Raw genomic sequence first — 288358 nt, forward strand, 5'->3', positions numbered from 1 at the left:
CAGGATTCATAATTTGTCTACTGAGGAAATAGCAGGGCAAAATGAGGAAAATAACCGGATTTAGTTGTTTGTAACTCATATATCTTTCTGCTGTATCAGGAAAATTTCTAGTCATTCGTCTCTATTTGCCTATGATTAAGTCTGGGGTTACAACTGAAATAAGTATTAGGTGTTAGAAATTTAAAACGTAAGGGCCACTTAACACCTGATTGTCAAGGATAGGGGCAGGTGGAGCATGAATGGTCCTGACAGAGCTCAGCTCTTTACCTCCCCTACGCAGCCCTCTTTCACTGTGTGGACGACCGTAATGAGAAGCCAGCCTTAGGGTTGGGGGGGAGTCTGAATTAGTCCTCAAATCTCTCCTCAGGCGTACCTGTGCTTGAGGCTGGGGCTTGGTCAAGCTTTGGAAAGATAAAAACTTGAAGGGATCCGTCGGCAGATTTTAAAAGCCCCACGACTTAAAGACAGCTGGCAGCAGCACGGATGAGGCATGTGGGGTTTTGTATGCATATGTCTTAATGATTCATTCCCCTTCTGGACTTCAAATTAAGGTTATGATTTGTATTAAAGTTAGATTATAGGAATCTAGTGATTCAGCTTCATGGCTTTTGATTTTACGAGTGTGTCAGGCAGACCCTGTTTACTCCCATTTACCACAGAGATTGATCAATATGTTGATGTTATTAACTATGTATGTTGGCTCAGAACACCCAGTTTAGTACTCAGGTACTAAAGCTTAACTAAAAGGTTAAAAAGAGGGCTGGGGATTGATGAAGATCTGTTTCACTGTGGGAACTGATCTTCAAAGTAAAATACAGTTTTTGTAGTTTGCACTATTAAGGCCCTAGTATGTGGCTACATTGCTCAGTATATGCTCAGCAATAGTGTTACAGTAATGTTTGATTTATGTTTCAGCTTCAGTATACATTTTCAGATTACTTGCCATGTTGCTTACTGTAAACATTGGCCACATTCTTATAACTGAGGTTAGTGTAAGGATGTGGGCTGCAGCTAATATTTAGGCTTTTTCAGCTTTAAGAACCAAGAAGCATGGGCAGACATGCACCACAGACATGTATTTTACTTTTCTAAAGGGAATGATATCTGAATATTAAAAAAGATTACATTTAGGTTGCAAAGATCCAAAAATTCAATACACCAATATATACATTATCAAGGACCTACAGAGATAAGGTTAGAGTTATACATTGCATTCATGCTGGAGTGTAGTAAAGGTTTGTGATTGTAAATGTTCAAGAGCTTCCACTGTTAAGGGCTCTCCGGAGGTAGTCTGCTACCAGCAATTGCTAATGACTTAGGTTTTCTTTCAGTGTTTGGGTGAGGCCCATAAGAACGAGTCCTGTAACTAAGTTACAGTGGCTTAGGGCTGGAGTATGAGAATTTTGAAATGCCTGTTTTATCTCTGAAAAACAAGGGGCAGGGGAAAGGGGTGTAAAATTATGCTTAGATTAGTAACCATTTAATTTTAGAGTGATTTCATCTCCTTGCTGTATTTCACAGGGACTGGACATCTAAGCATTGGTTTGATGTTAGTAGGAGATAATGTTTCATGTTAGGGGGTGTTTTTGCATATATGAATCCCATACCTATGGTAGAGAGTACAAAACTCAAAGGCCAGAAGTCTGTAAACCTCATCTTAACCAGAGACATAAAGAAGAGATTTTTTCATTAGAAGGTCTAGTGCCTTATATGATGGCTTGGGATGCAAATAATACTTTAGATTTTTATTAAGTTAATTTAGCCATAGGGTTACACTAGAGACTGAGAAAACAGCATGCCAGGAGCCTTATTTGTTGATGAGTTGAAAAGGGTCACAAGAGTCAGTACTGGTCTGTAGTTGGTAGAGAATTCAGGAGTTTGCATCATTCTGAGTGGGACAGAAGTTTTATGGATAAAACCTGTCATTGAAAAAAAAAAACTGCAATAGAAGTTAGGTGTGAATATGGCATCTTTCCTTGGCTGGACTGTGACGACAATTCCCTTTTTTAGTGTAGACTGTAGGAATTCATCTCCAATTTTTTCCCCTCAAAGTTGGAACAAGTTTTGGACGTGAGGTTCTGCAGTGAGGAAGGAGGTGCCCTTTGAATTGGGATGCCCTGAGAAGGTATTTCAGGTAAGTAGCAGGCGGTCTTTATAAGCTTCTGCTCTTCCAAAGAAAATCTCGTCCTTAGCACTTAAACCACGGTGGGCATATTCCCTTGCAGGAATTCCCTCTGTTGGGCTCTCTAATTTGGCAGCCAATATCTTCTAGTCTTCAGCTGTATGTCGGTGAGTGATCCTGAGTCATGGCAGTTTGCTTTTTTATTAACACTGTTTCACGGTAATATTTTCACAAAATTCAGAATCTATTAAGTGCTTTTCAGAACAAGAAAAAGTCCTCACTGTGTAGATCTAACAACCTAATTTTAGTACATCATGGGAGATGTATCTGGAAGATGGGACTTCATTCAGACAGCTTCCTTAGCCTTTCATACCAAGCTCAATAGAAATTCAGATCTCTTCATGTTTTGATTCCTCTTTTTTTTCCTTGATTCTTCTTTGAGTATGCAAGGAATAGACATATCAAGTGTGTAAGAATATAACAAGTGTTTCAGTTAAGGATATGCCCCAAATCTACCATCCGTTTCTGAAGAGCAGTTCCTTCAAAATATTTCACTTAATTTTTAGATTAAAGTATTTTGAGGAAAGTGTAAGGTGAGCTCCACACTTTTCAAAATGGCCTTTTGAATCCTAAAGTTTGACCTCAATTACTAGGATAAATTATTAGGAAAGGTGTAAGGATGGAGAAGCTAAAGCAGGTGGACTACAGACAGTCTGGGCATTCCGAAATTCACCTTAGAACTTAACAAGAGTGCATGACTCGTGTTTACAGGTAAAGAAAGAGCTCCTCTGAAAGTACTGTATTTATTTTAAATAAATCTGTTCTAATGTGAGCTTATGAGACATGCTTAAAAAAGAAATATCTAATATCTAAACATGCACATAAAATAATAGATGGTATGGTAATGTATTCCTGTCTTTTACCTTCTAGTAAAAATACTACAAAGAATCCGAGCCTTTTTTTTTTTTTTTCCCTACATGGAATAGATTTTAAGCATTAGAATGCTTTTAAATTCCCAGGAGTTATGTAAAAGGTAAGTCATCTTCCATTCTAAAACAGTTTTGCAGTATGTATGAAACCTGAATATTGTTTTGACGCTTTATTGAGATTATTGATGTTTTGAAATTATTGTTTTTGGTGAGGAAAACCTGAAGGACAGACTGGCACTACTGTCTGGTTGTCCCTTTTCTAGGTGGTGTGGGTTTGTGATAAGCCCTTTTGTTTCACTTCAAAATTACTGAAACAGGTGGTGAAATAGGTGGTATTCAGTGTTGGTAGTTGCCTTCTGTTTTGACTAGCTGCATTATTAGATCTAGTGACAAATTGGGCCAATTAAGGTAAACTTAAAAAATTTAAACAATTAAGATGTAAGATTTCACATCCTAATGTGAAGTTTAGCAGCAGCATTACAGGCAAGCTTGAATTCCGGGCAGGAAAGTGCAAGCAGACCCTAGAGGACATAAGTAAAGACTGAGTGGCACTGAAAACATAAATGAATACTTCAGTACTGGTGGAGATGAGGTATTGGTTTGTTTGGCCAGTGTGGCGTTGATGTTAAAGGGCTGGGTCGCAGACACAGGACGTGTGAGAAGAAGGAGAACTCAGTGTCAGGAATCAGCCACCAAGCTGTAAGGAGCAGAGACTGGCTGGAATATACAGTCATGAAGGAAGCAGGAACATGCCCTCTGCCAGCAGATAGGTTTATGTTTTTGTCCTTGGCAATCCTATGGGGGCTGTATGAGAAGGCTGCGGAATGTGCAGAGGTTGCAGGAGCCTGGCAGAGTTTCAGGGCTGATGTTACGTCCTGTTCCAAGGCTCCGGCTTGGACTGATGACTCTGCCTTACTTCATGGTAACGCCCTAACGGCCTGCTCCTGAGGGCTCGGATTACTCAGCGAAGTTCATTATTTGGCCAGATAAAACTTTGCGGTTATTGTGACATGTTGTTGAGATTTTCTGATGACATTTAAACCAGAACATTGTAGAGGTCCGGTGTCCTAGCTTCAGTGAAAGTGGAGAACATAACTTAAAAATATTAACCCAACACCATGGGTTACTTAAAAATATTAACCCAACACCATACGGGGTACTGTGAGCAGGTTGGGCTACCTATGCACAAGTTACCGAGACTGAGACAGGTGAAAAAAGGGGCTAAAGCAGTAAATTAGGTAATGGAAAGATGCAAGAGGAAACTCTAGGAGGGTTTGGTTTAATTCTAGCAAAGAAGGGCTTTGAGTTTTATGCGTTAGTACCTTCAGGCAATAAGGATCGGAGGGACTGAGTGGAAGAGGTTTTTTTTTTTTAACCTAAAGGGAATTAAGAGCTAAAAGTCAAGTAGTTCTACGCAGTGTGCAAGTAAATGAGGCAGAAAATTAAAATAAGGTTCTTAAGCATTGTATCACTGAGGGTTTGAAACAGCCTTCCCATCAAATAAGTTTCAAGATGGAGCCCGATGCATTTTCGAGCGGGGTATTTTTGGAATGCAGCTGTGTGGGGAAGGGCATGTGTGATGCTGCTCCTGCCCGTGCTCCCCTTGGGCAACATCACCCAAGGGTGGCCGTGGAGCCGGGGCCATGCCGGTCACCTGCTGCCACTCTGCGAGGCTGCTGCTGTCAGACGGCAGAGTGGTGATGGTTACTTTAGAGACGTTACTTCACTGTAAGTGGATGTGACTCGTTTCCACTTGCTAAGTCGTTTATCATGACCATCTGCAGCACAGGCCTGTTTGGGCAGCCAGGAAAGCTTTGCCATTACGTAGCTACATGGAGAGGCAACAACCTCATTGTCTCCAGTTCCCTGGTTCTGGAACTCAAACTCAGGTGGCACTAATATTTAGCTTGTATCCCTTTTCTGCTGAGGGCAGTTTCCTTCTTAGAGGATTTGGGCATCTGGGGAGAGGGAGCAAGAGCTCCATTGTTCCTCTGAACTTGGTTCTTCTACTCCTGTGCACTCCCTGCTTCTCTTACTGCCTTTCTCTCGCTAACCATGAAATTCAAGCAGTATAAATTTTTATGAGAGCAAGAGTCACAAAAACCATGTGTACCACAGTAGTCCTAAAAGATCAGGCATGTAGCATCTGCAGCTTTGTGTGTCATATAAAATTTTATAGAATATTAATTCTTGCTGTTCAACACCAGTTCCTATCCAGTTTTTTGTTTTTTTTTTAATGTTAGAAGGAATGTTGAAGTTGATTGTGTTATTGTTGAAGATTATGTTGTTAGAGCTTCCTGAGCACAGTATAAGGCCATTTTTTAATCCGATTTTGGATCTAAAGCTAAATTTAAACTTATATCTTCTTAGTGACAAAGATGATAACCTCCAATGTTATGCACTAGTATTTCTCTGAAATACCAGGTTAGGATAATACAAAAGCATTTAAATGCAGCTTTCCCTGTTCATGTATTTTATAACAAAATCACATCAGTAAATAGTGGAGAGAAAGTGTGTGTTAGGCATTAGTCCCTCTGTGTTACTGTCAAACAAAAGGAAATAGTTGTATTAGCCCAGCTGTAAAATAAGGTTATGGCTTTTGAAGTCCATTCCAACATTACTTTTTGGGGAAATTAGTTTAATTCATGAGTCTCAAACTTAGCTGTCTCACTTCATTTATAAGCAGCAGTCCTTTGGAGAATGAGGACATCCACAGAGCATGATAAAAAGCTGTTGTTTTCTCTCCTGTTTTTGTCCTTCTTTGTGATCATCGTGTATGTTCACTCTCTGGGATCTCAGACTTGTGCCAAGATGGTAGTTCATTTGTGATTCATATGTGATCCTCAGAAAATATGAGCACTTAGTGATGATTTGGGGGATGTGATGTTACTTCTGTCCTTTTAAGGTTTTTACATTTATTGCAATTGCTGTGTCTGGAGTAAAATTGCAAATAACATTTATTTGGAGAAATTACTCTTTCACAAGACTGTCTGGCAGATTACAGATTTTTTACCAGATGTTCTGATCTACAAATACTATTTCTTGTCTTTCAAAGCAAAATTATTTTAAATAGGACCAAAAACCCCATTGCATAATATGTGGATGCAAACTAATATTTTATTTACCTACCAAATGTGTTGAAACCTCCTGAAGAAAATTCACTGAATAACTGTCATATTAATGTTGCTGCTGCCAGCAGAGCTGACATTTTTTATGATGTTTGAGTTTTGTGTTCCTTGTGTTTTTCTGCTGTCCAGATTTAATGTAAAAAATGTGAATTAATGTCTTCTGATAACATCCAGCAAGAGGAGAGATCCTCTTCCTTTGCCATGATAATTCAGGTAATAACAATGATTATTTTGCCAAACTGAAGCTACATTCCTTGCACCCAAATCAGCTTATTTCAGTGCTTCAAGAGCACTCCGAAATCAGGGATGGGGCACAGTCAGCTTTCTACTTTTTCCATCTGGATCTGTGGGAGGAGCCTGTGTTACCCGCTCCTGTCCTAGCCACTGAAGATGTGAAAAGTAGATCATTCCCTCTGTTTTGCAACAACTTTTTGGTTACCTGCAGGCTGTTCCCGTGTCTAGCCTTAATTTACCACCTTTCAGCTATCCTTTTGGTTTTAATTCCTACATCGCATTTTTCAAGCTTCTTTTAATTCATCTTCTCATCAGAGTCTCAGAAACGGTCTGCTGCTCTCTTGGAACATGGGGCCCAAAACTGGATATGATACTCCAGATTAAATTGTATAATAAATAATAGAAAATGAAGCAAGAATACATTGCATATCTTGTATGCTGTGCTTTGTTCAAATATCGGTAGGAAGCCTTTTCCACCTCAGTGTGTGAACATTAAATCCCGTTTAGCTTGTGATCCTGAGTAATATCTTGAAACGCAGCCGTCACCAGGCACTGTACATGTTATTTTTGTGCAATTGCCTTTTCTCGTCTAATGCGCAACACATCGTTTTTGATCTTCGACCAGCACACTGTTTTTACAAGAGACATCTTCAACTGATCAGCTTTGTAATTCAAATCCTAATTCTACTCTCTTCCTCTTGGGTCGTCCGCTAATATTCACCCTGCCCCAGTCATTCACAGAAACATATAATGCGGGTACCATAACCAGCCCTTGCAAAATCCCATTGAATGTCTCCTTCAGACTGGACAGTAAACAAATAAGCAGTTGAAGGAAGTCTGCAGTCCATGGTTGCTTTCTTTGCGTTGTATTGTAATTCCATATTTTTCTCTACCCTTAGAAGCCTGAACACAAGAAATGCCAGGTGCTTATTTCTGTTGACAATCTTACAAATTTGGAAAATGATGTTCCTTCCATGCATGGCACAATGTTTCAAAACCCAGTATTTCATCTTTGAAGTTCAGAACCAAGGTCAAGACCTATCACTACAGACATGCCTGCCACTTAACAAAGCTTTTTAATACTGTGTTTATTCTGTTCTCATCAAAAGCATTCCCAAGCATACAAAAAATAATCCCATCCATTGTTTCAGCAAATATGGACTGAAATTCTCTTTTTTGAATTGAAATTGTTCCAGTGGTTGCATGGTTGTATTGCAACTTGCACAGAAATACGGTTGCATTTATAAGCACTCAAATACTCCGTCAGTAGTTGCTCCAGATGCTGTGGGGAATTGGTGATGGCTCTCACTAGGACAGGCATCGTTCTGTAAATCCACCGTGTAATATACAATGGGATTCAGTGCTCTCTTACACCTTTTCTGATTTAAATGTAGAGATGGTCTTTGGTTTGGGGTTTTTTTTGGTGTTGGTAAGAGACACTCATGTTCATTGATGCTCACTGATCCGTGCTTTTTTTTTTTTTTTTTCCCAGTAACGATCACTTGAGACCGGCGTGTTAGATAAACTGGCTAAAAAGTACTGTTTACAAACATGACATTACACTGGAAAATGTTTGTCTTCCAAAGCTGCAATAATTTTTATTGGAAAAAAGATGATTTCCTCCTTATCATTACTTTTCTTTCTTGTAGGTATGTGTTTCCCTGTACCTTTGTTTTCCACTGTCTCTAATGGCATCCTAACAGAGGAGCACTCTGGAGGAAGCTTTGGAGGAGCGAAATGAAGTGCTTTTGTGTGCATGAGGGGCACTTCTGCTATGTACAAAGAGCAATTTGAGGGGAAGAGCAAACTTCTTGTCTAGTGAGTCTGTTTCTTGACAGTAAGGAAAGACTGCAGAGAACGTGAAAGCAAAGAAGCAGCAGCTCTTGTTATGTGGCTAAGGTAAAAGTCTTTGTAGCAGCGATCCATGTTATGGTGAATGGCAAGAAAAGGATTTGCTGTGGTCAGAGAAAAGGTTATTGCTACTAATGAGAGACAGCTGGGAAGTCTGGGTGCTCAGACACTTAACGCTTATTGTCATGCTGCAGTGGTCATTATGGCTTTTCGTAGATAGCCATGTTGTTATGATCAATAAAAAACAAAACAAAACATTTTGACTTCATAGTAATTCAAACTAAATATCTCATTTGAAGATGATGTCCAGGTTGTGCAGAATATCAGAAATATTTCTTGAAAGAGGCAAAAGCTGGGAGAAATGCCACTGAGGAAACAATTTTGGTTTTGCCAGATTGAAAAGACATGCATATACCCATTTGGGGATGTCATAGAAGCTGAGATTTATTTTTGCCAGAAGAAAAAGGGATGGGACTCTCTCAGCTCATCTTTAAGTGCTTAGAGATCTTTGGCAAAGTGCTATCAATGTTTCCACCTGAAACAGTCCTCCTTCGACTTTTATGACTGGAAAATTAGCTAAGTATCAAACCATGGCACCGAGAGATCATGAAATAAATCAGTTTAGAGACAGATGGTGATAAGCTGTGTAATAGGGCAGGTAGCCCCAAGGTAAACTTGTCAAAACAAGTGCGTATTGTAAAGTGTTATACAAATTATATGCTAGCCACTGATGTTTTCCCTCATACAAATACACGTAAACGTCTACCAATGGTTAATTTCTTCAAATTTCTTTAGATCCTGAAAATGTCTCAGATCGTATCACAACTGGTTTAGATTAAATGTGATTATTCTCTGTTAATTCATTTGTAGCACGCAAAGTAGAAGCAAAACCAGTGCTATGTGATTTATTTAGGTAATCAACAGGGCTTTATAAATAAGGCAAAGGCTGAACTTCACTACTCAAATAACAATCTTACTGCTCCAAAAAGCCAGTTCCCAGCAACATACAGAGGATTTTGACTCACTGCTCTGTTCTAAGTATCTTAAGGCAATGTTTTGCTGTTGTTATTTTCTGCTGAAAGCTGGTTTTATGATTAAGAGAGATTAGATTAGGCAAGATTTCCAATTCAAGGAGCCTTGGGGTTGTCTAGAAAGGTTGTAACTGGCTTTCACTTGATGCCACTCTGGAAATCACTGGTGTCTTTTTTTGTTTGTCCAGAGTAATGCTTATAGATGGTAAAGGTACCTTGGCATTCCCTTCCTGTGCAATTCAGCTGGTGAACACAAATCACTTTTGTGATACAGCCTCATCTACTAAAGGACATCATTTTTGCATCCCAAAACTTTTCAAAACATGAGCTGCAAAATGTTAGCAGTAATACTTTGGCAAAGGCTTTGCAGGGTTACACCCAGTTTGAGGTTCCCTATCAGCCTCCACATTGCTGAGAGCATCGCAAATGAACCAGTAGGCAAACGACAAATATTCTTTCAAAAAAGGCCAGACCGCAGAAAACACAGAACACAGTCTGACCGGTATGGTTAGTAAATATTTGAAGATTTGTGAGCTAATTCTGTTAGCAGACAGTGATGAGGAGGGATGAATAAATTTGATGTAATCTGCGTTATTTATTAGGTTCGTATTCAAAGTCCAGTTCCTTTCAGTGGAAGAGGAATCAAAGATGTGACAGTTCAGTTGCAGATTCGTGTGTCTTTTCAGCCCATCTCCTACTCATATGCTCTCTGCCGTTTAAGAGTTTTCACCCGGTGGTGACATGCCAGCCCATTTATGCAGAAACCATACTACTCCGGTACAAGAATGCCTTGCCTCTGCCATTTATCCCTAAGGCTCCATCAGCATGTGTTTTTAATGTCTTTCCTCCGCCAGGTGGCTAGACATGTGGGTAAGGCTCCCCTGAGTTCTCCCTCCAGGCTGAACTGTCCCAGCTCTCTCAGGCTCTCCTCATACGTCAGATGCTCCAGTCCCTTAACCATGGCTGGACTCCCTTCAGTACGTCCATGTTGGTCTCGTACTGGGAGCCCAGCACTGGCTACAGCACTGTCAATGTCTCACCAGTGCTGAGCAGTGGGGAACCCCCTCGGCCAGCTGGCATCTCTCCTCCCAGTGGTGGCCTTTGCCAGCAGGGCACACAGCTGGCTCATGCTCAGCATGGTGCCCACCAGGACCCCCAGGTCCCTTCTGCCAGACTGCTTTCCAGCAGCTGGGGTTGTTCCTCCCCAGGACCTGGTCTTTCCCCATGTCGAACCTCATGGTTCCCCTCTGCCCACTTGTCCAGCCAAGCCGCTCTGCCCAGTGATGTCCTTGACTTAGGGCAGGGCACGACTGAGCGCAGCGCTTCGCAGTGCTGTAGGCTGCGGGGGTGCCACCTTCAGCCTGCTCGTTCACCTGATACCAGATTGTGTAAGTGTTGTCCTCGATGTTGTAATGTTCAGCGCTTGGTATGGAGATGTACGAGACGAAAAGCAGCAGTGGCTGAGATCAGTAGTGTTCACTGCTACAGTAGATAGCTACTGCATGCCAAAAACTGTACGCATCTTTTTCACATCTCTGTTCTTGTTATCTGTGACGTGATAACAAAGAAGATGTGTACAGAAACTTCCTCCTTAGTGTCTGGGACCCTAAGCTCGGACTCATCATTCAGCTGCGAGAACAAGGTGGGCTGCAGCACTGTGGGTGCACCGTGCTCTCACTGAGGCAATGTGAGTGGCATTGTCTCTTCTTTTTGCACGCCGTCTCTTTCTGTGCCTTATGTGATGCCGGTATTTTCACTGGAAACACAGAGCTGCATTGCTGCGGCTGTCACTGAGACTAAGGGCAGAGGAGTAACCTGGTGTGAAATACAAAAATTTTTCTGTGGCTGTTGGATTTCCTTCGTTCTGTACCCATGTGTGTACACTATCTGTGCTGCCAGCCTCCTGCTCTCCCAGAGGGTGCCCTGGGAGTGCTCCCCGGGGCGATCGCTGCCACTAAGCTTTGCAGCACTCCCTGGCCTTGCCGTCGATGGAGGGTAGGGAAGGGATCCCCCGGACACATGGTCATGGCACAGTGCTGCTTCAGAGCATGTCCAAACCGCTGCTCTGGGTGCTGAGTTGCTTCCTGGCTTGATTGTTCTCCTGATACCTTTGTCATCTGGCAATTCATAAATTATCAGGTGAACTTCTGCTTGTGTAAAAGATTAAAGCTTTTTTTTTTTTTTTTTTTTTTTTTTTTTTTTTTTGTATCTCTGTGCCTTCATCTGTAAGCAGGTATTCTTCTTTTTTATTCCTTGTATAAAATTCATCAAATCAGGTGACAAAGCAGCCGTGCATGCTGCCTGGCAGCAGTTGCATGCTGAAGGTACTGGAGAGCTGAACTCAATGACCTAAAAAAGTAATTGGAGTTGTGTTCATTGCATCTGTGCATGCAAATGTGCTTATAAAAACATCTGCTTGCACACTAGGAATTACATCTAACATTATTTAAGAGGCACAGCTGGATAAATTGTGCTTGGTTGTTAAGTTTATTGGTGCAGCGCTGCTGGCTAGTGTTTCTTGTCTTTCTCAACTCATACTCAGAGCTACCCTGGGCCTGGCTTTCCTCTTTCTGTTTCAGAAAGTCCATCCAGGGACAGAAAAGACAGAATCATCTAGGTTAGAAGAGACCTCCAAGATCACCTAGTCCAACCTCTGACCTAACACTAACAAGTCCTCCACTAAACCATATCACTAAGCTCTACATCTAAACAGATAAGGTCATCTGCTAAGAGTGTCTCAAATCCCATGTGGAGCACCAGGGCCCGACAAGCTGAGCTCCCAGAGCACTGCCGCAAGTGCAGGAGCTGGAACCCCCCTCAGGCTTCCCAGCAAGAAATCTGGCTGTGCTTGAGCAAGGCAGTGGCTGCTCAGGCTTTTTACCATTTATGACCGTCGGTGTAAGAACGTGTTTTTAGCTTTCTGGCCTTCACTTGATTTCTCAATTCATTGTTGAATAACTACAGACGCTAGTCTGTCTGGGTTTGTGCTGATTCTCCGGACAGTGACCAAACCATGTGTGAAGAAGAGGTTCAAGCCCAGAAGCCTGGAGGATCCTCCATCTGCCCACAGGTTTTCTCCAGGGATGAAGCAGCCCTGCCCGGCAGCGCTCAGCCCCACACCTCCGTACGTCAACACACCTTGGCAGGTGGGCACGGAACGGAAACGTGCCAGACTGCTGCAGCGCCGTGCCTCGGTGAGCGGCCATGGGCAGCGTGGCGGTGGCAACACGTCCCTCCCTGCACTGTCCCACCCATCCTGGCCACGGCCTGCATGCAGCTGGGGGGCGGATGGTTGGATTCCAGCCTCATAAACTAATCCGTGTGTTTCAAAGGTCATAACGCGCTGGCAGTGGTCTTAGAGTGGAGCTGCCAGAAGTAGAAATGCCTCTGAAGTCAAAGGGTGCCAGAGCTCCCACTTGTACCTTGAGAACATAGTCCTGCTGGAATCGCCATGCTGCCGTGGGAGTGATGACGCTCGCTTTACTCATTATCCTTCTGCTTCGTTTAGCATTAACTGTCTGCCCTGTACTTGGCAAGGGGACATAACCTGTCAGGCACTGTTACTCCCGCATTTTCCGAGCATCGTTCTCTTCTGGTAACTGTTTTCCCTTCCGTCCATAGTGGTGTGTGCCCTGCATCAATCCATTGCTGTAAACATATAATAGCTTTTATATTCAGCCAGTGCAGGAAAACAAACAGTGGTGAATTCCTGGCTCAAAGCCTTGGCAAGCCAGCCTTGTACAAAAGGTGTGGGGGGACCCCTTACCCATCTCCGGTTCCCGAACACATCCTACGTAGTCAGTGGGATCATTGCAGCTTCCCGGCCTGCCTCTGGCTCCTGGCCCAGGGCTCCTCCCTGCCCTCCTTTTTGTGCTGTATTCCTCTGGAGGACTTAGATCCGGAAGAATTGCGCAAAGTGCTGCATCTCTGCATGGGTTGCCTAAGCAAGTCATTTGTGGGAGAAAAAGGGGGACCGGCTGTGCCCTAGCAGCATGGTGTCCTGGGCGGTGTAACACAGGGCCACGTGGCGCACAGGGCCGGTGCCCAACGTGTGCGTGCATGGAGACTTGTGTGACCAGCTGTGTGCCACTGGAAAGCCACAAGATGTCACACTTAAACCACCAGCATATATAAATTCATCTCTTCAACGTATAAAACACATTTGCCATCTTTTGTAGGGTCTGCTTCATCTCTGTAGCACAGTTAGATGCTGCCCTGTTAGTGCCTAGGGGAGGCCCAGGGATGCAGCAGGTGTCATGGGTGTGGGTCAGGATAAGGGTCAGGAGGAAAAGCCGTGTCCCTTCCCTGAGAACCAAATGGCAGTGGGAGTAGGCTCATACAAAATGGTGATCACACAGCCTCCAGGTAGCATGAAGTGTTACCGGCTTGTTTTTTTTGGCCTGTCTGAAAGATTCGAGAGCAGTTGCTCTCACTGGGACCACCTGCTTATTTGTTGTTGTTCTAAGGTCATTCAGTGCTCTTCATACAGCTATTGTACAGCATGAAACAGCCACCAGCATATACTGACCGTGTCCCTCTAACAATTCCAGGATGCGAGCAGGAATGGTGATAGTGCACTTGGACAAACAGCAGGAACCAGTCAGTTACATGCAGTAAAGATCAGAACGTTTCCTTCACATACTTCTCTTTGCATCTTTTAATGGCTACGTACTTCCCTCGTTGTCCTGGCGGTGGGGTGGTTGTTCTTTGTTTTTAATAAAGCTTTAGCTTGTCCTACACACCACACTAACATGCTAGGAAGGGTGTTTGCTCTGCAATTAGGTAGCCAGAAAGTAGTGAAAGGTATTTCTGTCTGAGAAAGAGGCCATGTCTCTAGCTGAACTCTAACAGTGTTCCCGACTCTTTGCATGGCGCCTCCCACCAAGCACAGTGGCTTCAGCACCAGGGCTTTGGCCCTGCTGTGCACCTGTGGCTGTGTCCTGCTGGCTGCAAAGAGAAAGTCAGTCACTGGGCTGCTTCTAATCTTTAAGCCACATGATGGACAGAGAAAGTAATTAATTTCTACCATTCCTTGATGCATTATTTAATTAAGATATAGGGTGATGACTGGGTAAGGCCAATGGAGAGCCAGCAGTTTGTTTTCAGCACTGATGCCAATGTAAGTGAGGCTCCCTAGGAGATCCCATATTGCTCGCTGGACCAGCCCCAGTTCTGTAGAGGGGAACTGGCCAACAGGGCTGCAGGCTCGAGCCTACAGCTGCAGTCCTTAGACATTGAAACCCCATGCAGTTACTTTATTTTAATGCAAAAGATAAAACTCCACACACAGGATTTTGCTAACCTTACCTAAAGTAAATATAAATACAGTAGAATATTTATTGTTCATTAGGATTTATAAAGATTTTCTTTTTAAACGCTAACAATTAACAACTGCACAATTTGATGTGGGCATGTGCACATGCACACAAACCAACCTGCCTCTTACCACTCAAGTTAGTTCACAAACTAACTAATGGCACAGCTGACATTCCGGCCTGTTAGGACTAGGGTCAAATAGTTTTTGGAGGTAGAACTGAGCAGATCTATTTGCTCTGCCAGTTAATCCAACATTTGTGAGTCTTAAAGCACATGGGATTGGCATTTTGTAACATAGAATGAAATGTCCAAGGAAGAGAAGGGCATGGCCCATATCCTCCTTTCTAATTCAAAAGTTCCCTTCAGCCAGTAAATGACTGAAAACCATACAGCTTACACCATACAATAAACCTAATTTTGCTCTTTCCTCAGGCCTGTGGTCCTGTGGCACCACCTCAGCATAAGCATCTCATGCCCAGATGGGCAAGCAGCTCCTCCTGTTCGAGCTGCTGCTGGACACCTGAAAAACACAGCACGGGACACCAACCAGTAGAGACAATTACATGGATCTGTCTGGAAATGTCATTGATTTCTGTCTGGTAAGTAAGTTCCTAACCCTAAACTAAGTAATAAGGTTGCCATAAAGCATTTGAATCCCATTATTTCTTTATTTCCCCTCCCAAGCAGCGTATAATAGACACTGGTTCTTTTCCTTCATGCCTCACAGTGGAAATAAATTCCTTCAAGGAAATAGTTTTCAGTGTGCTTATCAGCCTTAAAAGAAATTGAATGGCTATACTTCTTAGCGCTTACTCTCATTTGTTGTTCCTTCTCAGCATTACCATGAAAGTTATCTCCTTCTTAAATTGCTTTTACTTTTCAAGTCAGGCTTACAAGAAACCAACCTGTTTCATTTGAAATCTGTCATTTGTATAAATAATTTGTACAAAGAGCAAAATGATGTTAAACATCCTTATTTTTCAGGACTGTCTCACTTCTTGCAATGGATACTGAACAAAAAGCAGTTGACGAAAAATGGTAGGGCTTTCACTAGGGACGATTATTAAAGGAAGCATAGATTCAAAGTTCCATTAAGGAGCTTTTTGGCCCTGTTGTGAAAAAATGCTCTTGAATGCTGGTGATAATAGCTCACTTTGCCTTAGTGTCAGGTGGAGGGAAGACAGCAGAAGTCAGGTGGGTTATCAGTGGCAGGAATTATTCTTGGGCTATTCCTTGCAGCCCAATCATGCTGCAAGAATCTGAGGCTGTCTCAGCAGCAGGGGTTCTGTTGACATCTTGTTCTCACATTGAAAAACTGCAGAACTTTCACAGGGAAAACTGATAGTTGCCAGTAGGTTTTAATCTCAATGCCCTCTGTGGATTTTTTTTCCCATTTTCTTTTTTTATGTGCATTGGAATTACAGCAATGTATTTAATGTTTGGCAAGAATATTTACAAATAGACACTTCCTATACATGCAACAAAAATTTAACTTTTAGCAAAATCCATTTTCTCAGAGGAAATGACATGTCTCCTAGACAGTAGATGCTGGCTAAACTAAGAGGACTTGGTGTAAGTAAGAGGACTATGGTAAGTGCAACAGCCTCTGTGACTTTTTCTGAAAAACTGGAGGATGGGGGAAGCCAGCAGATCATTAAACAGGAGACGTGGCTGCATTTGTGTAAGCAGCTCCCTGGTTTGCTGGGCACAGTACTTTTCACATTCTTCACTGGTACTAAAGGCAAGTGCCTTACACGTGGGAAAGACTTTATTTATTTATTTATTTTTTACAATGATAAAACTTGCAGCAATCTCAAAGGCAATGGGAACTTTTATTTTGATTATTTCCAATGTACTGACATTGTCCTCTTATGAAACCTTAACTGTAGAACACTCTTGAGATACTGCATAGAAAATACAAATAGGAAAAAACATATATACACTTTCATAAAAATAGAATACATCTTGGCAAAATTACTTGTGTACAGTGTATTGACATTATTGAACCAAACTTACTACATCTTTGGAGAAAAATGTTCTATTTGAAAGAAAACAAAAAACAAAACATTTAAACTGAGGTGGGAGTACTGAAATGGATATGGTTTTGAGCTAAATAAATGGCTATACCAGAATGTCAAATGTCAACTAAAAAAAATTATAAAATACTTGCTGTATAAAGTAGAAGTAGCCATGTTGTTTTTTTCTTCCAAACGATAGCGATGTTCCTAAACTTGCACAGAAAACAAATGTACCAATTCCAAATTCTACGGTAGATTCTTTAGCTGAAAACAAACTTTACTAATGTCATGTTTCAGCACTTGCAATCATTAAGTACAGTGGTATTTGTTTTATTTTTTTGAGCACATGACATAGTATATGTACAGGCCTAGTTCTATCAGGTATTTGATAAGAAAAAAAAATCTAACAGATCTAAAATTTAACACACTTAGCAACCTTTAACATATGTAGACCATTTGAAATTGCCATTTCTTCTTCTGGTTAGGCATTTCTTTAGTTGCTTTTAACAGAGGCTGCTCCTTGCTTACTGCTTTTGACCACATACTTCAGCTCATACTTTGATTTGTTCTGCTAGTTTTCAGAACAAATTGTGGAAGATGACTACTAATGTAGCCAGTTGTGTAATAAATACAGGAAGCGGTAATGGGTCCTCAAAGCCATGGATTTTCCTCCTGACTTGGAATAATGGGACTGTATAGGCAGCCTTGGGGTAGGAAAAAGAAAAGAGCATAGCACCGTTTTCAAGTTACATGGTTCACAACTGTTTGGCAGGCAGTAGAATCAGTCTGGAAGTGGTAATACCCACTGGCATTTATGAATGTGGTTAAAATACTGTGATTACTGTCAAGTAGTTTGGGTGTTTAATAGGGATAGGCTGACACGGCTATATAAACAATGAAAGTTGTCTGATACTCAATGTTTCCATCAATGCTGTAGGATAAGGCTCTGACTCTCATGCGGTATGTCTTTGGCTCTCGCAGTGGTCTGATGGTGAACACAACTCCTTTCAAATTCTCATCTCTCAGGGCAAATGGGATTGTGGGGTCCTCATCTGCCATTAAAAAAGTTGTCCTTGGATGCATGACTTGATCTTGTGTATAGGCAACCAGTCGGATTAGATCCTGACCAGCAGCTATGCCAAAGGGGAGGGAAAGGAGTTTGTATTCCAAGGCGTAGGTACTCAGGGCACACTCCAGATCGTTGGCTGGGCAGTTTTTGAGACAGAACCTGGGAATAAACAGAGCACTGTAAGTCCTACTCCAGTACCTGCCATGTAGTGCCTAATCCCTTGGCTAAAGATCTTCCCATAGATCCTGTTGTGATATACAGATTCAAACTTCCCAAGAGAGCTAAACTCATGCGCTCCTTATCCATTCTTCCTTAAAGTTGCATCCCAGTTTAACATCCCATCTTCCTCAACAGGATCATCTCAGAAAACACCAAGAGGATATATAAAAGAAAAAACAACAAAGGCAGTATTTGCCATTGAAGTGAATGGTGCATGTTTTAGTGGCCCTGCTCTTAAAAAATAGAGTTGAGAATATTTGTGTAAAGCGTACTGGCAGCTCCATGTGATGTGTCTGTGTGTTAAATCATAAAATAAAGAATTTGGAATAAAGAAGGGCAGAATTAATTTTACTTCTACTAATCTGTAGTCAAAATAGAAGGTCCCTTAACTCTGTTCATCAGTGAACATTTATCCATTTCAACTTAAATGTCATTCTAGTTCGTACTCAGAAACCATCTTTTGTGATCAGACTGAACCAAACTATTTCCCTGCTTACATTTTAAGATTAAAAATAGTTAATGTGTTGTTTATTTTTCAGAAGAGGAAAAACATAGAGTAACTTAAAGAAAAACTGCCTATGAACTGTAGTGTTATTTTCACAATGAAAATAATACTTTTAAAACTTTGAAAATGATGGCAAATTAGGACTTCACAGAAGTAAGTCAGAAAACTTAGATGCAAAGGTAGCCCTGTAAATGACAAATGAATGATGCTGAATCAGGAAAAAGGATTAAAGCACACTGCCTGCCAGGGTTCATTTAAGAAAAAGACATTCTGATGCTATTTCCATGTGAATTAATAGTAACATTCTGCATGGATACTGAGAGCCAGCCAGCTGCCTGGACCTCATACTTTCTTGTTCTGCTGGAAACAGGAAATACTGCTGCTCTATACTGATACTGCTACTACTGATAATCTTGAGTTTTAATGCTTCACCTTTTGCTAGAATAAGCTTTATTTATGTCAGTTAAACTTAGATAAAGTTTATTCTGATGATTAAAGGTTAAGTATTTGAGCTTGGAGTGGGCAGGAAAACAAGACTTAAAAGGTGCTGCAAATAAAACATACCCAGAAAGAGGTTCTCGCTGATAGTTCGGTGGACAAGGTGTGTCTATGCACTGGTAGCTGCCTCTCATGTTGAAACACATTTGATTTGATCCACAATCAATGTTCTGTTCGAGACACTCATCAATATCTGAAGGTTACAAAAAAATAGGTAAATTAGTTGCTGGTACCATGACGAATTTAACAGAATTAGAAACTAGTTGGATCAGTAAAGGCTGAACAGAAGACAGAGGGCACCTGTACCCACAAGTGAGATCTTTCAGAACCCTGTCTTGCTATCTGAGGCACTGGAATTACTGGTTCCAATAATATGCATTTATTATATTTCATAAACCATAGTTGTCTTGTCAATAGAGGCTAATTAGTTTTTTGGTTTTTTTTTGTGGAGCAGAAAATCTGGCCACCTTTTTTTTTTCTTCTGTCCTTCTCATTTTCTCTCTTTTTTTTTTTTTTGACAGAGACAGGTTAAGGATTTTATTGGCTTTGACCCTAGAGTTGCTGTGTACTTGCATGAGTTAAATGTGTAATGTGTAAACGTGTAATGTACAAGAGGTAACTTCAGAGAATAAGAAGTTGCAGTTGTCTAATTTGCCAGTATTATAGAAAGTGTTATAACGTGAAATACTTGCCATTTTGAATGCTGTATCTCAAAGCAAATTCAACAAGTGCTTATACATGCTCTGAATATGATCTATATCTTATGATTTACGAACACGTTTCTGAACACTTAAAGAGACTTCTGTACCTTGGCAGGTTTTGCCATTGGGTGTAAGACGATAACCAGGTGGACAAGTACACTGGTAACTTCCTAGGGTATTTCTGCATTCATGCTGACAGGTATCTCTGGTTTCACATTCATCAATGTCTGTGGAAAAGAAACATGGAAAGATGGAAAGATAAAAGTCAGGCTTACCAGAACATAGGTATTTCTTGTTCTATTTATGTACAAACATATGGACGGAGCTGGAAGTTACGGGGATCTTGTTTTCTAAGGGGGTTGAAAGACTAAGCCTAGCAAATTCCTTCCCAACTTACCTGCTTCCATTCCCTATAGCTTTTAAAACCTTATGCTTTTTTTCCCTATAGCTTTTAAAGCCTTACAGCTTTTATGGCTTTTAAAGCCACCTGTCCTGGTTTCGGCTAGGATAGAGTTGATTTTCCTCCTAGTAGCTGTTATGGTGCTGTGTTTGGGATTTGGGATGAGAAGAATGTTGCTAACACCCTGATGTTTTAATTGTTGCAGAGCAGCGCTTTCACTAAGCCAAGGACTTTTCAGCTTCTCGCTCTGTCCTGCCAGCAAGCAGGCTGGGGGTGCAGCGGGAGCTGGGAGGGGACAGACCCAGGACAGCTGACCCCAACTGGCCAAAGGGGTATTCCATACCATCTGACGTCATGCTGAACAATATATAGGGGTGGCTAGCCGGGGTGGGGGGGGGCCGGCTGCTCGGGGATAGGCTGGGCATCGGTCAGCGGGTGGTGAGCAATTGCATTGTGCATCACTTGTTTGTACACATTATTAGTAGTAGTAATATTATCATTATTATTATTATGTTCCCTTCTTTTCTGTCCTAATAAACTGTCTTTATCTCAACCCACAGGCTTCATTTTTTCTGATTCTCTCCCTTGTCCCAGAGAGGGAGGGGGAAGGGTGAGCAAATGGCTGTGTGGTGCTGAGCTGCCGGCTGGGTTAAACCACAACACCACCTTTGAGGGGATTCTCACTTCCTTTGACAGCAGCTATAACAGGTCTCTACTAGCTGGAGGGACCAGTCTGATACAGAGTTCTGGGAAGAAAAGGGGATACACAAGCTACATAAATCCACAAAGGTTACAGATATAGTCTTGTCCCAGAAAGCAAGCCAAGCTGCCTGACGATAAGGTTTTAGGCAGTATGCTTAGCATATGCACATATCAGTTTTCTTTTCAGAGAAAGCCTTCACCCCAGGGAGTTGTTCTTACAGTTAATCCCTCCTCTGGCAAAGCTGTTTCCTCTCCAAACCAATCTCTCTCATGCCATGGGAACGAATCTCAGTATCTGGAAAGGCTACCAATAAATGCTCTCAAACTTTTTTTTTTTTTAAATCTCCCTCCCAAATACAGAAGTAGCAGACCACTTCATTTAAAATTTTCAAAGCAGACTAATGTGATTTAGATCATATATAATTATTACTTCTTTTGAAATTTCTGCCTGCTTCAGGAGGGTAACAGAGCTCCTACTCATTACTCTCATGTGCAGGAATTAAGACTTGATTAAAGCAGTTGAAGGAAGGTCTTTGCTTCCCCTCTCTTTGTTTGATTTACAGGTCTTGCATTAGATAAAAATGCAAACACAAAAGAGAAACAAATGTGACACTAAATGTTTAATATGTGTTGTTATCAAATCCTGATGGTTGTCTACTCAAAGGACCCTCTTAAAAAAAAAAAGAACATTATTGGGATGTATTTTTCATATTAAACAGTAAATTTTAAATCTACATATTTATTCCTTTGAAACAGAAGTACAAGAATATTAACTACCTGGAACTGGAAGCTGGGGTATGGATCATACAGTTCTAGTTCTTTCAATTAAAACAGCTACACCCATAACAAACTGTATCTATGAGACTACTGAAATGTCATTATAATGTAAATACAAGGTTAATGTGATGTCTACTTATCTATAACTTACCACTGAATAAAAAACATTCATACTTTTCAATATTATATATTGCTATATAATTGTAGCAATAACTCTGGTGGCTAGAATCTAGCTGTAGATCACTATTTATCCTGAAGGTATATTGCTCCTCCTATGATGTGTCATTGGTATATATATTAGGTTGAGGCACGTACCTAAAGCATTACAAACTGCTATGTTAAACGTGTTGGGAGAAGTTCTCATAAGAGCTAGACTGCAGTACCCTTGGTCTTAAACTCAGCAGTATTATCAAAAAATAATTGACTGTATATATATTTTTTTTTTACGATACTCAAAACATGAGTTAAGGTGGCAAAAAACTGGCCTAAGAGAAGCTTATTTCAGAACAATTAACTCATGCTTTGATATTGCCATGTTTCCTTTGGTAAAACAGCACCGCTGCTGCACCCTCATGAAGCATGAAGCGAGTGCAGGCTGGGTGTGTGGCCGTCATCTATCGCGGGCAGGCAAGGAGCTGAAGGTAGGCTGCGCGCTCCTGGCTCCAGACTTGCAGTTCCAGAGGGTCTGGGTCCGCTGCCACGAGCGGCTGCCTCATGGGAAAGACCTGAGATTTCTAACTTTTGAGAAACATGTTTTTTTGTTTTGGCTTGAACTTCATTTCTTAACATTTAGCGCAAATCTGTTAATGAGCAGTGCAGGCGCTGCTCCTTTCGTTTTTCATGAAGAGCTGAATTACCTTTTCAGTATTTGTGAAAAGAACCGAATTTTGTCGAAAAACCTCAGAAAAGCTCACACAGTAAGGAACAAGTGAGCTAAATGCTTGATAGATGTGCCAGACACCTTTGTTTCCTGTTGGTCAAAAGAGTGGGCTCTGAGCCTTCGTACCTCTTGAAAAACAAAAATAAAACCTGGGACAGAGGTTGCCAGTTAGCATAACTACCCTGCTCTCCTCATCATGGAAAAGGAAATGGCAATGCTATCGTTGTCACAACTTGCAACAAACACCAATTTGTTTCCATGTAATCCATCTCCACTGCTCAGTGAATTACGTTACAGCTGGCTGTATACCATAACTACAGAGAACTTCAAAGCCTCTGTTTATACAGCTCGTATGGCAGTGACTTGGCTCTTGTCTCTGTGCTGTCGCTGCCCCAGTGTGTTCCATTCTAAAATCTTGATTTAAAACCCTTCTGAACCAGGTTATTGCTACCATCAAAGTCTGACATAAGCAACATTGCCAGGACTGGAATGGTGGTCTTCTGTTTTTTTGGTGTGAGAAAATTTGCAAAGGTGAGCTACCATAATCAGAGAAAAGTGATCAATGGAGGGAAATATTTTACTAAAACACAGTAAGCAGCACAATTAAAACATAAGGAGGTTTGAAAATATTTTTGCTATGCTTGCTTGGGAAATAAAAACATGCATAACTCGCTGAATATTCATCATGGTAATATGAAAAAAAATACAGCACCACAAACCATAGGCCCCTAACATATATGTAACAGTAACCTAAGAATAAGGTCTAAAACAAAAGAATTGCATAGATATGACTGACATTTACCTACACATCTGTCATTTCTTGCCTCATAGCCTTCAGGACAAGTTTCTCTAATGTTCCTTCTAGTCCTGGAGAAAGGTATTCTGCTGTTCCTATACTCTGAGAAGGAGCTGTAGAGATTTGAGGAGTGCCTGTAATATTGTTGAGGTTGATAGTTGTCTCTCACAGGGGAGAATTGAGCATAGTTATAGCTATTGTAATAGGCACCGTTATTTGGCAATCTCTCCAATCCAGCGCAAGATTTCCCATCACCTAATAAATGTTGTCCAGGTGGACAGATACACTTGAAGCTGCCGGGGGTGTTGGTGCATTGAAATGCACAGGGTTTAGGCACTTGTTCACATTCATTAATGTCTGCTCATGTGACATGATCCAGAGCAACAAACCATGTGGAAAGGAAAAAAAAAACAAAAACAAAAAAACAACACATAACTATATGTGTGTATATATATATATATATACATATATACTTAACGCAGTCTGTGTAACAAACTGAAGACAAAAGTGAGATCTTGAAGGCAGTAAAATACAAAGAACACAAATGCCAAGCAGGCGGTCTTTCTTCTATCCTGTACAGTAATATACCTTTATTCTTCTTGTAAGGCTACCTGTGACATAAAACTTCTCATATAGGACAAAAAATCTGTTGAAGGTCTTGCCTTGAGCGCTACTGAAGGTAAGATGTGACTAAAAAACAGGGAACCAAATCTCTTCCCCTGCTTTTGCAGCAGCAGAGCTGTGTGATAGCCTGACTATTGCTGCCTGTAGTGAGCAATTCCTGTTGCTTACCCAAGAAGAAATAAGCGACCCCTAGTACACAAGCCATTCATTGTTTCCCTGTAAGCTGTTCACTGCTACTACAGAATTTTTTAGTTTTTTACTTTCTTTAGTGCTCTGCAGATGAGCGGGAGAAGCTGTGGGGCTCCTTCTTAAAGGAGGACACAGCACAAAGCACTCTCAAGAAGTACAATTAGTCTTCCAGGTCCTTCAAGCTGGTACTGAGGTAAGCTCGAAATGCACTGATACAGTTGATGCACTCTGTCAGGGGAAAAATCCCGTCTCGAGGACATGTTGCAGGGCTGCAAGGGAAGGAGGCTGGGTATGTTCTAACCTTTGACATTGTTATTGGTCATTCCAGTTATGAAAGTTTTAACACTTATCAGTACATATTAATTCTCTTTCATACAATTTAAAAACGGAGTTATTTCTGTTTGCTTAGGGAATCCTTTTCTCAGTACACTTCAGTTTCCCTTTAAACTGTAATCCCAAATAACTAGACCAACCCTAGCAGTAAACTGTCATCCTTAAAACCAAAACAGAGAAGTGAGCATACAGAGTATGGCAGCAGGTTTAAGGATGTAACACAATGAGTGTCCTTCACTGAAAATAAATTCAGGATGAGTGCTGGATATTGTAGGACCCCCAGTCTCTCTGGCACTAGCAGAAAAAAGTTTACCAAAGTTTTCACTGAGTTTCTCTGGCCCAACTGAAAATTTGACATACACAGTATTCAATTCCAAACTTGCATACATCCAGTACTAGAAAAAGGCAAAAGACGGCCAATTCCAACCAGGAATGTGCAATTCTGGAATGACCAGAAATAACCTGATATTACTAAGATATTATTAAGATACATGACATGTTTATTAATTGACATATATCCCGCAACTTTTTAAACTACAATTTAAAGGTTATTTTAATGGTGACTCAGTAAGGGTTTATTTCGTATTAGTGGAAAGTGTGTATTTCTAAATTATTACTGTAAAAATGCCATTAAACTAGCATTACGGTTTCATTTGAACATATTTTGAGCATAGTGTGTAAACCTATGCATACTAATGCATAGTATGCATGCATACTAATGGTATTTTGAGAGTAATGCTGTTTAGAAACTTTTAAAGATTTTTTTGGTATTAGCAATTTAATGCTTTGAGAATCAGAAATCCAGGGGTAATTTATTGTAGAGTACTGCAGTATTATCCAATTGTTATTTCAAAAACACATAATTTAACAGATATATGTCAGTTATCATTGGTGTAATATTGTCAGGTGTTGTAAACAAAAGAACTTTATTTTTTAATAAGGTAACAACTAGTATGATTTTTAAGAAAATCAGAGCAATTTCTTTTGCAAGGAGCAACCTATGCGATATCAACAAAACTGAATACAACAAGCCATTGCATTTACACCGTTGCCATCCTTGTGAAATTTGATCACTTACAGACTGGTAAGCCAAAGTTTCCCTGGACAGTATCCCTTTGATCATGCACCATAAATACTAAATATTTACAAGAATAAAGTGAAATGACTTTGAAACTAAAATAGTTAAATTCTCGGGCTTTCTTTTATTTTAAGAATATTATTTGATTTTAAATTCTAGATAACCTTACACGTGTTGGATGCAAAAATGCTTTACAACAGCTTTTGACAATGCCCTTCCATCTACAGTATGGCATGTTGAGATGGGACATAGTTCACAGAAATGTTATACTTTAGTTGAATGGGCACACACAACATATCTATGCATGTTTTGATGACAAATACCTTACCCCATCTAAATCTAACAGTCAGCGAACTGTGGCACAAATCATTTTACACAGGGCAGCAGTGGCACAGGTGGGAACAAAGTTCGACTCTTCTGTTTCAGTCTGGGTTCCTACTTACTTTTCAACTCTCCCATGTGCTCACTGGAAACATTAACACTAAAACCTATTTTTATTAACAGGTGAACTAATATTTTTGCATATATGTTTCAAATATATTTTAAACAGATAAAAAAAATCAAAGGAGCATAAAAGTCATACTTCATTTAATTTAAAGAGGGAACTTTCAGTGGTCATTGCCCTGAAAACAGTTTTAGGGCAGCTGCTGGTGTTTTCTGAAAATCTGTAGTCCTAAAGTTTATCCCTCTTATTACTGTAAGAAATCTAAATGTTTTTAAGATATGTTAAGGAGTCTGGGACTGATTTTATTTTAGTAGAGAGGAAGCTGGTGGAAGAAATTTCTTGGTCTGCAGCCAAACAGTTTCTTACTGCAATTTAATCTTTAAAAAAGCATTTCAGCCTGGCTTTTGGCAGTCCAAAAACTTAGGCACTTTAAAAAGAAAAAAAATCCTATCCTCCAAAGCAGTTATTTATCACTTATGAAGCCTAATATTGAAGAAGTCATCATGGAGGAAAGCTTCTCTGATATGATATGTCAGAGCAATGGAAACTGACTTCACTTAGTGTCACATACCAACAGTTATAAATGATTATATTTTAGGAGGAAATTCTTCACTGTAAGGGTAGTGAGGCACTGGAACAGGTTGTCAAGAAAAGTTGTGGATGCCCCATCCCTGGAAGTGTTCAAGGCCAGGTTGGATGGGGCTTTGGGCAACCTGATCTAGTGGGTGGCATCCCTGCCTACGGCAGGGAGTTTAAAACAAGATGATCTTTAACGGCCCTTCCAACCCGAACCATTCTACGATTCTATAACTCTCTGATTATAATCAGGGTGGATCAGCTATTGAATTTTAAATATTCCGCATATATAAATTGTGAATATAAATGATCCTAGTGCCATGCTGAGGTCTGTGAAATGCCAAGGGAATTTTTTTTTACACACTTGCACTGACATCATACATTAAATAAACTCTCTTGCTATCCACATTAGAATTACGAGAGTATCTGTGAAACACTATGTGTGTTTGCATGGGCAGAATGTCTGCACATTTTTGCCAAAGGGTTCTACATAGATAGCATAGGGGAGTAACTACATGGTCAGCATTCCTGTGTCTGTGGGGATTCCTCCTTCCCTGGTGTGATCCACCCAAATCAGAAAAAGGAGTGTTAACTGATAAGTGCAGCTTCCTCCCATATGGGGAAAACCCTCTGCAATTCCAGAGGGTAGATAAGGGTGTTTGTGATATTTGCTTGCAGATGCAGGTTCTGGGTGTACCGCGCCGCTTGCAACACACTTCCTTTGGGTGTTCTCCTTTAGTAGAGTCCACATTGCTCCCTGCTTGACTGGCTTCAGATGTGAATGGATGCAGTCCAGTGTAGAGCCAAACATGTGTCACTGTCCAATCAACTCACAAATCTGATCTGAATTTTATAAATTAAGCCTGTTGTTGAGTGGTAGGTTGTTGCATCCATCTATCAGTACCTTTGAGGTCCTCAGCCCTTGTACACTTTGTTTTCAAGGTACGGGTCTGTAGCAATCTCAGCTTGGAATCACTGAGTTTTGACTACCTGTTTTGACTGGGACACTTTGTTTTATATGGGTAACTTTGAATTCAAAGCAGATTTATCTACATAGAACAGTCTTCAAATAGAATAGAATTGTTGGATGTAACTGCAGAAAGCACAGACAAAACCAGTAGCAGAAAATATGCAATACTAGCGTGATTGGACAGCTTACCCACACAAGGTCTTCCAATTCCCTGGGACCGATATCCTCTTGGACAAACACAGCGGTAACTTCCTCGTGTGTTCTCACAAATCTGGTTATAGCGGCACTGATGGGTTCCATCTCGGCATTCATCAATGTCTGCAAGCAATAGGGCAAGAGTCAGATTATTTCTTGAAAGTTCTTACAGCTTTAAATTTTTTACATGTAATGAATGCAGCTAAACCACAAGCAAATTTGGCTCTTTAGAGAGATTTGGCTTCTGAATACACTTTTCTCACCATGATCAAGAGTTAATCTTTAACAGTTTGTTACAAATCTGTGAAACAATCCTTGTTTCACAATCTGAAAGTAGATTTTGAACAGATACATAGATTTTTCAACTGCACTGCATTTACTCTTTCCATTAACTTTCAAAACTTTGAATTGAGGATTCCAGTTCTAACAGTTATGCTGTCCAAATAGACATAATCCATCTTTCTCTCATATCCCATTATATTTGGTAACCTATGTGATGTTGGTTATGTTTAGAAACAGCCCTGAGTAGCAGAAAGGACCGGCAGTCTTGATTTAGAGCTCCTGAGACAAACTTGTTAGAAAGAACTCACACATGGGGCAAAACATTTCAGTCAATGAACGATTTCTAGAATTGAAGGTGACAATGCAGAAGAGATGCGGATGAGAACTTCCCTGTTCTTACTTAAGAGCAAAGGAAAACTGGAAGTGGTAAGGATATATCTATTGTGGTTTTTGTTGGGGGGGGTGGGGGATTAATTACTAGGTATTAAAAGAAGTTAAATATATATGTTCCCATAAATTAAACAAGTCAGTGCCTTGATATGTGTGAATCTTAATGACTGAAAATGGACTGTCTCAAAGACCTTTCTTTCAAAATATATTAATCATTGTCCCTGTGTTTACCATCACCATACAGTACAGTAATGTTTCTACTCACCAATGCAAGTTCCATTTTCTGCTTTGGTCATTCCATTTGGGCACAGATCAATGCACTTATAGCCACCACGGGTGTTTTTGCAAAGTTGATCAGGCCTGCATACATTCTGCCTGCATTCATTTACATCTTATTAAAAAAGAAAAAAAAGCAAAGAAAGCAAGAATGGAAATGAACATAATTCCTTATGTTCAATTCCTAAAGAGCAGAATAATCCATCTGTAATTACGCTGTGTGCATACATTTGAATGCATTTCATGTACATTTATTGGTCAGCCCAGTTCCCACTCTAGATTTTAGTACTGCTTCACAAACAAATTCAAAAATACATCCCGGTATCATTCGTAGTAGGAGTTTCAATCATAAGGTTTCGGATAAGATTGCATATAGTAACAAATACATATTGAACTATTTCCTTTGTAAAGAGAGAATGAAAATTCAAAATTGATTCATACCCATGCATTTTCTGCCCTTTAGCTGGAATCCTGGATCACAACCACACTGGAAACTTCCTATAGTATTGAAGCAACGGTGGTGACAGGAGTTGGGCTCTTGACACTCATTAATATCTGTTGGACAAAACAGACTGTCAATATCATAGCTGTGAATCACTTTGTCATCATTTAGATGAACAGTGTTTTGGTTTAGACAACATTTTGGGCTCTGCTTTGAGCTCTATTTATTACACTACTGACATACATTCGGAAGTGTTTACTTTTATCACTTCTTCATAGAAGAAAATGCACATGGGACACAAAAGCAAGATTTTAATTTATTTCTAAAGATGGAAAAAGCAAAAGGTTTAAAAAAAATCTTGCTAGGATAATATTGAAGATTTATAGACACCTTAGTTGGAGATGTATCTTTTTAAAAGTTACTTTTTATTGTGTGAAAGACATTTTCAGTTCATGAAAACTAACACCAACAACCAAAAGGTAACTCCAAACCTTGGCAGCTAAATCCATCAGCTGTCCTTCTAAAACCATTCCCACATCTAACTACGCAACGGTATGAACCAATGATGTTTTCGCAGTCTTGGCCAGCATGGCAGGTATGTCCACCTAATGCACACTCATCAATATCTGCAATTCAAAAGAAGCTGTAAACCTCACCATGGCAAAATGACACAGATTAAGTAGCATCTTGAACATGATGAATTATGAAATACTTTATTGCAAACATACTCAAAATAATTAGAACACATTTTGTACAATGACAAAACTGCCCAGCCTGAACAAAGCATTTACCAAGCGATTTATTTGCCATGGGACTTTTTCTGTCAATAACAACACTCATCTTACCTTGGCATGTTCTTCCATCCGCAGAGATGGTGAGGCCTTTTGGACAGGAGCAGTGGTAAGTTCCTATGGCATTATGACAGGTATGGGAACAAGGATTTCGCACAACACATTCATCTTCATCTGGAAGAAGGAAATATTAGAAAAAAACAGTCAGACTTTACAGGACTTTAAAAGAAACTACACCAAAATAACCTTCATAGGAGGTATGTGTCTGGTACAGATCCCAGGTCAAGACTAATCTAGCAATTCACAGCAGCTTCACAGAAACAGTTCAGCAATGCATGCTCCTTCCTTCCCATCCCCATTCTGTTCCCATGGTAAAGAGCACCTGCCTTGCTCTCTGCGTCACTCAGAACACCCCTTCATGAAGCTCCCAAATCACATCAACAAATCTCACGAACTCCAGTCTCTGCTTGTTTGGCCCTGCTCAGCTAAAGCAAAAGGCCACTGTGGTCAGCAGAACTACACCAGGTAACCACGTGCAGTCATCCTTGGGGTGCTTTAGGAAAGTGAGCAGAGGCAATTAGCAAGGCACAAACCGGAGCATAAAGATGCTGTGACTGAAGTTCTAGTTAAAATCTTAGTAATAAACCCCCTGAAGCCTCCTTTACATGCTACTGGTGTGAAATGTCCACTGGTATACATTGAGAAGACTAGAATTTGCATATAGTACATTCTCTATGTCTAATTTAAGATCCTACTCTTTACTGCTACCAAACCTACACTAAGGCTCCCAGAAATCTTGCTTGTGTTAGATCTGCAGGCCTGGGCCACTACTGCAGTAATGAATGTTTGATACAATCTATTACAGATAATCTCTTTACAACAGAAAAGACAGAGTTCAGTGTTATTCTTAGCATCCCCACATAGACTTGCAAAGATTATTACGTTTTCTGTATTAAAATTTTAGAACTCATTGTTTTACAGAAAATCTGCAAGTGGAAAACTTTTAAGCAGCTTTGTTATTTTCAGCTTTCCTGGTTTTAAATTTTTCTGATGGCATAGCATTTTGTTTTTAATTTCCTTAATTTTTAAACTTACCAGGGGCAATGAACTAAGTCCACAAAAGTATATCAAATGATTGTTTCCTAAAACAAACATGACTCAGTCATCTAGAGGAGACAGCTAAAATGCTTGTGAGTTTCTTTTCACATTCACTCCCCAGACAACAGTTGTTTTTTTTAGTGGGCTGTTGTCTAGGTTGGCAACCCTCATCCTTCCTCCCCACAGATCATCTAAGTGCTTCACTGCTTTGCAGGCTCAGCAGATAGCATAGTTCAGCATCCCCAGCTCACATCTGAAGAAAGGCTGCCTGGGCACTACTTCTGTTCTAGCTGAATACAGAAGTGAAGTCCTCATCCACCTCTGGATCCACACCCTGTAATCAACAGTAATTTTCACTTTTTGAAGTATGTACTGCATGCTTTGAAACTGTAAATAAAGGTGATGAAGCTGCTGGTGGTTGATTACATATTACATTTGTTACATCATTACCTGTACAGTAAGGCCCGATTGAGTCCAAACCAAACCCAGCAGGACACTGATTGCTACGATCTCCTACATGGTAAAGGAATCACGTTACTTGTGGATGAAAATATTGCTGTATTATTAAGAAAAGCCTTTAACATTTAACATTTAACAGCAGCCCAGCTATTACAAATAAAAGATTATCAAATCTTTTATAAAGACTTGTTCTACTTGGACATTAAAATAGAAACTTTTAAAATCCAGATTTTAGTGCTTTTTCTGCTTGGGCACTACAAGTCAGCATGCATTTCTTGCTGTTTCAAAAAAACATTACACAGGTGTGGCAACTGTAAGTTACATCCCAGCCTAATACATCCTGCAAAGGCCCTCCTTAAAGCTTCCATTATTTCATTGTTAAAAGAAGGAAGGCCAGTTCCACTCCATGTCAGAGGAAGGAAATAAAACCAAACCAAAAATATCATGTCATAGTTTGTAGGAATTCACTGTAGAACACCACTTCGTACTCTTATCAACTACACTGGAAAATTCTGGTAGACCCTAACGAAAATCCACATATATTTTGCTGTACACTTGTACTCTGAAAAATGATTCAATAAAGATGACAACTGTATAAAGCAGTATAATAATTGTTGGAGGAAATAAATGCAAGTTCAGTTTTTAAAAGCATGGAGGGGTTTATGCATAGGCATAATTTGCTTTGGAGATCTCCTTTAATCAGACCTGTTTTTTAAATGGAAAAAAAATCTCATTTGGCTTTCAAATTGCTCGGGGAGTCCATAGTCTGACAAGTGGGGAAAAAACATTATTTTACTTCAGTTAGAATACTGTTGTTGAAAGACTCAGATAGGTAGTCCCACTGCTTCATTTGCTTTCAAACCTGAGTTATTTCATTTGAAAAATACTGCTTCCTGTGAGAGCAATGATGTCAAGCCTCATTGTGTGTAGAAAGGGATGGGACGGGATGGGACAGGGGAAAAAAGAAGCCCAAATAGTATACAGGAAGAAAATGGATCACTCCACTGACTAATTATGACTTCTTCACTAAGGAAACTCACCTGCATGAATATATGCTCTGTTCCCTCAAATCATGTAAGTAAAAGGATAATAAAAGCTGGATGTTAGTAATGGAGCAGAGCAACAAGACACAGTGCACCAGGTCTAGGATCTACCAGTTCACTACCTCTTGGTTAGGACTTAGCAGATTTACAAGCATTTGTCCACCCAGTGCTGCATAACTGCACACCAGTCATTGTATTTTCTGTATACCTTAAACAATTCTGGAGAAAAACAGTCTGAAGAATGACTTGGGATGTTTTAGCCATTTAAGTGCTGAATTTTGCATGTTCTTCTGTTTCTACAGCCTCATTACCAAGTTATGTCAATGTGAATTTTGGTTTAAGAAAAAAATCCTCCATTTTCTTAATAGCTATGCAAAATAAAACCCTACCAAACACCTTACCCCACCCAAAAGGGACAGTAGAGGAACACTTTGGAGAGCGAATTGTACATGCAAGGAAATGGAGAAATATTTGAGGTTGCCTGTCTGAAGCTACTGGTCACGCTATTAGTAGTGTCAGCAAATGCAGACTGAGATCATTGAGGGGAACTGCAGGGTAACAGGAAGTGTAAACTGCAGCAGCTTTTACATATTATTCTGTTGATGTATTAACAAGGCATACAGGTTCCAGGATCTACAATGAAGTTACTCAAGTTTAACAGCAGGTCTCTTTCAAGACCATAAACAGCTTTCAGAATATAGGTAATGAATGCTAGTAAAACAGGATATTATTTTTCCATTGCTTTATTTTTGTGAAAGAATTGAACAATACCTTTTGCAATGGAAGCATGAATTTTAAAAGCCACAGTTTCTTCCAGGGGGTTGTATTCTGTTGTGATAGAGGAAGCATGGAGTGTTTCCACCAAGAAAGGCATTTTTCCTTTAGTATAATCATAGGTAATAGTGTGGTTCCATGTATAGGGAACACTAACTCCATCTATAGTGAAAAGACGAGTAGAATGTGCATACAGCTGCCCAGGGCCGGTTTGAATATAGTCCTCTGTGTAATCCTGAAACAGCAAACATCAGCCACTGAGTACAGTTAACACCACTGGGGTCTTCATGTTAAAAGATAAAAAACAAAACAAAACAAAACAAAAACACAACACTTTTTCAGAATATAATAGATGAACAAATTGTATTTCACATAATATATCTTCTTTACTCTTAATTTGTCTGTTTAATCTTAACAGCCTCTGTATGTTTCTTTTAATAAGAAATACGATGTCGATCCTGATGATTGGGACTACAGCAGAGAATATCCTACAAAAAACAAACCTGGCCATATTGTTCAATAACAATATTTTGAGGCCTAAATATTTTTAGTCTTCTAAGTCAGATTCTGAGAACATGCACTAAATAAACAGTCAGTAGAGAAGAATTATGCTACTGAAAAAGGGTATAAATATTGGGGATGCTACTTATGGAAATGTATCAAAATACTGAGAACTTCATAAATATGTATTGTATTGTGGGATTAATATATGTTTGTACAGGTTACCTACCACCAACTAAGTATCACCTATGTAAAAACAACTTTAAAGAATGCTCTTTCTTGCAGAGTAAAATCAGTTATCAAGCACCTGATTCTAACCCAAAATTTTAATACCATGAATTATATTAAGTAAAATGTTTTTCATGGCTTACACTAAACCCAAAAGGTAGAAAAACAATTCCTTTGAACTTCATCATTCTATTATGTGTACAGGGCCAGTGACAGAAGCTTGCTTTCTTTCTACTAGCATATCCTGGAAAAAACAGACAGAGATTATAACTTCTTGCCATACTGTCATGCAAACCACCCTCTCTAATCATTCTTGAAAAAGTTTGAGAGATTTCATTCATTCATTCATTCATTCAACTCTGGAAAATGTTTCAGAGGCATTGTGTAACAGGACTGTTTGCCATATTAGATACCTGCACAAGACCAAATTTTGATGTTATGGCAGAGAAAGGAGTGTATCATTAACTGCATCATGACAGCATGCATGACATGAATGCATAAAATGGCCTGTGATGTAATCTGATTTGGAATCTGTTAATGCTGTCATTGCAATTTTCTCAGCCAAAGAAATGTTTCTCTGCCAGACTATGTATAATTGTAGCTGCAAAGAAATCATCAGTAACATTCCAAAGTTTTTGCAGGGTGCCATGGCATAGAAAAACTGATGAAAAGCTGTAAAATCAGAGAGCCTTAAGACACACTTCATAGCTCTATTAAAAGCCACACATGCCTCTCTGCAGTACCTAGCACCAAAGACACTTCAATGCTCCCTTCTAACATCTCAGAATTTTGAGTGACCATTACTACCTTTCTGACAACATCTTTTAGTTTTCAAAGGCAGTGTTAACATCTGTCAATTAAACCAGGCATGAAATAAGTTACACACAGTAAAACATTTTTCAGGACTTAATGTCTACCACTTTAATATAGACAGGTGAGGAAATATGTATCAATTAGAGAGGAGAGGGCGGCATCTGAGGGCAGCTTTACCTTCACATTAACATCGGCTAACGACTGGAGCTGCAGAACATGGCCACTCACAACGACATCCAGCATTAAGGCTCCATCTGAATCTAAGCCTCGGGCAATATGAGTCATTCGCAGAATCTCTCCTATGAATTTTAAGAGCATGCTGATTTATAAAACATCCTAACTAGGGACTCCTGTAAACCACACAGTATCTGAACCAGATTCCTTGACCACTTATTTTACACTAGTATTTTTATAAGGCATACCATACCTATAATATAAACATTACATGTTCCAAATTAAAGCTCTAAGGCTCTAAAGCTCTATTTAAGCCATAGATACTCAGAAAACAGTGTCATGAGCACAAGACAAAATTCAGCAATGGTGAGGTGGTGTTTTTAAAGGAATGTGGTATCTATCAAGCTTATTGGAAAGAGATGGTGTATCACAGGTAGCTAACCAGTTGCAAACTCCACTTGAGTTTCTCTCTTGAAGACCGCATCAGTGAGTGTAAACCCATTCATTGCTTCTCCAATTTCTTTTGCAGTTGTCCAATAAACTGGGCTCAGAATAGAAACAAGCTTTCTAAGGGCTGGACCTGAAAGAAATCCAATATAACATTTGAGTTTTTTTTCCTAACTGTGTATGTCCCACATCAGTAGGTGCTGAAAGAAGACAAGTGCCTGAAACTAGTATATAGCCTTAAGATTTAAACCACAAAATATATATATATTCAGAGGAAACATTTTACAAATATTCATATACTGGAAATAAATAGTGAAGATTCCCTTTTCCCCTCTCTGTCTATGAAAAGTTTAGGTCAGTTTCTCCAGTAATCTTAAGGAAATGAAGTAGTGAAAACTAACATTGCACAGAATTCAATATAGTTCAAGAAAAAAATAAATAAATAAAAAGTAGCAAAAAGCCTACCAAGGCTCTGAGGGATGTTGGTAATCTTTGCTTGTATTACTCTGTTTTCAGAGTCAAGGCTGTCTGTTACTGTGGCATTCAGGAAAGCAATTCCAAATTCAATATTGTTAATGTTTCCAATGATACTGCCTTTGGCACGAGAAGGCCCACCTGTGCATGGGAGGGAAGGGAGGAAGGAAAAAAAGAAGTGCCATATGAAAACTCAGTCGTCTGATATTTTGGGGGGAGAGAAAATCCAGAAATATTGCCTGTCATGTTAAGAAATAAAGGTATTTCTGCATATATTATTACTACAATAATTGCAACAGTAAAGCTTACAACCTGCAAATAAGAGGATGCTGTTTATATATGATCTAAGATATACACACAATAACACAGTAATCACCTTATACACTCATCTCTGTCTGAAAAGCAGCTATTCTTCAGGAGCATACTGTAGTGCTACATAACAAGTTACAACAACAGATTTATCCACCTGCAGTTGCAGGGGAGATGTAAGCCAAAAAAATGTACCAGTTAGATGAGGAGAACCACAGGCTTTCATGACATTCTCACTGTGTACTGCTGTAAATTAACTCACCAGGACACGGCTGGATATTGCACCTGGAGATCTGGGAGGAGTCTCCAGGACAAGGACGTCCACGATTTAATGGGGCTGGATTGCTGCACAGCCGTATTCGGGTCTGCTCTCCTCCTCCACATGAAGCAGAGCATTGGCTCCATGTTTGCCACTGCCCCCAGTTTCCATCCACTTGAAGAAAGAAAGAATGAGGAAAACAACATCTCAATTAAAATATTTTAGACTGCATCAGTCATGCTTTTGTGTCATTCCTTCTTGATGGAAACAATGTGATAAAGAAAAGATAGCTAAAAGGATGACAAAAAGACCTTAATGGGTAGGGGTGAACACTTCTTCCTTCAAGAAACACACCACCTTCAAAATTTTGTTTTTATATTGGCTATATGGGAAATGAGGAGGCTCCTCCAGGAAATGTTTCCTGTGTAATGGTTGGGGATTTGGCAAGAACTGGGTGAAATTCTTCCCTGTGTCACATCGAATAGCTACTTCTTCATGGCTGGCCAGGAAAGTTTTGAACAGTGTGAACTATGCGAGTCCCTCTGCACAGCCCTGTACGACCGCACCAAGGGCAACACGTCGAGAGGCCCACTGTGCACAGAATTATCTCAGGCTGCCTCTGGGTGTGCCTATGCATCATGCTCTGTGGGGTGAAGATAATCATAACCACGCAATCAACTGCTGCCTAACTTCTGCGAGCTGCCCTCTCCAAGAGCTTCTGTAGAGATTCCTTTCGCCAGTCTCTCTGCATCTGTCCTGAGAATATCAAGCTACACAGAAACTGATTTCAAAACTAAGAAGCAGTGTTGAATATACGCAGATCCATCAGAAACCAGTTTGTAAAGAACAGCTGTCAATATTCACAATCTCCTATCACCCTTTTTGGTAGTCTCTCACTAGAGAAGCAACCTATCTGTTCAGAGCTCTGAGTGCTTTTCCTCCTAAAAAGAAGTTATCTGAAATTGCATGAGGATAAAATTGATGGAAGATTACAAGAAACCAAACAAACCATATATTTTGCAAATAAAGAACACATGTAAGAGCTCAATTAGATTTGGCTCAAATTACATGCAGGGGGAGTCTACATTGCCTCCTCTTGGTAGCATGGCCTCAATAACAACAGATTTAACTATAAGAATGTGGCTGTATACAATGTGAACAGAGTATCTGGAAATGCCTTATCAGAGCTGACAGTTGCCCAAAACTGACAATGGTAAGGAGAAGGTAACAATGAAAAGTTTGCTTAACACAACCATCGGCCAAATTAAACAATAACTGGGGAAATACCAGGAGACTTTCTAGTAAAGGGAGAAACGGTTTGAAAAGTAATATTAGGTTTACATGGCAAGCGGTTGGTAGCAGGGGAGCTGCAGGGAGGTCCTCTGTGAGCAGAGCCCAACAGCTGCCCCATGGCAGATCAGAGCCAGCTTCAGCCAGCTCCAAAGGGACCCGCTGCTGGCCAGAGCTGAGCCAAGAGGGCCTCTGGGAGAGCAGAGTTAAGAAAGGGAAGAAACTGCAGCTGGCAGAGAAGAGTGAGAAAATGAGAGAGAATGAATCCCACAGACACCGAGGTCAGTGCAGAACGAGGGCAGGAGGTGCTCCAAGCACCAGAACAGAAGTTCCCCCGCAGCCCATGGAGTTCCATGGTAAAGCAGGCTGTCTTCCTGCCACCCGTGGTGTACCATGTCAGACCAGATCTCCACGCTGCAGCCTGTGGAGGAGCAGGTGGATCTGGCCTGCGGCCCATGGAGAGCCCCCACAGGAGTAGGCCCCACGTTGGAGCTGCAGCCCGTAGAGAGGAGCCCACGCAGGAGCAAGGAGTCTGGAGGGAGCTGCTGCCCTGGGGGAGGCCTGTGATAGAGCCATTTGCTGCTAAAGGATGGACCACTTGGTACAGAACAATATGGGAGCAGTTCTCAAACTGCACTCTGTGAGAAGCCCACACAGGATCAGATCAGGAAGGACGGCATCCCGTGGGAGGGGCTCCACACTGGAGCAGGGGAAGGGAGTGACCATGAATGAGAGGCAGATAAGAAAGCAACGTGGACTGACGCAGCCCCTGTTCCACTGTGCTGCTCAGGGGGAGAAGGTAAAAGAGGGAGGATGGGAGAAGGTGGTTTTAGTTTGCTTTTAGTTCTCACTGCTCTACTTTGATATTAATTGGCAATAAATTACATTAATCTTCCCTACACTGAGTCTGTTTTGCCCATGACAGTATTGATGAGTGATCTCCCTGTCCTTATCTCATGAGCGTTTGTTTTTTTTTTTTTTTTTACATCATATTTTCTCGCTCTGTCCTTCTGAGATGGGAGACTGAGATAGCAGTGTGGTGATAGTTAGCTACCTACTGGTGTTAAACCACCACACAAGTATAGAAGCAGCATGAAAATCTGTGACTGGGGGGAGAAACCCAAATACGAGGAGGGTAAACAATCAAGTGAAACTGTGCTTGGCACTGCCTTGCCAGAATTTGTCCCACCAGCACTGCAACCTCCATCAAGACCTGATGGAGCACTGTCCCCATCGCACACCATGAGCAGCTGGGATCCAAGATAGAAGGGCTGACTGTATGGGGTGCAAGAAGCAGAGGCCCACAGCCCATGAGTGTAGATGTGTCCTTGGTAGGGGCTTTGTCACCAATGTGTGGGTCAGCATGGTGTCAAAAGTGGCACGGGTACACAAAAAGCTGCTGCATCTCCCACGAAAAGAAAGGTATGTAAAGGAGTGTGCACAGAGCAGGGGTTTAATAATTTCTTATTATATCAGGAATACTAGTAATTTAATAACAATGCTTTTCTGGGATGAATTATGGAAGGAAGTTTAGAACTTTGTAGGTGTTTAGTAAGTCTCTAGCATCATGGTTTATCTCAAATATTGCTGATATTGATTTTGAATGCGTAAGTTCATTGACTGCCCTTTGATTTTGTGTTGTTAATAAATCAGTTTACTGCTTTGATCATGGCTTGATTTAAACCACATGAGCTTAGCATTCTTCCTTGCTCCTGGAATACATTATGAAATTTTGCTGGGAGCCTCATAAACTGTATTTACTGTAAAACAAAAGTAGAATTACTAGGTGTAGGAGAGATTTTCATATGCTATTTCCTGTTTAGGATTATTCCACCTCATTTTGGTAAAACCTAACATGTGAAAGGGGAAAGCATGGTAAGGTGACAGTCATGTAAAGAAAAAAAAAAAAGGTGAGAGTAGATTATTAGGCTGTATGAAAATGTAAATTACAGGAATGTTCTACATTCCTCTCATAACATGAAAATATTGCATACATTATGTGACCTGCAGTATTCCAGAGAAAGCTGCATTTAATTTCTCTGTTAGGCTGAGGACTCACCAGGGCACAGTTCGGTGCTGCATCTCTGTATTTGCATATCAGCCCCTGCACATGCCCTTCCACCACTGACAGGGCGAGGATTGTCACAGGTCCGGTATCGCCTCATCTGTCCTCCATTGCACGTGCGACTACAAGTTCCCCAACTACTCCATGGGCCCCAGTTGCCATGAACTGTGAAAATAAATGTTAGATTTTATCTATCTTCTCCTTAATAACAGATACTAAAAACAGACACTCAAGCTAGGAAAATATTCCTATTGGACAGTAATTTTAAAATACTTTTTTCCTAAAATAAAAAGCAAAATAATCAAGTGAAAGATCTATGAAAGTTATCTTGTCCAGCATTCAGTGATTTCTCAGTGTGTATTAACCAGCTTTGGAACACTGTAGCTCATTAACTGACTAATATAGGAAAGCATGAAGCACATATTGTTAACAAAGGGAATCACTAGATTATGGTGTGAGATACTGAGAGATTTGATTTGCAGTATTTTGTGACAGGACAGTGTAACTTTACAGAAGTGCACAACCAGGTCATCTTGATGGTTGGACTTGGTGATCTTGAAGGTCTTTCTCCCTCTAGATGTTCTGTGACTTCTGACAGTCTGGCAGGAGCTTATGCACCAGCTGCCACCGGTTTGTGTTCCTACCAGCTGGTGTTTAAAATGCCACAGTTTTGCTGATGAAGAAATCTAGTACCACTTACCTGTGTTCAGATCCTCTAATTTTTCTGTGCACATGGAAAGGGAGTACAGACAAGTGTGTGATTTGTAGAGGACTTCTGTCCTCTTATCCATCCCTACAAACCCAGTAGGTGGATAAGCAGCTTAACCAGAAGAACTTACTGGGACAAGGATCACTGTTGCAAAAATCAATCTGTATGTCGGATCCTTCACATTTGTGACCCCCAAACTGTGGGGCTGGGTCTGAGCAGTGGCGTGTTCTCTGCCTGCTGCCTCCTCCACAAGATACAGTGCAGGCGCTCCAGCTGCTCCACGTGGCCCACTTCCCATCCACTGGTTAGAAAGGCAAAGCATGGTACAGTTATAGTCACTGATGTTAGAAACAACAAAGTCAGGGCTACACCAGTGTAAAGCTTACTGTAGGATGTTATTGACAGTCTCTGTAGAGTATCTCAGCTATGTAGGGATTTCTACATAGGGATTTCCAGGAGTGAAAGCTAGTGAAGAGCACGTCTTTTAGATAAGCTGTGAGCTTGACTAGATCCACAGTGAGGGATCGCTGAGTCCTTGTGCTCAGTCACTCTCCTATTTTTAGGTATCCACATATAAAGTAATGCCAAAATTACTGCACTCATGGTACTCGTGCCATCCTGAAAACGCAGTTTTTAGTTGTGTGTCCTCCCTGGTTGCAGCTGCACTGTCTGAAGATGTGACCATTACCACCATCTCCCTGCTCCTTCTTAGCCACACTTACTGCTTCCTTTGACTTACAGGCTCAGCTGTTTATATGAGTTATTGCTAAATTATCTCACATGCGGAGGTCTAAGCATTTGAATAGTAGGTCTTTGCTCTCCCACGATATGGTGGCACAAACTGTTATGCATACATCCATGTGAACACTTGAGCTGGTAGCTGAGAAGGGGCAGGTTCATCACAAATCAGCTGTGAGCAATAGCATCCTCTGCAGAGGTACCTCTAGCCAGATAAATGTGCAACATCAAGCCCTCAGTTGCTCAACTACTACACAGACACTTCTCTCTTCTACCGCTTAATAGTTACAGGGGACACAGCTTAGGATCTGGCATGAGCAAAATGGAGTGTGAAGCCAGAGGAATCTAATCTGAACTGCTGCATATTCCACTTCATTAAATTTCCCTTCATTATCCCTGCACTCAGCCAAATACAAAGGTCATATTTCAAAAATGAGCTTTCCTGTCCAGTCATTGAAATGTGGAAGAAAAGGATAAATGAGTAACAGAACCTCAGACAATTTAAATTAAAAAACAAGTTTAGGAAACCTGTAATTTAATTGCCAAGGATTCAAAATGCTGCTTTTGCACAGTGGAAGGGTAAAGGAAGGGACATAAGGACTGGAGAAGAAATCCCATGTTAGGTCTCTAGAGGGATGTTGAAGATGGTGAGAGCGGGCCACTGAAAACAAAAGGCTTCAATGGAATTTTTTCAGGGATTTCATTTTTAGAACTGAAAAGCATTAGATTAAGTACAAATTAAGTAGAGTATGGAAACAAGAAGTTTGTCATGTTTCTCTTTGTATCTGATGTATCTTACCTGGGCAGCGTTTCTTGTTGCAAACCTGCATCTGTGCATCAGATCCCTCGCAGTATGATCCGTCATGTGAAGGAGGAGGGTTATTGCAGAGCCTCAATCGTGTCTGAGTACCTTTCCCACAAGTCTCACTGCAAGGACCCCATGGCAGCCAAGAACTCCACTCACCATCAACTGCAAAGGCAGCACAGCCATAAAACTGTTTAAACCATACAGCTACTTTAACTTGAAATTATAGTTCCAAAGCCTAAGGCAAAAAGAAAATAAAAAGGAAAAAAAACAAAAAACACACTACCTTCTTTAATACCAATAAATGAAATACTGTGAATAAGCCCTTTATAAAAAATAAAAATAAAAAAAATTCACCTCAAGCAACAGCTGAAACAGATCAGAAGTTTCCAAAGGAGAGATTTTTTTCCTTTTTATTTCCTGAATCACTTCACCTGATTACAATCTTTAAACAACAGAACTGAATGCTTGATCAAGTCTGGTGTTTTCATAAATTACCTGGATCTGAATGTTATGTGCTAGCTAGGCTGAAGGTCTCAGCAGGAGAAGGGGCATGTCAGCTAAAAGCTGGCACACTAGCTTCAGAGGCTACCAGTAAGCAGGAGCCAGAACTGACTTTGTTGCCAGGATCCAGAGAAATGAATCTCAGGCTGCGGATGAACATTTGGCTTCACGGTGGGACGAACATCAGGGAAAAGGGAAAAATCAATATAATAAAAAATGTACAGAAGGAAACATGCCAGTGGTTACAGGCTATGAATAAACTACATCCTGTCAAACGGAGTAGGTAGTACCAAGGCAGAAAGGAAACCTTAACATTCAGTTAATGAGGAGAAAGACATGGCTGAAAATTTAAAAAGCAGAGAAAAAATACTGATAATGTCTTAAAGTATTAATTAGCATGCTTTACATGGCCTTTTTATCTTTTTTTTTTTTTTCAATTTTAATAGGCTTTGCAGAATAGGTTTAGAGTAGCAAGTTTTACTCTGTGATCACATGCGTAATAAACACTGAAAAACATAAAAATACGAAATCAGCATTTTAATTGGGTATGGGAAAAAAAAGAGAAAGTGCTGAAATTTCTCCTTGTATTTAGTTTTATGATTTCTATTTCCAAGAAGTGCTCCCATTCAATACATTACAAATAATGTTAAAACAAAAAAAAAATGGGCATTTAATTCTTTTATAAGCTAATCACTTGAAACAAATGGGAAGAATTTAGGTTTGCAAAAAAAACAAGAAATCTACAGAGAAAGTGCCTTAAGCAGCTAATTCTAAACCAATTTTCCCTTACCTGGGCAAGGCCTAATATTACACATGACTGAATCCACAGCGCTACCATCACATGGCTTCCCACCGTGCTGAGCTGGTGGATTGTTGCAGATTCTGGTTCTGGTCCTGTTACCTTGTCCACAGCTCTTTGAACACTCTTCCCAAAGCCCCCACTCTGACCAGTTGCCATCCACTAAGAAAGAGAAAACCCCAGCTTTAATTTTTTTTTCCTTTTTTTTTTTTTTTTTAATCAGTATATGCTGAAATTTCCTTTCCACAAAAGTCAAGATGAATTCCACCTTGTTAGAAAAATCCAGCTGTCATGAAGATCCATGGTGATAATCGTTTATTACTAGGGCACTCAACGTAAGACAAATGCATCAATTCATTAAAGAAATACCTGGACACAGCTTATTGTGGCAGCTGCGTACTTCTGTATCAGGCCCCTCGCACATCTTCCCACCATTTGCTGGAAGAGGGTTGTTGCACTGACGAATCCGCTCCTGAACACCTTGACCACATGTTACACTGCAAGGTTGCCATTCAAGCCATTCAGAAAATCCACCATGCACTGCAGTGGGAAAAATGATGCTCTGTTTGGAACATGTGCTTGTGGTAATAACTCTTAGATTGACAGAGCAGAGAGAAAAATACATTTGTGAAGCCATACTTTGAAACCCAACTCACTTCATGTCTTCATTACTGCAGAAATATCTTTCTACAGGTTCAGAGAACACCTCAGCTGCTCTGAAATAGTTACTGTTTGTTTCTAAATGCTTTTCTTTAGAGATATGATGAAGTAACGGCTTATGTTCTGAGAATGGGATCAAGATCCTTTCATTATTATTTATATCTCTCACTCCTTCACATTCATCTGTCTCACAAAGCTGGGTGAGTATAACACAAGGAGCAAAATTACATGAAGCACAAACCCACTGACGTCTCAGACTAGGTTTAACATGCACCTAATGCATATATGGAAGGGACAAAATAAAATCTTGCTCTTATACTGAATTAATGCTGGAATCTACCAGTTTGACAGTCACAGTCCTATATTTTGTGCACCTACCCTGGACGATCAGTGGTACTCTGACAAGAACAGATCCCATTAGATTCCTTGCTACACACTCATATTCAGACGTATCTTCCTTCCGTGCTGCAACAATATGCAAGGAGCCATTAGACAGGACAGTCACCCTCTCCTCACTCACAACTGGATGACCTTGGCGGGACCATTTGATGGTTGGAGGAGGTTCTCCATTTGCCTGGCAGTTCAGCATTGCTGTGGCACCAGCTTCAATAACAGTCTCTGCAGGTTCAGTGGTGATGACTGGAGGACCTTGAAGAGAAACAGCACACGGGTACATTTTTTCATTGTGTTAAATATTAAAGGTCTGGTCAGAAAGAGGGCACAAGAACCTAGTCTGTTTATTTTGACTACAAGTATTATTTCGGTCTTCCACTGTCAAATGTTAGGCTACACGCAAGTTAAAACGACACTGATAGGCTGCTTTTAATGTGTAGCAAGCTGAGGGCCAAGGTTGGGACTGAGGCCTAACTGTATGAACATACAGTCTTCCTATATTGCTAAAATCTGTTGCTTTTTATAAAACCTGCAGGAAGACGCTATTAATCATACCTATTATACATTAAATTATGCATAATATATTAAAATTAAAATAGCTATTATATAAATTATAAATCATATCAAATTATGCATTATACCTATTATATATTAAACCTATTATATACACATTAAACCTACTATATATATATTAAACCTACTATATATATATTAAACCTACTATATATATATTAAACCTACTATATATATTAAACCTACTATATATATTAAACCTACTATATATATTAAACTTACTATACATTAAATTATATATTAAATCACACACTATTATTCTATTAATCAGACGCTATTAATCATGATGATCTTCAGAGGACCCTTCCAACCTCAGCCATTCTGTGATCCTCTGATACCCCAAGACAACTGAGACATAAGTAATACATCCATATGGGTTAAGGCTATAATAGAAAAGGGATGTTTAGAAACTACCACCAGTGAAAAAATAATTCTAAAATATTATTTCCACAAAGCATAAAATATTGTCAGTGAAGGCTGGAATTCATCTCATGTAACTTTCTCAATGTAAAGTTAGTTCTACTTTAATCCAGTTGTACAGACTCTAAGTCAGCTAAGAGAAATGGACCCTTTCAGAGGGTGATTCTTCCTTGTCTAAGCTGGTTTCTAAGATAAATGGGCTAAATCACTCTCTGCATTCTTTCCTTCGTTGACCTCAGTCACTAGCTTAACTACTAATGATGAAAGATGAGGTGAATCTTAACCTTAAGTGCAGTGAGGTGCCCAACCTACAAAACTTCAACAGGAGCTGCATATACCTATGCAAAGGTAGATTACTGCTCCAATCTAGAGTTATTAGACTTTTCATTTTGAGTCTTACTTTGAAGTGTTAGTGTCAGACTGCGTTCCACCACACCAGCGTCATTGGTAGCCACACACTTGTAGTCACCAGCATCTTCATTCTAAAGAGAAAATAGCAAGCAATCATATAACTCGTCAACATGTTTGTAATGAGGGTTTCAGTTTATAGTGCACCTCATGTAAGTGAATTTTCTGCAACATGGCATGCACTGGATCCTAAGAGGCACACTGTCACATTTGACAGTATTCAAACATTTTGCCTTTATTAACAGCAATACTGTGAATTATTTTTACTGTGATTGTTCTATTTCTTATTTCCTTGAATTTTTAAACTTTGAGGTATATATTTTTTTCTCCTAAATCAACTCCAGGGAGCTCTTTTTAACCTTAATTCAAAATACAGGCATGAGTTTATGGTGAGGGGTGGGTGGGGAGGATCTTGTCATTCATATTAGGAATTTGGATGCTACGAGGTTTGCACTTGGAGAACACAATTGCTTTTCAACTGACCTGACTGGGTAGAACTCGGGCTCTTTTAAGGTCCAAAGAAAAATTCCCATGTAATTGGGCATCACCAGGATTTCACACACCCAAGATTAGTATGTAGATGCAGTCCTTCTTACAATTAAAGAGAATGATGGCTCTCTGGATTTTTTGTCACAACAACTCAACTGTATTCTAGCCTGAATTAAACCAACATTTGTTAAAGGTAAAAGCAAAACTGGATTAAATGTCTAGCCTCAGTCTTTCAAAATGATATGATCTAGAATGCCTTTATTAATTAACTGCAATGCACAAACACGTTGTAACAGTCCAGTTACTCACCACAGTGCCATAAATAGCAAGAGAACCATTGTTAAGCTGTTGGATCCTGTTGCTGATCTGAACATCCACTCCTTTTTTGCTCCACTGGATGGTTGGAGGTGGATCTCCTCTGACTTCACAATTCAACATAGCATTGCCACCCAAGGGCTCAATTCGGCTAGGATGGTAATCTCCTTTGAAGACTGGAGGCTCTGAAATTCCAAGTGATAGCAAAAAAGTAGCAGAGTCAAAATAAAATGCCCTGAGTGGAATCATTCTTCCATGACTGTAAGACATTCTGAAATGTGAATTTCAACCTGTTTCTATTTTTTTCCACTTAACCATAGACAAGGTACCAAATAATACGAAGACATCTGCATAAAACTGTGACAGTGATCACAACTGCTGTTATTTATACATACCTTTGACATACACAAAACCAATAGCTTTGATTGAGCCAACTGTGTTTTCTGCTGTGCATACATATGTACCAGAGTCATCTTTAGATACTCTATCAATAACAAGTTCACTGTGTCCATTTACATCATCATACTGTGCTGAAAGGAAAACACACAGCACAAGATTACTTCAATGATTTTAAACATATATTTCTTATGATTGTTTGAATTACAGTGCCATTAAGCAGCACAATGGCATCGTGCCATTTCATTTCTGAGATGCCTCAGAAACACACAGAAAAGTCACAGCTGCAACATCTGCCCACGTGCATGTATTCACTTAAGTTGTCCCTTAATTTCACGCTTTGTGCATCTGTATTCTATGAACTGCTGAGGTTTTCTTCATATTTGAGAGAAATAGCTTTAGCTGTTAAATGTCATCAGTCACTGAAAGTTTTTAATGTGTTACATTATTGGCTACAGAACGGGGACAACTTCTTCATTCTCTTTCTTACAGCTGTGTCTCAGGCAATTTAATCACATGACTACAGAATACTGAAGATATTTCTCACACAATTGCTGCCTAACAAGTTTCTCTCTGGATTCTTTTTCTTCCCTATGCCAAACTAATTGTAGTGCTGTGTGGGGAAAAAATCTAGAGCAGAATGACCAGTAAGATCCAGCGTTTCCCACCTGGAATGATGTTATTGTTAAAGGTCCATGTTATTTTGGGTATAGGTATCCCAGTTGCTTTGCAAGTTAATCTGAGTTGTTCTCCTTTAGTCAAAGCTACATCTCCAGGCAGTTCAGTAAAAGCTGGGAGTACGTGGACAATGAGAATGACAGTATGTGTGTCTTCTCCAGCAGCATTGTTAGCAATACAGGTGTAATTGCCAGAATCTTCAGGCTGAAAGAAAGCATATTAGGGAAATCTCAGTTGTGATATATCCTAAACAACATTATCACATGTAATGACAAGAGAAGCTCAAAACAGCATTCAGTAGAATTGCTCATCTGTACTCTTGCTTCCTCTAAATTTGAAAGACGACCTACACTTGCTTTTGCCCTTTCTGAGAATTTATCACTGCAAGTTTTTCACAGACATTTTACTCCTCAGTTGAAAATGAAATGTTTATGAGGACTTTGGAATATTAACAATGAGAAAAGAAGCAAACAAACAAACAACAAAAAACTAATCCAGAAATGAGTGAAAATGAAGAGAAGTAGGGTTGTATTATGTGCAAACTAGTCAAGTCAGATCTTAAATTTAGTGAACTTACAACAACATTGTCCAAAATGAGGTCTCCATCTGGCATGGCCCTGTATTTTCCCACTATCTCTGTTAACAGTGTATTGTCCTTCTTCCAGTTTATTGTTGGTGTTGGAATCCCATCAGCCACACAAGCCAGAACAGCCCTGGAGTCCTCCATGACAGTGTACTCCACCTCCGTACTGCGAATCTTGGGTGGAACTGTGAAAAGGTTTATTTAAATAAATAAATAAAGTTACCTCTATGTGTTATCCAAGCTTTACTGTGAAAACATACAATACTGGATTGAAGAAATTTGGATCTTCTATATTGTTTCTTGTCTCAGCCAGTGACCTCCCATTAAACATGCCAGCCAAATGTGTGAAATACATGCAGCAAAGTAGAAATTGAGCTCAGGGAATGTAATACTCTTCCTTAATTCAAGCATCTGGCTGATGCTACAAACCAATAAAATTCACACATTAAGGAGCATGACTTCTCCCTTACATCCTAGCTCCTCACCCTCCATGGGTTCATGCTGTCATACACAACACTGTTTCCACACAGTCCCACTTACTGTGCACAATGAGCTCCATGCTGGAACTGCTGGACCCTGCCAGGTTTGCTGCTATGCATGTGTATCGACCCGTGTCAGCAGGCTGCACAAACACAATCTGCAGAGTGCCAGTGCTAAGAACTCTTCTTCTCATTGACTCAGTTATCTGCTGTCCATCTTTATGCCAACTGATCTCTGGCCCAGGATAGCCTTCAGCTTCACACTGCAGATTGACAGATTGATCTACAGGAACAACATGCTCCTTCAGGTGAGACTTGATGACAGGAGGAACTGAAAAAGAGTTAAAAATATTTAGAAGATAATCAGATGATGTAAGAAGCATGAAACACTTCAATTCTTAGTGAAAGCAACCCTAAAAGCAACCTTTGATTCTAAAGTAGACAGACAAATAAATGGAATAAACCTCCTAGGCTCTGCTCAGTGTCACATCAAATAGGGAAGCATTAGGTCTTTTTGTGTTGCTCATATTTAGGCTTTGACTAACAGAAAATGTGCATGAATTTCCTGTCCGTAAATGACAATAGTTTAGAAGAAAATCTACCTTGAACTTTCAGTTTGATCTTCCCGAGAGCAGTGCCAGCTGGATTTTGAGCAACACACGTGTAAGTGCCAGCATCTTCAACAGTTGATTTTGCAATCTGTAAACTGCCATTGGGAAGAACCATGTAACCGTTGCCTAAAACAAATATAAGCAAAGTATGACTTTCTTTTATTTAAATGAATGGCTTTCTCAGACATAAATTTGAACATTCATAGGAGAGAGAGAAAGTTTCTGAGTTCCTGTAAATAGGCTGGAATTACAGGCTTCAAGAAGATACCTGCTGTGATTATATTGATGCCCTCCTTTTGCCACATTATTATGGGTTGAGGTGTACCCATGGCTTCGCACGGTAATAGGATGGGATTGTTCACAATGACATCCAGCATCCCTGGTTGAGTTTGGATAACTGGTGGTTCTGTGCAACAAAATGCAAGGCAAAATGCAACTGGTAAATTTTCAAGGCTAGAAAATACAGAGGATATTAGAAATCATGTAACATGAGGAGTCTGAGAAGGCTGAATTAGCAACAGCTTGATTCTGCCATCCTTTTGAAGAGCTCAGTGGAAGTGCTCTTCTACTGACAGTCCAGTCTGTGCTTACCATTACTCTACAGCACTTGTACTTATATAGGCAATGCTTTCTGACAGAATGCATTTTCTCCTCAGCTTCCCATCTTACCCTGAACGTGAAGAGTGGCATGTCTATGAGCAGAGCCAGCTGCATTGCGGGCCACACAGGTATACCGACCTGCGTGCACTAACTGAGCGGCAGGTATTTCAACAGCGCCTACAGCAGAGATAGAGAGCGTTACGACATACAGCAATACCCTATATTCATGGTGAACTCTCTTAAAGCATTCATCTTAAGAGGTCTATACTCTTATTCTAAAAAAATTGGACAGTTGTGCTTTTTTTTTTTTTGACAGACTGTATTTAATTTATTACTTCCAGATGTGCACAATCATCCCCCCCAAACCCTTCACTAATTTTCTGCATCTGAACCCCATCCATGCACAGTACCTGAAGAGAGTATTCTGTAGCCATCTCCTCTGGGAAGCAACTTTATGCCATTTTTGGTCCAATGAACTGAGGGAATAGGAACCCCTGATGCGGTGCAGGAAATTACTACTGGAGACAGCTTTGTTACCAACACATCTGTGGCTTCATCTGCTATGGATGGGGGCACTAAAAACAAAGATCAGTGTTACTTGCTCATTTTTATTTGCTGTGAATTCTTGGAATTAACTTATTGTCTTTCTTGGGAATACCAGAGACTTAAGGATATCAGTATCATAAAAGAACCGTATACAAATCTCATCTTAAGATTGGAATAATCCAGTGAAATGCTACACATACACATGTAATAGCAATATCCCCTCTACCTTGAACGGTGAGTTCAACTGCTCTTTGATCTTCTCCTGCATCGTTTGACACAGAGCACTCATAGACAGCTGTGTCATCTACAGTAGGAGAAATGATAACTAAGGAACCAGAAGACAGAAGTCTGAAAAAAGAGAAGAGAAGAAAGTAAAAGACATTGAAATACTTCTTTTCTTCTCAGGTAATCAGACGACTGATTTTACAGGCTATACAAGATTACATTTACGTATGGCTGGTTTTTAAAGTGCCAAATTCATCCCTGAACATTTTAAACCCACAAAGAAATGAAAACATCCCTCACCTGTAAGTATTCTGGTTCTGGTCAACACTAAGCAGATGGCCATTCTTTTTCCAGCTAATTGCTGGCCTGGGAATTCCAGTGGTTTCACAGGGCAAAGTGGTCTGCACATTTACAGTAACTGTAATATTAGTATGTCCAGGAGCAATAGTCGGAGGAACTAAGGACAAACAAAGCCTAATTATTCAGAATCATTATACACACATGTCCTCCCACCTCTCCCCCCCCCCATATACACAGAGCTGCACTGCCTGAGCACATTCACTTGATTTTTATAAAGAGTAACTTGGCAGTAATGAACCTACTAAATGTGTAGTATTGGATGTGTCAGGTCTTTCTATTTCCAGTTGGTGTGCACACAACAGATAACAAAGAATAAATATTTTCTTTTCACTTATATTTGGTTGTATTCCTAAAGCTGTCAATTCATTTTTTTTAATTTTATTTTTTAAACAGAGAAACTGAAAAGGGGCTAAACTTAATATTGGATCAGGCTGAACAAGAAAAATGATATATCTGGACTTTAGACTTGTAAAAATAAGTATATTTATCTAAAACCAAAACTTTTACCAAGGACCTGCAGATCAATTCGTTTGCGCTCAGTGCCAGCTGTATTAGTCGCCATACACATGTATCTTCCTGTGTCAGTAACATGTGCTGAGTGGATGTGTAGAGATCCATCCTCTAATATGGAATATCTGAAACAAAGCCACACAATTTTTCCTACTGTCCAATCAACAGAACCATAGGCCATTCTGATAGTATGGACGGAAGAGATGACTGTCTGCACAACAAATAACCTCAACACTTGGTGTCTTAATTTGGGTACATACAGTTTTCTCAATTATTGCAGTTATTATGACTTCATTTTTTCCAGCACATCCATTTTCTTAAGAAATTATGAAATCTAACTGACATAGCGCTTCTACATAAACGGTGACAGATTTGCAGATATCCAAAACTCGTTTTTATGAATTCCTACTTAACCTCAAAAAAAAGAAAGTTAATGCTTGTATATTTTTCTTTGAAACATAACTGAATTCTTAAGCGTTTGCCCAGTTCTAGAAAATGCCTAGCTAATTTCCCCTAAAGCAATCAGAAGACAGAAAACATTCATTATAATAAATGTTAATACTAGAACATGTATATAAAGTATAATATATTTGAAGCTACAGAGTACACTCAAGGAGCTTTTGGTCTGCATGAAATCACTTGGCTTCATCCTAAATCTTCAAACCTATCAAAAATTGTAAATATCTCCCAGATTTATTGTTCAAAATCTTCAATATCAGAAAAAAATCATTACTTTGAGGTTGTCAAAGGAGGCTTTTTTGTTGTTGTTGTTGTTTTGTTTTTTGTCTTTCTTAACAATAAAAGGGTGAAATCTTTGTTACTGCTACTTTTCTGAAGAACAACTTCTTTAGATATCTATTTTTGTCACAGTATTTTCTACATTTGGGTCTATTTGAGATGATAGTACTAATAGCAGATCTGATCTGTGAAAACAAAACTCATTTATGAGTCCTTGAAGTCAAATCAAGCTTTCTGTAACTAATACATTGCTAAATCAAAAACAAAAACAAACAAACAAAACAAAAAAAAAATACTAAGGAGAATATTTATTCTGACTATTGCACAATACCTCGTATTGTTTCCAGTAAAAACAACCCCATCTTTCCTCCATGTAATTCTGGGGGTTGGTACTCCTTCTGCAATACACTCCAGAACAGCAGACGCGTTTATATGGACAACAGTAGTCTGAGGGCTACTTCGGATTGTCGGAGCCACTGTAAAGGAAAAATTCCAAAAGGTATCAGAAAAAAAAAGAATTCTGCTCTGACTGAAACTCTACGCATGAAAACACATGCAGTAACAGGTACAGGGATGATTACAATGACGGAACTAAGTTTCTTACCACTTTGAGCAGTACATAATTGCCACGATGCAGTAAGGAATGAAAAACAAAGTCTGTCTTAAATGCACTGTGAAGATCACCTTTGTTAGTTACTGTAAAAATTACCACATAGCTAAATCAGCAGAAGAGTTTAGCATATTTAACTCAGCAAAATAAGGCTGTGAAATGATATCCTTGCTATAATTAAGGAGGAACAAGAATTTTAAATGGACAGCCAAGGACAGTCACTGTGGGGGGCACAGCGTAATGCAGGTACTTATGAGTGAGTTGTTAAAAGAACAGAAAGAGGAAAAAAGTTTTTCAGCATCATAAGAGTGTGAGAATAGAATAGTTTCTAATCAGTCTACAGTTGAGGAAAAAAAAAAGAAGGGGGGGTTTAAAATGAAATTCAGAAAGTACCAGCGGGCCGATGGTATTAGACGGCAGGTATCAGGATGTACAGGGCCCTCCAAACATTATGTTCCTACCATCTCCTGCTTCTAGCTGCAGAGAAGCCCCAGTTTTCAAGTAACTTGCAAAACCAGTGGCCAAAACAGCAATGCAAACCAAGTCCCTCAAGATACCAGTCAATTGCTTTAACAACTTGCATAAATTTGCCCGAGAGCATTTCTCTGTCTTGGATCTGTGTGTTCAGTCTGGATGTATCTTGACTCTGTATCAGGATGAAGGCGGGATGCACAGCACCCTCTGTCAGCAGGAAGCACAGAGAGACAGAGAGGGAGCCATGGTGAGTCCCCAGCAGGTCTTCTAGCATGGGGGACAACTGTGAACTGCGATGGTGACACACATGAGGTAATACACCTGGTTTCACAGTTCAGATGCAGCCTAAGTGGCCTGCACCTGGCTACAAAGGGATTATTAATGCTTCTTTCTTGCTATTTGAAATCCAGCAGAAATACCATGCAAAGATCAAAACCAACAAGAACAGTTTCATTATTTTACCATGTACTGTCAGCACGAACTCCCTGGTCATTTTTCCTGCAATATTACTTGCCACACATGTATAGCTTGCTGTATCACTGAGGTCAGCATTATTGATTTGCAGGTATCGCCCACTGGATAGGATTCGAACTCGAGGAGTTCCCTAAGGGGAAAGAGAGAGAGTTTGATGGATTTAATTTTATGATTGTTCTCTTTCTAACGATAGAGCATTCTTTTGTTGCAGAGTATGAACAGCCATGAAAGAGAGACAAAGATAAACAAAGGACTGAATTAACTGCTAGCTTAACTTTATTTATAGCCATGAAGATAATAGGATAAACAAGGTTTTAATAAGTTATCATTGAGTAGTGGTTCCACCTTGAAACTCCTTCTGGAGCTTGTGCCTGAATAAGGTGACTTTTTGGGTTAACTAATCCACAACGTATAGCCAAAGGGCTTTTGAGTTTTTACAGAAAAGGGGCAGCCATTAGCACATGATTATTATTTTTTTCCCCAAAAATCCATGCACACCACCAGCAGAAGAAATACTAGTTTCTCTAGACTGTTCTTCAAACATTACAAGTCTTGACCAGACAGGATCCAACATAAACTTAGCCTATTAAGTTTGCTAGCCAGCATTTCTGGATATGAGGAAACCACTCTTTTCAGCTCTGTGATTGTACAGCACCTGCTCAGCAGCCATTTGAAGTCAAGGCTTTTTTTTTTTTTTTTTTTTTTTTTTAAACCACAGCTAATCTGGATTGGAGCTGAACAACTGAATGACAGTAATGCCAACTACAGGTGTTCAAAAAGCTGACTGGATAAAAAAACAGTAACCTCCCCCCCCCAAAAAAAAAAAAAAAACAACCACAAACCTTTACAGTATGCGCTATGCGCACTTTGGATAACATTCGAAGCTGACATTCCCATTTGCTCTTTTGGTTAGAAGGTCTGCAGATAGCAACTACAACAGATATGTGAAACACTTCTGGTTCCTCACCCCTCCGCACTACCACACAAGTACTCTGGTCTAACACTAGGCACCAACACAGCAAGTCTAAGGACGCAAAACAGACAACAGTGTCGGAGCCTCACAGGTGAAATGATTCACCACCAGGATGGATTACAGACACAGATTTTGGGTCAAAAGTGTTATTTCCTGTTGAGTACATAGCCTGTGCTTCTAAACAAAATAGCATATAGAAGACAAAACACAGGCAATGAAGCTATTGATTAAATCTTTCACTATACTCAAGGCCTGTCAGAAACATCAACTTTTAAAAAATACAAATTCAGCGATTCTTTTAGTGTCTAAATAAAGATGGACTAGGTCCAGACACTCCTATCTACTTATTTTGGTAACACTCGATGTGCATTTCCCAAAAGCAAAGGAAGAGTGCCAAGACTACGACTGCCAAAGCCGTTCCAGGCTAGGTCTTCCTATAGTTCTGCTACGGAAAGTGGTGGTGTTGCACAATTACATCATTAAACACAGAGAAGTCTAGTGAGTTCAAAATCTGCACAGTGGAAGACAACAAAATGAGGAGGAATGACACTCTCCATTATAAGGCCGTTTCAAAAGGCAGCAATGACTTAAACCAAAGTAGCACTGCAATCTGAAAATCTGACTTCTCCAGTCATCTCCTGTCATCATGAAACCTCAATGTTTCCAAGACAAGGAGGTCCATATCACAGAACCACAGAATTGTAAGGGTTGGAAGGGACCTCAAGAAATCATTGGGTCCAAACCCCCTGCCAAAGCAGGTTCCCTAGAGCAGGTTGAACAGGATGGCCTCCAGGACTGGCCTTGAATACCTCCAGAGAAGGAGACTCCACAACCTCCCTGGGCAGCCTGTTCCAGTGCTCTGTCACCCTCACCGTGAAGAAGCTCTTTCGCATGTTGGTGCGGAATTTCCTGTGATCCATTTTTTGGCCATTGCCCCTTGTCCTGTCCCCAGGAACCACTGAAAAGAGGTTGGCCAAATCCCTCTGTCTCCCACACTTAAGATATTTGTAAGCATTGATAAGATCGCCTCTCAGTCTTCTCTTCTCAAGGCTGAACAGACCCAGGTCTCTCAGCCTTTCCTCATAGGGAAGATGCTCCAGGCCCCATACCATCTTTGTGGCCCTCTGCTGGACTCTTTCCAGGAGATCCCTGTCTGTCTTGTACTGGGGAGCCCAGGACTGCACACAGTACTCCAGGTGAGGCCTGACCAGGGCAGAGTAGAGGGGGAGGATCACCTCCCTTGACCTGCTGGCCACACTCCTTTTAATGCACGCCAGGATCCCATTGGCCCTCTTGGCCTCCAGGGCACACTGCTGGCTCATGGCCAGGCTGTCGTCCACCAGGACCCCCAGGTCCTTCTCCAGCAGAGCTCCTCTCCAGCAGGTCATCCCCAGCCTGTACTGATATGTGCGGTTGTTCCTTCCCAGGTGCAGGACTCTACACTTGATCTCGTTAAACCTCATTTGGTTTCTTCCTGCCCAGCTCTCCAGCCTCTCCAGGGCTCGCTGAATGGCAGCACAGCCTTCTGGAGTGTCGGCCATTCCTCCCAGCTTTGTGTCATCGGTGTACTTGCTGAGGATGGACGCTATTCCCTCATCAAGGTCATCGATGAAGATGTTGAACAAGACCAGATCCAGCACTGACCCCTGTGGAACACCGCTAGTCACAGGTCTCCAGCCAGACTCTGTGCCACTGATCACCACCCTCTGAGCCATAGGGCACCTCTCTTTCCACATGCAGAGAAAGCTCTTTCCCAGCTGCTTACTATTAGTAGACTATTATACTTTTTCCAGGCTGAGAAAGAAACCTGGGAGGGGAAACAATTCAGGGGGACACTGATGTTGTCCTGATACCTGGAGTATATATTTATCTAAGCTAAGATGAAGAATGAAAAGGATGCTATAGAACATAATAAACCTAAATCTGCTACTTAAAGTACACCTGATGAATTAAGAGGCCCACATCTGGACTAAATTTATAGCAGCATTAATTTATAAATTCATGTTAGAGAAGAAACAACTCTAGAGACTGAACTTCCTTACTCTGCTATAAATCAGAAGGCAGAAGATTGACCATATTGCACAATCAAGATGCATCAATCCTCACATACAGACATGAATTCCTAAAAGCAAAAAGAGCTAATATTACAGTTAATTCCTAGGTGTTCAGCTGCGTATCTATGTCAATCATAGCATTCCTCTATTTTGTTCTGATTTCTGGTAAATATTTGTAATAGTGTCTTTGTTTTTTTTTAAGTTAAGATGTAGAAAAAGGAAAAATCTCAAGTACTGCTTAAAACACTAGCTTTCCAAGGTAGACTCATGTAAAAAGTATTCATGTTTAACCTCCAAGCCTTGTTTCCAACTTGTTTCATAAATAAATTGCTACCCAATTAAAGAACTGAGTATTCAGAGGAAGAATTGTTTCTCTTACACTCATTTCTAGCTAGTTCATATGCAATATTCAAGGTAACGTTCCCTACCAGCACTTAGTAAGACACAATCACTCCCCATATTCTTACTTCTACCACAGATATTTCATTCTTCTAAACTTACAATAGAAAAAGAGCCTGAAGAACGGGCTGACACAGGTAAAACAAAGAAGCAGAACTTTGTATGAAGACTACTGATGGGCTACAACTAAGGGAGACAAAATTCATAAGATAAATTTGTTTCCTCTTTATTCACAAATAAAGATCAATATAGGGAAAATTATTAAGTTTAGTTAATAACTTAATTTAAATTGTTCGGTTGTAAATCATCTGGCTTCTGAGTCATCATAAAATGATGAGAAATTTAAAAAAGAAAGAAAAAACACACCATTCTGTTTAAACTATCCTCATCTTGCTAATTGTCTCTCAACCACCAGGGACTCAATGCCTTATATGACACTACATGGAACCATGAGTGAAAAAGATGCATTTGATACAAAACCGTGGTGGTTAGCAACCCGTGGTTTGTTTTTTCCCAATGTAAAGAATTTTAATTCCTTCCTAAATGCTACTAGAATATGAGGATGCATAATATACCCAAAGGAAACATATAGTGTAGTCTTCTCTCAGCTACCTTTCCTGGGAAGCCATTCAGGAGTATACCGAAGGCTTCTAGGATTGTTCAGAGGATCCAGGAGGAGCAAGGGATCCCCCTAAAGGAAAAAAGAACAAGTAACAGCGGGATGGCCACTTCACATGCTTGCTAGCTTCAGGTACTCATTTAGGACTAACTGTATTTGTGCTGGGGCAACTCAGCTTGAATTCAAGGCACTGTAACTTGACTGCACTGAAGGAGCAAGTGAACAGAATAAGAAACCTCAAGCATTGTGTGTAAAAACTAAAGGGAGCAACAAACTAATGCAAATAATGTAACTGCTGTACCTCTAAAAGTTCTCCATTTTTAAGCCATGAGATTGTCGGAGGTGGTACAGCATCTGACTTGCATTCCAGTATAACTTGTCTGTTCTGCAACACAGTGAGGTCCTGTGGACCACTGGTACCAGCAATATTAGGAGGAACTGTTACAAAAATTAAGAAGAAAAATAAACACCACAGATATGAGCCACCATTAAAACTATTAATTGAAAAATTCCATTTTATTTCTCAATATTTAAGATAAAGACAAAGCTACAGTGCCACTGATTAGTTCTGCTTTTCAATACTTGTGTTAAATACACCACGTTCGTATAACTGGTGAACCTGTTTCTTAAGTCACACACTGGAAACTACTGTGACAAATTAACTTAAAGTCCATTCTCAGTGAAGGCACCAGCATTTAAGCCAGACAGAGTGGGGAATCACAGAATTTCCATAAATTCTCCATCAAGAAACAGGGGAGCTATAACCTTCAAGAAGAAACCTTAAGCATATTGTAGAACTGCAGAAGTCCTGGTGTTTATACTACCTTAACTGACATTACATTTTATGTATTCATTTGTAAATAGATTTCTTAAGTTTTTCTACTGAAAAACTAAGATCATAGACATCATTACACTTTATACTCTTTTTAATATGCACAATAAACTCAGTTCAAATGACCACTGATGTTAATTACTGATATCTGTAACCTTCCTATTTATTCAAAATACAAGACTTGGATTGCATCAGGTAGAACTTTCCCTTTTAATTGCTCGTAAGGTTTAGAATAGTTAATCTTATACAGAAATGTTAGTTATCATATGATGTAACATCACTTTCTCAAAACACATATTTCTTCTTTGGTAATACATAAGCTGTTAAACTGAGATACTGTTACATACCTTAGGAGTTTAGAGTTTGAGGAGTATTTTTTGCCTAAATTAAACTTACCATGCACTCTTACTAAATATTCCTTATCATCATCTCCCGCTGGGCTAGATGCCAAACATGTGTATCTTCCTGTGTCCTCCACCTAGAAACACATGAACAACTTCAGCAAGAATTGCAGTATCTGGGAACAATTCAGAAAAACAGTGAAATATAAACATTGACAGCAAAATTTAAAGGGCAGCACTTAAAAGTAAAGACAACAGATAAGAACTGTCTGAAAAGAAATGAAAGAGTTCTTAGAATTATAGAATGGTTTGGGTTGGAAGGGGCCTTAAAAATCATTTAGTTCCAACCCCCCTTCTGTAGGCAGGGACACCTCCCACTACATCAGGTTGCTCAAAGCCCCACCCAAACTGGTCTTGAACACCTCCAGGGACGGGGCATCCACAGCTTCTCTGGGCAGCCTGTACCAGTGTCTCATCACCCTCTGAGTGAAGAATTTCTTCCTTATATCTCATCTAAACCTACCCTTGCTTAGTTTAAAACCATTATTCCTTGTTCTTTCACTAAATTTCTTGATAAAGAGTCTATCCTGTAGGTTACCCATTTTTCCTATGCCTGGAACACTGGAAGGTTGCTATAAGGTCCCCCTGGAGACTCGTCTTCTCTAGTTCTTGGAAACTTGCTTCTTTTACCATGGTAGGATTGTACAGAGATTGCTTAGGAGCCGCAGGGCTCTAAATATTCTCTCTGGGTAATTTGCTTCCAGGAAGAACCTCTTCTCTTTTTGATGCTTTCTGCAATAGGTGATCAATGAAGAAGGAAGTGGCTATAAGTATCCATCTAAGCAAAGGTCAGTTCTGGGTACTAAGGAAGTTTTTTTATGCACGAATCCTCAAATATCTTTATGCTTTCTCTGTCCTGTAAACTCCTCATTGTAAAGATGAAAAGTGTTTGCTTTAGAAACAAAACCAGCTCAAATGAATCAAACTGCTTGTCCCTCTTCCTGAGCCCCGTCCCACTTGTGTTTGGTGACCTTCAGCCTAGCTGAGTGTAGCTGAGTACAGCTTTAGTTTAGTGGTCTAGTTCTGTACAAGTTACTTTTCCATGGACTCTTTTATTGTCTGAATTAATCTGAAAGCCTTTGTATTGTCTTTATTTATTTTTATTTAACTTTCACATAGGTGACTGCAAAGGCATTTTTTCCCTGCAGTCTATGGCCTATACATGTGAGAAGCAAATAAATATTAGGAAAATCTCAGTTCTCTGAAAAAGAAGAAAGGCTGAGGAGGAACTATAAAATACGGAAGAAGAAAAACAACTGACAGTAACAAGAGTCAAACAGGCAGGAAATCAACAATATAAGATTACAGATACAGACTAAAAAGAGAAATAAACCCAGAAAAAGGCACAAGTCCCTAGACTTGATTGTTCTGCTTCGTGTGAAAAAGCAGCAATAAATAAAGAATGAACTTGAATAATGCTCAGAAGAGGCAGAAGTACTTGGTTACTCTTAACCCATAATATTACTGCCTGTTCTGTACGGAAAATTCCAAGGCAAGGCTGGAAAAATATATTCTCCAACTGCACATGCAAGCAGATGATTTTATAGAGGTTTTTGAGGACCCCTCTCAGGACGGCCCTAATAGCAGACAATTCTGTACACTCCTCTAGGGTTGGCTGTTTTGAAACAAAATGTTTTCAAAACATTTGAGACTGTTTTGAAACAAATGCTTTACCTGAGCACTGGTTATTCGAAGCACTTCTCTTAGGACTTGAACATTGTCATTCTGCAGAAGTGGGCGCCCATCCTTCATCCATGAGATCTTGGGGACTGGAATGCCAGTAGACATGCAAAGAAGTTCAAGGGGGTTGTCGACAATCACAGAGAGCTCCTCTGGTTGATCAGAACCATTGATGTGAGGAGGCTCTATGGAAGGAAAAACATTCACGTTGTTTACTGACTCAGCCTAATTCACCAACTTGTGTTCAGACTTTGTAGAATTAGTCTGCATCAGTATTATGCCTGGCTGTACAACTGGGTATATCATGATTTCCATCTACCTCTGTCTAGAAATTTGCACATTTTGTGAAATTAATTTAGTAGTCAAAGTTTTCATAATCCCAGGAAAAAAAAATATTACATAGTATCAGTGAAGATTTTTATTATCTCTTTAGCTGTTGTACCTTCAGCTGTGCTATGAACCCGTCAAGCTGAATTTCCACTAACCCAATTTGTTTGTTTATACGAAATTACTTTGCAAATCACTTTACTGCTAGTTGGCATATTTCAGTACTCCTGAAATCTTGAGTAAAAATACATATATTACACAAACATCTTTAGGTATGTTCCATATCCTGTTTGTTTTATTAAATACAGAAGATGTTTCTTGAAAATACTCCCTTATCACTAGACAATTTTTGAATTGTTGCCCTGAGTAGACACCCATTTACTGCTTCCATTTTGTTCAGCTGACAGGTTAACCTTACCCAGCACTTTCAGGGAAAAGTGTTTGCTGATATCTCCAGCTTCATTGGACGCTACACAAGTGTATTTGCCTGTGTCATCAATTTCTGCTTTTACAAAATGAAGGACCATTCCTTGGTCACTTGAAATTAGGTGCACTCCAAGGCTTAAAGGATGTCCATTTTTAAACCAGGACATAGTAGGGGCAGGAGTGCCATCAGTAAAACACTTCATTGCCGTTGAACTGCCTTTTACTACAGTCATGTCCTCTGTTCCTCCAGCATTATCCAAGCTTGGTGGTACTGCAGAGAAACAAAGAGCTGATTCACACAGAGTACACACAATAGTTAATTCTGAATATAAAATAATTGCAATGCAGCTACCCTTTTGCATATCCTCACCTGCACTCCTTATTTTATGTTAAGTAACTAAGCTAAAATTCACTTGAAAATTATACATTATTACTCATTCTAAAAAAAACCTGTGACACATCATGGGTGCCAATTCAAGTAAGGACTCTTCTAGGGTTAAAACACTCTGCATTAAAACAAAACAAACAAACAAAAAACAAACATAAAAAAGTGAATGTATTTCAAATGATTATCTAAGTATGAAACACTTGTGGATGTCTGCAACTTTGTGTTGATGAGAAGGAAAAATGAAGATTAGGTTTAAGAAATTAACTGAGCAATAGATTTTTTACATATAGCTTTTCAGAGAAATTTACCAAAAATTTGAAGGCTGTAATGCTTGTTGTCCACTCCAGCTCTGCTAGATGCTACACAAGTGTACACACCAGCATCAGATACCTGCACTCGGGCAAGCCTAAGGAGAAAATCATTTTAGTTGAGCTGTAAATGGAATACAGTATCACACTTTTATTATGGCATGGTTTGGATCAAATTTTACTCTTGCTTCCAACAATGCTAGCTAGCAAAAGACAGAAAACCCAGCTAGCTAAGTTAAAATAAAAGAAAACCAACCTTAGAATTTGCCCAGCTGACAGCAACCTGATCTGGGAGGAGACAGACAGAGGAAGGCCATTCTTTAACCAGTTTATCTGCGGAGATGGAGTTCCAGTAGCAGTACATTCAATATTTATGGAGGTGTCCAAAAGAGCAGTGAGGTCCTCTGGTTCATCTTTTTTATTGGTTATTGTTGGAGGAACTACATTTTGTGAATGTTGAAAAGGAAGATGGTAAGACTGGTTCTTAAAATCATTCCATATATGTAATCTTGCCATACTTGGAAGCCTATGAAATCTTGCACCTAATGTCCCACAGGCATTTAAGAAAGAAGGGGCCCCAATTTCCCAATTTTTTAACAGTAAAACCTCTAACAATAATATTGAGCATTAATAAATATTCACTTGCATATTTAAAACCAGAGGCACTGCAGAATGATTATAACACTCCCTCTTATTTGTGCTGGCTGTGGCAAACGAGATCTTTGGGCTCAGAGCCTGAAGCTCATGGGGAAAAAATGGCATTGCAGGGGGAAGCAAGTGGTCAAGCATTAGAGGGAATGGGTTGAACCTCTTAAGGGCCAAATGGGACTTTGCAGTTTGCTGCCAAAGGCATCAACTTCAATGAACCTTAAATAACATGAAAGCTAGAATCACGAAGGAGGAAAGTTAGCTTATTAACTTTTAGATGTATAGGCTGAGAATTTTAAAACATACAGAAAACTTCAAAATGACTGGTTAAGTATTCTGGATCATGATTCTAAAAGAACATTGTTTTTAGCTGTCTTTTTGTTTGGTTTTATAGTTTGAAAGCCTTTTAAGTCCTGGGGGCAAAAAGGGACTCACTTTATAACGAAGGTCCAGGCACATGCAGCTCCAAGCTCTGGCTGACTTAGGATCCCATTGCATACCATTACAGTTGCATGGTAAGATGACTTAAGTTGGTTATTGCTCGAGCCTCAGCCAATACAAATTGACCAAAACAGTCTCCACTGTTGTATAGTGATGTGATGTGGTGCTTTTTTCAGTATTATTTTTTATTATATTAAAGGTCATCTTGTTACTCTTCTCACACTCATATTCCAACTAATTCTGAGTCTCAGTGTATAACTGGGACAGATGCTTACACCTCTGTGAAATGCTTCCTATGCAGAACTTTTTCACACTACTCACAGCACATCAGGATCTTATTTTTCAAAAAATAAAACGTCCACACACTACAATGGTAAAGAAGAATCATGCTGTCTTCTTTATATCATTTTGGGTAAGAAAACAAGAATTTCATCCCAAACTATATCATATTTCTTTTAAACTCTAAATAATCTATTTCTCAGGGAAGAGGGAACCTTTAACAATTAGTGTTCTACCATATTACTTTGGTTTTGCTGATGTACTTTGACAAGAATTAATGCAGATCGATTAATAGGAAAAAAAAAGGAATATCATGGTAAATCAACCCCCAGTGAATCTCAACAAGAAAAAAATCACCAAAAGCAGAATTCCTCTATTATAAAATACACCAAAGGAACTAATTTCTGTTTATCCCAAAACACATTTAACAGCAATTTAAATAATCTTGTCATTGACAGAACATCCTGTGTAACATACTGTGATATCTACAGTACATGAAATTGGAAACATGTGCATGTAGTATTACCCTGAAGACAGGCATTCATTTCTTGGCCCTCTCTTGAGTGCACTTACAAAGATAGGATTATGGACCAGATTTTAGTTTCACATCTGTGAAAACTCACCATATACATTCAAGTTGAAAATTTGGTCTTCTTCTCCTGCAGGATTAGTAGCCACACAAGTGTATTTTCCTGTATCAGAAGTGAGAGCTCTGAAAATGGTTAATGTGCTGCCATCTGGAGTTACTCTACAAGGAAGGTCATAAAACACAGTGAATTTGTTTATATACTACTATGACCTGGCAAATAAACATTCAGTTTTGCACATTTAAATCAATTCCCTCTATCCTCTTGGGAATTTCACTAGAGAACCACTGTTTTCTGTAAATCATTATTTATTAGAGATAGGCTAGGAAGCTTTTTTTAGAGATGTCCTGTTTAACCTTGCAGTAAGATTTAATTCCAAACAGGTTTTTCAAGAATCCATAATGAAAAGCATCAAGATCTTTCCCCTCCAAAAGAACTTAATGGAACTTACAGAGCTTTACAAAATTGAATTAATCTGATGAACTTTCAGGGAACTTAGTAATGGAGAAAAAAAACAGATATATCTATCTCAGTATAATTTTATTTTATTTTTTAAAAATCAAAGTAGTAACAAAGTATACTAGAATGATAAAAGATGAAGAGGGAGATGTTGTTCTTAACCTGGCTAACCAAGACTCAGACCCTCTTTAGGCACACTTTAGGAACCTAGAATTAAAGAATGGTTCCTCTTTCCGGTCCTCTTTGCACTCTTCACATTTTAAATTATACAAGAAGATAATTCAGTGCCTGCTAATTTTTACTTGCCTTATTCTTTGTAAATCGTCACTGGCAACTGTTTTTCCATCTTTAAGCCATTGCATAACAGGCATGGGCACACCATTAGCATCGCAGACAAGCTGGATTCTTTCTCCAAGGAGGACACCGACCTCACTAGGCATTTCAGAGCCAACAATATTAGGAGGAACTAGGAATGCAGGACAGTAGGAAGAGAACATTCATCAGCAAGAGACATAATCTAAGCTATAAAAAGTAATGCTACAGTAGCTTAGTAGTATTACTAATTATTGTAGTACCTCCAACACAAAATTAGTTTAGAAAGTATATGATTACTTTGTTTCTAGAGGGAGTTCTGTGAAGATCAATTCAAAGCCCTTTTAATCATTTCTGAAACCCACTCATTTACAATATTACAGAAATCATGTAATACTTGCCATTTATTTAACATTTAGCTACCTGCTCAAACAACTCTGGCTAACATGAACAATAATATTATGACTATCCCAGTTCACACAACATCACAATACACTGTAACAACAAAATGCCAGCTTAACTCTTGAGCATATGCTTAGTACACAGTCAAATGCCCTACTGCATCAAGACAATCATACTCCCATCAACAGACACACACTTGCTCCGCCCTAACCAGCAAGCCATTTTCAGTCTGTTCTCCTAAAGAACACGTATGACAATCACGCTATCCATCACGTCTAGTCCCACTTGTCAGTTCTGAGCATTTCAATAAATTTAAGTCAAATTAGATCAACCAAGTAGCTTGATATTCAGTTCCTAAACTTGAGGTAAACTGGCATGTAGGCAGGGATACACAAGAACTAGCACCCCCACAGAACAACTGCTCTTTTGAACAGTCACTGGATCTGTGTGGCCTGCTAATGGCTAGCTGTCACATCTATACCTGCTGGCACACCCAGCTCACAGCTCCTGTGCCTCTTCCCCAACCAGCAACTGCTGGCCTGGGAAGGGACCACAGCAGAAAGCTGCAGATGCTGTACAAGCAGTGTGTTACTGAACATGGGAGGCTAGTGAAATGAATGGGGATGAGTCATTAAGAACAGAAGAAAGCAGAGGTGCTTGCAGCATAAGAGTGATGTATAGGGAGGCAAGAAATATACAATTCCCTAACAAATAAGGGTTTCTTATTTGACTGAGGAAATCATTTTATTTATTTTAATAAGAAAATTCTTCCAGTACTTCTCTTCTATCTCCTTCTGTTTGCTATGAGGAAAAAAGGCAACAGGTATTATTGCTTCTGGAACACCATGTATGTATGTTGTTCCACACTTAACCAGTGAAGCTTCAATGTTCAGCAGAAGGAAGGATGTGATCAGCTGCAAACACACAGAATGTGTCAGTTCCTGACAGTTTTCAAGCTCTCCTACTATGAGAGGTAAAGAATATTCTTTTTCATGCAAATTTCTCACTAACTATATAATCTTCTAACCATTTTTTCCCACTGGTTGCAAATGATAAAAATACTGGTCCAAATTCTCCACTTCTCCGTATGTTACCTCAGTGCCTCTAGTACAGATACAGCGTCATACTCAAAAATTACTAACCAATTCTGCCCACTGCACTCACATGACTTACCTTGAATGGAAAGAATGTAAATTTTCTGAGCTTTTCCCTCTATATTTGAGGCAATACATGTGTAGGTCCCACTGTCCAGAAGCTGAGAGCGAGCAATCTGAAGCTTGCTTCCACCAGACAAAATATGAGCTTCAACAGAATCAGAATTTTCTGAAAATATGTAAACAGGTAGTCATTCCAAAGCAGGCCACAAAGAGTAAACACATCCTGAGAAATTTTTTCATCAAAATTTCAGAACAAAATAAAAAGATTCCAATCGCTTAACGTAAGAGTCAGCCTAGAGACAGATGAACAAAAACCAAAAAGACTACAAATTGCACAGCAGTACTCCAAAGGGGGAAAAAGAGCAGAAAAGAGCATGAAGGAATGTTACCTAGTGGTTTTCCATTCTTAAACCAGGCTAGTTTCGGTGGAGGAATTCCAGTAGCATCACACACAAAGGTAACAGGATTACCGATTGTTTCATTCATCCACTCTTGTTCGGGGCCTTCTATATGTGGTGGCACTACAAATCGAATGGAAGTCTGAATAGTTTGCTTACCAAATATTTTTGTAAATTGATTTTGAATTATCTGCTCTACAATATCTATGACATTATAATAATGACTACTGCAGATAGTGTGGAGTATGCTCACCATAAACATTAAGATGGAAATTTTTATCATCTTGTCCTGCAATATTTATGGCTTTGCACACATACTGGCCAGTGTCAGAAACCTAGAATAAAAATTTAAGAAAAATTTAAAAATAATTTAAAACAAAAACAGCTTATTATGTAGATCTTATATTAATGCTACAGTATAGAGATATTAACAGCTTTTGCCAACTCAAAATCCTTTTCACAGAATTAAAGGCCTCCAGCAAATGTATCTCCTACGTACATCTAGTAAAACACACCCATAAAGAACAAAATAATTGCTTAACAGTAGTGGAGTAGTGGCAGATGCAGCATCCCACAAGCCTGACCTACCTCTGCACCCTTGATTCGTAATGTTTGCCCATCTGCTAAGATCTCCACATTTGCAGACTCTGAAATTATACGCCTGTTCTTGTACCAGGTGATGACTGGTGGTGGGATAGCATTGGATTCACACTCTAACATCACCGGGGTGCCCACTCTCACGTTGAGCACTGTCAGTGAGGTTCCACTATGGTCTTTGATGCTTGGGGGGACTGTAGAAGAAGCTCAGAGTTATTTCTGCCTTTGTTTTGTGAGAGGGCAAAAAACAACCTAAGAAAAACCCAAAATACTGCATTTTCTAAGCAATAGATATTATCTTAGGAAAATAGTAAAACTAAAAACAAACCAAGGACAGTTAGGAAGCTCCTCTTCTGACTTTCCCCAGCTTGGTTTCTGGCAACACAAGTATATTCACCATCATCTGATAGTTTGGCTCGAGGGATCTGCAGAGTCCGAGCACCTGAAGTAAAAAGAGAAGTGTTGATATTTATTCTGCGGTTATGGTATCAATTTCAAATACGACAACAGAATTGACAACAGACTGTGTCCGACAGACTGAGCATAGGCACCAAATTAACCTCAGATTCAAAAATGTACACAATTGCCATTGTTTTTTATGGTTCATTAATCCATAAAAAAATCAAAGAAAATTTTAGGGTCTTTCACTGGTGCTGTTAACTGTAAGTTTGGACCACTAACACACCTTTAAGGCCTCTTTATTTCATGGTTGCTAAACCCTCTCTGCTAACTTGACTATGCTCTTTTCCCCAAGCTCTGTCACTATCCTACCCTTTATCCCCTATATATCAATTGTCTCCATTTGTGAAGCTACTGCCTGCGCCTGAATTACTAAACTGCATATATGCCTCTGCTGCCATTAAGCAAGTTCCAAGTCTGCACTTTAGTCTATGCTGTTAACACAGCCCCCAGCCAAGTAATAGCTGCAGGACAGGACTGAGCGCCACAGCAAGTGATCTGCACTAGATATTCTGGACTGAAGATAAGCAGCAGGAGCAGAAATGACACCGACACTCACTCGTCTCATTGAGTGAGGAACTTTGAATGGGTAAGGAGATAGCAGATACAAGGATTTCTTCCTAAGAATTCAGCAATCACTAAGGGTTTACCCTGTTTCCCATGGAAGTAATGGGAGGGTTGTTAATTTTTGTTATCTAAGCCAGCAGAACTAATCCCAGCCTCCATCACTATTTCTGATAATTTCTTTGCAAGGTGAATCAAAGTGACTCAATTTTAATCAATACCTCTATCAGAGGACCTCTGTTTTACGTGACTTGCCCAACAGTCTTTTTCACACAGTTTATTTCAGTGCTTTCAGTCAGAGCTAGTTCTCCTTAGAAGTGAACCCATCCAACAGCCAAGACTTTATTAAATGCTTTAAAAACACAATAGGCCAAGTGTCTTCTCTACTCACTGGAGCAATACTAAGAATATACTAGCTCCATAACTGGCTGTCACCCTTATCAATACAAAACAGACAGAAGTCCAGTACAAAGGCTGTAGAAATAGCTGAGATTCCTCACCAGGCACAATAAAAGTGTTAGCATTCAAATTGATAGGTTTTCCATTCTTGAGCCAGCTGAGATCAGGAGGTGGAAAGCCAGTGACCTCACAAGTCAGAGAGATGAAATTATTCACCACCACGGTCAAATTCTCAGGGTTAGTACCAACAACGTTTGGAGGAACTGCAGAGAGAAATACATTAATAGTATCTTTGACAGCATCAGCAAACAATATTCTGGAAGATCCTGATCTACTAAAATAAAGCTGAATTGCTGAGCTTTGCCAAAGGGCAAAGTTGCAAAAATCTTTCACACTTTGTGAATGGATCCTCTGCTTTTTGGATGTATCTGGAAACAATTTCATCTACGATTCTTCTCTGCTTGAAATTTGGGAAAGTTCAGTGACCTCTAAAAGATCCTACAATTCCTGACCAAAGTATTATGAGTTTTAAAAGACTGTACTCGCAGAACATTTGTTACGTAAGGCAGGACAAATTTTACCTTGTCAGGATATCTAAGAGGGCTAAGCATCATTTCTTGCTGATATTGTATTTTTCCTGTTCTTTCCGAAACAGACTATTTTCCCATTCTAGAGAACCAGAATACTTTTTTTAACCAGACAAACCTGTTGTGTAATAGTGAGCTAAGCAGTTTAAAATTCTGACACACATGCATTGCTCATAGGGGTGCACTTTTAAGCTTCCAAGTCCCAGTGCTTTTAAAGAGAAGACTATTTAGACATTTGACCTTTCTACAATAACTATTTAAAAAGAAATAACTGTAAATCTTTTCCTTTTAATAAACCCCAAGTTTTAGTTTCCACGTTTTTGCAGTGTGGATATATAAAACACTTAAGAGGAAAGCAAAAGCATGTTCTTGGCTCAATTGGGTGGAAAGATCATTCCAAAGTACACATGGAATCCTCTTCTTCAAAGACAGAAATGTTAAAGTATTTTGGACCATACCCACCATACTCCAGCTGCTTTCTGTCATTTGAATGACACAAAGCAGTCATTAAGCCAAGTTTATTGCTCCTCTGTGGCACAACAGAAACAAGAGGAGTTGACAGAAATGGGAGAGTTCATTCCATATTTTTCAGCATGGAGTATCTGAGGGTTATTTCCCTGATAATGAGTATAAAACAGTTCACTAAAATTAGTGGAGAATTCTGATCTGATGACATTTTATAGATACTTACATTTATTTCCTTTTACAGTTACTTTCCCACAGATGTGATTATTGGCAGTGCAAGACAGTGGACAATTAAATAAAAAGGGCGAAATCTAAGTTATCTTTTAATGAATTTTGCTTAAACTGCATTTCAAATTCTGCAGGCTTCTACTGTGTAAGCAAAGCACCCACAAATGCACCGCAGGTAATGCACACATGCAGAAGTATTTTTGTGTGTATAAAGATGCAGTAATGGGCTCAATTTTAGCATTCAGTGTAAAAAATGACCTGTTTATCATTTGTTAGAGAGAGAGATTTTTAAAAGTGGATGCTTATTTTCAGGGTTGTTAAGGTTTAATTTTATTATTAAGGTTTAATTTTATTTTTCAGGTTTTATTACACATCTTGGAGGTAAGAAAAGAATTTTTCAACTTATTAAAGATGATCTTTAACACTTTTATTTGATTTTACATAAGCAGTTATATTAAAAACATATAAAAATGCTAGAAAAACTTTTTTTCTGATGCTGGCAAAACAAAGATCATGCTGCTTAACGATAATACACTTTCATCAGTGCTTCACCTTGGGTGGTCCTTTCTTAACAGCATTAGTCTAATTTTTCAAATGAAATTGCATTCAAAGATTAATAGCCCCAAATTAGTAATATTGCTGAGCTAGAATGCAAAGAAGCTTCATACAAATATTTATTTTAAAACTACACTATTAGACTATGGTCATTATAAACAAATATTTTAAAGACAAGAAGTTTAAGTTAAAACACAAATGTCAAGAAAAGCAAAATTTTTTAATTTAACAACAAAGCTCAAGCATCAGGAAATCTGGGTAGACTCCACTGAAAAAAAAGAACCTCTCAGAGAATAGGGGCAAATTCTTTTCATGATAACACTATTTTTTTGGCTAATTGAATCACTGAATTGAAAAAAGCACTATAATTTGTTTCATTTAGTATGTAAATTTGCTGCAAGACTTTTTTCTTCTGTACGTTATAACCTAAATCATCAGAAGTCTTGGATTATGGGACTACACTCAAATAAGACAGAGAAGACTGCACTTGTCTTCTATCTAGTACGTAACTGTAAGATTAGCTAGCTAACAAGGATATGAGAAATGATCCTTGTCATATGTAGAAGACTCCAGAGGCTGGAATAGATGATCTTTAAAAGTCCATTCCAACTCAGAACATCCTATGATTCTATGTCTCTAAAGTGTACTGTGAAAGCAGATAAAAAATTTAGTTGCCAGTAATCCTTGGTAGGTTTCAAAATGCAATTGTGCTGCTGACTTTGTGGGAGTAATGCTTATTTGATCTTCAGTTTGGAATGGAGACGTTAAAGTGGTGGGATGAAGAGTGAGCAGAAATAAAAGGGGAAGTTAACGGTTAACTCTGAAATGTTAATTAGAACTAACGTGATTTTCTGAACTTATCAGAAAAGGTTAGGGAAGGTGGTAGAGAAACATTTTTAAAATAATGGAAAATGTTTTAATTTCTTGATTATATTTGTTTTAGACCTGTGACACCAAAGGCACTAACTTATTTTAACCTTGCTCTAATTCAACAGCAATAAAAAAGAATATAAAGGAATCTTAAAAGAGGAAACAGAAGAATACGTAAGGTTTTACAATGCTTTATCTCTTTGGTTAATGTTTCTAATCATAACTTTCTTGAAAAATGCTCTTCTTAAACAAATGAAAACAGGCTGTTATTCAACCTGTTTGTAATTCATGATCATAGGGCTTAGCAACACCTACGTAATGTACACACACAATAACAATTTCCACCTATAAAGATGGGGTAGCAAAAGCCATGCACAGCCAAGGTACTACAAGCTTGTATTTAATTTCTAGTACATGAGAATTTCCATTACACCCAATATGGTGACTTACACACAAAAGGCTAAGAATGTACCTAAATGCTCTGCTAAAACATTCAGATTGAACTAACATTTGGAAAAAAACAAAAATCATCAAATTATGGATTATTATACTTACCATGAACATTTAGGTTAAAATACTTCTTGGCACTTCCAGCTATGTTTTCCACAACACAGACATACCTGCCAGTATCTGTTACTTGGGAATTCAAAATCTAAGAGAAAGAAGAAGACTGTTGTTGAGATAATATATATAAGACAACTTATTCTCAGAACATCAAGTTTTGGGGTCTCCCCAGAGACCCCAAGGGTCTTTGGGGCTTACAAGTCTACAGGTTTGTTTGTTTGATTTGTATTTTTTGGCTAATGCCTTTGTAGTGTTATGAAGAAGTCTATCTGAAAACTGATGATACTTCCACTGATGCTACTCCTTTCAGAATCTCTTCTGCAAAACTGTGCATCTCAAACTTCCAGAAAGGTCACTGTAGTACTTTTCCCATTAAGTTCGTTCAAAATTAATAACAAAACTAATATTCACAAAATAATTTAAATAAAAATCTTAATATTCCATCTGGCTTTTACATTTTATATTACATTCCTAGATCATGCTATGAAAATAGAGAGAATTAAGCTCAGCTTTGTAACTGTTTTAATAGTTTGATTCAATTTCATCTACTGACAGGAAGGGAGCAGTTCTTCAGAATACACTTTAAAAAACAGTAAATTTTACAATAATTAAACACCATTAGTTTTAACACAATTGTTAATTAGTTTAACATGTGTTAATTGTTTAACACAATTAAACACTTGGATAAAGATGACAGCACTATGTTGTTCTCCACAAAAATCAATGTCATTTTAAACCAAGTGATTTCATTGATGTGGTTCACAGCATGACGCCACAAACAGTTGGGTCAGTACAACTGAGGGAGCTACAGAGGAATGGGAATAAGCAGCTCAGGGACAGAGACAAGGGAAAGAAAGTCCTTAGGTTTTCAGCACCTCATAAAAAAAAAACATCCATAATCACACACTCAACAAATCTGAACAGATTTGTCTTTACAGGTGATTTTTGTTTGTGATGCTAAAAAAGTTCTCCACATTCTTCACTTAGAGCTACCTGTAATCTTCTTCCATTGGATAAAAATGTGGGTTTGTCATCTTCTGCCAGAAGGTGGCCATCCTTCTGCCAGGTAATACTTGGAGAAGGGCTGCCACTTGCGACACAGTCCATCACTGCAACCTTGTTCACAAGTACCGTCACTTCTTCAGGCAGATCACCATCAGCTCCACTGATGGATGGTGGTACTAGAAAAGAGCAAAACATTGTAAGAATACTGTGACTTAGCATGTCCCAGAGGTATTTTTCTTAAGATGTCAGAGAATGGGTTTGCAGAAGGAAACAGGTAAATCTTCAGTGACTACAGTGAAAGATAATAAAATCCCAAGAGTAGTTCAGCTTGAAAGAATCAGTATAACTCAAGGGACTGCAGGAAAGCTACACTTATTCACAGCAACCATAAAGAGGAGGGGAAACTCATTTTCCAGCCAATCTGTTAAGTTCTTTGCTGCCAGAACAAAGCAGGATTCCCAAGGCAGGCCCCTCTTCCTAACAATAACCCAGTGCTTTCAGTGGTAGATATAGAAATAGAAATAAAGACAAAAACCTTGATTACATCAAGGGGCAATACAAGCAACATATAAATATCACACAAGATTTTTGTGTAATATTTGTAAATCAATCATACAAAATCGACTCTACAGGCATTCAATGGTGAATCTGAATCATCAATTCCCTTCTGACTTTGGGAGTTTTGCAGATATTTTAGAAAGTCATGATGAAAATCAGGGGAGAGAAAAGTCTAGAACAAGTCAGACTTTTGAACTGGAAACTGGATAGAAAATAAGAGATACCAAGATAAAACCAGGACTTCTACATACACTTTTCTTTACAGTGAAGTGAAACACGCTTGGCCTAATGCAATTGAGTTCCTGTAAGAATAACCGAAAAACATCCAGAACTAACCATATGACCACTGTTTTCATCTAATTCTGTATATTTCTACAAAACTCTAGAAACTTATATAAACATATTAAAAAAAGAAAAGCAGGAAAGCTCACAGAGCACGCGGACATCGTAATGAATGGAATCCTCCCCAGCTTCATTTACTGCCACACACATGTATCTTCCTGCATCTTCAGCCTGTACCCGTGGAATCTGTAACACTCGGCCTCCTGGAAGATAAATACACTTAAGATTTAAATGTAAAATCATGCCATTTCCATCATTTCCACACCACATTTCACCAGAGACCTGAGCAGGCAAAATTATGAATGGTCAGCATTTGTTCTGGATTATAAGTAACTAAAGACTTTTATTTCCGAGCTACTTTCTGTACTGGCAGATACTTTAAATTCAGGAACGTTCATACTGACATGTTAGAAAAGAGTAATTAATTCCACAGGAAAGAATAATGTTCTTCAGTAACTCACAGCCATACATTATCTCTAGCACTGCGCTTCTTTACAGACACTACCCAAAATCATCCTCTGCACAGAAAGACCTTCCTTTTTGTACTCAGCATTATCATATCATGGAATTATATCACAGAATGGCTCAGGTTGGAAGGGACCTTAAAGATCATCTCGTTTTAACCCCCCTGCCATGGGCAGGGATACCACGCACTAGATCAGGTTGCTCAAAGCCCCATCCAGCCTGGCCTTGAACACCTCCAGGGATGGGGCATCCACAGCCTCTCTGGTCAACCTGTTCCAGCGCCTCACCACCCTCTGAGTGAAGAATTTCCTCCTAACACCTCATCTAAATCTCCCCTCTTTCAGTTTAAAATCATTCCCCCTTGTCCTGTCATTATCTGCCCAAGCAAAAAGTCGATCTCCATCTTTTTTATAAGCCCACTTCAAGTATTGAAAAGCTGCAATGAGGTCACCCCTGAGCCTTCTCTTCTCCAGGCAGGACATCCCCAGCTCTCTCAGCCTTTTTTCATAGGAGAGCTGCTCCATCCTCTGAGCATCCTCATGGCCTCCTCTGGACCCACTTTAACAGCCCCACATCCTTCTTGTGCTGGGGGCCCCAGACCTGGATGCAGGACTCCAGGTGGGGCCTCACAAAGGCAGAGCAGAGGGGGACAGTCACCTCCCTCGACCTGCTGGTCACACCTCTGTTGGTGCAGCCCAGGATGCAGTTGCCCTTCTGGGCTGCAGGCACGCACTGCTGGCTCATGTCGAGCTTTTCATCCACCAGAACCCCCAAGTCCTTCTCTGCAGGGCTGCTTTCAGTGAGTTCTTCTCACAGCCTATGCTCATGTCTGGGATTGCCCTGACCCAGGTGCAGCACCTTGCACTTGGACTTTTAGAACCTCATCAGGTTCATGTGGGCCCACTTCTCAAGCTTGTTCAGGTTCCTCTGGATGGCATTTCTTTCTTCTGTTGTATCAACCGTACCACTCAGCTTAGTGTCGTCTGCAAACTTGCTGAGGGTGCACTCGATCCCACTGTCTATGTCATTGATAAAGATATTAAACATTACTGGTCCCAAGACAGACCCCTGAGGGACACCATTCATCACTGGCCTCCACCTGGACATGGAGCCATTGGCCACCACTCTCTGGGTGTGACCTTCAAGCCAATTTCTTGCCCACTGAATGGCCCACCCATCAAGTCCATCTCTATCCAATTTGGAGACCAGGATGTCATGTTGGGCCGTGTCAAAAGCCTTGCAGGTGTCCAGGTAGATGACATCGGTCAGTCTTCCCTTGTCAACTGATGCAGTCACTCCATCAGAGAAGGCCACCAGACCGGTCAGGCACGATTTGCCCTTGGTGAAGCCATGCTGGCTGTTCCGGATCACCTCCTTGTCCTCCATGTGCCTTGACACTGCTTCCAGGAGGATCTGTTCCATGATCTTCCCAGGCACAGAAGTGAAGCTCAGTGGTCTTCCTTTCTACCCTTTTTAAAAACAGGAGTGATTTTTCCAGTCAGCAGGGACTTCCCCTGACTGCCAGGACTTTTCAAATAGGATGGAGAGAGGCTTGGCAACTCCATCAGCCAATTCCCTTAGGACCCTGGGATGCATGGCACTGGGCTCCATGGACTTGTAGCTGTTCATTTTCATCAGGTGGTCTCGAACCTGCTCTTTGCTTATGGTGGGAGGGACTTTCCTCCCCCAGCCCGTGCCTAGAGGTTCAGGGAAACAAGAGACATGGGAAGCCTGAATGGCAGGGAAGACTGAGGCAAGGAAGGTGTTGAGTACTTCAGCCTTCTCCATGTCTTTTGTTACCAGTTCTCCCTTCTCTTTTATCAGAGGAGGTACACTCTCCTTGTCCTTTTGTTTCTGGCCAATGTACTTATAGAATCCCTTCTTGTTCTTCACATCCCTTGCCAAGTTCAGGTCCATCTGTGCCTTGGCTTTCCTGATCCCATCCCCGCACATCCAGACAGCATCCCTGTACTCTTCTCAGGCCACATGTCCCTGCTTCCAATTATTAGCTCCTCTCTCTTATTTGCCTAAGTAGAAGCTCATGGTGATTTTGCTACTGTAATATTTCCATGTCTCTGTCCCTGGTTGAGAGGCTTTTCTACTTTAATTGTAATTTTATCAAAGTAAAACATATTAAGGAAATAAATCAGAAATACATCACAAAGTAGATATTGTTGTATTTCATTTTTCAACAGTGCTCACATCCTCACCATTTCTGCATTTTAAATCAAAAAAGGTAACAGTTTGCTTAAATCTGATCACTGGAAAGAAATTTCTCCAGTCAAGAAAGCCTGAAAAGAAAGTTAATGCAATGTTTTCAAGGAGAAAAGTTAGTAGTAGCATTTGTATGGTAGTACCAAACACCATTCCTTAAGGTCCTAGTGTGACATATTTTAATACTCACCAGGTAATACTAGTACTTTATCACTAGAGCTCAGAGGATAGCCATCTTTATACCATGTAAGCACTGGAGGAGGAACAGCATTGGTCTCACAGTACAGTGACAGGGGATTGTTGACAATCGCATCTTTATTTTCTCCACCTCTTCCTGTATCCACCATGTTACCAGTTTCCCATCCTTTATAAGGCTTTTGGAAACTAGGAGGAACTACGATTGAGAAGGAAAAAAAAAATAATTTTACAGTGGAAACAACTAGTTATGAAGTCAAGAGATACAAAAGATACTGTAATTGTTAAATAGCAGTAAGTAAAATTAAGTTTATTAAATTAACCTCCCCCCATTTAGATTAGCCAGGATAATTCTAGTACTTTTCAACAGAACAAACAATTGACCAATCTACTGAACGTTTTCCGGAGGCTAATAAATAACAATGTAAGAGGACCTGATAACAAGACACAGAGGGTATTGATTAACAATAATTATTTAAATAGCAAACTATCTGCTTTCAATCAAATTCTAATTTTGTTTAAAATTTCACAAATGACTAATGAATGTCTTCTTGTATTTACACAACGCGTAGGCCAACTGGGTGCTTATGCCTGGAGCCTCCAAGTACTACCTGATACAGTTAATAAAATACGACCTCTCAGTTTAAGCTAAATTAAAACTTTTTCATATAAGGTAGAGGAAGATCAGATCTATGACAGCATTCCACTGATTTTAGACACGCTCCATGTCACAATATGTGAAACAAAGAAGAATCAAATACTGTATTTCTTAAAGATGAACTAAATATACATGCAATAGAAATCACACAGAACACAAGAGTATTAGAATAGACCAAGAAGGACTAAAGGATACAAAAATTATAAAGAATTCCAACATTCCAGAACATAAATAAGGAGGCTCAAACTACCAAAAATAGGAATTTTATTATTTTAATTCTGTTTACCTTGTATATTTACATCAAATTCCACTTCATCCTCTCCAGCAATGTTGGATGCCAAACAAGTGTAACGACCAGTGTCTGATACTTGAGCCTCTTTAATCTGCAGAAAATGGCCACTGGCTTGGATAATGACATGATCATCTGGTTTAAGAGGCTGTAATGTATTTTTAACATGTAAATTAATAATATGGAAATCATAAATTAGGAATAGCCCTATTTGTGGTAGCAGTATGACATCATCTCTCTTGGTCAAATTCTGATTGTTTCAAAATCCTTCCTAAGGCAGCATACTGGGAATAAGAACTTTTTTTTTCTTTTTTTTTCTTTTTTTTTAATATTTCCTCTGTTTTGATAGCACTGACAACCGAACATCCTTCAATTTTTGGTCATGCTGCCAAGCAAGGCCCACTTTCAATTCTTGCAAGGGAAGCAGTAGCTTAGGACACCGCTTGGGGTGCAGTCCTGAGCCAGGTGCTCCTGGGCTGGCATCCCTGGCCACAGGTGGTGCAGGGGAAGGAATGCTTTGCACAACAGCGGCAAGCCCAGCTCTCCTCCTTCATTCCCTCAGCCCAAAAGCTCTTCCTCCTGGAGTAACTCTACTCAAGCCCCAAGCCCTTAACACTGGAGACAGTTTTGCTTTTCATCTTTGTCAGACGCTGTGTATTTTCACCTTTCTGATCTTGGTAGCTGGTCTCCCAAGGGGATGTCGTTTTATATCACACCTAACCCTGTCTGCTAGCTGCTGCTGAAAGGAGCAATGCCACCCTTATCTGGCAAGTGCTCTTATAGCATCTGATTAAAGCATGGTGACTCAACCCCTGAAGTCACTGGCCAAGCTGATGAGCTGATGGAAAACCTACACTTGGAGAACAGTTTTCTGTGAGTTTTACAACCTGATCTAACTCATCCTACAGTCACACAACCACTTCGATCTGCTGCCCAGGAATGACATGGTGTGAACATAAAACTGATGTAGTAGACATGTACAGGATTAGATGTTACTGTACCTACAAGTTACATCACACGACAACACAGACTACAGCAATATAACCTACATCTCTCAATAACAAAAATGGAACACATTAGGGAGTCACCTAATTCATGGCCTTCAAGGGACAATTCAGTCCACGGATGTGAATGAAAGCCATTTTCCCAGGGGCACAGCAAGAAAAAGCTGCTGGATGTCAGTGCTCTGACAATGGCAGCAAGCTGCTTATAGCCACTGTCCTTCTTTGAGGCCCTTTCAATTCTCATTGGCAATATAATCAGTACGCCCAGGAGGGCCTAGAATTACAGCATATGCTCAAAGCAGGCAGAGAGTGTATACACAGTCTCTCCCGTGACTCCAGGTTGTTTCTGCATGCTCCATAAATCCAGCAAGAGCTTGTCCAGCTGCAGAGATGCAGAAGTCTGCCCACATACATGCCCTGCCAACAACAGCTAAAGCGACAGTTGTTATGTTCTCCTTCCTTACACAAGAGTTGCACTGTTTCTTTGTTATTTATAGCAACTCCCAGTAGGTTACACATCAGTATGATTCTGTGGCATCGCCCTTCAAAACTGCTTCTCCTCCAGACCGATGCTGCTGCAAAGGCTGCATGTGGCAGGAACCACACCTCATTCCCCCTCACAGAGGATCCAGATGCTTTTGTGGCTTTGCACACTCTGCCAGAACCAAGTGGGAGGCTCTCTGCAACTTCTGCAAGGGCAGCAGTTAGAGGAACCAAGCATGGGGCCATTCTGCACAAAGGCCTTTGGGGAATGCAAATGCTGGCAAAGCGACATGTGGTAATACCATGGGACACTACTTCTAGGTAGAGCCCTCCCTCTTTAAAGCACAGGCCAGCAGTAGGCCCTGGAAACCCCATGGCTGATGTCTTAATTGTACTGCGGGGCACCCACAAAGAAATGAGGGTCAATTTGCAGAGATCTGACCAGCAGCAAGCATCCTAAGAGATTCGAGGGGTGGTTCTGCCAGCAGGAGACAGGGGAAGATGACTTCCTACTGACTTTAGCAGTGCAAGTGAGCCTGCTGCACTACATGAATGTTCATTAGTAGCGATAATGAATATGCAGTTGTTTCTGTAAGAAATCCACCCATTAGAAGGAATTAAAGTAGTCACTGGCCTGTCCATCCTTGTACCAGCTGATTGCAGCAGCAGGAATGGCATGCGCTTCACACTCCAGGGTAAGGCTGTGGTTTACTTTGATCTTCACTTCTTTAGGGGAGAGACCCATCCCTGAGCTATCCCCCTTGTTAATGGTGGGTGGAACTGCACACAAAAACAAAGGGAGTGAGAGAGACCTTCCTGAGATACTGTCTTATGCAGAATTTCAAAACTAGCTGGACAAAGGGAAAACCCAGACAATAACCCTGGGAAAACCAAGTGCATTCCCCATATAATCTGGCTCTTTCCCACAGCTCAGCTAATATAGTTCAGCCGTGTTCAACATTTGTAGACATGCAAACCTACTATAGCCTTACCTAGCTATAGCACTTTATTACGCATTTGGCTTAAATTCTACACAGTTCAGTGTACTGCAGTCATTAAAAAGCATTTTAATGGAAACCAATATTCTCAGAACCATATGTCTGAACCAAAGTCCACACTCAGAGTAGCTGGTTAAAACTCAAAATTTCCATTCCATTGAAACCCCAACGTTGCAAAATCTTGTTTCCTTCTGAATCAGAATGAAAACAGAACATTTCAAAATTCTTAATCAACCCCCCAGCCTGGTCTCATAATACCTCTGAAATTATTTTAAATGCTTTCAAAATTGTTCTATTTTATTTTTTAATGTGATATCTTAAATTCTCCCTAATGCTTACAGTACCATAATAGCTGACAGTTGCAATGGCAGTGGCGGGGGGCTGGGTCAGGGGGGTGCTATATAGTCATACTTCAATTATGAACTCTCTTCTCGTTATTCCTAGTCCAATGGGGCCTTATTAAGAACTTTGTGTAATTAAAATAACAGTATGGTTACTGTGAGAGAGCAAACCAAACTCCAATTCAGACTGAAAGGTTAGCAAATTAAAAAAGAGAGAGAGATGAGAAACTATGCTTGACTGAGCCCATAATGAAGAGTTTGAGCATTAAAATAGAATATTAGGCACAGATGCCCAAAGGACAATGTGCTGACAGAAAAGCTTGAATGGGAAAGCTTTTGTGCATATGGTCTTTTACGGGAAGATAATAAAAATAGTATCCTCCTGTTTTACCTTACTCAAGAAAGTTTTTCATTAGATGTTAGGGCTCCCCTCCCCTCCTTTTTTTCTAAAAGAGTTTCAGTACTCACGAGATTCTCTGCTCACATCTATTGTGTTGCATTTGTCTGATTTGAAAATCATGACCGAAAACATTTCAAAAGAAACTGAAGTTCATCATTTCTTAAATGTCTTCCCCTGGGTGGTACAAAGATTCTTGGCCCTACACCAGCACTTGTAAAGGATGCAACAGCAAACTTTTCCAGTACCTTTCTTCAAGCAATGACATGAGCTAACGCAGATGTTTGGTAAACAAAACCACTAACAGAAATCCCTTTGTGCACCAGGATAAGTAACACACTGAAAAAAATGGAAGAATGCAAACAAAAAAAAAATTATATTGGAAGCGTCTCCTTACTGTATACTTTCACTTCATAGTGTTTCAAAGTTTCTCCAGCCTCATTTGTGGCTATGCAGGTGTATCTCCCAGCATTGTCTTCCTGTGCACTTAGAATCTGCAGGGTCCGACCACCTGCCAGAAAAGATCATTCCTTAATAGTGTCTAAGTTACAATCTTTCTTTCTGATTATTTAAACAATTTCTGCAGCATATTTTCAATCCTTTGGTCTCGATTCTGCCCTTAGATGAGCTTAAGAAACTGAATGCTTACCACCATGTATACCCTGCAATAAATGAGTGCATAATTTGCAGCAGTGCTTTGGATCACAACACCTGTTGCTTGGAAAAATCTTGGATTCTTGGAAAATCTGTTAACATAGCTTTTTATTAGAAATTTCTTGAAGATAGTTAGAAAGAAGTGACTTAGGATTCTGCACTCCATTCACAGAAAATGGAAAAGTAGGTATTACCACTGAAACTAAGCAAAACCAGAATATCCAACGTAAATTGGTAGATGTGAGCCTCTGAACTGCATTTCATTTTCAGTGCAGTATTTCATATGAAATAGGCCCCCAACTCCCTCTCCACAGAATGGATAGCAGCAACAGCTACAATGTGAAATGAAATTTAAATATGAATGAATCAGTCGGATTTAAGACTTCAGGTGGCCTCTACAACTTTGATATCCATCAATTTCCTTCCCATACTATCTTGTTTATGATTTATATTGTCTGCATTCTCAGAGATGACTCACTGTTTAATTTGGCTGCAGCTCTTTTCAGACTCTATTCCTAAGAACTGTACCGTAATATACGTAATATACACGTAATAATTCACTTCCTCGCTGTCAATATCAAGACTCATTCCTTCTCTGAACAGCTGCAGCTAATAATGCTGAAGTACTGGTTCATGCACATTACTTCAGTGTTACAAGCAAAGCTTTTTCCTGTTTTCCACCTCCATAGATGTTTTCGGTAACAGTTACTCCACAAATTAGAAATTGCAAACTACTAAATGCATAGAAAAATGACACCTCATTCTTCATCACTAGCTTTGTTGTTTTTCTCTCTCCATCAAGTTCATTCCCACACTTAATTTCAAGATACCTCCATTCATTAGTAACTCCAATGAACTTGTTTGGCATCATTTAGCTCTATGGAACAAAAGGATAAATACTTGAATACAAATAAAATACATGTAATTAGTCAGCTAGTTGTGAAGCACTTAAAAATAATGGAATTGCCAGTGCTAAAATGGTACAAATATTGCACTTCACAGAAATACATTCTTTGATTTATTAAAAAAAATGTAGCAGTAACCAAACAATAGAAGAACAAAGCATTATATTAGTTCTCAACAAGAACAAAAAATGTACCTGGCAAAATGCGGATATTTCTGTTTGATTCTAAAGGATTACCATCTTTCAGCCAGGTGATTGTAGCTGGAGGATAGGAATAAGCCTCACAAACCAGTGATGTCGGGCTGTTGAGGATAACAGTGATCTCTTCTGCATTGCCATAGCTGTCTGCACCCACAATGACTGGAGACACTAGGAGCAACAAAATCATCAAACAGAGAAAAGACCGCTCTGAAAAGCCATTTTTGTGTTCAGTGTTAAGCCTCAGAATCTGGTTCCAGCCTCAAATAGCTGGGAGGCATTCCTAGTAGGCATACTGAAACCCAGAACCAGACAACATTCATTTGGTTTTACATTTTGTACTGCAGTCAAAGGTCAGCCCCTGTTGGTGGAATCCATCCACCCTTAGCCCTTGTCAAACACAGGTCGGCAGGAAGCCAGCCACTTCTTGCACAGCAGCTGGCAGACCCGCTGCCTGATGATCCTGTGCACAGCAAACTGGTAGGAGGTACGAGCCTAGGAAATGAGGATGTGGAAAACAAACTCACCATTGTTTGTATTTGGTTATGCAATAACTATTATGGAAAAAGCAAACTGCAGATGGTTTCAGCTTTTACAAAAAGATTACAATCTGATACTCCTTCCTTGAATCACAGTAAGCCAACATACTGACTTGCTTATTCCCCACAGATAAGATCCTGTTATAGTTCTGCATTTTCTACCTCTATATTGTTTAAAGCACGGAACTGCTGTTTCTGTTGAACTACTGTCATTTATCGGTTACATAGCCATTAAACTTTAATCATAGCCAGGCAACTTAAACCTTGCTATAATTAAAAGACTACAAAATTCCAATGTGATTATCTGTTTTTTTCCTGAGATTAATATGTTTTCTCTAAGAGCCAGCCCAGCTGTCTTACCAAGTACATTAAGACTGTAACTTTTGCTCTTATCTCCAGCTGTATTGGATGCAATACATGTGTATCTCCCCGTGTCAGTGACTTGAGCATTGGTGATTTGCAGGAAACGCCCACTGGACAAAAACTTGTGATCTTCATCCTCAGTTAGAGGTCGCCCATCCTTTACCCAGGTGATCTGTGGTACAGGATTCCCTTAATGGAGTTAAGAGAATTGCAAATATTAGCTATTGTATAGCCTCCAGGATATTCCAAGATTTCTGAATAACAGAAAAATTCAATTTTGATGCCACCTTACAATATATTCATTAGGAAGATGCTTTGGAATACATATTCTATAGTCTTTGAACATCCTGAAGTAATATATACCTCCTGTTAAATTCTACAGGACTTTAGAGAAGAAATACCACAGCACCTAACCTCTTGGTTACGTTTTATACTACCTTTAAACACGGGGTGCTAGTCCTGCCACATGCACTAAGGTTAAATCTGAAATTTAAAAATTCCACTGAAGTGAAAATTCCATTTAAAACACCCTGTTCAGAACCAGTGAAGATCAACACTATGAGATCAGATCAGTAAAGGTATAAATACTGTATACTTTTACCTATCACTTCACATGTCAGGGTAACACTGTGCTTCTCTTTCACTTTCATATCTTCCAGCTTATTTTCACCCACAATCCCTGGAGGCACTGGAATCAGACAAGGAGACAATACCAGCAATTATTACTTACAAACAATTTAAATATAGCAAAGACTTATTGAGGCCATGTGTGTCAGGGTGTACTTCCCTTAGTCACCGAAATCAATAAATGGCTCCGCTCTGACAGAAACAGCTCCAGATGAGAGACAGTGTAGAGCTACCCTGCCTGGACAACAGCTATACCTCTGTTCTGCACCCCTTAAACATGCTGGTCCATGACAAGGACAAGAGAGGGCCACAGACTCTGACTGTACCTCCTCACTGTTTTCACAGCTAGAGATTCAGGGTGCTGAGGTATATTCCCCACATTTCTAAGTATGGTTATCAGGGCAACATGGATGAACACTTGAGTTACTAGTAAGGCCAGGTTTGATTGTATGCACCACTAAGTTTTATAAGTTTGCAAACAAATTCCTTCACTCACATTAAGCGGCAAGTGATTCATTTGCTCAAACAATGTGCTTAAGTTTAAGAGTTATTTTCTAACATTAATTGAAAGCATCCATCTAGAAGTCTAGGGAAAGAACAGATTTAAAACAAAACAACAGCAAAAGCAGTTGGACAGAAAAAGCTCGCTTGTTGATATACTATGTGTGTTTTTTTTTCTTACAAGCACACTCAAAGCAATACAATAGATTACCAACAAGTAGGTGCTGTGTAAAGACATAAATGTGTTTTACGCAATTACAGCTGCCAGAGAGGCAGCTGAACAAATTACACATCTTGCTGTGGTACAAATCATGTTTCTCTGGGGAAATAAAAGATAAAACCATACCATTAAAATACCTATCCACATCCTGAATAGCTAACTCTGTACAAGAAAACTCGTACTGTATGACTGACTACTTGATGACATGTTTCCAACTAATCCTGGTCAACAGAACCACAGACACGTTACTGGATGAGGGAGGCCAAGCTGTCAATGTGTTGGTGAGGAGCCTCTCAGGCCCACAAACTTCCAGAGCACTGATGAACTGTTTCTTTCAAAGTAGAGGCAGTTGTAGATTCAGGAAAAAAGAAAATCAAAGTAGGCATGGAGTATTACATATTTAAAAGGAGGCCTGCAATTATAAGAAAGCAGCCCAATCTCCAAGAGATTTGGGGAAATTTTATAACAAAAAAGCTGGACTAAGGGGCCAGATACTTCTCTTTAATAATCCTATAAAATGCAAACTTTCAGCCTATATGGAAGGTCTAAAAAAAGAGGAAGTAAAATATATTCAACAGCTTACTTGTGACCTACCAGTAAGTTGGAATCAAAAGTTTTATTAAAATAACAACCACGATAATATGCAGAATTCATTGTTAACAGAGAAAAATAATATGATACGTGTGATCTTCCATACTAATGAAGAATACAAACTAGAGTAAGGGAAAATAAAAAGTTAAAAGAGATTCGAATTTCACTTGATGACTGGAATGGCAAAGATGCTGCTTCAGCACATCAAGAAGTTGGTTTCTGAACAGGACACATGGCAAGATGAGGGTTAGCAGAATTTAGTATGCAGGAAGATGGGGCCAGTACTGGCACTTTTACCCCCTTGTGGTGCAGTTATGATCACATTCCCTAGTGTGACTGTACAAGCAATGCAAAACAGACTTTGATATGTGTTCTAGTGTTCAAATATGACAAGACAAAGATGCATCAACTGGAGGAATTAGATGGGATAAAATATAACCTATGATCATAAAGGTCAGGACATAAGTCTGGCCAGAAGTTAGTACGCATAAATAAACAGAGCAACTCATCACTTTGGCCCCAAAATAACACAGTAAGATGTCAACACATTTCAGAACTAAGACAAAGCCACACCAAATGTTTTGCAAATATGTAAGTACTAGGCTTGTTACACCAAGCTCTCCATGCAAACTGGCTCGCCTGTTGCACCTCCTACGCCATTTTAGAGAAACACCAGGATGTCTCTGTATGGTTCCTATTTACAATGAGCTGGTGAATATAGTCTGTGTCACCATCAGGCCACATTCCTGTAACTTTCCTCTAGAAGGACAAAGAAATTACTGGGGGGAGGGAAGAAGAGACTGAACAAAGGAATTTTCCACTTAGCCCACTTGAAATCAGCTTCACTGAGCATTTGTCTTCAAGGCAAACAAAGCCTATGCAAGAGAGATTCCCAGAAGCCTCATGAACACCCTGCTACTAACACCCTCCAAAGAAAACAGTAAAACAATGAATGCTTTTCAGTGTTTATACATCTCTTCCATTCTACCAGACTTACACTTCCATGAGCTCATCAAATAAACTTGAACTGACATGAACATAAGTTATCATTTACAGACTGAATATGCATAAGTCAGCTGAAGGCAAGTGAAACTGATAGCACTCAGCAGCTTAAGGCACTTGGAAACTTAAGGCAATTTATATACAGTAATGCTGCAAGACAACTTCCATCAGGCCTGCTAATCATTGATAGAAATAATAAATAGCTACTAAACCGAAAAGCAGGGAGTGGGAGGGAAATAAAGTAAGCAATGTGACACAAATACTCATTAAGAGTTCCAAACAGCCATTAGTAAGCCCGCTGTGCTTGTATAATACGCTAGCAGGGTCACCCACTACTACCACACTCAGATATTTGCTTTACAATACCAAAAGTTCCAAGAATTGAAAATTTCTTCTGGATCAGAGATCTGTTTTTCAAAATTGATTCCATCTCGTGTTTAATCTCCCTGTAGGTCCTGGCTTTGCATTCATATCTTTGTTGCAACAAATTATCATCATGCAAGTCAGCTATACACATTACTCCCAGTGCTGATTTTAATTCATGAGCATCATCATACAGAGTTGCACCCTTCTGCCTTCAAGCATTAGGTGCAACAGACACATAGAACAAGTTACACGTGGTTTTCTGAGGCTGTAGTTTTCTTTCAACTTTAAAACACCTTAAATTCAGGCTGGTGCCAAAGGAAACAGTGCTACTTCCCTGACCACTCACTCTTGTCATCTTCCTTTCACCAACACTGGCATTCACAGGCTATGTGGTGAACAAGCAGGGAACTGACCTGGCTGAAAACTAACCAGACCAGGAAAAAACAACCTCCCCACTTTTCCAGATCACCTATAATCTGATTCACATTGTTCATCCTATCCAAGGCATAGAGAAGCTATGAGCAACAAGCAACTGAAGGGAGGGTGGGAATCTGGCTGTCAGCATCCCCCCAACTTCCATGAGACTGAAATAACAACATAACTGAAGCCAGAGGTACATTGACACAGATCCTTTTCAGAAAAGGACCAACAAACCGCAAAATGTAAGTAGCTGCCAGTTATTCTAAATTATGCCTGAAGAATCTTAGTTTTTAAAAACAAAGAGTACAGCAAATTCACATGTAGAAGCAACTTCTCTTTAAAACCTGATTTTCCGACCATGTTATCAGATGCTCCTTTCTTTCGCCTAAGGACGTTTATTTTGGCATAATGATTTTTTAAATACCAGCAAAGTATTCAGTATAGCCCCATATCTTTTCTTCTTCTATTGTAACAAAAATTATCATGTACCTACCTAGAACAGAAAGGTCAAAATCCTTCCTCGCTTCTCCTGCAGCATTGGTCACTACACAAGTATACTGCCCTTCATCTGATACAGTTGTGTGTGTCAAACGGAGCGTTCTACCCCCTGAGAAGAGAGTGAAAAAAATGTAGAATTATTAAAGTTCTGCTCCAACCAACATGCTCCCAAATCGTTAGCTCCAATTTCTTACGTTTTACTTAAATTTACAGGAGTATTTTCCTCTTTTTAATGTGCTTAGTTTTGTTGAACAAGGAATAATGTAAACTGACCTTACCCCTACTCCCATAATTGTTGTGTGTCTGTGCAGCTCCTCAGCTTCCCAGTATTTTTAGACCTGTGTTTTCCATTGACTATGCTACTCTTCCTATCCAGTAATTGCCGAATTACCCTGACACATCCCTTCTCCCTCCACTCCCACACCTTTATTTTTTTTTCTTCAACCAATTGTTTTCTGGAAGAAATCAACAGATCAAATTGAAATTACTGAAAGCTTGCAGAGAAAGAGCATGCAGAGAAAATGCAACCTGCCCTAGACAGGTCACAAGCTGTATACAAACACATCAGAGGTACAGCCCAGTCCACATGAAAGTCATTGGATCAGTGCGGACACTGGATGTAGCAGGTACACTGTGTCTGCAATATGCAGGATTTGTGCACATTCCTTCTACGCAGGAAATTGTGACAGGATAGAGTGTCTAAGACAGCAGGACTTTTGCTTACATAAGTACTTTGCTGTACTGGAATCTACATGACTGTACAGGAAAAATAATAAAGCAGAGAGAGAGACAGAGTGATGTACACAGAAAAATAAGTCTATTTTTTATAAACACATGCATACGCTTGTATGGTTGACCAGAGGACCAAGAATATCCCCACTTTGACCTAGCAGCAAAACTTCTCATTGCATCCTTCTGGCAGAGGAACAGCAAAACAAGCTTCAGTGAGCATTTAAGTGTAAAAACAAACATGGTGGCCATCCCTTAACCTTTTCCAGTTTCTCATCAGCTGCTCTCACATTAACAATCATTACCACACAGGACACTACATCTAAACTGTTTGTCTGTGGATCTCCACTGGGTCTCATTACCAGGATGTATCCCACAAATTTATGTTCCTAGTCATGTGCTTTGAAGGAAGAAACTTAACCCGCTTGATGGATAGATTTCTTTCACCGAAGAAATCACACCTGCAGGACTGAGAAAGGCTCTGTTCTTGCAGTCTCATGTCACCCTGATCCCTTCTCCCACCCATACCCTGAACAAAGCTATGTAAAACTCAAAATGAAGCAGACACCTGCCTGTAGGAGACTAACTTTCCATGATTTAACACACTTGCATACCCAGAGCTCCAGTGCTGAGGTACAATTCTCCACATTCAGCTACAATTTAATAAAACCATCTCTCCTTTCTAAAGCTAGCATGCAGCTTAATGCATGGTCTGCAAAAATGGCAGATGTGGTGGCATAGTGAAAACTTTTTTTTTTTCCCTAAAGGAACTATATCAAGTATCTTCAAAAGGAAGCAGCAGCATAGTATCTGAATTAACAGACATTTGCCAGCAGTGTGTCCACACATTTCAATCATCTGCAATGCCAAGTATGTTTTCAATCAACAGAACTGAAATATTGCTTTGGCAGAGTATTTTACCTCTTAAATATTAGTCAAAGAGGTTTTTTTGTTGTTGTTTTTCTTACAGCTATACAAGCACAAAGGGAGTCTCAAATGCCATGTTGGTCACAGTTCACTACCACAATATGTAGTTTTCTGAAGAACTATATAAAAGCACAAAGCTTGCTGGAAAACAAAGCACTGAGTTCTGGCTTGCTTCCCCCCTCCCACTGCAGCTAACATTCAGAGACAATAAACATCTTCTTGTGTCTCACCCTTCCTGACACTGCAATCCGGGTGGTGATATTAATGTGGGTGTAGAAATCAACAGACAGAACAGGAACAATCAAGCCCAGAAGGCATTGTTTTTGTTGATGGCAACTACGCACCAAAAGGAATGCACACCAACTCAGATACTGCATAATAATCAGACACCAGCACCCCTTTTTCCATGTGCCATAATTAAAAATAGGAAAGAAGAAAACAGGGCTACATGCAATGTCAAAAGCTACACTGATGGAAAAAATTCCTGACAAATTCCAGCTTCAAATACAGTCTTAGCTGAGCTTCTAGTTTCTTTACCTTTCTGATAGTTTTCTTACGTTCATGCTGTAGGATGGCTTGTCTTTGCATGGTGGCTACATTAGAGTATTAGAAACTTTGTGAAAACTTACTTTCATGAGATTTCTGGTGGCAAACCCAAGATCAAAGAAACATCTCTGTTGTTGTCTATATGTATCAGTTCTTAGCCAAAGACTTTATTACTTCTAAGCAGTCCACAAAGCTGATTTCCAGACACAAGAAGCCGAAGCAAAACATGTTGCCTGCTTGGTACACAACTTCCATTTTAATATCAAGGGTTGCTAACTCAATTTCCTATTGTAAACAAAAAAACACAACTGCATCTGCTAGTCAAATACTCTCACTTCCCTACAGTATTGCAAGAAGATGGTTTACAGAAACAGGTGCCAAGCCCTCTCATTTCAGATGCCTCTGTCAATTGCTACTGTCATAAAAAGATGCTTGAACTAGTTCTTTGTAGGTTATGCCAGCTTGAAAAACGAGACCCCAGTGAATTGGGTGTGTCATTCTGACCACCTGTCATACATTTCTCCAGATTCCTTGGGTTTCATACTATACTTGCTAGTGAAACGTTCTGTGCTGTCCTTGACTGATCACGCAATTCCAGCTTTTACAAAATGACATTCTGAAGGTCAGATTCAATTTGCTGCAGGGCCAGTAAGTATTTACATGCATTAACTGATGAGGCTCATGAATAGATTTCCATTTGTTTTTATATACAGACACAGATAAATGAAAGATGTATTTTGTTTATGGTCATCCGTATTCATCTGAGGGAAGAGGAAACATCGTATTACAGCTTTCTATGTATCAGCACTGACAAAGACATCTCTATCTGACGTATTTCTGGAAACACAGATACTGGACTGACATACAGCTAGAACTATGGCTTATTCCATGTCAAAGACTGAACAGTTACCACACCTTTGACCCACATATGTAAAGTTTGGTAACAATTTACACAGTTTACTTTAGCTATTTGATAAGCACTCCAGCCTGATCTGATACCATTTACTGAATAGCTTGGATAACAGTTTCTTTTCTCTCCATGTCTTCACAGATTATTAAATGAAACTTTCTTCAACGTGAAATACATGCACTATAGATTCAGAAGGCCCTTCACTCCATTCCCTTTTTCAAAAATAACTACAGCTTTAAATATGTGCCATACCTGAGAGGATGCGCACCGAGCTGTTCAAAGTGACAGGCCAGCCGTTCTTGAGCCATGTTATCGATGGCAGGGGAATTCCTGAAGCTTCACAAACCAGAGAGACAGGATTCTTCTCCACAGTGCTGATGTTCTCAGGCACCTGCAGGTCACCAGCAATACTTGGGGGAACTACAAAATAAGAGAAAAGAAAAGTTACTTCAAAACAAATAAAAAAACTTTTGCTCTCAAAACATTCTGTCAACCAAATAATAATTCACTGAAGCTAAGATAAGCTTGGCAAGTGAGGAGCAGCACAAAACTGAGATTTATTACAATAATGACTTTTTTTTTAAACAGTGCAACTGCATGGAAAAATTAAAATTTAATTCTACCAGTACTATTACCTTTATCTAATGACTTAAGACACCTAACAAGTAACAGTAGTTCTGTCCATTCTACATTAATTATAATTTCCAGTATCTAACAAAACAATATGAAAAATTCTAACACTGTCAAAATTACATCAGTAAGAATAATTCCACTTTGGAAGCAGTTCTACAGTTCATATTATAAGACAAAAAAAAAAAAAGGGTTCAAGAATTGAACAATATCTTCCAGCCTCTGAGTAGCCTGAGGAGGTTTAAAGTTTCTTTGTACTACCCAGAATCTTGATAATACAGTACAGCAAATACTCCAAGTAAGAAAACAATAAATGCATCTGGGTAAATAATTCTGGCCTCTCATTTTCAATAATGAGAATTCCTGTGTTCACTTTCACCCTACCTTTTGTTTTTCTCTCTCCCACTACCCCTGGTTGTTGTAAAAGCCTTTCCCACCTCAGTGCAAGACACAACCTGCAGCCCCCACTGTAAAGACACTTGAAAACCTCTGTGATACAGTGGGATTTGCAGAGGAATATTGCAGCTAAACCTCTGTAATCTGATGTCCTGATTCAGTGGCATAGTAACGCCTGAAAGGAGTATCTCCCTTTCTTAGTGATAGAACTCCCTTTCTTGGCTTTATCCTTTCAAAACATAATATTCAGTTATATGAGGCATAAAAAAAACACATGCAAAAAATGTCCCATTCAAGTTACAGTGGCTGTACCGTAGCATGATGCTATAATCCATGCCATCAAGTAATTTTAAGTAATTTTCAAGTAAAATTATGGCAATGAATCATAGTTGGAGGTACCATCTTAAATTCTTCTGAGAGTAAAAAACAAGAGAACTTGTCTATTAGATACTTGGAATGCTGTCTATATTCATGACTGTCTTCTGGTAGGGGCCACACATAAGGTGTTCTTGGTTAAACCTTAACTTCTATCTCCCAAAACAGAATCCAACAGAATATTTCCTAACATGAAACTCACCCTAATATCATATGAAATTGTACTGTATTTTGGTTTTCTCCTCTTGGGAGATACAGTAGCTGGGGGGTGGATTGATATTAACAGGGACAGAGGTAAGATTTTAGTTGGATTTGGATTTTTGTAATACATCTGCAATTGAAACTGCATTATGTATAATGCCTGCAATAAACATAGGTGGCAAATTTAGCTACACAACTATTTCTTGAATATGCTTGGGTGAACTTAAAGGCCTACCTTGTTCGTTATGTATGCCCCACTTTTTGCACACTCACCATGAACATTTAGATCATATTTTCTGTCAGACAGCCCTGCCACATTGACAGCGACACAGACATAGCGGCCTGTGTCTGACACCTGGGCATTTCTCAGTTGAAGAAAGTGACCATCATGAAGTATTCCTATGTCCCTTCCACTGACCAGTGGATGGCCATCCTTCATCCATGTTACTGCTGGTTCTGGAATACCCTGAACCTTGCACTCCAAGGAAATTTCATTTCCCTGGGTGACAACAACCTCTGATGGGTGGCTACCACTGTTGAATACAGTTGGGCGAGCTGCAAAAGAAAAAGAAACACAATTTACAAGTCAACTAGAAGCTACATTTCAGAATATTCACCTGCTTCTGAAAAGAACAGCAATCAAGCTTGCCAGATGAGCATTTTAATGAAGACAGTTATTGCAGGCCACTGCTGCCAACCCAGTTAGGGGCACTCTGCAATTCATAACATTTTCCACAGGGCTGAGAAACGACAAATAACCTCTCTTTCCTCCAGCCCACAAAATAAAAATGTTGTTAAAGTAACTTCCAGGTGATTTAAAAAATAAAAACAGGAAAATAACTTGAAATTTTAAAAAAGACTGCTCAAAATTCTGTCAATCCCTCCATATTTTTGGAGATTGTCTTCTTCTTGGGATTGTTTAAAAATACCTCACTTTATGTCTGACTGAAATACATAATTAGCAGTAAAACTGTAAGATCTAAGCTCAACTAGTTGTCATCACTACTACAGTTCAGTGACAAGAAACAGTGCACTACGTAAAGGGGGCTATATCCCTGTAATCATCTCTGGTCAAATGCATTTTAAACAGATATATATAATTTCTTGTTCAAACTCCAAGTCCAAATCATAAAAATTATATTTACTTATCTCCTCTGAGTATCTTGCAGTTGTTCCAGACTAGACATTTTGCAGTTTAACATCACTATACAGATGACGCTTTCATAATGTACCTTTTTCAGAACAGAATACTTCACGGTAACTTACTGTATACTTGCAAACTGTATTCTTTCTTTGCACTTCCAGCTATGTTTGAAGCAATACAAGTGTAAGATGCAGCATCAGACTTTTCAGCAATTGAAATCTGCAACTGCCTGCCTCCAGATAATATCCGTACTCTTCCTGAAAGGTCAGCCACAATTGGAGAGCCTGCAAGAGACATTCTTTCAGATAAAAACACAGAGAATAGTAATGAGCTTGCTCAGGCGGTGTAAAGTCCACTGGCTCATTTAAAAATTACAGAGCTGCACAATTGTCCATTTTAGAACTGCTGTATCAGAGTTTCCCTGGACATCAGAAACCGTGTAAGCAGATTCTGAGGACTTCCCATATTAATTCCTGACTTTATGACACAGAGCAACCTGAGCTAAAGTAACTCTCGCCATGCTCACATACATCCAAAGTGTCTTGGACACTTCCACAAATTCAGCATTTTCAGTAAAACCTGACTTGTTGGACATACAGTGTATGACCGGCTCAGCCAGCCCAACCAGTATAGCACATCTTACACCTGTGTGATGTAGTCTGCACTCCTGGACTATCTGTGTATTGTGTCACGTGGCACATGTGAATACAATTCTGCTCAGCAGAAATGGTACAGTCACAGCTCAGCAAAATGATATGACATTTTCTGAGCAGAATTTTCAGTCTTGGAGACCTAAGATTGGGCAACTATCGTCAGCTTTATAAAATGCAGGGAGATTTTGTGACAGAAAGAATACTCCTCCCACTGATTATTCTTACAAGCTGAATTTCCATTTCTCAGTCACGCATTTTAAATCCTCCCTCTGAAAATGTGCATTACATTTCAAAGGTGATGATAAATCTGGCTCCTGCATAACATCCAAAATTGCACTACTTTCTCACTGCCCTTCAAGACTTTCAAACAGTTTCAAGTTTACTGTTTGCAATTTAAGTGTACATATTTCAGCACTGAAATACATTATTATAACATCTCATAGTGTCCCTTTTTGGCTTCCAGCAGAGAGGGTTTAGAAAGAGCTTGATAAACTTAATTTTCTCTGAAAATTTTAAGCAGTAAAAAAAGTGTTTTGTAATTAAAATCTGCTCTTTCTACAAGTCATAATTAATTAAAGTAGGCACAACACTGAAATGTACCTTCTGGAAAAAAAAAAACACAGATAAATAAGATAAGATTGATTAATAACACAAAAATTACCATACCAGAAGAATTCATCATTTTACTTTGTCTATTATTCTGTCTTCAACAGTGCCCATGCCTAAAAGAAGGTGTTAAAAATACCTACTTTTATAAGAACACATTTGTCGATGATTACTTCAAACCCTAAAGCAAAAAGGTGTGCAGACTACTCTTAAATATTAAGATGGGATGAGAGAAAGGTTCAGTAAGCCCCCAAAGCAACTGCTATGCTAGATGCATTTTCATCACTTGGCTGTGTGCTACAGCTGCAAAATTCAAAGTAAATTTTGAGGAGACATCTATGCTATGCAAGTGGATCACAAAGTAGAGACCCCCAGCTCAGCCCCACAGTACAGCACTGTGACTCACAGCCACGCCAGCTGGGATACATGAATAACTCTTGAAGCTGTCCCACTGCACTGTGTAACAAGTAAGTGTATTAAGAGGGGTTAAGTGCTTCACTAACATATATAAGCTTTCCAGTTTTAAGTCAGTTCAGGAATCTCTGCACTGCACTGTGTGTTCCCTCCCCCTCATCCTCCCTGAACACCTTTAGGAATAATGGCATCTAGGCTAAGCACTTGTGAGTTAGAGAATGGCACAATCTACTTCTGTAGTTTATTTTACTCAATATCGGGATTGTTTAGCTGGCTACATGTTTGTACTCCTCAGAACACACCACCTAAAACATCCACAGGAAAAAAAGAAAAAAAATGCCAAGTCAGAATTATCACATTTGCTTTACAAAAAGGGTAATGGATGGTTACTCACCACTCTTTTTCCATGTGAGACTAGGTGGTGGGATGCCGCTAGACTCACATATCAGGCTTATCAGGCTCCCTTCAATTGCTGTCAGCTGAGAGATGTCATCTGAGCCAAAAATACTTGGTGACACTGAAAAGAAATACCAAATCAGTTCATCATTTGAAATAAAATGGTATCGGCCAACAATATAACCAAACCGACCTTACCACAAAAGTGTCCCATTGTGTTCTGAAGAAATTACAAGGATTGCATCCTCTTCCTCGTCATGCAAACCAGACCCTGCCTGAGTAGGGCATATACTTATGAACAACTGCATCTATCTTTCCAGCCTCTGAGGTCTGGTGTATGCATAGGCTCTATTTCTCACTGGCTTTCGAATGGACTTCCCAGTACAGAGCCATTTCTGTGAATTATGTAGACTGACTTTAAGAGGCTGCCTAGCTCATAGCCTTAGCTCATAAACCTAAATCATATGTCAGAAAGTAACTTTTAAAATTCAGCCACAGTTTCTCCCTTGAATTTATGTGGCAATACACTGGCTGCCACATGCAACACGAAGGGCCCCAACCCTTCAACTGTCCTACTATTGCAGACTGCCAGTTTTGTTCAACAGCTCTGTGATTGTAAGCCAGTTGCAGACAAAAGGGACCACTGTTTTCAGTGTCATTCTCAAGGACTTTGGTTCAATCACTAGGGAAAGGATAATTGCCTTCTTGAAATGGAGGAACCATTCTCTTTAGATGAAAATAGTGTAGGTAATACTTGAAAAGAGACCAAAAAAAGCAGAAGAGAATGTAGGCTGAAAATAGAATAAAAGCTCGCTAGTGAGCAACTTATCCACTGCATTTAAAATGCACATGACAGTAGACAGCTTCTTCTTCTGATACTTCAGACTAACTCTTTTTTATTAGCAGCAACCAGATGTATGGGTTTCAGAATGACTGACTGCAAGCAAAGAACTTTATTGTACTGGACTGGCTTCAACCTTTTATTTTGTCCTGCTTCAAGTCACAAAGTTTGTGCCATTCTCTGAGGAGGTACATCTTACAGTTAACACATGGGCTGTTTCTTCTCGTTCTGGAACCAGAGTTAGCCCTCAGGATCTCATCAGTCCTCAGTAGGATACATTTCCTGGATTTAAAACTTAGAAATATGGCAGGCAGGACTTTTGGTCCCCGGGTGTAAACAAAGACTATAATTCTAAACAGTTACCCACAGATGACTTTCACAGGCAACTTTTGGTTTCTATTAAGTTTAGTCCATCAAAGCTGCTAACTAGCAAAGAATTATCCCCTCTCTCAAAACCCTACAGAAATGGTCTCACTGCACAAAAGAATAAACCCTTTTCCCTCCTGCACTAAAGGTCCTTTGCACCAGTACAAATCTTACAAATCTGAGGAACGAAGAGATCTGAGATGATGATGACAAGCTCAGTATATGGACATATGCTTTAGCATGGGAATATCACATGGCCTTGTATGATACTACAATATTGACCCCCTAATTTAAACACCAAATAAATAATGACAATGTTCAGTACTAAGAATTTTAGTTTCATCATTACAAACCGTGTTAGCTAATTCTAGTTTCGTGATTTAAAAGCAAGAAATTAATTTGCAATAGCAAATGAGGTGTATTTCAACTGGTATACAGGGAGAAAGTAATGGTGCCAGAAAAGCTAACCAAAATCAATGGTTTAAATAAACATCATATGCTACATTGATCGTCTAGTCACAGAAACATTGTACTAATGCTATTACTATGATTTAGTCCTAGTAATTTTGCCAAGCAAACAAAGCTAGGTAAAATAGTTCGGTTTTCTTTTTAGATCTGAATTTCCATGCTTCAGCATTTAGAAAAGTTGGAGGTTGTTAAGTTACTCTATATGAGTGCACAAATAGGAGCTGGATACAAAGCCAGTTAGTTTCTGCTCTAAACTATCATCATGCATGCAAACCCAATCTGACAAAAGCCTACAAAGTAGCTGGTATTAATTTAGAATCTAACCAAAGCAATTTGGAAAATGCGTGCACTTTCTTTAGACTGTTAACTACAGCAAATATAATAATGTCACCCTGCACGAACCTCAGCATTTATGTATTTATGAACTACAGAAAATTTCAGTGTCTCACATCATAACTCCACTCTGAGCTCCATTCCCATTCCTGGAATAAGCTTAAATCTTACCCCAAATATTAACATTATAGTTCTTTTCAGTTTTTCCAGCAACATTTGTCGCTTCACAAGTGTAACGGCCAGTGTCCTGTACTTGAGCTCCTTCAATCTAGGAAGAAAATAAAAATCTGGGTTTTTTCTTCTTACATTGTTGTACAGGGAAGTTACAGGGAGAGGTTGCTCAGTTTTTTTGTGTTGCTATAGGTCACAGCCAACATGGGTTCACAAGGGGTAGGTCCTGTTTAACAAATTTAATTTCCTTTTATGATAAGATCACCCATCTGGTCAATCAAGTGAAGCCAGCTGATGTAATCTTTTTGGGTTTCAGTAAAGCTTTCAATATGTTTTCCCATAGGATCCTACTGGACAAAATGTCCAGCATACAGCTAGATAAAAACATCGTACAATGGGTGAACAATTGGCTGATGGGTAGGGCTCAAAGGGTTATGGTAAATGGGGTTACATCAGGTTGGCGGCCAGTCACCAGTGGGGTCCTCCAGGGCTCCATCTGAGGGCCAGTTCTTTTCAATGTTTTCATAAACGATTTGGATGTAGGACTAGAAGGTGTTTTGAATAAATTTGCTTATGATACTAAACTGGGAGTTGTTGTTTACTCTGTTGAGGGTGCAAAGGCCTTGCAGAGAGATCTGGACAGATTGGAGAGCTGGGCGATCACCAACTGCATGAAGTTTAACAAGAGCAAGTGGCGGGTCCTGCACCTGGGAAGGAGCAACCCTGGCTATACGTACAGACTGGGCGACGAGACGCTGGAGAGCAGCCCCGCAGAGAGGGATCTGGGAGTTGTGGTGGATAACAAGCTGAATATGAGTCAGCAGTGTGCCCTGGCAGCCAGGAGGGCCAACAATATCCTGGGATGCACCAAGCACAGCATTGCTAGTCGGTCGAGGGAAGTGATTGTCCCGCTCTACTCTGCACTGGTGAGGCCTCACCTCAAGTACTGTGTGCAGTTCTGGGCACCACAGTACAAAAAAGACGTGAAACTGTTGGAGAGTGTCCAGAGAAGGGCTACAAAGATGGTGAAGGGCCTAGGGGGGAAGACATATGAGGAGCATCTGAGGTCACTGGGCCTGTTCATCCTGGAAAAGAGGACGCCAAGGGGAGACCACATCGCGGTCTACAGCTTCCTCGCGAGGGGGAATGGAGGGGCAGGCACTGATCTCTTCTCTTTAGTGACCAGTGACAGGACCCGAGGGAATGGAGTCAAGATGTGACAGGGGAGGTTCAGGCTGGATATCAGGAAAAGGTTCTTCACCAAGAGGGTGGTCGCGCACTGGAACAGGCTCCCCAGAGACGCAGTCACAGCACCAAGCCTGTTGGAGTTTAAGAAGGGTTTGGACTGTGCTCTTAGTTATATGGTCTGAATTTTTGGGTAGACCTGTGTGGTGCCAGGAGTTGGACTCGATGATTCTTGTGGGTCCAACTCGGGATATTCTATGATTCTAAGTTTCAATTTTTATGTTTACATCTATCTCCCTAAATATTAGTAACAGAGGAGCACTCCTGCAAACTCTCTATACAAACATCTAGTTGTCTATGATCTCTCAGTCCTTATCTACAGCTCTCTGTTACACCAGAGGGCCTGATGTTACCCAGCCTCTAACACGTACCTAGCACCCTCACGATGGGGATACTCCCCAGGAAGCGATCACTGCTGGAGCCTGACCACCCAATTTACCTTCAGTACACTTCCATCTTCAGAGATGCTAAGACCTGGTTTCTTCAGCAAGGGTCGTCCATCTTTGAGCCATGTCAGCACAGGTGGGGGAACAGCATTGCTCTGGCAGAGCAGCTCCACTGCTTCGCTGATGAGCACAGAGACATTTTGTTCCTCTCCCATGATGTTTGGTGGAACTATAGCAATAAATCAAAACAAAGGACCTTTGAGCATTGCAGACTCCCCAGAGTAAGACATACTGTAGAGCTAGCAAGTCTTCATTTAATGAAAACAAAATGGCAGTTACTACCTTTTTGACATAGAACGTAAGTTTCCTTTAGATCTCAACAAGCACCAAAATAATTTTGTTACCGACAGAATATCCTCTACACAAGATACATGCTAGTAAAATATAAACGACAGAGAAATTGTGTAGGTAAGCCAAGACTTGCAGAAAAATATATTTAGAAGGGAAAATCACCATTATATAAATATTGGAGAAATACACCCCTGCTAAAATCACACACACACACAAAAAAATAGAGTTAATGAGCATAAAGGTTCACAAGATAATACTCAAACCAAGAAGGTTAAAATGTCTTAAACTGTTCCAGACAATGCCAGCATGCATAGTTGGCTCTAAGGAGAACTCTAAGAATTTTGTCCAGAGATGGCCAAATACAGAAGACAGAATGAGAATTTACACGTTTCCAGCCAAGTGAATGGGTTAAGAAATTAATCATCAGTGAGTTGTAATTTATTATTACATTATTGTCTATTTGTTTTCTGTGGTGTCTGCTAGCTAATTATTGTGATTGTTGGCACTGAGCACTATATTTAAATTTGTGCAACAGTTGCAGTGACAGCAAAAAATTATCACACATTTCCAAATTACAGGGTAGGAATATCAGCTTTTGGAACAAAAGTTGTCCATGTAGAAGACAAAAACGCTTCCGGACATTGAAATTGCAGCCCATTAGCTGTTCTCAAGTGGTATAAAGATTCAAGAAAGTGAATACTTTTCCCTCATTTTAAAAATTAGCTGTTTTTTCCAAAAAACAAAGCAACTGAGAAGCAATTGAGAACTAAACCTTGGAACACAGCACGTGAGCAATTTTCCATTGAGAAAGTATTCATGGCTGGAGTTGAAAAGAACTCCCTAAATCAAGGAGGAAATATTACACTGACAAGATGAGGTTAAATTAAAAGATTAATGACTGAAAACTCTTTGCAGTCCATGGCTTTGTATCAGTATTCACAGCTCAACCAAATGTTCTTTGGTAACAGCATACTGCACCACTGATCACAGATTTTCAGACTCCCAGGCAGCTTTGAGTCATTGACAAAACATTGCCACAGCAAGAGTTTTAAAGTATTTCAGCCTGAGATACACACACACACTTAGAAAACGGTGAGAGTGTAGTAGGCTATCATGCTCTGCGTTGTTGCTGCTTAGTAGCAGCTCTCCACTGGAAGTTCCCTTTCCCAGATCAGAGCCAGTGGGACAATATCTGGGAGTGCTCATAATAAACTCAGTACATCACTAACAGCAAACTAAGAGCAGAAGTGCTTTTACTGGGCTGCTCAGACATGATCCAGAAGAGACTCCTATTTGTGCTCTTAATGGCATGTATGTTCTTAAATCCTTATGGCAACCAATAGGGATCACCTTTCCTTTCTTGCAATTTAAAAATCTAAGGCACGCTCATTACAGACTCTTGACATTAAGGCAACATTAGGTTTGCAATTTAAGATTTACAAAATCAAAACTTCTAGCAAGAATTAATTCATCTAGTTACATATAACTGGTGAGATTTTTATACTTGCGGTGTACTAAGACTGTTCAGTTCACCCAATAAAATGTTGACCAGGGCCAAATATAAGAGCCCTTATAGTCACATTTCCTTTACTTTTTATCTTTGCAACCCGTTAGTCCAAAAATTGCATGTCTGATTGCCCAAAACATACGGGTATCGAGGGAAGCAGTGGGACTGTCCATGAGAAATACTCCGGGCTTCAATTTGAACAAAAAAGATACTGAATTAATTAGCACACATGAGATTATAAAATGTCCCAAAGCGGTACTCAGTAAACCAGCAATACAGTTCTCAAGATGTCCTGAAAAATAACACTAACAATAAAGCTTTGTTTTTCTTGCACAGGAAGTACTCAGCAGAGCAGCTGATTTCACAGTTTGGAAATAATTTAGGGAAAAGTCTGGTCTCTGTGGATAAGAAATAGAGTAACTGAAAAAAAAAAAATCTGTTTATCTTACTTTCTTTGTAGAATTCACAAAGGCCTAGATTCTTTACGAGTGTTGTGGAACTGAAAATTGGAAGCTGATCCATTACTGCAGAAGGCAAATTTATTTCCAAACATTTTTCCACCAATTACTTTTCCTCTCAGCTAATTGAATTGAAATGTGTTCAAAAGGAAATTGAGTTTATGAAACACAGAAAGACAGATACTACATCATTTGTTTCTGAAGGAATAAGGTTTAAAATCAATCTAATTATGCTCATGGCAACTATACATTATCCAGGTTGTTCCAACTCCTAGACTGGCTTAGTGCACCACTCATTTCTAACTACCTCAGCACCAAAAGCATTCCAAATTATTTTCCTCCTGTGACTTCTTAATTAGACTATCCATATGAGGTTAAATCCCAAGAGTGATATTACTTTTTGGTGACAGCCTCACTCTAGACAGCCCTGCAGCTGAGCTCAAGCCTGGCCAGCTTCTGTTACAACAGTAATTGCAAACATACACAACTTCTAACTCACTCTTTTCATTTCATCTAGCTAAAAGGGACAGAGGTTCCAAAAATAAAAGAAACAATAAAAAAAACAATAAGAAGATCCATGCCATTTCTGCAGTTATGCATACATACACACCTGTCCTCAAACTCCAAAATGTACTTTAATATTCCTTGCTCTAGATTAAAATGTTCTAGCCCACTTTAAACTTGAACTTGCTGTGCCAGAATCCTGACTTTCTGAACTGCCTCTTGCAGATGAAAAAAGTAGCCATGACTCAAGTCACGAGTGAGTATCCTAACCACAATGCCTTTACAAGTCTATTCTGAAAGCCAAACTTGAAAACAAATAACCAAACTGTTCCTATTTGCCTAAGGAAACATCCAAACTCCTAACTCCTCTTGCAAGATTTTCCAGAGAGTCTGCTTACAGTTGCCATTAAGCTAGAGACTGGCAGACCAAAAACAGTTTTCTCCCAGCTGATCTATAAAAAGTAAAAGAGAACCCACAAAGATTCTTTTATTCCAAAACCTTCTCTCCATATCTGGTACCGTAAGATTTCTAAAACAAGTGGCAGATCATTGTTCATCCTCACCCAGCTGTCCAGGGAAACTTAAGACTTGCTACCATCAAGCTCCCTGGCTTCTCTCCTGGCAGTACGTTATGCTCTTTGGTGTGTGTACATCACCAGTGATCTCTAAGAACAAAATATGAAAAGGCATCTAAAACCAGTCTCAAGAATAAGGAGGAAGCTGTAAATGTTACACAAAATGAGGAGGAAGGATGAATTTACATGAGTTCAGTCAAAAAGAATTCAGAATTAACTGCTTGACACAATTTGGAAAACTAGCAAAGCGCAATGGCTAAAGAGATACATGTCCTGCTTCTTGAAAGAGACAAAGTTGACTGGTCGGGCTCAATATAGCTCAATACAGCGTCATTGTTAGCACTAAAAAAGTCACCACCATTTTGGCAGGTGTAGTAAGGGCCTGAAAACAGAATGGAAACTTGAGATGCATACGGCAAATTCACACCAACTCATTCTGGTAAAGACAACTGAGCTCTGGCCACAATAACATCTTTTGTCCATGTGATTTACATGTTATTCACACAAAGACAAACATATTTTCTCCTAACATTTATAAATGAGCCTGTGTGTATGAAACATATAAATGCATTGCAACTATGTTTCTTCAAGGATACAAAAAAGAACAGACACCCATACTTTAATACGTGTCTGTATGCATATATAAACTTACATACATGCACATACAAACACCTCCTGATCCCTTTGTCTTTCATTATGAGTTGGAACCATTTTTCTTTAACGTTGTTAACCATCTGGGCCACATTGTGTTTAACTAAAGCTCCATGAGCGGCTTTCATTATTCAAAAAAGATTGTCAGAAAATCTCACCATAAACTCTGAGATCAATATCTCTTTGACTCTCGCCTGCAGCATTCACTGCAACACAAGTGTATTTTCCTGTGTCACTGATCTGAGCACTGGTCAGTGCCAGGACTCGGCCCCCAGACAGAACCTGCAATAGAAGCACAACACATTCAGTATACATGCCTCAAAGTGAAACAGAAGCAGAGAGAACCATTAGGTTTCATTTCAAAACAAAATACTTGTTTTGCCACTGCTTCCTACAATCTATATTTTTACCTACACTCTTCCCTGCACTCCATTGTTCTTTTTTTCATCAAGACATGCAAAAGCAAAAGTCTAACTTTACGCAAGTCTTCAGAAACTCCTGGCACTTAAAAGTCTTTGTAGGATCTGGACATTCCTCCCTCTCATTAGTTTCAAACTTTGTCACATCTTCTGTTTGTGCCCCAAATGACCCAAAGACTTACACAAATTTCCCCTCTCTCCTTTCAGATCATAAAACTGGCTTTCAAAGAGCAGCCATGCTTCCTCCTTTTAACTTAGAAGCATCTCCTTGCATCATAGTCTTCTTTTTTCCTCCCAAATTACTATTTTTTGTAATGAGATATTACCCAATCTTGGACTCTATGGATCTCTTCAGGATAGAAATGAGGTCCAATTTACTCTTGTTATAGTGAAAAACTTGCCTATCCATACTTTTACTCAGTATGACATCAGCTGAAGGAACCACCATATTTCAATATATCCATAATGAGCGCACTTCACACAATAATTACTGTAAACATGCAACAATATCCCAGAGCAAAAAGCCTTACGCTCTCATTCCAAAACCTCCAAGTTTTTCTGTTTCATTAAACTGCACAAGTTTTAAAGTCTCATACCAAAACAGGAAACAACACAGATGGCAGGATTTGAACCCTGTACCTGGAGTCCATCGCTAAAGCTGGAAACAGGGCTACCATCTTTCAGCCACGTCAGAATAGGCGCGGGGATGCCTCTTGCTTCACACTCCAGTCGCACTAGATTATTAACCACCACTGCCACCATGTCATTGCTGCCAGAGATTGATGGTGGGACTGGAAAAAGAAAATAAATCTGGAGCTGCTATGTAGGAGCATAAATCACAATGAAATTAAATGGGATGCTTACTTTTGGACATTGTTTCTCTTCCTGCAAGCACTCTATTGTTGGAAAGATTTCTAACGTTACCACTACTGTCATTTGTTTGCTCTTTGCCAAATACTGCTCTTTATTGACCTAAAAAGTCAGATAATTTCAATGAAACTACTGTAAGCAACGGTAAGCATGACTGGGCCCACAGCCCAGAGGACAGCTGTGAAACCCAGGAACCAGAACATAAAACCTGAAAATATTCCTTCAGACTTTTATAACATTCCATTTAGACCTCGTGAAAGGCATTAACAGTGGTGGAGATTAAAGAGGGAAGTATATAAGATGAACTGAATAAAGCAAATACATGCACAGAGTAATAAATCAGCCTTGCAGAACTTACGTGAACATTTACCAGATCAACCTGTATAACATCTGCCTGATGATAAAAATCATCTCAATGGTACATCTCAAAACAATTACTTTAGGTATAAGGTCTAGCACATTTTGCAGCACTATGCTGAAACAGGAGACAGGAACATATCTAATATTTCCAGTATATTTCTTTTGTTATTTCTATGGTTCTTTCATTCGGGCTGTTCATCAGTAAGCAAGTGTGGGTGTAGCACTGATGCATGGTTATGGAAAGAAAACAGCTTTGAAATCAAAAAGCTGTTTTCAACATGCGATCAACATTTGCATTTTAATGTGTAAGTGTTGGAAAAGGAAGATGTTTCATTTATCAGGAGAATTAAAGCTATTATTTGCTCCTACCACTTAAAACTTAGTGATATAACTTTACTTTCGCTGTCAGTCACAAAACATAATACTTGAACTCCGAGAAAAAACATTAGACTGGTGTGTTCTACTCATATATATCCTATGCAAGAAAAAAAAAAGTTCAGAAACTCTTTAATGAAAATAAGATGTGTTAATATATTCAACAATCTGTGACAGCCTGTAACTCAGACTACCTATCCTTAGATAAATTCCAGTAATAGCAGAAAAGGTAGGAAAAACACAAGTGTGATTTTACAATCTTTTTTCCATATATATGCACAGTTTCCCCATTTCATTTCAATAGCATTCATTGTTCTCTAATGCCTGAAAAAGTTCTAGTGGTGAGAAAGGAGTGCAAAAATCTTAATACAATGACCTTATCAGAATAAACTAAGCTGGAATTCAACCTGCTTCCTTTAAACAGACCTGCCTAGTTTCATTCAGTGTTAAGCCTGCAGTATCAGGCTTTGTTTTAATGCAAAAATCAGTTAATAATTTCTACCATAGCTACTGCACCCACATCAGTCCATTAATAAGAGAAGTTGTTGAATGCAACCAACAACCGACCAAGATAGTTGCTTACTCACAATGCCAGCTGCCACACAAAAATCTAGAGCAGGCTTTCAGTAAATGCAGTGCAACTTTCTGTGGCTGACACTTCAGAGTTTGTTCTCCCTTTAGTAGTCATTCTTGCTTCTACTATGAACAGAAAAGAAAGCTTTCTCTTATCAAAATCAAACTCTAAATAAACTTGATGAGAACCTTGTTTCTGTGAAATCCAAGAAGCACTCCATTTTAAGCCCTGTACCACACAAGCTGAATAAAGTAGGTTCATGGATAACTGTTTCAGCTTCCTTTGATGCAATTAGCACTGGCTGCAACTGCATATATCTTATTGTGGAAGGGGATACAATTTTATTTGTCCTGTCTACACAACTAAGTCAGAGAGTATGAGTTCCCCAGAAAACTCTGTACATATCTGCTGAAATTCCACCACCCATAAGACAACACGCATATACTTGGGAGTTATTTTTCATTTCTTGGTCTAACCAGAATAATGACCTTGGCTCTAAGTATTTCCTGGGAATTAATCACTGGGTGGAGTTAATTGCCTTTGACCATGTCTTGAGCCATCAGTTTTTCCCATGATGGTCATTAATCCCATGGAAATGTACTGCCCAACTCCTTATTTGTTAATTAACTTTAATAGGAACTATATACTGGGTATGCATATGAGTTGGGGACACTGGGCCAAATTTGGGCCGCAGTTTTGCATGGAAGACTCCCACTGAAAACCAGTTACATGCATATGCACGTATCAAAGATAAGAATTTGGATCGGGGCCTGATCCTAAATCCACTGAAATCAGTGGGAAAGCTCCAATTTGGCTTTTGACCAGGTGTCTCATGTCTATAAACACCCACACTTTCACTTCATCTTACTAGACACAGTATATTTTTCTTTAAGACTCTTGGATTATGAAAGAACATTTGATTTGTGTCCTGTCTTTATCTACTGTAGGTTTTGAAGTCATCCCCAGCAAAACGCAGCAATTGCAAGTCCTTCCAAATTAAGTGGAATATAAATACCTTTATATATATATATACTTATATTGGATTTATATTTACATATAAATATATTATATTTATGTTTGTATTTTATAAATATTTTATTTACATTATCTCAAGTGGTAATATAAATACCTTTTCCACCAATCTGGTACCTCTGCTCATTCTTCCTAAAATTGAATTCCCTTACCATATCTTCCTAATATTAAAAGCACGCATTCTTAGTATTGGTAAAACAAACCAACAAACAAAAGAAGAGTAAATTTTCTCACATTGACCCCTGCCATATCTCTTCCAGTACAATGGTGTGCTGAATGATGGTAAGACTCCTAAGCAGGCTTGAAACTTGAAAAGAGTAAAAGTGGTGCACGTAGGTGTTTTTCACAAGTTTTGCAGTACTCACCATGAACCTGAAGATTGTAAAACAACTCAGCTGAGCCTGCAGCATTGACAGTCACACACTTATAAATGCCGGTGTCAGAGATCTGAGCACCTTCAATCTGCAGAACCTGCCCTCTGTTCCGGAAAGTGGCACTTGTAGCACTGGTAAGTGGACGATTGTCTTTGTACCATGTGATAGCTGCATAATGAAATAGGAAAGTTGTCACAAGTATTCCCCATTACAAACAACAGGACCAAAGATTCTTCAAATTTTCCATCTGAATTTTCAGATACATAAAACCAACATTTACAAATCAATATATACTTATTATAATTAATTAAAGTAAAAAGTAGCTAGGAAATGAGAAAATCAGCACAAAACATCTGTGCAAAATACTAACTATGCTTACAGGTCTCAATAGCAAACTTGAAACTATCATACATGCACACCACGTACTTATGAAAAAATGTTCTGAAGTTAAAAAAAATATAACACAAAGCATACTTAAAGGGATCTACTCATCTCATACTAAGGTCAACAGAAGCTGTTTAAAAATACACAATAATATCATTTTAACCTTTTACCCTAAAGTACTGCTACACTAAACCGAACCACCTGGAAAAGTTTATGGAGTCAAAACATGAACAGTCAAAACAAAGGTCATCTTGGAGGCTAAAAAAATGAAAACAAAAACTGGAAAACCAGTATTATTTCAAAGCAATATATTATAGGAACCTAAGAAAAAATGAGGATTTTTTGCATCTCAGCCAAAAGATGGCACCCTCTATCAGCACAGTGCTGGTGCTAACCAATGCTTTACTGGCATCGCTTCACTCTGCAGTTACATGAAACTGCTGCTTACTGAATCATTTTTTGTAACACAAGTTTTCTGTGAAAGACTCTCATTCAAGAAGTAGTCTGGCCTGACTGATGAACAAGGCTGTGTGCAAGGTTATAACTACACAAAGCATGAATAAAATAAACCACAAACACATATATAGGGCCTGGTTTTCAAAACTGAGAGTATAAGGAGAACCCTGAAAACCCTGAAAAAAAGTATAATCTTATCATCTGGGTAAGCCACAGAAAGCATGGCACGCACACACAAAACATTTGCATTTACGCATGCCAGGGGCCCAAACCAAACAGAGATTCCTGTAGATTTCAACAGACTTTAGATAAGGTTCTAGATATGGCCCCACTTGACAGGCACACTCAATACTAAAGTTATTGTTTTAAGTAAAAGACAGTTATAGTTATTGTTTTAAGTTTGCTCTACACTATAAAATATTGACCCGATGAGTAGCTGTTTAAAGCGGATTTTGTAGAAGACTAACCATATTATTGCCTATGGACCAGGCACTGCTGTATGCATAAGGGTGTAGTTTATCCTTCTGGTTTTGATTTATTTTACTAAAAATAGTGAATTCCCCAATATTTATTTCACATCACTCAATATATTGACATTTTCCATCATACAGCGTTTAATACTTCATAGCTAGCTTCAATACCACAAAATTAACTTCATATTCAGAATACCCATTATTTTCAAAAGACATATAAAAGCGAATACATGCTATCAGACTTTCTTCATGTTCTCAAAGGTACATGTGCATACCTGGCAGAGGGTTCCCAGATGCCCTGCATTCAAGATGGATTGGATTATTCAGGACCACTGTTTCATTTAACATTTTCCCTGCATCCTCCAGACTGGGTGGTTCTGGGAAAAAACAAAAGCATTAGGTTTTCATTAGTTCAGCCACCCAGTTGGCAAAACTTACAACCGCAAAGTAATCTGCCTTCTGAGAAACTCTAGGCAATGAATTGCCCAAGCTTTAACTAACTACTGGGTGACTAAGAAATTTCTCAAGAAACTGCACCTTTGGAACTGGACTACTTTCATTATATAGCCTCATTAGTGTTAAGAGGAATAAAATGTGTAAAATGTGGGTGTTTTCTGGGGGGCCAGGGAGGGAGGGCAGGGAAAGTGATTCTTAAAAATGGACTTGTAAGAAATGGGTGCACAACACAGAACAGCAGTTCTTCTAAGGTGGCCAGGTCACTTGAACTGGTAATATTAAACTGAATGTTGTACAGTGTTTTAACAAGGCAAGACTGTATTACTGGTATCTATAAATTTGGAATGTGCCATAAACACCAGATAATGACACTCTGAACATGAAGATCACAAGCAAAATTTGTGAGCATGGGACTGACACCAAAATCAACTATGGTGCAATTACCACAGTATAAGATGAGTACAGCTTCTCTTTCCAAGTCTCATTCAGGGAGATACTGAAATCTTATTTCTGTTTCAATTTAACATTTCCCAGTGACTGACTCTGTTTGACACTTAAAGTCCACATAATCATACTCATGAACACTTTGTCACAGTCCATCATCACACCTCCCGTATCCTTTGAGGACTGGGTCACATCAAGCATGCACAATACTTCATGACCACTTCTGAGGTAAATATACGTAAATCATGGTGAGAGCATTTACCAAATTCATGTGCAAACAACAGCTTCTGAAGTTTCCCTGATTTCTTTTGACTTGTTTTTAGCTGAAAAATAAAATTGTTTTTAGACAGTCTAAAGAGTCGTCACGTGAGAGAATGTCTCTTTCTCAGAGAAATTCATGTAGAATTTCCCCTTTGCAAGTTCACGGGCAATGCCATTTTCTCCAGGAGATTTAGATTAAATTAATAATGCCAACGGTGGTACAACAGGTCTTGATTCAGAAACATCGAGTACACTTCTGACTGTCTTGGTCAGAAAGGTTCTTGGGATAATAGAAAAGTTAACTGGAAGGTTTCTCTTTCGGTGGCCCTCAGTACCACACGAGAAAGGCCAAATCCCAAGAAAGACAGCTTTTGCCCTAGCTTTTTACTAACGGAGTGAGACAAAGAATGAAAACTGAAAGATGGATGTGCACAGGTAACAAAAATGCCAGACAGTTTAAAAGAGAAAGGAATACAGATGTAAAAAAGCTGCCTTAAAACCACCATGTTTAGCTTCTAACTAGAGGCAGAAACATCATTACCATGCACATGAAGCCGAACGTGCTGTTGGGCTTCTCCTGCAGCATTTGTTGCCACACAAGTGTATCGGCCAGCATCCTCGAGCAGGGCCTTGACAACTTGCAGAATACGGCCTGAAGACTCCAGCTGTACGAAAACAGAGAGCAGGGAACCACTTTACACAATGATCCCAGGCAGAGTCACTAAGCATCTCAAGTACTGTGTTCAGTTTTGGGCCCCTCGCTACAAGAAGGACATGGAGGTGCTCGAGCGAGTCCAGAGAAGTGCAATGAAGCTGGTGAGGGGTCTGGAGAACAAGTTTTACGAGGAGCGGCTGAGGGAGCTGGGATTGTTCAGCCTGGAGAAGAGGAGGCTCAGGGGCGACCTTATCGCACTCTATAGGTACCTTAAAGGAGGCTGTAGCAAGGTGGGGGTTGGTCTATTCTCCCACGTGCCTGGTGACAGGACGAGGGGGAATGGGCTAAAGTTGCACCAGGGGAGGTTTAGGTTGGATATTAGGAAGAACTTGTTTACCAAAAGGGTTGTTAGGCATTGGAATGGGCTGCCCAGGGAAGTGGTTGAGTCACCATCCCTGGAGGTCTTTAAAAGACGTTTAGATGTTGAGCTTAGTGATATGGTTTAGTGGAGGACTTGTTAGTGTTAGGTCAGAGGTTGGACTAGGTGATCTTGGAGGTCTCTTCCAACCTAGACGATTCTGTGATTCTGTGTAATAGCACAGTAGACAGGTGTGCTGAATACAGCCAGTCTCATCTTTGTCCTAACCTGGCGCTGATATTCATACAAGAGGTGTCTTGCTAATTTAGAGACCTCAGTGTTCCTGGGACAATGGGATTATTTATTAGCTGTACAGCTGTGAGGAGACCTAGATGGCAGTGGGGCAGGCAAGCAAGGTGAAGATGGGGCTGCAAGCAGAGAGAACTGCCTCTGGCATGATGTCAGAAACTGCTGCAGCCTGAAATAAATCAAAGCCATTACAAGCACTTCATCCCCTGGAGCATGCAAGCACTAGGAAGGGCTGTTCACTGAAAGTCAGAATCTTACAATGAGAAGGGAATGTACAAGTAGGTGCTGCAAGGGCAATGCTTATAGAAAAACTCATCTAATCCCACATCATGGTGGCAGGCGGGGAGAGCTACCTTCTAATTGACAGATGACCATACCTTGAAGGCTAAAGTATAACTGAAAGGAGCCAGATACTGAATTTACAGTCACAAACTCTTCTGGCACAGAGGTATCTAATGGGATTCAGTCTACTTAACAGTGCTACTCAATCTGATATACCATCCTATTCAGGTAAAAAGCCCATCATTCTCCGGGATGGATCTTTTAGCATCTTTATATCGCAGCATGAGGAAAGCAAAAGGAAAAGAAGCACTAACACATTTAACTTATTGTAACTATTTTTCATGGTTTGAATTCCATAAAAGTAGTGCTTACTCTAGTATTTCCTCTGGCTGTGTTTACTGGTTGGCCATCTTTTAACCAAGTTATGGAAGGGCTGGGAATGCCATTGGCTACACACTGCAGCGTTACAGGTTTGTGTATCACAACAGCTCTCTCGGAAGTGCCAGTTGATTTGATGGTTGGAGGAACTGCAAGAGGCACCAGAAACAAAAATAAAATATCATTTGAACATATACCTTTACATACACAGTGGCAATAGCCTTCCAATAAGAGCAGCTCTATTTTGACTTCATCTACTCTCATATCCTACTTTTCAACCCACTAATACAAAACAAACAAACAAACAAACAAACAAAAAAACAGAAAATTTGAGTATCTTCTTGCCAGCCATGTACAGTAGTGGAAATCTGCTGCCTTTTTGCCCCTCGAGTAACCTACCATGCACAGTAACATCAAATTCCTTTTCATGTTCTCCTGCCGTATTTGCAGCCACACATTTGTAGCGGCCAGTGTCTGACACTTGAGCTCGAGAGATGAGAAGTTTTTGTCCATTTAATAAGATCTTATGTCCAGCTCCCTCTTCAATTGGCTGACCATCTTTTAACCACCTACCAAAAAGAAAGTATAAACTCAGACCTCTATTAGAGTAAGAGTGACAACAGTCCTAAAATATGCACATTTCTATTAAACAGAACATGTCAATAACTCTTATTTGCATTTCTAGGAAGGTTTGGAGATCTCAGGTTATATTTTGCTTTTCCAAGTGTCATGGTCTGAAGTGGTTATCATGAGAAGGGAATATAGGGGAACAGGCACTAAAGAAGTCATCAGAAAGGTGACAGCTGGGAAGCAGTACAGAGAGCAGATACCACTAAAGGAGGCAGATACAAACCTCCAAAGCAAAGTCAATCATTGCTGGTAGATGATAAATACATGCTTGCATTAGCCATGGAAGAAGAATTTGGTCAACCCTTGTTATCTACCCTAACTCCTAGGAGATATATTTTGGCACAACCTACCCAACTACTTCAAAACAAAATGGGACTGAAATCCGGCAATGTACGTGCCTGCCACTGTCTTCAGTGGAGATAAGAGTTTATCCTCCATATATTAACTATCACTACATAATACAGGCAGTTTAGAAACACTGCCTCTAAGCTCACTTCATCAAATAGCAGATTTTTTTTTATTTTACTGTCATACCAATCCCCTTACAAGATAGTTGGTGAGGGTGTCCCTGTTGCTGAACAATCCAACTCCAAAGGACTATGGAGAATCACAAAGTAGTCCAAGAGCTCATCCCCACCTTCCACAAATGGCGGGACTGTAGGAGAGAAACATCCATCAGCAGAAATGTTTAAGTATCAGAAATGTCATAAAAGCTTATCAAAAGTAGTAATGTTAAAAAAAAATCTTGACATCCATCTCACTTTGGGACATGGACAGATTTGGAGTTCATTAGGAATCACTGTTCCTTTTTGAAGCAAAACATGTAGACAATGATATTTTCTGAATTCAACTCACTATCCTCCATTTTTCATGTTTCTTTATTTTTTTCCAGATTTGTCTGAGCTCTCTTGTGAAAGTGTGTGCATGCTAGTGGGGAGAGCCTTTTAGTACCCTCTGTCAGTAAACGGAGAAAGCAAAGGCATAGAGAACCTGTGCCACTCCTCCAGGTCCTCTTTGCTCTGTCTCATCCTCCTGCAGGGGTGGGTGGGCTGGGAAGGAAGCACTGCGATATGGCTTCTCCCAACTCCTTCACTGTCTAGCAAGCTCAGCAAGATAAACCTGGGAATGGATGCTCTACATGTGCATGCAGTAGAGTGCCAGCACTCTTCAAGAGGGTACTTCAAAGCCTAAAAGTGTCTAGACAGAAAAAATCAAGTCTTTTTGAAGGCCTGAAATAAATCCTTCCATGTCAAGAAGGTCTCTTCAACAATTAAAATTTGTACAATTCATTTACCTAGAGACAGACAGAAGGGACTGCTGAGATTCAGACCATGGTAAAATATTCAATAGAATGAAGCGGAGAAAATCCTTCTCAGAAAAATGTTCAAAATTTGCAAACACAATTCAAACTCAAGAGAAAGACGTTCTCCCCTCCCAAAGGCAACTACTCAGTGATCTTTTTTATCTGATTCCTTTCACATTTACAATCTTTCTCTAGGAAGAGAAGCTAGAAGAATTTTAAATGTTCCTGAGAATAATATTTACCTAAGCACATGCATGAAAATTCTCTAAGAACTAACCCGAAACTAAGTGTCTTAGAACTGCCCTGCAACCCTGGGCAGAAAAACTGCGCAGTGCCCAGCTTTAACTAATTAAGCAGCAGATTATATAATGATATCAACAGAAATAAAAACCTGCTTAATCAGGTCTATATCAATATGATAAATCACTATTTCTGTTGCTCACACACCTAAGATTTCAACTTCATATTTGATTTCTTTTTCTCCAGCTATGCTTGTGGCCACACACAAATACTGGCCCCGGTCAGCCTCAATAGCATTGAGAATCTCCAGTTTCTTCCCACCAGATACGATGCGGAGGTTGCTGCTTGCTTTCACAGGCACACCATCCTTTAACCAGGTAAGGAGAGGCGGAGGGTTGCCAGCAGCTTTACACTCTAACGTCAGAGAATTGCCAGCAACCACCTGCCTGCTCTGGGCTGTTTCAGCATCGCCCTCAATTACTGGAGGAACTGTAGAAAGGAAAAAATATATTGCAAGTGATTAATTCTGTAGCCAGGAAATGTATTAAGAGCAAATTGGTTAGTTCCTCCCCACCCACTTTGGCTCTACATGCCATTATGTCACGCACAATTTCATGTGAGAATTTGCTGCTGTGGCAAGCCAAGACAAAAAGGAAACAAAGAAGTCAAACGATGTAGTTTAATATTGTCCAGTTGTATAAAAGAGAGAGGATATTTGGGGCTTTGAGATGGAAGAACTGAATTTGAAGGTCTTAAAACAGTACACCAGAGATCCTGCCCACAGTGTCTATTTCAGGTAAACATTGTTCAGCATGCACATGTGGAAGGAGAAAGGATGCATGGAAAATAAATTGTTCTGATACATCACTAAAGCAAAGTATCAAGGTCCCTGAAGTCAAGAGCTTTTTAGGAGTCACTTAAAGCACATGGTGTAAAGCTCCCTCTACAAAGACTTACTAAACAGGTCAGTGTTTAAACGCAACCACTGACTGCTGTTCAACCCTTGACAGGCCTGCAAAGGCTGCTTACAGAACAAAGGCAGAAAAGCTTTCAGTACACACTTCCTGTAACATGGCAAATAACCAAGTTCAATAAACTCTCACTTACCATATACTTCCACCTCATATATTTTTTCAGCAACTCCAGCAGCATTAGTCACATGGCAAGTGTACTTTGCAGAATCTGACACTTGGGCCCGAGGTATTTGCAGGAACTGCCCTCTATCCACATATAGAGCTTGGGGGTTGGAAATAATCGGACGACCTTCTTTGTACCATGTAATGGTAGGAACTGGGATTCCCTTGGTTTCACATTCCAAATTTATAAGATTGTTAAGAAGTGCTGATACCTCTGTGGTAATATTTCCTCCTTTAATACTAGGAGGGACTATTTCAGAAGACAAAACAACAGCATTAAAGCCTTAGTATACACGTCTGTGCAACTTTAAATCAAATAAACGTTAGCATGTTGTAAGAATAGAAGATTTTTAGCTTAATCAGACTTCCAACCCTTGCTGGTGTTACCTGTCTTTCTCCCCGCACAGTTACACCTTGTCTGTACAACACTCTACAGCACACAAATTTGGAACCATGAAGACAGCACAACACAAATGGAATCTAATGTCAAAAGGCCACCCTAGATTTAAGAAACAAGTGCCACAGCATGAGGCACTGGAAAGCATTGCTGCCCCGCTGTAGGTACCTGGGACCATTTCTACCTTCTAGGCTCCAACATGTGCCAAGTGAGGTCATCTGGGCCTCTGTGACACCTGCAAACCATTTGAGCAGGGCTCTGTCCCTTCCCAGTCTCTGGGGGGTAAATAAATAGCAATGCCTATATGTCTTGGGAGCTGCACCCTCCCAGGAACAGAAACCTGCAATTTAAAATACCAAATACATCCAAGAACCTCTGTGACTGGAATGGGAACTGCTCGGTACTCAGAACTTCTGAAGATGAAATCACTTACTTTGAGACTAAATATGAGCTTAGCAGTCTAGCTTTATGCTCCTATTTTTGAAGCTTTTGGCCCACAGTCATTTCACTTGCTCACTAGGCAGCAGTACTCACATTTTTTCTAGCAAACAAGCTCTCGTGTAAATCAGCCAATATAAAGAGTTCGTAAATCTCTGTAGAAGTAATAAAAACACAGTGCAATTGGCAACAACTAAATTTATGACTGCTGAAAGTACCAGACACATCTGGCAAACACATTAACTCCTCTGCTGCCAAACATACTCAGTATATCCTTGACTTCCACTGACTTTCATAGGGCTCATTTAAAATGCCACCATAGAGACGTAAAGTAAAGTGTCAGTGAAGGGACCTACACCTATGAGATGGATCTTGCCAGTTACCAAACCATGATGAAATATTTTCTTAATATTATGTGTGCAAAAATATTAAAACCTATAAAATATGCTAAAATATACCCAGTTCAAAGGTGAATGCATTTCTCTATCAGTGAATGCTTTCATTCACAGAGATGGGGAATGGTTTTAACACAGTGTTGTGGGAAAATATAAAAGCCAAAAGTAGAGTTAAAGATACAAAACAAAGTAAGAACTTGTGGGAATTAGCATCTAGGTTCCTCACTTACTCTGTGGGCTTCCATTTGTCTGGCCAGGCTTAAGAAATTGGAAAGTAAAGACAGATTCCATTCTACTACCACAAAATCATCTCTCCTTGCTGAAGAGCCTAAAGTAAGGTCTACTCATCTAGGGGAGATCTGAGTGGTTTTTATGCCTCTAATCTCATGACTGCCACAACCCTGATCACCAGAGAGTCCTCACAGCATTTCCTTTGCTCCCAACAGAAACAGACTTCACTGTGATTGATGTACAGGCATACTTCCATGCATGTGGTTACCCCATGCTTCAAAAATGTCCAAATGAGGGAAATAATGTAACAATGTCAGTTATCAGCACAAAAGAGGCAACAGCTTCAGAAGCAAATCCATAGCTAACAAGGAGTCATCCATCAGCTTGAGGGCTCATGCAGATTCCCACCATTTACACTCTGGACTTAATAGTCTTATCCTACCTATAGATTCCTGCATTTGTTTCCCCCATCATTTCTGCAAGCACTGTATGCTTGCAGTTTTCAGGTATGACTGGGCTTTCAAATGCTCTTTGTCATCCAAGTGGAAAAACTCTTCTTCTTGTCTCCTTTCACTTCTCCTTCAAGTCTTCTTTCAAAAGCTCCTTTCTGCTTTCATGAATTTTTCCCTTCCTTTTCTCCCAACTTTTTATTTCCGCATTTACCTAAAACTTTTGTATATTGATCACAGGAATTAATCACAAGCCTGTTCCCCATGCAATTTGCAAAGACTCGACTATTAGTAAAAATAAAAAAGCACCCTCAGTGCGCTTTAAAGTTCTTAAAATAATGTTAACATAGTTATCCACTGCTAATGCTTCTTCCCTTATTCTTCCTTTATTATTCAGTTTACACCAGCTAGAGAGAGATGACATACCACACTACCTGAAGATCTTCTGGACCATTCTATTTCAAAGACTATTGGGTTTGATTCTTACTGGTTTTGCACTCTGCCTTGTATTTTTGCATTGAATTTAGTTTACTCCTGGATAATTAATTTTTATTTGTTTGAGCATCTCCATTCAAAATAGAAATCTTATGTGCAAAATTGAAATATCTTCTAGGATCATGGATTCTGTAAACTTACTATGGATGATCAGCTTTATCTCCTTCACTTGTTTGCCAGCAGTATTAGTGGCACTACACTGGTAACGACCTTTGTCAATTCTTCGAGCACTCCGTATGTGTAGAACTTGATCTTTGTCCAGAAGCTCAACATTCGGATCGCCCAAGAACAAGGGCCTGGAATAGAGATTATTTCACTTCACAGAACTCTGACCTCATCCTTTCAACATCAATTTAAACTGACAATAATAACAAGGGGTCCTTTAATGGCAGTAATTGTATTGAAGAGTATCATTTAGCACTAGCAACAGCATTAATCTGAAGAACCACTGTAAAGAGACAAACTATTATAATGATTTTGACGCCTAGTTTTCAGAATAAACCAAAACACAAAGGTACTTTATGCAGGTCATCCAGAATACCAGCATCAGAGCCAGAGTCCTACTCCTGATCTCAGTTTCCTTTTCTAAGTACTAGGTCATGACAGTCCTTTGCTGATAACAAAATGTCCATGTTTACTAGATCAAAGTATCAACATATTAATCTCATGTCATATCAGAATGAGTATTAGCCAATGTCTATACTGAACTATATTGTTTTAAATTCATCCTGGAAGATGAGATGAAGAATTGAAACATGCAGGCAAGAACTGTTCTAAAACCTTTAGTGGCACAAGGCACCAGCTAGAAAATTGTTTGACATTGTTACTGTCTACCAATTAAAAAAATCATGCCAGCAAAGCAAACATATTTTAACTAATACTACATTTCAAATAATCCAGATAGCATAAACTCAAAGAAATGGTTACACCTATCTTGGTTCATGCATTGTCCAGTTTCCTATACTGCAAATATGCTCTGCAAGTGCCTGCGTAATGGGACAGTTCACAAAGAAAAGCAGGATGCTAACTTTTGATTAAAAGACTTGCCATGTCACTACCAAAAATTGTATCCAGTCATAACAACTCAACATTATGTAGTTAAAAGCAGGGCTTGCTGATACTGTGCACCTTTTTCCTCTGTGTTCTAAGGAAGGAATAACTTAGACCACAAAAGCAATGATATACTTACTTGCCATCTTTGAACCAGTGAATGTCAGGAAAAGGAAAGCCTTTGGCTCTACATTCCAGGCTGATTTCCTGGTTGAGGATGACTGCAATTTCACTGGGGGTGTCCGCACCTATTATACTTGGTGGAACTTTAAAAAGACAAAATGTTACAGTAAGAACATTTAAACAGGGAAGGTGAGCTATGAAACTGGAAGAAATGTAGTAGTAGTGAGTCATACTAGTCCCTTGAAACAACTTTAGTTTTCACTGCAAAACTACTCCTGCTAGTTCACAACATCACTTCTACCACCACTAGCATTTCCACACTTGTGCTGCTGCACTGCACAGAAGAAAACTCCTTTGTATCATAGAGCACAGTACCCCCAAAATACAAAACAAAGTATCAAATACCAAAATCCAGAAATGAAAAACAGCATTTTGTCTCTGCTACTATGAAAATGGCAAATTTTAAGTATTCATAAGCCATCATGAAGAGTGCTTCAGCAGCCAATACTTAATGGACAGTGAGAGGGAGAACCTTTTTATACTAAGTTGAAATTTACTGGCTTCTTAAATATCAACTGTTTTTCAGATCACCATCTTAAAAACAAATAAACAAACAAAAAAACTAACCGAGTATATCTAGGTTGAAGAGTTTCTCAGAACTTCCTGCTACGTTTATGGCTTTGCATGAATATTGTCCAGCATCATCAATAGCAGCTTTAAGGAGCTTCAGTATCTTCCCGTTGTGCAAAATCTGGAGAGCACTGCTTTCCACAACCTTAAAAGAACCCAAGATATTATGTGATCCAAGTTACATCGGCCAAATATCACAGACAGATTTTTTTTTACAAGAAAATGGTAGTTTCAGTCTAAGGATAGCCTATTTCCCTTTTCAGTTACAGCACTAATCTCCTCATCTTATGCAATCTAACCAATATGACTTGTAGCTCAACATAGAATAGAGGGTGAGAAAACCAAAGAAACTCTTTGTTTATCAGTAATGTTTAGTTATAAAGTTGCATAAAGACGTCTCTCTTCATTTAAACTCACTTATCAGCTATGAGTAGAAGCATAGGACCCTAGGATAATCCTGAAGAATTCAAATCACCTCCAAGAATTCTCATTTCTCCAGCCACAGAATGAAGAAAATACTATTACTGGTCCCACAAGTCTTCTGTCATCTATAGTACTGGGAAATTGCTAAGGTTAATTCTTAGTGAAATCATGAAAAAGAGTTTACTTTTGACTTGTTGAATAGATGAATTAATGGATTAGTCATATTCATCTGTCTTTGTGTAGGTGTTCTTAGTGAAGTTTAAATATACATACAGGCATGTACATGTATTTACTTTAAATGAGATCTAATACCAAGCACTCAAAATCAAAATCAACACAAAATATTCTGGAACTGCTAGTGGCTATGGTTACTTCAATTAGCTTAACAGTACCTACCTGGGTGTCTTCTTTATACCAGGAGATGATTGGGAAGGGGTTACCAGACGCTTCACAAAAGAGACTTACAGGATGATTAACAACTACAGATGTATTTATCACCTTTTCTTGATCTCTAATTTCAGGAGGAACTACAAGAAAGTTCAAAATCATGCATTAAGCCTTTTAATCCAGTGATTTCCCACTTCATCCTTTCCCCAAGTCACGGACTTCTATCTTCTACATTTCTCAGACACTTTTCACTCCCTCCCTGATGTTTCTGTTTCCCTTTTGGCTCTGGACATAGCTCCCTATGTCCTTTCTTCTCTTTCTCAAAGAACAGACTCTTCTCTTGTCCTATAACAGACTCCCAGTGAAATCCACTGAAACACAATCATCAGCAGCATTTTAAGATAATAGTCTGTAAGATGTCACGTTATTTGCTCAACATGTAAAGGAAGTTGGACTCTCTAGAGTCGTCCTTCCTCTTCATTGCTCCAGTCATCTCCAACAGTATTTGCATATCACTTATCTCACTATGAGTACAAAGAGAATGGTCCTATGTGGTAGATTAGAAAATTCAAACCCCCCTGACAAGGCCCTGCTGGCACGTGATGGAATTCCTACATTTCTCAGAAAAAGATATAATCCTGCTTGGGCATCGGAGCTCACAGGGGAAGTGAACAGGGCTGGAAAAAAAAAATACTCTGTAAGAAGCAAAGTGTACCATATCAAAACATACCTCACAGCCATCTATAGATTTTCTATTTTGCAATTACGATTAGGAAAGAAGAATGTCAGGAACAAGTCTTCTCCTATTCTACACTCCTTCTGACAAATAACTTCTCTTGTATTTATGCTTGAAAATGCAGACCCATCTATCACCCAAACTTTAATTTTTACAGTGCAAAAAGTCTTCACTTGTTACTTGCATTAAAGTTATCAACTATAACCAGAGCTCTTTACAAATGAGACTCACCTAACTCTTTGAGCAAAACAAACATGTTTGGATACAATGTTACAGTAAAGAGAAATAATAGAAAATACATGAAGTGTAACAGAACTGTAGAAATACAAGTACTTAGATTCATTTTTTTTTATGAATTAACTACACATGGGCAGGTTTGGGACACACAATTCCCAACGATGAAACAGAAGATGCTGTTCCAAAACACTTCCCCACTAGTTGTACTTATTATTTACCATGAACTTTCAGGTTATATTTTCTTTCTGTGTTTCCAGCTTCATTGGTTGCCACACAGATATACTCTCCATTATCAGAAGGTGTAACAGAAGCTATGACCAGCAGTGTGCCATCCTCCAGAACTGAAATTCCTGGTTCGCTGCCTGTCAGCTCTCTTCCGTTACGTAGCCATTTGATGACAGGCTTTGGAATACCTAATGAGAAATACGAGAAACTTCAACAGTTCACTTAGCTCAGAACAAGAGGGATTCAAATAATTACTATTGCTTGCTGGAAGTCTTGCTGGCAAGCACAATCCAGAGGGAGGCCATGAGCCTTCTGATTTACAGGAAGCCCCTACTGTTACAGTATGATGGTAACATAAAAAATCTTAGTGCTAAACATTCTAACATCCATGTTAGCTAGTAAGGACTTTTTACAGAGTTTCTATATGCAGTGGTTGTTTTAATCACTGTTAGTTTGAATTTTCCACATAAAGTACCTATGCAAAACACTGTGTATATTGTACATTTTTACCATGACAGGGAATACAGAGAAACTTAGCAATTATCAGTGGTCAGCAGAAAAGTATACTTTTGTCACTGGAAGAGGTAATAATGATACACACCTCTTGCTGGACATGGGAATGCAATGCGTTGATTTGCCACTCTTTCTTGAAAAGGACTATTGTATGGAGGGTCAAGATCATCTATAGTAGGTGACTCTGAAAGAAAATTAGATGCTTAAAATTTTTTGAACTCTGCTTCCAAATGCGAAAATACAGTCTGGCAATTCCTAACTTTTAAGTCTCAGTCACACAAGGTCAGATTCCAATAACCTGCAGTGACAAAACAGACTACAAGCAGTTTTGACTTCAAGAGGAATATTTAGGAAGCAAGCAGTACAAAGAAACTTTCCAGTTTGACTGAAATTGATTCTAAAATCCACTATATTTGTTTTGAAGGCAGAGACAGCATTTCTACAAATTCTGAAAAATATTAGATAAATTCTTCTTTCCCATACCACTTCTTAGTATTCCTTTCATCCTTTGTTCTTGCATCTCATTTTAAACTTGTGTGTGGACTAAGACTACACAAAGAATATTGTTTACAATTAAATAAAATTACTGGCAGTTCTTTGTTGTTCGTAATGAGCAGTTCTCAGCAGCTCTAATCCAATGAATCAGAATGTTGCCTTTAAACTATTACAAAGAAGAAATACTGCCTGCTTAAGTCAGTCATGCTACACTGTTGTATGTCAGCCGATCAAGTGAGGAGTTATACTATATATTTAAATTGGCGTATAACGATTGTTGCCCCATCACCATTTTAATAGCATACTGACTGACAGAGTTCTTCTTTCAGATTATTTCAGCAAAATTCTAATTCCATTTAAAGCTATGCCATCAGGCTCTGATATTCCGAAATAGTCTGTGAAAATGTGAGATGTGAACACAGAGAATATTTTAAAAGGAGGTTTCCCATACTGGAATCTGGTTTTAATTATCTAGTACAAAACAAACAAACAAATTGTAAGTACCTTTAAGTTTAAAAAAAAAAAGCAATATATTTTGAGTTTCTTATTTCTGCTAACTCCGCAAAGATTGTGTGCCTACTCTAATTTTCCTTAATTAACATCAGAACATAATAACATCTAAAACAGGCTTGGATTTTACATTATTTAACTGTCAACAGCAAAGGGTACTGTCCTCCAAAACATAAACCAGACAGCACTGGCATGAAATTATACTCAGCCAGGGCAGGAGGCAAGGTCGTGACCCTAGCAGAAATACCTTGAACTTGTATTGTTATCTCTGATGTGTCGCTGCCCACTGCATTACTAGCAACACACTTGTAGATTCCAGCATCAGGAAGCTGGACGTTACTGATGCTCAGAGATCCATCCAGGCCGCGGATGAACTGCCTGCCATCTATCAGCACAGCACTTCTGCCTCTGAACCAGGTGACTGTTGGCGGAGGGATCCCCTGGGCACTGCAGGGTATGTCAACTCTGTGGCCAGCTTGGACTTTCATAACCCGAGGCCCACGCTGTATCTTTGGAGGAACTATGCAAGAAGACAAGTTAAGTCCACAGTAACGTGAAGAAAATGATGTATGAGATCATTCTTGAATGAAATTCTTCTCTTTGTCATTTTAGACAACATCCATTCTTATTCAATGAAACACAATTCCCTCAAGTGACTAAAAAAAACAGAACTGCATGTCCTCTACAGATAGGATGTACAATCACCTATTGCTAAACTTATCTGGAGAAGCTACATTTCAAATTCTACTGCATTACTTGCATGAGTAGTTTAAGCTCATTATATTGAGCACATTTGAAAAGCTATGGGTACTGACTCTTCACAACAACAACAAAAATCAAAAGCTTTTATGACAAAGTTAATTACAGTTCCCCTCTGACATTCTAATTTCCTTCCCCTAATCCCTTATCTTTGTATGCTTCCAAACACAAGTTCAGACAAGGAGATAAAGTATGACTGGAGATGATTTTTTTGGTCCCAAAGAATAATACAAGTCTGACTTAACTCTTTTGCTGCAATGTTTTTCTTTCTAAGGATCACTGACAATAAAAAGACTTATAAAGAATGTCTGAAACAATAACAAGTACCATTTTTTCAGGCTGTCTGTTAATGTACAGTTACAGATAAACAAAGATGTGCACTGATATGAGACCTCTCTCTACAGGAAACCAGACAGTAGTCTGTTACAGTCATTGTAACTGAATTAGTGTAGTTGAAGTTTTCAGAACTGCTGAGGGCATGAGTTCCAAGCTGGTACATTTGTGGTATATGATCCACTTCAAAGATGTGTGCTGGCAGCAGGCACTGGCAACAACACTTCCAAACTCTACATGAAGCACAATGATAGATCAGCTTCGTCTGGGCTGTGCCAGGCCACAGTTCCGGCACCCACTCTCCTCTGTATGTTAGCATTTGCAGCAGGTATACATGCACAACCTGTACTTCTGTCTGATGAAGGTGAGGAGGAATAAATAGGAGAGCATAGAGCTAACATTATGTGACTATGTAGGTGGTTAAGAGACTGTGGCTGGGGCCCCAGCACAGTGAGAGCAGGAGACAAGGGTGCGAGAATTTGATGATTTATGGTAAGAAGGGGAGTGAAGGGGACACAGGTCCTGGCTTGAGCAAGAGACACTAGAAACCTTCACTGAGGGGCAGGAAGGTGAGCACAAGGTCTTTTTTGAACAAAGAAAGGATGGTAAGATGGGCTAAGGTATTAGTCTGCAAAGGCGGGTACAGAATGCATATGCACACAGCAGGAGACAGCAGCAACTGCCTACCCATAGGAGATACAGCTGCACGCTGGTTTATCTACCACTAAAGCCAGAGTGCAAGCAAACTTGGACATGCACTGCCAACAGAGTTTGGATATGTAATTCCTATCAAGTTGGTGGGAACTTGGCATCTGCAAGCCACGGGCAGCTTTGCTATTCTCAGCCATTGTTTGCAGACTTACTTCTGAGAAACTTCTTGCACAGAGAACATGCAAGTTCATTACAACAAAAGTTTTCAGTTCTTAAAGCTCCTCTGGTTGACGTAAGAAGAGTCAAATGTCCTGTATAGCTATAATTCTTCCTTGAGTCTAAGTAACATTAAAGGAAGGTGTACATATATGTATATATATACATTTTTAGGTAGTGTGTATACAATAATTCCGTTTCATATAATCAATACCAACAATTTGCATATGAAGATAATATGACCAGAAAATATACAGGTTGATAGCATGTAATGTACATAAGGGAAATATGTTTCAAAATCTCCACATGATGCTAAATCCCATGTGGAAAATTGCAGATGATCATCCTTTAACTTAAAACTTACCATGTACACTTAGCTTCACTGACTGAGTCACATTCCCAGCAATATTTGTGGCTACACAGAAATACATTCCACCATCTGAAATTTGTGTCTCACTGATCTTCATTGACCCTGAGGGAAGGAAAGTGTGTCTGGAAAAATAAGAAGCAGATATGCTGTATAAACATGTACTGAAAGGTGAATGACCTCTACTTACACATAACTGATTGCTATGAGCTATAATAACACCATTCTACAGAGCACACTGAGCTGTGCCATATTACTAAACTATGACTTATTCATTTATTCTAACTCTTTACTGAGCCATTACATTTAGAATACACAGCAAATATCTAAAATATAAGATCCAAATTACAAAATTTGGTTCTAGCTACTTAGAGGAGATATTCAAACCTGCCTTATTTCTAGAAATAGAAAAAAAAAATCAGGTAGAGAATTGGAGCTCTCCAGCCCCCCATCACAAATTTATGCTCATCCCATGTTAGCAGGGTCAGAATGTTTGGGTTAAACAGCTTGATTCTACTTCATCAAGGTCTAAAAGATGTTATGGTGTTAAAGACAGGGGGTGGGGGGTGAAAACGTGTGTGTGTGTGTGTTCTGGAGAGAATATTCTGACTGAAGAGAGTATTCTGACTCTGAGAGTATTCTGACTCAAAACTAGTGTTTATAGAATTTGTCACTATTCTTGACTAAATAATTAACCACATAGCAGTGATTTTTACTACAGCTGTGGTCACAGGCTTGCAACATTACAAAATACAGTCTTGGCCAGCTAAGCCAAAGTCGTCTTCTGCAGAAGTTAAAAGCAATAGAGGAAAAAAATGAGGAGGGAAGAAAAAATGTCAGCTAAGAATTAACAGGAAGTAATTAGCACTCAAAGTTATATGCAGAATTTAGGCAAAGTTGGTGGGAATACGTGGTATCACCCATCGTCCCTTCTCTGGCAACTCTCTAATCAGGACAATGTTATTATATGGGTATACATGGTGAATTTGGAGATTGTAACAAGCTGTAGAGATGAATGGAAAGTGAAATGTACTTCATAATATCAGACAGATACGGGTGGCCTGAATGATTCCTCCTCTATTGTTCCTATTTTTCCAATACTTTTTTTTAATAACCCCAAAAGATACCATTACAGGGGTAACTTTGCTCCCATCACTTTGTCCATTTATTATATTTGCTTTCTGGTAGAAGTTCCTTTATTTCTGCTTTCATTCTTCTTTTGTTTACTGGTCACATTTCTAACATCAACTTTGGGTGGTCTCAAACAATTTTGTTTGTACTAATTCTTTAACTTTTGCTGACATCTGTAAACAATTTTATGGAATGGGCTGAGCTGGACTGCTGCTACTCTGGACAACTTGGATCTCTCCACAGTGAGCAAGTAGCCTAATTTATCTATGTCTCCTGAGGTAAAATGAGGACAAGTAATGGACCAAGAATGCAGATTCATTAATTCAAGCAATTTGCTCATAGGACTAAGCAGAAAATTCCACACGGAGTATTAACACCAAATTAACTCCCTGTGCATAAGCCTCTTCCACATAAATTGCTTGCCCAGCAGTTATCAGTTGCTAAGGCTGTTACAGACTCACTGGAATGGGTGGATCTGAGGCCAAGGTCTGGCTCACCTTCAGGTCTGTACGATTCCTTAACATTTCATTCGGATCACTGAGAGACGCTGGGAAATAGGCACTGCAATTGCTACAGCGTGCACCTGGCAACGTTACCATATCCTGGTTTCCGAACACAGCTGTAGCCTTTACACCTTCTGAGGTATCTTGGAAACTAGCAAGCACTAGCACACCCTGTGAGGGCGCCTGACACTGCAAATGAGTGCATACAGCCGATAATTGCCCTATTCCCTCTCTTTTTTTTACCATACTAAAATAGTATGGTAGAACTCCAACATCGTAGCCCACAACATATACTAGACAATCCCTAATGCCACAGTTTCTAAGGCTGTGTGTAAAAACTCAGTGTTTTTACAAGCATTTGACTAAGCTTTCACATTTTCAAGAATACATGAAGAGTTCGGGATTCAAAGCACAGAGAACAATAAGACCTTGTAAGTACTCCCAAACATTTATCATCTCTATTCTGCTGGGGGCCCAGACTTTACATTAGTAAGAGACCAGACTTAATATTTATGAGAGACACTGTTGTCCTGACCATAGATTTGAAGTTTTTAAGAAAACAAAAACAGATTTTTAAAGATTTAAAATCAGGCATAGATTATGTGGGTCCCTGGACACCACCACAGTACACATACCACAGGATCCTCTTTTGGCCTGGCCTCCTGAAATTGCAAACTTCAGAGCAAATGCTGAAGTTCTGTATACAAACACATGCTGGAATGGAAGCCATACAATCACGTACAGTCTTAGCATCTTTCAGAAAGACATACACTCGGTTTGGGAAAGAGTTTTCTTAAACTTACTAAAGCGGGGTCCTCTTGGAAAACAACTTAATACTTTCCAATTGATTGTTAAGCAATTGGAAATTATATACCCTTCCAAAATCTTGGTATCTTAGACGCAACTTCCTTTTTCTTTTGTTTTCATCAAACATTGTTACCTTGGAGAGAACGGAGATATGAGCTGCATCTCTTTGGCCCAGGTAATTATGGGAGGTGGCAAGCTCTTTACTTCACATGGAAGGGTGACATCTTCCCCTGCAGTTACTGAGATATCTATGGGTTTGTCATATGCATTTCCTTGCTGGTCTCCAGGCCTGGATACTCTAGGTTTCACTATAATATGGAACATGTTAAGTAGATGAAATGAATATACATATTTGTACAAATGTAACACTATACCATTTTACTTCAGATTACAGAATCACAGAACGGCCGAGGTTGGAAGGGACCTCTGAAGATCATCTAGTCCAACCCCCCTGCTGGGCAGGATCACCTAGAGCACATTACACAGGATGGCACCCAGGCAGGTTTTGAATATCTCCAGAGAAGGAGACTCCATAACCTCTCTGGGCAACCTGTTCCAGTGCTCTGTCACCCTCACAGAAAAGGAATGCCCCCTCATATTCAGCTGGAACCTCCTGCACTTCAGTTTGTACCTGTTGCCTCTCATCCTGTCACTGGGCACAACTGAAAAGAGATTGGTTCCATCGTCTCAACACCCTCCTTTCAGATACTTATATATATTAATGAGGTCTCCCCCCAGTCTTCTCTTGTCCAGGCTAAACAGGCCCAGTTCTCTGAGCCTGTCCTCATATGACAGGTGCCCCAGTTCTCTAATAATCTCAGTAGCCCTCCTCTGAACTCGCTCCAGTAGTTCTATGTCCCTCTGGTACTGGGGAGCCCAGAACTGGACACAATACTCCAGGTGTGGCCTCACCAGGGCTGAGTAGAGGGGGAGGATCACCTCCCTTGACCTGCTGGCAACACTCTTCCAAATGCAGCCCAGGATACCATTGGCCTTCTTGGCCATGAGGGCACATTGCTGACTCATGGTCAGCCTGCTGTCCACCAAGACTCCCAGGTCCCTCTCTGCAGAGCTGCTCTCCAGCAGGTCAGCACCCAGCCTGTACTAGTGCTTGGGGTTATTCCTCCCTAGGTGCAGGACCCTGCACTTGCTGTTGTTGAACTTCATGAGGTTCCTCACAGCCCACCCCTCCAGTCTGTCGAGGCCCCTCTGAATGGCAGCACAGCCCCCTGGGGTATCAGCCACTCCTCCCAGCTTGGTGTCGTCAGCAAACCTGCTGAGGGTGCACTCCGGCCCATCGTCCAGGTCGCTGATGAATAAGTTGAACAACACTGGACCCAGTACTGACCCCTGGGGGATACCACTAGCTACAGGCCTCCAACTAGACTGCACCAATAAGAACAACCCTCTGAGCTCTGCCATCCAGCAAACTATCAATCCACCTCACTGTCCACTCATCTAGGCCGCACTTCCTGAACTTGTCTATGAAATTAAACATTTATTTCTTGTATCGGGTATATAACATTGCAATCCTATTTTTTTTAAAGGTGTGTCTGCGTTGGACTTGCTGCTGTAAATCACTGTAATGCTGATGTGTAGTGCCTGGTTAGCTCAGACACTGGCTGTTGCCTACCTGCAACACCACAAATATCAGCAAGACTGCACTGTCTGCCTAAAAAGCTGGACAGCAAACAACATATGCTGTTCATGTACATGCTGAGGTCTGTATTGCATACGTAGTTTGCAACCAATACCTGAACGAACTTATACTGCAGCATCAATAACTACAAGCCATAAACATCTTGCAACACAAATCTAATAAATCAAATTTTTTTACTATACTGGGAGATGGTATGAAGCCGTAGGAACAATGAGATTAATGGGTCTTCATTCTTTTATCAGCAGGAACTTATATTCCTATAGAGGTACTTCCTACCCACTTCTATAAAGGATGAAATTAAATCAGCCCAAGTTCCTAGGTCCATGAGCACAAGGTAACAGGCACCGGGAGGTTTTAAGGGAATCACAGAGGCTGAAAAATTGGCTTTTCAATACCTGCCATTTGTAAAATTGCCTAGTATGTGGATCCAGTAATCTAGGACAGAGCCAAAAGCACTAATTAGAGATCAGTTTAAATCCTATTTGCACTGCGGGTATCATACTTCACTATCTACCTGGAGGGGGATTGCAGGCAAAACTAGAACTCAATGAGCGGATTGAAAAATGACACTAGATTTTAGCTCGTATATACCATAGACAGTCAGCTGGACTTTCCGCGTAGCATAACCAGCAGCATTTGTTGCAGTGCACACATATTCCCCAGTCTCTTCACCCCCTGGTGAAACTACATACAGACTTCCATCAGACCCTGCAGAAAACTTCCCATTGCTGGGAAGAATTACTTCTCCTTTCTGTAGAAAGAAAAAAAAAAGTCCATAGTGCCTGGATGTTAAAAAATATAGCAAGTTACAAATATTTAATTCAATAAAAGCTAAGCCTTACAGAAAGAAAATCTAATGAAAACATAAAAACTATTACAGGAATATAAAATTTGTTAGTGCCTGTAGCAGCTTAATTCATTGCTGCAACCCATTTGTATGAAGACTGCTGTATTTTCAATATAATGCTGGGTCCAATTTTTCACAGTTCTGTAGACAAAACAACTTGCAGGCAGTCTGACTAAACTAAGCAATACGTAATATACATTACAGTACCGCTTCTTTTGTTTATGGCTCCTATTGTTTATGGCTGAGATGGACAAATTATTTTGAATTAACTAAGAAGTTTAGCCCCAAAATTCTATCCATTGAAATTAACTAACTAACTTTTTGCACTGTTTTAGGGTCACTGTCTGAGCAGTAACAACAGCAGAAACACAAGGATTCATATCTAGAAAACCTGTTATTTTGCTATATATTCAAAAATATATATAAAAAAATTGCAGGACCTAATTCTTAAAAAAAAGTCAGCATTTCAACTTAATTAATTTTGATATTGGTTTCCAATGTCAGAACAGATCTTGTACACATAGCATAAAAAATTTCCCAGCAGACCGCTCCTTTTCCATATTGAACTTCCATGACTAAAAATCATCTTCGAGCAAGCCTCTTAAACAAAAATGAACTTTCAATCTGTGGCAGGTTGCCTAATCTGAAATTATCAACACATAACAGGAATATCAACAATTTCTGAAGTATTAGAAAGTATAAAGATACAGGGATAAACCCAAAGAAATCTTTCCAAAGAACAGAACCTTGATCTATGTCTGGACCATGGCCAGGAAGTACTACCCTAAGAAACAAAAGCAGTTACAAATAGAGACTTCCAGATCCCTCACAACGCAGTTTTTTGGCTGCATCTCTTGCCTACAGTTTTATGACAAGTAAAAGATGTCTTCAATTCATTTTCCACCATGAACAGCTCAAAGATGAGATGTTACCTTGGACCAGACAATAGACGGCTTAGGAACTCCACTTGCTTTGCATGGCAATGTTACTGGGATTCCTTCAATGGTGCTGAATATCTGCTGTCCATGCTGAATAACAGGCAGAACTAAAAATAAATGCAAGTATTAAACACGTGCAAAATATTTCAAACCACAGCACAACTCTTGCAATAAAGTCTCTATACTGAACTACTAATTCCTACAGACAGCAAGGGTTGGGAATTTTCAGCCTGTTCTCCGAACCCTCTAATTGACATTTACCTGCCACCTTCTCCTCCTCCGCTCTCCAGTCGTTTATGACAGAACATGTATCTGTTCATATCAAAGTATGTCAGTCACAGGTTGATTGGTAGATCAGGTACACACAGCTTTAGACTAAATGTAGGAATTTCAGCTGATTGCAGTCATTTTAGGCAGCCTTTATCACACCATTCACTGATGACATTTTAGGCTAGATGCCTGAAACAGTACTATACAGGATCTATCCTATATAGCACCTTTCATGAGAATGGGCTCAGCATTTTTGGTGCTGAATCACTTTCTATTGCTGGACAACACTTTGAGAAGAGCAGATTTGAAAGTGAAGAAAAAATCTCTTTACAATTTCATTTAATCTTTGTTATAAATGCTACAAAGTTGTAATAACTGCACTGATGGTTTCTGCGTGGACTGGGCAGACTGAGAGAGGAACTTGAATAAAACCACCAGATTACTTTATTAAATCACTAATAAGAGGTAACAAGAACCTCAGTACCCCTCCCTAACTGAGCTGGTGCTCAATTAACAACAGAAAGAAGAACAGATTTAAGATATGGTCAGACTTAAGGTTGTAATACCAAGAACTAGATCTTTCAAAAACCATATAAATATATTCCCTTCTGTCCTCAGGTTCTGAAAAATTCCAAAACCTACTGTGCACACAGAAGACCTTATCAGACACTGCATACTTGTCTGAATTAACAAGCAACAGCTATTATTAACATAGAACAGTGTTCCAGCATCTTCAGTGAAGCTTAGAATAAATCTTCCATGATTAATTTAACACATGAGAAACTTTCAGGCTGTAGTCCATGAAGTAGATGGGATCCCACACAGCGTTAATGCATGAATTTACGGCAGAAATACAGATGGGTTACCACAATCCTAACACTTGTCTTGCTGGCAATGTAATTTCTGATAGGACTAGGAAAAAAAAAAGGTTTTGCAAAAGTTCTAATTTATTTTAATTGCAATTCTCCCATGAGTTGTGCATCCTTTTATCAGTTATGAAAACCCTCAGACATTGCTTTTCATGGTTTTCAATAAACTCGCATCTGTTTTGTTAATAAAGCTAAAGATCGAGTTTGCACAGCTTGACCTTTCTAGATGTTTCAAAATGAAGATTTTTTACAACCATAAAATGGTGTTATTTTTGTTTAATTTTAAAACAAGTCTCAATTGCTCCATTCTCTCCTGTGCAGTGGACCATGCTACTTTACAAAGCAACATTACTATAAAGAGGAAAATTGAGAAATTAGTATAGCTATAATGAGAAAGCACTAGTGAGAGCTCCTGTTAGTAAGATACACACTTTTATCTTCCATCCAGCACAAAACAAGACAGTGTTCCTTACCATACACATTAACAGTAGTAGTTTTGTTGTTTGTCCCAGCAACATTACTGGCCATGCAGGTATAATCGCCTCCATCCTGCAGCCGAACTCTTTCAAGGTGCAGGCTTCCATCACTGCGAACGTTAATGTAGGGATTGGGAACCAGCTGCCAAAATAATGATGTAACATTTTACTAAAGAAAATACTTGCTTGATAATATTTACTTTGGGATGCAGTGCAGCTGTACTTTTACTCTTTCACATTTTTAAAAAAATGATGTGTTCCTGGAGAACTTTACTAGAGCTTTTCCTACTTTCCATCTTTCATAAAAAGTTAATTTTAAATTAGAATTTTAGTAGCACCTTGTATATAATGCTGGAGTGAGATTAATATCTAGAGCAGCAACTCTGCTCTGTCACAGAATATATGCAACTGCCACTGGTGCTTATAGACACGCATTAAAGCAAGAACAAACTTAGTTGAACTATTTTACTGCACTTTGTAGTTATACCAGTAACCCAGTGTCGTTATAGATCACCTCTGATGAGTGCAATGACTTCTTGACTTCTTCTTCTTCTTCTACAAATAGATGACTTGTTTGTTTTAGTTTTTTTTTTAACAGTTATCAGAACCTTCTAAAAACTCTTGGCATAACCATCATGTACAAGGGATCATCTCTAAGCATACCTTCACTCTCTGAGCATGTTGTATAGACTTTAATTGGCAGCAGCATTTAAAAAGTATCTATTGCAAAAGATAATGAAAACTTGCACCTTTCACCAAAAGACAGTAATTATTAAAAATTACCTGCCCTCTACCAACATTAAAAAATTCACAGAGATCTTTACCAATCAACTGGAAGAGCTCTGCCTAGAATAAGCTCAGCAACACAGACTTGCCTTACACAGAGGCTGTCAGAATGAGAAATTGTTCCAGTCCTGCTCTGGTCAGAGAAAACTACATTCTGTTCTGAATGCAACTTGCTCCAACACTTTCCTTGGAGTGGAGCTTTTGTCGCGTGCATACAATTACAGGAAACTAGTACTACTGTACAGAAGAATTAGCAACTCAACAAGGAGGATCCTGCCAGTATTTCTCACAGAAGTTACAGCCTCTGTTATTTGCACCTTCACAGTCTAAAGAAAAGGCTGGTGATTCACAATGATACAAAAATTCAGCAGAAAACTCTAGCAAGTAAAAGGTCAAGTAGTGCCAGGGTTCTGCTTGGTAGCGATAAAAAAAAGAGCAAGGTCTCCCTGAAGCTACAATTATGAAGGCAGGATTGCACAGCAGGCTGTTTGAGGAAAAAAAATCACAGAAAGCATATCTAATGGAAAATACGAAAACCCACATAAAGACATTTTGCTACCAATTTTTTAATTACAGCCACGAAGAAAGGGCATTAGGGAGCAATTTGCAAGCAAGATTTAAAACTAGGGATCTCAAATTCAGCAATTCAGCCGCTACTAAAGAAACAAAACTTCACTCAGACAACCAGCCCAGGCGCAGAGTCTGTGTAAGCTTTCTGTCTGCAGAAGTTATAAACTGGCAACGGTGTGCTCTCAGAGGAGAGAGAAAACATACAAGGTTTCATGCTCTGAGCACTGCATCACTAAGAAAGGAGTGCACGGTACAGGGATGCTTACCTCATGTCAAAAAACTAAATCTACAGAGATTTTCTAGTAACTTTATTTTAAGAAATTAGGGAAAAAGAAATACTTTTCAGTCAGCAGGGTTTAAATTCCAACACTTTTGTTAATCTGGTGGTTATTTTCCACTAGCATTCCTATTTTCAAAGTCAAAGGCTACCAGGCAGGAGCTAACAAGAATGCATGAAACAGCTTTGACAGTACGTAAAATAGAAGATAAAAGGACAATTCACAAATACTTTGGTTCCAAGTTCATGTATAGACACTCCTATTCCCCACTACCATCTTCCATTCCCTTATCCATGCTTCAGAGTTAGAAATTTCCTACAGTGGGCAGAGATCACAGTGAGGCATAATGGTCAGCATGCCACACTTCCACTTTCGTATTTCAAACACTAATAAACTGTCATTTCTCAAGGGGCTGCACCCCAAATGACAGCACCTGTGGAAACTCAGAAGCAGCTACTGCCTCACAGATACAGCCACGTGGCGTCTCCTGGGGAAGCAGCAGCTTCTGCTGCATGGTGGTGGTCAGTTGTAACTTACCTCATTGACACCATGTCCTTGTTTCCAGTGAGCCAGACAAATCTCACGAAGCATCTTTATTGTAAGCATAAAACCTGTCACTATATTTTAACATCAATTTTTGGAAATTAAACCCAGTTGTCACCATGGCTTAAAACATCAATTGTTGATTTTCTATGCCAACAAATCTTACAAGAAACAAAACAGTCTTACCACCATACTGTTCCTAATCCACCTCCGGTCTGGAATGGGGTTTCCAGCAAGCAGTACACATGGCAAAGTGAGCTGCTGCCCCTCGATTACATTGGCTGTGTCTGGACTTATTCCAATCAGAGGTGTAACTTGGAAAAAAAAAAAAAGAATTAGAAGTAATAATAGGATTATTTTATTTTTTAAATATATATTCATGTCTTGTCAGTAATGCTCCTAGTGATGCACTAGTGATGCAGCAGCATCAGAAAAAGGTCTCCTTGTGCAAGACACTATACAAATACAGAGAAGGAAATTTTTCCGGAATGAAAACCATATGATTTACACAGAGAGGGGAAAAAAAGTTAGAAAAAAAAAAATTGTAGCAGTCAACAAACAGCATGGTAAGTGCCAACATACTTAATCTTAGGACAAAACATACCAGATAAGGTTCTGGTATCTGAAATGTCAATGATGAAGGCAGGGAAAAAAAAAAAAAACACACAAAGGAAGGGATGGAATAGCATAGGAGAGAAAAGGAAGCTGAAGGAATACACATAAAGTGATCCTAAGATTAAGGAATGGCAGCAAAGAGAAGACATTGTCCAGTTGAAATTGGATCCAGTCCAGCATTTTCCTGGAAAATCATGTTCCTGTGGATACCAAGTTGATATACCATTTTTCCTTACCTGGGCAAAACACTGAAGAACAAAAGTAGCAGTTTTGGTGAGCACAATAAATAAGCAGTAATTTCCTCTGGGCGTAAAATTTTAAAGGCTTAGAATTGAGGTCAAAAGCACAGCAGAAAATTCTGTGTGATGCAACAGAACAAAATCCTGTGCATGTGCTTCATAAATTACTTTTAAATAATGGGAATTAATTAACAATTTTAAATAGGTAAAAACATCTCGTCTATCAAAGATTATTAGCATTACAGATTTCTACCACATGTTTTAAGTTAACGAATGTTTTCTTTGATGGCAGACAGATCCATTCTAATCCTCCCACAAATGTGTACATTCCATTGCATTATTTTTCCTTTTATTGCCAATTGCCCAACAGAGATAATAAACAACTCCTTAATAGCGCAACTCTTGTCGAAGCTGGACATTTATTGTCTTCTTGGATCACTAAGATTCCTTTCCAGTTATATCAATGCATTGCCCTAAGAAAGTTCATTGCTGCCTTTTTTTTTTCCCTTTTTTTTTTTCCTTTTTTTTTTTTCAATACAAATTAAATGGCAGAAAACCAATCATTAGCATTCAGCATTATGGTGATTTTTCATTCCTTAATCAATTTACTTAGCAATAAGAAACAGGACCCAAGATAAATAATTGTTAAGGTCTATGCTATAATATGTAGTTGGAATTCATTCAAATTATTGTAGCCAGTAAAAAGACAATGTTCTAATGTGCAAAATTCACTGAATTTAATTACAATCTTCCATGCAAATGTTTTCTGATTCAGTTGGTGTGGCCGACTACACATGTAAATGCAGCTACAGGTGCAAATATATAGATATATGCCTGTGTATGTAAATAACCCATAGACATCCTACGTATCGTAAAAACACCACTGACTGCCACCTACTATATTCCCAGTATGGAAATGCTGCCACTCTTTCCTTTCATGGATGTCACTGACACCAAGCAGTCTTACCCAGTCCAGTTACTGTGATTGTGGCTGGCTGTGATTGAATCCTTCCAAACTGGTTTTCAGCCTCACAGATATAAGTCCCTTCATCACTGACCCACAAATCTAGAGGGGAAAACAAACAAACAAAAACGAAAGATGAGATTCCAGCAGTTGAAATGATACTGAGAAGTTTGCAATACATGAATACCTTATCCTTTTACCTTTCACTTTTAAATATTCTCTTTTTGCTAGACCATTCCTTTCCTTCTGTCACCAAGTAGGGAAACAATGACTATATGAGTGCTTCAGTGAAAAAGCATGGCACAAATAAGATACTTTTCATCACTTATATATTGCATATACTTTAATACAGTATACACTACTGCGTATAAATAATATATAGTAGTTATTTACATATCCACACATACATATACCATCGTACAGTGCATTTTCTGTGGTATACTGTTTACTACATACTGCATTGTGTGTCTGTATTTGACTAGATGCCCACATAACACATGAATTACTATACTGTACAGATAGAATACAGGAATTACTTCACCCATCCTCTATGTCTAGAGAGGAATAAAAGAGATGATTAAGAAAATGGAATAGCATCATTTAGTCCATGGCTGACTGAAATGCTCCAGATGACTGAAATTGCAAAGACACTCGCAGAGTACTTAATTATTACACAAATTAGTACTTGTCTAAAACAGTAAGTTTAAAAACACTTCTTAAAACAAACAAACAAACAAACAAATAAATAAATAATAATAATAATATCATCTGTGGTTCCTCAGTATCAACACAGACAATGACCCACATTTATTTAAATAAAAGTGCAATTGTTTCTATGAAGAAGAGTGAAGCCAATGACCACTCACAACAGAATTCACAGACTCATGGGAAAATGATACATCTCAACAGCAATGAAATCAGTATCAGAAACACAATCTCTGACAAAATACAGTATTTTTACAGAGGTAACACATTTATATAGTAGCATAACAACTTAAATGCATTGTATACATCGTATTTCCCTTTGGCACCTTTTCTTCATAAAGTTTAGTCTACTTACTATTAATTGATAGAGCTCCTGTTCTGAATTGACTGATGGAACTAACAGCAAATGGTCTTGAGAAAAGGGAAGCACCATTCAGCCGCCTCCATTTAACCTTTGGTTCTGGGTAACCCTGAACATAGCATGGCAGTGTGATATTTGAGCCAATATTAGCAGATTCATCACTGGGTTCTTGCGTAAAAACTGGGGGAGCTGGGAAAGAAGAAAGAAGAGTACGGAAAGTGAATTGAGGTTGTAACGTGACAGTAAAGTTCTGCTTGTGCTACTGACGACCCACATTTATCTACCATTTATGTACAACAGATCCTAGGAACAGATTCCCAACTTTAGCAACAGCACACAAAAGCAGCCTTGCATGCTGCTTAGTGATATTGAGGAGGTCAGAAATGGGTTAAACATCTCAAAATAATGAAAATACAGCCACCCCTTTCATATGAATGTGAATGCTCAAGAGTTAACACCAAGTTCTTCCTCTCCTTCAAACAGTTTTCCCTTGATTCAGAAAGTATACATGACTGACAGGAACATCCATTTAGTGGGGCATGACATGTCAGGCCCCAGGCAGTTAGAAAGATTTTGGAAAAGAGGACAGGAAGAACTAAGTTACAATAAACTTACATAGTAACTCAAGTTAGTATAATGTATTCTCTACACGAGAACTATGTTAGGTTGAGGTTTGAACAGTTTCCTCCTTCTCTGGCTCTGTCTTCCTCCTCAAAACTTTTATGCTTTGCAAAAGAAGAGTGAGGGGAAGTTGGGAATCCAAATAGGACAAGGCAACTTAGCTCAGTGAACACCACCAAATAGGAGTTCCCAGTACACACAATTATTCAAAGACTTGTACACACGTATTTGTGAGAAAAGCTCACATAAATAAGGCACTATAGCAAACTACTTACAGCCAACATCCAGAGTTATCTTTCCAGAAGCTGTCCCTGCATCATTGGTAGCCACACAGGTATAATCACCTGCATCCAGATCTTGTGTTTCCTGGATCTTCAAAAGACCCCGATGAGAATCAATAATGAGAAATGCTGATGGCCTCAACTCTAAGTCACCTAAGTTCAGACAGAAAAAAAAAAAAAAAACCTGAAATATAACAGGGTATTTACCAAAATTACTCCTACAGAACTGTGTCCAAGTTTGAGATTAGTTCACAACTTGACTGTATTCATTCAGCAGATAAATACTCTGATTTTCATTCAACTCAGTGGGAAAATTCATTCCTGCATTAGACACAATCCCATTTTATTTATATTTATTTTACAAGGGAAATATAAACTGAAGTAGCTTTGGACAGAAATGAGCATTAGGACAGTATGCCAGGCTGTATTAGAGACTATTTGTGGCAGCCACTTAATTAGAGACTATTTATGGCAGCCACTTGTCTGCCAGCTCCATGCCAAGTTGGGAACTCTGTAAAACCTAGAGAACAGCTCTGCTACATCTCAAGCTCAGCAGAAGCCATAATACTGCTGTGTAACTTTAAGAATTGGCCCACGCATTGAAAGATGTTTTGTGACTTTTGTAGCATATAGCTAAGCATGAAGCATAAGGCATGAAGCTTAGTTAAGCACAAAAGAGGCACAGCTTTTTCTTTTTAATTATGCTAGGGTAAGTTCATTATTCACTGTATTTAAACAGGAGCGAGAGGTTAAGTGCCATATCTTCTAGATTTAGAGAATTTCACAGGTCAGTCACTGGTTGAATACTACATAAGCTTTTGAGAAAAATGAAGTCCCTTCAAGATCGTTGTTCTAAATATTGCTGTTAAAGTAAATAAATAAGTGCACCTTTAAACCATTTAACCTGGGGATGTGGGATTCCAGTTGTTTTACATTCCATAATAGTTGTGTCTCCAAGAGCAACCAGAATTTCACTCTGAACTACAGTCAATGTTGGGCCCTCTATAAAGAAACAACAGAGAGAAAATGAGTTCCTCATCAAAAGCATTCACCATTTTTAAGATGAAAGACTTAACTTTCTCTTGGTATACAAAAAATATTTGCACTAAAAATCAAACAGGCTTTAAAATCATGTGAGGTGACAGATAAACACTAGGTAACAGAAAAAAAAAGTAGAGTTTGGAATGTCAGAACACCTGGACCTTATATAGAATATGCAGGAATAGAAGGAAAGAATTGGAAGAGTTTGACCATTTAAAAAGTAAAAAGCTTCAAAGCCTTTCTCTCCCTCTTCAGCCAAAGTTTGGTCACTAAGAATTTTAGTACTCTGTTAGAATATAGGATAGTATTTAGGGGATATGATTTGGACTAGGACTCCAGATGGCTAAGCACACTACAGGAATTTACAGAAACATGATTCCTTCTCCAAAGACCTACTGAGTTTTGCATGCCTACCCTACATTAGTATTCAATCTTTTTTTTTTTTTTTTTTAAACAGCATAAGAAACAGGAAGCTACTAATGCATCCTAACAATACTGTTCAGATTTTAACAGAAAACAAAAGGGACAAATCTCTCCAGAGCTTTGGGAAATTTCGACAAATATGAGCTGCATAGTATCACAAATTCTAACTGTACCACCCTGATGTTGTATTAGTTTGCTTTTTTAGTTTCACTACATCACTTCTTTTACTTACCAATGTATGTAAGGGTGGATGTCTGTTTCTCTGTCCCAGCTGAGTTACTTGCCAAGCAACCATAAACTCCCTCATCTTTTGGAATTGCCTTTCTTATGATCAAGGTGCCTTCTGGGGTCAGCCTGTACCTGGAAATACATAGGGGACCACCAACCAAAACGGCTAGTTAAAGAAAAAAGTGTTACATCTACACTCCAAGCAACAACAGCAGCATGACCAGATGGTTACAAACAGGTATTGCTTTTTCTCATGATAAACAACATAAACAACTTGGTATTATTATTTCTATTAGAGGAAATCAATGCATGTTATGAAGACAATTGAGTTAAATCTTGTAAAAAACATTCCCACAGCATTCTCCTGGAGAAACTGGCTGCTCAAGGCTTGGACGGGTATACGCTTGGTTGGGTTAAAATCTGGCTGTGTGTCTGGGCCCAAAGACTCATGGTTAATGGAGTTAAGTCCAGCTGGAGGCCGGTCACTAGTGGAATCCCCCAGGGCTGAGTACTAGGGCCAGTTCTCTTCAATATCTTTATCGATGATCTGGATGAGGGGATCGAGTGCACCCTCAGTAAGTTTGCAGGTGACACCAAGTTAGGCGTGAGTGTTGATCTGCTCGAGGGCAGGAGGGCTCTGCAGAGGGGTCTGGACAGGCTGGACTGATGGGCCGAGGCCAACTCTATGAGGTTCAACAAGGCCAAGTGCCGAGTCCTGCACCTGGGGCACAACAACCCCAAGCAGTGCTACAGGCTGGGGGAGGAGGGGCTGGAAAGCTGCCCGTCAGAAAGGGACCTGGCAATATTGTTTGATAGCTGGCTGAATATGAGCGGGTGGTGTGCTCAGGTGGCTAAGAAGGCCAGCGGCATCCTGGCTTGGATCAGGAATAGTGCAGCCAGCAGGACCAGGAGAGTGATTGTCCCTCTGTACTCGGCTCTGGTGAGGCCGTACCTTGAATTGTGTGTTCAGTTTTGGGCCCCTCACTACAAGAAGAACATGGAGGTGCTAATCACAGTATTTCTAGTTTAGAGATGAGGTAATTGAAATTAAAGAGTTATAAAGATGAAAGTTGAGGTACTATTTCCTAAACTTGCAGGCTCCTGTGGAAGAAAGTCAGAGTATTTCAGCAATCTTCACAACTTCTTTCTCATACATATAAAAGGAGGAGAGGGGGAGAGAGAGAGAGAGAATTTAATTCCTACCTGTATGAACCAATAATAAACATTTCATTGTGTGTCCATACTACTGTTGGCTTTGGATAACCTGTTGCAGAACATCTGATGGACACTTCAGAGCCTTCTGTAAAAGTCTGATTCTTAGGCGAAATGACAACCCTAGGTGGTTCTATTAGAAGAAAAGAAAAGCAGCAATTAAGAAGATTGATTACACATTATAATTATATATATATACATTATATATGTATATAATATAGCGCTTACACATTATAACAATCATTTTATTTCTGTTTCCAAACAGTTCTATAGTGAGAAAATGAGTCCTGAATGAGTCCTGATAAAGGTCACATGATTGTTCCCGTACAACTGCCTCCACTTAGCACAAATAATGACCATCAGACACACATGAACTGACTCATAAGGTCAATTACTGTACTAAAATATAACCAGTCTGGTGATAACACGTTTTTTTAAAGTTTCTTCTACCTATAACATTATTCAAAGAGTTTCTTCTTGAATTAGCAATCCTTTTTCACAGGCCACTCCCTTCTTCTTTTTCTGTACCACAGTGTACCACTTCCTCCACATAAAACACACATGCTTTTACAAAAAAGTTACTAATTCAGGATTCAGGCTACATGAATTCACATGTCTACACAGTTTGCTTCATTCTGAGATACAGAATCTGGAGCTCTTATATGTGGGCATGAATTCTGTCAAAAACCCACCAGAAATGACCAAAGTTCACCAACACAACTCACCAAGATCATGAGGCCAGGCTGAAATAAGAATGGATTTCAGCTGTATTTTCTCAAGAAGAGAGACTGGTGAGCTTCATCAAATTCATCCACTTATATCCTTAGACAGATTGTCTCAATAAAGACCACCAAAACAATTCACTGTGATAACTGACATTTTCTTCTATGGTACTTATGATTTTGCCTACTAGCAGCAAGGAGAAGATCTACACCACTCAGCGTAAGAAAAAGTAGCGCCCTGTAGTAGGAACTGCTGCTCCTTCACCTTACTCAGGCATGACACTGGCTGCTAGATCTTTGTTTGGGGAGCTTTCCTGTTCCTTCATCAGCCACTGCTGGAGTTTTACTGTGTGTTCCTCTGCAGATGATTCTTACTAGCAAGTTTAGACAGAAAATCCTAAGCTTAACTCTTTTTGGAGAGTAAAAGACGCTGAATACACATACACAGAGGTACCTTGAATCTAGGGCTGCTCTCCATAGCTCTTTTTCATTAGTGTCTGTGGGAATTACAGCCTCCTACAGACTCAGGTGACACATCTGACGTTTTTGTTGCTGCTAAGAAAAACACATGCAACAGCGAGGACAGCCGCAATGCGTTTATGTGTGGCATAATCCATCAAGGACAACATAAAGGTGTCATGCTAGGCAACTTTCAGGTTAATAGCATGATATTTCCTTGTTCAGTCCGTCACCATGCAAACAGAAACAAAGCAGCTCCTTTCCCTGAAACAATTAACAGCATGCCCTTCGGACAATCACTGCAGGGGGAAGACTGTTGTCTAAGCTCTGTGGTGCAATGACAGGTGCTTAAAAAGCTGCTGACACAACCACAGGGTTCCCGCCCCATGGCGCAGCCTGCCTTGCTGCTGCACATCCGTGCTGCTTCTGCGAGGTCTGCGCATCGCCACGCAGAACTTGGAGCCCCCAGCAGCCTCAGCACACTAAGGGAGAGGGGATTAGTGCCTCCGGTGCTGATGGAGCAATGGAGACAATGAGAAATTAAACATCAAATTCAGGGCACAGACAAGAACAGCAGAAGACCTCAATCCCAGTTGCTATAGGCTGATTTGTCTCCACAGGGCATCTTACTGCGTCTGAAAGCAAGTTTGCCAAGGAACATAAAAATAGTTTTAAAATTTATAAAATATAAATATATAGTTTTAAAATATATTAGTGGTAGCATCAGCATACAAGCCCCGAACATGCTGTTATTTAACCTCTGTAGTATACTTTCATTTAGAACAATTGCAACACGCTTTGTGCTTTGGATTTCACGATTAATTCACGTCTGTTAGTATTTCATGAAAACCTATCTGCAGGCCCCTGTCCCACACATAAAGCCCCTCTGTCGAGAGAAGGCAGGAGCTGTGCCGAGGAAGGCTTTTGGCCGCGGTCTGGCAGTGGGTGCCGTGGGGGAGCAGAGCCAGTGCCAGGATCCGTGGCCTCTGCTTTCAGTCACTGAGGGAACGTGTCAGCGTGTCAAGGATCCTGCGATCCTTGTAAAAATGCATGCAAAACCACATGGCCACACTGCCAAAGGCAAGGAAAAAATTAAGTAATAAACAGCAACTAATTTGCACACAGATTTGCAAAACTAAACACAGATGCATCTACATACTGCCTCATCCTTTTCTTTCTTAAATTCATGGTGTTAACCTCCCCCCAGTTTCATTTTCACTTCTAGAGGGGATTCCACAGGGTCCTGAAAAGCCCCTCTAGCATCTCGTGAGGGTCTGAATCCTCCAGAACCCTGGATGAAAGGCACCAGAGGAAGGCAAAGCCGCAGCGTCAGTAATACCGGGATCAAATCCAGACATGAGGGGGTAGGGAGAGGCAAGAAATGGATGCAGGCTACAGGATTGTCCTCAAGTGATTGAGGACGTGCACAGCTTTCTCAGCTATTTTTGTTTTGTTTTAAATCCTGCCAGGAAACACTGGGAGATATTCTGCATGCTTTGGTCTTAGGGAAGGCCTGCGCTCCTGTTGATATTAGGAAGCTCTTTGTTTCAGATAGCAGTTACACACTGTGCTGTGACACTGTCACCCACAAAGTTATTGTCACATTGCAATAGCACCAGGTGAGCAAAAGAAGGTGCAAGTAATATTTAACACGCAAGCTATTAAATTAATTAAAAGAAGTCAACAGACACAGCTGTAATACTCAAGCTACCACCTAGGCCCCCCAAGGCCACAGTCAGCACTAATTAACCATCTCGTTTTCTGGCTCAAAAGCCAGCCGGGGGCACAGAATTGGCTTTCTTTTATGGCAGGACAACTTGATTTCTTTTGCTTTGTTGTTTGTACCAGAAGGGACGAGATTTGTGCGTGGGCAGGAGAAGCACAAGCTCCTTACCATACTCACCCCATTCAAGTCTGTAGAAAAAAAAATTAATATATATATACATATAGCCTTTTAAACAAAGATCACATGTGATTCTTCTGAAGATAGTGAAGGTTGGTGTGGAGACTCCAGGCTCTGAAACACTCACACTTGCACCTTTCCTTGGTCCATTTAAATCATTAGAAGAAATTTAACTTAACATGAATAAAAGGACAGCAAATGCCAATTTTTTCTTTTATTCAACATTAAAAAAATATTTATCACCATTCATTAGCAAAAAGCAAACAGTCTCGCTGACAATATTTGTCATCACTTTCTGCATCTTTTTTCCAACATAAGCTTTTCCCCCAAGCCATGCTGTAGAGGATATTTGACTGAACCATTACTTGTATCAATATTTTTTGTGCAGCACCCTCAAGCTTATTTCTTGCCATTTTTGCTAAGAGCATCTTTGAAAAGCTGAAGGATTCCAACTGTTAACCTGACAAGTAATGTCCTAACGAGGCTGATTAACTATTTAAACATATTTTGATCAAAACCAACCATGTCATAATGCAATCACTTCAGAAGTTTGCATACACTTGCTGCAGAATTTTTATTTATTTATTTATTTATTTATTTTTACAAGGGTTTGATTTCCGTCAAATGATGGACTGAATTTGTTCATGCTCCTGTGAGCAATCTGTACCAAGGACTGCACGCAGCCCTCCTGGAAGGGGTGCCAATCCAATACTTTTCTTACAGCTGCGGGTACAATACTTAACAGCTAAACTAATCATTTGCTTGTGCTTTTTACAACTAGAGCAGTAACAGAGGCCAAATACCCTGCAAGAAGCTAGTTCCCATGGGATTTGGAGGGAATGCAATGAGCCACAGGTTTGGGTGGGTCAGCATACATCTAGAAATGCTGACTTCTAAATTTGGTTCTGCTCCTTCAAATTTCTTAAAAATTCTTCTAAAGAGCTAGACTTTCCATGAGAAAGCAACTAGAAAATAATCTCTCATTTGATTTCATTTTGGAGCGGGAGTACAGGTGGTGTTTTCGTCCATCCCTGCAGTGGCAGGGAGGGGTACCGAGAGGACACGGAAAGCCCACCTGATTAACACGTGGCTCAGAGGCTGGTGCCAATACAGAAATTTTGGGTTTTTTGACCATGGGGCGCCTTACTCAGCACCCGGCCTGGTGACCGCAGACGGGTCCCTATCTCCAAGGGGAAAATGGATCCTAGCCCAGGAGTTGGCAGGGCTCGTTGAGAGGGCTTTAAACTAGGAAAGAAGGGGGACGGGGCTGAAATAAGTCTTGTTGGAGCTGTACCAGAGGGAACAATGGCAAGGCCGGGGGAGAAGGCAATGGCCCGACTGAAGTGCATCTACACTAATGCACACAGCATGGGTAACAAACAAGAGGAGCTGGAAGCCATCGTGCAGCAGGAAGGCTATGACTTGGTTGCCATCACGGAAACGTGGTGGGACCACTCTCATGACTGGAGTGCTGCAATGCCTGGCTATAGGCTCTTCAGAAGGGACAGGCAGCACAGAAGGGGTGGTGGTGTGGCTCTCTATATTAGAGAGTGTTTTGATGTTGAGGAACTTGAGGCTGGGAATGATAAGGTTGAGCCTCTTTGGGTTAGGATCAGAGGGAAGGCCAACAAGGCAAGCATCCTGGTGGGGGTCTGTTATAGACCACTGAACCAGGATGAGGAGATGGATGAGGAGTTCTACAGGCAGCTGGCAGAAGCCACGAAATCGTCAGCGCTTGTTCTTGTGGGGGACTTCAACTTCCCAGACATATCCTGGAAGCACAACACAGCCCAGAGAAAGCAGTCTAAGAGGTTTCTGGAGAGCGTGGAAGATAGCTTCCTGACGCAGCTGGTTAGTGAGCCTACCAGGGGAGGTGCCCCACTAGACCTTCTGTTCACAAACAGTGATGGACTGGTGGGAGATGTGGTGGTCGAGAGCTGTCTTGGGCAGAGTGACCACGAAATGGTTCAGTTCTCTATTCTTGGCGAAGTCAGGAAGGGGACCAGTAAAACCGCTGTCTTGGACTTCCGGAGGGCTGACTTTGAGCTGTTCAGGACACTGGTTGGCAGAGTCCCTTGGGAGGTGGTTCTGAAGGGCAGAGGAGTCCAGGAAGGCTGGGCACTCTTCAAGAAGGAAATCTTAATGGCTCAGGAGCAGTCTGTCCTCACGTGCCCAAAGACGAGCCGGCGCGGAACTAGACCGGCCTGGCTGAACAGAGAGTTGTGGCTCGAGCTTAGGAGGAAAAGGAGGGTTTATAATCTTTGGAAAAGAGGGCGGGCTACTCAAGAGGACTATTAGGATGTTGCGAGGCTGTGCAGGGATAAAATTAGGAAGGCCAAAGCTCATCTGGAGCTCAATCTGGATACTGTTGTTAAAGATAACAAAAAAAGTTTTTACAAATACATCAACACAAAAAGGAGGACTAAGGAGAATCTCCATCCTTTACTGGATGCGGGGGGAAACTTAGTTACAAAAGATGAGGAAAAGGCTGAGGTACTCAATGCCTTCTTTGCCTCAGTCTTTAGCAGCAAGACCAGTTGTTCTCTGGATACCTGGTACCCTGAGCTGGTGGAAGGGGATGGGGAACAGGATGTGGCCCTCACAATCCACGAGGAAATGGTTGGCGACCTGCTACAGCACTTGGATGTACACAAGTCGATGGGGCCGGATGGGATCCACCTGAGGGCACTGAGAGAACTGGCGGAGGAGCTGGCCAAGCCGCTTTTCATCATTTATTGGCAGTCCTGGCTATCAGGAGAGGTCCCAGTCGACTGGCGGCTAGCAAATGTGACGCCCATCTACAAGAAGGGCCGGAGGGTAGACCCGGGAAACTATAGGCCTGTTAGTTTGACCTCAGCGCCAGGGAAGCTCATGGAGCAGATTATCTTGAGTGTCATTAGGCGGCACCTGCAGGGCAACCAGGTGATCAGGCCCAGTCAGCATGGGTTTATGAAACGTAGGTCCTGCTTGATGAACCTGATCTCCTTCTATGACAAAGTGACACGCCTGGTGGATGAGGGGAAGGCTGTGGATGTGATCTACCTAGACTTCAGTAAGGCTTTTGACACTGTTTCCCACAACATTCTCCTCAAGAAACTGGCTGCTCAAGGCTTGGACTGGCGTATGCTTCGTTGGGTTAAAAACTGGCTGGATGGCCGGGCCCAAAGAGTTGTGGTGAATGGAGTCAAATCCAGTTGGAGGCCGGTCACTAGTGGAGTCCCCCAGGGCTCAGTGCTGGGGCCGGTCCTCTTTAATATCTTTATCGATGACCTGGATGAGGGGATCGAGTGCACCCTCAGTAAGTTTGCAGGTGACACCAAGTTAGGTGCGTGTGTCGATCTGCCCGAGGGAAGGAAGGCTCTGCAGGAGGATCTGGATAGGCTGGACCGATGGGCTGAGGCCAACTGTATGAAGTTCAACAAGGCCAAGTGCCGGGTCCTGCACCTGGGGCACAACAACCCCAAGCAGCGCTACAGGCTGGGAGATGAGTGGTTGGAAAGCTGCCTGGCAGAGAAGGACCTGGGAGTACTGGTTGATAGTCGGCTGAATATGAGCCAGCAGTGTGCTCAGGTGGCCAAGAAGGCCAACAGCATCCTGGCTTGTATAAGAAGCAGCGTGGCCAGCAGGTCCAGGGAGGTGATTGTCCCCCTGTACTCGGCTCTGGTGAGGCCGCACCTCGAGTACTGTGTTCAGTTTTGGGCCCCTCGCTACAAGAAGGACATGGAGGTGCTCGAGTGAGTCCAGAGAAGGGCGACAAAGCTGGTGTGGGGTCTGGAGAACAAGTCTTACGGGGAGCGGCTGAGGGAGCTGGGGTTGTTTAGCCTGGAGAAGAGGAGGCTCAGGGGAGACCTCATCGCTCTCTATAGATACCTTAAAGGAGGCTGTAGAGAGGTGGGGGTTGGTCTATTCTCCCATGTGCCTGGTGACAGGACGAGGGGGAATGGGCTAAAGTTGCGCCAGGGGAGGTTTAGGTTGGATATTAGGAAGAACTTCTTTACTGAAAGGGTTGTTAGGCATTGGAATGGGCTGCCCAGGGAAGTGGTTGAGTCACCATCCCTGGAGGTCTTTAAAAGACGTTTAGATGTAGAGCTTAGCGATATGGTTTAGTGGAGGTTGTGTTAGTGTTAGGACAGAGGTTGGACTAGGTGATCTTGGAGGTCTCTTCCAACCTAGACGATTCTGTGATTCTGTGATGTCATGCGCTTGCTCATTAAGATGCATGACACTTAACACATCCTGTTTTATTTAACACCCTAATTTTTCATCCTTCATCAAGTCTGAACTCAAATTCATTGCAGTAAGTACTCTCGCTACTATGCATAATCTGAATATTACAAAAATTACAAGAGATTAATCACCACTTATTTAGATGAATTTGTGATAAATGATACAGAAGAGACTTGGAAAACCAAAAGATATTTTTAGCTGGATGAGAAAGCTTTGTTTGTCCCACTCCTGCACTGATCTGTAGAGGATATCACAAAGGAATTTTAACAAAAGAAACGCCTTTAATAATAAATTCAAGCCGAGTCATAAAACAAGCTGTCAGCGACTGGTCTTATAACGCAAACCTTTTTGCCCCATCAGCTCCCTTTCTCTGAATGCAGACAAGAACCTCTTAGGAACCACAGTACGGGGAGCAGATGAGCAAACTTTGGGACTCTCACTGATTTTCCTGAGCTACAGAGAACTCGAGAGGGGCTGCTCGGGCAGTTCCTGACCCTGCTGCTAACTTGCTTCTCCTGCACAGGAAGCTCGCTTCTGAAGGGCAGCTCACTGACCACCTCTGAGCCTGCTGTGAGTGGCAATCAGCACCTAGCAGAGGGACACCTACTGATTCAGCTCTTTTTCTTTCAGACAACTTTGTCTTTCGCATCAAAGAAGTGCTGGAAGTTTAACTGCATTTTACTTCCTTTCCTTTTAGAGCAGGAAGTGCTACGGTGGGAACAGGTTACAAGTCCAACCTGTTGAGAGGAGTTGAGCCATTCACACTATGGATCCACCTTGTAATAACGTCCAAAACTGAGGGTGCACTTTAGAAGTCAGAGCACTGACTCAACACCAACACAACCCTAGGAGGCCCAAGAGACTGTACGCCTCAGTATCTCAAAGGCCACAAGTTCCGAGACCTTTCAGCCTGCTGCGAGCAGCACAGCACCATGCCACAGGCGGGCACAGTTTTTAAACAGGACGTTCGGCCAGCTGGGCTCGGTGCTGGTGACGAACAAGTCATGGCTCAGTACAGCAGCTAACACAGAACATGCAACCGGGGAAAAAAGTCAACTCCCATTCAAGTATCAGGCTGTATTTGTACAGCTGCTGGTCTAAAAAGAACATAAAAAATTAAAAATCAGATGAACATTCCCTTTCAGAAGAGCTATCAAACCAAAAAAATTTCAAAACAATTCTATTCAAAACAAGGGTTTACTACAACCCACTTGTAAAGCAGACGCTGGATTATTTTTAGAGCTGAAAACATTTGTTCTCTGCCTTAACTCCTACTGCAGAAAGAAAATGGGGATGAAAGCATTGCTTGTTCTCTTATGACCCAAAATTCAGAGGTCTGTATTGGATCTGTGCCAACAATAATAAAGGGATCTGATATGAATTTAATATGACATTCGGAATTACGTGCAGCTACATAAAGCATGAACCCATCTCTATCTATTAATAAGACCACAAATTGCCTTCTTTCAGAAGGAAAACATTACAACCCCTTTAAGCTTTTTCTCCTTACAATAAGCCATCCTTGACTCTTTTGCTGTCAAATATAAACCATTCTTTTCAATATTCTTCTGGACCCTAACAAACAGTATGGGCTGTGAACAACACAGTTAATCATACATCCGAGTACCTCCAGAAATTTGGTTAAAATCATTTGGTTCAAGCAAAGTAAAACAATACACATACAACCATCCTGACACCACTCAGCTTCTGCATACAGCCATTCAAAAGGTTGGCTGGAGATTACATTTTCCAAACACCACAAGACAGACATTGCTGCAGGAATCTGAGTTCAGCTGCAGCTCACTGTTTGCTACATTTGCTACCTCTATTCTATTCCAAGCATCTTTCATCAGAAATAGAAGAAAATGCTTCTCAGACTGCCAACTAACCCTGTGTAAACTCTCCAAGAAGGTTATCTCAGGCACGTTTTAAACCTGTTAGCAATACCAATACCAGCCAAAACGTAATTCTCAACTATTTGATATAATCATTCTACACATATAAATGATTTGAAACTAAATATTCTGCTGTGGCAGCACTAAACTTCTCTATCTCTACTGTAAAAACCTGCCAGATGTAATTTGCTCATCGTGTTAAATCTCCCAGCTGGTCTACAGACCTTAGGGACAGAATCTAAATCCCAGGAAGAGAGGAATGAGGGAGGGGGCACTTTTCTTGCCTTTGACATGCTTGAATGATTGTCTTGATGGAAAAATCCTGTGGAATTCAAAACAGTTTTCCAAACATGTATGGGCTGAGTTTTTTTCATGGCTTTCCCCCTCTCCCCCTTTAACTTACTAGAAATTTAACAGTTATAACTCAAACATAGATATCCAAATGGTAATTCAGACAGAGCAGTGAAGAAACACCTCACTGCTACATTTTGTAACAGGTCCTACATAACTGATTACACACCTATTTATTCTGCCTTGGCAGATCACGAAGAGCTGCATCCCGTCAGTAAGTGTTACAATTCCATTTTTGACCTCTTTCTTTTAGAGCACCTTGATGCAGGCAATTCTTTTTTTTTTCCCCCTCCATAATTTTACGTTTTCCATTAGCTAATAAAGTAGTAGGATTACAGCAACAAAGTTAGTAAGGTACCCTCTCTGCTCAGAATATCATTAGCAAGCAGAAATCCTGTCAGAGTCACCAACAAGTAGCTTATCAAGACAGCCAAAACCCAAAAATAAAAGACAGAATAGTTTTCTGTAACATTTTGCAGTTCTGACTCTTCTTAGCCACAGACTGCATGCTGGGAAACCACGGTTCAAACCTCCACATGACCAAGGCAGTCAAAACCAAATCTGAAGTACTTTCAGATTTCAACAGAATTAGCCCCAATTCAAATTACTGCATTTTTACTTTTTTTTTTTTTCTTTTCTCAAGTTTGTTCTTGATTTGAAGCAACAACATGGACCTAGAGCTTGCTTGATCTCAACCCATGGCCTCTTCTTCGGTCTTGACATAGTCTGAAAGTCCTTATCTTATCTAGTCCTTCATAAAACCTTGATTAGTTCTTAGCTTGTATTAAATGACACACGATGACAGATACAATAATACATAGAAACACTTAGAAGTATTATTCTAAGGAGATATAAAATAATCCAGAAGAACACAGAAACTCTTACCAATTTAAGTGCACATGTGTAACTGTAGTTTCACTGAAAGGGAAAAAAAAAATCACACATGCAGTCTTTAACTTTTCTCAAAGTCAGGCTCGGCTACGAATATTGGGACTGATGCTGCTAAGAACATGTGTGTGCACATACACAAACAAGAGCAAAGTCTGTCTGCAGCTACCTCTTTGTGCTCTACACTTTAGGAGACACTAACAATGAAGATACCTGAGGCTTTATACAGACATACAGCAGAATTAAGCTGGCAGTTTCAGAAGTATCAGCATCAAACCATGGTTCGTAGAGGCCCACAGCATGAGGCAGTGTCACAAACTGAGCACAAGTGCTGTTTGGTGACTTGCACCGATATTTTTAAAACAAGGAAAAACTACATTACTTTCTACCAGTCTCTAAGTTGTTTCATCAACAGGCATAAACGGCAAAAGTTACTATGAGAGACAGTTCACCAAAAAGATGAAGCAAGTTAAAACCATGTCAGAGGAAGCTTAACAGGCAGTTTTCTTGTTACCTTGTACAGTAAGGAAGACAGATGCTGTGGTAGATCCACCCTCGTTAGAGGCGATGCAGTTGTACTTGCCAGCATCTGTGAACTTTACAGTCTTCACCTCTAAAGACAGGTTGCTCAGCACCCTTATCCGCAGGGGCTCCTTCAGCCTCACATCTCTGCCATTCCTCTGCCAGGTGAGATTGTAACGCACGGTGCTCAATGTTAGGCAGGTCAAGATGGCTGCTTCACCAGGGACAGCTGTGACATTGTTAGGAACCTGAATCATGGGTGGAGGCTCTGCATAGAAAGAACAGAATAAAAAACAAAATAAGGAGAAAAAAGATTTGGGGACCTTTGCTTCACTGGTGGATTCTTGGTAAATAACTTGAAGTATGCTCTAGTGCAAAACAATTATAATATTGGTTAATATTTTAGTTTCATTTCACATTGCTCAACCCATGGAACAGAGATCCCAGGCCAGCATCCTCGCTCCCTGATGAGAATACACCTGATTTATGTGAAAGAAATACTGCATCACACAGGATGAAATACCACATCTTGTATGAGAGGATGTTGTGCTGTTCTTTGAGCTAATCTTGCACCGGGAAAAGCCAACACAAGATCACAGCCCCACAACCAGGTCTGTGAGTGCTCTGAGGTATGACCATGCATGGTATAATCCGAGTTCCACTCTAGAGTTTTGCGGGCTTGTATATGAAGAAAAAAAAAGGGAAAAAATGCTACTACAACGCTCTTCTAACAGAGATGATGAAACCAAGTCACCAGCTGCTGCGAGCATCATCATTATGTTCTTTACTTGACTGGTTTATTTCTAAGGATATGTGGAAGGAGACACTGCTCCTTTAAGTCTCCCTGATCAAGGGTGTTACTGAGCAGAGCGAAGGAAAGGCAAGGCAGTAAACAGTACGCAGAGGCACACACTTGATAGACAAACAGTGACAAGAAAACTCAGTCACGCTAATTGATGGGCAATCAAGCAGCTTCTGCCATCACTTCAAAGAGGGACCAATCTGGCTTTGGAAACTGATAGGGGTGCAAACCTGGGGTCTTGGATATACCTGGAGCTCTTACCCCGGCAGCAGAACTACAGAAAAGGATTCAGGGGAAGAAGAAAGGTGGGAGTAGACAGAAAGGGGTACAAAAGGGTCCTGCCACACAAAGTATTACCAGTCAGTGCACTTGCTGGACAGAGCCCTGTGCCTGCTCACCGCAGCCTGTCCTATCCTCCTGCTAGATCTCTTCTCAGCTCCATGCTCTCCCTCGCCCCGATGCACACACGCTGCAAGCGCCAGCTGCCAGCTGCTGTCGAAACCAGCGTGAGAGGGCTGGGTGCCAGCCACTGGAGTCACAGCAGGGGCAGGGGCGCCCGCTGCCTGGGCATCACGGGCTGGGGTGCCCGGGCTCCAGCACCAGCTGCTGGAGGGGGCGATAGTCTGAGCCACCAGGCACTGGAACGGGAACGGTGTGTGTCCCTAAAACCTGCCCCTGGAAGGGGCTGGCACCAGTGGAGTGAATGCAGGGCTCAGTGCCAGGGGCTGCAGCAAGACCGAGGGTCAGGGCCCATGTCAGAGTCCCCCGAGTGCACCTGCGGTCGATGCGAAGGGGAAGGCAGCAGCAGTGCTGTGGGGCTGCGACAGAGGCCCAGGCCCCAGGCACAGCACTGGGCAGGAGCTGTGGGCATGGAGCTGCTGGGGGCAGCAGCCACTCACAACGTTTCAGATAATTTCAAGCTCCTTCTTCCTATCTGTACATATTTTATGTTTCAGCTTCCGCTCGTTGTTATTGTTTGCTTTCTGCTCTACTCATCTGTACGTTTTTAATTGCATTCCTAGAAGGATGCAGCTGCAACAATTGAGCACTGGAATTTAGCTTTGAAGCCACAAATGCTAAAAATAGGAGCAGTTGTCTCGATACTTCTTGAGATATCACTGACAAAGGAGAAAACGTTTAAATGCTGGAGAACATAAATTATGTAACGCTGTGCATTCCGTATGCATTCCACATACATGGTATGCATAAGATGTTACATAAATGATATATTTATATATTCCATTTGCTGGTTTCCCCACCACTACCCCTGACTGTTTCTTGCTAAGAAAAATCTGCAGTGACTAATATTCTGACCAGGACGCTTTAGCAGAAGTAAGACAGCTGTAAGAGCAAGACCAAATCTTTATCAGCACACACCAAAAATCAATTATCCTAAGCAAAGCAAGCCTAAGAGAAAAAAAAAAACATATCTGTATTTATTAAGGGTGAATGTTGCTCCTAAACTCAGAGCCAGCCATAAGTCTTCCTCATTTAAGTATCCTGTGGGGTCTCAGATGAGGTTCACAAGCTTTAGGCCAGCTCTCTGCATACCAGTGACTCCCTCATACATGCCGCACGCTGGGCGTGCAGCTCTGCTTCCCACAGAGCACAGCCCCTAACACCTCTCGCTCTCACTACCAAAGCAGTGCATTTTAACACAGAGCAGTATCAAGAAAAGCTGGACTTGCTTACTGAGACTGGAGTTCCAGTATTGCACTTCAGGTTGGAGGAGTTATTTTGGAAGAAAAGATAAATCTTCTCATGTTTTCCATGGGACTATCCCTAAGAGCAAGATACTTAAACTTGGAAAGCTAAGAATAGAAAGAGATGAAGGCCAGTACAGAACTAAAACCCCACCATTATTTGACTGTCAGTCCTTGGGGCACACCTCTAGACTCTTAGAACAACAGTGAGCACACAGCAATCCCCTGGTCAAACTCTAAACTGAATTCCTGGTATTCAGAGCACTTCAGTTAATGTGCCTGTACAAGCTAACAAGCCAGCTGACATTTTAAAGATTTAATACTAGTGAGACGAAGTCAAACTCAAGTGTTTGCTTTTCTTGAAACTGGAAAATGTTGACACAGTTCCAATACCTTTCACACAGCAGCTGACAAAAGGGATAATCTGTGATATACTGTCTGTCAGCTAGTCAAACTAAGAATACTTGAAAAGATTGTTTACTTTGCTTAAAGAAGAAATTTCAGATACTTTTCTTACAAATGTTTGCATACAAGGCTTTCAAAGCATCTCCCTTACATTACTCCTCTGTATGGCTCAAAACAGAACTAGCTGCTCATGTTTACACAGTGTGTCAAGTCTTGGTGGATCTTACAGCGCTTTGTAAATGAGACAATACTGCAATTTCCCCCACACACTCCCCCTTTACTCTCAAGTGCTACCACCAGTATCACAGGAAAAAGGTTAGGAATCTCTTTCAGTTCTCTCTGTAAGGAAGAGGATAGTTGCAACATCCTAACCAAGAATCCTTGTGCACACAATTTCTGAGGGTGGAATATAACAGCTGCTGGTACTCGTACTCCAAAGCACAGACTGAAAGAAGCAAACGAGATATCTTATTCACCAGAAGCATTTTGGTAGATAAAATATGAAACAGTGCTCAGCTAGGACTTGAATAAGTATTGATGTTACTTGAGTACATTGTGTGACTAAAAAGATGTTCCTCATCTCAAATTTACCACTCGCTATAAGAAGGCTGTTTCTCTGCAAACTTCGCCTTGCACAGAATCAGTGATGTCAGGCTGTTGTTTTTTTGTTTGTTTTTAATATGCTCATCCTGCAGTGAGAGGAATGTGCACATCTGTAAAAAAGAAGATGGAGGGGTATATAGGCACAGTCTTCAACTACTGAGAGGGACGTTTTAGAGAATACGATCTCTGAGCACAAAGGATGAGAGTCCATGGTTGTAATATCCAGCATGGGAAATTCCAACTAGATCATTACGCAAAATATTTTCCTAGTGAGGGCAATTAACCACTGAACAGGCTGCCCATGGAGCTTGTGAAATCTCTGTCCTTGGAGCCATTCAGTGTTTGATTGGACAAGTCCCTGGGAAATGTGATCGAGCTTGGAAGTTAGCTCTGCTATGAGCTGAAAGCTGAACTAGGTAACTTCCAGAGGTCTCTCCAACCCAAACAGTTTTGTGATTCTGCGAATCATGATTCAGGTTAACAATTCTGAATTAGCTAATGTGGGAGATAAAAGACAACCTTGATTTCAAGCAGTTATATGAAAACCTGAGGCTGAATTCAAACCGCTGTGCCAAGCTCTGCTATCATCACTGCCACTTTGACTCAGCTCCAGTGTCTTCCTTATTCAAGGGCACTGATTTACACTTCTACATGCCATCTGGCCTTCTGTTTGGGTGTATCAGACATCTGTAACAGATTTTTATTTCAAAACAGAAATGATTTTTCCTTTCCTTCAGACTGCACCACAATTTTGAAAAGTAAGTGACAAAGTTTGCTACAGTATGGATAGGGTTTTCACTCACCTACCCATGTATATAAGCAAGCTTTTCTTCTTTAATTTTTCCAACATCAGATGTTTTGCAAAGGTTTCATGAACTTCATGAACACCAGCAGATCGGTGTTTAACTGGAAGGTAATTACTGAATACACACAGTTCTGCTCTGATTAAATAGTCAGGTAGGGACATGATCATTCAGTGCAATCACTGGAGTTGTTCTGTCCATTCTCTTCACCTGCTGAACTCAGTGACTTCACCCAGAAGCCCTCTCAGTGTCTGCTCAAGTACCACACCTGGTTTTATGTCTTCTCCATCTGTGCTTAGGGTGCCCCCTGGCTTAAAGTAACTGAAGCAGAATTTTTCAGATACAGCAAAGGATTCTCAGGGAAGTAAAGCCTGCTGTTTTCCTTTGGGAAACATTTCTAGCTGATATGAAGCTGAAGCTCTTAAAATCATATTCTGCAGTCAGTAACCAGTACCCACACATCCCAGATGCCAGCCTGACAGGACACAAGCAGTATAGCTTTACATTCGCCTTTAGAGAAGACCAACTTTATTCTCTCCTCTTCTTCCATCCCAGATGCCTACACCCTATACTTGACTAGGATGCCACTATTCACTTCACAGGAAGGATTCTCTCGCATCACAACTAACTTTCACTAATAATACTAATAATGTTTCTTGGGCATAATCATTTAAGTGCACTGAGTCTAAACTAACACGAGGAAAACACCCTCAGGAATTGTGACACTCTGTGCTTTATGCTTTGGAACTGCTTTAACACATAGGCACACCAACTATTACTAAAAGAATGACCAGGTTTACACCTTATCTTCCTGATGAAGTCAGGACCATTTTAAATTAAATAGAAAATGAAGAGAAACAGTAATTAGAATAATCAATTGGATAATCCCGTTAATCCACCTGTCAAGACACACTGATTGCCCTTAACATTGTACAAGTCAATTGTCTACAGTCACATTTTTGGGCCAGCAATCAACTAATAACAGTTATTCAAAAGTATCTTTGTGATTAACCTGATTTATTCACTTACTTTCACTTCCTTCATCCAAGTTATTCACATTTTTAAAAATTCAAAATAATAGATAAGAAAAAAGACTTCCAACAATTTACTGAATCAGAACAATTTTGAACACAACTTTTCTAATTCGTCCTCTGCAGGATAATACCTACAATTAAGGAAGCAAACATAATTTCTACAGCTTGAAATAAAAATGAGAACAACTGACATCTCAGATTTCAATTTCTGCTTCTGTGGGCCACAACTATTCTGTAAGTCCAACTGCTTGCAGGAACTAACTAAAACAAATCCCATGCTAATATTCAAAACAGGTTTCCTGAGTAAACATCAACGCATTTGTGTACATCAGCGAGAAAAAACACATTAATTAAACATATACTTAGAACTGGAAATACCTTTTATTGGTACCAAGTGTCAATTCTTTATGTTAAACATCCCAGTACAACATGTTACCATATTTCAGCACGGAAGGATGAATTAGTACCCACCTGATACATCCAGAAATGTCTGCGCACGTCCAGTCCCTGCACTGCTAGTTGCAATACATTCATAGAAGCCTTCATCAGACAAGGAGACTTGGTCTATTTCCCAGCTCATGCTAGATGATTCTCTGAAGAAAGGAAAAGGCACATTTCACTAAATTTCTGAAGGAATAAAGAGGTGAAAGGACTTGGCTTCCTGACTGCAGGCAAAGATTTTCACAATAGGTTAGGTTAGAGGAAAAACAGATTCTCTGCTGAATCAAACTGGATTTATCTATGAACTTTAGTTAAAGAACAGATAAATACATTGTCAGTCTTTTTCTAAGTATTAAGAAACGCAAGCTTTTGCAGAATGTTTCAGTTAAACTTCTACAAAGATGACTAACATACGTGAACATGTGCCATACAGTAACTAACACCACAGCATTTGCAGTCATTCACTCAGCTGATCATACCTCATTGTTGCATTTACTACTCAAGAAGCAGTAGTTCTTCTCTCTCCTTAACACCCACCGGTTTCTACATAGAGCCAGTCGCAGTACTGAACCCACGGCTCTTACTAGAAAGGCTAATGAGGGTTCATCTTCCCAGTGAAGAGCTTCTCATCAAATCTTTCTATTTGTAAACCCACTCTTAGGCTCATGGAGTGGGGAGGGTAGCACCTACCCTACTACCTGTTTCAAGGGGACTACATCCAGGCAGCTCTTCCTGCTTTTCAAACTGCAGGGACTACCTCCACCCTAAATATTTAAAATCCAGCAATGAAGTATCCATATGAAGATGACAACAACAGAGGTACAGCCAGGAGAGCAGAAGTTATGACAAGCACTAACTACATTAACTCAATAATCTGCACATTGATCGCCTACCCACACAAAAATAAACAGTGCAACAACTATAAAGACTGAATTGACAGATCCAGGACTAAAAACAGAGAGCACAATACAGAAGAGATATGAGCAAAATAACAGAACATGAATTCAGAGAAATACCTGCAGTTTTTTCCTACAAGTTGTGCAAGGTAAAGCTGAGAGGTAATTAATATCATGCATCTGTCACATGTAACGTTAAAGTGGATAAGAAAATAAAAACATGACTGCATTGACTGGTGGGGTCACGTGCTTAAAAGCAAACACTTTTACAGCTTCTTAAGATTCAAAACCACATTTTTTTGTTTTATAAGAAATGGTGCAACAAGCACATGGACAATGACATAACAGAGAAAAGCGGGGGTTTGCGCGGTGCCCCAGAACTCCCTGGGGCCAGTTGCTATGGTTTACAAACAAAACCAAGGAACACAAATATATCCACCATGGCTTGGCAAGTAATTTCCATGTTATGGGAAAACACTAAATTAGTGACCCCTTGTTCTCCATTTTGCTTGTCAGAATACGGTGATTTATCATCCCTTAGTAGATACAGAAAGAAAGAGAAAGCGACTTGGAAAATCTAAGGAAAACAGTGGTGACCTTAAATGGCTTCCTGGTTATTCTTCTTCCTTTATATTGATTCTAGATAACCTAATATATCATATGTCAAATGACATTTAACAGTGCTACGCTGGCAAATGGAAATGGCAGCAATTGCCAACACTAAGGATTAAAATAGTATTTCTTCCAAGTGAAAAGTGAGAAACTTCTTCAAGGAAAGTATATTAAAAGTGAAGTTATGCGATCCTATCCTTCTTTATTCCCAACTTTTGCTATATACCAGACGTAGAACATGGAAACCCTGAGAATGGAAGCATACAAGGAGTCCAGAGTGGAGAAGCTTGGTGAACACAGGCCAGGGGGTCTGTTAATAAATACATACAGAAATACAACAGCAGCAACGAGTAACGTACACCTCAACGTTTCTACTGCACAGTTCAGCGGTAACTATGCACAACTCCTTGCAGTATGTCTTACAGCGATAAGCCAGCACCTTTCACAGCATCGTCATTTATATACCCAAACCATTTTATTTTCTCCACATACACAGTATATACAATTAGCTGGTCAAGCTGCTTATCTTTCAGAAAATACAACCTAGCCAAGCTGCAGAGTCTGAAGACCAAATCACATCCTGGTTTTTGGTTACTGTAAAAACCATTGGCAGGGAGCACAGTGATAATTCACGTCATATCGAACTTCAGCTCTTGGTCACCCCAAACCTCCGCACGCTGTATCACCTTTTTCACTCAGAGTGTGATCAGCAGCAGGCTATGGCTTGCATGACTGAACCAAAACCAAACAAGCTTTCTCTGCTCGTACTGTGCTACTTACCACGTAGCTAGGCAGAATATATTCTGCATGGCTTAAGCAAATCAAATACCAAACTTGACTAACAACCACAAATACCACCAGAGTTATTTTTATTTATTTCTTTTTTAAAAATACATGTGTTGCCTTTCATGTCAGTGTTACACATACTAGTTTTGCTGTTTGTGCCCTTTGCAGGGTTGGTGTTGCCATTTGTAATACAGGATGGGTTTTAAAGAAATTAATGCTCATTTACCACTGGAATAAGGTGCTCAGTTATTGTTCTTGGTCTCCTAAATCAGACTGGTCAGAAGCCTACAAGAACATTAATCAAAATCCCAATTTCCTTACCAGACCACCACAGGATGCGGAAATGTAGGAAAACAAAGCTTTTTCAATTTTAAGGAAATTTATTTTCCAACAGATATTATTACTCATTTAAAATTAGGAATTGTAATGAGAGTTGACAGCATGTCTGGAATCAAAATGAAAAAAGTCTGTTCGTTTCAAAAACCCTTAACATAAACTCACTCTAATGGTACTTTCACAGGGACAACTGTCATGCTAGAACTACAATATCCATCTTTTATCCAACAATTGTCTTTTTGAAATAAGTAGAAAAAAAAAAGAGCTAAAATGACACCTTGTCACCAAAACAAAAAACTCAAATTCATCCAGTGCAGAGCGATAACACAACTCAGTTCTGAGTCCAACTAGTAAACTGGACAAATCCCATACAGAACCTCACTACTAATAAAATGCAGACAACTCAAATTATATCCTGTTTGCCTGCAATCAATAACATTTGGCTTGAGATATATTTTGTTAAATTAACTCAAGTGATCTATTCATTCATCTGTTCTGTAATAAGAGAAAGAAAAATGAGTCCTGATCACGAAGGTGCTGGATATGTGAAAAGCAAAGAGCAGATGTGGGTGGTTTGATAACTAAAGAATGGAAAAAATTACACAACTACCAAAGTATGTGCCAGAGTTGAGTAAATGTAAATGGTACATCATTAAACAAAACAAAAGCAGAAGAGCTGCAGCATTTTACACTGCCAACAGCATACAAGGAAGTTTCAGAGTTTATCTATTTAGTCATCATGTACTTGTTATTGAATGTTAGAACTTCATCTTCAGTTTTCTCCTGAAATGCTTCAGGCTTTACATGAGGCTAATGTAGGCTGCTGATGTTTTTTTTCTAGTATATATTTCCCTTTGTTTTCAACTAGCAGAATCATAAAGAAGACTTTGAGTCTATTCACTTGATTTTATTTATTTTTTATTCCTACTGCATTCTACAGAGAAAGAGTAGTCCATTTTCCATACAGTAATCTGGAGAGATTTGTGATAGATTCAGTGTAAGTTTTCCTCTTTTGGGGGATTTTCTAAAGAGGATAATTTTCTAGGATAGGTCATAGATCACATGTCTAAGGGATCCATGAAAGACAAATTGAAATAAAAAGCAAATTCCTTTATGCTACATAGTCATCTATATATAATTGCAGAGGTGTATTGGGAGCAAGGTAGTTACTGATCTATTTTACAGAACTTGTAAATATATAAATTAAAAAGCATTTGCCTTCTAGACTTCTAAACACAGCTTATGGTAATTTAAGAGCACACATTTGAGGGGATTTTTGACCAAAACCATATGATCTCACCATCTATACAGATGGTGTGCTCCCTTGTGAAACATGCATATTTGTTATAAATCTCTCCATAGAATATAGATTCCCTAACGATTATCACCAAAAATAAAAGAACATAAGTAATAGGATATAAAATATAGCAGTAAATAGAAATCATAGGATATAAATAGGATTGGAAAAAAAAAGTCTCTACTTACTTGAAGAACTGATCCTCTCCTAGTTTTACTCCATTTTTAGTAAAACGCTGAGTAAAAGGTATAAGACTTTCTACATGGCAAGGAACAGATCCTGGCTGTAAGTAATACCCTGGAGTCTTGCTGGGCATTGTAACTTTTGGAGCATCTAAAGAAAGGAAACATTTCCCAACAGATTATTAACAGCTACTAACATACCCCGTCTTTTCCTTTTATTAAAAGGAAAATCAATTTCTGTTTTCATTATCTGTTAAGTATAACAATTAACTTGTTCTTCAAAACTCTGAAAAATAACTTTGGAAGAAAACGGAACACACAGATACTACTTGTATAAAACAGAAAATGATGAGATACCAATTTAACTAAATCAGATATGACAAATTTACATTACACTGAAATTAACATCTCTTACCAGGAGTAATACTAGAAAATGAAACGCTTGAAACTCTCTGAAAAAGATAATCATCCTTGTCATAGCCCATTATTTTAACAAAAAAAGCTTCATCTGGTGGAATAAAGTCAGAAATATTCCATAGTCCATAGGGCTTTCTGTCAGGATAGTATTTCACAGGCAAGGTCTTAAGAAGTTCCCCTGTAATACTCAGAAGTTCCAGTCGATCTACTCTAGCTGGAAGAAGGATCCCTGTGGTATTTAGTAGCACGAAGGTAGGAATCCCTAGAAAAACAGAAACATGCTATTTCAAGTGCGTGTTGTTTAAAAAAAAAAAAAATTTAAATTCCATATGTTTGGCCTGCCATCCCATGAATGCACCATTCAGTTTCAACCTTTACTTACCAAGTAGTAGGAAACTAAACTGTTCTAAATTGTGCTCTGCATATTAGCTGTCAGGAGACACAGCACTGATTAGGGCTGAAATTACTGACTTCCAACAGGTGTTTCTGAAACAGCAGCCACTTTATTAACTCCCCACCATGCCCCAAAGAGAAAAGCTTTTTCTTAGTCTCCAAAAGTAACAGAGTTGCAATTTTGAGGCATTTCATAGCAAAAAATGTCAGAATTTATGGGACATTAAAAATAAAAGCCACAGAGCTAACACAAAAATACATGGCAATATGATGAGAGAAGAACATTGGCTGCTCTCACACATTCAAAGCCCTAAGAACAAGAAGGCAGTGGCCTCAAAATTATCACAAAGTTCGCCACAGAGATCATCCTAGAGTTCTACTTGATTCTGGGGGCCTCAACATACTCTCAAAAGAGGTTACTGCTTAGCGTGGAGTAAAATGGAAACAAACCTTGCACTGGCCTGCTGGATGTTTTCTTAAAGTCTAATGTCGGCTTCTTAGAAAACCCAGCTCGAAAATCAATAGTGCTGAGACCTGTGATCCGAACAGAGTGCCTTCCACTGCTTGATGTCTGAAAAAGCAAGTTGAAGATCACAGGCACCATGAGCATTTCAGGATTTCCAAGTTTCTGAACCATCCACCAAGTTCAGTAGACAGAATTCAGCTTTCATTAAAAACAAGACAGAAAGGAGGCCTACATCAAAAGTTATACATAAGAAGGCCTTAATAATGCTTTACTTTTAGATACTGCACCCGACAGCTGTAGTGTCTGCAAAAAGAGCCAACTGATTTGTCTCCGAGGTACACAAGTCCAACAATTACTTGTAACATGTCAGTGATGGTAATTGGAGAACATGTCTGGAAGTTAACATTTTGGCTACTTTAAAAGTATATTACAAAATAGGAAATGAAATGGAAGTCAACAGGAAAAGTCAGTGTAAATTTTTCGCTGATATACAGAAATAACAATTTATGTCCAGTGCTACAATAATTTATACCTCCTTTTCCATTTAATAAAAAGATCATTTTTTTTAAACATACACATAATCAATCTTATCTGTGAGGCATATGCAAACATTGCAGGCATTGCATATCCTGAGATAAGCTGCACGTACAGACCAGCCTCATTCAATACTGCACATTAAAGTTCTTCTCCTTCCTGGTCAAGGTCTCCATTGGAAAGCAGAGGTTGCTCCTCATCCTGCTTGTCCCCACCCTGCCTTAAGCTCATTCCGCTTGTATCAGCAAAACCCCAGCGCGCAACGCACCCCCAGCCAGCCACTCTTGCACAGCGCCGACCACTTTGTGAAAAGCCTTTGTTTGATGTTGTTTGGGGGTACAGCAACTTCCACGCAAGTCCTCAATCCCGCAATTCTTTTGATTTGCCTTCTTTGAGCTACCTTCTGTCACTGCATGCTGAGAAGGAAAAAGCTGCCTGCTGCCTGCCCAGGGTGCCCAGAAGCCCGGGGGCATTTGTCCTCCCCTACTTCCACGCCACTCGGGTGTTAGGGAAAAACTGCTGTACTGCACTGAGCACACTGTTAGACTCTACAGACACCTAACACTGACAAACCCATGGATAATTTCAACCAGAACAGTAGGAAAAAATAAAAGACTTGAAAGGCTGTGAAGAGTGATGTCTACGATGCCAAGATCTCATCTGAATTTAGTAGAACCTACTCTGATTTTTTCTTCTGAGACAATGCAACCTATGCGACACACAACGTAAAGAAAATCAGTATCGAAGTGACATCCTTCCATTAAGATTTATCTATCTAGAGCATTATCTGATCCAATCTAAAAATACATAATTCCTTCAGTTAGTAAGCATCTCCAACACAGCCGCAGGTGACTATTAAATTAAGCAGTTGTTTCTTATAACTAACTGCCAGGGGAGAGCTGTTCAGACACTATGACAAACTGCTGTCTGTGTGATTAAAACAACCTATTTGCTTCTATTTGGTTGGCCTTTCACCTCAGAAAAAACTACCATTAAGGCCTTCTTCTATACAAACCAGCTGTTAACAATACAAAGAAATATTTAAGTGAAGTGTGTCAAACTCATGTTAGCAAGCATTAATTAGCAGTTAAAATTTTGTTAGATACGGTGACAAAATTCTTTTTTATAGCCTTACGCATCTGTATGAGGAGTTTACAGTACAATTAAACTTTTCATAAGGCTTTTCCTTGCACCCTTAAAATCTTAGGGCAAATGAAAAAAGCCAATGTAAACAACCCAAGGAAAAATAATCCATTGGGAAATTATTTCTCTTTAGGAATTATTCAGACTTTTGGATACTTGTGAAGTTTTAAGGCAAGAATAACCTTATAAAATATTACCATTTATTAATAATAAATGCATCTAGCACTGTCGTAACTAGAAGCTGGCAGTGCTATGCAAACACCTAAGAATAAACTTCATCCCAGAGGACTGCTTTCCAATTAGTAATTTTCTATTTTCAGTATATGTAGTTTATCAAGGATCGCTGGAATTGTACATTAGTGTTTCTCCTCCCAGTTTGGATGACTGAAATAAGAATAAACAGATATAAGAACAGTTCCAGCCCAATACAAAAAGCAAACACATTATTTGTCAAATGAGTCAGGAAAGAATGCTTTCTTGTCTGGCAAACAACAGAAAATAAAAATTGCCCAAAATGCATCTATAAACATGTTTGAAAAGTGCACAGGTTTTGGTTAAAAAAAAAAAAACAACAAACAAACAAAAAAAAACTAACAAAAAAGCACTAATTTTTACACGATTTGTTTCACACAACTGAAAAAATCAAGCTACAATAGCTAAATAATTTTTAATTGCATAGTTATATTTACGTATTTATATTTACAATGATGGAGATATGCAGCTGAATTAGGCTTTAAGGAATGCACTCATTAAGCAGAAATTTTCTAGACTCATTTGTCATTACACTCCTTTGAACCAGTTGCATTTGGCTGCAAGGCTGACTTGATCACAAGTTTTTTCTGCTGATTTCTCATTGCTTATTCTCTTCCTTTCTCAATCACACAGATGATCATTTAACCCTAACCAGGAGGGAAGATTTTGTGGCATGGCTCATCTGGAAGAGTCATGTCCTACTGCTTAACAACAGACTCCAACAGCAGCTGGTGACTTCTCACTTCTGCCTCTCCCCCCCAGACTCACCTGCATCACCCCCTTGCCTTTTCAACTGGAAACACCTTCCCAACCTACTTCAAAGAATCTTTTGAGTCAGCAGACAGGCCTTTGTGGGAGGGATTTAGCAAAAATAAACTGATGCTCCCTCTTCTATTAAATGTTAACAGTCAGACTGTTCTATTGAGGGCCATCTGATGGTAGGTAATACAGCAGTATGACCAGCTTGTCTCAATGTTACACAGTGAGCCTTTAAATGTGGCATGCTCTTCTCTCAGCAGCTTCTAGAACCCAGAAATTTGGGCAGCACCGTGCAGACACACACAAGTTGGAGGTCTCTTCCAACCTAGATGATTCTGTGATTCTGTGACTTGGCTCAGCTCCCAAAGAGGCCTCAGAGCCGCAATGGCCAGCCAGGGCCAGGGAGAGACCACAGAGCTCTCTGCACTCTGCTTCTCTGCAGGGCATGGAATGTTTATTAAATTGCATGTTTCTCCCGAAAGACTACAACAAGCTATAGAGCTGAGCTGTGAGACCTAAGGCTCCGACTGCAGAAGTTTGCTCAGTACTCAGTATGCCTGATGTTTCAAAATCCAGCAGGACCCAAACCATTTTTTTTGCAGATCACCAGGGTGTCTCCGTACCATTTTTTTCAGCATTTCCAGTCCTGGCAGCATACAAACATTCAATGAGTTCTCTATATAACTCAACATTTGAGTATTACTGCTAGTCATGTTGATCTTACCTTCTTAACGTTTCCACATCTTTTTGGATTCATTCTGTAACTGAATGTGCCAGGATACCACTCACATGAACAAACTGATTTACAATAATGTAGGACTCAAATAATTTACTGAGAATGAGTTTGAATTAAATGTAGATTTGCTGACTTTGTGAACCCGCTAGCAAAAATCTTTGGCCTACAAAGTACATATCATCTCCCCCTTCCAGCCCTCCAGACTTTCTGTGCACAGCAAAGCCTCTCAATGCCCCTGATCTCTACAGTCTCTGCTCACTAGACATCAGAAAATTCAGTGTTCACTTCATCTTTTTTCCATCCAAAGAATTTGACCTAAACCAGTAACTTTTAATATGTTAACGTCTCATTAAGAATTTTACGCTACTGCCTTCAAAATATATCACATATAGTTGAAAAAGGACATTTAGTATAACACAAACTCATCTGTGGGTATCTATGACAAGAAAATATAGTAAATCATTACACGACCCTCTTGTAAACTCTGGGAAAATTCATACACAATTTCTACAATAACTATACCTTAATTGTCCATGTTCCAGGCTCTGGGTCTTTGACATTTACTACCTTTGCAGAGTTGTGGATATTTAGCAGTTCATTCAGTCCTGATCCTTTACTGATCTGCTTACCTAAAAAACAAACAAACAAAAAGAAACAAATAGAGAGTAAATACAGTACTGCCTAAAAAACAGTAAATGTAATATTTTTCTTCGTGTCTGATGTACAGTTGATATTTGCCTTACTCACTACTCAGTTGAGTCAATGACATTTGCAACACTCAAAATCCCCTGTAAGTTCTTGCAGGGAATAGAACACTAAAAATGCTCCTTAATTTTCACTCTTTTCATTCATGTGGGAGCCTTAATATAACCTTCAGCATTACAGTTGCTGGGTTTCCTTACAGCTGTAAGTAAAGCAAGTTCTCTTCACAGACAATACTCAGCTCTCAGTGAAAGAAGGCAGCACAGAAGCAAACTCCCTCAAAGGGGATCCTAGAAGACACTTAGCCTAACCCACATGGCAGCTGCCAGCCCTCCCACTGTTCCATCCTGCAGACCTGTTCCAAGCTGGATAAACCCCACAATGGATAAAATCCACAAGTAAAAATATTGATAAGCAAGGTTCTCTTGGCAGACAAGAATTAGCCTGTGACTAACAACAGCAGGAACGCTTGTAAGATCCTCACAGAAGATTTAGCCTGTTAGACATCATAGACCTTGACAGAAGTTAAGTTTTCATAATGGACCATACCACACTACATGTGTACACCTTTCCATACAAATATATGGATGGTTCTATGTAGGAACAGGTTCCCTGTAGAGGAATTTTTCTCCCCCAAGGCTGACTGAGGAGTACCATCATCAATCAAAACAGGTCTGGATGTTTCAGAGCACTGAATGGAAAGCTTAAGTTACGGATGGGATGTTCCAGTGTCAATTTTTAAGAGCTTACCAGACGAGCCTCCACTAACTTCAGTTAAACTACATAGATTTAGATGCATGGAGCTAACCTACAAGAAAGGAAAGCAGACAGATGGGGTCAAAGCTTCAGCTGAGCCTGAGAGTTGCACCCAGGATTGTGTGTTATTGTGGTTTGAAGGGACACTGAGTAAATCTCTTTCCTGTAAAGAAAGAAGAATGCCTCAGTGGAGGACACCCAGATTGTATTGCTGGGAAATAACCCTGTGCATACAATATTTTCAAGATACTATAACTTATGCTATATCCTCAGCCAAAAATCATTCAAGGAATACAAAGTATGATTTGAATTTATTTCTGGAGGGCTGGCTCCAGGTTCCTAAGGCATCAACATAACAACAAACAATAACAATAAACAGTAGATTTGTTGAAAATACTTTCAACTACAAATTAGCATCCAAATATGTGATTCTCCTTCCCCACCACACACTGTTCAGCTACAGATGGGTGCATGAGAGAGGATTTGATTCTGAATGCTCTCTCAGTTCAGTGAATGTGGAGCTTGGTTTAGCACTCACCACATAAAAACAACCATCATGTGCGATCCATTAACAATGGTTCAATGAGTATACAAATATAGGATATGAAAAGCAAAAGAAAAGTATCCAGAAATTTGGAATGCAAGGACAAATACCAAGAAAGCAGAAGGAGGTGAGAAGTGGTCAGAATAGGGAGGATTTCCAGGTTCCAAGTGCATATATCCAGAGATCCTGTATTTGAAACAAAAAATAAAAAATAAAAAAAATCCTGAAATCTTGGTACTGCTTTTCAGAATTGGAAACACATTCATGGATCACATAAGTATGGTCTTCCCTGTTTGAAGACAGTAGAGATTATTTGTCTTTTTCATTCACTTTAATGGTATCATAAAAAAAATCACAAACTACTTCACCTAATGGATCACGAATCTCAATTGCTGGTGAAGGACCACTCAAGGACACAGTAACCTCTTTTAGACTTGGATCAAAAGGGATCTGCCAAGTATTTACAGCCATGGTCAAATGGTCTGTAGACAAGAGATGCACTTTGGAGGCTTGAACTGCTTCTTCGACCCATTTCAACACCTACGAAAGAAAGTAACCGTCATTATTCTGTTGAAGTATCATAGAATCATAGAATGGCCTGGGTTGAAAAGGACCTTAAAGATCATCTAGTTTCAACCCCCCTGCTCTGGGCAGGGTTGCCAACCAATAGAGCAGGCTGCCCAGAGCCGCATCCAGCCTGGCCTTGAATGCTTCCAGGGATGGGGCATCCACAACCTCTCTGGGCAACCTGTTCCACTGCCTCACCACCCTCTGAGAGAAAAACTTTCTCCTAATATCTAACCTAAATCTCCCTTGTCTTAGTTTAAAACCAATCCCCCTTGTCCTATCACCACCAACACATGTAAACAGGCATTCACCCTCCTGTTCATACACTCCCTTCAAGTACTGGAAGGCTGCAATTAGGTCTCCCCAGAGCCTTCTCTTCTCCAAGCTAAACAAGCCCAGTTCCCTCAACCTTTCTTCATAGGAGAGGTGCTCCAGCCTTTGATCATCTTGGTGGCCCTCCTTGGGACCTGTTCCAAGAGCTCCACATCCTTCTTGTGCTGGGGGCCCCAGGCCTGCACACAGTATTCCAGGTGGGGTCTCATAAGCGCAGAGTAGAGGGGGACAATCACCTCCCTCTCCCTGCTGGCCACTCCTTTTTTAATGCAGCCCAGGACATAGTTAGCCTTTTGAGCAGCAAGCGCGTGCTGCCGGCTCATGTCCAGCTTCTCGTCCAGTACTGTCAATAATATTTGTCAATATTATTATTAACAATTAATTTGTCAATATAATTAATAATATTTGTACTGTCAATAATATTTGTTATTGTTTTCTGTTGAACTACTGTCCCTACTGTCTTGCAGAGATTCCATGTTAATTTGTTGTAATACAAGACCCCAACTTTCACCTAGGTTGTTTGTTGTTTTGTTTTTTAAATCATTGGACATCACACAGCTACCACATCACACTGAGCAAATAGGCTGGTAAAGGACTTGCCTAATACAGTGACAATACATTAATTTCAATGAAGATATTCTACAGACAGTGTAAACAGGATTTGCACTCATATCAGCAGGACGCGATAGCACAGGAATACAAAAAGAACTGACATTATATCACCTCTGCACTTGGAATACATCGGAAAAAGAACCAACACCAAGTGAAGGCACGCTTCTGTTTCTACTTCAACTGTTCACATCAAGAATACACACACACAATATGACAAAACAGATCACCTGGAAAAATAACAAGGAACAGAACTATATTGTCTTATCTGTGGCATTATCCATTCTGAAGTGAATAGGCTTATTTGACACATTAAGGAAAATATATTTTCAAAAATATTAATAGAATCACAGAATCATCTAGGTTGGAAGAGACCTCCAAGATCATCTAGTCCAACCTCTGACCTAACACTAACAAGTCCTCCACTAAACCATATCACTAAGGACTACATCTAAACGTCTTTTAAAGACCTCCAGGGATGGTGACTCAACCGCTTCCCTGGGCAGCCCATTCCAATGCCTAACAACCCTTTCAGTAAAGAAGTTCTTCCTAATATCCAACCTAAACTCCCCCGGCCCAACTTTAGCCCATTCCCCCTCGTCCTGTCACCAGGCACATGGGAGAATAGACCAACCCCCACCTCTCTACAGCCTCCTTTAAGGTACCTATAGAGTGCGATAAGGCCGCCCCTGAGCCTCCTCTTCTCCAGGCTAAACAATCCCAGCTCCCTCAGCCACTCCTCGTAAGACTTGTTCTCCAGACCCCTCACCAGCTTCGTTGCACTTCTCTGGACTCGCTCGAGCACCTCCATGTCCTTCTTGTAGCGAGGGGCCCAAAACTGAACGCAACACTCGAGGTGCAGCCTCACCAGAGCTGAGTACAGGGGGACAATCACTTCCGTAGCCCTGCTGGCCACACTGCTTCTTATGCAAGCCAGGATGCTGTTGGCCTTCTTGGCCACCTGAGCACACTGCTGGCTCATATTCAGCCGACTATCAACCAATACTCCCAGGTCCTTCTCGGCCAGGCAGCTTTCCAACCACTCATCTCCCAGCCTGTAGCCCTGCTTGGGGTTGTTGTGCCCCAGGTGCAGGACCCGGCACTTGGCCTTGTTGAACTTCATACAGTTGGCCTCAGCCCATCGGTCCAGCCTATCCAGATCCTCCTGCAGAGCCTTCCTTCCCTCGGGCAGATCGACACACGCACCTAACTTGGTGTCACCTGCAAACTTACTGAGGGTGCACTCAATCCCCAAATACCACACAATCTACAACCAAAATCAGCATGGTGTTGAAAGGAGTAAAGAAAGATCTCTATAGAGCATCCACACTTACACTGTAGCATTATATTTTCAAATAGAAATTAGCAATACAAATGCATGCGTATTTCTGGTCATACACTACTAAATACCTGAAGCAAGAAGGAAAGTTCCCTTATTCAGGTGTGTTGACTAATCGCCATCTATGGACTTCGTTGTTTTTTGTTTTTTTGTTTGTTTGTTTTTAAATCTAAAGCACCTAATACAGAGTACTGTTAGACACAGAATGCAGGACAGAATGGAGAACAATGCTGTGGAAAATAAAGTTCTGTGACTAAAATTGAATTTGTGCTTTACAGAATTTTAATCCTTAACTGTACTGTTTTTAATCAACAATTATCAAATAAAAATTCAAAACAGATGTACATCATCACCTAACCCCTCTGTGAGGAAAGCTGGTTCCACAGCAGGCCCACCAGCCAAGACGGCAGCGCCTCTGTGAAGGCCTGCTTTGGAAGGGAGAATGCTGCATGGTGGTGAGGAAAAGAAAGTGAGAAACAGCCCTGCAGCACCACGGTGACTGCACAAGATTTTGAACCGAACAATAAGCTAACCTGGATGTGTCATTGTCCTGGTTTCAGGTAGGACAGAGTTAATTTTCCTCCTAGTAGCTGGCAGGGTGCTATGTTTTGGATTAGGATGAGAAGAGCGCTGATAACATGTTGATGTTTTAATTGTTGCAGAGCAGTGCTTACACCAAGCCAAGGACTTTTCAGCTTCTCGCTCTGTCCTGCTAGCGAGCAGGCTGGGGGTGCAGCAGGAGCTGGGAGGGGACAGACCCAGGACAGCTGACCCAAACTGGCCAAAGGGGTATTCCATACCATCTGACGTCATGCTGAACAATATATAGGGGTGGCTAGCCGGGGTGGGGGGCCGGCTGCTCGGGGATAGGCTGGGCATCGGTCAACGGGTGGTGAGCAATTGCATTGTGCATCACTTATTTCGTACACGTTATTACTATTAATACTATTATTATTATTATTATTATTGTTATTATTTTTCCTGTCTTAATAAACTGTCTTTATCTCAACTCACAGACTTCACTTTCCCGTTTCTCTCCCCCATCCCGGAGAGGGAGGGGGGAGGGTGAGCGAACGGCTGTGTGGTGTTTGGCTGCCAGCGGGGCTAAACCACAACAGTCATCTACCAGCAATGGAGGGCTCTCAGCAGTGTATTTGTTCATACATTTTATACTAAAAATGCCCAGGAACCTTTGCATCTTTGCACATATGTAAAAGAATTTTAAATAAAGGTCATCATCCAAAAAACATGAGAAGTGGTGGAGGTGTGTTTTCATAAATTATTATCCCTGTACTACCAGGGATGCCTCACCTGTGACATGCTGAATGCTCCCAGTGCAACGTGAAGCAAAACAGCATTGGCCATGTAACAACAGCGCTGTGTATACGCCACACAAGGGTCTGCGTTAGCAAGGAACTTAAGTGTACTTTAAAAAGAACATGCAAAAATCAGAGTAAAATCAACTATGCTACTCAAAGCCTCTGAAGTAATAGTACCCAAGAGAGAGAGACCATTTCTGTAACAGCTAGTGATACCAGCTATTCAGCAACTGTTTACTTTAGATGAGCTGTTGAATGCTGAAACAGAAACAACAAGGCTTCAAAAAGATCCAGCTAATTTTACATTTTACTTTTAAAAATTATATGTTTGGCTCCAAAAATGCTTCCCAAAGTGATTTCAATCTGCTCCACTCATGCTACACTGAGATGACTGTGCCACTTGTTTGTGGTAGGTATGTGGAAAGGTTTCTAGTTAATTCCAAGATCTTACCTTTGCAGGAAAGTTTTTAAACAAATTGTAAAATTTAATTAACCTACATGAATTTTCAGAAGAAAGGAATTTTCCAGTCTAGCTTAAATGTGTTTCATATTAAGCAAAATAAATCAGGTCACAAGGTAAACTTCTGCATCCTTGTAGAAGTTTTACCAATAGGTAAGTCACACTGTTATTTATACACAAAATTCTTTCAAAACTCAACCCACAATGCCAAAATGGCAACCCACCCATTGAGTGCTCCTGGACCAGGTCCTGCGCTTAGTTCTCACATTTGTAAAGAATCGGAAGGTCCAAGCCGTCAGCAGCTTAGCTCACTCCCATTCACTAGCCTTGTGAGAGACGATTCTCTGCAACTTGTTCAGTTTTCTAATAAAATCATTATTTCACAATAAAAATAAACTAGAATTTGATTTCTCCCCAGTGCAGCATAGCAATAACTATCAGACTTTCCCAACAGGCTGCTTTGCGACAATTTTACTTGCTGGGATGAACCCTGAATTGCCTTTTGTCAGCAATTCTCCCTTCCCTTCCTCCCCTTGCCCGCCCCCCCATCTCCCAAAAAACACAACCACCTTTTTTGTATTACTAATTAATCATGATTAATTTTTAGTTGTATTAATTGAAACTGTGTTTTTTTTTTCCTTTTACAGACATAGCCACCTGTATTAGAAAGCAAATGGAAAGAACACAATACTACCTAGATCAATCTGGAAACACTACTAAAGCTTGACAAACCATCTCTCCGCATTATAAACCAACACAAGATACCTGGCCAAGATTGCTCTAAACCACTTCTGCACCGAATAAGTGATTTAAGTTTGTTGGGATCACAATGATAAAATTACTAATGGAGAACATACATGATCCCAGTGATCCCAAAGCACTTTGCTGATCTTTGACTTAGTTATTGCTGCGGTCATGCTGCAAAACAGATAGTTGAAGGATCTGGATTTAAAACAACCCAAAGAGGGGGACGTCTTAAGCTGCAGTCACCAAAACTCCATAGCAAATAGCTTCAACAAACGAATTTAAGGAAAGCCATATCCATCCAGATTTAAAACAAAGAGCCTGTGGGTTTTTTCCCCTCCCATTATTTCTCTTAGACTACTACATCATATTAATTCCCCTTAGAAAAGATCTCACTTTTATACAGCACAGCTCGCTTCAAGCCACTACAGTGCTATGTTACAGCTTGTAAAATTATGGGAGGCAAGTGGGAAGGCTCTCCAGTGGGAAATTTATCAGCAGCATGCAACCATTTATTTCAAAACAAAAATCTAATCAAAACAAATACTTTTATGAGCCCCAGATATCCTTTTTGGCAGAGAGGAGTGCTGAGCCATGGAAATCATTCCAAAAGCTCACTTTTTTTTCCAAAGGTAAATTATATGAGGCCTTGTAGCCTATAAAAGTATTAGAAGAACAAAGAACACTTTTAAATTAGAAAAGGTGTTTTCAGCAAACACAGTTAAGTGAATCCAATCCTCTTCTACTCCCCTTTTGCTATCTGACAAACAAGCAATTTCAGTTAATCATCAAGTCAATTCAGACAACATTCTGCCACAAAATACCAACACTGATTCAAATAACACAGAAAAGAACCTACCCTGTGCCCAGCCCTGTGCATGTCCATTGCTGAAAAAGCTAGTATACTTGTAACTGTGATGCTACTCTGGTTATTCTAAGGAAAGCTGCTGGTCTTTGGATAAAATAAACATATCTAGCATTAAAATGGTTCTGTTTCAGCTTCTTCTGAGCCACCCTTCTTCAAACAACAGTCAGACAGCACCTCTTGGGCATGTTCTGCAAAGACCAGCTATCAACTATTTCTGTCTGTGGAAGGGAACCAACTCTTTAGCTTTTGGCTTTCCTGTTAAGACAATCCAGCATAGTACTCGCTGCATTAAGCCATGCTGATTTTGGAAAGGGAATGATGCATCTTACCAGAAATGGGAGCTGAGCATCCTTGATAAAATCTAGTAAATAGTTCATTAATACATAATCAAACTAGATCAGAAGTCTAATCTGAAGGGCATATAATTATCTGTCTATGAGTCCATTAGTAATGCAAAAATACAGGTCCACAGGTTAGTTTCTGCATTGCTTTGTCAAATTTCATATGATTGAACTACTACTATATGATCCCAGATGTCTGCATAAAAACAGAAATAAGTTTATACATATTTGCAAGACAACACATTTCAGAAGTTGTAAATCACAATGATTTGATTGATTTCCAAAGTTGTATGCTGAATGTGATTGGTTATGGCATTTCTCAGTACATCTGGAAAAGTTTGGTAATAAACTTAACCTAACGAAGTGAGGGAGAGATGACATGTCTGACACAGAACAATTTGAACATACCGCCACCAGCACACAATAAAAATAGCATTGATCTAACAGCAGATGACCAAAATTGATATGACTAGATCCTTCAGGAAATCTCAACACAGAGAATTAGTTATGTTCTCTTTCCATGAGAATGGAAGGTGACTTCTTCTCCATTTCTACCCTTCTCCCCTCTTCAACTCTCACTTTACAATTAAGAATGTTCATTCAAAAACTATTCATGCCCACTAATCCATTGCAAGGTTTAAGTTAGCACATAAACGCAATCATAAAGCATTTAAACTTATTTTTTTAAAACAGTAAAACACACAGAGCCCCCCCAGAAATACATTTTTAATATCCCTTTGCTTTCAGAAAGATTCAAAATGACAGCTTCAGAGAAAAAAAAAAAAAAAAAAAGTCTTGTATTTTTAGATCAATTTAAGCCAGCTGAGTTAAAATTAAGGGAATCTTCAACTGGATGGATGAGTACATGCTAAATTTTGGAGTCTCTACTATAACTAGACAGTTTCAGGCATAAAAATAAATTCTGAGGAGGTAAAAATACTTGAACATTTACCAAGGACCAGTCCAAGTCCAGAACGGAGATTTAGCTCAAACTGTAAATCTTTACCAATTCGCTTTCTGTTTTAAACAAAAACTGTCTTCCACTATGTAAGAGTTTTCCCGATACCCTGAGGATTATTCTGCTATAGTTTGATAATTTACCCTGCTGGAATGGATATAAAATTAAAAAGACTGGTATTGCCATAGTTTCATCTCAGATATGTTACATGAATTTCAAGGATACTAGGTTTCCATTTGTGTATCTGACAGAACAATAACATTTACCTTCTGGTTCTGATTGCCTATTAGTATTATGACACTAACTTAATCCCTTCATCAACTTTCTGGGCACACAAAGTAGAAGGTGCCACGGACCACTCAGCATGGATTTTCCAAGGGTGGTAGTGGTTAAGGGACTGAACTCTACCCAGGTTACCATTAACGGCAGTTTGGTCTTTCTTCTTTCACTCTAACAGCTAGGCAGTCAGATGAGGACATGAATACACAAATCACTGCCAGGATTTTAAAAGTAGTACCTCCTACTTTTATAGCTTATAAGTGAAATCTTAAAACAAAAAAGTTTGTATCTTCCACTTTCCAAGTCTATGAAACAAAAATCAGTAGCGTCACCAAAACGAATAGTGTTTCTGAAGAGCAGCCATGCACATTTTGACCTATTGTGAATACACAGTAAAGTAGTGTTGGCTTGAGAGTTTCAGGAAAATCCAACAAACAGTAAACATCAGACATAGGCTCTCAAGCACATATTATGCTAATGTAGTCTGACATTAGGCACATGGAAGTGTATTACCTTATACAAATATATATAAAGTATAATCTTTAGACCCTCTAGTTCCTTCTCTATATTTTATATTCACTAAATTGACAAGGGTTCTGTCTTCATTCCTTTAATTTTAGTTTGTGCAGTTACCTTGTGTAACTCCCAAGCTATCACATTAGCCACACCACCTTAATCCCTTTGGTACTCTTTTACCATAAGAAGAAGAGCAATACCTTTGTATCTCTCGGAATTGTTATGGGAAAAGATAGAGCAATGCTTAGGAAGTACTCTGATACTACAGTAAACCTTAGCTAAAATTCCAGTTTATGAATTGTATGCAGGCTGGCTGATGACCATGAAGCTATTTCAATTCTCTTACAGCAGAATTTGCCCTTAAAGTAACTTTTCCCTGGGATGATTAATTTTGTGTTGTGCAACTGACATTACAGAAAAAAAAGAGAGCAAAACCACCTTTGTTTTTAACACAAATATACATCAGAACTGGAAGCTACTGTGAGTAGCTTAAATTCAGAGCAGAACCTAACCTCAGTTTTTAAGCAAATGTTTCTGAGAATTTTTCAAGTTCAAAAGTGAAAATGGAAGCCAAGAGAATTACCCAGCTGTCGTTAGTCTGGCAATAACTTGCTTGTGAAGTTAACTTTTTTCCCCCTGAAGCTCAACAGGCAATTTTGAGAGATGCATTTCCCAACCCTGTCATTCCAATAAGGTTTGCAATACTGCTGTAACACTGGTTTTGAAGTAGCTTTTTTTCCTTTGGGACGCTTACAGAAAGCCCCCAAAACAACTGCAACTTTTGTTGCTCTGCCAAAATCTGACTCGATTAATATTATTAGAGGGGGAAGGGCAAATGCAGAAATTTATAACACTTCTCCAGAGAATTTGCTCTTGCAACCTGCCCTGCTGTCAGGTCATTTCTTGGAATGCATACTGAAACCTGGAAAATATATGGAGAATGGTCTCTATTCCCATTTGTTTATTCTTAGTCTCAAGAATATTTCTCAAACAGTCAAAGCAACAGGATTTGAAGTTAACTGTTTCATTGCTTAACTATATGTAGGCTCTTACTTCCATCCAAAGGGAAAATATTCTAGTAATGGATGTAGAAAAATATGACCAAGACACTGCATGTGAAAATTATACTAGGAAAACATGTCCTAGGTTGTACATAAAACTATACGTTATATAGATCAAAAAACATTACTGAAAGAAATGTATTAGTACTGAACCTCGAGCACTTCAAAATTAGGAAACACAGGAATTAAGTCTGCCTGCTTTCAACTATCCTTAAAACATCCTCTTTGCAGTTGCTTTGTGACAGCCCTTACGTACATGATCACAGTCTATTTCTTCCAGAGAATCCAAGTTCCACATAAACCAAAGAAAGAACAGCTGTAACTACTTCTCTTGCTTGGCATTTACTGTACAATCCGTATCTTCAGAGTAGAAGCATACTCTCCCAGGCAGCATTCAGCTGCCTCAGCCATGAAACCATTCCCTTTTTCTGTGATAATGCATGCTGACTGCTAGGGAGGGAAGGAGGGAGGGAGCAAGAAGGCAACAAGAAACAGGGCTAAGCAAGCGACCTTAACGATATGCCGCAGTTTTGTGCTTTGACTTCGTTGCCTTTGTGTTATTCTTGTAAAACACTGGAGGGGCCTTTTACACTTTTAGCAAAGTGAAACAAAACTTAAAATGATTTCCTCTGCAGCGACATCTAAACATACACCTGGTGTTCATCCCCACTGCAGACCTTTAACGCTGACCCGGGCCATGTAGGTGTAACTCAGAGTAGCTGTCCTCAGTCAGGACTAGCAGCCAAGAGAAGTAGGATGCTTTCCAGCAGGTTTGAGATTTCTGTTCAGAGCAAAGAATTCATTGCTGTGAAGAATACTGGGCTCCATACCAGATCCGTGTGAACCTACAGACATTCACCTTCTGTGCCCTGCCCACAAACATGACTCCTTTTGTACCACTTCTTTTAACGTGTTCTGTTACTGCTCATCCAATCTCTGTCCTCAGCTCCCTTCTTACCTCCTCTCACTCACATCATCGCTTATATTCACTCACTCAAATTCCAACCTTTTTATTTTGATTTTTAAATCTAGTCCCATTCCCCTCTCCAGTCACTCAGTAACACCCTCTTTTACACCAAAGTCAATACAATGTTTCCAGCCACCTTCACAGTCACTTTCAGTTCTCCTCCCATCAATGTTCTGAAGCCCGTATATGAAACATCCACTTCTACTTATTTTAAAAATCATTAGGAAAGCTGTATTTTTAAGCAGGAGAGTCTAACTCTAAGCAAGGGAGAGTCTAACCCACGTTTAATGAGGATACTCAATGCATTTTAATTTGGAGCAATTACTGATTTTGTAGGCTCTGACCTTAATTTGCAGCCATGGAACTTTACTGCAGCCAAGGAAACCTCAGACTACTGAAACACATTTCAAGATAAGGACTTAAATGCTTTGATAAGACAAGCATAACCATCTTCCTAAGACAGAGGAAGAAACAAGAAAGCTACTGTTCTTTCATCTAGAAGAAACTTCACTTTCAAACTGACTCACTGAGATAAACCTCTGAAGACTAGGGACCAGCTGGAAAACTTCAAACTGAAGACTACTTAATGAATCTGTAGGTAAGTACAATCACATTCACAAATCATTAATAAAAGTAGAACTTCAAAACCAAAATTTGAATAGTAAATCTTTCGCTTTTAAGAATTATGAAATACTTCTCCTCTCTGACAGGCCTGGAACCATATAACCCATCAGATTTTTCCAAATATGATAAAAACTTATTTGGACTCATACTATTTGAAACCTGTAATGTTTTCTTTCTTGGACAGAGTTACCTCTGCAGATGATGGCAGACATTATAACCCAAACCTACAAGAAATCTAGAAGAAGGTTTAGGTAATAAAACCACAACTTGTATTTTGGACATTGATAATATTCTTATTTCTCCATGCACAGAAACTTTTCCAATTTCTTCTAAAAGTAAGAGAAGAAGGTCATGTTTTGAAGAGCTTCATTCAGCAAATACATGAGTAGCTCCACTTAACTCTCTTATTTCACACTTTTCTGGCCTGAAGCCAACGCAGCTTGGCCAATTGACAATAAAGGTGACCAAGTTAACTGTAGCATTATCATAAAAATCTTTTTGCAGAGGTGGAAAAAGGGCAAAAAGCTTTCTTAGTCTTCTTGACAACACAAGCATTGGAAAAGTATCAAGTACTGTTTTGTTGTGTTTCCTTGTAGCTAGTTATAATATTGCTTAATTCTGTTCATTCTGAACTTAAAGCACAAAGGGCAAGGATGAGAGCAATGGTTTGAAACTTTATACACTAAAAATAGCTTTGTTTATTGGGGGGGGTGGGGGGTGGGGGTAGGATAATCAAAAATGTTGAAGAAAACAAGACATTGGTTTGGCAGGGTATTCACAGTCTTGGTTCTTTCCTAATATACAATTCAGCATTAGTCGTCTCTAGGCCCAAAACAGTGACTGTGCTTTAACATTTATAAACTTCATTCTTCACACATCATTGACTACTCAGATAAAAAGGAGAGAGAGTTCTGTGTCTGACGAATCTGAAATATATACCATTAACAGCTAATACTGATTACTACTACAACTCCTGTTCATTTGCATCCATACAGTAGGGCATATGTTCCTCGAAAAGTAGTATTTCTGATCCAGAACCAAAATCTGCAGCAAAGGTTTTATTTGAGACTGTAGACTTTTGGTAAGCTCATTTTCACAGTCCCCTATCCCGGAAGTAGCTGTATGTAAGCTCACTAAGGTGTTGTGTTTTTTTTGTTTGTTTGGTTTTTTCTTTTTAAATGCAATTTGTTCAGCAGTTACGGTGTAGGACTTCCAAAAGTGTTGTAGAGTTTTACCAAGGGGACCATTTGCAGCCTATGATCACTGAAAGGAGGTGTAATTATATAATGCAATGCATTCGTCCACCACCACCCCCACACCCCCACCCAAAAAAAACCACAACCACAACCTGCAAGAATAGCACCTAATGATATCATCACTTGTCGGTATCACCCTCTGGCTCTTGTACAGGCTGTGGGTTGTCTACCCCAGAGATGAGAAGCCCCATTCTTTGCTCAAAGAAAATGCTGAGATGAAGCAGGAAAGAGGTAGAAGTGGCTACTGAAACTCCCTGCTTGAAACCTTACTCAAAATTCACAGACAGACCAACAGTTCAAACAGAAGCTGGTATTCTTAGAAATGGAAAAGTGCTAAGTTCAGAAAGCAGAAGCAGACAGCCAACAGTACAGTGCATGTCAGCTCTTAACAATATGGTACTGCCTATTACATACAAGTCGCTTCTGCTCACTTACCTCCCAAAACCAGAAGCAAAACAAAACAAAAATACTTTATCCTCAATCTGCAGACCTGACAAAGAGCATTTCCCATTGGCAGTATCGTGACTCTTTCAGTATAAAGGGATTTTATGGAGTCTCGTAGACAGAAGTTTTACCCTTCTTACACAAAAAATTGCAAAATGCAGATCAGAAACTGCACAGTCCCAACTGTCAATTTCTTTTCCTCTAACTTTTAACCTATCTAATTCTGGGCGGATAAACCCTTCAGGGAAGTTCTTCCTTTTGATCACTTTCACATCATTGCCAGTACCTTATTACGTCCCCAGTAAGAATTTCAATCTCACTAACCAACAGCAGAAAACTGCAATGCATGTCCAACATTTGTCACCGCCAAAGTTTTAGAAATAAAAAGAAAAGGAACAAACTGAAACTAAAGTTTTATTTAAAAACCTCATCCAGTTATGGCCTATACCAAGAAGTCAAAAGGAAACATTTACAACATGTATAAACAACTGCAGCTCCCCAAATAACTAATGTGTGATTTCATCTCTCTCCAAATCATTTTCTCATGCACTATTGAAATTTCATTTCTGTCTAAGAATCACTGGAATTTTCAAAGAAAATATTCATTCAAGGCTGTGAGTCAACAATTACAACAAAGCATTTCACCATGACTCAAAATTACCATTTGACAGCAAAAGTGTCAAAAGTGTTGAAAAAACAACCTCAATTAAAAAGTATCACAGTTGCTTTGTGAACAATGGAAGCCTGCTAGCTTACCTGTTCATAACCCTATATCCTGGCTTATTAGTCATCCTTTGCTTGCTAACAAAGTGGTCATTTAAAGCTGATATTGCACTTGCATTCAGAAGAGTAAAGCCACTGGTTTGACACTCACACAGCACAGAATTGTCCCTTATATTAAAGGCTTTCCTCCTGGAAGCTTTCCAACACAGGCAGAGGGAACTTGGAGAAGCTCTGGTTAGATATGGCAGTTCAGACTTCCCTAACATAAATAAAATTCATAGAATTGAATCCTGATATAGCAGATGGAAAGATGGAACGAAGTCCATATACGAATTCGAGAACATTTAGAATTTCTCCTTACTCACACTATCAGGTCATTTAACGACTTAGAGAATAAACCCCTGCCTTGTTCTATATAGCAGAATTTGGGCAAATTTACCTCATTAACTTGCTTTTTGTCCAAGTGAAAAACTTGACCAGAGCTCGTCGAGGCAATTTCTTCGTAGACTTTGTAACCAATATGATCCCTGTCATCACAGTCTCCAGTTAGCACAAATACTACCTGTATTAAAAAATAAAGAAATCAAATCCAAGTCACATAGTACATGGTGAAAGCTTTTGTAGGAAAACATTTTACAGCTAGTATGTAGGCCTGACAAGAAAAGAACTGTATCACTCAGCACGGGTTCATATTACTTTACATACAAGGACAGACATACTGTATTCATTGCTGGTGAAAAGAACAATGCAGAAAGGAACAAACAAGAATAACTTTATAAGTCACACTCATCTATCAGCACTCAGACTTCACAGAACACTCATTTCAGAACAATATAAGGACATCCACATAACTGGAATGCTGACCATACACTGGCAGAAGTTTCACTTGCACTATTTAAATTAATAAAAGGAACATTTCTTTTTAATGTTGTCAATTAAGTTCTTATTAATCAGAGCAGATACCTCTTTATTTAAAAAAAAAAAAAAGAAAGTTCCAAGAACAGTAGTATTATGATCCCTTCCATAAATAGAGATCTCATTAAGTCTCACATAGTGAAATTTTTCCCTTCAGTACGGCAAAAACAGGGCACTAAAGACATAAACCAGCTCAGAATGTAAATCCCCTCTGTACCTGTGATTGTTTCTGTTGAATGAGCTGAAGTACTTCATGTGCAAGTCTATAATCTTTGGATCGTGCATCAGTAAATACATAGATGAAAGAACCGGGAAGAGAAATTTCTAGAGCGATCTTAATTGCTCCAATGCTCATCTCTGGACAGTCTCCTCCACCCTGTTTACAATTAGAAGAAAAAGAAATTCTAAGAAAAAGAACATACTAACAAAATTATTTTTCTTTTCGAACATTCAAGGCAGACACTTTCTCAGCTTCTAATAATTTATTCACTTTTTTTTTTTTCCAAAGCACTGTACGGTTTCTGCAAAGTGCAGTCACAAACTCACAGACAAGCAGCAACTACAATAATTCCTTAGGGAAAATAAAGTCAAAGGAGGAAATTGTGGTTAGCACTGAAAATGGCTGGTGTCTCTTATCTCTTCTGGGAGCATCCAGCTCCTGCGACAGCTCCATTTCCTATACTCACACGCTCCCTTACTGACTGGCAAGTCAATGGCTCCAGTAGTGCGCAGCAGCCCCGGGAGGTCACAGTCAGAGGTGCAGATGGGAAGTGACCTCAGCCCAGCAGCGCTGCTCTCCGGGAGGACATTCCAATTCCAGGACAGCAGGAACTCGACCTAGACACCATGGGGTGGGCAGTGCCAATGCTCAGCAGGTGATATTCCCAGTGACCTGCACTGCTGCGTAGACAGCTGCACAGCTGAAGATTTTTCAGACCATGGATTTAAACAAAATGCTTCCAAGTATGACTGTATTTAACTTTATGGGAAGAGAAGTTGACCCTTTCAGAAATCAAGAGTTAGAGAAAAATACTGTTTAAATAAAAGTTCACTTTCACTTACGTAAAAGTTTACTTGACTTATGGAAGACAGAATTTTCCAAACAGCTGAACACAAACTATAAAACCCAGCCCTGCACACAGCAACAGATCTCTGCGCTTTCAAGATTAAATACAGAAGTCATTTCTTGTGTTTCTATAATCATCATGACTTCACACATTTTACACACAAAACTTCATAGGCTGGGAAGGAAGAAGAAAAAAGATAACACAATTGTTGCATCAGTTTTTAGTTCTTCAGATGCAATCAGAAATTATGCTTTGAGATTAAACATTCACATGGGGGGGGAGAGGGGGATAAAAAGAAAAATCTGCCTCCCACAGTCCCCCAGACTTTAAGAATTTCAGCTGACCCCAACAAAACATTCACATCAGTAACAATTTTTAATCTGTCAGTATCTCTGACCTGATTTAAAAACAAAAATATCTCCAAACTTCTCATTTACGTTAAAGAATAGGTACTTGGTCATTTTTCTTTTTGGTATGTCGGTCCTTTCTAAATGTAGCCCTACTTTAATGGGAGAAGCAAGTGGCAAATGCCAGAGTGCCTGAAAGTCAAGAGATAATTCCGATGTGCTAAAAACGTTTTTGGAGACCTTCATTTAGGCAATGCTTATACAATCCTATGGAACAAAGCAATATACCCAAATGATTTTTTTTCCTCCTCTTGCAAAGCCAATGTCATCTTCAGCAAAAGACTCCCCTACTTAAAGCTTTAATTTGTAGGCAAAATCAAGATAATATCTAATTTCTCAGGTACTGAGAAGGTGGCTGTAAACTATCCCACTTTTGGTCTACTAGGTTACTGTTTCACATAATATTTTAAGTGTTTTATGTGGCAGCATCTGCTGATAGGAGAAACACCATCAAGCTAAATGGTTGTTCTGACAATAAGCATGAACGTGTTATTTTTATAATGTGGAAGAGAAGTTTACTCAAAAGGCAGCTAGGCAGAACTAGTAAACAAAAATATATCAGCTTTATTACCAACAGTTTTCCTTTCAACATTTCCTGCCTTTCTTTCCAAACTCCAATTAAATATGATTACGATTGCCTTGTGAAGTTTTCTGAAAAAGAACAGGGGTGACAACTACAGCTCAGAAAGTTTTATTTTCCTCTCAGCTTGGACCCGCATACAGATATTTGGGTTGTTAGCTCAGCTCATCTGTATTATTCCCTTTCTTGGGTCTGAATTTAATATTGATATAACTATTTATTTAAATGGCATTGTGTCCACTTACAAAAAGATAACTTTAGTATCTAATTTGAAAGGTGTTATCAAAAACTCTTAAAGAAGACTGATTTTGGTAAGTAAGTTGTCATTTTTATTTTCAGGAACACCCAAATAAGACCTTTTCATAACTGCTCATACAACTTTATAGGCATCTGTACCGTGGGATCATGCAGCACTCCCTATGCTTTAAAAGACTTTATATAGACAAGATTTCATTATATTGCTTATGCAAATAAGCGATAAAAACTGTAAAAAACTGTAAAAACCATTGTAAAAACTGCATTTAGTATAAGGATACACTAAAAAATCTGGTTCCCTCTTAAAAAAGAAGTGACACTAAGAATGCAAGTACAAGTTATTGTCATGCTGCCCATAAGAATGATTCACACATCTGTTCATCTGTTAATTACAGATAAAACGTGCAAAATACTAACACCTTACCCAGTGTCAAAGGGGTACTTTCTTCATCAATTTAAACATAAAAAGAACAGGACGTACTTTCTTCAGTGAGATGTACACAGACTAATCTTTACTGTTGTCAAGTGCCAACACAATTTCCAAGCCTATTTCCAATGTCATATCCAAACACTCAAATTGTTCTGCACCCAGATGGATTTTGTTGGAAAGTAAGAGCTGGGTTTGTCCTGATATCTTGGGAGGGCAAGTTTCACAGATAGAAATGTGCTAGGAAGACTAGCTTGTTTTATATATACATACAACTAAAATAATTTAACTTCACCTTAATTTTAGCCTTGTTCACTAAGATTTGTTTTACAATCTTTTTCAAAATGCATCTATCTCAGAATTTCCCCTTCCTGCATGTTGTTCATTCTTGCATCTTTTCACCACCTCTCTAGGAAAAATACCCATAATGGACTTTATGGAAATGCTCACGTTTTCTGGGAGAACTACTGCAAGATATCCTATCAGTCCTGACCTAACCACTTTTTTAATTTTTACTTTGGTCCTTCATCAATATAAAGAATAATAGTAAATCAGTTAATGTCTTAATTCGGTGGAATGAGCACATCTTCAAAGTAATTATGAAATATGCAATCAACCAGGATTAAAGACAGAAATCTTAAATTCATTAGACAGTGACTTTTAAACAACTTGCTAGCAAATTAAGAGTTTTAAATTCCCAAAAGCTTCATCTGATTCATACCCTTTTTCGAAACAGTTACAGTTACAGTTATTTTCCAGAATAGCTATTACGAAAACAAAAAATAAACACTAGAAGGATTTTTAATTTCCCTACAAAAGGGAAAAGCACAACAATGACTGGCATTTTCTCTCTCCTTACAAATTTACTACTGTTTTCTCAGAATTTCAATCTTTCTGCCAAATTTTAATCTACTCATTCTACCCCAACTAGCACCATCGACTTCCAAACAATCTTTTATTACAGGGATTAAACCATATGCCCATTTCTAAAACATTGTTCTTTAAGTCAGAAGTCTGTCCAGCACTACTGACTCAGGCAAGGCTCTTCCCAAAACAGATGCATTTTGCTTGATTGAAGAAGGTAAGACAGTAGGATCTTTCAGTAAAGGTAACTCCACTCCCATACCTCTCTTTCCTTCCAGCACCTGATCCAGGTCTCACTTGCAGTTCATTCTCACATCAAAGAAACTCTACCAAGGGAAATATACTGGTATACTGGCTCAAAAAACAAAACAAACAAAAAAAAAACCTGCTCATCTCCAAAGCATGGCTGGGGAAGCAATTCACAGAGCTTGGATAAGACAAGAGAACCTAAACAAACCTGTTGCTTTTGAATCAGGAGGTGCTGGTTAACACAGGGCAGCGGAGGAAGTGCATATGTCACATTTAATGGGTCTTAGAGTCCTGTACATGAATTAGTTCACTAATTGGAACTAAGGAAATAACTTCCAGAAAACAGTAAAACAGTTCATATAAGTGTCTGTGAACAAGTGGCAGGACTAATAAAATGTAAAATAAATACTGCATTAAGTAACTAGTCTTTCTTGTATTACTGATCAATTAACCAAGTCTCTGTATAACAATGAAAACTAAGACAAAGTAAATTGTAATCACAAAGTAAATTGTAATAATAAATTAAGATGACCAGAGAACAGGCAGATGACAGTTTGTGCAGGTAAAATGACCAAGATAGACAGCCTACCTCCAGATGAAGCATTACAGCAGGAACACTAACAAGAGAGGAAGGATTAGCGGGAGGGAACTGGGCCTGGTGCTAGAACCACACAGAGAACAAACACGTTACTCACCTGAACGTAAAGCTCCCTGAGTTCAAACTGAAATTTCTTGGGATCTGTGGTTATCGTCACCGGACCAATTTCTGGGATATAAAAAATAAAAAAAGGAAAACGTAATATGAAGGAGACACAAAGCTATCAAAAGAATTTCAGCTGAAGAGTTAATGGTTTTTCAAATTGATAAAATTTGATAATAAGAAAAGAAAGAGTATTTAACAGCAGAAAGGAGGACTTTAGAAAGATATATCCCGCGCTGCAATCTGTAATTCCAAACCTAGTCATGCTACCATCATTCCAGCATTACTACTTGTAAGTGTCTTAAGGATTTATAGGCACATAAGATGTACTGTGTTGTTTCTCTCACATACATTTATTTTTGACCCATCATTTCACTGCTCTCAGGAAACACAAGGGAACAAAACCCCACAAAACAAAAGTGGCTGCACCAGAAAATCATGTATTTTACCTATACAACTCTTTCTGAAAAACACGAAGGAGAGGCTACCTGAAAAAACTACCCAGCAGCAGTTGCCAGAAAGAACTGTGGAAGCATCAGCTTTATTCATGGTGTTTGCCATGTTGTTGTATGCTGAACAATGGCACGGCACCATCCAAATGAAGCCAGCCATGTCGGCACATAACGTGTCCGAGAGCTCCACGAGCACACTAGCTGCACCGCAAGCCTCCCTCTGCTGCTCAACAATTGCCTTCCTAATTGGTATCAAATGTGATTCTAGGCAGCTGTTTTCCTGAGGCTGCTATTTCCGGACAGTTTACCTCAATCTAACTTGGCATCCCCACGCTCCGTGTGCTGCCTGCCCCAGGCCCGCATTCCTGCTGCTCCCAGCACAGAGACAGGCACTCATCTAGCTCGGCAAGCTGGTTCACGGCACTGAGCCAAGCACAAATAAGTATGCACATCGGCAAGAGACAAAAATTGATTTCCACTAGCTTAGTGCCCCAAGCCACCTCATAAAGAGATCAGCTGAGTACCAGCACACAAAGCGGGATACGATTACGCAGTCAGGATGAAAGAAAAGCATGAGACTGCCATGGTGCCAATTTAATTCAGCTGCAGCTTGCATGGAAGTGCTGCCTCAGCAGACCATGCAGCGCTTTCCAAGCTCTATAAACTTTAACATGTACTTATCATCCATGTAATCTAGACATTTGTCTTTCCTGAACAGTCCAAAGTTTTATTTCACTGGAGTTTCAACAACAGCCATCCCTAAAGTCAACTACAATCACACTTGAGTTTGCTTGAGGGGCTGTATCTATGCATGCCTTAGCTGAGTGTAGGCTTTTAATTTGGTTAAAAGTCACTCACAAGATCACAGAAAAGCTCTCCTAGAATATTGAAGTGTCTTGAGGGTTTCTTGTATGCCTTTGATTTGAGCCATTTCTCTGTGAGTGTTACTTATTACCCGAGTCAAAATGCTACGCTACCACCAGAAGAGCCGTTCCAAGGACTCATGCACCGAGCTCTGTGAAGTAATTGCCTAAAGTGACTAGGAAAATTAAACTAATATTCACATTTTGAAGAAAATGTATAGCACTGAAGAAGCTTACAGGATGGAGTGTAGCTGCACTACCTAAGCGTTCCCTAGGCCTCCAACCTTAGATGTAACCGCAACTGGGGGCACCTAATGTGCTGACTCTAAGGAACAGCACGGAGTGTAGAGTGGAGTGGAGACACCATGGCTAGGCTCTGTGACAAGAGGGGGAATCAATTTTTCTTGTGCTCACTGGGATTGGTAGGCTGCACATTTGCTACCCTGAGACAACGGCCTGTCATGTTTTTGACAAAATGCTGTGCTCTAGTGATCTTTGCTCATTATAGTATCATTACAATACCAAAACACACCTCCATCCCAAAAGCTACCCGCCTCCAAGGTGTGACCACCCCTCACTGCGCATGCAGTCTGAATTTCTCGGAGCCTGTACCTTTAAATGAAAGCGAGAAAACTTTTTACCAATCATAAGCAAGATATGTGCGACTAGAGTCGCTCAAGCTCCACCTAAAAGATAGAAAACAATATAAGCTGGTTTAAGAGAGAGGGGATGTTGGGGAAGATACCGTTGTGACTTCTGGGATCAGTCAATGGGCTGAGCCTCTCTTCCCCCACATTGGGACACCATGGGGTAAGGTTTGAACACTTGGTTATACCAGGTGTTTCCGCAGAAACTTAGAAATCTCTAGAGTCTTTGTGCCTTTTAACGTGTTAATAACCATGCTGTGTACCTGTGTATTTCATGCATGCTAGCTTGCTTTTGCAGACAGTGGATTTATTGCTGGCAATCCAAAGAATCTGTGTACCTGTAGCTGTAATAAAGTGCACTTCACTGCATTGTTCCTAGCCATGACAGTTCTCCTTGAACGTGATTAGAGTGAGGGTGTGCTACATTGCTGGTGAATCCGTGACTGTGATAGTTCAGTACCCCGAATTTGACCGGACCCATAACAGTTAATCAGCTACACCCCTTAACACAAAAAACTCCTCCTGCCATCCTCCTCCTTCTGTTGCTCAGCCTGGTACCGCATTACAGGCATACGCCTGTACTAAAGGTATCTCTAAAGTGTTTTTCTTAGCATCTGTCCCCTGCCAGCCATTGTTCTAAAGCTCAGAGTAGAGTGGGTTTTATACGTGTAGTAAAACCATAAGCTCCATTATGCCCCAGCAGTCTAGGGATTACATTTTTCAATTCTAGAGCAGTAAATCCTTTGGAAAGGCTTTCTTTCCCTATAAAATAAAGATCTGAAAAGTAACGTTATTTCAGCTAAGTTAAAACAGCCCATCCAGCTTAGATGGGAGGAGAACATTGCCTCTTGCTCCGCAGGCAGCCAGGGCTCGCTCCAGCAGCGTGCGGGTGCCAAGCGGGGCCCTAGTCAGCATGCCGCAGGATCACGGCAAAGCGCTGGCTGCCCTCTGGTCTGCTCTCAGCAAAGAGCAGATCTTTGGGATAGCATCTAGCTCCGAGCTCAGAACGGGACCTCGGGTTAGGAGGTCAGGAAGGGAACCCAGGCTAGGCAGCATCGAGCAGGGAGCTTTGTCAGGAAAGACCCAAGACGCTCTCGAGAGCTGGACAGAGCACAGATCTCTCCGAGCAGCTCTGCAGCGGGGGCAGACAAGACCCCAGGAGCGAGTGAATGGGCTCCTTCATGCCTGGAGAGATGCTGGGCTCCTCTGAGGGAGGAACAGCAGCAACACAAGTGACAGAGCCCCAGAGCAAGACAGCAACCGAGCCTCCCAGCACCAGCCATTACGAGGGACGTCACAATACCTCCGGCTGCAGGCAGGTACTCTAGGCAGGCCGGCAGCCACAGGCCAATACAAGACCAAGCGGTCACAGGCCCAGAAGGCATTTGGAAAGGCAACACCACCCATCTCTGGCCTGGTGTCACCTCACTGTCCTCACAATCTGATGGCACAGTTACGGGGAGGTTATTCAGTGCCCCTCACACGTAACTTACGGGACCACTGCTCTAGGTATAACAGGTGCTGTGACTGGCTCTCACCACCTGAATGCCCACTGACCTGTACCAAAAACACAGCACCAACTGTTTTCCAAACACTACCATGCCTCCATCGAGTGTGTGTGACATGCCTGCCCTAAGGGCTGAAACAGCCTCCACCAAGCTTTCCTTACCCTTGTTCTGCTACTCCCCAGCTGCAACCCAACAGGACTGTTTCCCCAGTGCAGATGAAGATGGGCCTTCAACACACTCCAAAGAGGAACGACTTCCAAAAAGAACTTGAAGAAAGAACGGTAACTCCTCTCACATAGTGCCATAAAACTCTTACAGACTGTCAAACGAGCAAGACAGTAAGGTCTCTGGAACCTGAAGTCCAGATCAAGTTACGGCTGTCAGGCTGGACATGGCTCCGTGGAACAAATGAGCATAGGCAGGTCGGAGAGGCAATGCAATCAAGACACTACTGCTAAAGTACGGTGATGTAAAAGAATGACAGGCCACAGTGGGGAATTGTTCCTGGCACTTCAAAAGGTGCTGCCTGTGAAGCATGAGTGGGTGGGCAGAGCTCCTGAAGGAATTTAGAGGGTTTAGCAGCTACCGTCCCACACTGTACAGGTTCACCTTGTATAAGGACTTCCACCCAAACAACATGGAAACGCTTTGTAGAATTAAACTAAGATAAGACATGAGAAAACGTATAGTCAAGTTACATAAAATAGTCAATATTATAGAAAAAGAGGAACATATCTGCGTTCAGAACACTTTTTAGTGCCCTGAGAACAGCAGTGAAAGCACAATGCTGTTCCTTTGTGCATCAGTAATAGCACACAGACAGCCAACTCAGAGATCTAACTGCACATTCACCCACATCCAAAACTGCCTGAAGTCTCAACAGCTACATGCAGAAATCAAGCACACAAGTCACACATTCCTCAAATCAAGCATACATACAAACGTGAAACTCTAAATACAGAATATTTACACTTACACTAGGTCCTGCAAACATGCCAAGAAAAAGCAACACGCACGCACACACATATATATTTATAGTTACTTCACTAGTTCTTCACTAGATTGATACCTGAAATACTCCAACAGAATAATACATACATACCGGTGTTGCGATGCAAATCCATGTTTAGGTGCTGACATTGGAACATTTGGGACTAGTTTGTTATGGAGGTTTTCCACACTGCTTGTTACTGCAAAGCTCTCCCTGGTCCTTCAGCAGTGATTATGGGAAAGGTGAAAACCCGATACAGATACAGCAAAACAGCTTACCTTCATTAGACAGTAACTAAGTTCTCTTGTCTTGAAAGTACAACATAAATGACAGTTCTTTCAAATTGACATGGTGATCCGAGGCTTAACATCGCACAGAGAACTGATAATGTAGGAAAGAAAACATTTTAAAGGAACGGTTGTATGTTATTAAACAAAGAGTGGACTTTCTAAATCAACATCAGCAAACTCTATGCAACCAATACAGCGTTGGAGCTTGTACCTAAGCAACCAAAAAAATACAACAGCATAAAACTGAATACCTGTCCATTGGATAGACATTACGAATCTCAATGCTGGGTTTTTGTGTCAAAATTGATAAAAGTCCTCTCCTTTAGAAATAAGCAGAGAGGTCCCCAGTAATGCCAAGGAACTGGCCATTCTGAAAGGCTCTGATGCTCTTCCATGACTTTCTGCCACACCTCAAATGACTGCTTGTTTATATACATGCCAAACAGCAAGCACATTTGGAAAGCCACAAACTACCCACAGACACACAGTCGCTCGTAATTATTGCTGAGGGTGTTTGCAAATTTGGCTCTCCCTTAATCCTGACCATGCAAGACATCTGCCCTAAATAGCTGGTTTGGAGAGCTGGATGTATTAGAATCTAGCAGAGAAAAACTGGAGCCATTTGCCTACCTCTAATCCATTCAGAATACTGAATTTGTTTGTTCTAGAAGGAAAAAAAACACAACCACCACCTGTAATTGGTGCTTAGCAGCCAAAAGGATTTTGACAGAGAAGCCAAATCCTGCAGAGCTCTTTCACCCACAGAATTCCTTCTTCTAATTCAGAGCAAGGACATTGTTCTTATACATCCAGGATTAAAAACAAGTAAATAAGCACCCAAAACAAGCAAACACAACCCCAAACCTGTGGATACCTTCCAAAAAGGAAATAAACTTCAGAACTAGTACCCCATGGAGAAGGACCAAGCACACACACAAGCAACAACAACCTGATATTTTTAATAACCAATATAATTAAGACAGCCTTTTACTACATGTTTGGCTACATCATTCCTGTTTAGCTGTATCCTTGCAATGGAGTCAAAGAGTAGCCCTCCATGGCCTAGAATTGTACAGGAAGGCTGGGCACTCTTCAAGAAGGAAATCTTAATGGCTCAGGAGCGGTCTGTCCCCACATGCGCAAAGACGAGCCGGCGCAGAAGAAGACCAGCCTGGCTGAACAGAGAGTTGTGGCTAGAGCTTAGGAAAAAAAAATGAGGGTTTATGATTTTTGGAAAAGAGGGCTGGCCACTCAGGAGGCCTATAAGGATGTTGTAAGGATGCGCAGGGACAAAATTAGGAAGGCCAAAGCTCATCTGGAGCTCAATCTGGCTACTGCTGTTAAAGATAACAAAAAATGTTTTTATAAATACATTAACACAAAAAGGAGGACTAATCTCCATCCTTTAGTGGATGCGGGGGGAAACTTAGTGACGAGAGATGAGGAAAAGGCTGAGGTGCTTAATGCCTTCTTTGCCTCAGTCTTTAGCGACAAAACCAGTTGTTCTCTGGATACCTGGTACCCTGAGCTGGTGGAAGGGGATGGGGAACAAGATGTGACCCTCACGATCCACGAGGAAATGGCTGGCAACCTGCTACAGCACTTGGATGTACACAAGTCGATGGGGCCGGATGGGATCCACCTGAGGGTACTGAGAGAACTGGCGAAGGAGCTGGCCAAGCCGCTTTCCATCATTTATCGACAGTCCTAGCTATCAGGGGAGGTCCCAGTTAACTGGCAGCTAGCAAATGTGACGCCCATCTACAAGAAGGGCCGGAGGGTAGACCCGGGGAACTATAGGCCTGTCAGTTTGACCTCAGTGCCAGGGAAGCTCATGGAGCAGATTATCTTGAGTGTCATTAGGCGGCACCTGCAGGGCAACCAGGTGATCAGGCCCAGTCAGCATGGGTTTATGAAAGGCAGGTCCTGCTTAACGAACCTAAGGATCTATGACAAAGTGACACATTTAGTGGATGAGGGAAAGGCTGTGGATGTGGTCTACCTTGACTTCAGTAAGGCTTTTGACACCGTTTCCCACAACATTCTCCTCAAGAAACTGGCTGCTCACGGCTTGGACTGGTGTACGCTTTGTTGAGTTAAAAACTGGCTGGCTAGCCGGGCCCAAAGAGTCATGGTGAATGGAGTCAAATCCAGTTGGAGGCCGGTCACTAGTGGAGTCCCCCAGGGCTCAGTACTAGGGCCAGTTCTCTTCAATATCTTTATCAATGATCCGGATGAGGGGATCGAGTGCACCCTCAGTAAGTTTGCAGGTGACACCAAGTTAGGTGCGTGTGTCGATCTGCTCGAGGGTAGGAAGGCTCTGCAGGAGGATCTGGATAGGCTGGACCGATGGGCTGAGGCCAACTGTATGAAGTTCAACAAGGCCAAGTGCCGGGTCCTGCACCTGGGGCGCAACAACCCCAAGCAGCGCTACAGGCTGGGAGATGAGTGGTTGGAAAGCTGCCTGGCAGAGAAGGACCTGGGAGTATTGGTTGATAGTCGGCTGAATATGAGCCAGCAGTGTGCTCAGGTGGCCAAGAAGGCCAACAGCATCCTGGCTTGCATAAGAAACAGTGTGGCCAGCAGGGCCAGGGAAGTGATTGTCCCCCTGTACTCAGCTCTGGTGAGGCTGCACCTCGAGTGTTGCGTTCAGTTTTGGGCCCCTCGCTACAAGAAGGACATGGAGGTGCTCGAGTGAGTCCAGAGAAGTGCAACGAAGCTGGTGAGGGGTCTGGAGAACAAGTCTTACGGGGAGCAGCTGAGGGAGCTGGGATTGTTCAGCCTGGAGAAGAGGAGGCTCAGGGGCGACCTTATCGCACTCTATAGGTACCTTAAAGGAGGCTGTAGCAAGGTGGGGGTTGGTCTATTCTCCCACGTGCCAGGTGACAGGATGAGAGGGAATGGGCTAAAGTTGCACTAGGGGAGGTTTAGGTTGGATATTAGGAAGAACTTCTTTACCGAAAGGGTTGTTAGGCGTCGGAATGGGCTGCCCAGGGAAGTGGTTGAGTCACCATCCCTGGAGGGCTTAAAAGACGTTTAGATTTAGAGTTTAGTGATATGGTTTAGTGGAGGACTTGTTAGTGTTAGGTCAGAGGTTGGACTAGGTGATCTTGGAGGTCTCTTTCAACCTAGATGATTCTGTGATTCTGCGAGATCAAAGTACATTTGTCTATTTCTTCATTATGAACTACGTAGCTAAAGAAATATATAGCTTTCTCCACTTTCGAGCACAAAGAATACCTGAAGATTAGATGTTCCTTTAAAAATAACATGAGAAGCAATTATCTCCCACATTCTTTTGTATTTAAGGTGAACTGACAAGTTTAGCACCAGGCAACTGCAAAGTAGACACCTGTACTCAATAAAACACACTTTTTTCAAGTTATAAGTTTCATTGTTTAAGGTATGCATTTAAAAAACTTTGATATCCCCATGAAAAATATTTTCAGAACTGCTGTACACAAAATCACTGCATCTTCATCAGAAAGTTGCTTTCACAAAGCAACCACTGGTTTCACCATTCACTGTACATTAAGTATGACGATTCAAACAAAATAGTATGAGTAAGAACTTAAGGGTCAAACTATGCCAGTGAGTTTTTAGTATCTTCAGATTGTCACCTAAATATCCTATTAAAAAAAAAAAAAAAGCAGGAGAGTCTGAAGTACTGGGCTCATGAAAGATACCTGTCACACCACTCGGACACCCAACACTGCTGAATTCATGCCAGGTCTACGTATTCTTCTGGTCTCATTCTTGCCAATTCTCCTTCAAAAGCTCTGGGGTGAGACTGGATCACAAATAATCAGCATGCAGAGTATCCATGAACAGGAAAGGGGAAAAAATTAGGGGAGGGAGGAAATCATGCGGGGGCACAGTTACCATACACCCATCTCATGGGTATTGACAATTTAAGCACTTTCCATCCTGCCTTTCCATCTGAGCGCTGCTTCTCAGTTATGGCAATGTTGACAGTTTTTGAGATCAGAAGACTAATACAGGTTTCAAACATACACATACACACAAACTACATACATAAATATACAAACACATACCCATATAGATATATATTTTGGGGGAATGGGTGCAAGTGTTGCATCAGCTCCATCTCCCAGTCTTGTCTTCCTGTACAGACCCTCAAGCACTTGTGCCACTGCAAGTAATGAGGTGACACAGGACTGGGAACAGTCATTTGGGACAGCTAAGACGCCTAAGTCAGGACAGCTGCTGAAAGAAACTGGTGTGCAATTATTCCTTAAGAGCTGTTCTCCAGCAGTGCTGAACATCGAGCTTTATTTGATGAAAGAAAATAACCCTCTCCTTCAAGCTTACTTTTCTGTATCCAGTTGATTTAAAGCTCTGCCTATAATTCTTCCGAAAGGCGATTAAGAAAAGAATAGTAATGGTAGAGTTACTCTTAGCAAGCCTCCAGCCAGCTGCCTGTCCTAGGGGCTCGCAAGCAGAAACCCTTAATTTCCTAACAGCAAGTTGGGTGCTATATGTCAGGGCTTTGCCCAGCTACTGACCACTCATGAGATGTCTTCAGAAATTTTTCACAGCAAGTTTCTTCTCTTTTCCAACACTGGAGCAAGATGTCACAGCTGCAACTACAGAGAAAATACTTCTCATTGCAACCTTTCAAATTATAGTGAACCTTTTTATTTCTCAAAGAGCTGCATTATGACACAGAACCAGATGAATTATTGTTTTCAACATTACTGCTATTAAAACATTGCTCCAGTTTTAACCAATTCCAAATTTCCGTAGTAGACCACTCAATGCAAGCATCTGACTGAAAACCTAAGCTAGGCTAAGCATTGCTAACCACCACCTAGAGGAAAAAATAATAAAAAAAAACAAAAGCCTTACAGCCCTGTGCTTCATCCTCTGTAGCGAAGGACCCCTTAACTCACAGTAAAGCTGGGAGCTGTGCAGACGGACACCTTGCTGAAGCCTTCCTGCAGCACAAGCAACAACTCTGGGGGTGCTGCCCACCTCCACCACCACCCACTCCCCCAGGCCAAAGCAAGCCCCACTGGCAGCATCCTCCCAGGGAACTTGAGAGGTGCTGGAGTCAGCCAAGATGCTCAGCCCTAGTACATGCTACTGGCTATTTAGTTTCTTCCTAATGATATTCCCTCACGACTCCGTCACTTTTAGCTTTCAGGCTCTAACCTGGGTATAATTATATTAATGTTTAGAAAGACCAAGAACTGCAGTGAGCAACTTTTGCCAGATTCTTAACCAAAGAGAAAAGAAGCCAAACCAACCCAGCAACCTCATGTTCCTTTAATACACTTTTTTTTTTTTTTTTTAATAGTTTTCAGCCTCATGGCTTATGACTACTGACTTTAACATGCAACTTCAACTTCAGAAGACTGGAAGGGGTCAGTCTGCACATACAGCCTTTCCTCCTGTCGCTGGCCATCCAGACAAAACCCATGCAGACCATCCAGGCAAAGAGCAAATCACTGCCAAGCAGCCTAGCGTGAAGGATTGCCAAAGGTCCATCCTCAGCTCACTGCTGGACACAGTCACCACCCTCATCCATCTAATTCTCCAGCAGCTACCTCAGGGCAAGCGGCCAAAGCATGGATGAATCCTAGAGACCAAAGATATAAGAGATTTTGCTAAAAATCTGCCTTAACAAGATATTAATTATTATTATTATTATTATCTATATATCTATTATTATTTCTCATTCTTGTAACATCTAAGAGCCTTATGTTGGTTTTTCTTTGATAAAGAAAAATAACTATGGTAAAAAATGACACTATACACGCTTATATTTCTTGGAAAAGGAAAGCCAGCTTGGGGATTTCCAGGGAAGAAAATCTAATATCTTTCATCTACTACAACCAGCATTAAATTCAGCCTACGGGTCTTGAGTGTCATTTTCTACAAGTTATTTACCAAATGCAATAACCAATAATAAAAATTAGGTGCTAGTTTGCCTAGCACAATAACAAGCCCATTGTTAACTTCTCTAAGAACTACAGTAATAAAATAGGATATGCAGAATAGCCTCATTGTCTACAGAGACAGTTAAAATAAATGTTTGCTACAAATTCCCTGTTAATTGGCTGATGCACAAAACAGCCTTACAGCTTCTCCAACCCCTAGCATGGGTGGCACCACATCACACTCATTATGGAACCACCCACAGAAGACCTATTTCCTCAGGCTGGAAATAAGAAAAAGAACGCCTGAATTAAGTAGGTCTCCAGGATGATTTTTGTTCCAAGAAAATAATTCACTTGAACATCCCCTCTGGTTCCACTGTTAGGGGAGAAGATTTTGTTTACTGCTGGCACACAAATACCAGGCAAGGAGACCAGAAACCTTGACGCTGTGTGGTTAAAATTCAAAGCAATGCCAGAGGCTGTTACCCCTCCCAAACGTGAGGAGACTGAAACAAGGCAAGTTTTTTCATTCTGGGGACAACAGACCCTTCTGAGTGCTGGCACCTGCAGGGGACCCACCTTCCTACCCATATCCCCTGGTGGCTCCAACGGCCCCCCAGGTCCCTCCTCACCAGGGCCGGCAGCCAGCATTTCTGAAGTGACTGGCCATCTCCAGCCAGCTCTCAGTGGACAATTGCCCACACTACAGAACACACAGCCACAGCTGGCAACCCAGCTGGCAGCCCCTAGGAGAAGCCAAGGGACAGGAAGAGCCACGGGGATTGCAGAGCCTTAGCCAGGTGGTCCTCCGCATGCAGGCCTGCAGCCACCCCAGGGACCCAAGCCCGTACACAACTGCTGCCTGTGCTCATACGCATCTCCTTCGTGCAGGAAGTCTTGGTTTTAGGCTTCTTAGCCTACTGCTGCCAAGAGTACACAAGTTTGTGACGCTTCTTTTCTTGTCTAATAACAAATCGCCAGCAGACAAGAATAAAATGCATTTGTTGACTCTATACAGCACGCAAGCATTGCCCGGCTGCTTTGCTTCCTTCAGCCCTACAGTAAGGGATAAACAGCTGATAAGAGCCGCAACCGCCGCTTCCTTACTGTGCGGCAGGGGAGCAGCAAGCATTTACTGAAGCTGGCCCACGCTTGTAGCTCCCAGGGAACATCTGAGAAGGTCATCAGATTACTTTCTGCTTTTGTTTATTTCCCCTTGTTAACAACAATCTGAACCAAGTAAAATTCAGTTCATAACGCTCTTTAAATTCTTTCTCCAGACTGAACTCCAGTTCAGTCCAGGTCTATTTCTGTCTCATCTCTGAGTCTGTGTATTTTGGCAATACTCCTTCAGCGCTTGTAACAGTGCTGGATAAAGAGCTTACACTGAAGGATAAGGCAGGAATGAATGTAACTACAAATTTTACAGTCCTATTTTGTGATTAACAATCTTAACATGTTGAAGTCAAATCAAATGGTCTTTAAAACTCAACTTTTAAATCTCATTTTACACTTGGCGCTAGGTTACGGGGCTCACTTATTTGCTGCAGCATCCCACAAAGCTCTGTGTCAAGCTGCTGCCCACGCAGCTGCTGGCCAGGACCCACCGAGCTCCACTGCCGGCAGGCTCCGTGGGCTTCCCCGATGGCTCTGCCTGCACTCACCTCTGCTTCCCACCACATCTCCTGAACACATCCCAGGACAGTAGGAGTCCGTAGGCTGACTGGCAAAAAAGAAAGCCATGGCTTATTTTTCCAGAGTCAATTAATTAAATTACAAGGTCTTAATTAAGAGCCTGTGCTGCTTGAATAATTATATTGACCAATTAGTTTGCTCAAAGAGACTTGGAAGATCCTTGGAGAGCGCTACCTTACTCAAGGCCAGGTCAGCTTTTTGATCAGACACACAACCAGAACCAAACAAACAACTGGCTCATGCTGGAACTGCAGCCACATGGCTTTCATGAAGGATACAGGATAACTAACAACCTTAATGATTCTATATGGTTAAAAAAATATAGATTAAAAAGATATCACAGATGTAACACAGTGCTATATTTAAATGGCTCCATTGGGGTTTCTTTGCCCACAGAAGGTTAGGTGATGTGGGACAAGGCAGAACAGCACATGACTGACCTAAAATACATTCAGATGCCAGACACAGTCCTTGAAAAGTTATTTAAATAATTTTGTTTTCTTGCACTCTTGGCAATTATCAGCAAGCCACACAAATAGCCAATCAGCCCCAAATCAGTTTTCATACCAAGCCACCGGTTTCTCAAAAGAACACACGGAAGATTTCTGACAGAAAATTCTAGGAGAATGAAAACAAGGTTCTATGCCATGAGGCCGTGCACATGCATATATGTGCATTTCTGTGCTATAAAATGTTTTATGGTGTATCCAATTGCCATCTTTTGACAATGGATATTTCCAAGCATAACAAAAATACTCTGAGACCAGCTGCTAGGAAAGAAGTTGCTACACTCGGTACATGGCTCCTTGTATTCTGCATATGGATTTACTCTGTACCAAAAGTCTTCTTTTTTTTTTTTTATATATATACTATCAAAAAAGCATCTGTATTCAAGTCAATGACAAAGTTTTTCTTGATTTCAATTAGAACTGACCCAAGCTCCCTATAAGTCTTACACCAGATAATTAATTGCTAAAGGATTACCAACGTAAAACCGTTAGAAACCCAAACTGTTTCCTTTCAGCCATTATAACTGTAAACTCAAATCCTCATACCTCATTCTAAGTAAATGTCCACTTCACAAAACTAATCCATCTGCAGCTGGCAGAACATGGAATTTTATGGCAAATAACATTGTCTGTATACACTGCTCGTTCACTCTGACAACACACAGTTGTTAGCGTTACTCCCGGGGCTCTAAGGATGGTTCAGTGCTGCCTCAAAAACAGCTGTGAACAAAGAAGCAACAAAGAAGCGACAATTTGCTTAAGTTAAAGCATCTATTTAAAGATGTTTGATAAGGACCAGTAACTGATGTATCCCATTAAAAGCAACTTTTTTGTCCTTTTTAAAATCTACTATTCAGATGGAAGACTTTGTAGATATTTTATTTCTATTTCTACTTTACAGACACTCATTATCCCTGGCAAGGCTCTATTGCACAAGAAAGTGACGGGAAAAAGCTGCAGAAAACACCTGCAAAACTGCTCATCTGACAGAGCCAATCTGTGCAAAAAAAAGGATTCTGAAACATTTTAGCTCTATTTTTGAAAAGATGAGGTTTGGATTGAAGCGGTGATTTGAAAAGAAAGATATAGCAAGTTTTTGAAGGCCAGCTAAACCTCTCAAAACCCTTACTAGAGCACTGTTCATTTTGGTAGCTGACAAGTCAGATGCAAGCAGTTCTCTCTCATCCCTTCGCTTTTGCCCGTATCATTTGCAATTGTGTAACTTTCTAAAAAGCACCAACAAAAACAATTTTAAGCAGCAGAAATCATTCAGGAAGGAATAAACTTATTGCAGAATTACACAGAAGGAAGCCTGAGAAACTTTAACAGCCACCACAAACCCAGGGAAGGATTTGCACAGCCAGGCTGCGGAGTTCCTCCAGGGCTGCCAGAACAGCTGGGTGGTGACAACAGCCTTACGCAGCTCCTTCCTTTCTGGGTACAAACTGCCAAAGGTGCCTCGTGGTGCGGCTTCTGCTTCCTTCCACCGCTCACACTCAGAGCGGCTGACCAGCCACATCCTGGCACCCGCAATCCTCCTCGCTTTAGCTGCTGGGAGCCATTTCACAGCTGCGCAGAAAGTAGTGAAACTTCTGCCACCTCCATGGAAGAGCATTTATGTAATCCTTTTAATTTGGGGGAGGAATCAAAAAAGCAGAGCTTGTCCCCCAAGTAGTCATGCAATTAGTGTCTGAGAGTATTTGTTAAATAAATCCTGTTGTGCAGAAGTCTCCCATCCTGACCACGGAATCATAGAATATCTGAGTTAGAAGAAACCCACAAGGATCGTCAAGTCCAACTCATGGGTCCCCAAAGGACCACCCAAAAACCAGACCCTGTGCCTGAATGCGCTGCCCAAATGCTCCTCGAACTCCAGCAGCTTGGTGCCATGACCACTGCCCTGAGAAGCCTGTCCCAGTGCCCCACCACCTCTCAGTGGTCTATCCCTATAGTCCTCTTTCAGGTCATTCATGTTTACTGATTATTTGGGAAAGAAAACCTGTAAATTCCCTGACATTATGTACGTGCCATGGCACGTAAACAGTCTTCCACTTCAAATCCAATTCTCTGCTGACAGTCGTTTGGGCTATTGAATTGAGACCTCAGACAGTAAAACACTATCGTGTAACAACATAATTTTAAAAATCTAATAAGGCTAGAAAAGAACCAAACCTGGAAGAGTCTCGTGCATTTGTCAGAAAGCTGTTTCAGCTTGCTTCGCCAGCTGTGGAACACAGCAGTTTCATCACCAGCTGCTCAGGCATGTGTGCAGTGCAAACTGCACTTGCAAGCCACCTCAGGGTGAGAAAGCCCCACTCAGCAGTTCCTGTCCTAAAACTTGATTTGTCACTTTCTTTTCCATCCTCCAGGCTCTACCTAAAATCTTTTGGGCTTGAGCAGCTTTTGAAGCAGATGATGCTGCCCTACCAAGACAAAGGACACCACTGGCATCTCTGTGGAGAAGACGCAAGCACAACGATTTTGTACGTTGTATGGGTTAAAGCTGAATCAGGTCTGGGACTCCACTGCCAAACACGCAGCACTACCAGTTAGTTACTTCTGAGCAGGCAAAGCGAGAGCCCTTGCTAAGTACTCTCAGTGCCACAGTGCAGCATCCTCGCTCCCTGTGTGCAGCTCCCACCTCGAGAAGGCAGCCAAACCCACAGGCCTGGCTCAGCATTAACTCAGAACTAACGCCACCCAAGTGTTTCACAATAAACTTGTTTTAATTTCACAAAAATACCAACCAGATGGCGGGGCCTGGTGCTGCCACCTTGCCAGCAGTTCCACCCAGGTGCCACCTATGAGTCCCCGAAGCAGCATTTGTTTCATTCGCACTGGTGGCTCGCTTGCAAGCGTGCTTCCTTTTCTGCTGGCTCTCCTACGCACGCAGTAACTCTGGGCAGCTCATTACAGAAAGATTCATGAGCACTTAACTGGTTGGCTACGAATCCATCCAGATTTACCATGCTTATCCACGCGGCGCGGCTCACCACGCCGGCAGGATCCCACTCACGTTCTGCGCAGATTTCTGTTGCCCCTTCATGGTGGCTCAGTGCCCTGACCACAAGAACGGGATGCGGCGCATCCAGGGGTGGGATGCCCCAGCAGAGCAGGGGCTTGATGACTGTAGGGGAGCTGTTGCCCGGCTTCGGGAGAAGAAAGAGGAAGATAGTGAGAATACATTTGCTCTCAATGCAGGTTTGAGTACTCACCAGTTTTTAGGAAGCTGGGGACAAGAGGGAAACATTTTTATTCAATTAAATATTATCTGTGGATTATAAAATTCCACTGAGTTTTACCACATTAAAAATGCAAGCACACTCCAAACTAATTCAAAAAGCAGATGTGGGGAAGGAGGGAGGAGAAGGATATGGGAACATTAACTTTTTTACCCCAAACAAAATAATCTTTTTCCACTACACATAAGGATTACTTCAATGAGCTAAACTGGAATACTTCATGCAAAAACATTGTTTTCTGTTTTCTCATCTTTCATAATTCGTTTTAAATAATTCCACTATTTATGCTCAGGCTGCTGGCATCAGCTAAAACACAGAAATCAGCTCAGACTTCTCAGTTGCCTTGATCCTGGTATTTGCCAGTTTCATCTCCTGTCTGACACAGCCCAACAAGACCGGAAAGTATTCAGCACACTGCTGGAGACACACAGAACTTGCGCGTGGAAGCAAAATGATAAATCACCAGTAAGTAACAGTTACTCTTAGAGTAACTAAGTTAGTTACTGAATTTTAAAACTGGAAGCACTTACCACACATATTGTTTACAATAAATTGTTTGGACTGTTTAAATGACACAGAGCACAAAGCGTTCTTCCTTTGCGAGAATTTAGATTTGGGGATGCCATCAAGCACCCTGCATAGGGCAACAAAAGCTGATCCTCTTCCAGACGCAGCACAACGCTGAGAAAGCCTCGCTCTGTGAGTGGGACGGTGCTCTAATACAGCCCTTCTGACAATTCAGGCCAGGATACTTTAAGTAGGATCCGCTCCAATGCTCGAGTGAGCCCAAGGGAAAGGCGGGTGCTGGCTTCCAAACCACAGCTGCCAAGTACCAGGACTGGGGGTGCCGCTGGCAAGTAGCAGAGTGCTCTCAGTGCAGCCTCAGATTTCTGTCACCCTCTGGAATTTTCTCATTCCAGCCACGAGGCTTCCACCACCAAGGGCCTGAGAAATGGAAGCCAACATCTGGCCCACAGCGCAGACCTTTCTAAGGAGAAAGCACAGCTATCCGAGCTGATGGCTGCGCTACCGCTGCCCTGGGCTTCTCCCTTACACCTTACCTCTTGCCTCCAAAAGAAGGTTTGAAATCAGGTGAAAATTCAAAATCACGAGAAAAAAACACAGCTATGAATGGCACTCCCAAAGCAACCCAGCGGTCCCACGCACATTAACAGTCAGGCTAAAGTGCCTGACGAACTCTCTTTAAGTTACTGCCTACGTACAGAATCGAGGAGCTGTCTGTTTCTACGAACTGCCCACCTATATGCTGATGGCACAGACTGCAGCTACCTGGAATGCAGGAGAGATTCAGGTACAGGCATGAATATTGATTCAGGCTTTCCATAAAGCTCAGGTTCAGGTTTTTGCAGTGTAAAATGCCACGCAAATGATTAAGATCGCATCATTCAAGTTCAATCGCTAGCTCTGCCAAAGATTCTCTTTGTAGCCTGAGGCAAACCCTTAGGGCCCCATTCAGGAAAACACTTAAGCATATGAAAAAAAATGCATCAAAATCAATAGAATATATCCAAAGCCATTTGTATGTTTTGACACAGACTTAGCTCCTTTCTGCCCACGGTCTCCAAGCCATGAAAGAAGGGGTGCTGCTCTTCTCCTGTCCTTGCTTTACCACCACAGTAAGAGCAGGATACTCTGGACAGGACTATACATGATCAAATGAAGGTCAAGACACTGTAACAGTATCACAGAATCACAGAATCATCTACGTTAGAAAAGACCTCCAAGATCACCGAGTCCAACCTCTGACCTAACACAAACAAGTCCTCCACTAAACCATATCACTAAGCTCTACATCTAAACATAGAGCAGTTTAGTTACAGTAGAAGCACGACTGTAAAGCCATTCGTACCAGTGCTATGATCACATGGACCAAGATCCCAGTGGACCAGACAGGCTACATACACACTGATAAAAACCACCCAAACATCCAATCTTAACAGCAAACCCAACTTAACCAACAGAACAACCCTGATAAAGCTCAGATGTCTCTCACACATCCCAAGTTAAAACACTCTGTCGCAGAGCTCAGAGTACCCTTGTACAGAGCTAATGTAATGTCAGGAAATAAAAACAGGAACAATTTAATTCATCCTGTTCTCCAAAGTCACATCTAGCATTTGCTAAGCTCTTCCAGAGGCATTATGGTGCTGATTAAGAGGAATGCCTTCAGGCACAACCTTTTGCGGAACTTCAGAGTTAACGATGCCTTTGAAATGTCACTGAGGCATACGGTTCTTTCTCAATGATAGCATCGAAGGGCAGCCTATAATTTAAAACACCGCACTTCTAATTGACAAAATTGAATCAAGTAGGAAAAGCAGGATGAATGCAGATCCTATCTCAAGTACAATGAAACTTCAAACAGGGCTGAAAAAATAAGAAACAGCTGAGCTAATAAAAAGCAGACCCTGGGTAAATAATCTTTCAGCAAGTACATTTTACCTACGTTGTTACTCTTGGAATTTGGGAAAGCAGGAGGAGACCGCAAGGGCTGAAGAGGAGGTTAGAAAGGCTATTTGGGAAATATGCAGTATTTAGGAAGATAGGAAAGTGGACAACCCAAGCCAGACTCTGACCTCAGTTATATTGGTGTAAATCCAGACTAATATCATTTCCTGTAAGGGAATTACTCTGCATTTACTCCACGGTAACTGAGATCAAAACCTGCTCAGTGAGACAGAGGATCAAAGTGGAAAAACTGGCTTTTATATCTAGACAATGGGACATTTCATTGCCAGTAACTAAGGGCCTGTTTTAAGGCTGTGCAGCCACAGCACAAAAGGTGAGATGCGCTTGAGAGACCACAAATTTTGGCTGTGGACATTTGTGATGTTAGACTTCAAGTGCATAAAACCTTTCAATCTCTGAACAAGTTTTATACAGGTAAGAGAGTTAACTCAAAATGCACTTCACTTACTTAGGGCTTCATCTTTTGTTTCATCTCAAATCATACCCATCACAAAACAAGACCCATCCCCATGAAGTAAGCGTGCAACAGGGTCTCCTAAGATGCCTCCCTCGTGCCCTTCCCACATCTACCCTGCGAGAATTTCTGTGCTCCCTGTTAAAACCGGGGCACGCACCCACATCGGTGGCTATGCTGAAGCCCAAAGGGCTGGAGCGACCCACTTCAAAGCGCCGCCGCAAGACAAGGGCAGAGCTGGAGGCCAAAGAGGAGCAGCCCTACTGCCGGCCCCCTTCCCTGGGAGGTGCAGCTTCCTGCAGCTGCTTTACTCCACACGCAGCTACCACACTCTTCCCAGGGAGTCGCTCCTTCCACGATAAAATTGCTTAGTGCTTTAAAACGCAACAGAGCCAGCACGCGCTGTTGTCACCTTCGTACACCGTGGTAGCAGAACAATACTCAAGTGTTACAGCAGCAAGGCCGCCTTCCCTTTCCACGCCCCGATGCAGGCTCTCGGGCAGCACGCCGGGAGGCCGGGAGGCAGCGCTCCCGCACAAGCACCGCGCTCTTGCAGGCCGCAGCAGCGCTGTCGGCACCTCGCCCCACGCGACCTCCCCCAGCCGCCTGCCTCGGCCTCTGCCGCTGCCTCCCGGGGCCGAGCAGCGCTCCTGGGGCTCCAACTCCGGCAAGCGTCAGCACAGCGATGCTGGAGATCTCCGATGTAAACCACGCTGCCGCTGTCTTGGTGCCATACGGGCCACGTAACACACAGAATGAAACTAAACGCAGAGCCACTTGCCCAACCAGCCCTCGCACGCTTGCCTGAAGCCATGCGCACACCCAACCCGCTCACCTACTTACAGCCTAAAGAGCTATCTGGGACACGAGTTAAAAAGTGACAGCCTCCTTGAGGGTTTAGTTACAATGTAAGTTAGTATGGGGACATAAGAGAACTCAGAGTATTCCAAGCTGTTCTAAGGCTCCTTATTTTTCTTGCACAACTTTCTCCTCTTTTTCTGTTCCTCAATAAATTATAAGTGGAAAAGCTTACTAGTTCAGTGAACTACACCGAGACCTCACTAACTAAACAAAAGGCTCTGTCCTTTGGAAAACAGATTCGGACATACCATTGTGCAGCTTAAGAGAACTCAGGAAATGTTTCAGTGATATTCAGCATCCCTAGAGACACTTAACTTCAGCTCATGAAAATACACTGGTGTCCACAGCATGAAAATTACAATGGCTTCCTGCTTACACCCCCCTAGGCCATGAATGTAATTTAAACAAGATGGCAGGGATCCAGCAGTAACCTGTGGTTGCAGATTAGAGCTGCTATCCCAAGCAAACACAGGAGGCATTTGGCTAAGGCTGCAGCTACCCAAGACATTCCTTCATTTTCACTTAATTACGCAAACCCACCCCCACTCCCGGCACTTCAGCAGGGATTTTCCAGGCTGAAAATGTGGGGTCCCATTCTGCTCTCAGCTACACCTAATTGCATACCAGTAAGGTTGCGGGAGAGCTCTACTGACTGCAATTTCTCCTCTAATTATAAAGCTGATGCTGAGGATTTGGCTCCACTGTGCATCAGGCTGCGTGAAGTTGTCTTTCAAAGCCGGCTTCGTACTTTGCACTCCTGTGGCTGGAGCAACACCAGAGGCAGGAAGCGGTACAGCTCCCGTGAAAACACTGAAGTGCAGAAGTACAGAGTGAAAGCTCAGTCCTTCTCCATTTCAACCCTGCAGCAGGCCCAGCATCGTAAGGGGGCAGCTGTCTGCCCCAAGAGCCATCGCACGCTCTAAGGAATGGCTTTAAATCCTCTCCACACAGCGCTGGCACACCCATGATTACTTTGGGAGTCCCGCCGTATTGCACCCACACCCTGAACACATTTGTGCTTGATCCATCGTACCTGGTATCATGCATGAACTTCGGTACTACTGGAGCATATGGTGCCACAGGAAGCCTCCATTTCACAGCAGGCTGCTAAGAGAGCTTAATGGGAATGCATTACTGACAGTAACTTCAGCACTTTCAATTCTCTTTCATTGTGTGCGATGTATGCAGCTTATTGGCTTGGTGTCTGGGAACATGTCATATTCAAATATGCAAATATTTTACCAGTAATGTGTTGCAGACTGAACTCTGCGGTTCAGTATATTTTAGGAAGATGGCTACAACTCGCATAGAGCTGGAAAACTGCACACAGTGTCTCTGCAAAAAGGAGAGCTAAGGATGCCAAAGAAAACCAACATGGAAGAGTACATGGGACACAGAACAGTAAGTTAACATCTCCTCAGAACCACACAGTGCCTGGTGACATTTGTAATACACATTACCAAAGTGCATCGTAGGCCCCATCTGTGGCCGATCCCCACAGCTAGCATCGGTCTCAGAGCTGCCAGTTACCCCATCAGCTTGCACAGAGAGGGGCCCTGGTCAACACCCAGGGTTCAAACTGTGCTGATAACCCATGTGAAGGGCAAACGAGGCGCACTGATGAGCTACATCCTCCGGCAACAGTCGTCCCCGCCACCCTTGGTAGAGTAGACTCGCAGGAGCCCCTAGGCTCGTGCTGGAGGCCCCTCACTAGAGCTGAGTGTCACTCGGCTTTAGCTCGAAACGCCCAGCCAGAAGAGGATCTTCACGGGGATGGGGTGGTGGTAGCACACCATCAGTAGCAAAAAAATAATTTAAAAAGTGACTAATAGTCACGAGATACTGGCAGTCCTTCAGCACCTTCCCACAGCCACACCCCGCTCCGATGGGCATGAGGGTGCCCCAGAGCAGCACCAGGGAGGACGCCGCAGAGGGGTGTAACCCATTCCCCATGGGAGCTGGGCTCACCTGGGTATTCCACATGCTATGGCAGGGCAATGCCAGGACAGAACAAGCCCGAGGGACAACGAGCTGGACAGCCAGCCCCAGAGCAGGAGGAAGGCAGCAAGCAGAAAGACTCTCACTTGACTTCATTGCTCCTCAATTCAGGGCTTCAGCTGAACTAACTTTTGCACCCTCTGCAGTCAGTGAAAGCAAATGAGACCTGTGCACTGGGTGGCTTCGTGCACCCTGACATAATGCGATCCCATTCGAGTGCTTCAGGAGCATGGAGTCACTGCACCTCTCCTTTGGAAAAACACGGGGAAGCTTAGCACAAATCTGCAGTCACCAAAGAACAGGTTGCACATGTTCTTCGAGAGGCAACGAGAGAAGTTCAAAAACAGACCACAAGGGGATATGCGTGATCTAAACCCCTCTGACCCCACTTCAAAATACAACGAGGCAAACTGACCCTATACAACACGCAAACCTTGGGCCTCGAGTCTGACCCACAGCAACAGCCTAACGTGGATCCGCAGTAGGCAGAGCTGAAGGAGCTCACAAATCAGGTTTAAAAGCAATGCACCTGACATAGGAAAACCTAACCACTGGTTGTATTGCACAAACTGAATTATGTTCTACAATGTAATTGAGGGGTAAAACCCATCCACCCTGCCAGTAGTAAAGAAAGCATACGAAGCAGCCAGCCCAGAGCACATTTTGTTAAAGCCATCCTATTTCTTCTGACAAAACTGTTGATTATCAAGGCATGGCAAGGCAATCAAGTAACACCATCAGTCTCTTTCAACACAGAAATTGTTTTGCCATTTGCAAACTCAAAAACATATGTTCCCAATTTTTTCTCCACAGTATGCATCTCCTTCAAACCAAAGCCCACAGAATATGCCAGAAATCAAAGCACTGATTAGAAAACATACACTAACTGGCATCTGAGGGCTTTCACCATCTGAAGGGTTCCTCCTGGCATTCCTTAGGCCACATTCAAAATCCATTAACTAAATAAAGAACCTGCTCCTTTTCCAGGAATCCAGCTTATCCAGATCCCCACAGACTGAGCTGAATCCACTCTAGCAAGAATTCCAAGCAGCCTCCAACACACACGCACACAGTGTCAAGCATGAGCCAGGACACTGCAGAAGCTCACACCTCAAGCCGACACAGCACCCTACAAGCAGCTCCGAGGCTGCTAAGGAGCGGGCACGGCAGGACAAAGACAGCCACAGCCACAGCACGCGGCTCCGACCCAACGAAAATTTGCTCTGCTCACAACTGGTTCAGAGACGTTCAGGCACAGCCTGTTCCAGCCGGCTGGATCCAGCCCCATCACCTCGTGCTTCTCCTCCTGCAGCTAGCCCAGCTCTGTGTCACCAGGCAGGGCGTTCAGGGGGGCAGGGGCACGTGATCCTAATCCAGTTTGTATTGCTGGATGGTAAAGAAGCACACAGAGCATGGAGTGCCTGAGCGGCCTCTCAGGTGTTTTCTTCTTTGTTCTCCTCCTAGACAGCCACTGCCACAAACAGGATTGGCTTGGCTTCCATGTGAGACTTCACGTGGGAACACAAAGTGTTGCAACTCTGGAGAACTGAAGTCAAAGCGGAGGAAGAAGAAGGAGCAGGAGAACAGACTGGTAAGCTGGACAGCTATGAAATCAGCTCTTGTACAGCAGGGACTGTCATTCCCTGTTTTACAAGTGCCTTCCTCAGCTGCCTCAGGCAGGCAGAGAAGACTGCTTCAGCAGACACTCCTTCCACCCTGCCTTTTAAAGGAATTGTACCATAGTTGCTGCCTGGGTCATTCACAGAATCACAAAACAGTTTGGGTTGGAAGGGACCTTAAGGATCACCTGGTTCCAACCCCCCTGCCATGGGGGTTGCCCACTACATCAGGCTGCCCAGGGCCCCATCCAGCCTGGCCTCAAACACCTCCAGGGATGGGGCTTCTGTGGGCAGCCTGTGACAGTGCCTCACCACACTGAGTGAAGAATTTCCTCCTAACATCTCATCTAAATCTCCCCGCTTTTAGTTTAAAGCCATTCCCCCTTGTCCTATCGCTACAGCTCAGGACAGGGTGAAATGCTGTGCCAGCCACTTGTTACCTGGGGCAAGGGTTTGCTGTTCTTTACCCCCACCATCTCAACTGCTCTCTGGCCTGGGTCAGTACTACGTAATGCCTACCTCAAGATCAACCAGGAAAGGGTGAGGAATCACAGGGCAGCCGCCTCAAGCAGGAAGGCAGGGGTAAGTCTTTCTGTGCAAACAGCAGCAGCCTAAATGTTGACCACAGCTTCACAGGGTCACTCAACAGACACGTGCTGCTCCCTATGTTTGTGTTTTGCGATGCATGCCTACACACCTACATTGATGTTAGTGAGAACAGCAACAAGTGGCTTCTGAACAGGCTCTGCCTGCTGCGAGTGACCGAGACACTCTTGTCGGCAGCCACGCGTCACCCTCCCGCTCCGCCCAACACGCAGGACCCTCCAGAAGAGCCTTTCTTTTGCCATTGGCTGCTCTTTGGCAAGCGTCAGAGTTGTAAGTGACACAAAGAAAAGCCCACTGGAGCTGGAAGTGAATGAGTCTTCAAGCGCATGAGGGGATAGTAGTGAGGGTAAAGATTTTAAGACAAACAATAAAAAGCTTTCACAACAAAAATCACTGTATTCAGGAGTGAATTTTAAAGCCCACACAATTACCTGGTTGCACACGGAATGGTTGAGCTGTAATGGCACTTACAGTGATGTCTGCGTGAGAAACAGCGACATATGAGGTATTTGTCTGGAGTAAGCGTCGTACTCTACATAAATTCAGGAAGCTACAGAGAACAGGCACGCACTACTAAACAGCAAGGCTCATTTGCACAACTACATCAGTCATAATTATTGGGACAGAATAACACTGGGATGCGTTACTAATGAGCTACAGAGCTTTTCACTTATTGCCACCACTTGGAGCTGGGGGTAGGAAAGCAAAACAGAACAAGTAACTTCTGTGCAATTCAGTATGCAACAATTTCAGATGCAACATGAAAAATAATTCATAATGCAAAGCAGAAGAGAATGAAATCCTTTATATCTTTCGGTAAAAATAGAGATAAAAATCCCTTCCCTTCAAAAAAAAAGATTCAAGAACTGAGGGTAAAACTTGCTGATGTGCATACACAGACTTAAGGTGGTAGAAAAACAGAATTTAAAGTGATGTTCTCATCAGTCTTTGGATGATGGCACCGTATTTCAGCTGTCTCAGATTCGGGAGCTTCTGGCACTGGCAATCTACATAACTAGCTACTTTTAGAAGGACCCCGATAAGTCCCTGCAGAAGATGAAGAAAACATCCATACAGTTACATACAAATGATTTTATAGATACCATAGCAACTCCATCAAGGACAACAATCAGGTTTCAAAACAGCCATTTCACACATGCTCAGGACGGTTACCACAGAAGGCTCAGATAAAAATATCTATCAGGAGGTACCTCCGGCTTCTTCCCTCCCAGCTGGGAGGGGTTCGCTGCCACGTGGTGCTGCCACTGTCATTCCTGGGATGACAGCAACAACAAAACACTCAGGAGCGGTAACAACAATAAAGAGACAGCATTAGAGCCTTCGGGAAACAGAGTATTTCCTGCTGGAATTGCCAACGGTGCAATGAGAGGCAATAGTAACTCTGAAGCAGTTCCAGCACAGAAGGACAGGTTAACAATTATTATGCCCCGGTCTGGTTGTTGTTCGTTTTCAGACATGCCAAGACAGCCCTGAACAGCTGGACATTTACACTGCGTCTCCTAAAACACAAAGGAGAAAAAATTCAAACCTTGGAAGCACAAGCATTATTTCTGTCATTATATATTTAAGCAGGTCCAAAATAAACCAAATTCCCAAAAAATTTACACAAACTTGATTTTTTTTCAGGTAGGATTTCCAGAAGTTTGAGTGAAGAGCACTGCTCTGAAAGATCAGTCTGGCACCTCCAACCTGCTGCACTGCAAAGCGCCGACAGCTGCCCTGCCCAAAGGGGGAGGCCAGACCTGCCAACTGGCCCACTTCGGGGATTCCAGGAACACGATGAAACCCACCCAGCTCTCAAAAGAAAAAGAGGACCGGAACTGAGTGGAGAGAATCCTTTTCTTTGTCTCTGACGTTCTTCTTACCAAACACTGCTGAGGCAATGTCTTTGTGTCCTATATAACCTATGGGGTTTTGCCACGTACTCCACTCACCACAAACAGAGGGAACCCCACAGATGACCTCTTCCTTCTTCAGGCTGTTCCAGATTGACAAATCAACTTTTCCTGAATGGGAGAAGGTTTTCTACAACTGATTTCTATACATTCGGGCTTTGCTTGAAAATGTTAACGGCCACCCATCAACCCCAAGGCTGACACAAGGGGCAGAGAGCGCCCAAGGGCGAGGGCTGGGCAGCTGGCGAGACTCTCAGAAGCTTGCTGCAGGAGGCCCATGGGGCTGGAGGATGCTGCCCGCCCCAAGACGTGGAGCTGTGCCGTGCTGGCTGAGGCCAGACAGGTCGCAGGGAAGGCACAGGAGCAGCTCCAGCTGGGCAGGGGCAGAGGCTACGGCCTGAGTAATTTGCTCTCTATCACTCACACGCATCTTCCTCAGGGCAGAAGGGAAGCCGTGAAGGAAAGCCTGTGCTCCTCTGTTTTCACCCACAGCCTCTCATCTCCCTCTGTTGCCCATCTGATCTAACAGCCATACTTTTTGTATCAGAAAGTATGAAATATTTTAATACCTCTAATGGGCTGGTTTTAATGTCTTCTTTTTCTGCTCTGGGGGGAAAAAAGATATTTCTTCTTCTTTATAACTTCTAAAAAACCATCAAATGTACAAAAACCAAAGCTCTCGGGACCTTCCTATGGCCTTCTGAACTTCTCCCAAGTTAGGACGTGGTCCAGCAACCTAACCTTTTTTACAGCTATGGCACTGCAAGTCTGCTAAATAAAGGAGACTACAGGTTACGAAGTTAAATACAATTATGAGCCCTTACTCCATTTTAGTCAGAGCTTTGTTCTCAGAAAAGCAAAGTGGGACCAAGGAGAAAAAAAAAGTGTTATTTCTAGCTCTCCTGTACATTTATTGTGTGGCCCTAAGTGGATAATTTAAGTTCAATACTCTGTTCCGATCTGAACAAAGCAGCTTGAAGGTTTTCCTGCTTGTCACATAGGCAATACATTGCCTGTCCGATTTGTAAGAAGGGCTAAGAGATGCTCCTGTCAGACATCTGTAGACATTAGGAGTATTAAATGGCATTAACATCATCCTGTGCACTTTGAAGCCCAGAGCCTACATAACCATATAGCTACACTACTGCGAGAACAGTTAAATTCCCTGAAAGGGAGTTGTGGGGAGCTGGGGGTCAGCCTCTTCTCACAGATAGCTATAGAACAAGAGGGAATGGCCTCAAGTTGTGCCAGGGGAAGTTTAGGTTGGAAATTAAGAGAAATTTCGTCTCAGAAAGAATAGTCAGGCATTGGAACAGGTTGCCCAGGGAGCTGTTGGAGTCACCGTCCCTGGGGGTGTTCAAGGAAAGGTTGGACGTGGTGCTTAGGGACATGGTTTAGTGGGTGACATTGGTGGTAGGGTGATGGTTGGACCAGATGATCTTGGAGGTCTTTTCCAACCTTAATGGTTCTGTGATTCTACTAAATATTGCTGTGTGCGTGCTCCTATGCACAAGCTCAGGCACAACAAACTCTGGCAGCTTAGTCCAGGTCTCCAAAAACCTTATATTCAGAATACAACTCAAACAAGACCTTTCTTCAAGATGAAGGGGACGAGTGAAGAGTCAGAGTTTTCCTGTATATTTCTGTTCCATGGAAAGGAAAAAGGAATGTAAATTCTGGCTAACCCATTAGAACAACAACATTTATAGGAGTGGGTTTCCTCAAAACTTAATGATATCACATAACAATGCATATATAAAAAAATGTGTAAAGCAACCCTATTCTCTTCATTATACTTGTAATTAAAATAAACTGCTGGAGTTTGGTCTTTAAGATGGTCATTCACACTAGAAGAATGCTTGATTGAATCATGCAGAGTCAAAGTTATTACTGGGATAATTCCATTAGCTTTACAGAAAAATGCTAGGGATGAATGTGTCCTCTTGGGCTTGTTTTCCATTCCAAAATTCCTTAATGGCATAAAGAAAAAACAGAAAAGCTGGCCACAGATGTTAAATAGAGATGTTCCAAGCCCAGTTCTGTTTCCACAGGATACAATGGGAGTTAGTTAGTAGGAGATCAGCACCCACAACACGCAACTACAAAAGCATTCAGTGATCTTAAGCCTTAGCTCCAATACAGTATTTTCCTTTGCCAACTCTCCTTGATTTGGGAGATATTTTTTCATTTTTTCCCATTGAATACAAGTCTGGCAAGAGATTTCTTTGTCAAGAGCCCTTTTCACTAGCTACAAAACTTCTGTGATAGTGTTTAGGCATTGAAAAACCACAACAGAAAAATTCCTGTGATCTGCTGGCATTGCACATTCTGACACACTCAAGACAAAACCAAAACGCTTTTCCAAAATGGAGATCTCAGCATACCACCAGATGGCTCAGTGGCATCAGCACGTGAAACCCATTACAAGTCTTTTCTGTAGACTGTAATTCTGCACTGTGCCAAAAACCTCAGGTTCAATTCAACAAAATAAACTTGTCAGTTATTACTGCTTTACCAAAACACCACAGTGCTAGCAAAGTACCACAGCAGTGGTCATGACACTACATTTAAATCTACCATCAAAGGCCACCACAGCGCATTGGCACATCACTATGCAGCATCAATACGCAGCATTTTAGTAACAACACATTTGAAAATCCTGCTATATCCTACTGCATAACTCAAATTATTTATAATCCGGATGTACCTTGTGCAATGTCAAATACTCTTTCAGGACAGATTAATGCATGGTTTTGATGAATACTCTTCTCTTTTCAACAGAAATCTGTCCGTCCTGAGGCTGGTCTGAAAGCACCTGAGCTGTGCCACCAGCCAGCAGCAACCAAGCAGTGTTGCAGAGCGACTGCCCCTGGCCCTGAACAGGGCACAGGGTGCAACATCAATGACGAGACCAATGGAGTTACATTTGTAATTACCCATCAACAAACAGCGTGTCTGGATCAGGATAGCCTTGTACAAACCAGAAGCTCCATGGAGCTGAGGTTCGGCTGCATGTTGTGCTCCTCCTAGTGTCCCATTCGCCTCTGGGCCACGCTACCTCACAGAAACATCAAGAAAGCTTGTCTGCGGGACAGCTGTGTACAAAGCTTTTTTCTGAAGAAGCAAAAAAGAAATCATCCAGTTGTGCAAATAAGCAGACAACTTGGAGGGAAAAAAAAGAAATCTCGTGCTCATCAGTTTAGTTGAGCTGTCATCAGACAGAACCACACTAGGTAAGTGAATTGGACACTGAAATACAAGCCAAGCAACTTCAGTTTTAAATTTTTATTTTATATTTTTTAAAAAGATTTTTCTGAAAATTTACTTCCTCTAGGTTCATAGAAGGTGTTAGTTAAGGAGCTGGTCACAACACTATTTCCTTCATTTTCTTTTGAAGAATCTAGATTTGGTCATCAGTAGATGTAAGATAACAGATTATCAGCAGCTACGTCCATAAAGTTCAAGACACCTGCCTGTGCTGTGTCCTACTAACTCTAAGAAAGACATACAGAAATAATTTTCAGAAGTCAAGACAAAGTAAAGTTTAAACTTAAGCACCTTTCAAACGACATTAAGACCTAACAAGCCACCCGTGACAGTGAGAAGCATGGCCCCCCAGCTGCATGAGGAAGCTGGACTTCCCTAACAGGAGACACCAATGCAGATCGCTGACAAGAACTGTCTTTCTCTTCACTCAGCTCCACGCAGACCAAAGTTTCAGCTACTCTGCTGGATGCAATCTGCCGAGGAAAGGGATCTCCTGGGGAAAGAGAGCAAACGGGGCAGGAGAACAAGGAGCCTGCAAGGGGAAGAGACGTGAAGCAAGGAGAGGAAGTGGCAGCAAGGGATGCAGGGAGCAAGGTCGTGGTGGCACAGGAAAGTGTGGTTACAGGGCTCTGGCTGTAACAGACACAAAGACCCAGAGAGCCAGTGGAAGCAAGGGGGTCAGGGAAGAAAGGAATACAATGGAGAAACCAGCCAAAGGGAAGACCAAATGAGGAAACAAACACACGTGGGATGAGGAGAAAAAAAAAAGAAAAAAAAAAGCAGTGACTGAAACAAGGGATTTGAAGCTGACCTGTGATGAGAGCTAAGCACTGGAAGTATCAGTGACACCAAGGCTGCAAGTTTTTTTCTACACAAACGCACAAGAGTTGAGAAGAAAGGACCATGCAAATAGGCTCACAAACTAAAACCACATCACACAAGGCCATCTTCTGGCTCTCAGAGTTGGTGCAGATATCCAAGCCCTCTGAAAAAGCGGGTTATCAACCCTCACAATGAACCACTTCAGTGAGCAGAAACAGAAGATGTAAAGAGTAAATGTAAAGTGAAAATGTAAATATAAAGATGTAAAATCATGGAGAGAAAAAACAAAACCACCCCAACCACCATGGTGGTCTTCTGCCCCATCCCAAGGAGAAAGAGCTCCAGGGAGAACTGCTAGCTTGGCTTTCCAGCACGGCAGAAAAGAGTTCTGGGTGCGACTGCCACAAATCCTCTCCCCTCTTGCTCGCATCTTTGGTATGGCATGCTTTACGTTCCACACAGGTTTGTCTCATAACAAAAACACAGAAGTAGAAGAAAAAGATGTGACATCAAAGGTGAAAATAGTAAGATACGTAAATGGATGTTTTTCTGATACAACAAAGACAGGCTCTTCATTAAAAGAGAGAGAACCTATGCAAGCTCATGGATAACAAAACAGAAAAAAAAGAAAGTTTTTCCCTAGTTTTCCAAGCAATTTGATTAAGATATTGGTAACAATGGCAAGCAAATGCTTTGCAGGCAGAAGTGTCCACGGCTGGGGAGAAACAGGAGGGGTGCCTGGTTTTGTTCGATGACATTCCTGCAAAAAACAAACTCTTAAGCACCGACCTCGGGAATACCCCGTAGAATCCCATAGAAACTAGCACCAGAAAGGCTACTTTCAGGGGCCTTTACGCCCCATCCTCCTCTGATTTCTTTTCGTAAGAAAAAGCAGGCGTTTGCGGCGCCGGGTAGCGCAGGCATCACCGGGCTGGGGCATCCTGTTCTGGTTTCCCCTTGCAGTCGCCACCAGGGCTGTGACAAGGAGGGAGGCAGCCGGCCGGGGAGAAGGAGAGCAACGGGAAACAGCTGCGGCGGGGAGACAAAGGTGGGCCCGCGGGCGCTGTGCGAGGGACGAGGGGCAGGGGGCCCGCAGGAGGCGCCCGGCCGCGTCCCGGGGGCGGCTGAGAGGAGCCCCCCGGCGGCCGCCCCGCTCCCGGCTCCCCGCTCCGGGGCGCCGCGTCCCTCCCTCAGCGGGGCCCGGGACGAGCCCTCACCTGGGTCGTGGAAGGGCACCAGGGCGAAGTTGTACAGCGGCCTCTTGGGTCGCTTCAGCGACGTCTCCAGGATCTTCGACGCCCCTTCGATGACTTGCACCAAGTCGTCGTACATGGAGCCGGTGACATCGAACACGAAGGTCAAGGTGGAGGCTCCCTCGGGAACCGCCTCGGCGCCGGGCTCGGGCTTAGCGCGGGGGCAGAGGGCGAGCAGCAGCAGCGGCAGCAGCAGGAGGGAGCCCGGCCCCGCCGCCCGCGCCCCGCCGAGAGCCATGTTCCGCCGCCCGCCCGGCTCCCCTCAGCGCGGAGCGCAGGAAACGCCGCGGCTTTTGTCTGCGCGCCGCCGCGGCCCCGCTCCGCCTTTCTTATCGGGCAGGGCCGGGGCTGGGGCTGGGGCTGGGGCCGGGACCGGGGCAGCGCCGCCCCGAGGGAGAAGGCAGAGCCCCGGCCATGCCGCGGGCTGCGGGAGCTGCCGCGCCGCAGGGAGCCCCGGCTGCGGCGCCGCCCGGCCCCGCCTCCCTCAGCCCAGGGCCTCCGCGCGGGGCGACCGCCGGCGGCAGAGGCTGAGGGGCCGGGACCGCGCCGGCACCTGCCGGGGAGGGGAGGAGAGGGGAGCACCGGGGCGCTGGGCACCTCGGGCCGCTCCTCCTGCGCCGCCACCTCTCGCTTCTACAAGCGCTACCTGAAAGGTGCGGGCCGGAGCCCCGGTCCCTCCCAGACCGACTCTTCCCCTGCTCCTGTGAAGCGGTGCTGAGGTCCCTGCTGAAGGGGACAGAGAAGCTGCAGGCACCGTTTGCCTGCAGCCCGGAGAGCAGGCAGCAAGGGAAAGCAAGCGGGCGGCGCGGTGCTTCCCGCCTGCTCTGCAGCCCACAGGCAGCATGCTCGATTTAAGGCCAGGTTTTTCAGAGATGCTTAGCTGCGTCCCAGCAGGCACATAAATACCCCTTGAAAATCTGATCCTAAGTGCCTTGAATACCTCTTGAAAATCTGATCCAACCCAGTGCCGCCTGAAAGTGGAGTGGGGCTGAGGCGAGGTGGCCACAGCCCCGCTCAGTGCTGGGGTCCCGGCCTTACCACCCACCGGTGGAGGCCATCACGCTCCCAGGTGAGCGGCGTCACCTGGTTGTAGTTGCCAAACGGGAGGAAAATCACATCCTTGGTTTTTGGTGGGATGAGGCAAGCGGGTTCTTGTCAGCTGCGTTTGATGCGGCTGGGAAGGTTGGGCGATGCAGCAGAATCTGCCTCATTAGCAGAATCTGCTTCTACGCATCTTGAAATTGGTGCTAAAACTGCGCGCTCAAACCATCATATTGTGACTGGAAAATTAATCACGTTGAAACATTGCTTATCCTAATCAAGTTATAAGTCTGGAATTGAATTATAAAAAACAGATGTTTACATTCTTTCTCCCCTTCAGCACTGATGTCATGAGAAGGAAGCACATAACCAGAGCTGTGCAACGCATTCGCCATAAAACCCCAAACCATGGAAAACTTGCCTCATCTGTAACTTTCCTACCAGAAAACTCGGACCAGGTTTGTCAAAATATTCACAAATCTTGTAAGTAGAGACACATTCAAGCCATAAAGTAGGAATATGTATTTTGAACACCCTGGAGACTGGAAGCACTTGGATTTAAGGATTTTGTTTAGTCCTTTGTGAAGATGAATTCCTGTTACATTTTTCCTGACAAAGAAAGCTCTCATGTTCTTTCTGTCTTAAATTATTTCTCATTTAAATGTAAACAAGCTAGAACAAACCAAGGCAGTGTCCCTATGAAAAAAGCAACTCTTTGACACATTGTGCCGCTTCTCAAAAAATGTCATTTAATGCAGGTTTTAAGGTACAACATAAAGAATAATAAATCTTACTTTGTAACAGTGGGAACTGATATTTATTTTGGTTGCCTAACACTTTCCACTATAAAATATTCTTGTAGCTTGGAAGCTCTAACACTATTATTCACAGCAGACCTTTGAAATTTGCAGGAAGAAAGCCCTGTAGCAAGAGAAATGATTTTTTTTTCCTTCTCCAACAAAATTATTTTCATAGTTTGCCAAAGAATCATCTATTGAAAAAAATCACCATGCTCCTCTGTAGAGCTGTGACAGTGTGGCAGAGCCACGGCTGAGCGGGGGCCAGGCCCGTGCCCCTGGTGCAGCGAGACCCTGCTGCAGCCTGGCTCTGTTGAGCATGACTGCCCTGTTCCTCCCGCCTGCACTTACATCACTCTGAGTGTGAACAAAGCGTTACCCACCTGGACTGATAGGTGGCTATATAATTGCCATGAATGGCTGTAAATTGTTAGGAGAAGTGGAATAAAGAGTTAAGCGATTTAACTCCTTTCTTCCTAGCTTGTCTCAAATATAAAAAGTATAACATTTGTACACTGTGGGGAAAATATACTGGGAAGGAAATAAAGTACATTTCACCCTTTGGGCCTTTGTCTTAATCTGCTCCATTTTGTAATATGCAGCTAAAATATGTTACTGTCTAATGGCTGCTAACAAAGACGGAGTTGCTGGTTTCAGTCCAGTTCACAGTAAACAACCGTCCACTTCAAAAACTGAAGTTTCCATCTGAACGAGAATATCAGAATGATTGTTTTTAAAGCTGGTGCTACTCTCTAATTACAGAGCAAACTGCTGATACCAAAACAGATTCTCCTCCTTGGATCCCATGGACCACTCTCAGCAGGCTGCGCCTACGGAGCTCTTTCTCACGACACCTCTTTGCTGGTCAGCAGACTCTGCACGTAGACCAGATACTCTGAGCTGTTTTGTCACAGACATTTGACAAAAGTTCCTCTGCAACTCCACGCACATTAAAAAGTTTTACTCCCACTCCTCCTCCAAGTCGTCCCGCTCCCCCACCCCGTTTTTTTATTTTATTTTTGCTTTGTTTGGACTTCACTAATTGTTGTGGAAAAGGACGGGATCTTTGCTGTTTGTTTTGGGTATCTCGCTTTGGCTATCTCCGTGAGAAGTATATGTATTGTATAGCAAGAGCTCTCCAGTTCATAGACGGTGTTTTCTCAGCCAGTTTTTAGTCCTGTCTTTCTATTTTATGTATATTCACACTCCAGTCTTGCACATGAGAAGTGTAACTTCGTACTTGTCAAAGACATTCACTACTCCAAAACTGAAAACAATGTTTTAGGTCTCAAATTCTGAGCTTTGAAGTAGCGTGTAGGCAGTACTTCATTTGGGAGGGACAAGGTTAACATGCCATCCTAGAAGAAGAAAAGGAGTTAGCAGGTATGCCAAGGAGCCTGAAACCAGGTAAAGCTGCTGCTAATAGCTCTGCAACAAAAGATAAACAAGGAGCAGAAAAGAGGAAGGACAGACAGGTGAACCTGTGGTTATATTTGGCAACATCTTCACATTTATGTACAAAGAACCTAGCACTGCTTTTGGGGGGAGATTTTGTTGTGTGAATGCCATTACAGGATCAGGGTTCAAACTCAGAAGTGATTAAATGAACACTGACCCTGAATAAACACTGACCACTGAATAAATACTTACAAATTTTGTAAGCCACACGGCTGGCCTCATATGAAGACTATGCTTTTAGCACTCATGTTGTCTTTCCTCTGGGTGACCAAGGCATTTTGTCTGACAGTTAAAGGCTCTTCTCCAGACGGAACAAGACAGCATTTATACCCAACAACCCTGATGCTTTATTGTTTTAGTCACAGTAGATTCACATCTTCCTGTAAGATGCATTACATTCGCCAGCAATACAAAGCCTGCCACAATATAAAAATGGCATTTGTGTAATTTTGTTTGACTTCTGGCTTCTGAATATTCAGAGGGATCATATATTGTAGGTTTTCTTAAAAAAAAAAAAAAAAAAAAAGAAAAAGAAAAAAAAAGTGACTAGAAACCACCTGCTTTTGTCAAGAAAACAAACCCTGGGATTCTAGAAGGATCACCTCTCTGTAGGAATTGATGCCTTTGAATGGACTATTAGATAATTCCAGAGTTTGAAAAACTGCAATTTTCTAACCTCCACTTTTCCAAAAGGTTTGTCTGAATGTGAAATCAAGCTACAGGCTGTATTCCCTACTCCTACCCTGCAGGTATCAACAGAAAAAGAGAAATTTGATCCAGAACTGTATTTTGAACTGTTCACACATACATATGGCTACATCCGGTATCTTACAGTTACTGCTGCCTTTTAAAACTGAACCTGTATTCAGCAACATTGGAATTTTTCATGGCTTGGACAATTAACACTTTAAGCAACTTCAGAGCAGACAGGTGAATGCTAGCAATCCTATGCATTCTGCAAACATTTCTAGACGGTAGCAAAAATCAGATTTTTAAGATGCTGTTTTATATTGTAAAGAAACTAGAGGCCACATAGAGATAATCTTTTGCCATTTTCAATCTCCTTTCTCTGCTCCACAGAAGTTTGCTCAAATGTCAGTTTGATTCACAACTCAACACATTTCAAAATATCACATAGTAGTGAAAAAGAGCTACACACAAGCAGTAAGTAGCCATAGCAACTGGAGTAGTTTGTTTAATAAACCGTGTGCTTCAGCCAAAGGGTCGTTTCACACTTCTAGAGCACTGAATTCTCTCTCATCTGCAAAATGAAATCACTTTCCTTTTGGTTATAAAACATTTGTTCTATAAAACAGGTCATCCTGTGATCAAGACATAGAAGTGAGGGGCCAAAAGTTTTGTCTCTGGCTTGCTGCTTTTATTAATATGAAAATGTATCAAGAGTAGGACCAAGCTAGGACCTGCTGTGCTACTTCCTTGGAAAAGAAAAAAGAGTAAATAAAATGAAGGATGGAGAAACAGATTAATCAAATATGGGGCCTGTACCTAGCGGGCAAGGCAGTCTTGATCTACTTATCGATCTTTACTTCCTGCACTACAGCCTAAGCACTTATGAGCACAAAGTACAAATGCATAACTAATCAACCTGTCCTTATAAAATCTGTAACTTTGAACTGTTAAGTTCCCATCTTACAAATGAGGAGCGAAAGCAGAGAAGGACTAATTGGCTTGCTGAAGGCCACGCAGGAGATCTGTAGCAGAAATAGTGAGCAAAGAGCTTTAAATTTCACATAAGAGCATTTTTCTCCTTCCTCTGTTCCCCAAGATTCCTTGGCACTAAAAGAGAATTATGCATCTCTTTCTCCCCTGAATATTTGCAGGAAGGGAAACACCAGCAAATACAAAACACACGTTATTTGCTGTAGAGAGAGCCTTGAAAGTGCAAATACTCTGTGTTTCAGTAATTTTTTTCCTATTGCAAAGTTGCATCAGTTTTGCTAGTATCTTTTAAAAAGTATTATAGCTTAGTTTCTACCACCAAATAATAAACTTTTTCTTGTCATTTACAAGACATGTTGTTGGCATTCCCTTGACTAAAAAGAACCCGTTCTCACAACCACTTCTGTTTTATAATTGCAGGCTAAATGTTGTCAGGTATAGAGTCATCTACACTGTGTCTGAAGAGCTACTAGGGAATATACTTCCTATATTCGAGATCAGATCAGTATCATGAGTGGCAGCTGGGCCTCAGCTGACTGCTAAGGAAGGGAGCTGGAGGTGACGGGTTCAGAGACAGCAGGTACTGGCACTAAGCCTGGTGACTGCTGCCCGTACGGCGAGTCCTGCGCAACTGTATGCATGACCACTGCTTCACATGCGGATCTCTTCCCTTCTAAGTTTCTGAGTTGGGATTTCAGAAAGGATTTCAAAACTGCTGCCTGAAGGTCCTATTTGAAACAACCTTTCCAGCAATATAGGCACTAGGTTTCCGTACAGAACTACGGGATTGTTGCTCTGCAGCTGTAAGAGAAAGCAGAGACCACCACATGAGAGGTATGCAATATAATTCTGTACAGATGCCTGTGTCAATGAGAAGAATCACCTTCCAAGTCACTCATTTCATTCCCCCAGGAAATGCCCATGTGTGTACATTAAGTCACACTCACAAACCTTCCATTAGCTCACATGCGTAGAAAGCTGACGCGATGGAACCAGCTAGAGGTGATCTTGTTACAACACTTCAACTGCTTTCACCACTCAAGTAATTGCCTGCTAGATGCAGGAATTTTCACAGAACTTCTACAGTACTATTATAAAGGTTGGTTTTTTTTTTTGTTTTGTTTTGTTTTTTAAATCACTGAAAGTTAGTTTATCCTCAAGAATTTCAAGTCAGGATTTTCAAAAGAGTTTACAAACAATTAGGCAAACACATTGTATTACGAAAATAACAGTAACAAGTTCAGATTGAGCTTCAAGAACACCATCTCCCTCTACTGGTAAATCAGAATGAAATGTTTCAAACCTGGATTACAGAAAAGTATACACTTTTATTCTTATTTTTAATAAAGATAGAGAATAATATATGATTTTTTTCATAGTTAAGGTTGAAATCAACCTTAAATTATAAGCAGAATTTCCCACAAACACACAGGAACAAATGTTTTGTACATAGCAGTTACGCTGGTCTCTTGCACAGGAAGAGTTTTCTAGAGAATTAGTTGGACAGACTGATTCTAGTGATAAGAGAATTCAAAGAGTGTACTTTTTACATTTTAGGAAAAAAAAGAAAAGATTTTTTAGAGCATACTTTTTCAAAACTGGACCAGAAATGATACATTTAATTAATTTGACCAGAGCAAATCTAGCAGTTATGAGTTTTATGTTGTCTTATTAATACTTTTGGGTTAATTACAGTGGACTTCTGAAATTCTGAAAAAATACAAAATTTCCATTACACTATAGTCTATAGCGTGCAAACAGCGACTATCAGTATGAAGAACTATTCTTGATTATCTTAATATTATAAGCAATTCATACACATTGAAAAATAATATCTTAGATGAGGTATTTTATGCAGTCCTAATACTTTATGCAATGTGGCAATATAGCTCTGCAATCTCTTATCTGTCAGACAAGCAGCAATACATCCTGGTTGACAACTAAAATAAGCTCCTGAAAGAAGAGGAAATTATTTCAGGTATCATCATCCCGTGTTACAAAGGGCAGCTGCATGGCCACTTTGGTCTATGGACCATTTTGGAGTCACTGATAGATAGTTAAATAACGGATAACATCAAAAAACATCCTATTCCTCTCATACCAGGAGCTATCCTATGGAATGTAGTTTGCAGTCTTGCAGCCCATGAGCTTAATTACTGCACCTCGTGCCTCTGAATGGTCTTCTATTCTTAATTTCTAAGAGGAGCTAATTAGCATACAGCATCATATTAACACTTGCTGGCAGAAAGGCCTCCCAGTTCACAGAGCTGCCCTGTAGGTGTATTCTAACAAAGCTGTACTGAAAGAGAGACAGTGTTCCTTGAGCATAAATTATGAAATAAAACTACTCCCTTAAACAACAAATGAGTTTGGGAATTCATGTCATTTGCTTAACAAAGACAACAAGAAAATAAATGTTTAGTTCTCCAGAGTTTATAGAATCATTATCATACCATAGAACGGTTTGGGTTGGAAGAGATGTTAAAGACAATCTTGTTCCAATCCCTCTGCCATAGGCAGGGACGCCACCCACTGGATCAGGCTGCCCAAGGCCTCATCCAATGTGGCCTTGAACACCTCCAGGGATGGGGCATCCACAGCCTCTCTGGGCAGCCTGTGCCAGTGCCTCACCACCCTCTGAGTGAAGAATTTCCTCCTAACCTCTAATCTAAATCTCCCTTCTTTTAGTTTAAAGCCTATCCCCCTTGTCCTATCATCATCTGCCCAAGCTGAAAGTCGCTCTCCATCTTTTTTATAAGCCCCCTTTAAGTACTGAAAAGCTGCAATGAGGTCACCACAAAGCCTCCTCTTCTCCTGAGTGAACATCCCCAGCTCTCTCAGCCTTTCTTCCTAGGAGGGCTGCTCCATGCTGGCTGTCTCAGATCACCTCCTCATTCTGCATGAGCTTTGACATTGCTTCCAGGAGGACCTGTTCCATGATCTTTCCAGGCACAGAGGTAAGGCTCGCTGGTCTGTAGTTCCCCAGGTCTTCCTTTCTACAATTTTAAAAATAGAAGTGATGTTTCCTTTTTTCCAGACACCAAGGGCTTTACCTGACTGCGAAGTATATACTTTGCTCCACTTAAGCTTATCAAGAATGTATTTTGCTTAGAAAAAAAGTCCAAGTTTCCTGCATCTGTCTATGCAGGATAAGCCTATGATGAAAGCTGTGTGGCATTTCTCCCACCACCTATCCTCATCCCCATGAAAGCGTTACAAGAATTAGCTCACAGTTCCGATCTCAATTTATTTTATTTTTGTATAGACTTGGCTGATTTAAGTATTTCTCACATTATTAAATATCCTGCTTTAAATTTCTCCACCAAGACAGCACTAACTAACATCAGGCATGTGAAGTGTGTTTTCCTGGCATTTGAAGAAACCAGGTTCACCCAGTTTATAAGTTCATCATTTTTTAGTGTTTTTTTAGTCTGTAGTTTCAGACTTTACATTTAAGCCCATAAAGACCAATGTGCCCTTTAAAATCCTGCCAGACTATAAGTTAGCACCTCACCAATAGTTACCAAATATAACTTTCCAAAACCTCTAAATAGCCAGAGAGCTAGTTTTACTACCAAGATGGACTATATTCTCCACAGTCACACATTATTGGCGTAACGGAGATATTCTTAACATTTGGAATGTTTTTCACAGCACTTCTCTCCTTATAGTCTGGTGCTCCTTCTACTGAGAAATGGGAGACTTCTGTCAGGCAGATCATTTCGGAGATGACATATAAGAATTTTATCCACAATAAGAATAAAAAGCCTTTCATAGAAAAGGGGATAAAAAAGCTTCCCCTTATACAATAGAGTTGTTACACAAAAGTGGCAGAGATAATTCATCGTTTATCATCAAGTTACTTGGCAGTTTCCATTACAACCCTGTTTCCGGGCCTCCACATTTTTGTTCAACGAATGGCCTGGTCCAAAACTTTCCATATAAAACATCCACTTTGAGCTTAATTTTGTCGCTGCTCAACCAAAACAGCTTGGGCATTTCCGAGAGCACTCACTGCTCTAGAAAAGACCATCTCTGTTCTTTCCTGAGGAGATTCAAGAAGCAGACCCGGGCAGAGCAGGGCGCAGTGGGCCACGTGGCAGCCACAGCACAAGGAGCTGCTGGTACCAGGTGGGAAGAGCGTAACGTCCCGCACCAGCACAGGGACAGATTCCACTCTGCTCGCAGCTGCTCTTTGGTCACTGAGGAGCGGACACCAGACGAGCCTGGCCCACACCCCATGAGGGATGCTGAGGTAAACATGGGGCGAGGCACTCAGCCCAGCGCTGACAGCACCATCCAGAGCGTGGTGGGACATCTGAGCACACAGCTCTTCAACTCACCTCCTTGAATCCACTGAGCAAGCTGAGCAGCCAGGTCCCTGTTATTAGGATTATTATTTATTTTCCCTTGTCAGATGAAAAACTTCAATTTTAATATTTCCTACAAGTCTCTGTATATGCCACTAGCCAGGTACTTTGGTGTCTCCAACCACAAATATGTCCCGCCACTCAGAGTTTCACTTCTTCAGGCACTACAAGAAGCAGGAGAAATATCTGGTTGAACAAAAAAGCCATGTACAGCCCTCCAGCTACAAAAGCTGGAGACCACAAGCCACAGGTTTCCCTATATACAACCCATTTTCTGACATATTTTCAGGTATCATTTCATGTTCTTGATTGTTCATGCACTACAGCTACAGTACAGTACAGGTACAGTATTTTTACTGGGGTGCTACAACATATATACACAACTGTCCTTGTTAGATCCATGCTATTTCAGTTTTCAAGAGCCATTTAAAGCAAGCGTTCCAGCAAAAGTTAAACTAACTACACTTAAACTAAAAACCATGCTATTTCTCCTGGCTAGTTTATCAAATCTGATTCAATTAGTTGAAATATATATCCATTATGGGCAACAGATTCAAACAAAAAAAAAAAAGGGCATCTAATTTAATATGAATAATCAATGACATATTGAAGGTCAGACTACATTATTTAGTAGCAACTTAACAGTCTCCTACTCTGATTTAAAAAAAAATAGTTTTTACCCATACGCAACTGTAGAATAATCTAGTGTTTTTTCACAACACAATTCTTTGAACAAGCAAGGACAGAAAAGAAAGCAGGGCATCACATACTGTGTTTAGTAACTAAACATGTAAAAAGCAATCAAGCACGGCATTGCTAGTCAGTCGAGGGAAGTGATTGTCCTGCTCTGCACTGGTGCGGCCTCACCTCGAGTACTGTGTGCAGTTCTGGGCACCACAGTACAAAAAGGATGTGAAACTATTGGAGAGTGTCCAGAGAAGGGCTACAACGATGGTGAAGGGCCTAGGGGGGAAGATGTATGAGGAGTGGCTGAGGTCACTGGGCCTGTTCAGCCTGGAAAATAGGAGGCTGAGGGGAGACCTCATCGCGGCCTACAGCTTCCTCACAAGGGGGAGTGGAGGGGCAGGCACCGATCTTTTCTTTTTAGTGACCGGTGATAGGACCCAAGGGAATGGTATCGAGCTGCAACAGGGGGGGGGTTCAGGCTGGATATCAGAAAAAGGTTCTTCACCGAGAGGGTGGTCGTACACTGGAACAGGCTCCCCAGGGACACAGTCATGGCACCAAGCCTGTTAGAGTTTAAGAAGGGTTTGGACTGTGCTCTCAGTCATATTATGGTCTGAACTTTTGGGTAGACCTGTGTGGTGCCAGGAGTTGGACTTGGTGATCCTTGTGGGTCCCTTCCAATTTGGGATATTCTATCACTCTATGATTCTGTGTAAAGCCATAAAACCTGTCAGTATGAGAAAGCGTTTTGCTGGTGGTGTTTTGTTTTTCCTCTTTTTGCCACTCCAGAGATAAGGACGCAAAAGTCTGTCCCACTGTGGGACTGGTAGTCCTTCAGAGAGACTATGGGAAGGATTTGGAGAGAGGGGAGGTGGTATTGCCTTGGTAAGAACTGAAAGAGTGGGCCTCACGTAAAGCTCCCTCAGAATGAGGGTTGCTTAGCTGCCACACCCTGCCTTTGGGTTCCAGCCATAGCCACTCGCAAGGATGCTGCGTGTGGGAGCGAGGAGCCAAATTTCTCAGAGCAGCCAAGAGCTGTCATGGGTCAGCTCTTCCCTCCATTTCTTCTACTTTCCACATGCTTTGCCAGCTCCTGCGTCTGACAGGACTGAACTCCGACCTGGTGCCCCTAAAAAGCTCTGTCCGTACAGCGCTTCCATGCTAACTAAAAGCAGAAGTTATCTGAGGAGTTATAAACTGATTTCTGATGGCAAGATTTCAGGCTCATATACTGGGACTCAATAAAATCTAATTGCTTGCACAAATACCCACAAACGCAGCTGGACTTCTACACAACCCTTGCAGGCTCTTTGGCTTTACCTTACAAAAAGCGTACCACAGCCAGGTGGCTTGTCTGCAACCACAGCGGGCATAAAATGAGGTCCTGCATGGGTACTGGGATGCCTCTGCAGCAGCATGGCAAATGAAACCACAAGACAGCAGCAGAGAAAGCAGCAGCAACACTTTTAATACAGTTGCTGGATCCCTCAGCTGCTATCATAGCATGGCAGTGGTTCCTGTCACTGCTTCAAGACCATGGTTTAAGATAAGATTTGAAGGTGCCATGTCACAGGCTCAACTTCTCTTATGAAGACTAACTTGCGAGAGAGAAATTTGGTTTGTAGCCAAAACACAGCGGCATGTGAGAGAAGCAAGCCCGTTCTACTCTAGCTCAGCAGAGCATCAAGTCATTTGGTCATTGCCTGTGGTTTGTCTCTGGTCCAAATGAGTTAGCTGTGTTTTCTCCTTATTTTGTATAACTTCATGACAAGCCCTTTCTAAAGAACCCCAGCAGATCTTTATAAGTTTGCATCATGAATAACTAACATTGGCTGAGCTGGAGAACTAATTGTTCCTGCAATGACAGCTGCTGGCCTATACCCAAGAAATTTTTCTGAGTGCTTGTAAGCAAATTACCATGGCTACACTTGGAAAGACAAATTCATATTTAAATGCTCCTTTCTTGCCACATGTCTCTCAGGTAAGATTTACCTACTGGCTTCAAGTTCCTAGGACTAAGCATCTGAAAACCAAAGATTGTCTGCTATGCAGAAAGGGTTCAGAAATAATCCTGATCACAGCTAAATAGAAATCATAACTCATCACTGGCCTGGACTGATGCTCACTGAGATGAATGGGCTTCTTCTATTTGCTTTTCAGCCATCTTCGGATCAGACCGTTGCCTTTTATACAGCCAGCGTGATCATAATCAGAATAAGCTGCGACTCAGTGTGAGGGAGTGCATGAGTCTACCTGGCAGATTAGATGTAGCCAGCTAAACTTCTTCATGTCTCCTAACCACGTACTGAATTTCCACCACGAGATTTTCTGAATCCATTGACTGACCACCTCTCGGTGCAGAACCTTTCCCTAACACCCAGCCTGACACTCCTGTCACAGCTCCATGCCATTCCCTCGGGTCCTGTTGCTGGCCCCAGAGAGAAAGTTCTGCCAAAGAAGAAGAAACGCTCACACAACAATGCACAGGAATGCAAACAGCATCCTCATATTCATTTTAATCTCATTTAGAAACAAGACAGAGAACTGAATCCCTACTAGATGTGCACATTGTGTCTGGAGACTCCAAATGTCAAGCTCTAGAAATATCAGTGACATTTTTCAGCAAAAAGTTCAGCTGAGCTTCCAGGCAGTGCCATTTCATTGCACACTGAGTGCTATGGCAATCCAGTGCTTATGAACTGCACTGCCTTGTCCTTTAAACACAAGAATTTCTTCCTGTTCGCAGGTGTGCAACAGGCACCAACACTGCAGTGCATCTTTTGGTGCTCAGTAGAAATGACCACAGCAAAGGCTGATGTGAAATGATATTCTGCCTTTGAAGACAGAGCCTCTCTCTTACGGCTGCTGTTTTCTTGCCCCTAAAAGGCACCCTTTAAAGACTAGCAAAGATCAGTACAAGGCGATCTTGAACAAAAGCCTACCAGCACAAATAAGGTATTCCATATGACACAGACAGAGATAAAAGCCTAGGTCTATCTGAAAATATTGTCTTTTATGGCATCCTCCATGGGCATTTAGTGACAAAATAAAAATCCAAGTGTCACAATAATGGCTTCTAAATCCTACTAGTGGTAAGTGACCTATGCCACCAAACAGAAAGTCAAAAGGAGGTTGCTTCATGTGATATGGTGGGTATTTTTATTTTCTTACAAGGGTGAATGACCTGCCAACTCTGTACACTCTTGTACAGTGACATGGCTTGCCATTAAGCAAAGTGGTATTGCCCTACCTGAACTCTTTCCTATCCTGATCTCTGCAGAACAGGCACGTGATGGCAGATTTTGTCCCTAACACCAGCTTCCTTGCAGACAGAGTTCTCTATGCACAGCTTCACACACACCAACCTAGAAATAACCTCTGCTCCAGCATCCTCTCAGCATGAATGCATGCATCTGTGCCCACCTGCTGCAGCCACATAGACACCCTAAGGGAATTAATGTGAAACAGGGTTAGCTATGTTGGTGACAATTTCTGTACAGATGAGTTCTCATTTTGTGCAAAATTTTTCACTCAGGACCCACTGTGAAAAGTGAATTCATTGATATACTTTATAAACAGCTTAAGTATTGTCTTTTACTGGATCCAATATGCTTACAAACAGCTTTTCTAATTACCAGCTCAAACTTAAACACAGGATCTTTTCTTTGTGCATGTCATCCTAGAGATAAGGGCTCGCAAGTCTCACAGCATCTCAGTTAGACTCTGCTGTTTTAGGGTAATCAGCAGATGTGAAACTAATTGGCCCTGCACTGCAGCATAGCCTGAAAATTTGGCTTTGCTGCACAGAGTGGTGTAGAGCTTTAGCACATCTCTTCTCACTTACACTGGACACCACATTTTTGTCACTCAGACGAATCCTGGAACTGAGTCTCAGAAGAGCCTGGCAGACGACCATCTTTCACATGTATGCACGTCTTTAAGGATTCACAAAGGCTATCTAGCGAAGTCAGGAGGCAACCGTAAAATGTGCAGCTTGACTTCTGAAGTGTTCAAATTACAGGAAATTGATGATGCTTATAACTCGAGAAGGCTGCACGTTTTACACTGCTAGCCACAAGGTGGAGGCCTTTACAACAGATTAATCCAAAAAGTAAGGGCTGCTGGGAATACGCACACCTGCTTATCCAAGATTGGGTTGTTAGCACCTGTATGTACAAGCTATTTCTGCTGCATCGCCGCCGTCAGAGGTTAGCATAGGGAAATGCTGCATCTGGCGCTGCTTTCTGCATTTAAGAATCACTTGCAGTACGCAAAGCATGCAAGAACGGCACTTTCCTGCCAAGTGTCACATTAAAAAGGACATCCACTGTAACTAAGAGTGATCATAACCATGGAGGAGAAACATTTCTTTTGTGTTCAGAAACATACCTGTGTAGCTGCAATCCACTTATTCTTTTTGATAAAGTTCCTTAACCTACGATTGGTGTCTTGGGGCTGAAAGACTTGCTTTTGAAAATATGCATTTATATACTATTTTGTAGGTTCTTATACCTATTCTTTTCCCTTAATTAAAATATGAACAGGGAAGGGTGTAAATTAACATGAAACAGAACTGTTAGCCAGAAACGCCTGTTTCCAAAACAGATACTTCTTGTGACTTTGAAAAAAAAAATACATAAACCTATGTTTTTCCAGCAGTAAAACAGAGATTATGCTTTTACTTTGCTGCTTTACAGATTATTTTGAAGAAGCTTTACTTTCTCTTTCACGGATTAACAATTATTAATATTGCTATTTCCTTTGCCCACTCTTAAATAGAAACAATAGGACATACAGCAAGATGTCCCCTCTCTCTGTCCAAACTTCCTTTCTTCTGCTCCCCTTGAAGTCTCTAGGGTAGTATCACCTGCCTACGAGCAGAACAAGTTTTGTGGAAGGTATTATGATTTTACTGTTCGTAATCAAAAACTGGCAAAAATATTCAGTATAACTACCAGACAGTTATGAATTTGACCATGCCTGTTTACAGAAACCTAACAGGAAGACCAGCATTACAAAATATGGAAGCAATATTAGCAACGTTGTATAGAAAAATATAAATTTAACACTTATGGAAGACACTAGACTGGCACGCATGCCCCTCTTGATCCTACAGCAGAGATTAGCACAGCCCCTTCAGGCCCCACCAGCAGCTCATATTGGTGATTCCTGACTCCTTGGGACGGGTGGAAGGGCTAAGTAAGCAGCTAGATGCCTGGTGTTTGGGTTCTGAGTTGTTATCCTCACAGATCTAGAGAGAATCTGAGGAAACTCTACCCAAGTCTTTGCTTGGGGTAGAAGCTGTAGAGATGCATTTGAATTTTGACCAGGTTTGCACACGATTGCAGAATGTAGAAAACAAATGAGATCCCACGGAACTCTACCAGAAACTGCCTTGGTCACTGCCTCGATGATCATCAAACGCTGTCAGTAAGCCGACCTGTTAGTTCATCTAATATTCCACCTCTTTATTCCACCAAGTGCAGGTTTTCTCAATCACAATGCCACGTGACATTAACTCAGCCAGTTCCATCATTCAACCAAAAACAGACACATTGCTTGTTCAACAAAACCTACCTTCCGTGAAAACCTACTGATGGGCACTGAATATATTTTTAGCCTCTAATTCTTTGTTGAGAGAGTCTTAAGTAACTGTCCTATGACTTTTACCAGAACTGACACCAAGCAAACAGTCCCTTAACTTTCTGGGTCACCTTTTTACCCTTTTTAAATATTGAAAGGATACTGACAAACCTCCAAACTGTTAATAACCTTCCCATTTTCTTTGGGTTTTGTTAAACAATAACACCAACAGCTCTGAGGATTTTAAAAAGGCAGTTGGTGAAATTAAAAGCAGCAGAGCTGGACTCTGAATTGTTTGGATTTGCTCCGCGTTTTTGCCTATATTCCCAGTTACATTGTATTTTGATATTAGTAAAGAGCTCTACATGAAATGCAAAAATTGCATTTGATACATTGTGTTTAATTTTTTGCTCTGACAGTGAAGCAACTGTAATTTCACTAACTGGAATTATAAATAATCTGTAGGCAGGAAGTAGCAGGCCATGGGTTGAACCGCAAGCTCTAGTATTAAGTATATTCATGCAGCGGGAATTAATATTTTTTCCCAGAGTTTTGAAAAAAATACAGGGCTAAGGATCTTTGTGGCAGTCTGATTAAATACATGAAATTAGTAAAAATAATGTTTACTATGCAGTGGTCTACAAATAGGCTTTCAAAATATGCAACTACTACAAGCTGAATGTAAAGGGCTATGAAATATACACTGTGTGTAAAACACAGGGGGCATTATTATGCTACAAACTCTAGATGCTGTGGATTCTTCATTGCCATCTACTGGCATTTCAGTCATTTTATCCAAAAAGGCAATCTCCTGCCCATGACCCATTCTTTCGAGAACAACCCACTGTTCTTCATGAGTATACCCCACCATGACCTGGTGTTATTTAACATGCCCGGCCATACTGAGCAAGCACTCACATAGTTACCAAATCTCATTATATTTTATAACCAGTCCCAGATTTCAGATTTAGCTGATCGTATAAGAGTCAGAACTTTCATAAATAAAAAAGTCAAAATTGTGAAGACCACCCAGCCCAAGAATATCTGTGTGGCTCCAAAAAAGGCCAGTCCTACATAAGCATCCCCCACAACCCAGCTAATCACAGTTTTTAAAACAATTTTAACATTTGCATCTTTCACAAGTTTCTTGAATACTTAAAAATGATAAATCATGGACGTAAATGCAACTGCTCCCCCTCTGAGACACAGTCCTTCCCAGTCATCTCGAAAGCACCTGCAGCAAAGAGTATGCTCATTTGTTCTTTTTTTTTTTTTTCCCCAGCAGATGAATCAAAGGCTGAAATTTCTATTTTTTTAAATCAGGCCAAACATGCTCATAAACAGTAGTCACAAGATTCTAAAGTTCCACATTTAAAATCTTGCACTAGAACTATAATAATACACACTTAATTGACAGAAAATCTCTTGTATTATTAAAACACACAAACACTTCCATAATGCTGAGTATTGTGATAAAAATAACTGCAAGAAACAGTTACTCAACTCCTTACGGAAGCAGTTTTGGATTTATGTCTTGTGTTAACTTAGCTTAAGTATTTTTCAGCACAGAGTATTCATTTTTATGAATCAGCTTAGCTTTCACTGACCTCCAAATAAGCGCATCCGCAGACCTTGAGAGGGATATGAAAATGGTATTTTCACTTTAAGAATGACTTGAAAACAAGATATCCATAGGAAAAGCAAGGCATTGCCAGCTTTTTTTTTTTTTTTTTACATTAACATCTCTAATTATCTTTTCTACTTCACTACAGCATTATTGTAACAATTGCAAAGGATCAGACTCTTAACAGAGGTTGCATTAGATCTATGTTCATAAATGCACAAGGCTTACCTGTGCTACTTGCTCTAGAAAGCAGGGATTATCTCATGACTGTTTCCCTAGCAAGCAGAAAAGGAATGCATAAATTCAGCTTAGCTCCAGACGGGCATGTTTTGCATCAAAAACCAAACACTGTATATGGCTAAAGTTGAGGCATAGCCTTCATAAAGTACTCAATGACTGACTGATCTGGAATATCTCAATTTTGTGGATGCCTCTACAGAAACAGCTTGAAAGACACTAAAGCTGTCTGAAACAGAGCAAGCCAACGAGCAATCTGCTTATGCGTGTTGCCTAGGCTGAATATACCCCGCTGAGAAAGGACTTCAGTTTCCAGTGCTGCCTTTTGACATTTTACAAAATAAGATGTGTTGATGCTGCATAGTTTTTGGATTCATGAGCTCACTTGTGGGTTTTGTACATCTGCTCCCATGTACAATGTCTTCTTTTCTTACATAAATACTATTAAAAAATAAGCAGGGAAATTGTTAATAAGGAAATGATGGATGGCCATAGACGAAGCTGCTTGTACCAGTAGGCTGGTGGTCTGCTGCACTGGGTAGAGTATTATTTTCTTGAATGCTGAGTGTATACATTTAATAATCCAAAGGCAAACCTTACTGTGCAAGAGCCTGCCTTATAGCAGCAGCAAGGCACATGTTTCCACACATCTAATTCACTTTTCTTTAGAAGTAGTTTTATCTATGACATACTCTTGTGTTCTAAACACAGCTTTCTCAATATCTGCTTTCATACACACTCCACATATTGAAATCAGAAACTGATGAAGCCAGGAGCTTTAATACATACAAAGCTTAGGGTTTCTTTTAATCAAAGGAGCAAAAGACTGCTTAATACTAGATGGAAGCATAAAGGAGAAGGAACACAGATGATAAACATGTCTTGGAGGCCAGATGTATGGTAAACTACAAGTTGCTTAACTGAGGTTGAGTTAGATCTTGCAAAATAAAACAAAAATGGGAAGTTAAAAGTTTTAAAATAAAAATCCATAAAAATAAACACATTACAATATTTGTTAGAGGAAATACAAACCTGTTCTATCACTGCTTCTTAACCAGTGGTCCAGTGATCCCCAGGATATCAGCAATTAGTCTCAAAGCAACTACACAGGAAAACAACCTATCAAGCACATTCCTACATTGTAAGCAAATGAACAAGTAAAAGGGAGGTAAAGAGGGGAACAAATGGAACCACTGATGTTAATTGTTAGTTGATCGTAAATGCAAAAAACCTGCATGAACTGCATTCATGTTTGTTTTTTGTTGCCTGTTTCCCCCAAAAGGCTAAGTAGTTCCTTTTAAAATTGTGAGAGTTTCTTTCTACTGTGTAACAAGAATGGAATTGAGGTTATGTTATAGAGATATAGCCCCCAAACATAAATTAATATTTTGCCTCAGTTAGCAATAAAGATATTGAATGTATTAATCTGAAACAAGATGTCCATGAACTGATAACGTGATGCAATGAACAAAGAAAAAAGCAAACCCAACCTTTGGCACATCAAAAGCTTCCCGTTAAAACCATGCAAGCACTAGTACCGTTGTACTGACACTGTGAGACTTCATTTGTGTGTAATTTTATCATCCAAACTCACAAAACATGAAAGCAAGTGCAGAAGGTGACTTCAAGAAAGATCACAAAAGGAGTCAGCTTATTTACATTGGAAAAATTAGTAGGGAGCCAACCAGCTGGTCCCAGTTTAATACAAGGGGGTACTAAACATGACTCTAAGATGGTCATTCAGTGGACTTCTTAGCTCTGCAGATAACCTGTGGCATAATGTTTTAAAAGCTTATGTTCCAACTTGTAAGACATAATTGATCTGAAAAGTCCACAGCTTGCTCTAGCATATTGCCAGATGCAGAAATACTGGACTGAAAGATAAAAAAAATTCTTTAGCATATGGGACAATAAGAATACCAACAGGTATTGAAGGGTGTTAAAAAAAGATCCATCTAAAAAGAGTCTTGGCAAGGCCAAGGTATGTTTCTGCCTAAAACATCAATGGACATTTGATTTCTTTGTGAATCAGCAGTTACGGCTACCAAAACATCCATGCCTCAGAATCATCCCTTGTGAAGTTCCTTTCAAAGGGGACCTATGTACCCTGAACAAGAGATGTGTCAGGTCTCACATCATGGAAACATGGACTGGAAGGAAAGGCATGCAAACAACTCAAAACTGTAGTATCCAACCATTTCATCAAAAGAAGAATTTTTACAGCATAGTTGTAAATAGCATACCAATGTACCTGAGAGACCAGAAGGAGGAATCCTCCCACTCACTCAGAATCAGTATTAGGAGACCACATTCAGATGAGAAAGCTTTCCTTGCGTAGACACTGTGACATTTAAAGAAAAAAAAAAAAGTTTATTTTTCCCCCTTCATTCTCCTTTGCTAGGTTCTGCCAGTTACAACATTTAAGGCATTTTCAACTTTAAAGCAAGAAGCACAAACTCTTCTCACTATGAGTTTATCAGCTTAAACACAAAGGGCACAGAGTAAAACAGCATCCCCTGGTTTAAAAGAAAGGATATCTTTTTATTCTCAAGAGACTTCAGTAGAAAAAAAAATTATGCCAGGGATTACCTGAAAAAAATAAATATCCTGGCAAGAGCAATGCCCTGCCATATGACTTAAGCATCACTGGGATTAGATATTAAATATGAATAATTGCAACCATACAACTTTCCTCTTTATCTCCCTTATGCAACACAAATCTAAATAAATCTGAAAACAGTGACTCATACCCATCTACTGTGCACTAAACCTGATGGTATGTAACCCCATTGTTCAGACTTTAATAATTCCATTCAGAGCTACCTTTTGTTCCTCTGCTTTGTCAGTCAACCCACTTTAATACCCATAGAGGCTGTTAAATCTATAAAGCTTCTGAATTTTTGCAGGGCTCATCTTGTTACAAAAGCTTATTACACAACGTAGCAGTTCTTTTCATGGTGCACACTGATTAAGAGTGGATACACTGCTGCTCTGTCAAAGCAGGAGCACCACACTGCTCTAGCCAAAGGATGTGTTTAAGGTAACAAGGTACATGGTCACCAGCCCCGCTGCTACTCGCATGTTTCGCTGTAGTCAGCCTCTGCATATCATGTACTTTTGTAATTTTGGTTGCTTAAGGAAGATTCCTTTCTCTGCAAAGCAAAGCATATGATTTAATGTTAACGTTCTCAATCGACATAGACATTTTTTTGGTGAGGACAGGCCTAAAAACTGATCCAGAACTGTAAAAACAAGTGGCCTTTTCTGTTAAAATAAAAGTTTATTTTGCAAAGCAGGTCCCAGGACAGGCTACAGGACAATGGCTGCAATTCCAGATTTCTGCATACTGTTCTCAGCCCCAGACCTTGAGCAAGATATTTAGCCCCTTCATGTCCCAGGTTCTTTATTGCTTTGCTGAGGATAACAAAAGCAACTTAAAATTTTAATTAGTATTTTCAAGGTATCTCAAAAACCAAGTCTACATCTCTGAGTAAATGGCAATGAAGCAATTCAACAATGAGTTTCCAGTTGTCATATTCCCTTGAACAGAACCCATGGCACATGAGAGGTCGAAACTACTGGGTTTGTTCAGCTCCAGGAGGAGAAGTCTAAGGGCAGATGCCTACAACCACCTTATGAAAAAGCGTGGAGGAGACAGAGCCAGCCTTGGAAGTGCACTGTGAAACTGCAAGAGGCAACAGACAAGTTGGAATGTGGGAAATCCCAGTCACATGCAAACAAAATCTTTTTTCACAATGAAGTCACTTTTCCACAAAATGGCACAGGCCCAGAGTGTGTGAAAGCCCCTTTACTGGAGACAATCACACCTGGGCTGGATGAGGCCTTGAGTAAGCAGATCTAATTTGACCCAGATCTAATTGTACCTGCTTCAAGCAGAAGGTTGGACCCAGATGGCTTCCAGAGGTCCCTTCCAGTCTAAACTGTTCAGTGATACAATTATTCTGTGATGACAATTATTTCTTTACTCTTAGGAACCAAATAATATTCCAGGAACCAAAAGAGAAGGAAAAGGTATCTTCTGCCAACAGAAAATCTCTCTCCTTTCCCCAAGCCTTTTTCCTGTATTTTTGCCAAATTCCAAACTCTTAACCTTCTCCAGAAACCCCCAAGGTAACTTCAACTATTTTACTCTAACTGTGATTAATTCTCAACTTTGGAATAGCATAATTTTATTTTCCCATTTCATCTCATCAGGTGGCACTCCGAATATAAAGTTAAGAGGGAACCCAGACCTTTTTTTTTTTTTTCCCTCCAATGAGCCCAAATGAAAACCATAGGCTCACGGATGTTCATACTCTGGTGATAACCAAATGTAGTACAAATATTTCTGAGCTGGGCTATTCTGTATCCTTACATTGGATTTATGCTAATCTCTGGTAAGAAGTCCCAACTCACCCACTATTACTGTATGCATTGTGGGCGTTATTTTCCAGTAGAGATGTTTTAATTACCTTTTGAACCTGGTTAAACAACAACAAAAATAATCAAGACTCAGTTCATTAAACATAAGAGAAGACAGACTTGTTCATTAGCTTGGATCGAAGCATACTGTTCATTTAATTTTCTAACAGTTTCACTGCTTTCCAATGAGGCATTTACATTAAAATAACCTCTATTGTCTCCGCCTTTCTAGAAGTTTTATCTATTACATAACCTACTTCATTTAGAGACCTCAAAGCACATTTTATTCATGAAGATATTGAACAAAAAAGCAGTCAAAGAACTTGCCAAAGTCACAATCTGTAGTTCATTGTTAAAACAGAGCTTCATACATCCAATTCCCTGCTACTCAGCCCACTCATCTTATACAAGTACCCACCTCAACAGTCAGGGAAAACTTTTGGATGGCTGTTGTTAACCAGATGTGGAAGGGGAATGGAATATGAGCAAATTTGCTCAATTTGCAAGGCGTCATGCAGCTTTCCAGACTGCAATCTCAGAAAATGTTAGTATTATTCCAACAGCAGAGCAACTTTGCTCCTGCACATGCTCCTCCAGAAGTGTTCTTGCCATCTCTTGTGTGCAGGCAGAACATTTCCACAAACTATCCCCAGACAGGCATCCTTTCACAGCCTGCCTATGCCACTCCAGCTGCTAAGGTCAAAATTTCTCTTTTACAACAGTAAAGAGCACTGTACACTGAAAAATACTATATATACAGAAATACTGTAAAGTAATAGGTAGTTCTTGCTTAAACAAGAGAAACTCAGTGAAATTCAAATGACTGTGAAAATAAAGAGCCCATCACCAGCAGCTAGTAAAGACAGTTAGATTATCTGCACTTCTATATTCACAGCAGCATTATGAGTATCAGGGAAGAGAGAGAACTGAGACTATTCCCAACAATTCACTAAATCCTTTTCATTCCAAAACAAGATACATTTCTAATGCATATCTCCATCATGAGCTCTGCATACAGAAAGTATGCAGCTCTGCTTTCCATGATCATCAACATGCCTACTATATTTTTTTTCTTTCCATTTGTGCCAGGTCACTGAAACAAGACAAAAAACATTGACGACAAGAACTGGGGGGCTTAATAGAGAGATTTCTTTTCAATTTCTGTGCTTCTCTGTCCTTGCAAGCTCATTCTGCAGTTAGAGCTACTTTGCCTGAGGTTGGAGGATATTTGAATAACTTAATTAGTTTTATAGAAAGATGGTCTCACAACACAGTGATGCAGTTTTACTACCTTTTTTTTTTTTTTTAAGCTTTTAATTACATCAGAGCTTCATTTAAAAGGTACTAGCTTGATGGCTCCAGATGATAAAGCTGTCAATTGATGCAGCAGGTCAAGCTTAAACAAAGATTTTCTCCACACTGGTGCTACAGTACACCCTCCCTGAGATGAATGAACCAGGCATGGCTTTAATGAAGGAGAATGAGGAATGGAGGGAGAGGAGAGAAAAAAGGGGGTCTTCAAATAAAACTGGCCTTCTCAGCACTAAGTTTTCAACCATCTTTCTCTATCTGGCCATCTTTTCCAGAAGTCCCAGAAGAATGGTTATGGTGCACACCCACAGCACTTGTCTTGAGAAAATGGAGTATCTCTAGCGGATGCAGGAAGCACCCACCCTTCTACTCTGAGGGGAGAACTTGAGTCACACCACAGCAGAGTGAACTTCCAATCACATGAGACAGCCCATAGCTCTCCCCATTTAGAGTGGGTCTGTATCCACCTCCAGAGCCACACTCCCCCTTTCACCAAGGTGGAATGATTAGTGTTGTGATGCCTCATGTACACAATGTGCCATGAATACTAACAAGGGTGCCAAAAACTGGTCAACTGATGGGGCAGTCAGCACGAGAAACATCTTCATAGTGTTTGCCGGTCCTTATGCACTGCTGACTTCAACAAGTCTAACAATGATGGAAGGTCTCTTTCTAAAAACCTCCTACCTACCTCTCAAGAGGGGCCTTCTCTCACTGCCCTCACAGATTTAACTAACCATGTCGTTCTTTCAAAGCCCTCAAAATTTCATTTTCTATTGCATTTCTCAATTTAAAGCTCCTGCACACGAAGCACCAGCTTGCTTGCAAGCTGAACTGATCACTGTCATGTTAGCAGAGACCCTGGCAGTCAAACATACTGCTTTCTTTCCTCCCCTAATCACATCTCCCCTAATCACACTTCTAGAAAAACTCTATGGTCTTTTTAAATTTTCTTGAACAATGAACAAATCAAGATATAAGGAATTGAGGGTTAAACTCATATCTGCTATGAAGGACAGAGACAAAGCCTTTCTCTTGCTCTTTGGGAAGTAACACCAACACTGAGCAGAACCCAAGGCCCAGCACTCATGAAGAGCAATGGGGTGTGGGGCTACAAGAGCTTTTCCACTTGCAGGAAGACACCTGGAACAAAGTTTCTGAATAAACATTTTTGGAAAGGTGCAGGAAGCAGAGGCAGGGCAACCACATCAGTCCTAACAAAAGTTGGCCACACTGTTTCATCTGAGAAACTTCAACCTTTAATAGCTCGAAGACAAAATGACAGTTAGTCATCACAACTCTGAATTTAACTTTTGCATTAAAAATGAGAATACTTGCTTATGGAAAGCTGCAATTACACCACTGGGAGGAAACAAGAGGGAAACCTGGCTGCTGTAACTCCCATTCTTCCCCAAGTGAGAAGGTTTTAACAGGAGGGAGCATTCCTGTCAAAACAGGGAAATAGGTCAGTCTTCAATCCTATTAGAAAACCTGTTTCTTTTAGGAGCCAATACTAAAACCAGTCAAGTCCTATCACTCCTCCTACAATCCCCATACTCAGTGATGAACTTATCCAATTAAACAAGTTAGAAATATCTTCCTGACTCCACCTAGGAATGAGATTCGAAGCAGAAGAATATACAGCTTTTCGTTCCTTCCCAGCTAACTGCAAAGTAAGCTCAGAAATCATTTCCTGCCACGAAGAAAACAATATGTTGGCAGCACGTATGCCTGTGTGTGTTGGTGCACTGTATGAAGATCCATTGTTTGGCATGTCAGTATGTTTGTGTACATAAATATTAATGAAATAAAGGCCAAACAGGAACTGAACTCTCTCTGGGAACTGCTCCTTCATGGCATACCCAGGGAAGCAGGGAATGAAACGTTCAGCAACTGTGCAAAAACTGCTGAAAAACAAACACCGCTATCTTCTATTGTGGCTACCTTCGGCATAAAAATAACTCTGAGAAACTAAACAAGCATGTTTATGTTCCTCTCGAGTGAGGTTTCTTGTTGTTTTTGTTTTGTTTTAAACTAATTTGATTTAAATAACAGGAACAGTCCAAAAATTATTCTCATTGAGGAACTTACAAAGGAAAATTGCCTATCAATGCCAAACAAATTCTCTAGTACAATTTACGCTTTTTAGAAAGTATTTGAGAAATATATAAAGCAACAGTATAAGCTTTTTGTACTGCAGAAGAAACCTAGTCTTCTAATGACTTTCTTAAGGAGAAACAACACATATCAACAGACAGTATTTACAGGGGAAAACTATTTGTTCTCCTGTATAATGAGACAGATCAAAATACCACTTTAAAACTACGTTAATTTTAATTTATTATCATTTGTAATTTGCTTTAAACAGTTCTTGGAGCTCCAAAATGACAGGATTTTTACCACTCTGATGACAGCTATGCCAAACTCCTCCACTTTGTGCTGGTATATCTTTTACATCCATTTCCTATCTTCAGCCTATATCTGTCCTAGAAACAGTGGTACAACTGTTGCATGCATAAACATAACTGATCTGTTCTTAGGCACTCTCTGGTACTAACAGCTAAGAAAACACAGAAGCACATATACTTGCCTTTGGTGTCCAGGTCTGTCTTGGGCACTAGGTCTTCTCTCAAACATATTATGCTGCAAAGGCAACAGCTGTATGAAAACACAAAGATTATTTAGAAAGGACTTCATTTCCCATACCTCAAACAGGAAAAAAATGTGCTTTCTAGGGATTGGAAGTCATTTATCAGAAAACCTTCCTGAAGGGGAAATGTTTTTTGTTCTGTTTATTTTATTTCTAAAGTGTTTATCAAAATGATTAAGTTCCAAGGTTCTGATTTTGAGAGAATGGCCACTTGCAGAATGGGATACCTTCCAGATACCTTTTAGAGGTATCTGGAAGAGGCCACTTTTTAAAAATCTTTCTTTAAATCTGCTGTGACTGAAAATTTTGTAACTATGACAACGCTGTACCATTTGTATAACAGGATCCTGTTACAGTATTCATCTGGTAAGAATAGGATTACTTCATCAAATCTTACATTTAAAAATCCATGCAAGTTGGAAATGTGTTTATGCTGCATGATTTGAATGGAAGAACACAAGACAGCAGAAGAGCTGGCTCCTTTCTCACAGAATTGGACAGACCATCAAAATAACATCAAGGTTTTGAGATGGTTAAATGGTTAAAAATGAGCCATTACATTTATTAGATTACACCTCCCTCCTTTCGGAACCTCTTGCCAGGGAGACCCATGTCTGCCAACAGTTTAATTCAAAGCTCTGGTTTCAAAGAGCTGATAGGCAACACCTAAAGTAACAACACAGCTGAGACAGGAAAATCCCGTGCTTTAAATATTATGCTATTAACTGTTTTGTATGAAATACAGCAACCTGGACTAAGATTTGTCATTTTTTCTATTCCCATTTATTGCTTGAAAGATCAGGTTAATACTTATACAAAGGATTCATTAGTCAATTTTATAAGTGGATGAAAACACCCAGAACAAGGAAAGGAATTTATTATACTTTGAAAAGAAAGTCATGGGGGAAGAAAGAGAAGCAGAGAGAGGGAGAGCGAAGCACTTATAAAGGAGCAAGCCATTGACCTTTCGTGTTAGTTCTGTGGAAATTAATTTTTTCATTTTTTAAAGAAAAATGAGATAGGACCTATCCGAGCAACAGGACAGCCTGTCACATATTTGACTATTAGTTCATCTCTAGTAGGAGAGCAAAAGAGTGACGATCTGTGGAAGGAAAAGATAAGTAAGTCAAGAGAAAAGGCGAAAAAAAAACCCTTCAGAGAACATCACAGAGTAGTGGCAGCACTGAATCGACACCAACATCTCCTCGGGCTTACACATCCATCAGGATCAACAAACAGCACTGTCTGGGGACATGCAGAAGTGAGACAGGTCTAAAACAGACTGATGGAAGAGTCGATCTTGATGGCTTGACAATTTTCCCAGCCAACTGCTTCAAGATTCTCGGTCCAAACTCACCTGAAAATTTAAGCCAAACTGAACTTCAGAATTTAACCACTGATTCTGTCTCAAATGTGTAGGTTGAAAAAGCATTACATTTCTACTTGCCGAGCCCCTTTGAGTCATAGTCTTGTCAGATGGTACACACTTCTACCCCCATTTTTTACTGAAATTATTAGAAATGTATTTCGTTCAGTTTAACAAAAAAAGTTTAGTTCCAATCCTTAATTAAGCACATCTTTGGTGTAGCTTGATGACTCAGAAACATTTTTTGATTCCCAAAACTTTAGAAAGAGAACATCCTCCATGTATAAAGTTACCCCTATGTGCTGTTCTTTGCAAAATGTGGGAGGTGGGGGAGAAGAATAAAATCATTGCTTGACCTGTGACCACTTTTGGATAAAACTTTCTGACACAAAAATCTTGTGTCTAAAGACATGATCTCCACTGCTCTCTGGCACAGGCACTGCTGAATTAGTGCTCTAGGAGCAGAAATGATGCAGAATTGCTTCCAGGGTAGACTGAGGACACTATTGATACACTTTGAGTTCCATATATGTTCTTGAATTAAAAATAAATAAATAAATAAATAATGCAGGCTTCTCAAAATGTCCTGGTATAAGGAATCCTGTCAGCTTTGTGGGATACTGCATTTGCAATGATATTTAAAAATAATGCATTGGTGCCACAACATTGGCTTCTCTGGTTTTCTCCTTGAAAAGCAATGAAATATTGCCCTTCCTCTAGTACAATGGGAGGAGTACTCCTCCTGTCTCTTGGCTACCTCTTCTTTTCTCCAGCTGTGTATCATAAGCATTTTACATACTTGGTTACACTCTTGTCATTCAGTGAAATGAAAACATCGGTCTACACTATTTTCTTTAAACTCGCCTCCTGATAAACAAATGTGTCAAAAAGGAGGCTTGCTTAGCATGAATTAGCAGTGTTTTATATGTATTAATGTTTACCCACAGGGAATTCTTTTGTTATCTAATAATCTCTGAGTTGCTTTCACCTTGCCTTCTTGCTTAGCATCCCTTCCTCATTCATTCTGCTGTCCATATCATAGCTGAAGAGATGGATTTCTACCAGTAACTTTAGAAAGTAGGCAGCACTAAGAGAAGTGGAGCTTCCCACTCCTACCCTTGAGCAATTTGCTTCAGTGTCAGAGATAAACTCTGTTTACATTCCTGAAAAGATCATGAGATTATTTAGATGATGTCTGGACAGTGCTTTGAACTTTTAAAAGAGCCACATAAAGCTAAGCATTAGGATGAATAGTCTCCCCTTCCTTTTTAATACCCTTATTTCCAAATACATATAGGCAGCCAAAACAGAGTTGAGTATGCCAGCAATTCTGGTGTAAATCCCTGGCATCACACATCAATATGCTCTTTCACGTGAAATTAAAGCCTCCTCTTCAAACATTAGTGGAAACAAAAGATGGGCACTTGAACAGTCAAAGGAAAAACAGAAAATGTGAAGAGATGTGATTGGAACAAATTGAACTGAGTTAACCTGTCTATTCAACCCTAACCAAAGGGCAGCTGGAAAAAAAAAAAAAAAAGGAAAAAAGATTATCTGCTCAGCTGCTATCCGTGTTAGTCACAAAATATCCCATGAGGCTTACCAACAGGTCCTGACTAATAGCACGCTAATTTTGACACCCATCGTTCATTGCATGTGGTTGCTACAGTATCTTCCACCTAAAAATCCGATGTTAAAAGGGTTCTGCTTGCTCACCTTAACATAGGTCTGCTGGTGTGACCTTGGAGAAATCCAGGTTTTCTGTATTGCCTATACAGAAAAACAGAAAGATACAATTTATATCATGACTTTTGCTATATTTAAGTCAGTTTTGATGGCAAAGAAGCTTAGAATTTCATACTAAAAGTTATTATAAAACATTATTTACTTCAGCCAGGAATGTTCGCTTGTAAGTGAAGAGCACTTAAAAATGAATATTCATTTAATAGTGAATTTAAGAATAGCAATATTAAAACAAAATACACAAATTACTAATGGTTTTGATGAAATGTCGTCCTACACCCATACCCATGAAAATCTATTGACTCGAGTGTAGCACTGTTTCCAATTACAACCAGCTGATTTATCCCATATGTTGGCTACAGGCATGACAACACTTTTACTTGGCTTAACAATCCACTCATTCTGCAAAGTGAAGTGCTGATAGTCCTCAGCTATAGCCTAGTTCTATAGTTGTTCTTGTTTACCCAGGAAAGATGAGGAAATTAGGCTCTGAATGTTATTTCATTGCTTCAGAGCCATCAAATCCAGCCTCTTTTTGCCACAGTTTTTTTGTATAATTATTATATAATCCCTTTCATAATGCATTCAGTCCCTCTTAAAACCTCGCTTCTCCTCCTAATTCTTCTAAGAACCTCATTACTCTGTTTAGAAGCCTCCATCCAATTTCCAGCTTATGTTTGGACAATGCATATCCTTTTGTTCTTATGTCAACATCTGCCTTCAGCTTTATAGCTCTTCCCCTGCTGATACATACCCCCCAGCTCCATTTGTAGACAGGAATGATCCCACATACTCCCACAAGTCCCTGGGAAAACACTGAAGGGCTGCTCAGCTCATTTGAACAGAAAGAACCACAAAGTAAACCCAGAAGCCCAAGAGACCAAAACAGACAAAAGCAGGAAAAGCACAATAACCGAGATTTGCTGCACGGGTACACGAGACCTGTTGGTGCCACATGCCATGAAAGACACAGGCACTGAGCATGATTCCCCTGACCACGATCTGTCTTGATAATACTGAATCTGTGTGAACCCCTAAAGTACTTTTCTTCCCTTTCTACCAGGGTTATGCTAGGCATAAAGAAATTCCTACTGCTGCTGCCTGTGCTTAAGAAGGGGAATCTGTAGGGCAGACAATGGTGTTGACACTCCAGCAGACCTTCAGCAGAACCACTATGGATTGCTGTGCATGTCTGCAACATCAATTATGTTCTCAAAATAGTATGACATGTCTTAGCCACATCTTCGTAACCTTCTGCCTGCTCAGCCTCTTGTGACTGAAGGTGGAAAAAAGATTAACACAGGCAGGACAAATGGCAATGTAGCTATGTGCTGAGGAGGGTGTAATTTCCCACACATTTGAAGAAAATAATCTACGGGGATTAAAAAAATTTCACAACTTTTTTTTCCCCTTCATAAAATCCACAATAAAAACAGACCATATTAAGCAGAAATGAGCCTACCAGAACTTATGAATAACTTGCATTCTTCCATTGGAGCCTGGCCAGTTACCCTTGGAAAGAATTCCTGTTTACTTTGTAGTGAATGTGAGAGACACGCAGTCTGCCAGAAGCTATTACGACAGTAAAAACACAGCCAGAGGCTGTCACAAATGGGGAAATCACAGAGAAAGTTAATTTGTTAACTTCAAGGACAAAGATTAAAATAATATTCATTCAGTAAAAAGTTATTTACTTTATCACATAGAAGACAAGTTGAGTTTACATGAGAGCTATTCTAGTTCAAAGGCAACTTTCAGATACTTCAATGGTTAACTTGCTTTTAAGATTTGATTAGATTTACAAAGAAAAACTTCTTTCCTTACCAAAGGTTTTGTTCTCTGTTTGGCTGAGATGAATATCTTGCCCTACACCTGCATATTTCTTCCACAAAGCCTCAGCCAGGATGGTTGCATTAGGAGCTCAGGAGATACCAGTGTCCTTGCTCAAGACACTTCCTAAAATCTGAATAACTTGTCCTGAATTCCGAGGCCTGATTAAGAAGACAAGCTCATTTCAGAGAGAAAAAAAAGTGTGATATGTAGCCCTTACAGTTTGCACATTTTTGTATTTTAAGGTTAGATTTACTACATTCTGATCTTTGACATGGATGAATGCATTTTTTTTTTTAATCAGTCTCCATAATTTTGTATACAACATTTGCATTCCCCCTTTCTTGGTAAATCTTAATGTAAACCATTAGTTGAACATAAAGGCACTTTCTCATTTTCATTTGCACTCTTAATTTATCTTCTCATTTAACTTGTCTTTTATAAGCAACTCTCCTCTTCCCCCACAAACTAATCAAGGGCTCATGATCTACAGATGTTTGCTGCCTCAGATGAGTCACATGCACACCAGCTGTCATAACTTTTCTGTCTCTGAATTTTTTTTCCTATTGTCTATCTCATTCCTTAAAAGCACATTCTCTAGTCTTTGTTGTTTTGCTTTATACTTGAGACCAAGAACATGTTTAAATCCTTTCCTGAACCAGAATACAAGAACTGGTGACCTGATAACCCCATAGCAGTAGTAAAAACAGGAGACAAATATCACCTCAAAGAGACACTTGAGCATATCTGGCCTTGTCAGAAACAGGAAATACCAGGAGCCTTACTTAAAATGTTTCTAACCTAAATTTGCTGCCCGAAGAGGCTTGAATGGTTTAAATAAGGTTCAGATAAACATCCAGACTTTCTGATGATTATCCAAAATTCTTTGACAATCTGCAAGTTTTGAGGTTCACTCATTAACACTACCTTGAATACATCCTGGAAGCAGCCTGCACCTTGAAGAGAGCAGGGATAACGCTATGCTTTTCCAAAGGCAAATACAAAAGTATTAACTAAATCATGTTGGTAGGAAGTTATGAAACAAGTGATGCTGTAGAGATTGCCCAGTGACTCAGGAGAAATAAATCAGAGTTTATAAATATCTTCAGAGTACAAATACCAGTAATTATTCACAGTCCCAGAAAATGTAGGATTTCTATGACAAGAAAGAAAATGCTTTGAGCACCTGCCTGTGAAAGAAATTTCTAGCAAATGGGGAAAATTTGCCTATGGAAATCCTCCCTCCTTCCCCCTCAAAGGAGATGTTGATGGCTGTACATCTTGAAAACCAGATAGCACACCTCAGAAGCTGGGAATAACCACTGCTGGTGATTCAATTAGCTTAGGACAGAAATAACTTATTAAAGTTGCTGTATTTATCAAGAGCTTCTGTAAACAAGTACAGTCAAGAAATTAACTTTTAAATCCGAGTAAATAAAATCTCTACTCAGAAGTCAGGTAATGTTAATTTGACTTTGGGAATGAAGCTAGCTATATCAAATTAAGGCCACTTTAATTCTGTGACTAACCACCCGAAGACTTACTGCAGTTTGACTAATCCACATTAAGTTCACATTTTTAGTTAATTCAGATTATTGCTTGAGAGTTCCTGCAAAGGCAAGTCCTAAATCTCAGCAATGTTAATTGGCCAAAGGAAGGGAGTCCTTTCATTACAGCTGTCTTTCTCCATTTGTTTTGTAACACCTTAACCTTGAAATCTGTTCAACTTAGTGCATTAAAGCAGCAAAGAAAGATTTTCGTCTGCAATGGACAAAGAAAATGTTTTTGGTAAAATTGCTCAAAATAATATAAAGAGAAAGTATTTTCAGATGCGGTTGGTACACACATCTCATTGAAGGATCTGTGCAGAGTTGAGGGTGCATACAAATGGACCAATTCTGATCTGTAATGAGAGAGTGAAGGAAAATTTAATATCTCCTGCCTTTTCTGCAGCTTCTTACTGAAAAACAAAAACAAAGAAAACAAAACAAACTGATTTCCAGTCTCAGCAACTGATTTATGTAATTATTTTTATTTTTTGTCTTTAGAGGGCACATGTCTAGGTACTCATACAAACTCAAGTCTTCTTGGGTTGACTCTACTAGCAAGGGATCCCAACCTTGTCTCCAAGATCCTTCTTGTCTCTTCCAGCTTACCAGCACTCATAAACCTCACTTACTACCCACAAACCATAGATATACCAACATATCTATTTATTCCCACTTTTTTCATGTGCTTCAAATAAGGTCTTTGGCACTTTCCAGATACTTTTTAGAAGCCCAGATTGTCAAACCCGAAACAAAATATTTCAACCCTGGAGCACCTATTGCCAGCTAATCCTTTAAATGAGCTAAAAGCAATCAGCAGCTCTGCCTCATTAAAACCTCAAGAACAGCGTATCTCACCAAACCTTTGTCAATTTTTCCCCAGTTACAGTAATTGGTCTCCTAGGGGATACTGAATCTACCTTCACACCTTGCTTGCTTGTCTTTGCAGGTGTGACAGCATTGCCACTAAATCGTGAACACAGCCAGCTGCTGCAAAAAGGCTGATACTCCCTTTCCTTCTGCTGTGCTTTCTCTCCCATGCTGAACTCTCATAGGGTCACCCAAAATATGCAAACTATCCATCACAAAGCATTATCTTTCCTATCTCCCAGATCAATGACCACCCTTAAACAACCCTAATTGCTGATCATGCCCAGCATCACTTTAGGAAAAAAAAAAAAAAAAAAAAAAACACAAAAAACTATATATAGTCCTCATAAGTCAGGATTTTTTATGTCAGCCCTTCTGGATTTAGTATTTTCATCAAAGATGACAGAGAAGCAACACTATTTATAGAAAAACTTTTACAGGATTTTAACAGGCTCTTACGCAAAGCCATTGTTTTGCTTTCTTATTTGTTATCCCTATGGAGCTATAAACCCCTGCTTTAAATTATCAACTCATATCTATTCATATGCAGCATTGACTTTCAAGACACCACAGGCTGGCTGCTAGTGCCAAAACAATTTAAGGACATTTACTGCCATTTGGAATATTTTTACTTCAAAGGAAAGGATTAATGAATATTATGGAAATGAATCTCTGCATTTCCACTGTTTTTCTCCCAGACACCACATAATGACTTGTTAAACTATGTGTTAGTTTTACTGCAGAAAAGACATTTTTAGTGCAATGCAGCTCAGGCAATACAATCTTCCAGATGTACATACTGCTTCCCCTGTGAAAACTTTTTTTGAAGTGCCAGTCCAACACCCCTGGCACTTGGACCTACTGTCCTGGACACTGAGGTATTAAAAACTCCCCTGGTATTTCCCCATACCCAATAAATATATATCAACTCCAACATGAGGTGCAACTACTGGCACTTAATTAGCACTGCTTGAGGAAAACGTTTGCACAGACTTTACTCACTTCCAGCCTCTCTTGAGCTGAAGATCTACCATGAATCCATTGTGTCAACAGTTTTATATAACCATGGAGATGGTAGGACACAGAGAGAAAACAAAATGAGTGTACAATGATAATACATCTAAACACATGAAAGAAAGACAATTTAATTTGTCAGGTCAGCAATGATAACATCAACAACATGCAAATTTATATTATTTGAGTTCTTAAGAGTACCTTGAAGTTTCATGCCACATCATCTGTACTGATTCTACCTACTCTATCTAAATTGACTCCATCTTGACCTACTTTACCAAAACTTTTGTTTAGAGACATGAAACTTGTCAAATCCCAATTACCTGCAGTCTTGTCACGCTCGAGAGTAATCAAACAATGGCACAAGTTGCCTGAAAAGATTTTGGAGTCTCCATGCATGGAGATACTCAGAACTTGACTGAGCTTTATCTAAGCTGGCCTTGCTTTGACCAGATGACCTCCAGAGACTGCTTCCAATCTAATTTTCATAAGACCATTCAGGTTGGAAAGGACTTCAGGATGTCTCTGGTTCCAAGCTTCTGTTCTGTGCTGGGTTACTCTGAGATCAGACTAGACTGCTCAGGGCTTCATCCCGTAGGGTCTTGAAGATATGAAAGGATGAAGACTGCACAGTCTCCCAGGTTTCACTGTCCTCACAGTGGAAAAATGACTTCTTATATCCAGTTGAACTTATGTTTAAACTTACATCCCTCCTACCCTGCACTACAGTGAAGAGCTCCATCTTCTCAATATCCTCCTTGTAGGTACTGTGAGGCTGCTGGGATATCCCCCCCAAAGCTGTCTCTTCTCAAGGCCGAACAACTTCCATCTCCTCAGCTTCTTCTCCCTTGGCAAGTGCTCCAGGAGCAAGCATCCTGGTGGTCCTCCACTGAATTCACCTCAGTTTGCAATCTTTCCTGTACTGGGACCCCAAAACAGGATACAGTATCTGGACGTGACCTAACAAGTGCTGAGCAGAAGGGGATAATCCACATTTTGATCTCCTGGCCCTTCCCTGGTCTGTGCTGCCCAGGTTGCTGCTGCCAGGGCATGGTGGGCTCCTCTCCACTCGCTGCCAACAGACCCCAGGAACTTTCCTGTCGAGCTGCCCCCCAGCCAGGCAGACCCAGGCTGGATCACTGCCAGAGACTCTGCCTTCCCAGGGGCAGGGCTTTGCACTGAATTGAATTTCATAAGGTTCACTCACCTCAGCCCACCCCTCCAGCCTGTCTAGGACACTCTGATTGGCAGCTCCACTCTCAGGCTGTCACCTGCTTCTGCCAGTTTTATGTCACTGAAAACTTGATGAGACTGCTCTCCATAGCTTCCTGCAGGACATTGACAAAGTTGTTAAGCAGGACAGGTCCAGCTACAGACACCTGCAGTACTCCACTGTTGATCAGCCCCCTGGTAGAGAACCAACACTTAACTGAATTCCTCTGAGCCTGACCATCTAACTAGTTTCTTTAAATGGATGGACAGCCAGATGCATAGACTGTGACTCCTATTTTATGTTCCAATGAGCAATTTATTTTTCAATGTAACACAAAAAAGGTTTTCATTTCCTTTTGCAATATGTTCTGGAAGATGCCAGCCAAAGGATGTTGGAATCACCCAGATGTGAAAATGTCCTCAACGTGCACATTCAGTCAAGTCAAAAATCTCAGTACTGATTTCTAGAGAATATTTAGTACAATGTATGCAGCTGATTTTATCACTATAGTGATACAGAAGAGACCAAGAAATTATGATGAAAAATTATTTGCCTGAGAAAATAACTCGCAACTAATTTTAACATCAGCCATTAATAGAGTAATCACTGCCTGCACAATTGGTGGTTTTAACTAAAGGAAAAGTTTGAGGAAAAGTCTGCGTCAGGACTGCCTATACCCATATAATCTGGTTTATAAACTTTTTTCAGATTTGCTGAGTTGTGAAGAAAAAGGGTAGAAAATGTTTCAGCAGTCACTTACCCCAAGGCCTGTTTATTTTCATCACAGTATCAGACTAGAAAAACCAGATTCTTTGGCCCACCCTGTCAGGTAGCAGACTGGTGATGCACTGTGGGAAGGGAAAACCTCATCTCCCTTGTTTACTAATGCATTTGATTAGGTGAACACAACAGGAGTTATTCAAATACATGTGATATAACACTGTAACAATTACATGTAGCTTATTGCACAGAACCACCTTACTTCCAAACAAGCAGAATGATGTTGTGCAAGTTTATGGTATACTCTTTGAAAAGGTACTTACCTTCCTTAAGCAAACAAGTTTTAGATATTTTAAGTCAGGTACAAGTCATCTCATCCTTAGAATCAAAGTATTCTTAATGAGTAAATGAGGCTACTCAGACTTTGCTGGAGTAGTATTTTGGTTGTTTTGTTTAAACATAAATGTATTTCCATTTCAAAACAACTCATTAAATCTTATCTCATTTTGCTGCAATTCCAAATACACCAGACAAATCCAAAAATATTTTTATGTGCTGACATCTGTTTTGAAGGGATTTTCAATGGCAGATGAGTTTAATTTCAATGGAAGATGTGTTTTGAAACCCAGACAGCTTGCCCATATTTGGTAAGCATTTCTCACTTCACCTACCTGGTTTCAAATAATATTTTTAACAGGATATGTATGCAGCATATTACTGATAGGAATGGTTACAAATGCACTCTCACTGCCAAGAGAAGACAGATCTACTAGAGTGTCTTAGTAGCCTCCTGTATAGCTAGTGGGCACCACAGGCTACGTGCAGCTCTATTGCAAGGCGAAGCCTGATTTCACCTAGTGCAGAGACAACCACATTATCTAGCACTTCTTAAAAGTGTTCTACACCAGCCAGGGAGGCTCAAGAAGTTGACACTATGCCATAGTTGGGTGATCACAAATTTGATACACAAATGCAAGCTGACCTTCTAATTTCTCTTACATAAGAAACAGAATGTGCAAGCAACATCTTGCCCTTGCCAACTAAATCCTAGGTGGCTTGCAATTACAGCTGACAATAGGTGGAAAATTGCAGCAACAAAATGCCAGAAGCTGGTGCCTTTCTACCTTTAAATTAGTAGTTTAGTGGATTAAAGTAAAATATTTGCGTATTGCTGGATCACCCTGAAAGTATGTTAAACATTGCGTTAGGGAACAACCCTGTGAGTAGATAAGAAAACAAAATCTGAAACTATACCTTGATTTGCAGGTAGGAAAATATCAGGGACTTAAAGAACACTCCTACACCCACAAGTGAACTTTTCTCTCTTCTTTTAGAAGCACCTGTGAGAGTATGCAAGAAGAGTACACCTGAACAATTCACACATGCAAATCCACACCAGCTGAAGAGCTGACAATTTCCAGCAGCAGAGCTCTTGTGCAATACACACGCTGGATCACTCCAGGGCTTGGAGCCACACTTAGCAGATTTGCCTCCATTCCTGCTGGGAGTTCCTTGTACTTGAGGCCCTTTTTCCCAGCCTTTGCTGGAAGCTTTCTTTCCACCTCCTGCCCACATTCATCAGGTGTAAATCATAGACAGGGATTTAGTCACTCAGGGTAAGAAATAAAAATAAAAATAACGCAAATTTTAGAGAACACTCTTCCGTTTGCATTTTAACTCTGTTCAATAAGCGGTCACTACTCCAATTAACATTTTATTAGGCCACTATTTAACCCAGTCTGTTAGGGCAGAACAAAGATTCATGGCTGATTGTTACTTAAAACATGTAAACTTACAGGAAAAGCAGCCATGGGCTGCAACACTTGAATGCGGGACACTTGTACTACACAAGAGCAGATCTACTGTCCGGCAGCCTTCAGAACAGAGGGAAAGAGGAAACATATTAGGTTAGGTCAGGCAGAGGAGAACTAAGGCAAGTGGAGCAAGAGGAAAGGGGAAAAGGTAACAAAGTAAAATAGACAATAGAAGTCTAAAACCAGAAGTTTCTGCCTCCATCGGCGGCTTTTGTAAGTAATCAAGACTTATTTTGTCTTGCATGATTCTTTGCTGGATTTACAGGATCCATGAGTGAAGTGTTGGGGAGGAGACAACTCTACCCACAAATAACTGGAAAAGAGAAGTAACAGATTTCAAGGTTTGCTGATTCAGCAAGAAGGCATGAAATTTTTCTTCTTCAGTGTTTAAACATACTTAACATAGAACTCATGGAGAATAACATTAACAGCTAAAAGTAAGGATGTTAGGACAACTAGGTTATGCTGACAGCCCTCATTGATCTAGCACTCGTTTAGTCTTCTAGAAATGTTGGGACAGGAACGTACAAGCCGTAAGATTCAAAGCCAGCATCTGCAAACTTTCATTCAAGGTTCCTAATTGCTCTCTGGTTCAGCTAAACGTGTGGCTCTTTTTATTTATTATTTGTGAATATTCAGGCAAACTAGCTGGTGATAGCACATGCTTGGGGAACAGCCTTTTTTCAAGGTGGTGTTGGCATATTTCCATTTTGTTTTTAGGAGGTCAGTGGTTTGGGACCGGTCTGAAACATTCCAAAGCCAATATAAACATTTCTTTTCTTTCAGATTATCCCCAGGGAAAAATAAGTTTGGCCATTGCACAATTGTAAGAGTTACAGCTTTACTTTTGCTGGGATTTTCATTCATGACTTACACTAACAACAGTACAATTACAGAACGCCTCAAAATAATGAGAGATTGCTTTGTAGCTCCAACACTGAAGACTGGCACTGCTTCAGAGCATGCACAGATAATACAAGGAGGACAATTTGTGCTATAGAAATAGTCTTCAGAGCATACAGATTAATTTTAAAGAGCACAATAATGCTCTGTAATGCTCTAGGTCATTGACTTTTTATACAAACACATAGTATGTTTTAATTGCACAGTTGGTGGCAAGCATCTAACCAGCACTGCCTAGGAAGACACTGCAAACATACAGACAAAAGGGATGAAGTGTGTGTTAAGCTCGCTCCCAAACCAAAGGGACAGGCATTATTACTAGAAGATGCTCTAAGAAGATGCCCAGATGCCTAGAAGATGCCTAGACCCACTGGAAATACTTATCCAGGCACATCTCTATTTCACCTTAAGAAAACAATACCCTAAAACATGAAAAATGGGTCTAATATCCTTAGGCAGAAAACACACACCACACATTGTAACCTCAAGAGAAAATGAGTTAGGTGATCCCGGTACAGCTCTGACTTAACTTAGTTCCTTCCACTTCTGTTAAAATGCTTTATTACGAGCACCATGCTAATAAAATCTTTCTGAGTTATCTCAACAAATCTCCTAAACAATTAGACCACCAGGGTATTACTGACTTTAACTGGCATCCAAGCAAATAACTCAGAGACAGATTACTTCATAGATGGGTGGAGAATGGCTTTAGGTCATCAGAAAGCCAAACGCATTGCAAGAAGCGAGAGCTCTTTTGAGACCTTTGCAAACCTGCATCCCACACTCCTCCCCACTGAGGTCATGCCAGCGTGCAAGGGCTCCAAGCCATGCCTTAAGCCATCTCTACCCAGCTTTTGGTGTGCAAAACATCAGAAAACAGTAGCAAAACAGAGTGAATTTCTCAAGACAAGTATTGGGAGAGGCAAAAAGACCCAAGTGTATCTCCCCAGGTTTCATGTATTTAACACATATGGCAAATTTTGAAATTAAATTATTTTTTTAAGTGACCACCTTGCTCACATAGGTGCTAAGCTCTTCTTTAACCCTCCTTCTAAAAACCAGGCTGCAGCAAAATATGATGCACACATGTAATTACAAGAGATTGAAAGATGCAGGCTCATGCCACCCTGACAAGGCTGCTCAGAAGTGCTGGCTATACTATCTACCTGGCCCGTCTCTCTTTGTTTCAGCCAAATCAAGTCTGTCTCTTCTGCTTGGGTGTCACATCACCATCCTCCTCATAGACTACAAATAGCATCACAATACCTCAGTGTTACTACATGTTCTAGCTACTGCAGTCTACCCTGCTTTTCACCTGCTCCCAGCTTTTGGAACAACACAGAATCTCCATTTACATTGAAAAATTTATACTGTAGCCTCACTTCTCAAAATATGAGATTGAAAAAAGAACATGAAAAGATAAAGGACTCACTTAATCGTTGACTTGACAGTCATAACCTCTTAACCTTCAGCAATGGAATGCAGAAATCCCTCTCCTCCATGAAGGGAATAAACATGAGCTGATTTCTGGGTAAAGCACTGTGAATGCACCTGCGACCAATTTTCCATCCTTTTCTTTAAAAAGAGGAAATTTATGAATGAGAAAGGTAAGTTTTTAAAAATGGCTTAAGCCAATTCAAATTCTGTGCTGCAAAAATGCATGCACCCACTTTTCCCAATTCCTGCCCTCCGAGTAGGGCAAGTCAGTAGATCCATCTGGCAATTAACAGAGGAATAAAATGTATATAAATTGCTTTCCAGGCACTCATCTGGCTGGCAATGAACTCATATAATCATTACTGCTGCTGACACAAGGAGAGGCATGACTAGCATTTTTAGAGAAAGCAAATTTCAGATCTAAAGACAATGATAAAAATGTACCTAATTGTGTCTCAGAAGATAACAGTGACTTATTTTGCTTGAGCTTTGCTTGAAGAGTCCAAAAAGAAACCCTTGGTCTCCCTCCCCTAAAGAGGAACCCAGAAAAAGAAAAGACATATATTTCTGAAGACCAGCATATTGTTTGCAGTATCGTACGTCTCTTTTGGAGATGCAGATCCAGGAAGTATCTGGAAATTAGACTAAACATGTCATGGACTTGACAGCAAAGTGGGAGAAGAGGCCTTTGACCACAGGCATGAAAGAGCTATAAAGAGAGTGTGCCAGGAGAGAAAAACATCTAAAATTGGACCCAGCAAAGAAAGAGCAAGCTGGACAGAAAAGCTGTGTCCATGTAAGTGTGCACCTCACCCTTCCCACACAGCCACCAGTTGATTTATTCACTGCTTGAGAACACCTAATTCAGTTTGAAATGGGTCTTTACCTTTTGAGCACTGAAATTATCCACTTAAGCCACCAAAACATATTTTGTATTGTATAAAATTCTCTTCTCTTCTATTTCTATGCTATAATAGGCCTTAGTACCTCTTAGAGAAGCCCAGATTTCAAAAACAGGTGAGTACAGCCCTGCACCCCTAGAAAATAAGATACAAATATTTCCTGGCATATTTGGTGAATACTATTGCCAGCACTGTGAAGTCTGCTTTCTGCAACTTGAAAAAAAAATTGCACTAATGCAGAATAGGAAAAAACAAAGGAAACCATAACCACACATAAGCAGCCTGAACTTCCTCCCCCTTCCTTAGCATAGGGCTTTGGTTTTCCCTCCACCACTGTTATGTTCTGGGAGGTCAGAAAGGCAGCTATCCATGCCCTGAGCTCTCAGGCAGCTGAAGGAATAACGCCTGACAAGATGCTGAGGGCCTGAAGAGGTTGAGACTTGGTCCTATGGGTGTCAGTAGCTAGCCTCCAATTGACTTCAGAGGGCAAAGACCGTATTCAGAAAGGTTTTGTATTTTCCAGCATTTCCTTGGGTGAGGAATGGTTTGGTATCCTGTAGCCTGGTTTGGTATCCTGTTCCTCAACAGAAAATGGGGTAGACCCCAGAGACAGAGCAGAGCTAAGTAAGTCAAAATGCTTTGGGGGCAGGGGTGTGTGGAAGGGTGGAAAAAGGAAGAAGTGGAAAAAAATCATATTCCAGGTAACAAAATAGACAAGGAGAAAGCAGTTCACTATATTACCTGTGCAGCTGCGACTACAGTGGTGTGATTTGTAGCATACATGCTACATTCTGTGATTCAACTAACAGTAACTGCAGTTCTTCTTCTTCTTTACTTTTGTTAGTGTATTTTGAAACACTTTAAAGATGTGCAACAACGTAAGCAAGAGATAACAGTAAATGTGGAATAAAACCAGCTTTTCCTTGTAAAACATTTCAAGCCCTATCAAGGCTACCAAGTGTTACCCTTGCCCTTCATTTACCATAGGTGCAAGACACCATTAAATACTTTTACAGAAGCAGCTGGTTGAAATAAATAGCAGAAAACCCTACATGTCCCATTTGGGACTTTAAATCTTGCAGATGAGCAGCATTGCTGGGGACACAGGTAGAAGATACAGTAAATAAACACGTCACCTATGCACGTTTGTGTGCAAGGCTGGTATGTGTGAGGGCTGAGAGTGAAGAACAACTTTGGGAAGACCTTGGAATGGCTCAGCAGCGTGTTATGGATCAGTAGGACCAGCTGAAAGAATAAACAAGGAAGTGATCTTCCTGCACTCTGGAAAATGGACCTGCATAGCTGAGTGCCACCTTGCTACTTCACAAGGATGTCCCTGACTCGATCACAAACTTCTTTCAACTCTGCCGACCTGTAAGATCCCAGAGTGTCTGTCTAGGATACGTCCTCAGCTGTACCAGCTATAACTTTTCAAACACCAGAACATCTCAATTGAAATGGATAGAAAGAGGTGGCTGGTTCTTCCAAGGCTTGTGTTTTAATTGCTAGTCCCATTGTGCTAAAAGTATCAAGCAATTCACTTACTCAAATATAAAGACTTGTCCCAGATAAAAACACACAGCAGGCAGGTAATAACAGTTCGATTTCATCAGTATAACCCTCACCAAACTATGAGCACTTTATGCTGGAGATTGGATGGGTTTAGCTGGGGCTGATACACAACTGCAGGGGATGGATATATGTGGATTTGCTTTTAACCAAGGCATATCAGATGTATCGCTCATTCTTTTCAGGATGTATGGAACCTTTCCAACATATTATGGACCAATATTTTTAATTTCACATCAGAACAATAGGAGGCTGAGTTTGCCTACAGGAACTGGTGATCCACAGAGATTCCCCTTTATGCAGTGCGTGGTCTTGTTTGGTTTAAATACAATGAGAGAACAGTCTAATGTGATTTCGGACCCCTGCCCCTTTCGTCGCTAACCTAGAGATGTTTGTGCATCAAAAGGAAGAACACACAATGTGCACTCAACCAGACACAGCCAAACTGCCTGCAGCCAAAATACAAAAGATTGGATACGTATTTTTTTTTTTTTTGTAGTATAATCATTCTGTCATGGATAATGGATGCACAGGCACAGTTTGAGCTTTTGAAAACCTAAAGCAAAGCTTTACTTTATTCCTGTAAATCTCACTGGCTTCAAATTGATGCATTCTCTTCTGCCAGCAGCACATTGCTTAGCAATGAAATTCCATGGCCCAAACAGGATTTTGAGACCTCAACCATAGTTTAAAAATAGATTGTTATTAATAACTTTTGTTATTGGGGGGGAGAGGTATATGAGATACAAGAGCCTTAATACCTCCACATCAGATAAGGGGTGTGGGAAGCAAGACACCAGATAAAGACACCAGATGACCCCCAAACTCTGTTCTTTTTCAGGTATAACTAACTAATATTAAGACTAATATTAACTTAATATTAAGACTAACTAATTAACCAATTAACGTTAAGACTAACTTTTCCAGAGGTCTCAGAGTGGAAGAAGCTAAAGGTGCTGAGACAGGAAGTAAAAAACATCTGGATGCAGAAGAATCTGGTTTGCATATTGTCCAGCACTAAGGAATTAATTAGGCAATAATTTTGCCTAATTTAGTCTATTCAAGAGTGTTTGTGTCTCACAGTAATGTCATAGATCAAATCACCTCAAGTACGTGGCTTGTTTTCTTCACAAGACAAGCAGAAATGTAACCCTTGTTTTACAGAAAGGGAATTATTGGGAAAAACAACAGCAAAAAAGAGAGAGACCGGATGATGTGCCCCAGATCAGCCAGCATGTCTCTGGTGCAGGTGGGAATGAGCCAGATGTCTCTCTCTTTTAGATGCTGTAACTGCAACACCACAGTTCCTTTCCTAAAAATGAAAATCATATTTTCATACTGATGAGTCTGAGCTGCAGTGTCCAAATTGGAACCAAAGCTGTGGATGTCTGGTATCTAGGGCATTCAAAACATTCCTTCAGCGTGATTCATTACAAAGGATGAGGCCACCTCACTCAAATATAAATTCTTAATTTTTGAAGTGGTCAGTACTGAACCTCTGGCTCTGATAGCGCCTGCCCAGATGCGGTGAGGTCCCCTTTGTGCCACCATTGCCTTCAATCATTCCAAACAAGGGGTAACAACCCATATGTCTGGGAGCTGGTCGCAAGACATCCCAGACCTATTTTGAACAGGCACAGTGCAGTAATAGCCCACATGCAGCACTAATTTCAGCCCCAATGAGTTTTTAAGGCTCAGCCCTGTAGGGAGAAAATTCCCCCAGCACAGCCACTACAAAATTATCCAGAAGAGGGAGTGCATAGCATATGTACATGTAAATCGGTACGTTGCTACATTGTCCTCAAACTCAGTGCAGATCATGGGGGCTCAGCAAACGTCCAGCCTGGTATCAGACTCAGCCGCGTGCCCAGCGCTACACACAGCTCAGCAAAACACCTACTGCACAGCTCATCCAACAACATCACTCCTCTCTGCTGGGTGCTTGCAGTCGGATATTTTCTTGGACGTTTTAAATTTATATATATATATATATATATATATATATATATATAATTTTTTTGCTTTTTTTTTTGCCTTATATAATGTCTTGCTAATCAAGCTATTCTCAAGCAACAATTTAAGTAAGTTTGGTTACAAGTCTTTTACAATCACTCTTGTTTCCTGATATAAGTAATTCACAAGAAATGCTGCAGAATGCAAATTCAGACTTAATTTCTCAAACTTATTCAAGAGCAAAGTTTGTAAATTCATTTTCTGCAAACATCAATTTTCTCAAGTACAACATCCACTTAGGTTATTTATTTAAAACAACAACAAAAACCAGAGCAAAACAGTACCTGAACAGTGTTGTAGGTGCCCTTGACAATTAGAAATGCAGTCGACCACAAGAGCAAAGCCACAGGCAACCAGCATGTACAGTACTTAACCAGTTAAACCTAGAGTATGGAAAGGAAGCAAGAAATGGGCATGCATATTAAAGCAAGTTTATAAAGAAAACATTTCTGCTTACGTTTTCATTTTTTTCTTAATATCTGCATGGACGCATATCCTCTCCCTTCTTAGCACATGCCATTCAATATCCTACGCAGTGATGTTCTCTTTATATTGGATTAAATCTCTGACCTTGATTTGACTTTCTTCATTTTGCTTATCTTTGTCCTTCTCTGTATTTAAGAAGAAAAAAAAAACAACAACAACAAAAAAAGAATGCATACCTTCATTTTGAAAGGACTGAATGGCTACATTAATTTTGTTTAGCTCCTAGTAATAGTATAATTAGTAACAGAAGTCTTTAAGTGATTATTACCTGTTTTTATGTGCCTCCCTTACCATACACTTTTTTTTTTTGATGACTTCTACAGATTATTAAGAGCTAGTATTTTGTTGACTTTTGTTACTCGTTAAAAAATGAACTTCAAGGTCATTGCAGCTTTTACAATATATTTTGTTATTATGGTTTTGAAAATAAGTAACTTCCTATGTAGTTCAGTGAATCAAATTTTGAAGAGGAAAAAAAATGAAACAGAGTTCCTGACAGTGCTGGAATCAAACAATTCTATCTAAGTGGGTTAAAAAGAAAGTCAGCACTGTAATTTAAGTTATCAGTACAATATACTGCTTTATCTTGCTCAACAGGCACTCTTTTTCTACAAAAGCAAAAACCAAAATAGCAGGTTCAGGTAACAACTCCTGCTATCTTCAGCAAGTTAAAAAACTGAGGATGTCACCAGCAGTAACTTGCAACATATGAGCATCATTTCAGCTCTGTTATCAAGCCCTGAAAGTTGAAGGCCCAGGTCCTGACCAGTTTCACCTGATCTGTGATTACACAGCAGAGCAGTGGAAGCCTGAGGACAGCACATGTGTATCTGTGGGGCAGCTGCAAAGTAGGGATATCTCTCACAATTGCTCTCATTGAGCAAATTACTTCCTGAGAAGACTGAGAGAAGAGGCTTCGTGGCTTCTCCTTTCACCTGCCCCCAGTGCAGTGGGTAGTTTTCTCGCTGTGCACGTAGACTGGCCCGCGTTGCAATTCCCAGCCAAGTGTCTGACGGCAAGGTCGTGCCTGCCAACTGGGAACTTGAAGGTCTTCCGACTCCCAGAGGCTGTTCAGGGCAATAATCACATCCAGAGCATGCCGGTGCCAAGGACACAGGTGAGCCTTAAGCAATAAGGGAAAAGGCATCATTCAACAGTGATTTAACAGCTGCTGTCCCAGGCAAGAACTGGCAGAATAACTACGGACATCTGGAGAGTACATATAAATCCCAATCTATGCATTTTCCCTTTTTATAGACCTAAAGCAGTAGCTACTGCCTAATGCTACTAAGGCACTAGCATTGAAAGAAGAGATCTTCCAAAGAGCTTTTCAGGAGACAGCAAGTAACAGATTTCATTTTCCTTTGCAGACAAAGTCATTCTGAATTGTTTCCATGAAGCCCCAGCACAGGAAGGACTGGGCACGCACGGCTACTTACACCACAATGCTTGGCAAAGAGAGTAGCTTTTGTTAAATGGCGTCCTAAGGACTAATAAACCACATAATAGTCTGCATTCAAACATATAGTAAAATTACCTACCTACATTCAGCTTATCAGTTTTGTCTACTGAATCAACCCTCTGCTATAGTAGCTGTGAATGGGATGGAACTTCAAAGGCTTGCTGCTAACAAAGGCTAAAAAAAAAAACAAAACAGCCCCTCCTTTGCTAATACATATTCCTTATTCAAACAAAAGAAGGTAATGGCAGTAGGTGACACCTGTTGAATTACTAGTGTCAATAAGAACAGTCATGGAAAGTGGAAAATGACGACAGAACTAGAACTGTGTGGCACACAGCTGAGAGCCTGGTGTAGAGCAATGAATTACCCTCACCTAACTTTCATTTCATCAAAAGACAAGGGTATGTTGTTTCTTTTACCACCTGCCCCAAGGAGTGGTTTGCTAATCTGCTAGAAGCTGCATCTGTTTCTAAAAAGAACCAGTTGTTATTCTACTTAATGGTTGAGCTAGAGTACAGCTGGGGAAAAAACATAAAATAAAATCTACTTCGTGGTAGAATCCAGGGCAAGCTTTTCTATAGCAGTTTCCCATGAGGAGAAAATAAGTCCTTTCTTGTTGACCAAAATTCTGGACTAAATTACAGAAAGAACAAAAGGCTACAGAATATCTCCTTGTTACACAAACCAGGCTTTCATTAAGCTTAACTTAGGAGCTGAAGGTCTCTGTATAACCCTTGCAGTCTCCAGAGCTTCTCAAAACATCTTAAAGACCTCTCTCCTTCTGCTGAGAAAGGGTATCTTGGTTCGTAGGTTACAGCAATGCTTTCCACATAAAGTAGTTTTTTGGAATACCTTTCAGTTTGACCTCCTTCAGTTTCTTTATTCCTTAAGTTTTTGCAGGGATTTGCATACACATATTAAAAGCAGGGCAATCTATTTACCTGTCTGGTCTGATAAGAAAATTAATTTCCTGTCATAGTAGGATTTTTATTTTTAAATAGAAATTCATGATGCCAGCAGAGTAGCCAAAGATAATGAAACGTTCGTAAGCCCTGGGCCCCTGACTTAAAGCCAAGAAGATACTAACACTGACAGTCTGTATTTCAGCTTTCTTTTTAAGAAGTTGTCAAGTAAATGTAATGCTTCTATAGAGATTCGTAACATATTTGAGGTCCCAGGTGTATGTTTGAAGAAATAACTATCGGACTTCAATGTCCCTTTTCCTTCATAGTCTCCAAATAAACAGCACACAGAAAGGTTATTCCATTAAAAGATAAGAAAGAAAATCAACAGAAATTCCTGGTGTTTGGTTGTTTGTACATCCCCATCTCACATGCTTGGAAAGATCACAAACATCAGATGTGCTATTGTTTCTGGAGAGGGTTTGGGTCTTTGTTTCCCCCCCCCCTTTTTTTTTTTTGTTTTAAGGAGGCCACAGCTTTACAAGCTCACAGCAGGGACTCCACACACACAAAAATTTGTATTTGTCTGGTTTTGGGGGAGCCTTTTTTTAAAATTCATTTTAAACAGTTCATTTGCTAATTTGCCATTTCCAGAATGACACAAGACATTCAACAAAAGATCTGTGCCTTACCCACAAAGCTTAGGCACCAGTGTAATGAAACAGACCAAGTAGCAATTCAATTCTCCAAGCAATTTTGTTATTCCAGTTCTGCAGTAGGTCTTTGATTTTAGTCTTAGATTTTAGAGAAAATCTTCTCTCATTGCAAATCTCCTCAAACTACCAGTTCAGCAATAGACTCACAGAATCACAGAATCATGTATGTTGGAGAAGACCCTTAAGATCATCAAGTCCAATGATCAACCTGACACTGCCAAATATTAATGTATCTGTGGAGCAGCAGCATAGGGGGCCCATGGGAAGGTGTTGCGATTTTTTTTCCCCTGTAATGAGTAAGCCCCGTTGAGTGTGTTTCACCTAAGAGCTGCTCTGCAGCAGCAGCAGCAGCATACGCACGGCCAGCATCCTGCCAGGAGCAAATGCCAAAGTAATCACTGCAGCTTGAAGTAAGAAAGCTACATAAAAGTGTGTAAACTTGGTAAAAATAGTAAGAGACAGCAGCTAAGAGAAATCCTTGCAAGTTTTCTGACTTCTTAAGAGCCCCACACTGGAAATAGAAAGCAAATGTTCATCAAAAAGATTTGAGAAAAAGCAAAAAGAAAGAGGCATGGCCAAACAGAATGACAGAAGTTATTAAGCAGATACCCTTCAAAAAGCTGAAGTTAAGTACAAATGAAGACAGGAAAGACTGCAAAACTCTGACAGGTTAAACCTAAAAAAAAGTAATTAAAAAAAAAAACACATACAAGCAGAGAAAATAGTAAGGCAGGCCAAAACAAAATTTTTGAGGAACAATCCATAAAAGACAAAAATAATACTAATACTTTTGCAAACATCAAGAACAGGGTGGCTGTTAAGGTGAGTGTCTATAAAATGTACTCTCTAAGATCAAATTTATATGGGAGAACAACTGACATGTTAATGTACTCATTCCAAAAGAGATTGATGAGGTTCTGGTGCTGGGATCCTCCTTTTTGAGGAACTCTTATGAGGACCCGCTTCAACTAAATTGTCAGTAGAAAGGTTACTGCGCTAAGGCAGAAGTGAACATTGGGATCAGATCCAAGAGTTTCTAAAAGACTGGTGATGGATTCTGCAGGACTTCAGTGACATGACCGATGGGTTACTACCTATGCCATGGAAAGGCTGTCTTGAAACTGGAAGTCTGGGAAGTGGCAAGTAACTTAACCAACTTTTAATACAAGTATTAAGAGAAGTCTGGAAAACTACAGACCAGGAAACCTGGTATCTAAATTAGGCAAATTTCATCTGCTGTAAAAGATACAGTTTTTACAGTGAATACTTATATAAATATGATTGGTTGGAGAGACTCTAAAGATTTGATTTCAGGACTAAGATCTTCCAGAGAAACCGAAGTCTGATTAACTCGGTGTAAGGCCCCTAGGTCCCTGTGATCACACGGCTCTTGCATACCTCTCGTCTGTGGTGGCTGCCCCCCTTCACATTATGTGTAAGACAATTACATGCACTTAACCAATATATTTCATATTTAATTCACTCTGATTGGAGTCTGATCCCCACAAGTTAGAACAAAGCATCAATTCTCCTTTTGCACTTTGTTCCAGCCCTGATTGCTGTAATCATCCAGGAAGAACATTCAAAGTTAACTCTTACTGTTGCTGGGTGAAAGTATTCATCTGCATGACTATTGCACAGAATTAGACATATGCTCACAAGGATAAGGAAGAGTTGGAAACAAGTCCATTCAGTAGCTATACTGCAAACATTTGAGTAGTTAGATATGGACCCAAGATGACGTAGGCTTGCTTTCTAAGTCAGAATCTAGGACAACAGAGTTCAATGACACTTGATCAAGTCTTCCTCTGTTGCCCAATTTAAAATTCATAACAGGCTTGATCCATGAAGACAGGTCAATTTATAGTTTTCTCTTCCCTATTGGAAGATGCTAGATATCAATATGAAAACATGCTCATCTATTCTGCCGAGTTATACTTGAATTTTCTTGATTTTATGTGTATGAACTGCAATCTGTTATGGGAGGAGAAGTATGAACTTGTTCAACAGAAGAGCTGTGTGGCTACATCCAGGATGTTGAGAGCACCTGGGTCCTTTTATAGTCCTCCTTGTGACTGTGTGTAAACAATTTTAATAGCTGTTATAATTGCACAGAATGAAAATGCACTATAATTGTGTTTGTGACTGTATATATCTCAACTGCTATTTCAAAGAAAAGGGGTGTGGGAAGATAAATACTGTGGAAGTTACTCCTGACATAAAAAAAAAAGAGAGAGAGAGAGAGAGGGAGTGAGGGAGACTAATTACAGTACAAACATACAAACCCTAAGTCATGTGAGTAAACCTTTCCCCTGCAAACAGTTTTACTGACATCAAGATATGCTCCTTCTGTGAGGCAGGATTACTTATGTGACCGAGGGCTTGCAGGATTACATCCAAACATTTTTTCAGAAAGATCATGTCTTCAAGATTATTTTAATTATTTTACCCTTTGTAAAGCAGTCATTCATCTGAAATTCCTTCTGATAAATTCAATTTATCCTCTGTGTTTTCTATTACCTTTCTATTGGGTTTTGGTTACTTTCTTGCAGACATAATGATTTGAACCTGAGGTTTAATTTGGCAGCAAAAGGTAAACTCATTGCAAGATTAGTTTACAGTAAAATAAGACAAGTCTGGCTTTAGTTCAGCATTACCTAGGATCAGAGTTTATATACTGCCACTCACTGATTTCAGAAAATGCCAGTATCTCTATTTCCATTAGAATTATTTGATACAAGATTTCTGTGTCAAATTATTACATTAGAAATCAAGAAATCCAACTTGCAGAAGGCTTTAAAGCTTTTAATATATAAATGACAAAAAAGAAAGTCTCCCTTTCCCATATAATTTCAATTATATTATGCCTCTATAGTACAAAAAGGCTGTATTGTAACAGCATTTAACATATTTCAGTAATGTATTATCATAATAAAGTCACATATCATATCAACACTTGTTTCTACTGAATTTTTAACCCTGTCCAACCTCACACTATTTTATTATGAATTAGAAAGCAGTACATTTAGAAGATCATTACCACAATATCAGCTCAAGTATAAATGATTCACATTATGCACAATGGAAAAGAGAAAGTAGGGTTTTTAATTTAGAAACTACCTTCTTGGACAATTGTTGAAATTTAGTGTTGGCCCTTAAAATTGAGTGTATTAAATTATTCATCTACCAGAATACTATAACAGAGTGAGCAATATTGAAGTGTTTACACTATGGCACCTTGAACCTTATTCAAACCTTATTCAAAGTTATTCAAACCTTTATTGCTTTATCTTAAGCAATAAAAGCATATGAGGATATGCACAAGTTTATGTGCCTCTGTGCTGTGCTCTCAAATGCACCAGTTTACCCAGAAATGGGGCACTCTTTTGTCTCTTGCTGTAATCCCAGCATTTAATTTCCCACTGCCAAGTTTAAGATGCTAGAGAGAAACCCAGACCTCACACTAGTAAGAAAGAGAAGAAGTGCTGCCAGAGCCAATTTTAAAGCATGCAGAAGAAAACATCTGCTCTGGTAGATCTTCCATAATACACTGTACATGGGGCAGGGGAAAACGGCCTCTTGAGGGCTGTTTTGTTTTAATCTAGATACAAAGAAAAAAGCATACAAAGATAAAAGCATCTCTTACCAGTTAGGTCATCATCTGAACTCCATTATTCCCCGTGGCCACACACAAAAAATTGTTGATCAAGTTCAAGACAGACACAACTCAGGTTTCCAGATTAGCACTGACTATAGGATTGATACAATTTAGGCCTACAACAGAGAAACTCTGATCAAAGTGACAAATAGAGAGCTGTACACCAGACTTGCAGTTAGAAATACTCTGTTATACCATACCTAACACTGTTTCCAGACCTAACATATAAGCAGACACTGAGCTGCCAGAAAATTCTGCTGTTTTGGAAGTATTAAGCTGAAGAGGATTCAGACTCCAGATTTTTTATTTTGAAGGTACAGAATTCGTTCTGTGGGTTTAGGTAATCAACCATTTCCACAATGACCAAAAAAAAAAAAAAAAAGCCGTAGATGCTTCAAATACAGCTTTTATACCTAAACAGAAACAGGCTTGGACTGGTGTACGTTTCGTTGGGTTAAAAACTGGCTGGATGGCCGGGCCCAAAGAGTTGTGGTGAATGGAGTCAAATCCAGTTGGAGGCCGGTCACTAGTGGAATCCCCCAGGGCTCAGTGCTGGGGCCGGTCCTCTTTAATATCTTTATCGATGACCTGGACGAGGGGATCGAGTGCACCCTCAGTAAGTTTGCAGGTGACACCAAGTTAGGTGCGTGTGTCGATCTGCTCGAGGGCAGGAAGGCTCTGCAGGAGGATCTGGATAGGCTGGACCGATGGGCTGAGGCCAACTGTATGAAGTTCAACAAGGCCAAGTGCCGGGTCCTGCACCTGGGGCACAACAACCCCAAGCAGCGCTACAGGCTGGGAGATGAGTGGTTGGAAAGCTGCCTGGCCGAGAAGGACCTGGGAGTACTGGTTGATAGGCAGCTGAATATGAGCCAGCAGTGTGCTCAGGTGGCCAAGAAGGCCATCCTGGCTTGTATAAGAAGCAGTGTGGCCAGAAGATCTAGGGAGGTGATTGTCCCCCTGTACTCGGCTCTGGTGAGGCCGCACCTTGAGTACTGTGTTCAGTTTTGGGCCCCTCACTACAAGAAGGACATGGAGGTGCTCGAGAGAGTCCAGAGAAGGGCGACCAAGCTGGTGAGGGGTCTGGAGAACAAGTCTTACGAGGAGCGGCTGAGGGAGCTGGGGTTGTTTAGCCTGGAGAAGAGGAGGCTCAGGGGAGACCTCATCGCTCTCTATAGGTGCCTTAAAGGAGGCTGTAGAGAACTGGGGGTTGGTCTATTCTCACATGTGCCTGGTGGCAGGACGAGGGGGAATGGGCGAAAGTTGCGCCAGGGGAGGTTTAGGTTGGATATTAGGAAGAACTTCTTTACTGAAAAGGTTGTTAGGCATTGGAATGGGCTGCCCAGGGAAGTGGTTGAGTCGCCATCCCTGGAGGTCTTTAAGAGACGTTTAGATGTAGCCCTTAGTGATATGGTTTAGTGGAGGTCTTGTTAGTGTTAGGACAGAGGTTGGACTAGATGATCTTGGAGGTCTCTTCCAACCTAGACGATTCTGTGATTCTGTGAACAATACTAAGGTTTACAACACCAAGGCAGGGTGTCAGACCATCAGAACAATTCCCTGGTGAAAATCCCTTTTTTCAGTGGATATGAAAATTTCAAAGATGTCTGTTGAAAAAATCAAATCTTACCTTGGTGGTGCATGGAAGTAATTTCTGTGGATGTTTACCTGAACATCTTCCTAGTAGTATCCTTTTCCTCACTCCTTCCTTTATTTCAATCTTACTTGGTGGAAGGAAATGATGCTGAGAAAAAATATCCAGACAGGAAGTTAACAAGACCAAAAAAACACAAAAAAACAGACAACCTCTTTTGTTCTCCCATTATAAGTGAAATCAAGAAATCCAATGCCACACTTTTAAAAAATACACTTATTTTTGCCTTGTATCAAGACAGAGAAAAAAACAAACAAAAAACATTATATCTACCATCTGAGAAACATTATTTCTGAAAAACAGTCACTTTCCTAGGATTGTGGTACTGCTCCAGACAGCTGCTGTACTATTACTAATTTACTTGATCTTTGAATTTAGCTGTGACATTTTTCAATGTTAATTTGCCAAAGTTTCCTGCAAGAATAGGTGAACACAGTAGCCAGAGCACCAAGCACACCAAGCGCTGTCAGCAGGGCAATCTTTCACATGTATCAATAAACCATGCATTATCAAAAAGCAACACTACAGAGATTATAGTTACATTGCTTCTGCGTTATTAGGGTTTGGGTTGTCTTCCTCTTGGTGAAGGGATGGGGAAATGAGGTGCAGAATGAAGGTGAAAGAGCCTTTTCTTCCAGTAACCAAAGATTTTGGAACCTGAATTGCAAACAGATTTGAGGATGGCAGCTCACGGGGATGGAGCTGAAAGCAAACCACCCCTTGGAAGTGAAGCAGCCTGCAGCACAGTGCTGTACTTCTCCCATCCCCTTCACCCTTCCTTGGTCCTGTCCCTCTGCAATGCCCCATGGAACTTGGCATTCCCTTCCATATTTACAAGTCAGGAATAAATATCAAGGAAACTTCAATCACAATGTTGTTTTTACAAAAAGAATGAACCGCACAACAATTAAAGTTTTCTGCTTGAGTTAATATTCTTTTTAGTTTTGTGTCAAATGTGGTAACTCCTTTGCTAAGTGAAGAGACGTACACAATCCAAGCTAAGAACAAGTCGGAAGAGTAACAACAAGGTGTTTAGCATCTTTTATGTTTGTTTGTTTATTTTTTTTCCCCGGTTCCTATCTAGAAGGAACTCAGCTGGCACAAATCCTTATCCCTCCTAACGTGAGCTTCTGGTATAAAAGTCTCCACCACTGCAACACTGGATCCTAGTTTCAGTACAAGCAGGAGGAAAACCATTCTCATTTAGCGGCCTTTTTCCGTATCAGCTGGGTTCCCTGTGCTGCTTCAGGTTTACTTGTTGTTCTTAAACCAGATGCACATAGGGCCATTTTTTTGACCTGCAGGAGGAGTGACTTCTGCTGTAGCATTGGTATATAATAGCAAACAATGTAAATGTTGGCTAATTCGGTGGGAGTAAAATGTAGCAAGGCTTCATCCTTGCACCTGCAACCAAACGCACCGACTTCTCTGTTAAAAATGCACATGTGCAGAAAGGAGCATTCAGCACACAGTCTACTGTTCCAGATAATACTTAACACATTTCATGTGATAAGAGGGCTGCTTAGAGCTAACCCTAACCAGATGCAGGGGTTTTACTTTCTAACAGCTCAAGAAAACACAAATGGAACCTAACTGAAATTGGAATCCAAAGCTAGATGCAAGCTAGATGTCCTCATGCTCTGGTCCTGATTTTCATTAAAAAGTCATTGCTAAATTGAGATTAGACTTTAGGTCAAAGTTGCATGTACTTACACCCTACTTATTTAAGACTGTTGAACAGTGAGCCACAGTATTAAAGCTAAAATGAAGGTATATGTGTGTGAGAATGATGAAAGCATAACTAAAAATGCCATGATTTTTAATGGGTTTAGAAGGGTAAAAAGTCTCATCTTTCACAGAATGCATCATCCAGTATCATGAAACACGTCACAGACAGATGACAGACAGAGGATGCAGACTCCTGCAAAATAAGCATCTCTGCTGAGGCTCAGATTCATGGTGTGCTTCACAACACCCTTCTCCTGAGAAGTCCAAAGCGCTACCACCATCATCTTTCCCTGAAGCTTTTAATTCCAGAAAAAGGTTGATAGTAAGAGCTGGAGGCCTTCTAACAAATCACCCCAGCTGAGCCTGCTTGATAGGAAATGCACTTTGCTCTTGGATTTTGCTCATTGTCCAGCTTCTTAAAGGGGGAAAGTAGGAGAATGAACAATTCCTATTTCTCCCATGTTCTCCAAGGACCATTTTAGTGATAAGCAATGGTTTATGTTTGCACAAACCACTGTGAGCCCCAAAATGAACACAGTCATTTAGGCAACTGATCAGTGCCACAGAATGCGCCTGCAAAAGGGTCAAGAACAAGTACTTGGGAGTTTCTTTTCTCAACTACTCAGCATTTGATTTTATTTTTGTGATTTTTTTTAAAGCTTTAAAAGCTGTAACTCAGCCCCAAATGGCAATATTTTACATGTAAATGAGAGAAAAAAATAAAACAAAGTAAATGTGGAAAAATATTTCATAGCACAAATGGGAAAGTACCCTCTTTTGAAGGATCATGGCTTAAAACAATACCTTTGATGATGTACTTGGGACTCAAGAAGCAGTGCAGCAGGTCCACCATCCATCTAGGGACACTTGCATGCAGACCACCACTGCTTGAGCAGTTGGCCAAATTGGCCAAATGTTTGAAGTGAGCTATTGCATTTTTGCATGAGTCACTTGTTTATTGTCAAATGAATCAATGACCCTATATATCAAAGTCTCTAATGTTGATTTGTTTTGTTTTCTTTTCAATATGTTAAGTTGAAACATCTATTCCAGTCATCAGGTAATCTTGCAAAGTATTAACACTGTCATCCATCCATAATAAAATTAATAATCAACAGCTAAACAGAGAGATCTTAACAGGACAAAAAACAAACATTTTGTAAAAACCACAAGCTTTGCACATTAAATTCTTTCTAATTCAAGTCGTTTGTATTTCCAGTTAGGAAAATGTGATCCAGAATGAAAAGGTTTCCCTGAAAAAGATCATCTTTCCAAGCCTAAATTTCTCTGAAAATTGCAAACAGCTTCACTGTAGGAAGCGGGACGAGAGCAAGACAACAGATCTCCTGAAATCTGTGATGCCTGTATCATTTCAGCTCAAAATAGTTGGTGGAAAACTGACCACCATGTTCTTTCCCTTTCTCTGTCAATAATATTTAAATTCAGCTAAATTTGGTTCAAAGAAACTGTTCATAGACTATCTTTCTGGACTCGTGCTTCACCTGAACTAATAATTTCTTCTCAAACACAGCATGGCTTAGCAGCAGAGTAATCCCATGAGAGATTTCAATGCAGTATTCTAAAAGAAAGCATCAAACTTTGAAGATATTTTCCTTCTGGGTTCAACACACTCGTTTATATCAATATAACAAAGAAAGCATTTGCTGTGAGAAAAAGCCTTCACTGTATTATGAATATAATAAATTAAAACTGGCCATTTGGAATTCTAGCCTCATTTAGGCCACTAAAATAAATCCACAAACATTTAATTTGTCTGAACTCTAATGATTTGTTCTTCCTATGAGGACATTAATGCATTAAGACCAAAAACTCCCACACATACCTCTTTCTATTTACCCACTGTAAACAGAAAAGGGGCCTGGGTTACCAACTGAAGAGTGAGATTTGAACTGCCCCTAATATCAGGAGTGCCCAGTACAGGGCTTTTGGTGTGGGCCTTCCTCCCATTATCAGGCTCTTTAGTGACAGACAAATCTTAAGAAGTTAAGATAAAGCTCCTAACATGATTCAAGTCAGTGGCAGTTTTGATATTGAATTCAGATCTACATCCACATCTTTTTGACCCTTTCACAGCAAATGCAGGGTTTTTAATGAGATTATCATCTGCCTCTGCAGAAAGTAGATGCACAAATACCACCAAGCAGTACCATTTCGGGAGCTACTGCCAGCCTCAGGCGCAATTTTCAGTCTCAAGGAATGCAAGTCAGCGTGAGCTCCATAACACTTCACTCCTGTTTCTACAAAAAATACAGCTCCAGTGGGGCCACTTCCACCCCGAGAAGTCAGTTTGCAGAGAAACCAGTTTGGAATTATCAGTGACTTGACAGAAACCAAGCTGTGAGCTGTCTGTGCCTGCTTGCCACTCCAGTCACCAATCTACTGTTCATTATCAGCACCTAATAGGCTCAGAGCCAGCAAATAGGAAATAGCAGGTGGAGAGGATGAACTGGAATTTAGGCAACAGGACACAAGCCTTTTAAGGCATCCTATTTACAAACATGGAAGAAATTGACACCCAGGCTTTTTCTTTTGTCAAGCCACTGTCTGTCATGAAGTACCTACTGGCATGTTTTCAAACTCTGATATCAAACTCTGTCAAAGAAGGGCAAGCAGGGAAGAAAAAAATTCAAAAGGTGGTGTTAACATTCATCTACTGACCAATATATTTGTATAACATCTAAATGAAGCAGCATGCCAAAGGTTCCATTTGCAAATTAAAAGACTTCCTCTATAATCCTCAGTTTGCTTTAGATTTGCATTGATATAGTAAAAAAAAATCTATATATACCTGATTACATTCATATGCTTTGCAACAATTCAGTTCATGAAATCAACAGCAAGAACAACAAACCCAAATATTGATATATTTCCTAAGTCTGAAAGCCCCATGTGTTCTGGTTTTCTGCCTTATCTGGCCAATACACATGGCCTTATAATGTATTATGTGTTTTCTAAAAGTCAATTTTTAATCAACTGCAGTCTTAGTGACCTCCTTTGGAGCATTCAAAGTACAGTCCAGGTTTGGTTTACATATTGATAGGTCACTCCAGAACAAGATCAGTGATCCATGGAAGCATTTCATATGAAATTCAGCCAACAGCATACCCTGCCAATAGCTGACCGTACTGAAAGCCATCCTGAGCATGCATGGTAACTACCTTCTCTAGCTGAGCCTGGTCCAGTCTCCCTCCAGACAGTCATCACTCTGTTGCAGGTATATCTAGCTGTGTCTCGCATGATTTCCTCTGGATCCAGGCTGAATTCAGTCCCTGTTTCTCCTAAGAGGTCTTTCAGGCATGCCTGCACTCACCTCTTGTCCCAGTGCTTTCTGTAGAGATGCATATCTGTAGCTGGTTTCACTTTCCAAAAAACGGGGACCCAGTTGTACAGTTGCACACACTCCCCCGAAATGCTGCTTAGCTCTTCCGGCATCTGGCAGCAGATGGTATCCTCAATACCAGTGGGAACTACTGTGTCAAAGCAGGCAATCAACTGATGTACCCAATACACATAAAACTCTCAACAGAGAGCCATCCTCACTCCCCACCATCCTGAGATGTAGGGAACACTGAGGAAATGCAGTGAAGGTGCAGCACTGAAGGACAGGAAGCAGGGCAGAGGGTGTGCCAGGCAGCAGGGATACGCAGCACTATCTCCCAGGCTGGGAGCATCAGGAAGTTTCCACAACACTTGCAGTGTGCTTCCTTCAGCAACCTTGGAGCTAAAACTGGGTGGCCCTAAGGACACTCTATGCACCTTGTGGGGATACAGCTTGTCTGGTTTGTCCTTACGTGACTGAGCTCTGAGCAGAAAGGGAGAAGGATCTGGGCATACCAAAACCGTACCATCAAAACACCTACATATTACAGCAAGAAGTGTTATTAAAATGAGTGACACAAGCATAAACGGATCTACAACAGGCAAGGGAAAATATGAACACAGACTCCTCAAAGTAAATCAGAAGTTTGCTCTTTGTGCATCTATCATAGATCATCCTATAGGTATTCCTGGACACTACTGTAATATTTCTGTCTTGAATGAAAACTGAGCAGAAATATGTTTTATCCTGTCTGTTGGAAAAATTTCTCAAACCCACTAGCAGGTTTGTTTTGTTCTCTAGGAGTTTATACAAGGCTCCTTTATACAGCTAACCAGCAAGATGGATGGAAATCTTGAATTCCATGTTTTTAGCCAGCTACTTTAATTTACTTTAGCTACTTTCAAAGTGTCCCAAACACAGCAATAATCTGTAGTATTAAATAAAATTGGATTTACTTTAGCACTAATTGAACTGTGCTACCTGCCACCCCTTGTTTTGTATACAATAGATAAATAGTACAAGTAGTTTTGTGGAGTTACTCTGGGAATAGTTTATTTCTGTTTCCCTTCTCAAAGCTGCACAGAGTGTTCCCTCAGGTTCACACTTAACCTACTCCTTGTGCTAACATTGTGCTGATGTTTTTAACCACCTGAAATATATTTGTTTTAATGACCCATATCCTGATGTCAACCTGGCCACAAAAATAAGTTCATAAAAGTACTGGGACACAGAAGGTACAAGTTCAAAGGCAGGCATTTCTGTTTTGCCTGGTTTAGGGTCGTGCTGGCCAGCTTCCAGGGAACAATGGTTGCATCTTGTTTACACAAGGCTGAGCAGACAACCCCTTCCTGCCAGGAGTACTTGAAAGCCTGCTGTCAAAGTGGGCTACCTGCCTGGGAAATGGGCAAGGAGGCAGAGACCCGTCATCTGGAAAGGTTATTTTTCCCGCAGTCAGGAGGACAGCTAGAACTGCCCTTCCTCCTTGTATGTTGTTTTCAGTTTGAATCAAGATTGCACTCTCGAAAGCGTCAGATCCACTCCACAAACCTGTAAACAATCATATTCTCTTTTAAATATTTACAGCAGAAAGAAAACAGGACAAGTTTTGGTCACTTTGCCGCAGGAGTATGTATGACTACTGTGTAGTTACAACACTAGTGCAGTCTTACACTTGCCTCACACCCACCCAGGACATTGCTTTATGCAGTGCTTTCTACAAAGAGCTGGGCTAAACTGTTCCCTTATTTTACACAGATCACTAGATTGGACCTCTCCAATAAAACACAATATGTGCTATGTCCTTGCAGAGGTATGGGCTGTTTACCTAAGCTTGCTAAAACAGGATTTGAACTGCAGTATGTTGAGGAAATATACCGCTGTCTGAAAAGAGAATCTGAGTAGTGTGTCAGTCAGCCAACCTTTAATCCTTTGAAAAGTCATGCTTAAACAAATGTGAACCAAGAATACAGGCTAATTAAAATAAGGCAACAAGTTGTCAAAGCAGTATACCTTCCTGCCTGGATGGGGCAAGTGCTCTAGTGGCTAAAGGTTTCTTCCCTCGAGGTAGAAAGGGACATTCCCACAAGGAACTGCCACCCAGAGTATAACTACCAAATCATGGATGTGCAACACGCTGAAACAAATTCCTCTCCAAATGCAGCCATCAATGAAAGATTAATATCAGACCTGGAGGGTATTGCAAGTGGGACCATATCACGTTTAGGGCAAGTCTAGAACTCATATCTTAATGCAATAACTTGGGTGAGAATAGAGGAAGTGTGCTTATAAAATTTGCAACGCAATTGCAGATACTTTGGAGGACAGGATAAGAACTGAAAGTTGGCACAACAAATTGAAAAGGAGATCAAAAAGAAAAGAAACAGGACCCCAAAGAGCTTATCTACCCTGTCTGACCCACAGGATCGGTTGTACCAACAGAACTACTTCAATTTTTCTGTCACACTAGTTCTTAAAATCCTCTAGTGGTCAAATTTCCACGTACTCTGTATTTATTTTTCCCCCAGGGCTTTACTACACTTAATGCTAGAAGAGCTTTCCAAAAAAATAAACAAAATCTCCCCTACTGCAATCTGAGGGTTTTTTTAAGGGTTTACAGATTTATGTCCCACAGTTCTTCCTTTGGCTGTCTTTAAATTGGAAGAATTGGGGTTGTTTTACTTTTTCCCTAAAAATTATATTTATATTATATTAGATCTTTGATCACACTCACTGCTTTCCTCCTGATGCTCTCTGATCAGCCCGTGCCTCTCCTGAAAAGCAGCATCCAAAGCTGGACCCAGCTCTCCAGTCAAGATCTTACTAATGCTGAGCAGAGTAGGCACATTACTACTCTTTTTCAAATAACCCTCCTCATTTCACACTCTGTTACAATATTACCTTCTCCATAGCAGCAGACCATTGCTGCTTAGCATTTGATTTGTGATTCCTTCTGCTGGCCTCCATTTCTTTGCTGTAGCTTCCTCGGTGCAACAGCTTCCTCCATGCCAACAAAATGACCTCTTGAAATCAAGCTAGAAGTTGAGGGCTCTAAAGTCAGAAGCCCACACCTCCACTTTTCCAGGGGAAGGCCAAATGACACAGGTGGTTATAAGCTTTAGTCAGTGGTATAGTTGTGACAGTTTGCCGGAATCTAAAATACTGTTGTAGGCAGAAGGAGTTTGCAGATTTACCCCAGGGGTTTCATCATTGCAACATAGAGTTAGCCTACCAAAATGAAGATAGTGCTCAGAAAGATTAATGCAACACCAAGAGGCACACTCACAGCATCTTCCATGTGAGTGATATTTCCTTCAAGCACCTGCATAAACCTGACTAATCCTGATCTTTTTTGAATCAAAGTGACACCCTGCTTACCAAGGAACTTTATTCAATCAGTACGTGTCATCTCACTGGAGCCAACAACCTCTCCCCTCCGGTCTTTCAGGAAGACCTTTGTACAGCTGGCTTCTCCTTTGATCCCTAAGCTCTTGGCAAAACAGCTATGTCATCCGGGTCAAGTAAGGTAATCTGAATCTTTAGATCTATTACCTTGCTGTTGTTTCAAAGAGTATTGTTTGGAGTCCCTTACAAGGCATTAAACTGCATTAGCCAAGAGATTTCCTCCCCTCGCCTGGTCTTTAAACATGCAAGGAAATGCACAAAATTACCCTTTTTTTTTTCCCCTCACCCCCTTCCTTTCTTAACTTTCATTCTTTCTTTTCTCTATTTCTCTCTTGCACTCTCTCCTCCTCTTTCTCTGTCTCTTCCTTCTCCCTTCCATCTCCACCATGTATCTTACCAGCGACAGATAATAATAACCCTCATTAAAGACTCAATTATTCAGCCTTAGGTTCCACAAACCACAGAAAGCTAGCATCCCATTTTCAGTGATGTCAAGAAGTCAATGTTTTAAAAGCCCACAGGAAATCTTGGCAAATACTATAATCCCATTACAAATGGGATTTCAATTAAAAATAAACAAGCATGCAAAATAGCCCAACACCTCCACGTCCCAAGTCAGGCTTTCATTTCTCACCCTTCCTGCTTAAAATCGATTTTTGCTATTAAAGGTGCTTTCAGAATGAGACCACACAGGACCCTGATCTTATATTTATCTACAGAAGGGTGTTGTATATGAACATAAGCATTTCCACATTGCTCTGTTGTTATGGTCCAGCCTTTTACAGGTAAAAGAGCAATTCAGCTGCTGTCAGCTCCAGGAGGCTGACAATTTGTCAGTGCGAGCACAAAATGGAGTGTTAATAGTGCAGGAGAGGGAAGGCTGGAATGACAGCTTTCTAGGAATCCACTGTTGACCTCCACTGGACTAACATCTCTAAGCGTCTGCTGAGGAGATGGAAAACCATGCTAACACATCCAGACATTTTAAAATACACTAAGCTTTGCATCAAGCAAAACCTGAAAGATATTCAGATTTCCATTTAAATCTTTTTTGCCCTGAAGTATAATGAAAGTGTCGGTTCCTCACTTCTTCACCCACCTCTCTTTCCCCAAAAACTTTTCCAATTGCCTTTTCAAATCTGGAAAAGTAATAATGTCAAAAGGAAAACATGTAAGGGTCCTAAATATCACCTTGTTAATAAAAAAGATAGTAATTTGATTTTACAAACATAAACACATCCAATTCACTTTCAGACCGTTGTTTTATCATAAAAATTCACATGGGAAAGTAGAAGTTTCCACCAAGAATCCTTCATTCTTACCTCAGCAGAAGAAAAATAATTTTTCAGGGACTAATAGCCACAAACTGCAATGCCCAAGAAAAGAGTACATATAACAGAACCTGTTATATTCACCCAACTTACTCCATCAGACACAGGAAAAATTCATTTATTTTTTCTTTTTAAGCTTCAAAATCACTCATCACTGCTATTGCTAGTGTTCCATTGCACAATCTTAAATCAACAGGTAACAAGCAGAATCGCTATTAGCTTTCTTCATCTTTCTGTTGTAGAAAACCATGCAAAAGTATAACCTAGAGAAATTGATACAGTAGAGTGGTCCAATTCAAAAAACCTGAAAAAGCAGGGGACATTGGCTCAGATAGTATCTGTTGAAGAAACTACGGAAGAACAGGGTGAGTAGTCTATAAGCACAAATCAACTAAATTTATAACAACTTCCTTTCCCCTTAGAACCTTTCACTTATACTTAAAACTTTAGGCATTGGATCCTGCTGTCACCGATTTTATGGTACTGCTTTGGAACAGACCTTTTGAAAAAAATTAAGATCAGAAGCTTATCTTGGTCTAGAAATATGCACCAACAAAAATAAAATAAGCACAGGAAGGTCAAAAGCAAACAAACAAACAAACAAAAACACAATGAAAACAGAATGAAACAATGAGCTTACCTTAAAAACCAGATCAGCAAGAGTTTACCAGTGAGACTTTGAGTGGTGAACTGCTGCTAGCAGCAGCACTGCATCAGTGGTAACAATTACTATATTAGCTTGTGGTATTTCCACTAATTTCCCACTAACCAAGCAGATGCGCTGATGTTAGCAACAGTGCAGCTTTTCCCGAATACACTCTTTTGCATATGAAAGCCAACCTGCTGACCAAGATTTGTAAGTATCTATGTACACTAAACAAATCATCTTAGCAGGAAGGACCCTTATTACTGACCCTTATTGAGCTACAATAGAAAGATCTTCCCTTCCCTTTTGATATTGCCTATTTCAGTTTGATCCTAAAATACTGTGAACCTGTAAAAAGATGAGCAAATATTTTTGTAGATGTTTTAATTTTTAAGATTATACTCAAACAACAAAACTTATATGCTGGTGAATTCACCTAAATTTCCATGAGGACATAGTCTTTGACCACGGTAAATACAAGACACCGTATTTATCCTCTATACTAAAAGTAAACTAACTCACACGTGATTAAGAGTATCCCCATGGTAAATAATTTAACTCCAGAATAACTTTCCCACCTGGGTAAGTGTTGAGTTTCACTGTGTTTACTTTTCTTTATATGGGTAATTTCACCAGGGTTTAAAAAAGACAACAGGTATCTCTTGATTTTGCTAGAGCAAATTTCCCCTTGAATATGATGAACTTGCTTTCTAAGCATGGAAGCTACCACTTCCCCTGTCTGTGTTGCCTTGGAAACACAGGCAAAGATTAATTTTCTTAACCAGGCCATTGATTCCCTCTTCCTTATATACTCACAGTATATTATAAGCACAGCTGCAAGAGTTTTGCTCCAATGAAACCACAAGCTTGCTTTCATGTTGTCAGAACTGTTGGTATCAGGAGGTGCAACTGATATGATTCTTTCATTCCTTCACTTCATCCAAGCTTGAAATCTAACACAGAAAATATGACAAATATGCACATCAAAATCTTCAGAGATCAGTTTTGGGAAAGAAGAAAGTTGGCAATTTTCAACTGCTTGATCCAGCAAGTGCTTTTTGCTGTTTCATATTTTACTTGCCTTTTGTGCTGTCCCTTCCCCCCTGTTTATAACCTTATGAACATTGATAATCAGAAAATCACACTTTTAATTTTGGTGTACAGCAGCTTCACAGATTTTCCCACTGGTTTGACTTTGAATTGGATGCTGAATCTGACCCAGTACATGAGAGCAATTTGTGGATGATACTGATTGTATTTCTACTTGGAGCAGAAAGAATGAAAACCCTGAAAAAATGTCAACATCTTTAGTTTCTTAAGTGGTTCCAAACAAGAGCGTATTCTCTGTTTTTAGTAAGCATGACTGAGGAACAGCCTAAGACTCATTCCAAAATGCTTTGTTTCAGAAACCATGATCTCTACTGTCTATCTTCTGTCAATTTGCCTAAAATGGATTTGCAAGTTGTCTGTTCAATGTAGAAGGTTACAGACATAAAACAGGAGTAAGACGAGCCTCTGCATCAGGTCTCCATAAAACAGTACAAGCAAGATCAGAACCTGTACCTCACCAGCCCTAGAATGACCAATGCCATTTAAGTCAACCGAGTTAACCAAAAATTTGCCCTGAAACTGAATTTGTCCCAAAGATGACATCGTTAGTTTCATGGCTAGTATTAGGACTTGCAATGATGAATCAAGTATTCCATGTATTATATGTCCATATTAAAAACTGAGGACTAAAAAGGAAAAAAAAGGGCACTAGGAGAATCACTGAGATTTAGCCTATATAGGGCCACAGTATGCATGGGGAACACAGAAACAAAATACAAACTCTTTGCTATTGATTCTGGGAGAGTATTGCATCAAGAAGTGTATGTACCTTACATCTGACAAGGGACACCTGGAAGCACTAAGAGAAGCAGAGCACACAGAAATAGAGCCACCACTGCAAATCCATCTCTGTAGTCCTGTAAAATGCCAACTGTAAGCACAGGAGCAGAACTCAAGAAGTCCAAAGCCATTCACCTATTTTTAACTGCTCAACATAAAACAGTAAGAGACGTTATTCCAAGTAAAGGTTTACCAACGTTGACCATTTCTAATGCAACAAATGATAATTCAGTGGGAAATGTTAGTGATGTAGATATTTATGTGTTTGCTTCTTGCTCTTCAGTCATACCTTAGGAACATTTAAGCAGAGACTCTCAGTGAACCAAGGTGACTGGGAAGTTGATTAACCTGTCACTAGGAAATAATGCACTCAAAATTTGAAAAAAAATAAAATAATGTGAGGTCATTAAATGCAATCCAGTTTTAACCTATGTGATTAAAACAAAAAACAAAACACTTAGTAACATCTCTTTAATTGTAACTAATGTTTAACTGTAATGGCACACAAGGCAGACGTGGAGCGTTTCGGGAAAACAGGACTTTAATAACACAAACAGGTTTTCTATGAATGCAGTGAGGCACTTTGTGAAACACAGGATGATATTCATACACTGAACATCCCACACTCTCCATACTACCTCCCAGTACAATTACTGACATGATGGTATCACCAAGCCCAACAATGCCCCAGGAGATACAGACACAGAAAATACCACTGCATTTTCATTGATTTAGAGACAGCAGCGGCAAACCAGCATTGACAAGTAGAGATGAACATGACCTACATCTGACAAGGGATACACGGAAAAAAAAAGAAAAGCAGGGCAACAAAAAGCCTATCTTAATTAGCTTTTATTGACCATGTTTCTTAAACTGACCAGGTAGCAACATCACAGTAAGGTGCTAGCTGCATTTTTTCTTTGTCTGTTTTCCAAAATTTCACAGGGAGCAGAGGTGCCAAGAATATTACGTCCTAGGTACATGAGCTGCACAGCACTGGGCCAGCCTTAACACCCTAGGAAAACAAACCAAGCCCAGGGAATAGCTGATTAATAGCCTGGGCGCAGGGATGAGTGATTTCTGGGGAAGAAAATTACCAATATATACCCAAAAAAATAATCTCAGGAGAAGAGTTTTTATCAGCTTCTACCATGTTTTCAAATGCAAAGCCTATTTTTTTTACCTTAATTAAGCTTACCAAAGCTAGAGTCTATCACCAATTTTGCTAGCAATGAAACAGCATTTCTAAGCAGTTCTGTATGGTATAAGAGGCATTTCCTTCAACAGGAGACTAGCAAAAAAGCCCTAAATAAATACTGAGTTTACAGATGAGTATTTCTTTAAGAAGAGGCTAACACTCCCAATTAAAAATGGCACAAGAGGAGAGGTAAACACAGATTAAGATGCTAGACTCATCATTAGTTTTCTGAGAAGCAAGTTTTATGACCAGTACAGAGACAACCAATTCATGTTGTATACCAAGAGAATGTTGATCAAAAAGTCTTGTGAGGAGCGGCTGAGGGAGCTGGGATTGTTCAGCCTGGAGAAGAGCAGGCTCAGGGGTGACCTTATCGCACTCTATAGGTACCTTAAAGGAGGCTGTAGCGAGGTGCGGATTGGTCTATTCTCCCACGTGCCTGGTGACAGGATGAGAGGGAATGGGCTAAAGTTGCACTAGGGGAGGTTTAGGTTGGATATTAGGAAAAACTTCTTTACCGAAAGGGTTGTTAGGCATTGGAATGGGCTGCCCAGGGAAGTGGCTGAGTCACCATCCCTGGAGGTCTTTAAAAGATGTTTGGATGTTGAGCTTAGTGATATGGTTTAGTGGAGGACTTGTTAGTGTTAGGTCAGAGGTTGGACTAGGTGATCTTGGAGGTCTCTTCCAACCTAGATGATTCTGTGATTCTGTGAAAAAGCATGCCAAACTGTCCTTAGGACTCTCATATGGCCAAATATTACTGAAAAGACAAGAGCAGAAATGGTGGTGATGTTTACTATTCTAGATAGTGGCAGTAAAAGCTATTCCAGAGAAAAACGTAATGCAGGCCAGCCAGTGGAGTTTGGAAGAGTCACTGCTGGTGTCTTACAGACTAAGGGGAACAATTTCTGACTAGCTGCAACCAGCACGTTGCTGAAAGTAGGGGAGATATTTGAAAATGTCTGCTGAAAGGGTTACAAAAAACAGTGCTGCGCATTATCCCCTGCTGGTAAGGAAATTGAGCAGGAGCACATCAGTTGGCATACAGTCTATTTGATTAGCCACGCATGCAAGCAGACAAACTAGTTTACACCTAAAGTAAACATGGAAGAGACGCTAACCAGGCAGCTCCAGCAGGAAGGGGGAAGCAGAGGCTGGGTTTTGCTGTTGTAGAGAGCAACAGAGGTTGTAAACCAAGCAGAAATTTGAAATGCAACAGACTTGCTGAACCTGACAGATAAATTACCCTTGATTTCTGCATACTGTGCATATGTTGTCTTCATTTGTGAAAGACAAAACAGGTCTCACATGAGAGAAGTACTTTGTTGT

General features: G+C 40.6%; 1 protein-coding gene across 1 annotated transcript; it reads right to left on the reverse strand.

Moving 5' to 3' along the window:
- Positions 1–16424: 16424 nt before the first annotated feature.
- HMCN1 (hemicentin 1) lies at positions 16425–220113 on the reverse strand. The gene is made up of 107 exons (XM_035537930.2): positions 219780–220113; positions 188425–188495; positions 184098–184256; positions 183405–183527; positions 169926–170097; positions 168078–168184; positions 164116–164236; positions 163271–163534; positions 162862–163006; positions 158777–158898; positions 152948–153223; positions 141980–142121; positions 140781–140908; positions 139973–140086; positions 139079–139237; positions 138177–138371; positions 137120–137218; positions 135485–135612; positions 133119–133263; positions 131501–131613; positions 130313–130472; positions 128195–128369; positions 125618–125745; positions 123542–123814; positions 122378–122473; positions 121770–121964; positions 120588–120718; positions 119766–119913; positions 119155–119281; positions 118107–118261; positions 115532–115810; positions 114632–114913; positions 113428–113536; positions 112651–112820; positions 112246–112400; positions 110811–110934; positions 109384–109485; positions 107787–107963; positions 104850–105001; positions 103950–104073; positions 99799–99974; positions 98115–98211; positions 95934–96056; positions 93989–94150; positions 92996–93277; positions 91373–91540; positions 88004–88117; positions 84385–84471; positions 83781–83972; positions 82879–83052; positions 81523–81636; positions 80024–80169; positions 77900–78050; positions 76951–77154; positions 74171–74284; positions 73170–73357; positions 72168–72264; positions 69009–69170; positions 67814–67927; positions 67477–67679; positions 67142–67223; positions 66880–67011; positions 66507–66656; positions 64926–65085; positions 64197–64321; positions 62462–62645; positions 62206–62303; positions 61502–61780; positions 60751–60941; positions 59072–59153; positions 58145–58281; positions 53787–53928; positions 52572–52716; positions 51500–51627; positions 50933–51089; positions 50634–50755; positions 50272–50436; positions 49931–50038; positions 49530–49667; positions 49253–49387; positions 48712–48981; positions 48166–48356; positions 47579–47792; positions 46910–47044; positions 46509–46699; positions 45703–45784; positions 44295–44564; positions 43626–43796; positions 43248–43418; positions 41948–42118; positions 40541–40711; positions 39696–39866; positions 36350–36520; positions 35770–35919; positions 35300–35437; positions 34861–34982; positions 33139–33376; positions 31316–31378; positions 29822–29941; positions 29468–29602; positions 28976–29089; positions 28524–28649; positions 27581–27709; positions 23183–23533; positions 19729–19848; positions 18987–19113; positions 16425–17857 (listed from the first exon to the last, which is right to left on the reverse strand). The coding sequence occupies exons 1-107, from the start codon at positions 220051–220053 to the stop codon at positions 17491–17493; spliced, it is 16926 nt and encodes a 5641-aa protein (XP_035393823.1). The 5' UTR covers positions 220054–220113; the 3' UTR covers positions 16425–17490.
- Positions 220114–288358: the final 68245 nt, after the last annotated feature.

Source organism: Cygnus atratus, chromosome 8 (genome assembly GCF_013377495.2).
Source record: "Cygnus atratus isolate AKBS03 ecotype Queensland, Australia chromosome 8, CAtr_DNAZoo_HiC_assembly, whole genome shotgun sequence".
Lineage (NCBI taxonomy): Eukaryota > Metazoa > Chordata > Aves > Anseriformes > Anatidae > Cygnus > Cygnus atratus.

Bases quoted from the DNA above. Each gene is read 5' to 3' on its own strand.
- HMCN1 (XM_035537930.2), bottom strand. From the start codon at position 220,053: ATGGCTCTCGGCGGGGCGCGGGCGGCGGGGCCGGGCTCCCTCCTGCTG. The intron at 133,264-135,484 runs GTAAGACTGTTT...TTATTTTGGCAG, and splicing joins GGATTAGGAACAGTATGGTG to CTGGTTCCCAATCCCTACAT. The intron at 62,304-62,461 runs GTTGGTTTTCTT...TTTTCTCCTTAG, and splicing joins TCAGCTGGGCAAATTCTAAG to GCTTGCCCGAGTGCAGGTAT.